This window comes from Oreochromis niloticus, linkage group LG23, assembly GCF_001858045.2.
Source record: "Oreochromis niloticus isolate F11D_XX linkage group LG23, O_niloticus_UMD_NMBU, whole genome shotgun sequence".
Classification (NCBI taxonomy): Eukaryota; Metazoa; Chordata; class Actinopteri; order Cichliformes; family Cichlidae; genus Oreochromis; species Oreochromis niloticus.
The window spans coordinates 26,948,473-27,235,335 of record NC_031986.2 but is presented as its reverse complement, the minus strand read 5'-3'; the positions used below and the strand labels follow the sequence as shown (position 1 = coordinate 27,235,335).

General features: G+C 39.9%; 16 protein-coding genes and 2 long non-coding RNA genes across 24 annotated transcripts; 8 read left to right on the top strand and 10 right to left on the bottom strand.

Moving 5' to 3' along the window:
- The first annotated feature begins 25,617 nt into the window (after window positions 1-25,617).
- On the top strand, window positions 25,618-27,261 carry LOC102080901 (E3 ubiquitin-protein ligase TRIM39-like). Its single transcript, XM_025903269.1, has one exon. The coding sequence runs from the start codon at window positions 25,618-25,620 to the stop codon at window positions 27,259-27,261; it is 1,644 nt and encodes a 547-aa protein (XP_025759054.1).
- Window positions 27,262-34,680: 7,419 nt separating this feature from the next.
- Window positions 34,681-54,529, bottom strand: LOC102080998 (protein NLRC3). Its single transcript, XM_025903452.1, has 7 exons — window positions 54,476-54,529; window positions 54,293-54,391; window positions 54,039-54,143; window positions 51,408-51,486; window positions 44,778-45,006; window positions 43,393-44,639; window positions 34,681-34,802 (listed from the first exon to the last, which is right to left on the bottom strand). The coding sequence occupies exons 3-7, from the start codon at window positions 54,086-54,088 to the stop codon at window positions 34,755-34,757; spliced, it is 1,653 nt and encodes a 550-aa protein (XP_025759237.1). The 5' UTR covers window positions 54,089-54,143; window positions 54,293-54,391; window positions 54,476-54,529; the 3' UTR covers window positions 34,681-34,754.
- Window positions 39,238-42,583, bottom strand: LOC112843957 (neoverrucotoxin subunit alpha-like). The gene is made up of 3 exons (XM_025903455.1): window positions 41,914-42,583; window positions 40,904-40,950; window positions 39,238-40,728 (listed from the first exon to the last, which is right to left on the bottom strand). Exons 1-3 carry the CDS (start codon window positions 42,090-42,092, stop codon window positions 40,199-40,201), a joined length of 756 nt encoding a protein of 251 aa, XP_025759240.1. The 5' UTR covers window positions 42,093-42,583; the 3' UTR covers window positions 39,238-40,198.
- A 4,124-nt stretch (window positions 54,530-58,653) lies between the features above and the next one.
- LOC100706171 (protein NLRC3) lies at window positions 58,654-69,679 on the bottom strand. Its single transcript, XM_013265908.2, has 11 exons — window positions 69,621-69,679; window positions 69,435-69,536; window positions 67,146-67,262; window positions 66,187-66,265; window positions 65,804-66,017; window positions 63,857-65,666; window positions 63,601-63,774; window positions 63,061-63,234; window positions 62,331-62,486; window positions 60,179-60,228; window positions 58,654-60,007 (listed from the first exon to the last, which is right to left on the bottom strand). The coding sequence occupies exons 2-11, from the start codon at window positions 69,482-69,484 to the stop codon at window positions 59,478-59,480; spliced, it is 3,354 nt and encodes a 1,117-aa protein (XP_013121362.2). The 5' UTR covers window positions 69,485-69,536; window positions 69,621-69,679; the 3' UTR covers window positions 58,654-59,477.
- Window positions 69,680-76,295: 6,616 nt separating this feature from the next.
- Window positions 76,296-77,927, top strand: LOC100704837 (pro-opiomelanocortin). The gene is made up of 3 exons (XM_003457943.5): window positions 76,296-76,444; window positions 77,069-77,189; window positions 77,290-77,927. Exons 2-3 carry the CDS (start codon window positions 77,073-77,075, stop codon window positions 77,797-77,799), a joined length of 627 nt encoding a protein of 208 aa, XP_003457991.1. The 5' UTR covers window positions 76,296-76,444; window positions 77,069-77,072; the 3' UTR covers window positions 77,800-77,927.
- Window positions 77,928-79,400: 1,473 nt separating this feature from the next.
- On the bottom strand, window positions 79,401-97,884 carry LOC100706430 (protein EFR3 homolog B). Of its 3 annotated transcripts, none has more exons than XM_003457949.5 (23): window positions 96,900-97,884; window positions 96,032-96,364; window positions 92,246-92,322; window positions 91,951-92,078; window positions 90,846-90,996; window positions 90,165-90,286; window positions 89,644-89,793; window positions 89,206-89,301; window positions 88,697-88,775; window positions 87,738-87,873; window positions 87,508-87,660; window positions 87,283-87,394; window positions 87,111-87,162; window positions 85,062-85,234; window positions 84,428-84,503; window positions 84,093-84,254; window positions 83,806-83,937; window positions 83,606-83,673; window positions 82,752-82,885; window positions 80,552-80,643; window positions 80,428-80,476; window positions 80,064-80,170; window positions 79,401-79,868 (listed from the first exon to the last, which is right to left on the bottom strand). In XM_003457949.5, exons 2-23 carry the CDS (start codon window positions 96,318-96,320, stop codon window positions 79,734-79,736), a joined length of 2,673 nt encoding a protein of 890 aa, XP_003457997.2. In that variant the 5' UTR covers window positions 96,321-96,364; window positions 96,900-97,884; the 3' UTR covers window positions 79,401-79,733. The 3 variants fall into 3 exon arrangements, 2 of the variants coding, with proteins under 2 accessions (XP_003457997.2, XP_019221687.1); XM_019366142.2 differs by lacking the exon at window positions 96,900-97,884 and adding an exon at window positions 94,620-94,650 and having other exon boundaries at window positions 79,734-79,868; window positions 96,032-96,166; XR_003216464.1 differs by lacking the exons at window positions 79,401-79,868; window positions 82,752-82,885 and having other exon boundaries at window positions 80,082-80,170.
- Window positions 97,885-98,013: 129 nt separating this feature from the next.
- On the bottom strand, window positions 98,014-104,431 carry iqcb1 (IQ motif containing B1). The gene is made up of 15 exons (XM_005462877.4): window positions 104,192-104,431; window positions 103,148-103,280; window positions 102,886-103,054; window positions 102,684-102,801; window positions 102,518-102,593; window positions 102,329-102,428; window positions 101,963-102,135; window positions 100,919-101,028; window positions 100,229-100,347; window positions 99,935-100,001; window positions 99,717-99,792; window positions 98,962-99,113; window positions 98,743-98,880; window positions 98,491-98,647; window positions 98,014-98,378 (listed from the first exon to the last, which is right to left on the bottom strand). The coding sequence occupies exons 2-15, from the start codon at window positions 103,269-103,271 to the stop codon at window positions 98,104-98,106; spliced, it is 1,854 nt and encodes a 617-aa protein (XP_005462934.1). The 5' UTR covers window positions 103,272-103,280; window positions 104,192-104,431; the 3' UTR covers window positions 98,014-98,103.
- A 2,320-nt stretch (window positions 104,432-106,751) lies between these two features.
- Window positions 106,752-164,574, top strand: LOC100706698 (kalirin). The gene is given in 58 exon segments (XM_013265907.3): window positions 106,752-107,291; window positions 117,248-117,322; window positions 117,434-117,548; window positions 119,039-119,231; window positions 119,592-119,815; window positions 120,048-120,372; window positions 121,040-121,162; window positions 121,252-121,443; window positions 121,555-121,686; window positions 121,771-121,905; window positions 121,997-122,089; window positions 122,336-122,458; window positions 122,551-122,667; window positions 122,757-122,831; window positions 122,920-123,042; window positions 123,166-123,218; window positions 125,149-125,296; window positions 125,381-125,577; window positions 125,671-125,768; window positions 127,806-127,969; window positions 128,061-128,180; window positions 128,769-128,848; window positions 129,298-129,436; window positions 129,685-129,819; window positions 130,420-130,582; window positions 130,735-130,850; window positions 131,299-131,421; window positions 132,100-132,282; window positions 132,649-132,773; window positions 132,864-132,930; window positions 133,036-133,145; window positions 133,345-133,414; window positions 133,502-133,591; window positions 135,373-135,465; window positions 136,727-136,838; window positions 137,781-137,971; window positions 138,088-138,189; window positions 138,278-138,350; window positions 138,353-138,431; window positions 139,171-139,273; window positions 141,298-141,459; window positions 142,504-142,696; window positions 148,798-148,854; window positions 148,950-149,056; window positions 150,426-150,557; window positions 150,645-150,758; window positions 152,117-152,187; window positions 152,273-152,339; window positions 152,449-152,552; window positions 152,644-152,713; window positions 154,233-154,319; window positions 154,703-154,795; window positions 156,105-156,155; window positions 156,699-156,776; window positions 157,456-157,641; window positions 158,422-158,593; window positions 159,201-159,346; window positions 159,435-164,574. Coding segments are annotated over 58 exon segments (7,110 nt in total). The 5' UTR covers window positions 106,752-107,236; the 3' UTR covers window positions 159,621-164,574.
- A 2,549-nt stretch (window positions 164,575-167,123) lies between these two features.
- bco1l (beta-carotene oxygenase 1, like) lies at window positions 167,124-174,419 on the top strand. Its single transcript, XM_003457950.4, has 11 exons — window positions 167,124-167,293; window positions 168,363-168,491; window positions 168,590-168,719; window positions 169,338-169,485; window positions 169,683-169,830; window positions 170,626-170,846; window positions 171,597-171,863; window positions 171,943-172,048; window positions 172,120-172,214; window positions 173,338-173,449; window positions 173,546-174,419. The coding sequence occupies exons 1-11, from the start codon at window positions 167,230-167,232 to the stop codon at window positions 173,704-173,706; spliced, it is 1,581 nt and encodes a 526-aa protein (XP_003457998.1). The 5' UTR covers window positions 167,124-167,229; the 3' UTR covers window positions 173,707-174,419.
- A 2,652-nt stretch (window positions 174,420-177,071) lies between these two features.
- Window positions 177,072-190,502, bottom strand: eif5b (eukaryotic translation initiation factor 5B). Of its 2 annotated transcripts, XM_005462879.3 has the most exons (27): window positions 190,332-190,502; window positions 188,379-188,486; window positions 188,225-188,288; window positions 187,962-188,129; window positions 187,370-187,874; window positions 187,157-187,296; window positions 186,995-187,072; window positions 186,740-186,890; window positions 186,529-186,624; window positions 186,352-186,438; window positions 186,200-186,259; window positions 185,904-185,942; window positions 184,765-185,051; window positions 184,572-184,679; window positions 184,328-184,438; window positions 184,183-184,250; window positions 183,962-184,103; window positions 183,732-183,863; window positions 183,025-183,207; window positions 182,778-182,939; window positions 180,339-180,470; window positions 179,842-179,973; window positions 179,662-179,738; window positions 179,171-179,335; window positions 178,551-178,689; window positions 178,304-178,465; window positions 177,072-177,795 (listed from the first exon to the last, which is right to left on the bottom strand). In XM_005462879.3, exons 1-27 carry the CDS (start codon window positions 190,364-190,366, stop codon window positions 177,688-177,690), a joined length of 3,639 nt encoding a protein of 1,212 aa, XP_005462936.1. In that variant the 5' UTR covers window positions 190,367-190,502; the 3' UTR covers window positions 177,072-177,687. The 2 variants fall into 2 exon arrangements, with proteins under 2 accessions (XP_005462936.1, XP_005462937.1); XM_005462880.3 differs by lacking the exon at window positions 185,904-185,942.
- A 2,371-nt stretch (window positions 190,503-192,873) lies between these two features.
- Window positions 192,874-195,915, bottom strand: lipt1 (lipoyltransferase 1). Of its 2 annotated transcripts, none has more exons than XM_005462881.4 (4): window positions 195,811-195,915; window positions 194,685-195,231; window positions 193,842-194,063; window positions 192,874-193,760 (listed from the first exon to the last, which is right to left on the bottom strand). In XM_005462881.4, the coding sequence occupies exons 2-4, from the start codon at window positions 195,202-195,204 to the stop codon at window positions 193,348-193,350; spliced, it is 1,155 nt and encodes a 384-aa protein (XP_005462938.1). In that variant the 5' UTR covers window positions 195,205-195,231; window positions 195,811-195,915; the 3' UTR covers window positions 192,874-193,347. The 2 variants fall into 2 exon arrangements, with proteins under 2 accessions (XP_005462938.1, XP_003458000.2); XM_003457952.5 differs by lacking the exon at window positions 195,811-195,915 and adding an exon at window positions 195,656-195,804.
- A 2,139-nt stretch (window positions 195,916-198,054) lies between these two features.
- LOC102079174 (transcriptional-regulating factor 1) lies at window positions 198,055-208,619 on the top strand. 2 transcript variants are annotated; one of them, XM_005462882.4, is made up of 14 exons: window positions 198,055-198,164; window positions 200,844-201,074; window positions 201,189-201,605; window positions 201,690-202,445; window positions 202,717-202,754; window positions 202,849-202,951; window positions 203,213-203,561; window positions 203,765-203,840; window positions 203,926-204,065; window positions 204,157-204,260; window positions 205,093-205,150; window positions 205,243-205,328; window positions 205,468-205,581; window positions 208,182-208,619. In XM_005462882.4, exons 2-14 carry the CDS (start codon window positions 200,949-200,951, stop codon window positions 208,215-208,217), a joined length of 2,403 nt encoding a protein of 800 aa, XP_005462939.1. In that variant the 5' UTR covers window positions 198,055-198,164; window positions 200,844-200,948; the 3' UTR covers window positions 208,218-208,619. The 2 variants fall into 2 exon arrangements, with proteins under 2 accessions (XP_005462939.1, XP_005462940.1); XM_005462883.4 differs by having other exon boundaries at window positions 198,062-198,164; window positions 200,801-201,074.
- LOC109204622 (uncharacterized) lies at window positions 202,831-209,035 on the bottom strand. Its single transcript, XR_003216436.1, has 4 exons — window positions 208,883-209,035; window positions 208,634-208,739; window positions 205,056-205,178; window positions 202,831-202,965 (listed from the first exon to the last, which is right to left on the bottom strand). It is a non-coding gene; the product is annotated as an uncharacterized LOC109204622 (long non-coding RNA).
- A 1,309-nt stretch (window positions 209,036-210,344) lies between these two features.
- On the top strand, window positions 210,345-216,368 carry LOC100705107 (uncharacterized). Its single transcript, XM_003457944.4, has 3 exons — window positions 210,345-210,488; window positions 211,363-211,629; window positions 215,587-216,368. The coding sequence occupies exons 1-3, from the start codon at window positions 210,360-210,362 to the stop codon at window positions 215,725-215,727; spliced, it is 537 nt and encodes a 178-aa protein (XP_003457992.2). The 5' UTR covers window positions 210,345-210,359; the 3' UTR covers window positions 215,728-216,368.
- Window positions 216,369-222,616: 6,248 nt separating this feature from the next.
- si:dkey-190l8.2 (solute carrier family 22 member 13) lies at window positions 222,617-236,052 on the top strand. Of its 2 annotated transcripts, none has more exons than XM_005462884.4 (10): window positions 222,617-223,425; window positions 225,446-225,543; window positions 227,326-227,480; window positions 228,923-229,091; window positions 229,175-229,277; window positions 230,427-230,572; window positions 233,182-233,393; window positions 233,770-233,878; window positions 234,713-234,964; window positions 235,182-236,052. In XM_005462884.4, the coding sequence occupies exons 1-10, from the start codon at window positions 223,129-223,131 to the stop codon at window positions 235,261-235,263; spliced, it is 1,623 nt and encodes a 540-aa protein (XP_005462941.1). In that variant the 5' UTR covers window positions 222,617-223,128; the 3' UTR covers window positions 235,264-236,052. The 2 variants fall into 2 exon arrangements, with proteins under 2 accessions (XP_005462941.1, XP_019221559.1); XM_019366014.2 differs by having other exon boundaries at window positions 223,291-223,425; window positions 225,450-225,543.
- A 382-nt stretch (window positions 236,053-236,434) lies between these two features.
- On the bottom strand, window positions 236,435-250,681 carry sh3yl1 (SH3 and SYLF domain containing 1). The gene is made up of 11 exons (XM_005462885.4): window positions 250,449-250,681; window positions 246,916-247,026; window positions 246,658-246,771; window positions 244,827-244,891; window positions 244,476-244,588; window positions 241,551-241,679; window positions 241,303-241,447; window positions 240,791-240,872; window positions 240,619-240,684; window positions 239,376-239,408; window positions 236,435-238,250 (listed from the first exon to the last, which is right to left on the bottom strand). Coding segments are annotated over exons 1-11 (1,068 nt in total). The 5' UTR covers window positions 250,450-250,681; the 3' UTR covers window positions 236,435-238,041.
- On the top strand, window positions 246,652-249,235 carry LOC112843863 (uncharacterized). Its single transcript, XR_003216402.1, has 2 exons — window positions 246,652-246,788; window positions 248,211-249,235. It is a non-coding gene; the product is annotated as an uncharacterized LOC112843863 (long non-coding RNA).
- Window positions 250,682-264,372: 13,691 nt separating the features above from the next.
- LOC102079602 (ALK and LTK ligand 2) lies at window positions 264,373-282,051 on the bottom strand. Its single transcript, XM_005462886.4, has 6 exons — window positions 281,439-282,051; window positions 280,500-280,702; window positions 271,164-271,217; window positions 270,311-270,391; window positions 267,867-267,942; window positions 264,373-265,085 (listed from the first exon to the last, which is right to left on the bottom strand). Exons 2-5 carry the CDS (start codon window positions 280,690-280,692, stop codon window positions 267,878-267,880), a joined length of 393 nt encoding a protein of 130 aa, XP_005462943.1. The 5' UTR covers window positions 280,693-280,702; window positions 281,439-282,051; the 3' UTR covers window positions 264,373-265,085; window positions 267,867-267,877.
- Between the last annotated feature and the right edge of the window lie 4,812 nt (window positions 282,052-286,863).

The window sequence follows — 286,863 nt, the reverse complement described above, 5'->3', positions numbered from 1 at the left end:
GCTTCCCACTTTTCCCCATTCCTTCCCTTTCAAAGTATTGTTCGAGTTTTCTCTAAATTCCACTCTCACAGAGGACACAATAACATTTCTACTCTTTCTTTACTGTTTCCTTTGCATTAAATCTGCCCTTTGATTTCCATCAAACTAACATGGTCAGGAAGCAGGCACATCTTAACAAAAAAACCACAAAAAAAAGCTTGAGCTCTGAATTATGCAGCCATGAGGACACTAAACAGGCTTTGCTTTCACTCTGTGTCTCTGCACAAATAGAAAACATAAAATAAACGTCAGTGTTTGCACTGAAAGCAGCGTGGCCGGTTCAACTGGTTTTATTCAAACTGTCTGAAGGTAGGTAGTTTTACTGTTGTATTATTGTTGTATTACTGTGTTATTCTTATGCTCAATCTAATCAAAGACATGTTGTTGGATTTTAAGCATTCAGTAATGACTCTGGATGGAAATCAGAGATGGTAATATCATCAAGAGGTGTAAAATCACACTGAATCAAAAAATGTGTGGTTAATGTTTAAGTGTTCAGATATGACTGAGCTCTGATCTTTTATTTTTGACTCTCCTCTTGATTGATTTATTCTGTCTTACAGAAACCTGGTTACAGCAGGATGATTATGTTATTTTAAATGAATCAACGCTCATGAATCATATTAACTGTCATTGAAGAATATGCCGAGGAGGGGGGCTGGCAGCAATCCTCCACTTTAGCTTAACCATAAACCATAAAGCCTGATTTTTACCCTTGTCCCTAACATGAACCCCCCCCCGCCCGAACATCTGATACACCACAGTGCAGCTACCTACACTCTAGACCCACAGAGGTCAAATATCTCATCAATGCTGTTACGCTGGTGTGAAAAAAGTGTCTGCCCCTTACTTTACTTTCTGTATTTACTTTTCTTGCTCCCGTCACAGACACATCTGACCAATGGGTGCACTGAATATTGTCACATGGTTTGTGGGTTTTTTTGTTTTTTGTTTTTCCTTTGTGTGCCACCCTCAGCATAATGAATCGCTAGGACACATCTGATGGCAGGGTATCTCACTCAACACCAACTCACTTTGGGGATTTGGGTCCGTAGGATGAGTCTACTCACAACAGCAATGGGAAGCCTTAACGTGACACTTCTGTTGTCTTCCCGAAAGAAGACAAACAGGGTTAGTTAAGGTTAGCTCTTATGTAAGGTTATTGATGGAAACAAGAGGAAAATAAGACTGCTTCCATTACCTTCTCAAAGAGTCTCACATGGACATGATCTTCTGTGACACAAAGTTCAGGAAAGTGCAAATGAAACTTTGTGAAGGAAGGGTTCACCCAGTGAAATACTTTGATGCATTGAGGTCATTAAGCACTGGAGTAAATTTGCCCTAATGTTATTGTATTCAGAGAATTGTAGTTACTGACAGTGACCACTAGAGGGCAGTGATTCTGATACTTTCATACTATTACCAGTAGTCCAGTGTTAATAGTATGAATATAAATCTATATTGTGTGGTTGAAAACATTTATCAGTACAAATATAAAACACAATATTAAAAAAGGTGTGATATAGAAATAAAATTGAATTCAAATAATGTCACAAATATCTTTTAATTAACATAAGAAATGTTTACTTACAAACTAGATGAAAACATGGAAAATGGGTTCAGCTCTCCTACTTACAGGTCTGTAGGTGATGTTTACTCAAAATAAGTCCAAGGTTAACATCAGGGTTATACATGTAACCAGTTCTATATCACAGAAAGTAAATGAAGGAATGTTTTACATATTTAATGAGAACCTGGCATGAATATGAGAATGTAATTCATCTTTTTACCAGCAATGAGTATCAAATGATCATTTTAATTTTCAGAGTTAAAAGAAATGCTAGTTCCATTGGAGCTTAAGTGAATGTCATCATATTCTGAACTCAGAGTAGAGAGAGATTTGCTCTTCTGATGAAACAGGAGAGTCTCAGTGTAATGTACTTCGGTAAGATTCTGATACTAAAATACTCACAAGAAAACTAGAAAATGGTCCAGGAACAAAAATAATTGAAACGTGTCTCTGAGTGAAAGAGACAGACATGTACAGACTGAAATATCTGTTCAACAGTCAAAGTGTTTCTCTAACAGGAGGACACTCAACCGAGCACAGACACACTGAGGCATCAGAAAGCCAGACTCTAAACCAGGGGTGGGCAACTCTCAGGCCGCGAGGGCCGGTGTCTTGCAGGTTTTAGATATCACCCTGGGTCAACACACCTAAATCAAATGATTAGATCATTTTCCAGGTCTCTGGAGAACTTTAAGACATGTTGAGGAAGTAATTTAGCCTTTTGAATCAGCTGTGTTGAACCAAGGACACATCTAAAACCTGCAGGACACCGGCCCTAGACGCCTGGAGTTGCCCACCCCTGCTCTAAACCCAGGATAAAGAGTTTCAGTGGATGTGGTGTTGAAGGTGTGGAGGTGGATCAGAGTGTCAGAGAAGACTCTGTAGAAAGACAGAGTGCCAGCAGGACAGTCCACATACACTGCTACTCTGTTAGAGACAGAAGAGGAGGAGGAGGAGATGATAAATGTTGCTTTCTTATTGTGACTGACAGAAGGAGGGCTGTCATTCGAACAGCTCAGATTCCAGGACTTTTCATTAAATCCAAAGGTACAGTCTCTACTGTCTGCTTTCCTTTCAATTCTTCTGTAACTCACTGATATGTAAACCAGTGCTCAACACTCAACCTCCCAGTAACAGCGGCCCGTCGGCCCATCTCTGCAAAGCGGCTGAGGCCAGTAATCAAATCTGTCAAGATGATCTGGATATGACTGAACCTCCTCCACATGTGTCACCTTCTTGTTTTTGTCAGACAGTTTGAGATTTCTGTTTACTGTGTTTGTGAGTCCCAGGGATCCCATGGGCTATGTTGTCTGGGGGCAAATTGGTCCTGGGTGAGGGCCCAGACAAGGAGCGTTTCAGAAGACCCTTATGAGAAAACCATCAAAGGAACAGTGTACCCTGCCTGGGATAGGGTTACCGGGGCCTCGCCCTGAAGCCAGGCCTAGGTAGGGTGCCTGAGGGCAAGCGTCTGGTGGCTGGGCCTTAGTCCATGGGGCCCAGCCGGGCACAGTCCGAAAAAGGGACATAGGCCCATCTTCCTGAGGACCCACCACCCGCAGGAGGCACCGTAGGAGTCGGATGCACTATGAGCCGGGTGGCAGCCAGGAGCAGAGGTCCTGGTGGAATGATCAGGTAACGGAGCATGGTCAGGTAACGGGTCCTGACTGTCATCTCCACTTAGGCGCCTGGTGGCGGTGCACAGTCCCATCAACACTGATTATAATGCATTGTTATTTTTGTGCAGGGAGGGCAAAAACATATAAACTCTCTCTCAGCTTGTTCGGGGCCAAAAATGGCCACTCCTTGCTTACGTTTGCAAAGTGCTATAAAATTAATATATATTAAAAAAAGAATTCCACATTAATTGACTTGAGTTTTTTTAAAATTGGCATCAGTGCTGTTCATGAAAATCAAAATTTCATTCAAATTCAGAATTTTAACCCTTTAAATACCAGTTAGATCACATAATTGTAATGACTTACAAAAGGGATAAAAGCATAAAATCCCTATTTTTTTTCTAAATAATACATGGCATCTGATTTATTTTCTAACCATGATGGAGGTTAGATGCATAGCAATAATTAACAGTATCAATGATTATATATGTATCTTTATACATGTACATGCATCCATCGGAGTATGAATGTGTGTGAGTGTAGTTAGAAAGCACTCAGTATAGAGGTAGTGCTTGTGAGAATGGGTGTGACTGGGTGAATGTGGCGTGTTGTATAGAGCGCTTTGAGTACTCCGGGAGAGTAGAAAAGCGCTATATAAGAATCAGTCCATTTACCATTTACCATTTATTTTTTGTGCAGTGACAGAAAAACAAAAAAAACCTCCCTCTCAGCTTGTTTGTCGCCAAAAATGGCCACCTCCTGTTTATGTTCACAAAATGCTATAAAATTTATATACAGTGGCTTGCAAAAGTATTCGGCCCCCTTGAACTTTTCCACATTTTGTCACATTACAGCCACAAACATGAATCAATTTTATTGGAATTCCAGGTGAAAGACCAATACAAAGTGGTGTACACGTGAGAAGTGGAACGAAAATCATACATGATTCCTAACATTTTTTACAAATAAATAACTGAAAAGTGGGGTGTGCGTAATTATTCAGCCCCCTGAGTCAATACTTTGTAGAACCACCTTTTGCTGCAATTCCAGCTGCCAGTCTTTTAGGGTATGTCTCTACCAGCTTTGCACATCTAGAGACTGAAATCCTTGCCCATTCTTCTTTGCAAAACAGCTCCAGCTCAGTCAGATTAGATGGACAGCGTTTGTGAACAGCAGTTTTCAGATCTTGCCACAGATTCTCGATTGGATTTAGATCTGGACTTTGACTGGGCGAGTCTAACACATGGATATGTTTTGTTTGAAACCTTTCCATTGTTGCCCTGGCTTTATGTTTAGGGTCGTTGTCCTGCTGGAAGGTGAACCTCCACCCCAGTCTCAAGTCTTTTGCAGACTCCAAGAGGTTTTCTTCCAAGATTGCCCTGTATTTGGCTCCATCCATCTTCCCTGTCCCTGCTGAAGAGAAGCACCCCCAGAGCATGATGCTGCCACCACCATATGTGACAGTGGAGATGGTGTGTTCAGAGTGATGTGCAGTGTTAGTTTTCCGCCACACAAAGCGTTTTGCATTTTGGTCTCATCTGACCAGAGCACCTTCTTCCACATGTTTGCTGTGTCCCCCACATGGCTTGTGGCAAACTGCAAACGGGACTTCTTATGGTTTTCTGTTAACAATGGCTTTCTTCTTGCCACTCTCCCATAAAGGCCAACTTTGTGCATGCACGACTAATAAATTGTCCTATGGACAGATTCCCCCACCTGAGCTGTAGATCTCTGCAGCTCGTCCAGAGTCACCATGGGCCTCTTGGCTGCATTTCTGATCAGCGCTCTCCTTGTTCGGCCTGTGAGTTTAGGTGGACGGCCTTGTCTTGGTAGGTTTACAGTTGTGCCATACTCCTTCCATTTCTGAATGATGGCTTGAACAGTGCTCCGTGGGATGTTCAAGGCTTGGGAAATCTTTTTGTAGCCTAAGCCTGCTTTAAATTTCTCAATAACTTTATCCCTGACCTGTCTGGTGTCTAAATCCAATCGAGAATCTGTGGCAAGATCTGAAAACTGCTGTTCACAAACGCTGTCCATCTAATCTGACTGAGCTGGAGCTGTTTTGCAAAGAAGAATGGGCAAGGATTTCAGTCTCTAGATGTGCAAAGCTGGTAGAGACATACCCTAAAAGACTGGCAGCTGTAACTGCAGCAAAAGGTGGTTCTACAAAGTATTGACTCAGGGGGCTGAATAATTACGCACACCCCACTTTTCAGTTATTTATTTGTAAAAAATGTTTGGAATCATGTATGATTTTCGTTCCACTTCTCACGTGTACACCACTTTGTATTGGTCTTTCATGTGGAATTCCAATAAAATTGATTCGTGTTTGTGGCTGTAATGTGACAAAATGTGGAAAAGTTCAAGGGGGCCGAATACTTTTGCAAGCCACTGTATATTAAAACATTTTTCTACTTTCATTGACTTGATTTTTAATATTAGCACCGGTCCTGGTCATGAAAACCAAAATATAATTCAAATTAAGAAATTATACCCTTTGAATATTATACCCTTTGAATATCAGTCAGATTATGTAAGTTTATTATTAAGTTTTGGGGGGGAAATAGCAATGAAGTTCAGATTTTTTCAGCATATGAATGATGAAACCTATTTTTTTTTTTAATCATCATTGCAGGTCAGTACCAGTAACGGTAACAATGATATTGTGGCGAGCTCAGACACGGAGGAGACAGAGGTTCCTTTGGGAGCACCCGTTTATGTACAACCGGCCCAGAACACTGTCGCTACCTCCTTCCTCAGCGCGGCAACCACACATAAGCTGTGTCCCAAAACGTTGGCTGCATCCTCCGGAGGCCGCATTTGAAGGCCGATTACGTCAAAGGCCGGCGACGAAGGCTGTCCCAATTCGTAGACTCCTTCAAATGCAGCTGACAAATGCGTCCTTCATTTCCCCGAATTTGAAGGATGGGTTGGGTGTGTCCTTCGTGGCCCACCATATCCCAGAATTCATAGCGCGGTCCAGCCAAATTTCAGCTGCCAACAATGGCGGCCGCTACTAAGTTTTAAAATTAGTCTTATTAATCTTTCTGGGTCACAAAATAAACTTTTAACATATTTTCAGGCGAGAAAGTAGCTGTGTAAATTTCAAATATCTGCTTGGTTTATCAAGACATCGCATATTTGCAAAAGTGCACCGACGTTTTCGGAGACGTCTGTTACCCACCCGCTCGATAGCAAACCGGGGGGTTCAATGGTCGCTCGAGCCGGCGAGAGCAGCGGACTCCCGGCTTCATCGTTTTCAGACCCCCGCTCTTTCGCTACTCAGGTTAAACATGATATATAAGTCACTCGGATAACTTAAAAATGTAATTGTTTGCCTTATTTCGGTGTTTTATTTGTTCGTGAGTAAATCGGGTTGGCTGAGATCAAAGTTATTAGATTATTAGATTAAATAAAACTTTATTAATCCATCGGGTGGGTTCCTCCGGGATTTTCACACAGCTGAATAAACGTCAAAAAGAAAACTGATTAAACAGAAGTGTGAGACGGTCGAGAATTTACGCCAGTGTCCTGTTATATTTTAGATAGCCAGGGGCAGACGGCCGAGTTTATTAAACTCCACCGACACAGCGGTGACGCTAATCTGAAGGCTAGACCGTCCAATTTCACAGCCTCGCACTTCCGGCCTTCTCGGTCCTTCGAAGGACCCGGCCCACGTAGACCGCGAAGGCCGGGTCCTCCGAAGGATGCAGCCAACGTTTTGGGACACAGCTATAAACAACAAAAAAAGGCGCTCTCTCACCGGAAAACAGTCGCCGAGAGAGCGCGTCACTCATCACCATGACAACAGTAAACAGAACTATAATAACAAAACCCCAGAACAGCCCTGACCCGCTACAATATATTTATACTTTATTTTATTTTGGGGGGATGAATGGCCAAAAAGAAAATCACACATGGTGTGTTAGTGGCCAGAAAGGCCATTTAATGACCAAATAACCACTGAAATGACCAATAAAATGATCAAAATGTATATTTTAGTGTGTGTGCTTCTGTGTGCATCCTCATTAGCAGCAAGATGTGCTAACCACAGTAGAGTGGTTTTTGTAGGTACACTTTCCACAGCTGGAGCAAGGGGCTGCTGTTCCAATCCTGGAGGTGCGCCTTTTCCACCTTCTTCTCATTTCGTTGGTGGGGTGTGGGTCACACTCTGGTTCAGACTACTGTATCTTGAGATCAATGGCAGAAGTGGCTGAGAATCTGGGACAAGGCCGTCTTGCAGTTGTTGAGGTCACCAGCATGTGCCACCAGCATGACTCCCCCACTTCAGTGAAGTTGCTTCCGACGGGACAAAGACATCGTATCCCAAGACATCCAGGAGATTGGAGAAAACAGCTAGCAGCCATCAGTTAGTTTTCCTTCAATAACTCGAGGTGCCAACATCCTCTCTAGGTTATCAAAGCTGTATTTATGCTTTTTGTAGTCCAGCATTGCTTCTTGCTTCCAGGCTTCCTATATTCCCCATCACTGACTGCTGGTTCCTTGTGTGTTGTGCTCAAAAGAAGCACATTCCTCTGTTGCTTTGGCTTGTGGGATATCGCCGTGATAGTTATGGTGAAGCCAAAGACAGACAACAAAATCTTCCTCTGTTGCAACTGGAGGAGCTGGGGAGGGAGCTCTGGGTTGTTTCCCATGTGCCAGTTTTCATCTGAGGAGTTCCTCTGCTAAGGTGACCGAAGTAAAGACGTTGTCCTTGGAGCTACTCTGTCAGTTGGAGTATGAACCCCTTTCCCTTTTTTACTTCCTGAGAACTTCCAGTTTTGTCATCCAACATGCTGTGTATTGCTTTATACTGGTGTAAACTCACATTTCCTATTCATCTATAGTCCTCCAATCCTCACATGTTGGCCTCCTGTGCAGGTTTGTAAGGGTGCACAGCAGCTAAAAGATCTCCTTTGTTATAAAAAAAAGTCAAAAGTAGATCTCAGGCTGCTAATGCAGGGAACTGCATACAGGGTGAGCCCTGGTTTGATACTAGTGGGTACTGGATTGTAGAGCAGTCTCTCGTCAGTAGTGGGACCCACATGGTTTTCCCTTCATGAGGGATCCACTCAGTCACCGGCCCCTCATTCTCAGAAAATGCTCCTATGTTCTTTTCCATCAGCTGCTCAGCCTCCACCTCCATGCCCCCCAACCCCAATCCCCATAAAAGAAGAGGATTCAGGCACTGGCTAGTACTCATCATCAGTGGTAATGTGGTCAGCCTCTTTGGAGATTGTCCCCTCATCTTCTGGAGACGAAGTTTCTTCATCTTGGGCAGATGTCTTTTCTTCAAGGGCAGAGGACTGCTTGCTATCCTTGCTCTCTGACCACATCATATAGACAGTGCTTGAAGCTGTGATGACCTTCTTGCCATATTGCCAGAATAAATGACCTGGAAGCTCTTAGGATTACTTACAGAAGTAGCACTGACTGCACCTGCATAAACTCCAGGACCTGCAGCTGCAGGTTTGAACTCTGCAAAATGTCCTGTGATTTTCTTTTTGAGAGTTAATATTTGGGGTATGATATCTTTTCATGAAAATACAAGAGTAGAAGTGCTTTTAGCATGTGCTTCAAAGCTAAGTTTGACTGGGAACCTCAAAGCTGAATCAACAAAAATTCACTGCAGCCTGTGTAATATTTAATGCGTCACAATTTATTCCAGTCTATCTTGCAAATACATGTTTGTGCTGCAATGTCATGCATGAACACAACCTATTAGATCCTTAAGATCAAATCTATGTCAAAATTGTGTCATCCTTTTGGACCATTGGAGTGTGGTAAGCCACCAAAAGCCCCTATTGGAAACTAAGACTATTACATGTTTGGCCAAAAATGGGTAAATGATGTAATTTGGTAAAAAAAATAAATAAATAAAAAAAAATAAAAAATAAAACATTAAAAACTACAATTTTCATGTGTTCAGTTTAGAATGAAAACAATTTTACCTAAATTGCATGATTTTGTACTGTCAATTACAAGGAATCAAAAAAGGTGGTTATAATGGGTTTCAATTGGCCAAAAACGTCCACGATGGAGCCAAGAGGAACAATTTGATGTATAGTGTAAAAATGTAAAAAATCTAAAAAAAAATCTAGACCCTTGGGAGGTTTCATTCCATTTGCATTAACACAGTGAAAATGGTTGAAAAAAAGAAAAGTGAAGTGGCCACTATAGAGCCCAGAGGGTTAAAATATATATTTAGAGCTACTTTTGATTAATGTCACACTGCGGTGCAATATGACAGGATATATTAACAAACAAATACTGAAAGGCAGAAAGTTTGATCAAAAAGTTGATCATTTTAAGTAACTTTCTAAATAAAAGGGGCATCTTGTCTACCTCTTAGATGTTTGTATATTCATGCTGCAGCACTTTCTTTTTTAAATACTGAAGGTAAAAACACCCATCCTCCCCCATTAGACATTCTCTCTGTACCTGAGTGTTTCCAGTCTACAAAGTGGCTCCTTCAGTCCAGCTGAAAGCAGCTTCACACCTTTTTTTTGTCCTGTTTGGTTCTTTGGCTGTCACCTGTTGAGAGAAAAAAAAAAAAACAGAAAAAAGAGAAAACAAGCAAAAAAAGGGAGCAACATAATAAAAACAATTAACACAACTATTAAATTAGCTAAGTGTAAATAACAGTAAATACTATTAACAGTAATACTAGTATTGAATGCTGTTGTGCAGCGCGCAGGACCAACAGCACACAATGTATTTTGAGGTAGCAGCCAAGAACAGTGTAGTTTGTGTCTATGAACAGTGAACACCCGTGTATACACCTCTGTGAATCAGCGCGCTTGTATTAAAAACATTTCTATATTTAACGATCTGCTAGAGGGTGTAGGAAGCCATAGCCCTGTCCCCCAAGGCATGAAGTAGGCAAGGAGGAGATCCAGGCCCCAGACATCCAGAGGCCCCAGAGTTCCCTGTGTTAGCCCAAGGAGGATCACTGGAGGGGCATCCATGCCCCCCTCCTGGGAAGAGCTGAGGAGAGTCCAGATGAGGGGTCACCCAGCAGCCACGGAGCAGAAGCCAGAGGGGGCTGCAGTGGCGTGCCCGTGGGCTCTGCTGGCAGCTAGCTGTGCCAGAGTGAACCGAGCCACAGGCCCAGAGGCCGGAGGGCTGAGAGCCCCCCTACCCCCGGAAGAGGCCCAACCGAGCCACGGGTGCCAGGTCCCGCCAAGCAGCCACCGGTACATACCTAAGTGCCCAGCCCCAGACACCAAGAACCACCAATGCACCGACACCTGAGGGCATCAGCCACTGGCAGGGAGTGTCATGAGGGGAGATAGGCCTCCATACATTGGAGGGCCTGAGATGTTCCCAGAGAAGTCAAGTCTAAGACCCGACTTGACATATAAACACAGACAATCAGGCACACACAGACACAAACATGCATTCCCACCCTCATGCACATATATACAAATACTCGGCACTCACCTAATGTAAAGACAGACACAAATGGACATTGTACACACATAATCACACTCCCCATACATACTCAATACCCCAGGTCCAGGTACCCCCGCTCCCAGAGGCAGAAATCGCACCTAGACCCAGGAGATGTTACAGCAGCACTGAAGCCTTGCATCCCAGACCCCAATCAGACGGCCAACACCTCCTCCCAACCCCATCCGCCCCGATGGCTAACAGAGAACGGGGGGGTGTGAAGAACCCATATCTTCCTCCTGCCGCTCATGTGTAGTGCTACTGCATGTTGTTCTGAAGTGCATATAAAACACGGGAAGGCATGGTGCTTCCTGCCAGAGAGCAGGAGGTGTCAGCACAGCCTCTCCCAAGAACCCTCAATATCTACACACATTTAAAATTGAGAGGTGGGCACCAGCACCAGAGGTGAGGTTAAATATACAGACCATCCTCTGGACGCCATATAACGTGCCCACCCTGAAGGCCCTACATGTATGTATTATGAGACTGTAACTAATGTGGATGTCTAAGGTGTCGAATAAAATTGAGGCACAGATGGTCAGAAGGGGACGGGGGGTGGGGGGTGAATGCCTCCCCTGCACCCTGGTGACACACCTGCACCCCAAGGCCCTGCATGTGTGGATCGGTGTGGTGGAGCGGGAAGAGGGAGGCAGTCAGGGATGGGGAGGGAAGGAAGGGAGGGGCAAGTCTGTCTAAAGAACTTCATGTTTTCAACATTCAACCACAAAGTGTGGGAGGAAAATCAGGTAAGGCTACTTCCTCAGGAACTTTCTTAAAGTTGCATTTTAAAGCAAAGTTTCAGATTTGTTTGCAGCGTTAACTTCTTTTGGACCATTTTTAATTTTTTGTTATTATTATAATGGATTTGCCAAGCATCGACAGACTCAGATCCGAGTCCCTGCTTCCTGCTGCTCTCCATCTATGAGTGTGTGGTGTCTTCAGTGTCCTCTAGGTGGTGGTGCTTCTCTCCACAAAGTCATTTTAACAGCCTGTGAAAGTCCTTCAATGAACTGGCTCCTTGTCATGGATTAATTTAACAAGGGCCATCAGACTTGTGCTAAATGAATGAGAGAGAGTGATGACGAACATATCCACTAAATTACAAGATGATTATAACAAATGATCTCTCCAATTCATCATCGTCTTCAGAAAGGCGGTTTTGACCTTTTGGCACAGAGGATTCTGCAAATGATCATTTCATGTAGTCCTAATAAGAATTTGCTGTTAAGCCTCACTGAAACAATTCTTCTAGTGACTCAAACCATCAACACCTGAAGTGAGATATAATTAACACACAACACTTATTAACCAATTACTTAAGGAAACAGTAACTCTAAATCCCAAATCTATTAGCATCTCAGAAACCTAAATACTCACATACACACCCACACCCTTGTACTTCAACCCAAAATCAGAATCCTTTTAGTTAAAATAAAATAAGATAAAACATTGCAGGCCTGTGTTGATGCTTATGTGAGTTGTGGTCTGAAACAATGAGACTCTTTCACTTGCAAAGCAAGCAGGGGGGAAAAAAGTCAGCACATAGTTTTACAACCTGCCTCGTAGTGAAACGGTGATGGACACCAGGAGGAGGCCATCGAAGAGAATGCTGATAGGGTACAGCAACAGCAACACAAATCCCACTGGAGAAAGTGGACATATGGGTTTGTGAATGCTCTACCAGAAAAATAGAATTCTAAGGATAGCCTCCTTGTCCTACACTTTAGTGAGCATACACAAATGTTTCTCAGTCCATTTACGTAATAGTCTAATTAGTGTTTTAAAATCATTTCAAGTTCACTTGACTTACAACATCATCACACAGTAACACATTAACATAGTTATATGCACAGCTACAGGTGGTACATCTGCTTACATTGCTAGCTGCTAATATGCTATTAGCATTATAATACCTTGAATTTAATACAAAAAGTTAAAAACAAATCTCATTAGTATTTTCCTCCAGATACCTTCAAAGTGCTTAATTCAGTGGCAAACTCTGCATTCAACAAGGTAATGTGCACTTATTATTTGGTATTAGCAGTTGTCATCCTACACGTTGTTGTACATCTGTCACGTTTATTTCTCCACAACATGCAGCTGCTCTCTATGAGGTTGGTTCCAAATTCACCAACAATGAATACCAATAAACAAAAAAAGACTGACACATCAATCTCAAGTGCATAGAAAGAAATAACTTTCATTCATGGTAATGGTGTCAGTCTCTTTCTGTTGAAAGTTTTAAATTTCAGCCAAACCTGTGCTGCCTTACCTGTTGTGAGAGCCTTCTATTTAAATAAAGTTATTGGTTGAATAAATTGGCAGTCAAGTTTGGTGTACAACAAAATGTGCAATACATCAAAACCATTTAGTTCAAAATTAATTAAACTATGATGAAGTGATAGTTATGGCTCTTCTCCATACAGCGGTATTTGTTCCTCCATAAGCCAGCAACACCTGCCAATGATAACTCACACCTGCTCCTGATAAGCCCATTACCTGAGCCCTATTTAACAGTGTGGCTGAGCTGCAGTCAACGCTGGATCATTGTGTGGCAGCAGTCAGTGAACCCCAGCTTGGGCAATGTTATTGTGTCTCAGCAAGTAAGAAACTAATGGCTCTTTTTGGTCTTATGTTCAAGAAACTGTGGGAAAGCATGTGAAGGGAGTCAAGTGTGCGCTTTGTAAATATTGCTGTGGAAGAAGAAATTTGGGCTCTACTGCACCAGGAGATCACTGTTGAAAAGATCACATGTATTCATTTAATTTATTTATTTATTTCACACATGGTTCAACAGTGTTTCGTTTCTTACGTACAGAACCTCCTTCCCGTTAATATAACACTGCACCCATGGGTGAAAAGGAGCAGGAAGAAGAATAAATTCTTGTTAGCACCTGCCCCCTATCTGCAATCCAAATATTCTTACAAGAGGGCACCAATAACCCCACAAAAACCCACTAACATGTATCTTTATGTAACAATGCAAAACTTCACACACCCCCGTTCTCTACTAGCCATCGGGGCGGGGGGCGGGGGGGCTGGGAGGAGGTGTTGGCCGTCCGATTGGCCTCCCTGCTGCTGCGGAGCCTGGGGCGGTCTGCTTGCCTCCACCCCGGGGGAAAGGGTCACATATCTTGGGTCTGGGTGCCGTTTCCCCCTCTGGGGGTGAGGGTACCTGGACCCGGGGCATAGAGTATGTTTGGGGAGTATGATTGTGTGTACATGTCTATGTATGTCTGTCCCTACGTTGGGTGAGTGCTGAGTGTTTGTATATGTGTGCATGAGGGTGGGAAAGCATGTTTATGTCTGTGTGTGCCTGTTTGTCTGTGTCTATATGTCAGGTCGGGTCTTAGACTCCACCTCCCTGGGTACTCCCAGGCCCTCCAAGTGTGGAGGCCTATCTCCCCTCACCACACTCCCTGCTGGTAACTGATGCCCTCAGGGGTTGGTGCATTGGTGGTTCTTGGTGTCCGGGGCTGGGCGCTCAGGTATGCACCAGCTCACTCCCGGTGGCTAATTGGCGGGGCCTGATGCCTGTCGCTCGGTCAGGCCTCTTCCGGAGCAAAGGGGGCCCTCGGGCCTCCGGCCTCGGGGCCTGCAACTCGGGTCACTCTGGCACAGCTGGCTGCCGGCAGAGCCGGCGGGCACGCCGGTGCAGCCCCCTCTGGCTTCTGCTCCGTGGCTGCTGGGTGACCCCCTCGTTTGGGGATCTCCTCAGCCCTTCCCAGGAAGGTGGCACGGATGCCCCTCCGGTGGTACTCCTTCGGCTCTCGCACTCTGGGGCCTCTGGATGTCTGGAGCCTGGATCTCCTCCATGCCTGCTTCATGCCCTGGGGGACGGGGCTATGGGCCTCCACACCCTCTAGCAGACCGCTACATGGGGAAACCTTTTGTATACAAGTGCGTTGATCCACACAGGTGTGCACACGGGTGTTCACTGTTCGTAGACAAACCACACCTTTCGTAGCTGCTACTTCAAAGCACATTGTGCGCTGTCTGTCCTGTGTGCTGCACAACAACTTTCAATATTTAGTATTTACTGCTGTTCACACTTAGCTAGATTAACGTGATGGTGTTGTGTTTAGTATGTTGCTTTGTTTTTTTTTTTTGCTTGTCTTCTCCTTTTTCTCTCAACAGGTGATCCAGGAGATTTTTTTTTCTCCCTCTTTGTCTTTGTAAGTGCCCTTTCTCACTGTCCCTTTTCCCTTCTGTTTTTCTTTTCCTTCCTCTCTTTCTTTCTCCCTTTCCTATCCCCCAGACATGTCTGTCCCATCTGTAACAACTGAAAATAAAATAAATAAAAATAACTAAGTTTGATCAAATGGACCAATACGGCAATGCCATGATGATCCATTTGGCAAAATAAATCCATTTGGTATCCTTGTTGGTCTTCAGACAACAATTCTGACGGCTAAAGAACCAAATGGGACAGACAAAAAAGAAAAAAAGAAAAAAACAATGCAAAACTAAACAATAAATCAATATAATCAGCAATATACAGCATTAAATGGCAATGAAAATTTTTTCTTCCACATTTAACCCAAATTACTTTCATGTTCTTCATATTGATTTATCCTTTTATGTATGTAACACATTTTAAAACGGTGGATGTTTGTACAACTCTTGAGATTATCTTCAAGAGAATTCCATATTCTTATACCTTTAACTGTCGGACACATTTGCCTTTGTGTGGTCCTAGCAAACTGATGCTTAAAGTCAAACTTCCTTCTACTGTCCCCTCTTCCTGAACACAATACAAACAAACTTTGTAACTTAAGAGGTAATGTATTATTTTTTGCCTTGCACATGAATAATAATGTCTGTAATTTCACTAAGTCTTCAAATTTCAACAATTTCGATTTTATAAACAAATTATTTGTATGTTCTCCATATTTAACATTATGAACCATTCGTACCACTTTCTTCTGTAACAAGTATAGAGGATTTATATAAGTCACATATGTATTCCCTCACACCTCAGCACAATAACTGAGATAGGGGGAAATTAGTGAGAAATATAAAATACGCATTGCCTTATAATCTAGTATATCTCTGACATTACCCAGAATATAAATATTTTTAACCATCTTTTTTCTAACATGTTCAATATGAGATTTCCATTTTAATTCATCATCCAATACTACCCCCAAAAAACGGAGTTCAGTAACTCTCTCAATCGGAACTCCATCAATGGACAGAATTACTTGATCCTCTTCTACCCGATTTCCAAAAATCATAAATTTTGTTTTTGTCAAGTTCAAAGATAATTTGACCATTTTTTTAGTTTTTCCATTTCAGAAACCATTAATTCAGCCAATTCTTTCAATTCATCCCCAGCACAATAAAAATTTGTATCATCTGCAAACAAAATGAAATTTAACATTTTGGACACATCACAAATATCATTTATATATAAATTAAAAACTTTTGGTCCCAAAACAGACCCTTGAGGAACCCCACATTCAATTTTCAGTCTTTCAGAGGAATTGCCTAAATAATGCACATACTGGGTCCTATTTTCTAGATAACTACTTAACCAGTTTAATGCAATTCCTCTCACCCCATAAGTATTAAGCTTAGAAATCAAAATAGAATGTTGCATCGTATCAAAAGCTTTTTTTTGAGTCAATAAATACTCCTATTGTATATTTATTATTATCTGTTGCGCATGAAATATCGTCAATAGTAGTCGTCAGTGCTAATGCCGTTGATCTATTTTTCTGAAATCCATATTGATTTTCACTTAGTAATTGATGTTTTTCAATAAAGCTATCAAGTCTTTCCACAAACAGTTTTTCAAGTACTTTAGAAAACTGTGACAGAAGTGACACTGGCCTATAATTATTAAAACTATGTTTATCTCCCTTTTAATACAGAGGTATCACTTTTGCCACTTTCATTCTGTCAGGAAATACGCCAGTATGAAATGAAAGAGGAGTAATTATACAGTCCAATGTCTTTTTAACTATAACCATATCTAAACCATCGCAATCAGTAGATGTCTTATTTTTAGTCTTGTTTAAAATTGCTGCAATTTCTTTTTCAGTGATATCAGCTAAAAATATAGACTTAACTACTCTGCTTTCACCTTTCCAATCATCCTTTTGTTCTAACTTATCATGTTTTCTAATTAGATTCGCCAAATTGGGGCCAATATTTACAAAAAAGGAATTGAATTCATTTACCACTTCATTAATGTCCTTTATAATCTTATTTTCCTTATAAAAATACTTAGGCAAATCTAAGGAAACATTCTTCTTGCCTAATATCTCTCTGAAAATATTCCAAATACCCTTTATATTATTTTTCTTTTCTTGAAATAGTTTGTTATAGTATTCTTTCTTGGCCTTCCTCAATATTAATACTAGCCTATTTTTATAGACTTTATATTTCATTTCAGCGGTCTTTGGTCTGAGTTTTATATAATCGCTGTATAGTTTGTTCTTCTTTTTGCACGCGTTTACTAGCCCCTTAGTTATCCATGGTTTAAAATTAGTTTTCTTCTTCTTAAACTTAAGCGGTACCAGTGGACAATGTTTTCCATACAAGGCCAAATAAGTATTTAAAAACGCGTTATATGCGACATTAACATTTACATAAACCTCCTCCCAATCCTCTTCTATGAGGTCATGTCTAAATTTATTTATTGCATCCTCATTTCTTATCCTTATACGTCTGTCCAATTGCTCTTCCTCCTCCTCCTTACGATTTCTCATATTGTAATCTAAGGTAAAAAAAAAACAGGTAAATGATCACTTATATCATTTATGATGAGGCCACTTTTAATATTATTCCCTAAACTATTAATAAAAATATGATCAATTAATGTTGCTGATGTGTCCGTTATTCTACTCGGCTTTGAAATCAGAGGGTATAATCCATTTCCAAGTAGTAATTCTAAAAAGTCTGATGCCAAGTGATTAGTGTCTTTTAGAAAATCAATATTATAATCCCCACACAAACAGAAAGTCTTATTTCCCTTAGCCCTACTTAATAAATCTTCCACTACATCTATAAATTTTTCTGTCAGTGTTCCAGGTTTTCCATATATACACGTAACAATTATATTACTTCTTCTTTCCATTTCTAGTTCTACTGTAACAGTCTCCATTAAGTCATCAATAACCATAGACATATCTTTAAGTTGTTTACATTTCAGATCACAGTTAACAAAAGGTGCCACCCCTCCTGCCTTCGTATTAGATCTATTTATGTAATATAACTCATACCCATCAATATAAAAATCACAGCCCCTTTTCTCATCCAGCCATGTTTCAGATAATGCAATTACTTTAAACTTGCCTCTCAAACTATGCAAAAAATCATTAATCAGAGCAAAATTTTTATAGAGGCTTCTAGAATTAAAACAAATTAAAGAAAATATATTACTTATATCAACGTTATCTCTAAATTGCTCCTCCGTATAATATTCACGTCTCATTAATTGTGTTAAGCATATTCCCTTCTAGATCAATATTGGCTTCGAAATCATATGATTTATAATCTAAATCATCGCTCATTATAAATGAGTATTCTTTAAATGACTATTATTCTCGCAAAAAAACAAAAAACGAAACAACATTAGCAGTCGTGCATTTGTCTACCAACATATAGAGAAAATCCGGTGATCTTATCACAGTCCCATGTCCAAATTACAACCTGACTCTGGTCCTCTTCCATAAAATCAACTCCAGTAGCATTATCACTTATATATATCCAATTCCTCGAGATCCTTAATCGTGATGACCTTAGCCTCTTCTGGTGTTCCATTAAGCTTTATCATCACTTTACAGTTTCTCGTCCAAGTTGCTTGGATTTTTTTTTCCTTACGTAATATGCGAGCTTGTCTGGCAATGTCTGCATTCTTTTTTGTAAGATGTTCATTCAAGTATACTCTGCTTCCTCTCAGCTGTCTGGACTGCCTCAGTAAGTCAGTTTTGTGTTTTTGATTTACAAATCTCACTACTATCGCGGGAGGTGCTTTAGCATTCTTTCTGGGAAGGGTATAGCATGCTGCAATGTTGTTACTGTGCAGGGGCAGTTTTTTGCTCGCAAAAAACTCCACAACTTGCCGCTCCAGTGTTTGCATCTCCTCTACCGGGGGCTCATCACCCCGGCTTGTGTTTTCACCGTCTTCATTTGGTAGTCATGCGTTTGGGTCCTGCTTTTTTGAGAAATTTGACCTGTTTTTTTTTGTTTGTTTGTTTTGTTAACAACATGTTTATGTAATGTTTCAAAAGAAATAAAACCAACCCACCCACCACCAAAAACAAAGTTTTAAATTTTGTGCATAGTTTAAGTGCAACACTGTTTGAGAAATTAATAAAAGGACATTTCACTTTTACTCTCTTTTACTCTTTTCTCAGAATCTAAATCAATCAGACTAAGCTCTTTTATGTTTGGGGTAAAATTGACCCAGGAATCAAAACCTTCTAAAGATTACTGTCGTATAACTGCCATAACTTATTTAATTACTGTGAGTATTTGGGCTTACAGTGTGCTTGTTTCCAGCTCCATATTTTTATTCTTGGACTCTCCTAGAGTAGTTTTGCATGACTCAGTTTAAAAGGATACTTCTTTATCTGATATTGGGCCTTGGTGCAGCTCCTCAGTTCCTCTCTAACTGAAACAAGCTGGCTTAATTCTTCCACATTTGAAGGCAACTTAAATAGAGGGCTCATTCACACCAACTCTCTGCACGTCCTCTTTCACTACATCCATTAATCTTCTCTGAGGTCCTACTATTTTCCTTCTGTCTGGCAGCTTTGTCCGATACAGTATATCCACTATCCCTCCTCTGCACATGTCCAAACCATCTCAGCCTTGCCTCTCCACCTTTGTCTCCAAATGGCTCAACCTGAGCTGTCCCTCTGATATACTCATTTCTAATCTTGTCCATTCTGGTCACTCACAATGAAAGTCTTAGCATCTCCAACTTTGCCTCTTCTCTTTTTGTCTGTGCCACTGTCAACAAACCTCTTCTTGAACTACAGCCATTTCCACCCTTTTCGCAAAATTCACCACCATTTGTCCTTCCTCATTTCTCTCCTTAAGACCATATCTACCAAGCACCACATCTGGACTGGCCATCGGGCATACTGGGCATTTGCCTGGTGAGCCGATGGTGAATTTGTGTTTTTATGGGCTTGTGGTGACTCACTAGAGGGCTCCACTCACACCCAAGCTTGGAGGAAGGGTTCTGTTGTGTTTGGGCACGATATGCTCAGTTGATGTATGGTGGTGAATAAAGTTGGAGTGGAAAACTAGAGCTCCTGTGTCGTGTGTTCGATGCCTCCATATTGGTGACCCTACTTTGAACACGTTGCGAACTATGGAGATCGCCCTGGACACGCCAGCAACCGCCAGCTCTCTGCCTCCTGCTGCAGCTACGTTTGCCGTGGTGCTCCAGTTGCCGGACTTCTGACTCCACGACCCCTTGTCATGGTTTTTCCACGTGAAGGCTCAGTTTGCTCTCCACAGCATCTTGGCTGACGACACAAAATTTCATCATGTGGTTGCATCACTCGACCTGCTAGCCACCCGCCGTGCGATGGGTCTCCTCTGGGACCTGCCTGTGCACGGGAAATATGTGACCCTTAAGGACCTACTGTGGCAATACACCATCTCCAGTGTGGAGCGCGCCGAGAAGCTCCTCTCCCTCTCTGGCCTGGGCGGAGGCACGGCTCTTGAGCTCATGGAGAACATGTTGTCCTTGCTCGGTTCAACGGGGGATTCCTTATCACCCATCTCTTTCTCAGGCAACTGCCTGCAGCTGTGAGGACCGGCCACGCCAACTCCCCGTTTCTAGCAGCGCAGGAATGCCACTCCCTGGCTGAAGAAGTGGATCACATCCTGCTGGCTTCCCAGACATTCAGAGTGCATGCCCTGGCTGTGGACCCACCGGCAGCACCCCCACCTGCCTTCTCCGGAGCGGACTTGCTGGCGCTGACGGCAGGAACCGCTACTGTGGGAAAAGACTGTTTCTACCAGCGTTTTGGTGCCAGAGCGCGTCGCTGCCTGCCAACCTGCTCTTTTCCGGCTCAGGGAAACGGGGCTGCCACCGCGCCATAGCGGCCGCGGTCACTGACGATTTGAAAAGGCTGCTCTTCATTGAAGACTCATGGTCCGGGCGCTGTTCTCTGGTGGACTCCCAGAAGAGCCTCGTCCCGCCCACCGCTGCAGACAGTTTAGCAGCAGGGGAAAGGTTAGTGACTGTTAGTTTCCCTGGTCGGGTCTTCCAGTGGAACTTTGTTGTTGCTGCCAGCTCTGTGCCTATCTTAAGTGCTGATTTTCTTTGTGTTCACGGGCTGTTAATCAATGTTGCTCACAGACGTTTGATCGACGCTCTGTCATTCTTTTCTGCCCTGTTTTACCCGGGCCGCCGACCCCCTCATCCGGGCCAATTTGGCCTGTGTCGTGTGTTCCATGCCTCCATAGGCTGATGTTTTTTTGTTTTTGTTTTTTTTGTAACGGTATATAAACAATGAAAGGTGATGCATTGGACATTTGGTCATGATTGACTCTGGGCTGGACCAATTACAGCCAAGGAGGTAAGATGCACCCTCCCCCAACTGCGCTGAAAGCAATCTTATCACAGACAATCAGAATAAAATGGTATTGAAGTGAATAGGAATGCGATTTGTCCTGTACTTCAGCAAGAATGAAAAAAGACACAGCTGGAGTTATTCTGTGTCTTCACGCTGCGCAGCTGCCTCTTCTTCTCTCATTCTCTAACCCTCCTTCTCCTGTTGCTCCTTCAATCATGAAACTGATCAATGATCAGCTGATTGGCTTTTCTGTCGCAAGTTCCGTCTCTCTTGTCTATTCTTCGCCCACGCGCTAAACAACAGCAGCACCTTTAAGCTTGATAAGCTGTTGTTAGAATTTATTTAATATTACTTTTTAATATCAGTATATGTTTGTTGGAGCCACAGCTGTAAAAGCTGCTGGTCATGATATCGGTTTGGATATGTGGTTAGAGGGAAACATGAGGATGCAACCAGAAGATGTCCTTACTGAATCATCAGAGCTGAACAGGTGATGGAGAAACAGGTTTACCTTTTAGGTGACATGAATGAGTTGAACGTAAATTATGACCAGTTTCTGAGAGACAAATAACACCAGGATCTCTTTCTACATAGCTGACAGCTGGTGCTCCCATCATTGCTAGACTTAAATCTGCTTTGGATAGTCCAGGTTCTAACTTTTTTTTTTTTTAATCCTTTCCCCTAGTGTGTGGAAAAAAGTACCTGCCTCTAGATTAATTTTCAGCACAGCTTGTTCTCCTTTTAGGCCCAATTTATGAAATCATCATGTCTGTTCCTTGAACATTGTTGATGGACTGAAAAGTCAGACAGTTACAGCAATAACCACCCACTGAATAAGTAACAGTCATAACCAGTAAAAACATGGACTCTAGGGGTGGGTTTTGATTATTGATTTCTCGATTAAAATCGATTCTAGCTTGGATAACGTGATATCGATTCATTAAAATCCTGAATCGATTTTTTAATATAAATTTATTTTGTCCGAAACGCCAGAATCTCAAGTTAAACCTCACAAAATTTCAACAACCACCAAACAGCTAAAACAGTAAATGAGAGCAGGTATTAGACGTAAACACAAAGCGCGGACCAGTGAGATGTCGCCTTTCTCACCCGACGGCACGGACACGGTCGGGGCTGAAAGCCAACAGCTCGCTGATTCTGATGTTTCAGCGGGTCCGCACTTTGTGTTCACGCCCTTTTTGCGCTCGATTCTGAAGCTGTAGGTTTTATCTCTCTCCAAACAATATTTACTGAACCAACAGCAAAAGAAGAACCAAACTACGCTTCACATAAACATTGTCATGAATTCCCTCTGACTTTTGCTTTTTTGCTTCCACCACGATAAAATCACACTTCATGCACAGCTCTCTCTCTCTCAGTGTACTTCAAGAACAGTTTCCCGTCTAAAACTCTCTTTCTAAAAACTCATTATTCGCTTGATTGTTACGCACAAGTCTACCGTTGTTTACAGCGCTGTCGGCCGCTGTTTTTTTTTCCTTTTACTTACTTCCAAAAAGAGAGCCTCATTTCTGCTGTTCAATGGGCTACTGAACAAATTTTAAAAATTTTAAAATTATGCAAAATTGCAAAACGCTCAGCTGTGTCTCTAATAAAACCTCTGTAACTTTGCTCTGCTTCACTTCAGCAGCATTAGGTAATGTTCAGATGTTGATTAATGGTTTTCTTTCGTTTTTGATCTACTGCAGAATATTTTTATAAATCCCAGGCCAGGAAAACCACCTTCATGTTTTTCTGTGTTTTATCCTCAGTTACTTTGACACAAAGGCATCTGCTGTGAGGCTTACACCTTTGCAAGTGTCAGCTTTCTTTTTATAGATATATGGAAATGTACTGATGCATGATCTGAATTATAATATTTCTGACTGTCTGAGGCAAAATTTCCCCGATTCAAATCGAATCGTGGATCAAATCAATTCGGGACCTTGCGAATCTGAATCGAATCGATTCTAGAAATGAGTGACGATACCCAGCCCTAACGGACTCATCTTCCGGGTCTGAAAAAAGCCACGGTTTAAGTGCCTTAAACGTGCACTCTATGTAAAGGCCACCAGATGATGATAGCTGAGATTGCAGTGACATGACTGCTAACCACATAACGTTAACTTGTCTCCTTTTTTGGAGTCTATGACACCATTGGCTCAAGAGAATGAAACATCAGATACACAGGCCTAGAGACTAGTCTGCAACTATCTGACAACCAGTTGTCACGAGGGAAGAGGTGTAGAAGGTTTGCCTTCAAAGTAACAGCATCACACTTTTTCACTAGTGTTTCACTACAGTTCAGAGAGTAAATGGTGACTGTTTACAGACAAGTTAATGTCTTCGATACAAACTTCTCCTATCTGCCAGCAACCAAAAAAACCACAAGGTGGTTTTTGATTGCAACACACTCTTTGTGATTGATTTGGGTCAAATTTATACATTTTGGTTACACTCTTTTTGAAAAAGGTAGAGAAAGCTGTCGAGCAGTAGCACATCCTAGATTAGAGGATGTGAAAGGTCCTGATATTCTGATTCTGAAGTAAAGTACAAGTACTTCGAAACTACACTGAAGCACAGAATTGAAGTCAATGTGATCAGTTTTAGCATCATTCAGAGAGGTTTTTGGGAGTCACCCGAGGTCCACAAAAACTTGAAAAGATAAGCTTGAACAGGTCCAACTTTTTCAATAATCCTAAATAACACTGTATAATTGAACTCTCCACCTGCTATGTAGTTACAATGGATGCAACAAATCCGGAAGCTCTGCATATTGGACAGTTTAATGTAATTCAGCACTTTGTGAGTCATATTTCAGCTCAGGTCGATGGATTTGGTGGACACTGTAGATCATTTTACAGTCTTATAGGGGCGGAGCAAAACCCGAAAGACAAGCGTTTTAGGAAGAAGTGAAACCTAAAGTGAGAACTATAAAATATGTCTCTCTCTTTCAAAGATATTTGAGCTGGATTATCCAGCCATCCTCAACAACAGAGTAGAGCTTCTGTCCAACACTGGTGAGTAGAGATGATCATTAAAAAAAAATGATCATCTCTACTCATTTTAAATAAGAGTAACTCTCAATCTTGAGCTGTGAAAAGTGACAAACATCTTTTGTTCTTTGGTCACTGAATCATTTAACAACCAAAAGAGGAAAGGCTAAAAATGGGTTGAGGTTCTGATTTTCTTTTTGCTGATTTTTAACATTAAATCCATAAAGTCCAGTCCTCCTGTGTCTGAGGAATCCAGTCTGACGAGAATGAGATGGGACAAAAATCTGGATAGGTGACATTCCAACATTTACTAGATGAAAGTAAATGTTTATGTCACAGCAGACTTTCAGTTAAATACTGATACAATCTGTTATACTATCTGTTTCCCTTTAAAGGAACATGAAACTGAGCTCATACAGCCATTCTCAACAGCACAGCAGAGGTTTTGTCCAACACTGGTGAGTACAGATGATCGTGATCACACAATTTAAAAGTCCAAGCCAAATGTGGATCTTCCTGTCTCTGTTAGTATATGTTAGTATATGTAAATTTAATGCTGCTGAAGCTGATTTGTTTTTTAGATTTTTCAAAAGGATGAAATAAGAGTTTATTTAACAGCAGGACTGATCAGACTGCATTTGTTGGACAGACAAAAAAAAGTTTAGAGTTAAAACCTTTCATCCCTAACTCCCAAAAGGTGGATTCTGTTCATCTGGACGTCGGGTTTTCAGTGGGAGAAATGTTTCTCCCACTGAAAACCCGACGTCCAGATGAACAGAATCCACCTTTTGGGATTTACTTACCTGGATGACTGAGCATGCATCAAGACTTTCATCCCTAATCTCAAGGTCTGAAAAGCTTACTACTTGGTGCCTGACACACCTGGAGAGAGGTGGGGATTTAACAGAGTCCATCAGGTTATCTTCAACAACACAGCAGAGTCTCTACAAGCAGTGGTGAATCTAGTTGATCACATTCATGTTTCAGTGCAAGTCTTCGATTCACTTTATTCATTTCATGCTGACTTTCTTTGTCTCCAATCCTCTACCTTAAGTATGTTTTCACTACAGCCATTTCCATCCTCTTTACGATATCCTCAACTGTTATTCTGCATTTCTCTCCCTATATCCAACACAGAGGGAACAGAGGTAATTCTCATCATCTCTGTTCCCTGTTCCCTATACTCATGATCCAGCCTGACACGCATGGCTGGGATTATCATCAAACAGAACTAAGAGAACAGAAAAAAAAAAATCTTGAAACTGATTCTCCACAGGTAGCCTGGAACAGGACATATGTGACAGGAAAGAGGAAAAATCAGAATAGAACCACATTAAATAGAATGAAAAATGAATTTTAAATAAAATCAGTTTCTTTTCTTTCTCTTTCAGAGTGCAGACATGTCTGCTGCCAGCTGTCTTCTATCTCGTGATCAGTTTCAGTGCTCCATCTGTCTGGATATCTTAACTGATCCAGTCTCCACACCATGTGGACACAACTTCTGCAAAAACTGCATCAGTCAACACTGGGATATTAGTGAAACCTGTCAGTGCCCCACATGTAAAAAGGTGTTTGAGACCAGACCTGAGCTGCACGTCAACACTTTCATCTCTGAGATGGTTTCTCAGTTCAGACGTGAAGTTCAGCAAAAAACCAGCACCAGCATCTCAGAGCAACAAGCTGCCAAACCAGGAGAAGTTCCCTGTGACATCTGCACTGGAACCAAGCTGAAGGCCCTGAAATCCTGCCTGGTGTGTCTGGCCTCCTACTGTCAGACTCACCTGGAGCCTCATCTGACAGCTTCACGTCTGAAAAGACATCAGCTGATTGATCCTGAGGAGAACCTGGAAGGCTGGATGTGTATGAAGCATGATCAACCTCTGGAGCTGTTCTGTAAGACCGATCAGACATGTGTCTGCATGCTCTGCTCTGTTATAGACCACAAGACTCATGAGTTTGTTCCTTTGAGAGAAGAATATGAAGAAAAGAAGGCAGAACTGGGGAAGACTGAGACTGAAATTCAACAGATGATCACGAAGAGACAACTGAAGGTTCAGGAGATTAAACAGTCAGTGAAGATGAGTAAAGATGCTGCAGACAGAGAGAAAGCAGAAGGTGTTCAAGTTTTCACTGCTCTAACGAAGTCCCTCAGGAAAAGTCTGAATGAGCTCATAAAGGAGATTGAAGACAAACAGGAAACAACAGAGAAACAGGCTGAAGGTTTCATCAAAGATCTGGAACAGGAAATCTCTGAGCTGATGAAGAGAAGCTCTGAGGTGGAGGAGCTCTCATGCTCTAAAGATCACCTCCACCTTCTCCAAAGATTCTCATCCCTGAAAGCTGCTCCAACCACCAAGGACTGGACAGAGGTCAGTATCCATCCACCATCATATGAGGGGACTGTGGTGAGAGCTGTGGATCAGCTGAAGGAGACGCTCAGTAAAGAGATGAAGAAGCTGTTTGAGGCTGAGCTGAAGAGGGTCCAGCAGTATGCAGTGGATGTGACTCTTGATCCTGATACAGCACATCCTAAACTCATCCTGTCTGATGATGAAAGACAAGTACACCATGATGATGAGAAGAAGAATCTTCCAGAAAACCCAGAGAGATTTTCTAAAGGTGTTTGTGTTTTAGGAAAGCAGAGTCTCTCTTCAGGCAGATTTTACTTTGAGGTTCGGGTTAAAGAAAAGAGAGACTGGATTTTAGGAATGGTCAGAGAGTCAGTCAAAAGAAAGGAAGAAATCACACTCAGTCCTGAGGATGGTTACTGGACTGTAGCAGTAGTAAATGGAAATGTATGTGTAGCTTTTGAGGACTCCCAGGTCCGTCTCACTCCTCAGTTTTGTCCTGAGAAGGTGGGAGTGTTTGTGGATTATGAAGAGGGTCTGGTCTCCTTCCATGACGTAGATGATGCAGCTCTTATCTATTCCTTTACTGGCTGCTCCTTCACCAGGAAACTCTACCCATTCTTCTGTCCCGGTGTCAATGATAATGGTAAAAACTCTGCACCTCTGATCGTCTGTCCTGTCCAGTGTTGGGACTAACGCGTTATTAAGTAACGCGTTACAGTAACTACGTTATTATTGTGGTAACGAGCACAGTAGCTAGTTATTATGCCAAAACCAGGAACGCGTTACTCGTTACTGGGATTTAGATAGGCTCGTTACTCGTTACTTCGTGTGGTGGATATCGCGGAGCTTCCGCAGATTCAATAACATTAGCAAGTGGTGGAAGCCAGCAGGTGGATGAAGGAAAAGGGAGGCAAGAGGAGAGACCCGAAGCGGCCGCCGGTCCGCGTGTCAGGTGAACTGAACTTCAGGTAAGAAGTTATGACCTGCAGTCTATCTGGGTCAGATATAAACCAAGTTTAGGTGGAGTTTATTTTCGGTATGCTGACATTTTCGTACTGCGTGCTAGCTAGCATGACGGAGTTTCTACTGTATACAGCTGGGTGGGTGCTATGTTACTGATGTTGAACTTTATTTTGTTCATACGGTTAATTATTAGAGTTGCCAACCGTCCCCTAAAAAACAGAATCGTCTGGTATTCAGAGAGAATATTACGCGTTTCGTACTGAGGTGAAAAGGAACACAGTTTGTCCCGGACTTCAGCTACAATGAAAAAGACACAAAGCTGAAGCTGCACAGCTGCCTCTTCTTCTCTCATTCTCTCCCGTTTCTACTTCAATCACGAAACTGATCAATGATCAGCTGATCGGCTTTTCTCTCTTGTTTATTTATCGCCCACTTTGCGCCAGAAAGAGGAAACCAGCGGATGTCGCGTTAAACAACAGCAGCACGTTTAAGCTTGATCAGCTGTTGTTAGAATTTATTTAATATTAATTTCTAGCATCAGCTGATGTTTGCTGGAGCCACAGCTGTAAAGCTGCTGGTCATGATATCGGTTTGGTTATCTGGTGAGAGGGAAACATGCAGATGAAACCAGGAGATGTCCTTACTGAATCATCACAGCTGAACAGGTGATGGAGAAACAGGTTTACCTTTTAGGTCACATGAATGAGTTGAAGGGAAGTTATGAACTGTTTCTGAGAGACAAATAACACCAGGATCCTTTTCTAAGTAGCTGACAGCTGGTAACTGTGCAGGGGCGGATCTAGCAAAGTGTTGTCAGGGGGCCAGGTAGGGCATTAACAGGGAAAGGGGGGCACAAGGAAATAGTTTTCTTTATTATTCTCATTTAAAATGTCTCGCTTTTAAAAAAATAATTATCTGAGTCTTACAACAAACAATTGATAGATTGATACATATATACCATCAGAACAGTGTACATCACTGTCACAACAGTGTTTATTTTAATTCAAAGGCTTTATGATTTTTCCTATAATGGCGGGCTGGTCTCTAGTCAAGATGCCCGGGACGATTTTTTTGTCCCAGTCCAGCTCTGTATGCAGCTCATCTGCAGTCTGGTGTTACCTACATCTTCCTATTCAGAAGGCAGAATTTCCAAGTTCTGAGTACAATCAAAAGCACCACGACCGCAGTTTTTGTGTTGGATGTAAAAAGCAGGCTAGAATCATGGCGGCGGTCAACGACGGTCCAGGCGTGGGATTTCTCTCGTGGAAATGTGCACATTATTTTTTCCTTTCTGTTGGTAGGTGGCACAGTGCACTTGTGGCAAGTAAGCAAGCTAGAAGACTGACAATCTTGCTGGGTATCCAGTTACAGAAGCAACACATTAACAAGAGAATTCTGAGTAAAACCAAAGTTACTTTCCCTAGTAACTAGTTACTTTGAAAGTAACGAGTAACTTGAAGTAACTGAGTTACTTTTTTAGAGAAGTAACTAGTAATGTAACTAAGTTACTAATTTAAAGTAACTTACCCAACACTGGTCCTGTCAATCAATCAGTCTGAACTTTTTTGATCCAGAAACTATATTAATTACATTAATCTCAACATTTTAACAACACAAAGAAGAAGTCCTAAAAACAGAAGTGAACAAACTGCACCTGTTGATAAAAACCATGAGATACGGTCAGAAGCTTCAGAACAAACTAGTGAGCTCACCTTTCAGTTGATTTTTATTAAACTGTTTTCAAGTTGAAGAAAAAGATTTCTTTGAGGAAGCGAGAAGAGTCTAAGAAAATACAAACTCTCCTTTACCCTTTTCAGTTTTTAAAGGCACAGACATTAAAGCATTTACTGTACAAATGTTAATATTTCATTATTTTTATTCACCTGGGGTTAAATATCAAAAACTAGTATTGATAAACTGTTCTGTTGTTTTAACATGAAATGATTACAAATATGAACTTTTATCATCTCCTGTGATGGTTTCATTGAACAAAGCTGTTCAATTTGACTTTTGCCTGCATCTGCTCCATTTGTATATTTTTGTTTTTTGCCACAATTTAAAGAAAAGTTGAAAGAAAAATGTCAGTGTTCTACTCACCTTTCTTTGTGAAACCATGAAATTAAAGTTTATTTACACATGAATAGTCAGAAAGCAACGTACAAGAAAAAAATCAGGAAGAATCACAACAAAATTTAGTATAAAATTAAAATACATCCAACATTATGTGTTTATGAGGGCCAACCAAAGAGCATAGAAAACAGGCTGTGTCAAAGGGAGGAGTTAGAACAATTAGTTATAAACTGAGGGGCAGCACCAAAGCTCAGTCTGAGGTCAAGAAGGATTATTTTGAAATGTGAACCATGCAAAATCAATTTAGGAAAATTCAAGAATAAAAATATGGAACTGCAAATGAAAACAATATGTCCACATTAATTTTAAACTTTCATAAATTATATCACTACACTCTGTGCAGTATGTGCTTTTTATTACACTACTTTCATTTAGACAAAAACATTTAAATATCATCACTAATTTCACGTATAACACTAATATGTAGCTTCAAGAAGGATTTATCCCTTAAAAAGACTGAGTTTCACACACTTAAGAGAAACACAAGAACATAAAATCCAACTAAATAAGAAGAGAGCCTTAGAAGGAACTGAACATGGTTTTTTATATATTCTGGAATGCATAAAACACAACGAAAGACTATTTTATCAGACATAAGTGCTGCTTGTGGCAGGATTTAAAGCTTGGAAGCAGTCAATTTTGAACCAAGATACAACTTTGTTATGTAGTAAAAGCAATATATTGTTTATTGGTACTACTTTCTGTTATAAGCGAGAGAACACCAAGTGTGGTGTGTGCACATGGATATCCCTGTGCCCCTTCCACAACATGTTAAATAAAGTAAGGTCCTTTCCACAAAAAACGTGTTGTTACGTTGCCAATTAAGTTATAAGAGAGAACATAACAGACTGGCGACGAGGTTAAAACGGATCCCGGATGTGCACTGGACGACAGAGAGGGGGAAATCCTTGTGAAAGTGGCCAAAAGATACGAAAAAGGATACGGAAAGAAAACAACTAACCCTCCGTGTGGATGGTAACTCACCTGCCTAGCGAGTGAACTGCAGAGAGGACGTGAGTAACATCAATTCTTTTACTTGAGGCACGCATAAAGGCACCAAGAAAATGTCAGGAGGTGTTGGACAAATGTACATTTTCGATAACAGCACAGAGGATTGGACAACATATGTAGAGAAAGGTGAACAATATTGTCTGGCTAACAAAGTAGAGGATGAGAGAATGAGAGGAAAGTTGCTGTATTACTGAGAGTTGCGCAGCCTCATCACACCAGCAAACCAGCTGACAAAAGTTTCAAGGTGATCACAGAAGTGCTCCAAAAACATTTCCAACCAAAGCCACTGGTTATAGCCGAACAGTTCCGATTTCATAAACGAAATCAACTAAAGACTGAGTCCACATCAGAGTACATCGCGGAACTCCGGTGGCTGTCGGAGCACTGTCAGTTCGGGGAGGGGCTGTCAGATGTGCTGAGAGACTGCTTCACAGACTCCTCACAGATGATAACCTCACGTTGCACCATGCATTAGAGATATGCTATATCTATGGAGACAGCGGCAAAAGATGCAGGAGAGCTCCAGAGAAAATGCACAGAGCCGTGTTCTGTAAATAAAATGTATCCGCAGCGCAATGATAAATTACAGAAGTGCTTCAAATGCGGCAAGAAGTCACATGATGCTGCTAATTGCTGGTTTAAAGATTAAGAATGCCTGCAATGTAACAAAAAGGGGAATATACAGAAAATGTGCAAATCAAGGCAGTGTGATGAAAAAAAAATGTGGAAAAGTGACAGAAGGCTGCATGAAGTAAATGAGACGGACTCAAATGATTCTCAGGAGGATTTGGCATGCCTGGAGCTGTACACAATACAAGAGAAAGATAATGATGCAATATGGCTCACACCAAAATTACAAGAGGTTGAGTTACAGATGGAACTGGACACTGGGTCTGCCCTCTCACTGATCTCATAAAGATTACAGAGACAAATTCCCCAATCTGAAACTAAAACACACCTCAGTGAAACAGAAAACACACAGTGAAAGAATAGCTCCTCTGGAAAAACTAAAGTGAAAGTAAAATATGAGAAAAATAAATGCAACCTGGAACTTTATGTTCTGAAAAATGGAGGTGTGCCATTAGTTGTGCATGACTGGTTGAAACACATCCACCTCAACTTGAAAGAAATAAAGTCAATGAGACTGGCACGAGGCCTGAGTGCAGATTCTGTGGATAAAAGACTGAAACAGATACTTAATAACCATGCACAGGTGTTAAAAGATGGAATCGGCACCCTGAAAAATATTAAAGGACAGATCATACTGGAGGAAAATGCAAAACCAAGATTTTCACAAGGTTTCACAAAGTACCTTGTGCTTTATGACCCAAAGTCGAAGCAGAGCTCCAACTCTAGGAAGAACAAGGAATACTCACCAAGGTGGAATGGTCAGATTGGGCTACACCAATAGTATCAGTAAGCAAGAAAGCAAGTGATAGTGTGTGCAAATGTGGTGATTTTAAGGTTTCAGTGAACCCAGTTCTCCACATAGATCAGTACCCACTTTCACGGATAGAAGACATATTCACAGCAGTGGCAGGATGCAAACACTTTTTGAAAATTGACCTTGCTCAGGTTTATCTTCAGATGGAAGTAGAAGAGACAATCGGGGAATATAAGGTGATAAACACTCACAAAGGCCTATATCAGTACAGACTAGGATTTGGTATCGTATTTTGGTATGGTATTTTATTTGTGTTAGTTCTTTTTTAACTTGTAGTTCTAAATTGGAAGATTATTGTGATCTTGAAATATAAAAATAAAATTATATTAAATTTTTTTCATCGCTCAAAATAAGCATCACACTGGTATAGTCGCCGAAACGCCGTGCATTTATCGAGACTTTTAACACCAAGTAGGCCAAGTATGGCTCTTCGGATCCACATTATGTCAGCAGCTATTCTCCACCATGAACTATGTTTTTTAAAAAAAAAAACACCGCTCACGCCTCACAGACGACAGCTTACAGTCCTGCGTAACGGTGTGTGCAGAGGTTCAGGAACAGAAGTTCCATTGTAAACATACCACGGCAGACCGTGGTCTTTATTGACCACTTTTCACACACGGTTGCTGTACGCATGCAGCCAGTTATAGCTTTTCAGCTCACAGCCTGACACATACCAACACAACAGCATAGATAGCACAGACTTTAAGGTGGCAAGGCGTGATAGCGGATGCCTCAGGTGTGTCTGCCTCCCCTGCAGCGGCAATGCAGACCACGCCCCGCTACATATATTAACCAGGTAAAATAAATATTTATGCATATTCATTTTTTAGTACCATAGTGCTTTTTTTCCAGTTATTTTTTAAAATTCAGGTCAAGGCTCTGCTATGCTCCAAAAGCCCAACGGCGATATAAGGGTAGCGGCTCACAACAGTTTTTGTTTGCTAAATGTTTAAGTTCAGCTTTTAAATTCATTTAACCCTCTACTGCAGGGGTGTCCAAACTTTTTTCACTGAGGGCCACATACATAAAAATATAGGAGGGGCTGGGCCACTTACTAGAAATTAGGTATATAACCTTAACTGTAGTGTATTAAAGTTAGAAAAATCATTTAAAAGTGGTCAAATGTCTTATATTGTTGAATATAATTAAAGACAAAACTGCCTTCATCACAGCTTTCCATAAATGGATCTTTATTGATTTATTCAGAAAAAAGCTTTGGTAGCTCATTCTCAGAACAGCAGCAGATTTCTTCTTGGACAGAAGATTTACAGCACAGAGAAAAAACAATAAAGGGGAAAATGGGACGGGTACATTTCAAGCTTGTTATTTAAGTTCTTAGACTTAGCAACACACCTGTTAACGTTCGTTTGAAACGGTTATCAACATTAACAGACTGAACTGGACTTAATAACAGGAGTGCATATAATTTTAGTGAATTATTCTGATGAGTATCAGCTGCGCTGGGTATGTAAATCGGGACATCCAGCTGCGGTGCTCCTCGTACGCCACTCGTGCCAAAAGTCCGGACAAATGTCACTTGATCAGGGAGCAGATCTGCATCAGATGAGATCAGCTGACTTTGCGTGTGCGTGCGCTGTGCACAGCGGTGTGTACTCTGTGTGTTAACAAGAAAAACGCATGTAAGATAGTGGTGCGCAAAAGCAGGGTAGTGACAGAATTGATGCACATTATTGATATTTGAAGCATGTGTACCTGCATATTAACACACGGGTACTGTGGAATATATTTTTTACTCACCTAAAGTGCTCGTGCTCTCGTCCACTCCCCGCAAAAAACAATTAGCAGCTGTGCGGCGTCTGTGGCATCGGTGCTCTCATCGCATGCGATGGAGTAAAAATCAAAAGCACAGCTTTATCAGACAGTTGCAGTTTAATGTTGGCTGACAGTCTTCAGTGCGTGGCACAACTGGATTTCTGGACATGCTGACGTTGTTGAAGTCCTGCACTTATTTCGGGCACATTATTTCGGTGATTTTAACGAGGTCGTGTTTTATGAGGTCTCCATCTGAAAAAGGCTTGCCATGTCTTGCGATGAGTTGGGCGACCTCATAGCTGCTATTGGAGCCTTTTCCTGGACAATTTGAGCACGAAAAAAAATACTGTTGCTGACCCCGCAGGATAGCTACCCTTTGCTTTAATTTCTGCTCTCCCTCAGCACCAGTGTAGGATGCATAGGCCTGATGTTTGGTTTCATAATGACGTCGTACATTATACTCTTTCATAACTGCCACAGTTTCAGTGCAGATCAAACAGACACACTTCCCCTTTAATTCTTTGAAGAAATATTCACTCTCCCACCGTGTCTGAAATTTTCTGCACTCACTTTCTACCTTTCGCTTCTTTGGTTCTGCCATGTTTGGTAACTTGGGGGTGAATTTCTTCTGTGATTGTCCTTTTTGGTAGAGCAACTGGCTTGATCAAGAGTAGCTCCCCCTGGTGTTAAAACGAAGAAGTGCAATACACTCAAGCAAAAGTTGAAGTGCGGGCCATTTTCTATTCTATTTATAAAATTACTTGAGGGCCAATTAAAAATGGACCGCGGGCGGGCCGGACTTTGGACACCCCTGCTCTACTGCATAGCATTGCCCTGAGACAACAAACCACATTTTCATGTCTCACACTGGCCCTTCAAAAAAAAAAATTTTTTTTTTTTTCAAATACTGCTACCAGGCACATCTCTGTCCAATGAAATGATGAGTTGAAGGTGGGGGGGGGGACCCCTCCCCTCCCCCTTTCTGCAAGCTCCATTAGGAGGTAAGATAAGGATCACTATTTTACAGGTTTATAGTGAAATAAATGTGTATAAATATCCTTGCATGTGCATGAATATGTTAAGAAGTATATTTGATTGTTTGTTCTTTTTAAAATTTATTTATACAGCAAAACTGTTAATTTTCATTTGTTGCCTCTATTTTTTTTCTATATAATGCATTAGCATATCTGTGTAGAGATGTGTTTGTGTGCATTTATATGATCAAAGTCAATGTTTTTTACTTTACAATCTACTGATAATTACAGGACATGAACGTAAAAACCTTTTATGGAAGGAAACCAAGGGAATGTGCAGTTAGGCAGATTCCCTTAGAAAGTGAGGACGGTGAGCTTTTAAGGAGTAACAGTGACATGGAGGAGTGGATCCCTGAATCAGGTTTGAGGGATACTAGGAAGCTCAGGGGTCAGTTGGTAAAGTAATTGTGTGTGTGTGCGTGTGTGTGTGTGTGTGTGTGTGTGTGTGTGCGTGTGTGTGTGTGTGTGTGTGTGTGTGTGTGTTGACATGTATTACTTACACAAATCTGTTTACACTCACATTGTGAGGTCTCGCCTACTTTATGGGGACAAATTGCAAGGTAAATCATTAAGACTTGAGTCAGGGTTAGGGTAAGGTTCAGGCAGGGACTTGTGATGGGTAGGGTCACGATAAGTCTCCAGGAAATGAACATAAGTTAATGTAATGTCACCAGAAGTGATGAAAACACAATGCGTGTGTGTGTGTGTGTGTGTGTGTGTGTGTCTGTGCGCATGCACGTGCATGGGGTTGGGGTCAAATGTTGGATGTATTTTGGTGTTTTATTGTTCTGTGAAATGTTTAGATTGTTTATTTGTTGTTTGTTTATTTATTCATTCTTGCTGTACTAATAAAACTTATTATAGAATAACTTGGTGTTTGATTGCCCTTATCGCACAATGTTGCCTTGAAGCAACAAACCAATATCAGTTTGGGGGGTGTCAAATTTTATGATTTATATATTATTACGGACCCTAAAGCTCCCCCAAAATAGGGTGAAATATTAATATTTCCCCCATAATTAAGAAGTCGTGCAATAGAGGGTTAAGAGACCTTCCACTAGGTGTCTTTCCTTTTTGTTATATTTCTTTAAGAGTTCAGAATGTGTTAATTACATAAATAAAACGTAATTTTCTCTGTAGCACTTCACTGATTTCATAAGCAACACACTTTAGTTGTTTACACAAATCATAAAGGTAAAAAACAATATATACAGTGTTATCTTCATTTTAAATGTCAAAAAGTATTTGCGGCTCCCAGCTTTGTCTTTTGTGTGGAAACCGGGTCCAAATGGTTCTTTGGGTGTTAAAGGTTGCTGACCCCTGATATAGACTATGCTGGCCCATTTATGGACCAAATGTTCCTGGTTGTGGTTGATGCTCACTCACAGTGGCCAGAAATCTTCCCCGTAAAGCAAGCAACGGCTGCCAGCACGATCAATAGACTTCGGTCAGTGTTTGCACGCACAGGTCTGCCACGACAGCTCGTAAGTGACAATGGTTGTCAGTTTACTGGAGAGGAGTTCCAGCGTTTCCTTAGGAGTAACGGAGTACGATATATCACTTCAGCCCTCCATCATCCTGCAACAAATGGACACTTGCCAGAGACTACAGAGACCCAAGTCAGAAAAGGCAGTCTGGCATGATTCTGTCATGGACCAGACCGCTGACATACATCATAAATGTTGGAGCCAACTCAGTCTGGCGTAGAAATGTTGATCAGATTCAGATAGATGCAGAAAGTCTCATGGTTCCAGAGCAACCGGAGAGCACAGCTACATCTCAAGATTCAGAAGAGTTTACCTTCGTGTGTGTGACTTAGAAACTGTCAGACAATGGTGGACAAAATGCTTGCTATGCATTCCAACAGATTAATGTTACATCTTCAATGCTCAAAATCCCTGAAAAATATTCAGTTCATGATCCTGAGAACTGTCAGCACACCTGTCAATTGAAGTGACCACAGCCCCAACTTTAAGCTTTAATAAAATCAAACAGGTGAGTTGCAAAAAGATTCACCCACCTTACAGCTACAGAGGGAGAAGTTAGCGTTAAGGACCAAGACTGTTTTTGTATCAAGCTATAAACATGTTTTCTTCTGCTATAATTCTGCAACTTTTAGTAAAGTAATCCCAAAGGACTGACTCACTTATGGAGCCTGTTTCTAGTGGACAATAGAGCTGCAATTTCAGCACTGGCACAAAAAAAGCCTTTTGACTGCATTATTGTGTGCAGTCAGGGAAAGATTTCTGGAAATACACGTGATTTATATTTAATCCAGATCCAGCTTTCTGTAACTTAACTGCTACTGTAGCTGAAGTGGGTATTGCTGATTCTGAAGTAAAATACAAATACTTTAAAAGTGCTAAAATTTTACTAAAGTCCAGAATTTAAGTAACAGTGATGAGTTTCAGCTTTATTCAGTGAAGCTTTTGCAACTCAACCAGGTTCCACATTACTGAACTGTGAATGTAGCAAATGTGGAAGCTCTAACAGGTGCTATGGTGACCTCTGTGTAGTGTCTTCTCTGGTCTGCATTCACAACAAAAAGGCAATGGTTAGAATGCTCTCTTTTAATGTCGTGGGCAATCAGCACAAGATCTCGCGGGAATCCTCCATTATTCTGAGGATTACATTTCCACTTGCAGTGTGATCGTATAGTGGTAAATTTATACAACCAAAATAGAAAAAGCTCAACACCATTAACATTGCATGTTAAATTTCCGAAATGAAAGGAATATAGAAATATATTTCAAAGCTGTACATGAAACAATGTGAATTCTCTAAACAGTGTGGCACAGTCACATACCTGCATTCACAACAAAAAGGCAATGGTTAGAATGCTCTCTTTTAATGTTGTGGGCAATCAGCACAAGATCTAAATGGGAAAGCAACAACAGAGTTAGCTAACTATGCTCCCATTTTTTTCCTCTCTTCCCAATAAAGAAATCTCACATAAACGTGCACTCAATTCAACATAAAGACTGGAGAAATGACCCGCAACAAATGATGTATAAACAACAGAAAATAATCGGATCAGATTATATTACTTTAACAACCTGCAACATGATTTTTCTTCCCCACGACATTTGCGCATTCCTTACCTCGATCCTCCATTATTCTGACGATTACCCAGAATCCCTTGCCCTTTGTGAATGTTGCAGGGTGACTTTTACAACAGTAGGTGGCGCCAATGTCCCATTTAGCGGGATTTAACTTTGATTCTATTTAACTATGTTACACTATGATATAATTTTCCGTGTTATTTGGAATTGTATTTAGTTGGATTGAAATAGTCCCTGAGCCATTTCTGGGCATCAGGCCATCTTTTGCCCATTTGGGCTTTAAAGGAGCTTTTGGTGCTGATCAAATTCTTTTATTGTACAGTCTGTAAACTCTCACCACGAGATGTCAATAGATTACAGATTGCTGTCAACTGAATTCTGTTTTTTGTAGGCCTCCTAATTCAAGTACCTGTCCTTGCTACATCGCTAGTACATCTTTGCTATCGTGGCCATTGTAGGACTTACACGGTTTAGTCAGCCAAGAGAGAACAAAAATATCAAATTAAGACACCATAATGGCCAGTGAGCTAGTTTATTCTAATGTTTGAGTTTTGTCGGTAGGAGGTGACAGGCAGGTGTTTCTTCCCTCATCTTCAGCTTGTAGAATGAGTTCTGACTGTCATTGTGCTCAGGTGGGTTCCATCTGGTAACTACTGGGACATTTGATTCTATTACTGGACTTCTGCCCTGATTTAGTTAAATGTCAGAATAAAGAGAGAGAGCGCGCTCTTTTTTATCACTTTCATCAAATTTAGGAGTACATATACACTAAGTTTATTGTTAATTAATAAGAAAACTCCAGACGATTCCATTCTGAGCTGAAGAAGCTTCTGATAGGATAGTAGAGTCCATGTGAGTAAATTGGTGGCACACCTGTGGATGCATATAAGGTAACACACAGAGCCTGTTTCTTTGACATGGGAAAATCAAGAGATATCAACCAAAACACCAGGAAAAGAATTGTGGAGCTCCATAAGTGTGGCTGAATTTTGAACACAATTTGGTGCCATTTACAATTAAGAAATACAGACAATTTCTCTCTTTACTCTTAAATTTAACAAATATGTTTTTTATATTTTTCAATCAAAAAAAATAAACATTTAGTCTGATTAATGATTTACCATTTAAAAAAAGCGTTTGTGTTTTTATCTGAAGAGTATGTAAATATCTGGTTTCAACTGTATATTTGATGATGTTGGTGTTTGGCTTGATTGTCAGCACAAAGAGGGAGAGAGAGGAGCAGAGAGGGAGAGAGAGGAACAGAGAGGGAGAGAGAGGAGCAGAGAGGGAAAAGGAGAATGAGGACAGAGCAGAGATGGAACAAGAGCAGGTGAGACACACATGTTAGTCAAATGGTTGTTTGCCAAAACTCATTAGAAGATGTATCTAGTACCTAGTGTATCTTTTTAGGTTTGTTATTTTTTTTTTTTTAAAAACTAGTTTAAGAAGGTGTCCTGCATATGTGATATATATTTTGTTCCTATATAAAGTTATTCTTTTTTGAACAAAACTCAAAACTCTCTGCCAAGAGAATGCATTGGAAAAGCTTGGAAAGAAAAGAGTCTGGACTTCTTTAAGTTGCTTGAAGACGTTTCACCTCTCATCTGAGAAGCTTCTTCAGTTCTAGGGTCAAATGGTGGGGAGTCCCAGATTTAAGCCCTGTGGGAGTGTCCCTCCAAGAAGGACAATGGACTCCCTATTGATCATCTACCTAATCACACAAGCCAATGTGTGAAAATGGGTGTAGGTCACAATCAGCCAAGGTTTCGGGTGAGCTCATTGTGAAACCTAGCCCCACCCTATCATGTGATTTCCTGAGATCAGATGGCCCAGGATGTGAGTGGGCATTAACACTAGGTTTACTATCCTGCGCAAATTTGCGCAGGCATCTGGGAAGGGATCTCAAAACTGGATTATAGATGGCAGACAGTTGGTGTCATAAACCAACCAATAACAACATACCAATATTCAATGTGAAGCTTTGAGTGTAAAAAAACAGAAAAACAACATGTGGATCCTGAAATAATTGTAGCTTCCACCTTTAAAGGGCTGAAGAGGAAGACGTTTACAAGGAATCATTTAGAATAGTTACAACTGACTGATTATCTGAAACTGTGTTTCTGACTGAAAGAGACAGACATGTATAGACTGAACTATCTTTTCAACAGTCAGTGTTTTTCTCTAACAGGAGGACACTCTTTACACTCAACTCAGCACAGACACACTGAAGAACCAGGAAACCAGACTGTAAATGCAGGATAAAGAGGTTCAGTGAATGTGGTGTTGAAGGTGTGGAGGTGGATCAGAGTGTCAGAGGAAACTCTGTAGAAGGACAGAGTGCCAGCAGGATAATCCACATACACTGCTACTCTGTTAGAGACAGAGGAGGAGGATTGCAGATATGTTTCTGTGTTGTTGTGTAAGACAGAGTAACCCTTAACATCAGAGCAGAACAGACACCAGGACTGATCATTCCTTCCAAAGACAAAGACCTTACTGTCTCCTTTTTTTGAAATTCTTCTGTAACTCACCGATATATAAACCTCTCCTTTCCACTCTACCTCCCAATAACAGCAACTGGTGACACTATCTTTACATAGAAGCTGACAATCACCATCAAATCTGTCTGGATGATCAGGATATGACTGATCCTCCTTCACACGTGTCACCTTCCTGTTGTTGTCAGACAGTTTGAGGTTTGTGTGTACTGTGTTTGTGTCGATTGTGAGTTGACAGGAATCTGATGGAGAGAACAAACACAATCCAGCTGCAGTTATTGATCCATCATCTGTTCATTGATTGACATTTTGATGATGACTCCTGACATCAGAGATGTGAATGAGTGATGTGACAGTTTGACGATGGTTGAATGTGAGCTGCTTTGTTTTCATGAATCACATTAAAAACACACTTACACTTCCTCAGACCTGGTCTCAACCATCGGACTCCAGCAGGCTCCACCCTGAAAGGAGGAGGGGGGTCAGACCAGCACAGTCTCTTTCAGCATGCACACATGGACATTACATCGCTCTCATACTGTTAGACACTGATAAAGGAACAGCCAAGATTTTCAGATATACACTTTAATCCATATGTGTATTGAAGAGCATTTCATGTAAAGATAAATTTGTATGACCCTTTAGTTCCCCAACTCATTACTTTTAGGGAGGTGCTTTGGTCAGGATGGAATAGTCCACATGTGCCATTTATTAGTACCACATGTTAGAAGAAAACTCCCGCCTATAATATTTTCCACATTTACTTTTTCTCACTGCGTGTAATGAACTTTGGCTTTCTAATATCTGCCAAAATAAAGTTAGTGTTCAATAGTGCTCTTTTTCTGAGTTTAGGAGATACAATCAAAAGAGGGAAACAAGGAGGACATTGAAACACAGAGCAATGAGGCCAACGTGACACCAAGCAGAGGAAGACAGAGGACATAAGTACACAGAGGATAGCGGATGGAAAACAGGGGAGAACACAGCTGGAATGACAGAGCAGGTGAACCAAAACTAAACAGTCAAAATAAAACAGGAAGTATGATAACTATGAACACAAACACTAAGACAAAAAGGTATGACACTGGGAGAAACAGACATGGGAACAAGAGTGACTGTGGAGAAAGAAAGGAAACACCAAACGGAGAAACAGGAGTTAAGCAAAACAAAGGAAAGAGAGCAATACGGATTGTGAAGAGCAATACAGACTAACCAATTACTTAAACACTTAAAGTATAATTAAAGGAGTTTAAATATATATATATATATAAATAAATGAATATATTCTGTACATGTTTTTATTTTCTGTGTCATGTTGCTACTGTCAGTAGACTCTGTTGTCTACTCTACTAGGTATATTAAGAGTAAAGAAAAAAAGTTCTCCTCTATTAGACATCATCTTTGGCTACAAACAAGTCTCTCCATACCTGAGAGGTTTCAGTCTCAGTTGCTCAAGCAGAGTCACGCCTGCATCTCCAGGATGATTGTAGCTCAGCTTCAGCTCTTTAAGACGTGAGGAAGTGGAGCTCAGAGCTTTTGTCAGCAAAGAGCAACCTTCTTCTGTGATCATACATCCTGACAGGCTGCAGATACATGACATACTCATAGAGAAGTGTGGTGCAGTTGACTACCTTTTTTTTTTTTTTAAATGAAGTAACATTTAGCACTTAAAAACTAAAGTCTACAGTTAGCAAAACCTACATAAAGTAGAACTAACGCTAGTGGGAGTGTTATTAGTTTACAGGCATTTGGTCATAAATAAATTTATGCAAAGACTAAAATGTTGACCAGATGAAGACATTAAGTTAATTTACAAGATTATTTAAATCATTATTCAATCCAAGGAATTATAAACATTTGGAGCAAATTTGCCCACAAAACATCTAATCTTTGAAATATTTAAATCCAAAACAAAGTAGTGAAAATAAAATTTAAAAAATGAAAATAAAAATTAAATAATAATAATAATAATAATAAAACACTAAAGGTTCCACTTTACAAAAGTAATAATAATAGATACTTTAAAATTCCAGTAGACCCATTCCCTCATAGTCTGACTCAATGCAAACCAGATTTGAAATCACCATAATTAAAACATTTTAGAACCCCTGACCTGAGAGTTTCCAGTTCACAGTGTGGAGATTCCAGTCCTCGGCACAGCACTTTCACTCCTGAATCCTTCAAGTCATTGTTGCTCAGGTCCAGCTCTCTCAGACTAGAGGACTGGGAGCTGAGTAGTGAGTAAAGAGCTTCACAGCTTCTCTCTGAGAGGTTGCAGCCACCAAGTCTGGTGAGACATCAAAAGAATCTTAAGATATTTGGTTTTTTCTTTGCTAGTGAAAATATAGCAGTATCTTTAAAGCAAAAAAGTTTAAAACTTACAGAGCTTTTTCAGAAGCTTTGACCACGGGCAGCAGCCTCAGAAGAGCGTCTTCTGAAGCAGAGTATTTCTTCAGGTCAAACACATCCAGGTCATCAGAGGACAGTAGGATAAAAACCAGAGCTGACCACTGAGCAGGAGACAATTCATTTGTAGAGAGACTTCCTGAATTCAGGGACCTTTGGATCTCCTCCACTAGAGAACGATCATTCAGTTCATATAAACAGTGGAAAAGGTTAATCGTTTGCTCTGCAGACAGATTCTCACTGAGCTTCTTCTTGATGTAATTAATTGTTTCCTGATTTGTCTGGGGACTAATTCTTATCTGTTTCAGGAGACCTTGTAGGAGATTCTGATTTGTCTGCACTGAAAGACCCAGGAGGAAACGCAGAAATAAATCCAGGTGTCCTTTTGTGCTTTGCAAGGCCTTGTTCACAGCGCATTGATAGAAGTGATTCTCTGTCTGGGTGTTTTTTTGATGTTCTTCCAGCAGATTGACTCCAGAATTGATGAAGGTCAGATGTACATGAAGAGCAGCCAGAAACTCCTGAACACTCAGATGGACAAAGCAGAACACCTTGTCCTGGTACAGTCCTCTCTCCTCTTTAAAGATCTGTGTGAACACTCCTGAGTACACTGAGGCTGCTCTGACATCGATGCCACACTCTGTCAGGTCTGATTCATAGAAGATCAGGTTTCCTTTCTGCAGCTGATCAATAGCCAGTTTTCCCAGAGACTCAATCATCTTCCTGCTCTCTGGACTCCAGTGTGGATCTGTCTCAGCTCCTCCATCATATTTGACCTTCTTCACTTTGGCCTGAACCACCAGGAAGTGGATGTACAACTCAGTCAGGGTCTTGGGCAGCTCTTCTCCCTCTGTGGTTTTTAGAACATCCTCCAGAACTATAGCAGTGATCCAGCAGAAGACTGGGATGTGGCACATGATGTGGAGACTTCGTGATGTCTCGATGTGGGAGATTATTTTGCTAGCTAGTTTCTTATCACTGAATCTCTTCCTGAAGTACTTCTCTTTCTGTGGGTCACTGAAGCCTCTGACCTCTGTCACCATGTCAATACACTCAGGAGGGATCTGATTGGCTGCTGCAGGTCGTGTGGTTATCCAGAGGCGAGAAGAAGGAAGCAGGTTCCCCCTGATGAGGTTTATTAACAGCACATCCACTGAGGTGGACTTTCTAGGATCAGTTAGGACTCTAGTTTTGCGGAAGTCCAGAGGAATTCGATACTCATCCAGACCATCAAAGATGAACACAACCTGGAAGTCTTCAAAGCTGCAGATTCCTGCTTCTTTGGTTTCAGTAAAGAAGTGATGAACAAGTTCCACCAAGCTGAACTTTTTCTCTTTCAGCACATTCAGCTCTCTGAAAGTGAATGGAAATATGAACTGGATGTCCTGGTTGGCTTTGCCTTCAGCCCAGTCCAGAGTAAACTTTTGTGTTAAGACTGTTTTCCCAATGCCAGCCACTCCTTTTGTCAACACTGTTCTGATTGGTTCATCTCTTCCAGATGAGCCATTAAAGATGTCTTCTTGTCTGATTGTTGTTTCTGGTCTGTCTGGTTTCCTGAATGCTGTTTCAATCTGTCTGACCTCATGTTCACCATTGACCTCTGCAGTCCCTCCCTCTGTGATGTAGAGCTCTGTGTAGATCTGATTCAGAAGGGTTGGGTTTCCTGCTTTAGCGATCCCCTCAAACATGCACTGGAACTTCTTCTTTAAAGCACATTTAAGTTTATTCTGGCATATGCTGGGAATTTCTTAAAGAACACACAGAGGATTTAGCCTTACAATAAAAACATCAACAAGTTCTGCTTTCAGAGGTAGATATATAATATCAGATCGCAAATGTAATGTTATTCTACTACCATTTTAAATATTTAGAGTAACCGTCTTACTGCTCTCCAGACGATCAGCCAGCTCCGCTTGCTTCATCATCCTCAGGAAGTGCAGAGTGAGCTTCACAAATGCTTCTCTGCTGCTGTTCATCTGCTTTTCATTCTCAGCCTTCAACAAGTCTTCATCCTCCCCATGACTCTCTAAGCATTCTGGGTAATCTGGACCCAGAATCTTCTGAATCTTCTTCAGCTCATTCTTTACAAAATTAACAATGTTTTCCTCCAGCAGCTGGAATAGAATAGAATATGAATGATTCAATCAGTGTGAAATCATGAAGTGAAACATCAGATCCATGCTGGATACACTGGACTTCAGCCAGAATGTTTCCAATACAAATATCATATTTTGGTGTCTCTCACACTAAAAATAATCCTTAAATAATGGGGTGTTGGGTTCATTATATACTACTCCATTCTAAGACAACAGGTTGCTAACTAAAACTAAAATTTAAACTGTACCACATATAAAATGCAATCAGAATTTCCCTTCATGATCACTACTCTTACTTATAATTTGACCTCACATCCTAGTAACAGGAAATCTCTTAAGTAATATTTTTAAAAATCAACAAGTTAAAATTCCCCCAAATATTTCCATTTCCTTTCCTTTGCTGTTGAAAAATACTGTGACTTTCAGAAGTCACACCAGTGAAGTACTAATTGTCATGGTCCTGGGTCAGGGACCCAGCGTTTTGTGATTATTATTATTATTATTATTATTATTATTATTATTATTATTATTATTATTTTCTCATGTTCTAGTTTCATTCTGATTTTGTATTCTGTTAAACTGTCTGAGAACTTGCTGTTTTATTTTGTAGATCCACATGTGATATCACTGTGTTCAGCTTCCATTTCCCTGTCATCATGTGAATTAGGATCAGCTGTGCTTCCCTCCTGTGTGTCATTTCCTAATTACTTTCTGTGTGTATATATAGTGCAGGGGTCGGCAAGTGTGCCACAGCTCGCACTTGAAGGGTTAACTGGTGGCAAGACCATAGCTGGACTGGCCATGGTGATTTTTTTGTTTTTATGGGCCGATGAATTTTTTTTTTTTTTTCTTCTCTCCAAATTTAATAAGGGTATAAACAATGAGAGGTGGTGGATTGGCCAGATGCTGGCCGATGTGTAAAAATAACTCAGTTGTTTGGTGGTGTCTATGGCGGAGCTTCCACAGAGGGCAGCAGGTGGATGAGGGAAAGGGGAGGCGGAGAGACCCGAAGCGGCCGCTGGTCCGAGTATCAGGTGAACTGAACTTCAGGTAAGACTGCAGGTCATAACTTCTATCTGGGTCAGATATAAACCAAGTTTAGGTGGAGTTTATTTTCGTTATGCTGACTTCTTAGAGTCAGTTACAATAACTCGTACTGCGTACTAGCTAGCATGACGGAGTTTCTATACAGCTGGGTGGGTGCTATGATGTTACTAATAGTGAACTTTATTTTATTCATAAGGTTAGTTAGTAGAGTTGCCAATCATCCCGTAAAAAGCGAAATGTCCCGTATTCAGAGAAAATATTACACGTTTCGTATTGAGCTGAAAAGGAACACAGTTTGTCCCGGACTTCAGCTAGAATGGAAAAAAAAAAAAAGACACAAAGCTGGAGTTTTTCTGTGTTTACGCTGTCAGCTGCCTCTTCTCCTCTCATATTCTCTCCTCCTCTCGCCTGTTGCTACTTCAATCATGAAACTGATCAATGATCAGCTGATCAGCTTTTCTCTCTTGTTTGTTTATCGCCCACTTTGCGCCAGAAAGGGGAAACCAGCGGATGTCGCGCTAAACAACAGCAGCACCTTTAAGCTTGATAAGCTGTTGTTAGAATTTATTTAATATTAATTTCTAGTATCAGCTGATGTTTGTTGGAGCCACAGCTGTAAAAGCTGCTGGTCATGATATCGGTTTGGATATGTGGTGAGAGGGAAACATGAAGATGAAACCAGGAGATGTCCTTACTGAATCATCAGAGCTGAACAGGTGATGGAGAAACAGGTTTACCTTTTAGGTCACATGAATGAGTTGAAGGGAAGTTATGAACTGTTTCTGAGAGACAAATAACACCAGGATCCTTTTCTATGTAGCTGACAGCTGGTAACTGTGCAGGGGCGGATCTAGCAAAGTGTTGCCAGGGGGCCAGGTAGGGCATTAACAGGGAAAGGGGGGCACTAAGAAATACTTTTCTTACTTATTCTCATTTAAAATGTCTGGCTGTTATTAAATAATTATCTGAATCTTACAACCAGAGTTTTTATCTGACGTAAAATTTATAGAAATCATACATTTACCAACAAGACAGTGTACATCACTGTCACAACAGTGTTTGTTTTCATTCAAAGGCTTTATGGCTTTTCCTATAATACCTGGTGGGCCGGTATCTAGTCAAAATGACCGGGCCAATTTTGTGTCCCAGTCCAGTTAACTGGCTGAGTTAATGCCAGTTAATGCAACATCGAAATGCAGCTGATTGAACTGAAAAGCTCGACTCTGGGGGGGTCAAAGTTTGGAGAACTACAAACGCAGCTGGAATCAACAGCTGTGCGTGTTCACGGAGCTTGCATTTTCACCTGCTGGGCATCACTACGTGACAAGTTTAATCATCTTCAGAGCATTGCAGAGGGATTATTGACAGTATTTGGTTCTACATATCTGTGAGCAAATTTTCTCTCACATGAAGAGTGTCCTCAGGTAGCCGTCTGAATGCTGGACACTCGGAGACCTGTGTCTCTGAGTGGGAGACCAGAGATCACATTAACATGTGTATCTCTGTATTAACAAACATGCCATATTGGCCCAGTTTATTTTTCTTATAATTGTTGTGAGGAGACCATAAATGGCATTTGCATTTTCTGTTGTACAGTTCATTTGCTGTTATGGATAAAAAGTGTCTTTTTTGTTTCAAAATAGCTGATAACTATTCGCTGATAGCTGCCAACATCTGCAAACAAATATAATTGTATAAAGTTGTTCTATATAGTGTGTAACTGTTAATATAGAGCGTTATTGAATTTATTGCTAATACAATCATATGGCACATTGACTTCTGAGGAAATTTTAGATGGCACTCGTCATCAGAAAGGTTGCCGACCCCTGACATAGTGGGTGTCGGTCTGTGCTCAGTGTGGGTTTGTCTGCGTTACTGTGTAAGTTGGTGGTCTGCGTGGCTTGCTGCGTCTCATCCCGTGTGTCATGCATTTAGGTTTTGTTATTAGTTTTCCCAGTCTAGGTTTTTGAAGTTTTTTGCTCCTCATTTTCTGTTTATGCCACTTTGTAAATAAACAGTCACTTGCATCACAGCCTTAGACTGCATTTTGGGTCCTTTTCCACAAACACCACCCAGCAGCCATGACAGTACGAATCCACCACAGCATGGACCCAGCAGACTCAGGCGCTTTCACAGAGGAGAAATTGCTCAGACAGCTATGGGATTACTGCCGGGCAGTCATCCACACCGCGGATGCTCCAAAGAAACCCATTCAAGTCGTCTTCTTGGATGCCTTCCTGTCTTCCACTGTTTTTCCCCAGAACTTCCTGAATGTCAGGGAGCTGGTTCGCATTATTAAGGATTTAAGAGCATGCTTCAAGTTTGAACTGTTTGGCATGGATGGCCTGGGCAAAGAGGATTCTGTGGCCTTCCTAGAGACTCTTGCCACTTGGTATTCCCGGCACCAACTGGCAGTTTCCCCGTAGCTGGTCACTGCTACACCACCCGACACTTCATCCCGGAAAAGATGGTGCCCCCACCATCATCATCACACAACTCCTCAACTCACTCCTGCGGCTTCAGCTGGGCCTGCTGACCACAGACCGGCAGTGCAAAACATTAGTGAGCAAATTGGACTCTGTGGTGTGTGTACAGGACACTGGTTGAGTTGTTTCAGCCGTGACAGTTATAACTTTTCCATAAGCTTTATTGGTGCCTGGGGCGGGTTCTGGTTTGTGGCTAGCTGCAGGGGAAAGGTAGAGTGGTGGGTTCAGGGTATGGTGTCAGTGGAGGCTGTCTCACACACCTAGCCCCATCATATAATCATGTCTCCCCTGTTTAAGATGTTGTCGGGACCTGAGGAGGTTGTGTGTGTGTGTGTGTGTGTGTGTGTGCTACAGAAGCAGAGCAGCTGGAAAGCTGCACTCTGGAAAAGTAGACAATGAAAAATGTCTGATTATCCTCCACCCTGATGGACATTACACCTTATTTATAAATCGTATTTCTGTTTATACTTCAATGCAACCAACACCCCTACCTCTTTAAACTGTATTTATTATAACGTTATTTAGTATAGTTCCAACAGCACCCACCCCCACCCCCCCCACTCACTCAATGTGCAATATCACTGATCACACTGGAAATATGTGTGTGTGTATGCATGTACGGATGCAAATATGTGTATATATACATGTATGTATGTATGTGCTTGTATGTAGAACTTGTACATATCGTTGTTGTGTAAATGTAAATTTGTCTGTTATTGTGTAAATACTTACGCTATTGTGTACTCCACACACATGGAGAGATGCCAAACTGCTTTTCACTGTTCTTGTAACAGAATAGAATGGCTTTTTATTGTCACTATGTTTAAAGCTGCAATGCTGCTGTCGTCAGGTCCTTCATTGCCACAGTGTCCTACAATGTTAATTATGGTTGTGGACAAATCCATAACCAGACGTGAAGACAAGCAACACCACTACATCTCAGAATATTCTGAGTAACTGGTCAGTGTCACGTTTCACTAGCTCAGACAAGCTGGGCTGTAAATAAATTCATTAAATTTGTTTTGTGAACTGAGGTGGAATAACTTTCCTGCACTAATGTCAGTGTTGGGAGTAACGGAGTACATGTACCGGCGTCACGTATTTAAAATACAAAATATTAGTAACTGCATTCCATTACAGTTACCGTTTAAAAAGGTGGTATTCAGAATACAGTTACTTTGTCAAAATAAATGGATTACACAACGGTCTTTTCCTGTTTCATATGTTAGGCTGTACCTTCTTTATTTCTGGTAATTCCACGCCAGTGGAAACCCAAACAAAACACGCATTAAGAGGCTCTAATGCCTGTGTCTCAATTTTGCAGCCCATGTCACCTCTGCTTGTGGCCACATAATAACGTGACGAAATATTTTTAAAAATAATAATATGAAAGCAATAGGCAGAGTGTTACAGGCATAGCCCTAAAGAATGTAGCCTCATGGGCGTGCTGCAGGGAGAATGGACTGCCATACCCGTTACGTGTCTATGAATGCAGGGGAGGGAGAAACAGGAGAGTCAAAAAGTACAAGTTGTCACCGACCAGAAACGGGAGATGGAAGCATGTAAATACAATAATAACCAGCCAAAAAGAGTGCCTGACGAGCCCAGTTGTAAGTAAGCTATTATATAGTCTAGTTGGAATTGATATGGCGAGTAACCTTCAGTAAAAGTAATAAATCACACAGCAATAATACATTCATGTAGTTGTAAAAAGCATGATACTATATTAAGTAATCCAAAGTATTCAGAATACATTACTCTCATTGAGTAACGTAACGGAATACGTTGCAAAATACATTTTGGGGCATGTATTCTGTAGTGGACCAGAACCTGGACCAGAAGCTGCTGCTGGCCTTCTTCAGCCCTTCAGTGGAGAGTGTGCTCTCCTACTGCCTGGGTGTTTGGTATGCAGGGGCCACAACTGAGAACAGGAAGGCTGTGCAGGGTAATTAACACCACCCAAAAACTAATTGCCTGCGCTCTGCCACCCTCCTGTGTAGGGAAAAAGAGGGCCATCACAGGGGATCCCTTGCATCCCACCCACCACCTTTTTGACCTCCTGCCCTCTGATCAATGCCTCAGGTCAATCGGGTCCTACACCTCCAGACTCACAAACAGCTTCTATCCCTGGGACATTCAGACTTTGAACAAACACTACCACCCACATCTAAGACGCTTGGAAAGAAAAGTGTCTGGACTTCTTTAAGTTGCTTGAAGACGTTTCACCTCTCATCCGAGAAGTTTCTTCAGTTCTAGGGTCAAATGGTCGAGAGTCCCAGATTTAAGCCCTGTTGGAGAATCCCCTCAAGAGGGACAATGGACCCGCTAATTATCCTCTACCTAATCACACAAGCCAAGGTGTGAAAATGGGTGTAGTCACGATCAGCCAAAGTTTCGGGTGAGCTCATTGTGAAACCAGCCCCACCCTACCAAGTGATTCCTGAGGTGAAATGGCCCAGGATATGAGTGGGCGTTAAGGCATCTGGGAAGAGATCTCAAAACTGAATTATAGATGGCAGACAGTTGGTGTCGTATGCGACCACCTCTGTTCGAAGATGGTTGTTCACAGTGGACATAGATGACTTCTTCCACTCCTATTTCAAACCATCTGTCTTCTCTGTCCAAAATGTGAACACTGGAAAGAGGTCACTCTTTCGAGGACTTAGATCTAGGACTCTCCACCATTTGACCCTAGAACTGAAAAAGCTTCTCGGATGAGAGGTGAAACGTCTTCAAGCAACTTAAAGAAGTCCAGACACTTTTCTTTCCAAGCTCCTTAGACTACGATGACCTGGATGACTGAGAACCTTCACAGACACATCCCCACATCCCATCCACCCACCAATCTCAGCCATGGTCTGAGTAACCCTCACACCCTGTACAGACCCTAAATATGGAGTCCAGATGTGCATGATCCTGCCGGTCAGACTGATCTCTGGCAACCTCTGAGCTTTCCTGGTCCACTCTGTGGAGGAATCATGAAGAATTAGTTTACATCAGGTCTGTTCATACAGAGTCAAACACAAGCTAAAGGCTCATGAAGTGAGGTCTGAATGTGAGCAGTGAATCAGATGATTCCCTTTAGTCGTAAATTTTTACTAGTCCTGATAATCCCATTGATAATCAGCAGCTCAGCCTGCAGCTGTTTGAAAATGTTAGCTAAGTTTGGTTTTATCACAACAGCTTTCCATTAGTTTCAGCTAAAATTCCCTAGAGCAAGGCAGTCTATCTATATCTATAACTGGTTTCACAGGTCACCTTCTAGTTATCAGAAAACATCTATATTAGTAGTCAATTACAGAACCATTTCTTCTAAATACAAAGATATATGTTACTTATACGTGTCTTGAAGAGGCATATTTCTTTCTAACGTATATTTTTAACACATAACTTTTATGAAATTTTAGCTATTACTGTCAAACATTTTCCAGTCACCCGAGATAAATCTGAATTTATCTTGGTGAGTTTGTGGTATTTTTAAGTTTTTTACATTTTTTTGAAATGTTTCCTTGTTGTTGTTTTTTATTTCCTCGGGTCATGTTTAAAGTGGTTAAAGTTATCTGGGTCAATTCATTATCTTAGCTTATTTATATTGTTTGTTTTATTTTAGTTTTCATTGTCTGTGTTCTCTATGTAAAGTCTGCATTTCTGTGTTTTGTATTCTGTTACTTCCTGTTTTATTTTGGTAATCTGTGTCTTCTTTCAGATTTGGTTCAGCTGTATGTTTCTCCGAGGTGTCTCATATGGCCTCATCTTCTCTTACGTATTTAAACCTTTAAACCCCCAAAGGCCTTTAAACATTTTAATGGATTTGAACTGGGTGGAGGAGGCACCACTAGGGAGGTATTTGGTTTGTTCGGACTCTAGCAGCGTGTTAGTGAGTATAGGTAATATGTCTTCGGACTCTAGGCAAGATATTGTTTTTGATATACTTCATTTATTGTATAGAATTAAACGCAGAGGGATAGAAGTGGATTTCTTATGGATTCCTGCGCATATCGGTGTTGATGGCAATGAACAGGCCAATAAGTTTGCAAAAGGTGCAGCAAGAAGTCATGTAGGTATGACCATAAAATACAGTAAAAGCAAGGTGAAAAGTATAATCAAGGTAAAGTTAAAGGAGCAGTGGCAGGCACAATGGGACAGAGAAGGGAAAGGCAGATATTATTATAGCACACAGAAAATAGTTGGGCAGTGTAGAAGAAGTTATAGAAGAGAAGAGGATATAATCTCGAGAGTAAGATTTGGTCACACAGGCTTGAATAGCACACTTAAAAAGATGGGTAAAGATGACACAGGGAATAGTGAATTCTGTGGACTAGAGGAGACATTTGAGCATGTAGTGTTGGAGTGTGATAAGTTTATAGGGCAGTGTTTAGCTTTTTAAGATCGACAGGTGTGTATCCGAGGCTGTAGGTGGAAAAACCGCTCCGACCAACACTCCAGTCCAGAGAGTGGGGGTAAATGCACCTAAAAGTACAAAGTGAGCATCCAACTTTATCCGAACCATAATCGCTCGCCTCCTCAGGAGTCAGGTGCAAACGCTTTATCCATTTTGTCCAGTCATCGGACCTAAAAGTGAACTTCTCCGGTGGGGTGACTTGAAACTGACTCATGTCGTCACATCTCTTTTCGCGCAGCTCCTCCTCGGCTGATGTCTAACCTGGCCCCGAAGGCGAAAACATTCACTTATGCCCATCTAACATTTCCAGTTTTCTTCTGACTAGGGATGGGTACCGGTGTCCGGTGCCATGATGGCACCGGTTCTGACATAAACGGTAGTAACCAGACCGAAAAGCAGTGCACATTTCGGTGCGTTTTTTTTTACTGAGATGTCATACACTTTGGATTTGCATTTTACGGTTCCGAGGATAGTAGGCGGGCCCAGGTACGGCTGTTCTTTTAGAGCAGAGCTACAGATTAAAAATGCCCAAGGCGACGCGGTCAAAGTCTGGCTGTACTTCACAGCAAAAGATGCAAACTCAGCAGCCTGCAACAAGTGCTTTAAGCTGATACTGTGCAAAGGAGGTAACTCCTCGAATCTGATGAAACGCCTGGCGATGCATAGCGTTTTTTTTGTTGTTGTTTTTTTTTAAAGCCGAGAAATGCGCCTTGTTTGATAGCTTGCTGCGAGACCTCACACCGTGCACATCTACTGCGGGTGTGGTGCCTGTTATCAGACCCGGAGTTAGCAACATCCCCCAAAAATCCGAAGAGTACAGTCCTGGCCCCTAGCCCTGTCAGCGTAGCAGAAATGATGACGGATGATGATGGCAGCAGCAGCCGTTCTCCTCTGCGTGAGTAGCTTAATGTTGTTCCTACCTCTTATAATTTACCTGATACTACACCTTACACTTTAACTATTGTGTTTTTGAAATAAACTCCAACACACACCACTTTAAACATGAATATAGAAATGTGTGTGAAACAGATCTGACCTGACATTAAACATGTCAGAGACTTTATTCAGTCAAACTGTTTATATAAAGTCACTTCCAACATTTAGATACAGATTACCTTTCTGCAACCGAATGGTGTGCTTCCTTAAAACCTACAGGGATATACATTGATGAGTCACTCTTCAAGGACACAAGGCTGGGTTCAGGTCCAGAAAAATCTGGTCTGCAATGGAGCCCAACAGAAAAAGAGAAAAACGAAAGTTTGAAAAAACAAGTTAACAATTTTTTCAGTTAATTAATTATAGTTTAATTTAACTTAATTGTCCCCCTGGGATATTTTTCAGCGCAATCTAAATAATGAGAGGCACTTACTTTACATTATATAATGTTGTTTTTTGAAAATCTAAAATATTCGCTTTTGACCAGTCACTCTTTAAGGACACACAGCTGGGTTCAGGTCCAGGTTGGTTCCTGTGAATAATGATGGAGCAGTGATGTGAGTGCTGAGCTGTGACATGGAGAAGAGTCATGGACAGTTAGAGATGTTCATCTCACCTCTGAGCTTTGGTCTGGCTCTCATGTTCCCCACACAGAGTGGTTTTAGAGGGAGGGACTCCCTCCTCTCTGTCCTCACACTGATCCATGCTGCTGAATTCACATCCACATCAGCTCACACACACTTTCCACCTTCACCTGCAGAGGAAACACAAATCATTCATGTGCACATCAACTGAAATCCTCCTTTCCATCATGTGTGCTGTCCAAATATCAGCTGCTTCTTTTCTGCTTCCTCTCAGTGTCAGCTGAATGCAGTCAGACAGCAGCGTGAGGCAGAGGAAGCTGCCATCAGCTGCTCTACTTCTACTATCAGTCCACTAGATGGAGCCATGAAGCACACACGATGCATTCACTGACACACACTGATTCACTCTGACTGGAAGCTTCAGTCCATTAACATTCAGTCAGTTCAACACATCTGAACAACATTTTCTAACATTTCAGTTGATCCACAATCCAAACAGGATCAGCAGAGTTAAAAGTGGGGAAGAACTTGACATTAAAGAACGTTTAAACATTCAAACATAAATACTGAATGCATTATCTGAGATTGCGCTTTTCAGTACTTCCTGAAACGCACAAAGTACTTCAAGACAGCACTAGAAACATTCAGGAGAAATGTTCTGCACTTTAAGTTACAGGATATCAACATTTTAGTAACTGTTTCAAAATAAATTAGAAAATACCTCGAACATTTTGACAACAATAGGATTTCATATTCTGAGCTTCTGTTCATACTCACGCACAAGATGTCAGACAGATCGTTGGTCAGCTTCCTTTGTCACGTCTTCCCAATTCCAGATGTTTCCCAGTTAGCTTGAACTATAAGGCAAATTTTTGCTGTTTCTGCAGAGAAAAAATTAAAGAGTCCTTGCCGTGTTACAGAGCTTCAGACTGAGACAATCATGTGATCCCAGGTTCAGGAAAATGAAGTGAAACTCTAAGAAGGAAGGAAATACCCAGAGAGGAGCTGACATGGGACTTGTCCATAAACTGAACTGATCCATTTCTGATTATCCATTAATGTGTTATAGCAGTTTTATTATGTAAAAATAAATAGATAAAATTAAAAAAAAACCACAACTTTCCTGTTAATCAACTTAACCTCCAAAAGATCTGTTTATATTGTAATCTGACACTTTGAATTCACACTGGTGTCACTGCATATTAAAGAAATCCTTTAGTTTAATTTGAGCTGTTTCCTTAATCAAATTTTAAGAATGAAATGTCCATCCATCCATCCATCCATCCATCCATCCATCCATTCATTTTCTTCCACTTATTCAGGGCCGGGTTGCAGGGGCAGCAGCCCAAGCAGAGAAGCCCAGACCTCCCTCTCCCCAGCCATCTCCTCCAGCTTATCCGGGGGAACACCAAGGCGTTCCCAGGCCAGCCGAGAGATATAATCTCTCCAGCGTGTCCTGGGTCTGCCCCGGGGCCTCCTCCCAGTGGGACATACCCGGAAAACGTCGCCCAGGAGGCGCCCAGGAGGCATCCTTGTCAGATGCCCGAACCACCTCAACTGGCTCCTTTTGATGTGGAGGAGCAGCGGCTCTACTCTGAGCCCCTCCGAGATGGCTGAACTTCTCACCCTATCTCTAAGGGAGAGGCCAGCTACCTTTCGGAGGAAGCCCATTTCCGCCGCTTGTATTCGCGATGTCGTTCTTTCGGTCACTACCCACAGCTCGTGACCATAGGTGAGGGTAGGGGTGTAGATCGACCAGTAAATTGAGAGCTTCGCTTTTACACTCAGCTCTCAGAATGAAATGTGTGCAGATAAATTTTCTGACACTTTGTCATTTTGAGTGTGAGATTCAATTCATTGTTTTCGGCCAATTCAACACGTCTGAATAATATTTTCAAACATGTCAGCAGACGCATGAGTCAAAGACGATTGTGGAACATGAGGCTGCTGTGGTTGGCGTTCAGTCCTTGGATCCTCCTCTAGTCTGCATGTTAAAGTATCACTGAACAAGAGTTTTGAATCCAGTGTGTCCACAGATCACTGCCTTTACACTGATGATAGATGGAAGATAATAGCACTCATTTTATAAAGAGTCTGCAGGAAGCAAGCTAATCTATAAGTTGGATTTCAGTGTTTGTAATCAACTGTAGATTAATGTGCTCTGATATGAGATTTGACAACAGCTATATGAACGAGGAAATGATTCAGTAAAAGGACTAGATGTTACAACCCCTGATAATGCATTGCTTTAAATGGAAAAAAAAATCTTGAAGGATGGCCTTTATGAGGAAAGCAGCCCAGAAACTTTGCCAGCAGCACACATCATTGTGCCTCAACTTTCTGTCTTTTACGCAAGCTAGTCTGCCATTTTTTTCCTTGGTTAGGTTTAGGGATTAGAGATCTGATCTAGATTATCATATTAAGATTTGGGACACATCATCAGTAGTGGACCTTGGATTCATCAGGTGTTTCGGCCATTATCACTAGACACCCTCATCCAAGGAGGCCCTGCCAGGGTTGATCAGGCCCCGGAGTGTGTCACTGGTTTATGTTAAATTGTTATTTCTCTTCTTCTTTCTCCTGTTTAGTTTTCTACAGTTTCTTCTATCTATTCACTGCAACTAAGAAATAATACTCACCTCTTTAACATTTATGGAGCCTCACTTTTTCAAAGGGATAGAAAAGGTGATAGAGAGAAGTAAGACAAAAGGGACACAATAGGAGAGAGGAGAGCTGGAAGGAATAACAGACTGTTTCAGGCTCACATGACAAGGAGTCAGAGAAGAAAATGAGAGTGTGATAAAGAAAACCTTCAGCAGGTCAGATATAGTATCAATAACGGATCCATGTTTTCTCTTTGTTGAAAAGTGGGAGCTTTTTCCCTAAACCTCAGATGTGATGCTTTGTGGTTTCATAGTCACACTGATGTATGTTTGTAGACTTACTGAAATAACCCAGAGTGTCAGTCTGCTTGTGTCACACTTCACTGTGTAAAAGTGACTGTCAGTGTCATGCAGCACAGCACCCTGCATCTAAACTACTCACATCAGTTTCAGTCTAAATGGACAGGTCATATGATAGTTTCCCCCCAACCTTTCTTCCAGTCTATCCACATGCTCTTACTTACTGAGTCATTTTTGGAAGCTGCTCAGAAGGGAAGGTCTCAGTAGGAGTAAAATTTCACAGTGAGGTTACATTTAGGTATTTGCTTTGATTTGTTCCCAAATAATGAAAACTACATTGTGGACGGTGCTATATGACTGTTTTACAGTACATCCAATTACTGTACACCCAATGTATAAATATGAATGACATTCAGCCTCACATGTTCCTTTTTTGTTTTTTTTAAGTTTGTTTTAAAAATTTATATAATCAAAGAAACATGAAGTTCTATATTAATCAGATCAGTATGTGCAGCACTAATGTCACCAATTTCTCTTTTAACTCTGGTGAGATGGTGAGTTATGTCCCTCTGCCAGTGAGAAGATGAACTGCGTGGAGTCAGTTTAATGAACGTAGATGACATGAAGTGTTTTTAAATCAACCTTTGATAATTGTACAGATGACTGCTGTTAACCATACTGACACAGTGATATCTTAAAGTCATAATATGATCCTGGGTGTACACCCGAACACATTCTACCACAGGGTAACACACAGAGAAATAATCATTCATACCTGTTTGCCATTTAAAAGAGCACTTTCTCAGCAGTTTTACTTTGTGATACTGTATTTATTTTGACTCAGGTTGAATTAAATGCTTTCACGGCTGTGACTGTGACAGTATTTTCCCAACAATCTCATTTAGAAAAATTTAAACATATTTTAAATTTCCAGCCTTTTCATTAGTGACACTGGATTAGCCAATCAAATCTCTTAAAAAATTGGGCCCTCCTCTACCTTTGCTGTGTGCTTGTGCACCTTATAGAACAGCATTTAATAAAAAGAAAGAAAATTTAATTAACTGCAATAAAATGTGTCAGATTAACCGACATGTTAGTTGTCAGGGCTGTTGTGATGCTGCTGCTGCTGCACCGTCAAAAGTAGTACCAGCAACTAATCATCAGGCCTTACAGTCGCAGGAGGCTGCTGTTCCTAGCAGTAGCTGTGCAGAAGTACAGAAGGAGGGACAGCAGTCCCAGCAACAGAGTGAGGAAGAGATGGAGGAAGGTGAAATTACTGTGGTAAGAAATTAGATGGCGGAACATAATAAGCAAGGGAGAGATTCAAGGGTTTATTTAAAATGATTGACTACTTTGCAACTATCCTAACCCAGTAACTGTACCAACCTGATCAGACCTGTTTCAGTATCAATAATTAAACAAAATGACATATACATATTGTAATCACATATTAACATGTTTATAACAAATTATAACATAATGCCAACAGCTTCAATAAATGCTTGGATGAAATGATAATTAATGCAATGATAAAGATGATGGTTAATATAATATGTGTATGTTAGGTCATCAAGGTGTGCAAGTTTCAATAAAATATGACTGATACTTTGGCAGGAGTAGAGAACCTTGTGAATTATGGCCAGATGGACTGACAAAGGATCCTTTACAATGGCATGAGCTCACCAGTGCTGATGATCAGATCTTCTCTCTGGCCATTAGAGGGCGCTGATCACTTAATACATTATTATTGCACCTTTACTTACGTTCACTTCTGTTGAACATCAACACTTTGGCTGCTTTTTATTTTGGTAGTGTGCCTCCTTGCATGGTTCACTTGAACCTCGTCCTCCCATTTAAGCCTCTCCCAGTTATGATGACAGAGAAATTTGAGGGAAGACACGATAAAATCTAGTTATGATTTCATCACACTAACAAAAGGAAAAATAAAAATCAAGATGAACCCTGACTGCTCAACAAACTTCCAAAGCCAGGAAAGAAGTTTACAAAAACTCATTTAGAACAGTTTAAAACATCAGCTGAATCCATAAATCTGAAAACATGTTTCAAAGTGAAAGCGACAGACATACGTACAGACGTACAGACCAAACTATCCGTTAGGACACTACTTATACTAAACTACACACAGAGTCACTGAGGCACCAGAGGACCAGACTCCAAACCCAGGATAAAGAGGTTCAGTGAATGTGGTGTTGAAGGTGTGGAGGTGGATCAGAGTGTCAGAGGAGACTCTGTAGAAGGACAGAGTGCCAGCAGGACAGTCCACATACACTGCTACTCTGTTAGAGACAGAGGAGGAGGAGGAGATAGATGTTTGTTTCTTATTGTGGCAGGCAGAGTAGCGGCCATCATCACAGCAGCTCAGACTCCAGGACTGATCATTCCATCCAAACAAACAATCATTGTCTCTTCTCCTTGTAATTCCTCTGTAACTCACTGATATCTCAACCTTTCCCTTCCACTCGACCTCCCAGTAACAACAGCCAGTCAGACCATCTTTACACAGCAGCTGAGGCCGTTCAAATCTGTCTGGATGATCAGGATACGGCTGGACTTCTTTTGCTTGTCTCACCTTCCTGTTGTTGTCAGACAGTTTGAGTTTTCTGTATACTGTGTTCGTGTCGATTGTGAGTTGACAGGAATCTGATGGAGAGAACAAACACAATCCAGCTGCAGTTATTGATCCATCATCTGTTCATTGATACTTTGATGATGACTCCTGACATCAAAGATGTGAATGAGTGATGTGACAGTTTGAAGATGGTTGAATGTGTGCTGCTTTGTTTTCATGAATCACATTAAAAACACACTTACACTTCCTCAAACTTCCTGGTTTCAGCCATTGGACTCCAGCAGGCTCCACCCTGAAAGGAGGAGGGGGGTCAGACCAGCACAGTTTCTTCCAGCATGCACACATGGACATTACATCGCTCTCATACACATAATGCTAGACACTGATAAAGGAACAGTCCAACATTTTCACAAATACACTTGAAGAAAATGCTTCTGAAGTCTTATCCTGTGGCTGTCATCTTCTAGTAAGTCTGTTTTATTAGAGCAGAATTCATAATTACCATTATTTAGATCATCACTGTAATCTCCAGTTTTCAAAATGATCATTCATTAACTTAAACATCACACAGTTATGTAGTTTAAAAAAACATTTCTTTTAACAGGAGACTTCCTAATTAAAAAGACAATCAAGCTAAGGTTAAAAGGGGTTCACCAATGCACCTGTATGCCTCCACAGGTGCGCAGAGGCCCAAAACATACAGCTACCTGTACAAAAAAAACCTGTGCAGTCCAACAGAGAGAGAGAGGAAGCATCTAGACTGGAGCAGCCAGGAATCAAACCACCTACTCTTCTTATCAGTAGTTGGCCTGTGCTACAGTCACCCTAAGTACAGTCACAACATACTAAAAGCTATTTCATCAATACTCATATTTATACAAAATTTCACAGTTTTATTTTATACAAAGTGTTATTGTTATTTTGTCTTTAGTTTAACTGCTTCAGTTTTTTGGTTCTTTTTTCTTGTTCAATGAGAGAAATCTAGTTTCTTTGTTTAGTCCATTAATGTCAGGTCCAATATCTGAGGTGGAAATGTGAAGGACAGCAGACAGGTGATCATCACTGACAGAGAATCTGTACTTGGATTTGTTAAATTTCATTCCTGTGTTTGTTTGTTGACATATAAATGTAGATCCATAGAGAACCTGAGCAAGTCTACCTATATGTGGAAGATCCTCTTTGAGAGAAAAATACCATCCTAGCAGTAAATGGCCTGTATTTGTATAGCGCTTTACTTAGTCCCTAAGGACCCCAAAGCGCTTTACACTACATTCAGTCATTCACCCATTGGTGATGGCAAGCTACACTGTAGCCACAGCTGCCCTGGGGCGCACTGACAGAGGCGAGGCTGCCAGACTCTGGCACCACTGGGCCCTCTGACCACCACCAGTAGGCAACGGGTGAAGTGTCTTGCCCAAGGACACAACGACCAAGACGGTCGGAGCCGGGTCTCGAACCGGCAACCTTTCGATTACAAGACAAACGTCCAACTCTTGAGCCACGATCGCCCCATCCTAGCAGTGATACTAGTTGAATCAGACTGCATATCAATTTGTTCAATCTGAACATCATTGGAGCATTTCCGTAAACTGCAAGTGAAGGGAAATGAAATCATGTGCATTTCATTCTAACTTGTTTTGGAATTGCTCTCATCATGCAGGGCTCAGAACACAGATAAGTATCAGCTCAGGGCATATTAGCATGGCAGAATCCACTAAACACTGTGTTAAATTCCCCATCAGAGAATGGCTTACTCTGTTTTTGTGATTTTGTTGAAAATCAAAAATCTTATCTTGACTGCTCCATCCCTGGATGTGTAACGCCTGGTTAAAAAACATCTTTATTGCATTTGCAGCATTGCTAGCAAAGGTTCAGATGTCCATTCCCATTCAGTCAGGTTTAGTCCAACACGTTCTCATGCCAACATGTAACATACCGACACTATGTCACAAATCGTCGGTATGTTTCGCATTAGGAGGCATGAGAACGGGTTGGAATGAATCTGTAAATGTAAGGTTATGGTTAAGGTTAGGGTTAGGGCTGCAATAGAAATCAGTGAAGCAAATAAAAAGCCAAGCAAAACGGCTTTCTACAGGCTGCAATTAAGAATGCAGAGTGTTTCATCAGGACTTGGAAAGATACCGTTCGCGTTACTGTGACAAGCCTCAGGCCATGACAAATCGTCTTCATGTTACGCTTTGGAAATGAAGATACTCTCTAGTCTCATAACAGCAATTCAAATTCTGATCCTTTAACACAGCAATCTGCTCTCCACAAACTAAACACATAACTTTACTTTTTGATTACAATAAATAAAAGCTCCCGCTTCACATCTTTATTTTGATAAGTCATCGGTGTTCAAATGTGTGTCATGCTATGAGACATTCTCTGTACCTGAGAGTGTCAAGTCTCAGCTGCTTCAGCAGATTCATGCCCGTCTCCCCTGGATGATTGTAACTCACGTCCAGCTCTCTGAGACAGGAGGGATTAGACTTCAGATCTGAGGCCAGAAAAGTACAACCTTCTTCTGTTATCAGACAGCCCGACAGCCTGCACATAATAATCATTACAGATACTATTAGAGAACAGCAGATAATTAGCACAAAAAAGTACAGGACAAACTAGAATTTTAATGAGATAAATACTATAAATTAAAAGTTAGACGAACATTGAAATTATAATTAATTCTGGTTATAATATGAACTGGAACCAATTTAATTTCTAGTTTGTGTTGAAATCCCAAAAGGCTGATTCTGTTTATCACTATGTCCAGATGAACAGAATCAACCTTTTAGGATTTACATACCTGGATGACTGAGCCTGCATCAAGATATCTGTGTTGAAATATTTCAGTGGAAAGTGAACATTACATTTCACTAAACTGTACTTTTGTATGTTTTCACTTTTGATAAGAAACATTTAGTCCAGATTAAAATTCAAGGTTCAAAAATCAAATGAAGAAGAAATCTTCAAATTATTAGTGGGCAAGAATTAAAGAAGAAAAAAATGGAGACATTAAAAAAAACCTCAAACTTGCATAAGTAACTAACCCCTGCTTGGGTTAGTTACTTATGCAATCCAGATTTCAAAATGTTTATCAACTAAACAATTGATGATTTCTGACCTGAGTGTTTCCAGTTTACAGTGTGGACTTCCTAGTCCACCTGACAAAGCTTTTACTCCAGTATCCTTCAGGTTGTTGTTGCTCAGGTCCATCTCTCTCAGACTAGAGAACTGGAAACTGAGAACTGATGACATAGTACCACAGCTTCTCTCTGAAAGGTTACAAGCTCTCAGTCTGAAGAGACAGTAAATTAGAAGAAGAAAAGTATTTTTAAAATGTCTGATTTAAACTTTTAATCATGATTAGATAGATAGATAGATATAAAATATAATCCCTGCACCTGCTAAAACTTAAAAAAAGATTATTGATAGTTATTGAAGATAAACAAATTGTAAAATAATAATAATGATAATAGTAATTGTTAATTTAGACAATTCCAAAGTTTTCCACAAACAAGTAACTAAATGTGTAAATCTCGATATGAATCTGGAAAACTTTAAATGCTTTAAGAAATTCAGGAGTATATGTTATTTTTTATATTCAATGAAGGTTCAAATTAACAAACAGCTCTCACATTAAACCACAAACAATGTATCTGACCTGAGTTTCTCTACTTTACAGTGTGGACTCTTCATTCCAGCTATCAACAGATTTACGCCTGAATCCTGCAGGTTGTTGTTGCTCAGGTCCAGAGTTCTCAGCTCACAGCCTTCTACTTTGAGAGACAGAGCAAGAGCTTCACAGCTTCTCTCTGTCAAGTTACAGTTATTCAGCCTAAGAGAAAATACACAGAAAACAGATAATAAAGTCTTTATCTTCCTTGTAAATTGGTCCTGAAAACTTTATGACAACATACAGAGCTTTCTTAGAAGCTTTGAGCACTGGCAGCAGCCTCAGAAGAGCATCTTCTGAAGAAGAATATTTCTTCAAATCAAGAACATCCAGATCTTTTTCTGATGTCAATAAGATGAAGACCAGAGCTGACCACTGAGCAGGAGACAGTTTCTCTGTGGAAAGACTTCCCGAACTCAGGGACTGTTGGATCTCCCCAACTAGAGAACGATCATGTAGTTCATTCAAACAGTGGAATAAATTGATGCTTTTCTCTGCTGAGAGATTCTCACTGATCTTTTTCTTGATGTACTGGAGTGTCTGTTGATTGGTCTCTGAGCTAATTCCTGTCTGTTTCAGTAGACCTCGTAGAAGGGTTTGATTGGACTGCAGTGAAAGACCCAAGAGGAAACGAAGGAACAAATCCAGGTGTCCATTTGGACTCTCTAAGGCCTTGTCCACTGCACTCTTGTGGAGAAATTGTCCACCACAGTTTGGGAGTTTCAGTTTATGAAATGCTTTAGACCATGCAGAGGTTTCTCCTTCTAGCAGATTGACACAGAAGTTGAAGAATGTCAGATGGACATGAAGAGCAGCCAGAAACTCCTGAATGCTTAGATGGATGAAGCAGAACACCTTGTCCTGGTACAGTCCTCTCTCCTCTTTAAAGATCTCTGTGAACACTCCTGAGTACACTGAGGCTGCTCTGACATCAATGCCACACTCTGTCAGGTCTGATTCATAGAAAATCAGGTTTCCTTTCTGCAGCTGCTCAAAAGCCAGTTTTCCCAGAGACTCAACCATCTTCCTGCTCTCTGGACTCCAGTGTGGATCTGTCTCAGCTCCTCCATCATACTTGACCTTCTTCACTTTGGCCTGAACCACCAGGAAGTGGATGTACAACTCAGTCAAGGTTTGGGGCATCTCTCTCTGTTCTTTTGTTTTCAGCACATCCTCCAGAACTGTAGCATTAATCCAGCAGAAGATTGGGATGTGACACATGATGTGGAGACTTCGTGATGTCTTGATATGTGAGATGATCTTGGAGGCCTGTTTCTTGTCTCTGAATCGCTTCCTGAAGTACTCCTCCTTCTGTGGGTCAGTAAACCCTCTGACCTCTGTCACCATGTCAACACAGTCAGGAGGGATCTGTTTAGCTGCTGCAGGTCGTGTGGTTATCCAGATGCGAGCGGAAGGAAGTAGCTTCCCCTTAATGAGGTTTGTCAGAAGCACATCCACTGAGGTGGATTTTCTGGAGTCAATTAGTATTTTATTGTTGTGAAAATCCAGAGGAAGTCGACACTCATCCAGACCATCAAAGATGAACAAAAGCTGGAAGTCTTCAAAGCTGCAGATTCCTGCTTCTTTGGTTTCAGTAAAGAAGTGATGAACAAGTTCCACCAAGCTGAACTTTTCCTCTTTCAGCACATTCAGCTCTTTGAAAGTGAATGGAAATATGAACTGGATGTCCTGGTTGGCTTTGTCTTCAGCCCAGTCCAGACTGAACTTCTGTGTTAACACAGTTTTCCCAATCCCAGCCACTCCTTTTGTCAGCACTGTTCTGATTGGTCTGTCTGTTCCAGGTGAAGCTTTAAAGATGTTGTGTAGACTGATTGTTGTTTTTGGTCTGTCTGGTTTCCTGGATGTTGCTTCAATCTGTCTGACCTCATGTTCTTCATTGACCTCTGCAGTCCCTCCCTCTGTGATGTAGAGCTCTGTGTAGATCTGATTCAGAAGGGTTGGGTTTCCTGCTTTAGCGATCCCCTCAAACACACACTGGAACTTTTTGTTCAGAGTAGATTTAAGTTTACGTTGACAAAGTGGAGCAAACATTTCTGAAAACACAAAAATAAATAAATTACATTAATTTGATTTTCAGGAAATATCCCAAAAATTCAATTCAGTGAGTCTTGAGACATTTTTAAATTTTAAATTTATGCAGCATTCTAAATGTTTTGAGAAATCCCCTTACTGCTCTGCAGACGGTCAGCCAGCTCTTCCTGCTTCACTCTCTTCAAAAAGTGCAACACAATTGTCACAAATGCCTCTCTGCTTTTACTCCTCTGCTTTTTATTGTCATTCTCCAACATATCATCTTCCTCCCGCTCTAAATTATCTGGACTCAGAATCTGGTGTATCTTCTTCAGTTCATTCTTCACAAATGTGATGATGTTGTCTTCTAACAGCTGGAACAAAATATTATATGACTATTATATTAATGACAAACTAATGCTGACATCATGAAACCAGATCAGTGTTGAACACACTGTCAATCCACTGGTCTACAATGAGCAACATGGAGATGACTGAACATAATAGATGTAAAAGTGGTTGTTATATACTGTATGTACGTACCATAAATACGGAGTCCAGCTGTTTTTGATGCTGCTGGACAAGATGACCACTAGAAACCTCTGAGTTTTCCTGGTCCAGTCTGTGGAGGACTCACGAATATTAGTTCAAGCACGGGAGAAAGACAAAGTAAGTGACATCTGAACAAGAGTGAAGTGTTTAGACTACATATGACTCCTTGTAGTTGTAAAAGTGTGCCACTCTTGCTGCTCCCATTGATACTCAGCTGCTCAGCTTGGTGTTTTTTCAACATTGTACACCTGATAAGCAGTTATGTGGTTATTCCATGGAAAATCATTGCATAAATTCAACCTGACACCTTCTATTTTGTTTGTCAAATGACTTTAGCATATGTGTGCAAAATTTAATGCAGTCAATGTTTTGTTGTGGGGGGTTTTTCATTCAGAATGATTTCTTTTATCACCAACCAGCATCAGTATCAATGGACATTCCATACTTTCAATAGACTAACTAATAAACTAATTAACTGTCCAGTGCCTGAGTTCATTGTGTCTGAATGGATATGTACATTCTTCAACATGCAACAGAACTGTTGCACAAAAATCTGCTGTTGTTTTCTGTAATCTAGATTCCTAAGAATGTGAACCAATTTTAGTTCAAGGTACAACCAATGAGTAAGCATGACTTGGATTTACATGGTATTTAGGGAATGACAGTATTTATGCTGCACTTAGCCTACAATATTAAAGAAGATCTAAAAAATGTGTTACTAACAGCTCGCTCTTCTCCAGGAGAGTTGTGATCCTTATGATGTGACCCACAGTCATTTAAACTATGCAGGACTATAGATAGTCCTACAATAAGCTGCAAAGTTTAAATGCACACCTTGTGTATATATTATATAATAAAGGAATTCCTTAATACCTTATTATTCCAGTTAATTTAAGTCAGACGCCAAACTGACGACGGCTAACCTAGCGTCAGTGTTACTAACAGCTCACCTTTCTGCAGGAGATGATTTTTGTCCTTTAAAGAAAATAAGGCGACCTTTAGACCCGTCACTTTTTAAAGATACACTGCTTGTGTCAGATGTAAGTTCTGCAGGTTTCCCATAGATCCTGTTAGACAGACAAGAAAATTGTTTTTTCATTTCCAGCGAAAGAATTTGATGAAGACTTTCGTCATCCATAAGAGAACCTGGTTTGCAGGCCATGCACCACCAGAAGGAAAATCCAGACTAGTGTTTGTGATTTACCACCCAAAATTATACAGTCATTTACACTATGCAGGACTATGGATGGTCCCACAATAAGCTGCAGAAGGTTAAATGTACATCTTGTGTATATGTAAGAGAATAAAGGTACTGCTTGCTCAGTTCCTTATTTTTTGAAATGCAGTTTAGGGCCATGAAACAACAACAAGCAGCTCATTTAAATCAGATGCCAAACTGACAGCTAACAGTGTCACTGTTACTAACAGGTCACCTCTCTGCAGCAGATGATTTTTGTCCTTTAAAATAAATGAGGCGATTTTTTGACCCGTCACTCTTTAAAGATAAATCAGCATAAAGAAACTCCAAACAGTCACTGGCAGCGTAAGAACAGAGCATCACCCAGACAAACATTGTCATCCCCAGCGTAATATGTTACACTATGTGACAAATCATCGGTATGTTACGCTTTTGGCCCCCCAACACATCTCTATGTTACCTGTTCAGAAACGGGAGGAAACATGAGAACTGTTTGGACTGAATCTACACATGTACATTTATTTTACTTTCTCATCATGAATCGCTTTGGAAAACACTATCTAATATGATTAAGGTTGTGGTTAAAGTTAGGGATAAGGTTATGGTCAGGGTTAGGATTAAGTTTAGGGTTAGAGCTGGAATACACAGCTGGAACATGTGTTACAGCCGAGAGCGTCATTCTATTGGATTCCATCCACAACCCGGCGCGTATCATAGGGGCGCGGAAGGTTAGCTTTCCCTTTTCTATGAGACACCTCAGTACGTGACAAATCATCGGTATGTTACTGTTATGAAGGAAGGAAGGCTCGGAGTTTAAGTTGTCATCATCATGGGCTCATCCGATTAAAATGAGAATAAGCAGTCATCAGTCATTCACAGGGTTCTCCTTTTATTCTCAGAATCAATAAAGAAAGACACAGATGGACTGCCGCCCTGTGTGGGAGTGAAGAAAGAGTGAGCTGTAGGTGAGTGCAGTCCTTATAACGAGTGACAGGTGAGTGCAATTAAGTGCAAGCACCACAGCCATTTAAAGGTGAGGAAAAGAAACAAGGGCCGTTTATCAATGCCCAAGTACGCGAGTACGTACTCGCGTGCTCGGTGAGTACGTACCCGCCGAGAACGCGAGCACGGACTCGTGGGATGTTTCTCAATTCTCAAGTACGCGAGCACGGACCTGTGATTTGTACAGTCGGAACACCTGCGTACGTGATGATGTCACAGGTCCGGAGTTTTTACTGCCGTCCCCTCCTAATTTAACTGTGAGTAACATGTTATGAAGCTTAACTTTAATCACAGCCAAACCGGTTTACTCAGGAACAAATAAAACACTGAAATGAACCAAACATTAACATTTAGAAGTGATCTAAGTGACTTATATATCATTTTTAACCTCAGTAGTGAAACCTCTATTAATAAAAATAGTGTACATGTACATACGTGTACATACCTTAATAAAAACAAGCAGGTGAGATGTTAGAACGCTTTTATTTCTATTCTAGTGGACACTCAATACTATAGACAGCTGCTGGGGTTTCTTTAACCTGAGTAGTGAGAAGACCGCGAGCGGGGGGGGCGACGATGTGGCGGGAGTCCGCTGTTGAGTTTTGGACGAAATGCATTCTGGGATATTTAGCTGTCCCAAGTCTACACCGATGCATGCTCGATAAAATGGGCGGATCGAGAACACATCCGGGACTTTTTCGCGTTCTCGGCGTGATGCGTACTTCGAATTGGAACAGTACTTGGTCTCCGACTGATGACGTTTCACGAGTACACGAGAACGCAAGTACGCACAAGTACGCATATTGATAAACGCCCAAGGTGCATCTGGTGAAGGGAGTGTGCTGAAAGGTGAGCCTTTACAACAGTTACGTATCGGTAACGAGAACGGTCTCACACTTTAATTTGGCCTGCACAGGACTACCTATGTTCCTACTTTCAACAGCCACCGAAATGATAGCTATCAAAAAGTTCATATTACTAACAGCTCACCTCTCTGCAGATGATTTTTGTCCTTTAAAATAAATGAGATACAGATTACCTTTCTGCAGCAGAATGGTGTCCTTCCTTAAAACCTACAGGGATGTACATTGACGAGTCACTTTTTAAGGACACACAGCTGGGTTCAGGTCCAGGTCGGTTCCTGTGAATAATGAAGTTTCAGTGATGTGAGTGCTGAGCTGTGACATGGAGAAGAGTCATGAACAGTTAGAGATGCTCATCTCACCTCTGAGCTTTGGTCTGGCTCTCATGTTCCCCACACAGAGTGGTTTTACAGGGAAGGACTCCCTCCTCTCTGTCCTCACACTGATCCATGCTGCTGAATTCACATCCACATCAGCTCACACACACTTTCTACCTTCACCTGCAGAGGAAACACAAACCATTCATGTGGCAGTCAGACAGCAGTGTGACGCAGAAGAAGCTGCCATCAGCTGATGTATTTCAGGATGGCTGCCAAACTGCTAGACTTACTTTTAGAAGAACTAATAACCTTACACCTGCTACTGCTGGCTTATTGCTGAACAGAACACATCAGTGACAAGTTTCTGTTGGCATCATTACTATTATTAAAACACACTGATGGCGGTTAGTTAGAGGAAAAGTGCGTAACTCTATTTCAGGTTATTTTGGTACTCACAATCTCTCTGTGCTTCTCCACTTGTCACACATGACATTTGAAATATTATTAGCATTAACTGAAAAAAATTTATTGTGTCAACTCTGTCTTGGTGCAGATTTGGATACAAATATTGAACTTAAGCAGTGTGACTCTGTGTTTTGAAGAGTTTGAGGAAAAGTCATGCTGCGATTTCAGTGTTTACTGCTGATGCCTTCTACTGGAAATAGAAGGTTAAATATAATTGATAAAGGAAGAAATGTATTTTAATTTCTGAAGCGATAACACTGAACTCAAAATTTAAAAATTAACTTTTGTTACACAGGTGTGAGGGATTAACTACAATTGAACTGCTGTGAATTCCACAGATCCTCCATAAATCCATCCCAACAACAGCACTTACAGGAACCCAGCAGGAAGAACTCACCCATTCCAGTAATGCACTTTGTTCCTTCATAAAACAACAATAAAACAGCCTCAGGTTTAAACTAGAGCCCAGAAACAACACTTCAGTTTTATAGTTTGATTATAAAAGCGTTCAGCGTGCATATCAAGAACACCTGAGTCTTAGTAAACATAACAGCACAGTCAGGCTTTCTGTGTTTAAAAGGATCTGATGAACAAATCTCTACCTGCTCATTCTGTTTGAAAGGCTCTGAGCCGAATGTTGGAGACTTCGTTGTTGGGGGTTTGGAGTCTTTAGCCAATCTTCAAATGTTCACCACATAAGTTAACAAACAAAGATAAAAGCAGCTGCTTTGTGATGGAGAGAAAAACCTGGGAGGCTCAGATAACTCAAAGTTCTACTCACTCTGCGTTTCTCCCATTAGCTTCTTCGCTATTCAGCTCTCTGGTGTCTTCACGACGTCTGTGTCAAGAAAAAAAGAAAATCCCCTGAATCATCTCTGTTATCACTCTGCAAGCTCATTAAACACTTCAAACAAGTCTTAAGCTGTAGCTCATAGGTCGAAAATCAGCTGACACATTGTAATATGGCTTCAATAATTAACTTGCAACAACTTCACGCTCTGACTGGAACACACTAAACAAAGCTGAGAACAAATAAACCTCCTCATTCCTGACAACTATTAACATTTACACATCAAATGTTGAGCAATCTGTACCTCAGTCTACTACAAACAAAGAACGGTACAGCAGCTAGAAACTTTCCTCCTTCACCTCTACAGGAAACATTGAGGGCAAAGTTGAAATCCTCAGGCCAATCACTGATCTCGATGTTGTTGTTTCTAGTATTTTTAATTCAACATTAAATGAAAGTTTGTTTATATCTACAATTTACAAAGCATCACAGGAAGTTACGAAAGTTCAGGGAAATGTTGCTCTGGCGGACGAGGAAATGAGCCGACTGGGAGTAATGGGAAACAAACCGAACCTGGATTTTAGTGACCGAGGAGTTTTTGAAAAGACTGACTCAAGATGGCTCCAAATGAAAAACAGGTGAAAGACACTTATGTGTTCGTGTTCGCTCTCATGATTTTTCACAGTATTTTATTCTTAAGTTTCTGTCCACGTTATTTCAGGTCACTTTGGTTTTTTTAGGTTTAATATATTTTCAGATTTCTATTTTCTATTTTCTTCTCCTGTTTCCAATTCCCAATCAGCCCTCAGTCTGTGCAAATACTGCTCTGTCTTTGTCTTAGCATTTGCTTTGCTGACATAGTGTCCTCTGTGTTTTCTAAATTACCTCCAAGACTTAGTTTTGACCCACTGTAGACTCGGCTTTGGCCTTTTACCACTTGACCTGAATAAAGGTTTTATTTTTTGCTTTGAGCCCTGACCTGATATGATGAGTGCTTTGTCAATATATATTTTTTTCTGTATTATTATTGGATGTTTAATCAAACAATAGTTTAACATTTAAAATCACAAATTAGTTTGAAGAATGAGAGATTGTTTCAAACACAATTTAATACAGTAGATGGTGAAAAAACAGGAAATGTCTGTCATTTAATTATTTATCTATTACTTAATTTTTACTTAATTTCTGTTGTGAAATGAATAATGGGGGTTCTTTATTAATATGAAAGGCTTAAAACTTGTGAAAATACAGTGAATAATTCAAAATCTATGCATTTTCAGGGCGTTCTAGTGGGCCTGACTGGAGTCTTTGTCTGGCCGAAAGAGACGCGGGGTACTCCTTGGACAGGTCTCCAGTCTGTCGCATGGCTAACACAGGGAGACAGACAACCATTCACACTTACATTCACACCTTTGGGCAATTTAGAATCACCAATTAACCTACACCTACTAACTGCATGTCTTTGGGCTGTGGGAAGATAAAATACAAATTAAATATTAAAATAAAAATAGCCTCTAGACTGGCAACAGCAAAATGTGCTGTAAAAACTAAAAGAAAAAGTGTGAAGTTGTGATAGTCATGAATGCATTTCTTTCTAAAGTAACTGAATACCAAGGGACATAGAGTAAAAGAATGAAGACTGAAAGACACTATATGAAAAAATAAAACAAAGTAATAACAAAATCTTACCTTCCAAATATAACTCTGTATTTGCACATGGGGATGAAAAGGGCATCATCATTTAATTTCAGGAACTGTTTTTGAATTCCATGTGCTGACTTTGAAACTGTCCCGTTAATATGATTTATCCCAAATCTATTTCTTTTTTTCCTGCCATGCAGTTTCACAGTTTTTGTCAAAGATCACTGAGCTACATTCTCACATCTACCTGTTGAACAGGAGAATGGCTGCAGTTTGCTTCTTGATACTTGAGTTTGTCCAGTTGACAGTGTGCATCTACCAGTTTTGCAGACAGGTGCTTCACTTGTGCCTCTCCAAAATGGTTGTAGGTTAAGTGTAGCTTTCTCAGATGGTAGGAGCTGGAGCTTAGAGCTGAGAACAAACAGCTCTTAGAGATCAGTGCTGCTATAGTAAGTTTAAGTGTTAAATTCAAACCTTTATTCATTATTGTTTTTATATTTCATATAGAAATAAAATATAGTCATTTGACTGTAAGGTTGACTCTGGGGTATTGTCTCCCTCTGGTGGCCAAAAGCAGAAGCGTTTGGCATCAGCTTGCTGACCACAGTGTTTGTTTTGAATTCTCTTAGCCCTCAAAAGATGATGCTTGGGTTCAATGTGCAGGTTATATTAAAAATGGAAAGATTTAATTCAGTACAGGTCAGTTTATTATTAGTGGTAGTATAAGTAGTGTAATGTTGTGTAACGTTTGGGAGTCTAAATAGTCTTCAGATTATTAACACCAGTTATAATCAACACTATAACTATCTTAATGAATGATGTCTTAAAATGATATTGCTTCCTTGTTGTTTCCACTTGTAAATATGGGACCATTTGTTACAAATTCTCTGCTGTACCTTTTCTACCTTTACTCTCCCAAATGTTTTATTTTGAAATGATTTCCATCCTTATTAATGTAATTCATTGGACTGTGGCTAATTCACATGCCAATCCTCACTGGGGGTACTAAATGAAATTAACATTTGCTCTTTTTGTGAACTGTTTCCAATTTTCTTAATTTCTTTTTTTTTATACCTCTTTACCTTTCACATTTTAAATAAAGGCTTTGATATTATTATAATAATGAAAAGTCAAGACAGAGAAAATGATAAAGGCTTTGAGAAAACATTTATTAGACACATAGACAGAAATGTCATGACTGTAGCAGGTGAGCAGAGAGCTTCCTCTTCCAATGATGTGTCATTAAAAAGGTATTTTCTTTCAGTTCAGCTCATCTGACTTTTGCCATTACCTCTTTCTTCCTGAATATACCTGTGTGTCTGTGTCTGTGTTTGTGTGCAATGGCTTGAATGGATGTTCAAGGCTGTGGCAGCCGTCTAATGGGTTTATATTTACCTGCCCGCCTCCAAACGCAGCTCAATCAGTCCATTAGAAAAACAACATGAATAGCTCCTTGCACAAGTGACCATCTGAATCACCTGAAGTAGAAATCCCTATAACTCCAGAAGAAGATATAACAAAAAATAAGATAAACTAAAATATATGAGCTAGAAATGTAAAGTCCTCATTTTCACATCTGAAATTTACAAAAAAACATCAGAAATACAAAATTATCACCAGCAGAATTTGGCCTATTTTCTATTTTCCATGCTTTTAAATGTGAAAGAAGTAAAAAGTAAAAATTTTACCAAAACTATTTTAATAATGAGTTTCCAAATGACTGAAAAAATATGACTATATAGCTCTAAAGTGAGGCTCACTTAAATGGGTGCATCTGTTCAACTTCTCATTAATGCAAATATCTAATCAGCCAATCACATTTCAGCAACTGAATTTATTTAGGCACGCAGACATGGTCAAGAAAACGTGCTGAAGCTCAAATCAGAATGTAGAATAAAGGTGGTTTAAGCGATTTTAAATGTAGCATAGTTGTTGATCTGAATATTTTAGAAACTTGGATTTTCCCACACAACCATCTCTCAGGTTTACAGAGAACAATAAAGAGAAAATATCCAGTTCTGTGGGTGAAAATGGCTTGTTGATGTCAGAGGTGAGAGGAGAATGGCCAGACTGCTCCCAATTAATAGCAAGACAACAGTAACACAAATAACCACTCGTTACTTGTAAGTGTGCAGAAGAGCATCTCTGAATGCATGTCAAACTTTGAAGCAGGTAGACTACAGCAGGTGTCAGCTGAGGTCACAGTAGGCACAAGTTCATAACAACTGGACAACAGAAAATTGGAAAAATGTTGTCTGGTCTGATGAGTGTCGAGTTGTGCTGTGACATTCAGATGGTAGAGTCAGAATTTGGTGTGAACATGAAAGCATAGATCAATCCCGCCATCTATCAACAGTTCAGGCTGCTGGTGGTGTGATGGTGTGGGGATATTTTCTTCCTTTGAATTATTTTGTTTTTATTTTCTTTAGTACCAACTGAGCATTGGTTATAAACCATGTTTCAAAATTCAAAACTTAGGTTTGTTTAGAAGATGCTTCCTTTGACGTTACAGGTTTGTAGAAAAGTTTTAAGTGGAAACCTCTTATAGAGGCTCCAAAAGGCTTCCAAAAAGATGTAGAGATAGTAAAACATCCCCAGTCTACACATTACCCTAAAAGGCCTTGAAGAAAACTGTTCAGGGGAACGATAGCATCAAAGAGCAGGTGCAAGTAGAAGAACAGCCCTTATAAGTTAAAATTAGCCTTTAGATGGGAGAGCGTTAACCCCAAAAAGAGGCTTTTGCTGGTTCCTGAAGAAAACCAGACCATCAGTGCAGATATCTTAATGACATGAAGAAAGGCTACTTCTACATGACATTTCTACTTTCTTCAAGGCTACTACATGTACATCTTTACATAAAACTTCTAAACAGATGCAGAGAAAACAGAAAAAAATGAAATAAAAAGGTTTAATAGAGTTTTAAAGGGAGGCCTGTCCAGGCTTCTTCTTTAATAGAAGATCTTCAGAAGGTTGTTTTTGTTCTGTATGTATAGTCTTTATGTATAGTCTATGCTGAGCTTAAAAACCACTCCAAGTTCTAGACATTGAAATGAAACTTCCTGAGGCCTTAAGTAGAGGCCTTAATGCTCACGTCTGCCACGTCTGTTCCCCAGCTGTCAGGGAAAACCCTCTGTAGAATCATCATTAGTGCCACTGAGGCCTCAGATAAAGGGGTGATGCTGCAGCAGCTGCCCAAGTCTGAAACTGTACACCCTGACCCGCAGGTTTGACTCCCGTCTTCCCCCCAATGATGACATGGCACCTCAATGTTAATCTGCCAAACCTGCCATCTGACATTTAGCACACGACAGTGGCAGTGAGGTGCTAAGCCAATATTTACGCGGTTGGTCTTCCTCTTCCCCCAAAGTCTTTATTAGATTTAATGTGTGTTTTGTTTTGTTTTTGCAAAGTTTAAGCTCAATTTAACGGTGAATTTGTCTATATTTTATCCAATTTTCTCAAGGAAAATTCAAGAATTCAAGAATCTTGAATACTGAGATATATAAAAAATAGTAAACAACCATAAATCATAAAACACTGCCATTAAAAAAATACAGGCTTTTAAAATGTGTGAATATAAAACTGAATTTCACTGGAAATCTTTTTATAAATGCTCACAAAAGGAAGATTTAAACCTGAGAAAGAATGAAGAGCTGAAGTTATGAAGTTAAAACAGTTTCTCCATATAAAATGTGAATATTTGAGGGGCAGGAGGGGTTGATGTGGAGAAAGGAGGAGGCGGGAAAACATGGAATTGTCCGTTTTCTAGAAACAGTCCACGTTTGCGAGCAGGAGCAAATGCTGGTGATGACGTTATCTGCATGCGCGTGTCCTTGGCTGGCAGGATATAAAAATCAGACGGCCGGTCAAAGCGACAGAAGAGGAGAGAGCAACGGCTAAAAACCTCCATCCAGCGGCCGAGTGACGAGAAAACACCAGCAATAAGAGGACGAAGAGGTGCAGAAAAGTGGTGAGAATCATCATTTTCTTTAGTAACTTTTTATGATGATATTAAAATCAATACAACCAATAAGTGCTTAAAATGCTTGAAAATCACTTATTGTTACATTTTTTTACTTTTAATTTTTAGTTCTTCACAGATGACGCATTTCTAATGATTGACTCAATTCTGTTAGACTTGGATCTAAAAAAGTTAATTTGTGCAAAAATACTGAGTAATATATTTTAAAATAAACTGTGAGAAAAAGACATTTGCATCATCCCAGAACTGGAAACAAGGATTTCACATCAACAAAATATAAACTTAATGTAACTTTGCATAAGTTTATATAAAGTCAAAGGTAATGTGTTGTTTAACCCAATATAATGTATTTTGCTAAAGAGATTACAGGTGCTTTCAGGACCTTTATTATGATTACTTTTATGTACATGTAATGTATTTATTTATTTGATCAATTTCACAGTGATATCTGTTTTGTATATCTACTCTGTAAGTCACATTATGGTTATATACGTAGTGTTAATGTAACATAAATTGAATAAAAATATGTCAAATCAAAAACGAAACAAAAAAAAATGTATACATGAGGGGTTTTTTACATTCTGTCTGTGCTTTTCTCTGATTGGTCAACAGGAGGATGTGTCCTGTGTGGCTTTTGGTGGCATTAGTGGTAGTGGGCGGGGCCAGAGAAGCAGTCAGCCAGTGCTGGGAGCATCCGAGCTGCCAGGAGCTCAGCTCTGAGAGCAACATGATGGTAAACGCACAAACACACTGTTCACTCAGACCTGATTTAATAGGAGGTTCTTCTTTTTTTTACCCAGAAGCTCATGTTTTCCTCTCTTTCTCTCCTGCAGGAGTGCATCCAGCTCTGTCACTCTGACCTCACCGCCGAGACCCCCATCATCCCCGGCAACGCCCACCTCCAGCCCGCTGTCCCATCAGACGCCTCCTCACCTTCTTCTCAGGCCAAGCGCTCCTACTCAATGGAGCACTTCCGCTGGGGGAAGCCCGTTGGCCGAAAACGCCGCCCTGTCAAAGTGTACACCTCCAACGGCGTGGCGGAGGAGTCTGCTGAAGTTTTCCCCGAAGAGATGAGGAGACGAGAGCTTACCAATGAGCTGCTGGCAGAGGAAGGAGAGAAGGCTCAGGAGATGGTCGAGGGGGCGGAGGAGGAGCAGCAGCTCCTGAACGGGGTGCAGGAGAAGAAAGACGGCTCGTATAAGATGAAGCACTTCCGCTGGAGCGGCCCGCCAGCCAGCAAACGCTACGGCGGCTTCATGAAGAGCTGGGACGAGCGCAGCCAGAGGCCTCTGCTGACGCTCTTCAAGAACGTCATCAACAAAGAAGGACAGCAGCAAAAGTGAGGCCAGATGAGAAGAGGATGAGGAAGCGGAGAGAGGAGTGACAGGAGGAGGAAACGTTTTCCAAGGCAATCAGGCACCAAAGAGTTCCCATTAACAGAGTGACCAATAAAAAAGCTCTGAAACTGCCATCTGTTACATGATCCTGATTGAGTGATGTAGAAGGGAAGAGTCTGAGAAAGATGTTTTGATATGTATTGTTATATGTAAATAACTTTAATTATTAAATGAATTATAAAAAGTTATTTGCAAGCAAAACAAGATACATCTTTTCTCTACACACATGCATGAATCCAGAACACATGCACATCTACACCAGACACCTGCTACCTGTGATCCACATCCACAATAACAAACTTCACTTTGAGTTCCTCAAAGAAAGAGTAACAATAACGATAAATCTTAATAAAAGTCAGCTCCTAAAGTAGGTGAAAATGCTCTAGGTGAAAAGTCTTGAAAAGGAGGAGTGTCCATCAAGCAGAATAAAGTGAGCTCATAAAATAAGCAGGAACTTACAATGGTGGCACTAACCCTTTATCATTGATTTTTCCCCCAAAATAACAAAATCAGTTAAACATTTTTAAGTAATATATTGCAAAAAATAAAAATGCCAGAGCAAATATGTAGCAGCTTTAGACCTGTGAGACACTGGCAACCAATATTCCCTCTAATTTTTCATGTGTCTGAGCGAACCCGTGGACCACTGTGAGCGACATTAGACGTGTGCACTGTGGTCACGCCAGCATCGAATCCATCCAAGTTACATGGTTTATTAAAATAATCAAATTACAGCATTTACATTTATGTTAGACTACTTTTAATTAAGTGCTTTAGCCCGATTACAATGAAAATTTAAAAAAAATCTTGTTCCTGACCTGTGTAGTATGTTAACACTATTGGAAGTAAAAATAACTTGAACTCCAATTTTGAAAACACAACTTTCTTTTTCTTTTTTTTATAAAGCTCTGACTTGTATTATGAGTGTGAGTCTGTGGTCTGGGAGAGAGTCCTGTAACTCTGTCTGCAAAATACCCCGGCTCTCCCTATGGTAACTCCATTTTCTGTCAATTACTTCATGGTTTAAGCTCTAAAGGGCTAAGAAGAAGAAGAAAAAGAAGAAGAAGACTGGGTAAGAAAGAAAGTGAAATCATAAAAAACAAAAGGTTGCTAAGAAAAAAAATCCACATTAAACAAAACTCCTAAAATAATACGTAATGGCCAATATAAAGTATTTGGCCAGAAAAAAGTAAAGAAGAGTAAGTGCTAAAAAAATCAGCATGTAGCGTCATGGAAGAAATACGAATCACTGAACTCATCTAAAAAAACAAAAAAAAAAAACAGCTATCGTCTTCAGAACAACCTGTAGGTACATTTTTAGGTAAAGTTGAAAAAGTATCACATTTATAACTAGATAAACAAGTCTATGACTCAATACTGCTACAGTTGAAGCCTTGGTTCACGGATCAAAAAACAAATCAACTGTGTGTGAACTCTTAGAAAAGTGAACCTTCAAAATAAGGCAGGGCTGCACAAATGAAAATGAAAACAAACTTGCTTGTCACAGTGAGAGGTCTGCTGTGTATGAATAAGATGAGACGATAAAATTTACATGTACTATTTATTTAGTGCGGCATCATTTAACCATTAACAATATTTGTGTACAGATGTACCTCATGACTGGAGGATCAAACAGTAGGGCAGACTGGGAAATATGAAGTCAAACACTGAGTCAGTCCATTTCTAATACAAAAAGATAAAATCCGACAGCTATAAAGGAAACAGCCACACTAAATCACCAAAAAACGTGACTCACCGCTGTAAGTCCTCGTGTGATTCTCTTATATTAATTCTCCTACCTCTTTCCCTCACAGCCACTGATTCGTTTCTTTACCAAACAAAGTGCTTCAACATCATCACGAGGTTGTTGCTGAATGTGTTTAATAGACACAGAGGTCAGGAAACTTCATCTCGTAGACCGGAGTCGATCGAGGTGCCGAATGTCCAGAGGGAGAAGGAGGAGGACGTATGATGAGTTCAAAGACCTGATTGAGTTTGGACTGAAGCAACGATGTCTGGAGAGACAAATAAAGACATTATTTTTTAAAAAACAGAGTTTTTTACCACATCAAGACAGATCATTTTGTCTAGATGACAAAACTTTTAACAACTTTACTAAACTAAAGTGAGCTCTTATTGGCTGAGAATCACATCGATGGCGTGGGTGTGGTGCTTTCAGCTGCTTTGTTAGAGTACAATAAGCTGCTCACCCTGGCTCCACAGTGGGCAGCAATTTCCTCAAAGGGAGCTGTCTGAAACCTCTCCACCACCTCCATCCGCTTCCTCCTCTCCTCTTCCTCGACCACGCCTCTGTCCTCTGACAGAAACAAAAACCGGATCAAAGACAGATCTTCTGTGTTGACGCTAACCCGGTGCTTCACTTTGAATTTCACTGTTAACAGTTTCACTTACGTGGTTTTATTTAAATGGGTTATTTTATTGTTAAAATTCAAATTTTAATGAAAATAAAATTATACAAAATAAGTCATTGTCACTACACGCTGAAGGGGACAAGTTAAAGAATATTTCCTAGATGTTCACAAGTAAATCATTGATTTGAAATTGATGGCCTACCAATGGCGTTCTTCAGCGTCTCAAAGGTGATCTGCTCAGTCTGAGGTTTCTGCACACAGAGATATGATCAGACACAAAAACAGCGCGATGGACAAAAGGACAGGTACATTCAGCAGATGGGTACCTGTGGTGTATCAGGACAGAACGGAAGTTCCATGTCCACCTGCAGAGAGACGGCGTCGCCAATGCTCTTCCTCTTAGACAGACGATCCTCTTCTACAATAAAACAGTAATTCAGTCTGAATGCTACGCTCAGAGACTGGTGCCTCTATCAGTGCACTCATACTAAAGTGGACCCTCAAACCCACTGCTATTAAATATTTACCTGCAGTTTTTGACTAAAATGTGAACTTTGAGAAACATTACCATCAGCTTCTCAACAATGCTTTAGATCGTTTGTTCTTATTTACAGTCCACACTGGGATCCGTTTAAGTTTTACTATCCTCTCTTGAACAATCATTGTTAAGTACTGTGTAACTGCTATTGTTCAGGACTACTTAAACTTTACTTACTTGCTTTTACTTTCTACTTACTTTTATATATTATTACACTGAGTATGGTATATACTACTTACTACCAATCACAAAGTCTAAATTACATAAAATGACAAAAATAAAAACCCAGTGTGAAGCTTTGGGTCTTTGATAAATTGATTTAATATTAAGGGTGTGTTTGAGTTAGGGTGACCATATTTTGATTTCCAAAAAAGAGAACACTTGGCCAAGTCATGAAGAATGTTAATAATACTGTTTGTTTAAAGAAATTTTTAACATATTTAAAAGATGCCTTCTCTGTTAATAAATGGTGAAATAAAAAATGTTATATAGGCTTTTACAAGTCAACAAGTGCAAAAAAAAAACAAAAAACTTAAAAACCTCTGGAATTAAATAATGTTACAGAAATAATGCCTCATCCCCCCAATAGAGAGTCCTGGCCCCTAGCCCTGTCAGCGTAGCAGAAATGATGACGGATGATGATGGCAGCAGCAGCCGTTCTTCTCTGCGTGAGTAGCTTCATGTTGTTCGTGTGTAACGTTGAGTAGGCTAACCACATTATTACATTAATGCATGTAAGGTGAACTAGCAAACACCGTCGTAGTTACATGCGGCTGTCTTCTTGTTTGATGGCAGATACTCCCTTCACCCTGGCCAAAAAGGTAGCCCAAAGAAAAAGTGGAAAACAGTTAAACATGAGAGGTTTTTGGACAAAGTTTGTGTTTTTTCCATTGTTTAAGCACTGCTTCCAGCCAAGAGTGATACCATATATGCCCAATAGCTGCAGAAAAGGCTAACATTGTTATCTTTTTACAAAAAAAAGCTGAATATGAGAGGTTTTTGGACCAATTTTGTGTTCTCCATTCTTTAAGCACCGGTTTGAGCACTGTTTAAGCACCGGCACCGTTTCAAAAGTACCGGTTTGGCACCGGTATCGGATAAAACCTAAACAATACCCATCCCTACTCATCTGTATAAGAAAAATTACCAGTGAGGTACCAGTAAGGTATTGTGCAGTGGTTTCTGCTGTCTCATTTAGCATTTCTAACTTCAATTAATTTTGTTTGCACGCCACCATTCTTCCAGTCAAAGTATGATTGGGAATATTTTATCTGTTCCATGGTTACTGAAGTCTGACAAAGAGCTTCAAGAGTGACTTCCACTGAATGTAGCACTATCACACCATTGACAATAGCTGGTGGGCACTGCTGAACTTTTTAGCTGTGTTAAAGTCTGGAAATGCTTTTTTTTTTTTTTTCTTTGCAACACACTAGTGCAATCCATGGATCTGTAGCTATTGTGATGCTTCATAGTATGAAATGCCATTGCACCTTCTGCTGCAGATACAACAGCATCCTCGTTTTTCCCAGGTGTAACAAAGAACTCAGTCAACTTAATTTCGCCTCGCACAGCCTTTTTATGTTTTTCTGTGTCCATGTAAGCAACAAGATCTCCGGCACCTCTGTTAGACACACAAACTTATGTGCCAGCTCTGCACACAGTGCACTACGCCTCCCATTTATTCCGACCGGGACAATAAGAGGGAAATTTCTTTTGCAATTTGTCTGAAAAAATGCACTTGCACTTTGGCATCTTTTCGCATCTTTTCAGCAGGCTGCTCCGTGCTCTGTCCCGTCTGTGAACGTGGAACAACCACTTACAACACAGCAGTTCGGGGATGACGTTGCACATATGGGTCCTCTGTAGGCCTATAGGAAAACCCGGACATTTTCATCCATCTCGAAAATCCCCCCAGATGCCCCGGACAGAACGTGAAAAGTGGACATGTCTGGAGAAAAGAGGATGGCTGGTCACCCTAGTTTGAGTACCTGTTAACTGAGGTGTGTACGGTGTGTTGAAGCGTTCACAGTGTGTGCTGTAGCTGCTTCCTGCCAGGGCCTCGCAGATCTTTGATTGGATGAACAGCAAAGCTTCGTCCACCTTCAGCTCACCTTCTGGGAGTCTGATACACACACACAGTTATAACACCAAGATTTTAAAAATTGTGGTGCTAGACAAACAAAGCTGAGGTACAACCAAGCTAAACAACTGAATCTGCATAAATGTACATTGGACAGAAGAACTGGGCCACCTGCACACTACACCTACAAGAGCCGCTTGGCAACAGAGACCTGTGCTATGAAGCCCTTGGTGTACACTTTTGTGGTGATGCTAATGCTAGGAGCTCTGCAGTTACTGAGTGAGCAGAGTGACTTTTACATACTGTCTGCCTCAGCACTTGGCAACCCCACGGCTTGCAGTTGATCAGAGAATATGTAGGAGGAACAGTTGCCACAGTCGCGAGCTGACTAATTGCATGATTGATTGGATTGATTTTGTCTATACTGCGAGTTACCAGAATCAACCATAACAAGTATATTATTAAGTATATTGAGAACAATATGAGGTCAGCATGGTACTGTTTAATAGTTGATGGTTTTATGCTTTTTCTACTAGAGTTTCAACACTTTAGTAAAGTGTAATTACATAACTCAATAACATAAAATACTATATTTTATTTGTTTTTTAACTTTAAAATGAGGCTAACCTGACAATATTTATTCTGCTTTTTGATTTGATGAAAATATGTGGGTGTCTGGTTGAATTTCTACTCTTATTTCTAACTAAAGTTTTAAATCTTATAATGTTTTAATACAATCAATTAGTGCACCTCTCGCTTTACCTGGGTTTGTCACAAAACACGACTTCAGGCAGCAGGTGAGGAGCATCCTTCTCTCGACTTTCTATCACCTGAAGATCCAAAACAAACACACAGTCTGTGATGTTGTGCTAACAAACACCTTTGTTTCTCATGTTCTCACACACACACACACACACACACACACACACACACACACACACACACACACACACCGACTTCACCTGAGTGATGTGCTGGTGGAGTGTTGGAGGCGGGCCAAGTTGTGACAGCAGGTTGAGGAAGGCGGCGCAGAGGGCGTGGATCCCACAGCGATTAAACACTGACAGACACTCCTGATTGGAAAGAGTCATCTCCTGTGCAGCCAATCACAGGAAAGTTAAAGGGAGAGGAAGAAGCAATGTGCTATTTTATTTATTGTTTATTTGTAAACACCACACACTGCAACATTAATAAACTAAGCTTTGCCCCTACACAGGTCTTTAAATCATATCACAGAGGTTCTGTCTACCTGCAGAGCCAGGATCAGTCGAATCAGATCCACCACAACCTCCTCATTGGCCAGTTCCACACTTAGAACAGCCAGTAGGGTGAAGAGGGCTTGGTAGTGGCTGCGTCCACTGTTCTCCTCCCTAGAGGCCAGGTAGACGTGTCTGTAGAGACGCTGAGCATGCTGCATGAACACAAACACATCATGCTGAAATGTGCAAATATCCTGCTGAACATCCCCCACCTTTAAAAGCCATCTGATCAAATCTTGGTGTAAATCTCTGAAATAAATTCTTCCAACCTTGAACCTCCGAACTAGTGACATCATTCATGGTGTCTCTGATGATGTGAGTTTACCTTCCTCATGAACAGGTTGTCCTGTCGAGAGCATCTGTCCTCTTTCATTTCCAAGGATGAGACATCAAATGCCAAACTGTAGACACATAACCAATAACTTATCGATCCTCAACAGGTCAGTTAATGCCTTTAGCCAAAGGCTATTTTTCAGTTTTCTGCTATAATAAATCCACAATGGTAGGATCAAAATGAACAGCCATGTGGGCTCTATGGATGAGGGAACCATAGGAGCACTTTAAATAAAATGCATCTGGCCATGACTTTAATTTTGAATTTAAGGTAGAGACTGAACAACAGTCTTATAAGGCAGATTCACTGATTCTTTCAAGCCTGTTGTAAAAATTTGTGTAAAGCAGTATCTTTGTTTAAATAACCTGAAACGCCTCCAACCTTGTTAGAATGACCAAAGATGCTATGTGATCCTCCTTTAAAATGATTACTGCAGATCATTTTTTAATGAGAGAAAAGTGGAAGTATTTAAAGTATTTAAATTACTTTCATCACAAGCTAAAGACAATCAGCAGGTCTGCAGTGACATCCCCCTGCCACAGGGTGGAGCTCTTTACAACTCATTATTCTCCACATGGGTCATTAGTCTCTAGTAGTGGTGGTGTTGTCTCTGTGGAAGTGTGACCTGGCTGTGGTGAGCCGGGAGGCGTTGTGGCGTCTGTCAATGAGCAAGGTGAGGATGGACAGAACAAGCAGGCGGATCTCCGGATCCTCCATCAGCGTGAAGGACAGCAGAGGCTCCAGGAAGGACGAGGGCAGCGCCGTCAGCAGGTTGCTACTTTCGTAATGCTCCGACACCTGAGGCACAGAGGAGGGACAGCGAACACGTCAGACTGACAGGAAAACGTTATTTAAGCTTGCATGAATACAGCTTCAAAGATTACAAAGATGAGCCTTAAGTGCTGTAAATTCTGATTTACCTGAACCATATGTTATTCATCTTGATGCACGCTCAATCATCCAGGTAAGTAAATCTCCACAAGTTGATTCTGTTCATCTGGACATAGCATTTTGTGGGAGGACCACTCTCAGCATCGACCAAGTGTGTTTGCTTTTGGAACTGTGTCTTCATTCCACCTACTTCACATACAAGGGTCAGTTCTACAGGCAGAAACATGGGTGTGCCATGGGCTCCCCAGTTTCACCCATCGTGGCCAATTTGTACATGGAAGAAGTGGAAAAGAGGGCTTTGCTATCCTACCCTGGAACACCACCAAGCCATTGGTTCAGATATGTGGATGACACCTGGGTGAAAATCAAATCTCAGGACGTACCATATTTCATGGATCACATTAACTCGGTGGACCAACACATCAAATTCACCAGGGAGGATATGAAAAGTGGCAGGTTATCCTTCTTAGACTGTGAGATTTCCATCAGTAATGGGGGACATCTAAAAGCTGATGTGTACCGTAAACCTACACATACGGATCAGTATCTAAGGTTTGACTCTCATCATCCACTGGAGCACAAACTGGGTGTCATCAGGACGCTACAACACAGAGCGAACACCATCCCCACAGACACAGTGGCCAGGGAGGCAGAAGAACAGCACATCAAGAAGGCCCTGAGTAAATGTGGTTATCCCAGCTGGACTTTTGTCAAAGGTGGGAAGGCACCTAAAGAAAGCTCCAGCCGATCCAGGAGAGATGGACAACCGCTGCCTAAGAAAAACCTGTAGTGATCCCATACGTGTCAGGAGTATCGGAGCAGTTGAGACGCATTTTTTCTAAAAACCGGGTCTCTGTGGCTTTTAAACCCCAAAAAACGCGGCACCAAAAATTGGTCCACCCCAAGGATCGGGTCCCCCGACACAAACAGAGTAACATAGTGTACGCTGTTAAGTGCCAGGAGGATTGCCAGGATTTATACATCGGGGAAACCAAACAATCTTTGGCGAAGCGGATGGCACAACACAGAAGAGCAACCTCATCAGGCCAGGACTCTGCAGTCTATTTACACCTACAGGCCAGTGGACACTCTTTCAACGATGAGGATGTACACATCCTGGACAGGGAGGAACGCCGGTTTGAGCGTGGAGTCAAGGAGGCCATTTACGTGAAAAGGGAAAGACCATCTCTGAATCGAGGAGGGGGCCTAAGGGTGTAACTTTCACCATGTTACAATGCTGTGATTGCAGCCATTCCCCAACTCTCTGTGAATGGTACTCATGGCCATTGATCAGTGGGCTTTGATCAGTGTCAGTCAGGGTTTTGGTCAGTGATTGTTGATCAATGGTCATGAGAATTTGCATAATTAAGACTAAGGAACTGACCTCCCAGCCCATTGTTCCTTCAGTGGACTGGTTTCAGTCATTATGCAAATGTACTGTTTATAAGATTTGGGGAAACCTGCAGTCAGCTGAGACTGAAGAAGTCACTTGGATGAGTGACAAAACGTTTCTCCCACAAAACGCTACGTCCAGATGAACAGATTCAACTTTTGGAGACATACATTATTCAGCTTTATTCAGTCATACGACTTTAATCGGCAAGTGTAGAATCAGTTTCACCTGCTGTTTATCTGATAAACCAATAAACTAAACACCATTTTGATTATCTCAAAATCCACTGTAAATTTGCACTTCACCGACCCTCCAGATTTTCCTTTATAATTTTAACTGTGTGCTTTCAAAAGGTAAGAGCAGACCTGGAGAGTTTTACAGAGAACTCACCTGGAGGAGAGACTTCAGCAGCATCACCTGTATCATCCTGCTGCCTTCAAACCTGAGTCAAGAATTTTATTTCACAAAATTAAGGTGTTTTACGAGTATTTTGTCAAATACTAGGTGAGTACAGTGTTAACTACAGCCAATAGAGAGCACAGAAAGTTAGTGTGAATGGTACCCGGAGTTGGGTGAACCCAAGGCTGGGTAGATACCAGGAACAGGAATCTTCCCCATGATGAACAGCATGACCTCTGACCTCTGGTAAATAGGCAGTGTGTTGGCAAAGGATCCTGAAATGTCATGAGGTAACATCAGCTCAAATTAAGTAAATAAAATGAAAAGTACAAAGAAAAGTTTGTCACCTGTCATGCAAAAAAGTGCTAAAATATCAGAATGAACACACCAATAGTTTTAATGACGGCGTCCTGCAGTTTTTTCTCTTCGATCGAGCTGGTTTTATGTTTACCAGCATTGTCATAGTAACCAGTCAACTGGTAGTCCACGCTCTGCCTGAGCTGTCGCAGTAACGTGTTGAACACCTCCAACACTGTGGGACCTGCAGAGTACAGTATAAGTAACATTAAGCATTACTGTGTATAGATAAACAGATGTGTGTGTGAGCTGGAGGCTCACCGACAGATCCAGTCGCTTCTATAACGGCTGCTTCAGACAGGACCTCCACAATCCCAGCTCTGACTGAAGCTGGACTCCTGCTGTTGGCATCCAGGTGACCCAACAGCTGCTGGATGACCAGGTGGGAGTGCTGGGACTGACCAAGAGTTCAGTTCAGTTACAGAATAACAGGTGGAGTGACACGTAATATAGCCAGTACAGCTGGGGACAGTTAAGTGCTTTAGAGGTAAATGTAGGATGAGTAAAAGGAATGTACCAGTAGGAATGTTTATTATTATTCATTTCCCACATTTTGTACTTAAAATAATAATTATTAGTTCAACTTTGTAGATTTAACTAACGTTATAACTAACGTTGGAGGCGACCGTGGTTCAGGGGGTTGGGAAGCTCAGCTTCAACCGGAAGGTTGCCGGTTCGATCCCCCAGCTCTCTCTGTCCTGGTCGTTGTGTCCTTGGGCAAGACACTTCACCTACTGCCTACTGGTGTTGGCCAGAGGGGCCGATGGCGCGATATGGCAGCCTCGCTTCTGTCAGTCTGCCCCAGGGCAGCTGTGGCTACAACTGTAGCTTGCCTCCACCAGTGTGTGAATGTGAGCGTGAATGAATAGTGGAATTGTAAAGCGCTTTGGGTGCCTAGAAAAGCGCTATATAAATGCAATCCATTATTATTATGTTGAAAATACATTTAAATTAACTTTCAGTTACACTACAGTAAGATTAAGTAATTGTGCTTAAATGCTTAAACAAATGCATTTTGTTAAATTAATCTTAGATTAAACTTGTTATTCTTATTTTTCAATACTTAAACTATAATATTAAATACTACAGTACTTTCTAATAATTAAGAAAGAAATTAACATAAGCTGAGGTAATTTAAATTTATTAATTTAACTTGCTGTATGAAAAGACAACTATTACTATAGTGCAGTATATACAGGATTATCAGTGTAATAACAAACCTGAATAGAGTACATGATGATCTGAAAACACTGAACAGCAAACCCTCGTCCCTGCCAAAGACTGTGACTGTCCAGGTGCCTGAAAGACAGTCCAGCAATCTGTATGTAATATATTATTATAGCATATCATATATACTAGAAACTAAATAAATACTGCTGCTACTACTGATTTTGACCTCTGTTAGTACAGCTACTCAGAATAAACGATAAACTGAGGTTGAGCATGAAGGTATGTGCAAGATAAATAAGCATCGTTTTGAACTGCAAAGTCACTATAATAGAGTCCAACAGTATTATATATAAATATGTATAAATATCAGCAGATAGAGTCGAAGGAAGTTAGATACTTTCTTTCTATCTATTTTGATTGAGTGTTTGATGTTTTGACTCCATACTTCAAAGAAATTATTAAACCTTTGTTAATCTTTTTCTGTGTACTTAATACAAGGCACTCTGCTTTCGTATGGAGTAATACTACTATTGTACTATAAATATAGAGTATATCTTACATGAGCACTGGTTTGATAGCGTTGTTAATGTGTCCATAAGCAGCTCGGCACAGCAGCTCCCTGAAACAAACCTCTGTCTGCTCTGCTGGAGATCCGCTGAACAAAGAGGGAAATGCTGAAAACAAGCCACTAACCAAATCTCATACAATATTCTGAGTAAATTTAACTGTTTAAATGTACTTTCAGTAACTTTTGGCTTTGTTTTATTTGACCACATGATTTAACAGCACCATAAACAGCGTACCAAACTTATTAAGTTTCTTATCAATTTTACAAAATCTCAAAATTAGCTGAAGTTTAGAACAGATTGTCACCAGCTGAATGTGGGAACCAACAGCACTGCTTTTAAATAGAATCCTAAACACAGATGTCACTTTACATGTGCAGCAGTAAAACGTGTAGGTGTACAAGAGTGTTAACATTAATACGTGTCTGTACCTGTCGTTTTGTGAGTGTTGCTGCAGATTGACCAGCAGGGCAGGGACAATCTGCTCCATGTGGCGCGGCTCCCAGATGTTCACCTGCAGCTCATCGTCTACCGTCTTCCTCACCACGCCCTGCAGCCCGCGGATCCCCGACACACGGATCCTAAACACACACAAACTTCATAAGTTTACCCACAAACACAATAAATACAGGTTCATCTCCAGACTCTGGAGTTGAGTTTTGTTTTGCTGTTTGTTTTATGAAACTGTTCATAATTTTGGATTATTCCACAATATTCCTCTTATACAGAGAGAAAGGTGCTCCATGCATCATCAATACTATTCAATAATTTGCTCATATAAAAAAAATCTTCACATATGAGAAAGCATAACCTGAGGATGCTTACATATCTAATCAAATGGTTGATTACTAAAATTGTTGATTATTTGTGTTCTGGCACCCACAATTGTATACCCTTCCTTAAATAGTGTCTGTGAGCTCGTATCAAGCCAAAGTTAAACCTCAGAACTGACTTGTTTCTGGTGTCAAGGTCTTCGTGATCAGAGTGACACATCTCACTGAAGCGAGACACGAAGAAGTCGTAGCTCCGGTGATATGACGGTGTGTCCTCCTCGATGTTTGCAAACTTTACAAACTATGCAACACACAGAATGAGCCTCTTAATCCATCAAAACACATTGAAAAGCAGTTACACATGAATACATACAGTTAAAACAAGAAACACATTTAGAAATAATAAGATCAGATTTTCCAAATTCCCCAAGCAGAAGTAAAATTGCTCAATTTTGAGTATTAAAAGAAATTTCAAATGTAAATTTTACTTATAGGTTGCCCTTTAATTTGAACTTAGATCCACTTAAAAAACAAATATATAAATTAAACTTATGGATAATTAATTAACCTTTTAATTGACAGTTGCGAGAAACATTCCTACTGTGATACAACTTCTACTTTGTAAAATTCATTAAGAGATTTTACATTCCCTCATTAGATGAAATACTTGCAGTTCCTCATAACACATGAAACTTAATAATGTTAAAAGACTGGTGAATGGTCAAATTAACAAATAATGATTAACAAATTAACATCACTACTTGTGATTAGTAAATGTTTCCTTTACTGCAAACCCGTGAACACTTTACTAAGATCTCAAAGCTTTTAAAAGCTGTCCCCTGTTGGAGGGTGTTACATACAGAGTTGGTGGCGAGTATGTGGAGGTGTGGTTTGTCAGCCTCCAGCAGTAGACGCAGTGTGCTGAGAAAACTCTCCACCAGCAGGTTGATGCTCTGACAGTGACATGCAAGCAACAGCTGCTCCATCGCCTCCATCGCTATGCACACATACCTGAGAGAGGAGAAAAAAATCACATTGCTGTTAAACATGTGTGCGTCATATTTTAAGCCCCATTCTGAGATCAGTCACTCCTCTAGAGAAGGTGGGCTGATTTCAGAGAAGTGTGAAGCTTGTGTAGAATTATAGGGATTATTTTATATAACCATCATCTTTGTCATTGCATTAATTATCATTTCATCCAAGCATTTATTGAAGTTGCTGGCATTATGTTATAATTTATATTATAGGGGTTATCCTAATCAAATATTAACATGTTTATTACAGGTGCAGTTATAACTACTTTAAAATGATTGAGTTAAATATATATATATCATAACTCATATGCTGAGTATATTGTTACAGTAAAATAGTAGCTGAGCAAAGGCCTGAATGTATTCAGCTTCTTGTGGTATTTGAGTTTGCTTAGTTACAGGTGACGGAAGGATGTCCAGTCCATGGTGACCTCAAAGGCCTTAGGTCATCACCATATTCGGAAGAGTATGCCACAAGGAGGAACCTCTGTGTTTGCATTTAATTCTTAAAATACATGAATGTTCTGTACATGCAAATTATGTGCTTGTAAACGCAAGAAGGGGCGTTACAATACCCTGATGTTATAAAAGCAATCTAGAGTGTATTTTGGGTAGAGATGTACAACTGTTTTGCAGTTTGCACCTCTCCACGCTGCGTGCATTCATTAAAATCAATTGTTTGACTGACCTCTTCTGGACCATCATTGTTTTACTCTCATCCTCAATTTCGAACCCGTAACACTTGTAATACTTAAAAGATCTTAAATACTTAAAAGACCTAAACTGCTGATTGCTTCACAGGGATAATCTAAATCCTGACTTCTGAATGTCTTTTTTCAATGATTTTTAAGTAGAATTTTATTCATTTAAGCTGCCATTTAGCATAATGATTTTAAGGCCATCTGTGCGCTTTAGTGTGTTTGTGTGTACTGACCCGTAGCGGTGACGGTTCAGCTCTCTGGTCAGACGCTCTGACAGGTACGCAGCGATGCGGTCGAGCTTCTCCGGAGCAGACAGAGCGAAGAAGGTCAACTTCTCCATGTTGGCTTTCACCAGCCCTTCCTGATCGCACACACACAAACACACACAGAGATGTTGTTACTGTGTAGCTTATTGAAACTTCATGAATATGTGAAATAAAGATGACATTTTTGGATTTTGATTACATTTGATACTGAAGCTCTAAAATACATGTGAAGACTGTGTGGTGTAGATGTACAGGTGTTTACCTCAGGGTCTTCTGGGAAAATGTTGTCGACCAGCCGCTTGTAGCGTGGCCGAAGGGCCCAGCAGCAACCACACAGCCCTGAACACAGAGACACATTTAAATCCCCCTTCAGTTACAATGTATTTGAAACAAAGTCTGAAACACAGCAGGCTTCAGAGAAACATTTCCATATTTAAAATGTCCTCTAATAATGTTAATAAATCAGAATGTTGATCTTTGATTTAAAATATACACATTTTTTTGAATATATCTGAGTTATTATGGTGTCTTAAACCTAATGGACATGCAGAATGGACTTTTTTTAGGAATTCTGAAATTGAGAAATTTTTCTTTTTTGTTTCTTTATTGTTTTTGATAGTTAATAAACAATGTCACTAACATAAATTTTTAAAGTTATTTTAGCCTCTGTTGGAGCTGGAAAACTGTGGAGCCGTTTTTATAATTTCATTAGTTTGTAAATATATAATATACTAAATACAGAAAGACACAAAAACTCTTTAAAATGTTTATAAAGCAGGTTGAATTATAATAAAAACCTGTTTTCAGTAGTGAGTTTTTAAAAAAATGTTTGTAACAGCCTAAAGTGGGCAGTCGAGTTTATGTATTGTACTGGACGTTTATAGATTTTCTTTGATTTTCATCTCTCTCCATGTTCGGCGTCACGGCTTTTGGGGGATTAAAGGAAACAAGAGATCAGCCACTGGTCAGCTGCCAGCACAACACACAAACGCTCGTCTTCCTGACTTTACGAGGCCCCTGAATGACACACTGAACATAAACCTGATTCAAACCTGAACCTGTAAACTAAAACTGTCCTAAAGGGAAGACTCTGCAAAAAGATGTGGTCCTCACAACAACAGGCCTACAAGTACACGCACACACACACACAATGCAGCATTGAGACTACATCTTAATCCTGCAGTGGTTTGTTATGTAATGTGTTTATATTGTTTGTGTTTTTTAGCTAGCAGAGCTTAAAGAATCTGCACTGTCACTGCGAGCATGCTGTTCAGTCTCAAAAACCAGGACAGGTGGCATGTTTGGACCTTCAGACCCTGCAGAACCAGCAGATCATACTTAAAATTGTATTTTTTTCACTGTTTTCACTGTTTATTTTGTTGTTCAGATGAACTATTAGTTACAATATATGATATGATAAATCCCATGACAGTGGTATGTTTGGTTTTTATTTGTTTTGTTAATAAGAATAATAAGAATAACGGTCATCATCAGATCATTGGGAGATGATTACAGATCCTCAATTGTTAAGTAAAGTAACAAAGACTCTTTTCTTGAACTATTTGATATTATAAACACAAATATATATATATTTTAGGCTTCAGTAAATTAAACACTACAGCCAACAAATACTGACTGATGAATTGACAAACAGTTGACTTATTAGGGATAATTAAATTAAAAAAAAAAAAAAAAAAAAACACGCACAATTAAAATGAACCAACTTTTAATGACTCAAATCAGTAGTTCATTCATTCAACTTAAAATAAGAAAAAATTCTATATCTGCATTGAAGGAAAAGAGTCCACTGGCTAAACATGCTCAGAATTTTGCACTTTGTGATTTGTGAAAATGTCTCTATTTTATTATACAACACAGGAGCCCTGCTGCTGTGTTTCAGGTACATGTATGAAATTTGGTCATTCCAACATGTTAAAGACACTCTTCTGAGAGCCATCACCATGGCAACCAAAAAACCTTTAAAAGAAGTGGTAACTAGTGTATTTTAACACTTTTTCTAAACTAAATTGTTTTAATGACATCAAATACTATTTTAAAAAGTAATTTTTCAAAAATGTGCTCAAAGTGGGGTCTCAGTTTGTGAGGGGCGTGTCCAAAAACGTCAATTAATTAAAGGCCGTGACTCTATCAGGTACTGCTGTGACACTATGTTAACATATTATTCACAGCAACACAATGAACAACTAGCGGGCGTTCCTTTAACGCCACACAGTTTTTGTAATAAACATTACGTTTCTGCAACAGCCAATCAGAAATCCACATGCCTACAGGAAACACTTTAATCCCAGCATGCCTTGATACGCCCAATTATCACTGCTTGCAGCTGTAATTCATTTTATCATTATTATTATTATTATTATTAGCTTCACAACATTTGTTTGAAACTTTTAAACTAGAAAAAAAACACATCCAGTAAGTTGTCCCTTTAAAATACATTGACATCATGACTAACAGGTAGATTTGAGGAGAGAAGCTGATGCAGAGGTGAACTGTCGCACATCTTTTCATTACTTTTATTGGCTAAGTGAAGCTTCTTTTATGCCTCTGTTTGATCTTTAAATCTGTTTCTATTTATTTTGAGATAAGGCTTAATAAATAAAAAGAATTGTTCTTACCGTACATGAGGATGACTCGTTCAGCTCACATCTACACTGTCACATCCACCACACACACACACACACACACACACACACACGCACACACTTGTGGTTAATCCTCCACACACATACACACTGATGTGGCCCCGCCTCCTTTCATTCACCGCCAGTTATAAAGCTCATATCTCGATGGTCAGATTAAATGTCAGAGGACGATGTTGAAAATGCTTTTACATGTTAGCTGCTTGTTTTAACTCCAGATTAAAAAATTTAAAATAAAACAAAAAGCTGCTGTTTTTTAACGAGTTTGTTAAAATGGAATAAAACAGATTTAATACAGTGTAGTATTTATACTCCCACAGGCTCTTAACCCTGAAAGACTTTTCTGTGTGTGTGTGTGTGTGTGTGTGTGTGTGTGTGTGTGTGTGTGTGTGTGTGTGTGTGTGTGTGTGTGTGTGTGTGTGTGAGATCCGGGCCATGTGCAGCAGCTCAGCACTCTATAATCTGCTCTGGATTTATTCATCATTCCAACCGAAAATGAAAAAAAATATATATCAGAAACCTGCAGAACTGAAAACATTCATCTGCTCTGTTTTTACTGCAGAAAGGGAACAAAACTGAAACTGACATTCATTTGTCGTCTTCTCTTAAATTATCGCTCACTTTCTGGCTGTTTAATATAATGTTGCTTACATGTTTTAGACTTAATAAGTGAGCCTATGTGGGAAAAAAGGACAGTATTAGGACAGAAAGTATGTGATGTTTTTCTCTTTTGAAAAAGACGATCGGTCTGATGGTAGCTTTATTGGGTTGTGCTGAGATCTAGTGTGATTAAAAAAATCCACATATGTTCAGTAAAAATATGAAAAGATAATTAAGTGTTAGATGTTCATTCAAAATGTCGAAGTCGAGTCGGAGCAGGAGTTGGGCTGATCTTCTATATTATACGATCTAATTTCCAGAACTTTGGACCATGAAAGTAATGCTATCAACAGACTGTGGGATGTAATTTAAAAGCCCTGTTTATCAACAATAACTTGCACTAAACCTAAATTCATAATATTATATGTTATTCTTGTTAGGCTTGGCTGCATCTATTTATTCCAGCTAAGTCTCCTGCATAAGTCTTAAGTTGTTAGCCGGTTATTCCTCTTTCCTCATTCTATTGAGATCAAAGTTTACACAGTGGACATCATTTTTTTTATTTAGTTAGACCCAAAACTGACTGAGTGTATAAACACATCAGGAAAGTGTTTACCGAGGTCATGTGGAAAATTAGTAAGAAAATTAAAGGCACTTCTGCTTTGGCTTCTGTTTTAAGAATTTAAAAGTACACCCATCCTTTATCTGTTTGATTCAAAAATGTCCTCCTCACAAACATTGTTGGAGACTTAATGTGAAGCAGCCAGTGTATTCACTGTATCCGTTACCTCCGGGTGTCTGGTGGTCCAGCACAGAGCAGCAGTCCTGCAGCAGCCGCCTTGGAGCCTCGGTTACAGCCGGCATGGCAACAGCCCTCGGCAGTGACACCCCCCTGGGCAAGCTGGGTATGGTCACGCCACGGGGCATACTGGGTAAACTGGGCAGAGTGGGCATACTGGGCATGGTGATTCCTCTGGGTAAACTGGGAGGGTTGATGCCTCGGGGCAAAGAGTTCAGCAGTGCTGGCATGGTGACCCCCCGCGGCAAGCTGGGGAACCTGGGAAGAGTCCCTGGCATCTCTGGAGAAAAAAGAAGAGGTCCTGAGGAAGAGGAGAGGAGACCTGTGGATGGAGAGAGGTGGAGGAAGGAAATAAGAACAAGGATTGAAATGAAAAGCCTGCCTCTCAACATTCTTCTGAATTTAACCCCTTCAGATATGCAGCTCTGATACACCAACTTCCTCAGCAGAGCCCAACGTGAGGGAACTAATCAAAGTTTGGGTCCCTGAAAATCTTTGAAAAGATAAAAGGACCCCAAACACAGGTGATGTTTATTTTCCATTTATTCCCCACAAACTTTTGGTTTGGTAATTAAGTAAAAAACACAAAGAAAGGAAATTAAAGAAAGATGTACTAACTAGTATTTACAGCATTACCTATATATGTATTATATTATAACACATGGGGCAAAAAGTCCTGTTTTTATATTAATAAAAGTCCTGCTTTGATTGAGGATTTCATGATAAATGCTGATTTGTTAATTGTACTTTAGCTTCACATTACTGTAGATGAGTGTAAAAGAAGTGAGTTTTCACCTGTGAGTTTTACTGAAGATGATGATGAAGACAGCAGTGTAAAATAAAAAGTGATGTCCTACCTGCTCGTCTGCAGCGTCGCTCTCTTGCAGCTGTTTCCCTCCAACACACTCAACAGCTGTTTATGTAACATCTGTTGAGCCCCTGCTCCCCGTCAGGCTCGGTCAATAATCAATGAGAGCGATCGATACCCGGCTCTGCATGCTGGAGCGCCTCTGACATCACAGCGCATCAGGAAGAGGAGGAGAAGGAAGATGAGGAGGAGGAGTTTCCTGAAACCTCCAGCTGTTTGAGGAACTTTAATCATTTTAAACTTTAATAAGTGAAACAAATGCCGTTCTTTGAGGGCTGTGCAGGGAAGAAAAACAAGCGCCTCTCACCCTCCTCTTCTTCATCTTCATCCTTGTTTCAGCCAGGAGAGAAATCCTCTTCCCAGCATGCTGCTGGGCTGTAGGAGTGGCTCCCTCTGGCGTCTGATTAAGATGAATGCAATAAAAGCAGCAATAAAAATCATCTGAGTGGATGTTTTCCACCAACCTGTCAGGGTGCATTCTGGGTAGTGTAGGAAAATGGGTTACAAGGACTTTTAAACAGAGAGTTTATTCTCTGCTTCCATCAGGAGTCCGTCTTTGATGTCTAAAGCTAATTTCCTGCTTCAGAACAGCTGTACACGAGGTGAATTTATTTATAACTCCTGTTTAAATTGTATTAAGGCTAATAAATTAGCATTTTATTGTTGGGGTTTTCTCTGTTTTCCTTGTATTACTGTCTTTACCTTACAATATAAAGTTCCTTGTGGCAACTGTTGTTGTGATTTGGCGCAATATAAATAAAACTGAACTTAACTGAATTAGGTGTGTGGCCTGTTTGACTGATAGGCAGCTTCTAGTTGTTTGCTAGGTTTCACCTTAGCTAACTGGAAGCCCTGAACCGGACCTTCAAACATGTTTGTGCTGTCAGAGCCTTTTTGGAGCATTTCTGATGGACTAATATGGCTGCTTAGTGGTTAATAACAATACCAGAAATTCCAGTTTTGGAGAGTGGAATTCTAGGATTTTATTTGGATATTACTGACTACTAATTAGCAGGTATCAGGTCTGTGTGATGCTCCTATACAGTGTAGGCTGAGCTAATAGCTTAGCACTCGCTCATCCAAACACAGACACTTACAATGGGTAATGTCCAGCCTTTATTTACAGTCTATGTTTATAAGAACATTTCCTCGTCAGCAGATGTGCGAGTCCATATTTCACCTGAGAGATCACGTTACAGTTTGACTTCGTCCACCTGAGTCTGTTTCTTGTCCGCCACTGTCCCTCCTATGTACAGTCCTCCCAGCTCTTCCTCCAGCTCAGGCACGTGGGTGGAGCCCAATGGATTCACATGACCTGCGTCCGTGTCTCCCAGCATCCTCCACCAGGGTAGCCGGCTCGCCTGGAGGATGGCGTTGTGGGCGTCACGGGCACGAGCAGCGACGGGACCCGACGGGCTCAGGAAGGTGTCAGCGTCTGTCTCCGTGACAACAGAGAGGGGCGGAGCATCTGTAGAGCCAACATGTTTACTGATTACTAATTGATCAACTGTTATTAACTGATCCGACTGATCTCAGTTTAATTCCAGATGTGTGAAGCTGTGTGTGAGTGTGTGAGAGACCTCGGAGCAGCTCCAGCTGTGTGTGCACGTGAGCCAGCAGCGCCTCTACCCGCTGCTCCTCCATCCTCTGCTGAGCTCCTGTCTGCAGCACTGACAGCAGCAGCAGCTGCACCTCCTCATGGAGGCAGGAACACTCCTCAGGAGACACACGGAACGACTGAGGGCGCACGCACAGACACACACACACAGAAAAATTAGTAGCGTGCAAAACATTGTGGGTAACAGTTGAGGACTTTTTGAAATCAATCTTACCTGATGTGTAGCGATGTACTCATCCACCTGCCGGTTTAGCTCCGCCCTCCGGCTGTCTGTCAAACCTTTCTGACCAATCCAGAAAGGAGGGAGAGGCGGGACTTTTGCTGCTCGTCGCTTCTGTAGAAAACGACGCACCTGAAAGAAACAGAAGAGAAGACGGAGTAAACAGTAACCAGCTGCAGAGATGTACAACTTAACAGATGTGTGTGTGTGTACCCCTCTCTGCAGCGTCCTGACAGCTCGCTCTCGTCTGAGCATGTGCCGCTGCGTGCTGCTGTAGTGTCGTCTCTCTCTGAAGCCTCGCCAGAAGCTCTGGATCACCACAGCGGCTCGATTCTCGCACTCCTGCAGGTATGTCTGCACCTGGTCTGAACAAACAAACACAGAGTCAGGTGTTTGAAACCAACCACGATCCCACCAGTTTAAAGCAGAACCCTAAATCAAACTTCTGTTCAGCATTCCCATTTTTCATTATTTTGAAACAAATCTTTCACATGAGAACACAAGAATGTCCCCAGACTCTCTTTCATTATGATTTCCATCCATCCCTCCATCCATCCCTCCATTCGCTTCCACTTATCCTTTTCAGGGTTGCGGGGGGGGGGCGGGACCTGTCCAGAAGTACGCTCTGGACAGGTCCCCAGTCTGTCGCAGGGCACTGATGATTCATTTCATTTAGATGAATCATCGTAGCGGTTTAGTTGAAAAACAAACACAAAACATCATGACAGAAATATTGGGCTGTGCAGGAAAGTTGGAGATTATAAACCCTGTGAGGTGCAGCCGTCTCCTTCATAAGATTTTAAAATCTGCTCTCAGGAGTTCTTTCTTTCTAAAACGCAGACTTCATGAGTTTAACAGAAACTAAAGACAAACCCAGAGAGATGGCGCTCTGAGTCTGAACAGGAGGGAGTTTAAGGTTTAGTGATTTCTACACTGCCTTGTGGTTTCAGGTGCTTTTTGTCTCTCACCTGCTGGGAGCAGCTGCAGCAGCTGTCTCTGTTTCTGGTGGAACCTCCTCCTCGCCTGCTGACGTCTCACACACACCTGAAAACAGCACGGCGAACAAGCTTTAGTAAATAAAACACACACAGCCTTCAAATCAAAAATGTAACTCTGGGAATAGCTAGGGTGGATTTAGAAGAATAGAAGAATGAACAGTTTTGTCATATGAATCAGAAAGGTTCACCTGATACTTGAGCTCCTCCTCCCACAGCTGCGCCTCCTTCTGCTGCTGCTGCTCCTTTCTCCGAGCCCTGACACACAAACACACACAGCATGATTGCATGATTCACAGTTCAAAATAATCCCTATTTATTATATATTCATCTTATACTGGGCCCCATCAGTTCTGTCGGATAAATGAAATTCTAGATTGGTTTCCCATGAAGTCTTACAGTTTGAAACCTCCAGTTCGATAACTGGTTTAAGGTAGGCGGGGCTTCTGTGCTCTCATGTTGGCCAAACAACAGGAAGTAGTCACCTGTACTTCCTCTGCAGGACGCTGACGGCTCTGTTGAGACTCTTCACTCTGCGTCTGGTCTTATACGACCTCCAGGCTGCTTGGATCACGCATGCCGCCCGCACATGCTCACTGCTCCCCTGCACATAGACAGCAGGGGTCAGAGGTCAAGCCAAGTATTCTCTCTCATGCTTTTTTAAATTTATTTATATGGCAGGAAATAATCTGTCCTACATCCAGGAGACAAATAAAAGAATAAGTAAATAAAATAATTATTTCAATAAAATAGGTAAACAGTGTAATCCATATTCAGCTTCACAGTGTCAAATGTTTTAAAATAATGAGAGAAAAAAATTTAAAGCTACCAAAGTATATTTTGTTAATGAAATTAAAAATAATTATTTTAATATCTCAAATAAGACACTTAAATATAAAAATATTGTTTTAATTAAATAACTAATAATAAAATTAATATATTTTATTTAATTGAAAACTTGTTTAAATTTGTATTTGAATAACAACTAAATACTACATTTTTGCATTAAAAGTTTTTGTTAACATTAAAAACATTTAAAATGAAAAAAATACTAAAAATATATATTTTTTAATATCCGTTTTATTTTTGACAATGTTTTTACATATAATGTTAGAAAAAAACAACGTCAGAACAAAAATATTTTTATGACTTTAATAATTAACAAAGGGACCAACCTGTGACTGACTAACGACATTCTTCTCTGATTGGATAAGAGCGATCAGCTGATCAATGCCCCGGTCAAAGCCCCGCCCCCTCCAGTCTTTGTGCAGCAGGCTGTCCAGACCTGCAGACGCACAAACACACAGTGACCTCTGACCTTCCGGCTGCTGTGACACACTTACACATGTGCTATGTCCCAATTCAGCTGCATCCTTCGGAGGCTGCATTTGAAGGCCGATTACATCACAGCCAGGTGACGAATGCTGTCCCAATTCAAAGGCTGCTCCAAATGCGGCCAACAAATGCATCCTTCATTTGCCCAAATTTGAAGGATGGGTCGGGTGTATCCTTCGTGGCCCAGAATTCATAGCGCAGTCCAGCCAATTCCAGTTTCCAACAACGGTGGCAGCTACTTAGTTGTAATATTACTCTTATTAGTCTTTTCAATATTTTATTAATTAAATTATTATTTATAATATTTTATAATAATATAGAAATACAAGACAAAAGAGTTTGAAACATTAATCTTTCTGGGTCACAAAATAAACTTTTAACATTTTTTCAGGCGCGAATGTAGCTGTGTAAAGTTCAAATATCTGCTTGGTTTATCAAGATATCATATATTTGCAAAAGTGCTCTGTTACCCACCAGCTCCCAGGACTCCCAGCACATCGTTTTCCGACTCCGCACAGTCTTTCGCTACTCAGGTTAAACATGATATATAAGTCATATGTTATTGTTTGGCTTTTTTCAGTGTTTTATTTGTTCCTCAGTAAATCGGTTTGGCTGAGATTAAAGTTATAGTTTTCACACAGCTGAATAAACGTTAAACAGAAAACTGATTAAATAGAAGTGTGAGATGGTAGAGCATTTACTCCAATGTCCTGTTATATTTTAGATAGCAAGGAGCAGACGGCTGAGTTTATTAAACTCCGCTGAGACAGCGGTGACGCAACAGCCTTGCACTTCCAGCCTTCGCGGTCTACGTGGACTGGGTCCTCCGATGCATTCAGGATGCAGCCCCTGAATTGTGACACAGCCCTCGAGAGACTACTGACCTCTGAAGCTGAGGAGGAGGGGCCGGAGGCAGCGGCCCAGCTGACTGGCCATAAGGAGGATCAATCTGACGGAGGCCCCTCCCACCGTAGAGTCAGAACTGAGAGCTAATTGGCCAATGGCCTCGTTGAGCAGCAGAAGTATGGAATCGTCGCTCAACCCAGACAGGAAGTCGCTGCAGGGAGAAGAACAAGCTCAGTAGTGACAACATTTTAATCTAAAGTTTTCAGATGCTTCTTTCTTAAATGGTAAATGGTAAATGGCAAATACAGGCCATTTACCATCTTACAGGTCAGTGATGTGACAGACAGGGTCTGAGTCTGAATAAACTTTATTGGCACAGTCACAGACAGGAGGTGGTGTGTTACCTGTTGGCCGTGCAGGTTTGAATCCACATCTGGACACAGAGCAGAGACACGTTGACATCATCACACACCTGGATCTGCTCATAGTGGATGGAGCTGAGGACTACACACACACACAAACACAGTAAGGTTAAACACAGTTCCCATGGGTCTTTTTAGTACTGAAAGCTGCAGGTTTAATAGTCAGCTGACCTTTCTCTGTGAGGTGAGTGTGAGCGGCAAGCAGCCAGCCGACAGAGTCCATCACCTTCCTGAAGAGAGACACATTCTGACATACATACACACACACACAGACAGATTTACATCCTCCATCTGACTGCAGCTCAGTTCAAACATCCACCAAATCACAGGTTCTCACCTCCGCTCGGTTCACCAGCTGAGCAGCCAATGACAGCAGAGCATCCACGACTGATGGCAGGAAGAGCCGATGAAAGGTCTCAGAGTGTGGGCCAGGCTCCACCCCCACACAGCAGGAGCTGCAGACAGACAGACAGGTGTGGGATCTCCATCGTCCTTCAAATAAATCCTCAGTTTAAAGTGAAGCTGTAATCTCAGGTTACCTGGTGAGGTGGGCAAGTGTAGCAGCGGCGCTCAGGTCGCCCCACAGGCTGCTGGGATGCAGAGACAGAACATGGATGCAGTGGATCAGCACGCCGCTCAGATACAGCTGAGACTTCAGCCGAGCCAGCTCGCCACTGTTCACGTGGACAGCTGCCGAGTTCAGAGCATCTAACACGGGAAATGTCAGAGAAAAAGAGTTGTACATGCTCTTATTCTGAAAATATATTTGACAGAGGAACTGACAGGAAGTGAGCCTCTCACTGTTTAAGCCATCGTTCAGCAGTCTGAGTTTTTCCACCGGGGTCAGGTGTTCATTCTCCAGCTGCCTCTTCAGCTCCGACACTAGCTCATTCTCCTCTTCCTCAGGCTTCTTTTTCACCTCCATCACCTCCAACTGTAAACACAAAACAATAATTTCCAAAATATCTGATACAAAACATAAATACCATAATTTTGTTTTTAAAAGAATGATAAATAATAAAAACATAAAAATAGCAATTTGATAGCATTTCAATTATATTTTAAAAAATACAGTAATTTTATTTAAAACATTATATTTGTATTCAACTTTTCAAAAAATTAAATGTTAAATAAAGCTAAAAAAAAGGGTTCATTACCTTTTATTGCAGATAAAAATGGTAAAAGTGTTTTACAACTATTTTAGTTAAATTAGTGTAATAATAACCTTTTAAAAGATTACAATTATTTCAGTTCATTTAAATTTGTTAGTATTTTTATTAACTTATATTTCATTTATATATACATTAAATTTGTCACTTTGGGGGGGGGCTGTTAAAATACAAGAAATAAAACAGCAGCTAAATTGATTAAAGTGATCAAAATAGAATTAAAACTTCTAATTACAAGAATTAACATACCTAAACCTTAGACACCAAAAATACTAGTTCAACTATTCCTAATGTGTTTAAATATTTCCAAACCGTTAAACTTTTTAAACGTTCCACAAATTACAAAATAATATTAAAAATGTTGACAGAAGCACTTTTAAGAGTTAAAAAAGTCCCAAAGTGTGAAAAAAATCAATTTAGGAGTTAATATGAAGGATATAACTATTATAGTCTTAGAACGTCTCGAAATGACCCTCTTCGGTCTCCGTAGAGATAAAATTCATAATGCAGGAAATCAGTGCATTGTAAAAAAGTGCTCTTATTTCCATCTGAAATTCTGTGTGATGGGGCAACACGCTCTCAGGTAAAGTGCCTTTAAACTACAGGTACACACAGTAAAGCCCCGCTAAAGCTAATACACAACAGAAGTGTTTCCGGTGTGTCTGCAGAGCCTCACCTGACTCGTGTTTGTCGTCTCAGCTAACAGCTTGATAACACTGAGTGACTCAAGCGGTTACATTAGCCGTTTACATAACACTTAGGGTCACTCGCTGAGTTACAAACCTTCACTTAAAAACTCAAGAAACGGCGACCATTATCTAACGAGCTAGTTCTGTTAGCACAGAGTAAGCAAACGACTCCTCTGTTTCTACGGTAACATGACGTCATGACGCAGCGACGGCACACACCCCTCTGCAGTAAAGCTTCATTCAGGAAAAAAACTTCAATGCAAATCTTTATTTAAATGTGTAAAGATGGTAAAATAACAAAAATATAAATAAAAAATTAAAGTGAAAATAAAAATTGTTTCATGTCTTAAAAATGATTTTAAATATTGCAAGTGGCATTTGGTAAAATTAGTCAAATATTTTAACACTATTTATGTGTTGTAAAAATCAAGTAATCATCAAAAACGTCTGCTATACTTTCAAGGTATATAATTATTCGTATTTTAATATATGTGAAAAATTTAAAAAAAATTATATTATAATATAATAATATAAGATATATAATTAGAATATTGTGGAAAAAATAAAGCACAGTTAAAAATGCAAAAACTTCCATATTAAAAGATATCAACAAATTGAAAGAAAAAAATTCAGAAGAACTGTATAAGAATTAATAAGTCTAATAATAAGGTTTAAAAAGTAAAAAAAAACTTTATTTTTAGAAAGTCTATTGTTATTTAATTCATTATAAGTTATTTATATTTAATGCTGTTTAAAAAAATCTATTAAAATTAATAAATGAGTAGAAAGATATTAGAAGTGCATGAAATATATTCTAAAAATATCACAAAGATGGTCAGATATTAAAATAAGAAAGTACTTGTGCAGCTTAATGAATAAAATAAGAATTTATTTTCCGAGTAAAAGGAGATTAAAAATGTGAAACTAAACTGATTTAAAGGTGAAACCCTGTTGCTGTGATTACTCATTTATCCTGTTTGGTTTTAATCCCGCAGTTTGAGGTCAGCCTGCTGTTTGCTTCTCTCTCCTGCAGGTGGCGCTGCAGCTTTATTCATTCAGCTGTGTTGGTTCCTCTGCTGCTCAGCTTCAGTTCAAACACACTATTGTACATTTCTTCGCACTTTATTTTCTCTTCATTTCTGAGGAGGTTTGCTATCTTTTACCTTCACTTTTGCAGCTGTGCGTGACCTCTGCAACTTTATTTTTGCGTTTTCTGAGTAATGTGAGATACATTTTTAACTTTCTGCTTTGTTGGAGAACATCTCACATGTGTGTTATTATCATTATTATAATTGCTTGAACGATCTATTATTTGCACATTAATAAAGGGATTTCATTGCTAACAGCATTCAGTACAACAAGGATATAATCTAAAGAATGAATACAGCAGAGCAGTGCAGTGTTTAGCATTGTTGGCCCACATCAAGAAAGTTTTGGGTTTGAGTCCAGGACCGACTGTGTTGTCTGTGTGGAGTGTTGTCCCGCTGTGGGTTCTCTCCAGGGTATATACCGGTTCTCACACTATGACTGCTGGGAAAGGCTTCAGTCTCCCCTGGACCCTGAATTTATAAATAAGAATATGGATGGATAAAATTATCTGTTAATATAATATAAAATAATATAATATATAAGAAAGTATATGATGGAAAACGTCTATAATATGCGAATAATACATAATCTAGAAAAATCTAGAAAATATAAAATATGCCTACAATAATAAAATTATATTAGCATATAATATATGTTTTAAAATTAAATTCTAATATAATTGAAAAATGCGATAAAAGTTATACGATTAATTTAATGTAAACAACGTAATTTAAAAAGTAATACACATAAAACAATATAACTTTTTAATTATGATATAAAAATTTTAACCTAAATCTAAAATAATCTGAAATAATAAAAAGTATGTAGAAAATATAAACAAGAAAAAACAATTAATGTAATACAACATATTATAAAGTGAAAATAAACAATTTAATATAATTACAAATTAAAAATCTGTGATAAAATAATTATTTTATAATTATTATGAAATATAATTATTTCACACCTTGGCGCATGTGATTAGAGGATCACCAGGGGGTCTTTTGTCCCTCTTTGGGGGGATACTCCCACTGGGTTTAAATGTGGGACTCTCGGCCATTTGACCTTAGAACTGAAGAAGCTTCTCGGATGAGAGGTGAAACGTCTTCAAGCAACTTAAAGAAGTCCAGACGCTTTTCTTCGCAAACTCCTTTGACTACGATGACCTGGATGACTGAGAACCTTCACAGACATAAAATAATTATATATTTTAAATAATGTTAAAAATGATATGAAATAGTCTAAATATAATAGAGTTTTTTTTTTTTTTTTAAAAAAGTTAAATAAGAGTATAATATAATAAATATATTGTAATTAATATAATTTAATATAATCTAATAAAGAGGAGGCTGAGTAAGCTGATGGCGTCAGCCTCCGTCACGTTAACGGGAGGCGCGCTCGTAGTACCGACGGCAGCAGTAACGTTATAGTAACGGGGGGGGGGGGGAAGCGGTGCAGCAGATGCTGCAACCCTCGTGCATAGCGCCCCCCTCCATCTCTCCGGTGCGCCTGCGTGCTGAGACACACACCGACACAGAGCGTCCGTCCGCCTGGACCGACAGGAGGAGAGAGAGAGAGACAGAGACTGAGGGGGGATACCGGGGGCAGTAACGGTAACGGAGGCAGTAACGGTGACGTGATGTGATGCGATGCCGCGCGGGATCACGGTAACGTAAGAACAGCAGCAGCAAGAGGAGGAGGAAGAGGAGGAGGAGGAGGACAGTCGAGGCTGAGCCGGGGAGGATGCAGCAGTGATCGGTACCGGGAGGAGGGGAACACATCCGACCGAGCCTGCACCGACCCGATCTGATGTAAAGCAGCAGGGATGGACGGGTAGGCAGGGAGGAGGCGCGAGGAGCGGAGCGAGCGACGGTACATAACGGAGGAGAGAGCGCGAGGAGGAGGAGGAGGGCGGCGGAGCAGCGCGAGGAGGAGGAGGGAGGATGAATCCGGTGGATGGAGGAGGAGAAGCGGGCCCGGACGGCCTGGCGACGGCAGGTAGGGTGTGTGTGTGTGAGTGTGTGTGTGAGTGAGAGCTGCTGTCGCCATGATGCCTCCACATCCGCCCATTGACTCAGTGTGTGTGTGTGTGTGTGTGTGTCCTATATGCTACATACCATGAATGTGTGTGTGTGTGTCAGCATCTCTCTGTCCTGCCGCTCAGATGTGTGTGTGTGTAGGGGGTCCCACCAAGGAGGATTATGGGAAGGCCTCCTTGCCTATTGAACATGTGTGTGATGTAATGTAGTGTGTGTGTATTTTATAACACTGAAACACTGTATCTAGAGGTGGAGGCAGCAGGAGCTGTGCAGGAGCCCCCGAAACCTCCACCCCCCCCCCCAACCGACCCCATGAACGCACTGAGGTCTATATGTTGGAGGCAAGCTGCTCCTCCAGCCCGTTTTGCTCTCTCTCTCTTTTTTCTTTTTTCTTTTTTTTTTTTTTTTACAAAGTTTGCTCAAACAATCATCAAACAATCGTCTTTCCAGGCAAATGCAGATAGAGCACCAAAAACTGCAGTTCCCCAAACGTCCACTGGAGGCAGGCTCCAGCAGTGACTCAGTCCTCATAGACTCCCATGTTAAAATATCTACCTGTACAACAGAAATACTCATATTCGCAGCTGCTGTAGAGGCTTAAAGTTTGCATTGTGAGGTGTGTGGCCTCTTTGACTGACAGGTGGATGGCGACCCAGGCAGCCCAGCTCAGCAAAGCAGCTAACTGGAGTCCCTGAAGAGGACATCTGGACCGTGTTTGTGCTTTTGGCTGCTGTGCAATCAGGCTGTAAATGTTTATATAAACCTGCAGACATAAAACCTCGAAGGACATATTTGAGAGGCTCCAACCAGCAGTAACTACTACAAGCCCATCTGGGAATCTGGGACTAATCAGCTATTTTATTCTCTGAACATACAGAAAAACAGAGGCTGTTATCACCCAGCAGTCATAGCAGTTATTATGACTGTTGGGTCAGCTTTCACCTCTCCAACTTCCATCTCCTTAAGCTGGATAAGCTGTTAAAAACAAAAAAAACATATTTGACATAATATCACAGAAATTGGAGAATGTACAACATCCACATTTAAGAAGCTGCTGCCAGAAAATGTTTAATTAAAAATGACACAAAAAAATTATCCATCACTTAGCAAATGTAATGGATTTTCTGTCTTTCCTGAAGCTTTTCTGAGATGAACGTGTGATTGTTTCTTATTTATTTTAATGATCAGGACTGCAGCTAATTATTTCCCCCGCTGATCAATCCGCTGATGATTTCCTCTTCGTCTGTGTGAGGTGGCTGAAAAAAAGCAAAAAGGGAAAAAGGAGAAGCAGCGAATCCTCGTACTACAGAGGATGAAAATGTGCTTGATCTAAATAAAGCCGCAGTGGAGGGACAAGTTAACATGAAAAGGAAATACTTGAAGTACAAGTACCGCAAATCTGCACTACAGCAGTGTGTCCATCTGAACCATGTATAGTAGGTGGATGGGTTTAATACAGCACATATTAGTCTTAATTTTTCTTAATATAATAAAAGTGATATTAAGGCAAATGAAGACTGGAAGACTTATAGTCATTTTGAAAGATTTACTGCTTTTCTCTTTCACTTACAGACTGGTTTGGTTTCTTGTTGTTTTATGGGCTAAATAATGAAATAAAACCAGATTCATTTAACAGATTCATTTATAGCGAAACCAGTCATTAAGTTCTCTAGTGTTATCTTTTAGGGTTTTGGTGGGTATAATTGGTGAATTGGTTGTGCTTCCTAAAAATGGTCCACCAGTTAAAGCTGGTTAGGATAGTTTAATATCTTGCTGTGATATGACCCTTTGATTGTCTGTGATTGATTGGTGCTTTTGATATCCCAAATCCATCTGATAACTTCTGTCAGGATCGGTCTGAAGATCATCTGTGCCAAATTTAGTCCCAGCTGGAAAAAAAATTGTGGCCTCAGGAAAAGTTTGAACTTTTTCTTTGAACTCACCTTGATCTAAGGAATTCAGCATACCCCATGACAAAAATGGATAAATGATTCAGAAGTTACTTGTCTAAACACACCTCCAGCTTTAATTCTATAGATCGGCTAAAGACCCGATAAACACTGGTCATTAGAGAACTAGTTGGTGGTTGCTGGCAGTTGGTTGGTTGCAAAGAGGTGGTGTATACGGTGGTGCATGAAAAACCTTTTTGTTATTGTTTTAGGTGCTCTAAGATTACTGCAGTTGCCCATTGTTTGTCATTGAACACCATCTTGTTTGCAAACACTTGCCAACTACTTGCCAAGTAGCACTGAAGCTGTGAAAAGTTTGACTGAGATTGAGAATGTTTTTGAAACATGTTGGTTGCGACAATAAGGCTTTTACTTTGAAGAGATACGATTTGTGCTGCACTTTGTACAGTTTTAAAAGCACTCAGAGAGTAAATGGTGAAATTTTGCAGACAAGTCAGTGTTTTCCATGCAAATTGTAGGCCGCCATCTCAATCTATTAGCGACCAAATCAATCACAATCTGTGTTTTTAGTGTAGCACCGTATACCTCTTTGAGAGGTACCATAAACCAACAACCACTTGCCCACCAGTGATGGAATAAACTCTGTGTTTATCGACTGGTCTCTGTTTTTCTGAGTAGGTACTAGTGGATAAGGGCTACATATGGCTGTCTGAGTGAGGCTTATATGCCAAAATTTAGCACGCTTTACGTCTCCACAAACTTATCTGTGAGCTGGTGCTGTAGATTTTGTTTAATCCTTCAGAGGACTTAACCTTGGCGGAGGTAATTACAGAATGTGTACTGAATAATGAAAGTAATCAGAAGCTTTTTTGATGATCAGTTAATCAGCTTCTCATATTTGAACATACAACTCTTTTCATGACCTTGGCAGAGGTAATTAGGAGCTGCATAATGACACTTAAAAAATAATAATTTAATAAAAGCTTCTCGGATATTCTTGCAGCTTTCCTTTATTGAATCTCAGACTGTTGGTCTGAGAAAACAGGACATTCATGGACATCACAGTGAATTTGAAAAAAATATTTTCTAAATGTTTACTTACCGAATGATTGAAAAGATAGCTGAAAAACCAATCCGAAGATTATTTAATACAGTGAAATGTGACCTTAGTCTACAGTTCACAAACTGTGGTATGCTATGACTATGAATAAGCATAATAAAGCCTAAGGCTAGTGGACCAAACGGCCTTATTAGCTTCACAAATTTCACTGCTGCCCTTCAGTAGTGGTTGGGATTCATCTTGGTGAACCAAACATAGCATAGTAAGAGCCAAATATTGTTCAGCTACAAGAGTGAAACTTATTTCTTCACGAAATCTCTTCAAAAGAGCAAAATTAGGCCAGCAAGGAATCTAGGAAGAAGTAGAATTCCTGAAATCAGTGCCTCAAAGGAATAAAACATATAATAATTTCTAATGGCAGCTAAACTAATGATAATTAACACAACCAATAAAACTAGAATCCAGAAGAAAATAAAACAAAACTGCGAAAAGTGGCTGTTGCACAGAGGCATGCATTAACCAAGCAGACCATCCATGAGACAAACCAGACCGTGTTTTTAGAACCACACAAATGTCGAAAGGCATTAAAGGCTGTGTTGTTCCAGTTAAATATGCTGGGATGTACAGAATATAAGGAACACTGAGGAGGCTTTACAAGGATATGGCTTGACAACCTTGCTAATGTTTTGCTGATAGTAGCAAGAAAATCTATGTGAAGATGTAAAGAGCAGCACTAGTCAGATATGGTTCAGGACAAGTGCTCAGCAGGCAAACGGACCTGAATTTTGAGGGTTAAAGGAAACATTTCTGACAGAAAGCAGAATTAGAAATTTCTTCTGATTTCTTCATTGCATATTAAAAACCTAAAAATAAAGTGTTGGATAGATTAAAATAAAATAAAATAAAATAACCCAGCCATGGGTTAAAGTGACTACAAACCTAACATATGGATATAGGAAAAGCTGGATTACCAGCAGGGAAAAGTGGGACACAGCCCCACGGGTCCCCAAAGGGACCTGTGGTGTCTGTTTGGCAAGCTCCCTGTGGTAATTTAAATATTTGCCACAGCTGTAGCTCAGTGGTTTAGAGCAGGTTGGCCATCGTTCACAGGGTTGGTTGCTCAGTCCCAGCAGCCTCTTCATGTTTTGGACAAAAGCGCTGCTAAATGGATGTGATGTACTTATCTTTTCTGCTAGATTGTTATCAGGCAATTGACCATGAAGGAAAACTGCATCTCATCAGCGTCATTATGAATTACAGCGTCTCTGCTTTCAGTTACATACAAACAATCCAGATGATCTTTAATGATCTCAGAGCTCTTTATCAGTTGATTTTATGCTTTTACGCTGTGTTCAGTCACACATTATCACATTTTAACTGGCAAGCAACCAACGTGGGGCTGTGTCGTGTTCCAGGAAGGTTATAGCTGTAAGACAGATAACTAATAATAATAACTAGCAGATGTCAAATAGCTTACAGTAACAAGAAATCAGCTAAATGGTGTTTGAGTAGAACAAGTGTAGGTTTAAATGTACAGTAGTCAGCTGCTGTGAACATTATGAAAGAAGATATTTTAGCAAACCACTGACAGCACTGTCAGTAACAGCAAGTTACACAATGCAACTAATGGAAAGTAGAAACACTGAGGCTAAAAGAATTTCATTATATCACAGAGGAGCATGAAGCAGTATACAGACTTTTAATGTGAAGTATTTGATGGCATTTCATTGGAGAGCAGCTGACAGACTTTTATTGTGAAGTATTTGACACATTTTTATTGTAAAGCATCTTACAGACTTTTATTGTGAAACAGCTGACAGACCTTTATTGTAAAGTCTTTGACAGATTTTTATTGTGAAGCAGCGGAAAGACTTACTTTAAAGTATTTGAATGATTTTGATTGTGAAACAGCTGACAGACTTTTATTGTGAAGTATTTGACAGATTTCTATTGTGAAGAAGCTGACAGACTTTTATTGTGAAGTCTTTGACAGATTTTTATTGTGAAGCAGCGGAAAGACTTACTTTAAAGTATTTGAATGATTTTGATTGTGAAACAGCTGACAGACTTTTATTGTGAAGTATTTGACAGATTTTTATTGTGAAGAAGCTGACAGACTTTTATTGTGAAGTATTTGGCAGATTTCTATTGTGAAGCAGCGGAAAGACTTACTTTAAAGTACTTGATTTATTTTGATTGTGAAACAGCTGACAGATATTTATTGTAAAGCATCTTACAGACTTTTATTGTGAAGAAGCTGATGGACTTTTATTGTGAAGTATTTGAGATATTTCTATTGTGAAGCAACTGACAGACTTTTATTGTGAAGTATCTGACAGACTTTTATTGTGGAGCAGCTGATGGGTAAACTGTAAAGTAGTTTGTGTGATTTTTCTGTGAATGAATCTGCATTCACGATGAAACGGCTGTGGGCAACAGGGTTTGTAGCTCTTACTCAGATCGGGCTATATGTCAGTGTAGTTCATTTTGGGCAACATAAAAACTGGATGCCTCGAGGCTGTTTTTACAAGCAGAGAAATGGCACCAAGGTCACTCAGAAAAAGACTTGTAATGTTGTATTTCTAGCCTCGGACTGTGATGTCTTCAAATCCACGAGGCTGACATTTTAGAGATTCAGAGGACACTGCGGGGAAATATATTCATTAGTTTTTGTTGTGTAATCAGTGTGATGAGTCCTGACAGACTGACAGCAAGTTCCTCTGAAGGCTTTTCATGTGCTCTGCACAGCCGCTATTTTCAGCCTGTGACTGACTCAGAGAGTGAGTGTTTTATTGGTGTCAGACAGCTTTATCAGAGTGGAAATCCCTCCTCCAAATCTTGATGGTGTCACCTTGATTGACAACCGATCGAGGATCAATCAGATGTGGCGGAACGTGCCGGGTTCAGTTGTATTTACACTCGAACAGACCTCAAACACCCACCAGCGACTCATTAGCGTCTGCAGGCTGTTAGCTTCTGCTCTCAGAGCTGCCTTATATTAACACCAGGTCCACCCACTCCAACACATTCATCTTCTTTTTTTCAAATTTGGCTAATTCACACGACAAACAGCAGCAAGTGAAGAGCAAGTGTGGCAGTGTGGAGTGTGGAGTTTAACTCGGTTATCAGCAGTAATAAAGAACTGCCTGCTCTCAGTGTTTTTATTGATGATTTATCACAGAAATAAAAACCATCAGTTACAGCACATTGGAAAGCTCATCTCAGGCTAAAGAAATCAGAGCAGGAACTGGATTTTAGGTTCCTTTAATGGGATGCAACTAAATTCAGATTGAATGATTTTGCATTTTAATTTAAACATTGGACACTGATTCCCAAATGTATTTGATCCACAGCTTGAAGCCCACCACTGCAACTAACCATAATTTTCAGTGTAGATTAATTTACTAATCGACTGATTGATTAACCATACAGAGATTCTCACAGAGCTCAAAATCACATCAACAAATATCTGCTTTCTGAGTTTAACGCTCAAAAGTAATTTGCTATCATGTCAGCTGGGGAACAGTGGCCAGTTCTCCTGTGTGGGAAGCACAAACTATGAAATCTTTGAAAAACTACTTATCAGAATGTTAAACTAGATGCTGATTGATTTTCTGTCCATTAGATGGTTCCAGTAATCATTAACCAAGCATAATTGCTGCAGCTCTATTGAAGGCTGATGTCTTTTGTACCCAACATCAGCTGAAATAGTCTCAAGCCCACCACTGCCCTCTGTAGGATACAGTGGATATAGTCAATTAATGTTTAAATGGACTTTTATATCTTATTTTATTATTCAATAGGTGGGGTTTCCTTAAAATATTAATACTATTGATTGATTTAGTGAAGATGGCTCACCACCGCTTGCTTTTACTGAGCTGCAACTATACCCCTGATCTCAATCTCAAGTTTCTTTCTTGAGCAAAGACCTTTGGCTACTTTGACCAAATAACAGTGGAAAGTTGTCTTTATAGCGCATTATAGCTTTTGATGTCCGGTCCAATCCATTCTGAGTCTCAGACGAGAGCAAACACCTACTTGAAAGACTGATTGTTAGCCTGGACACCAGGCAGCTTTGTTTTAGCATGTTGCTTGTTTAGGTTCTTCAGTTTTTGCCGGATCATGAAGTGCAGACCATTTTCTTGTAGAGATGTAAGTAAAGATGATGGTTTGTGTTGACTATTCTAGTTTGCTTCGGTAACCTTGCACGTTGAACAGTTACACTGCAGAGGTACAATGTGGCACCAAGGGCTCCTGACCATAGGTGAGAAGCTAACCCTTATTATACTCTGTCGAGAACACAGACAGCTGGAGATGCCACAGTTGAGTAGTCACTCCTGTTATATTTCTTTTGAAGTCCACTTGAAGTCTGCCGCCTGGGGCACAAGCATAGTTGGTGCATAGTAATTCAAAGTCTCTGCAGATGAGTTTGTACAGTCACAAAAACTGGCAGGCATGTGGGCGTCCACATGGACCCTCACACTCAGCATCTGATGATAAAATTTACAGTTACTCAGACCCAAGCAGAACCTAGCATTCTTTCAAATATGGAAAAAACAATCAAGTTCTTTTGACTTTCTATTATAAGACTCGACTTATGGAACAGAAGAAGTCTGGGTATTTTGCCACATGGGAAAAGGATTAAAACAGTGTAGCTCAGCAGTCATGTGAAAGCAGCAAGGCTGAGTTTAATCACCAAGAGAAACAGTTATTCTAAATCCACTTGTCATTAAACATGCATCTTCCCATTTCCAAAAGACAGTTAGTAAAGTCTTCAGTAATTCACTGCAAGTCTACAAATTACTCCTGCAGGGTCTAAGCACTGGGAAATTTTTATATTTTCCAAGATGTTTTTCTTCATGGTTATTCACATATAAAAAGAGCCTTAAAGGGATTGTTTAATGATAAAGCAAGACTTTAAGTACTTGAATTGAAGGAAACTGTAACTCGTTTTTAGATTCATCAAGATATTTCATTTCTCATCCAAGTGTTTTGTTTTTTGTTTTTGTTTTTTTCAGTTCTAACAGCTGGTGAGGAATCCCAGGTATATAACCTTTAGTGGAGTTGTGACCTTGGAGGTGGTCCTAATAACCGTTCATCCCCCCTGTCTTTAGCTTAGTTGTTTAATAAATATATGAGCAAAGTTGTGAAGCAAAGTATATAAGTCATTAGGGACTTTTCTAATCCCACTAGAGCTTAAATACCCAGGACTCGCCGTGAGCCTTTAGAACTGAAGAAGCCCTCTGAATGAGAATCAAGAATCAAAAAATATGTCTAGTTGCTGTCAACTCAAGAGCATAAGACTTCCATGACCTGGATGACCAAAAACCTACACAGGCCATGTAGGGTTTATGGATGCAAACATGGAAATCAGCAGATATACTATAGGTACCCCGCATCGTTAGGTGAAGATTAGGGAGTGTCTAACCACAAAGGAAGAGAAAGGAGGCACAGTGCTGTTGATGTTTGTCCTTTCTTTGGTAAAAATAGCTGTTGGTGAAAGCAAAAACGAAGAGGCCTGCTTACAGATTCATTGACCAAATCAGGGTATTTTTCCACATGGGGACCGGATGCAAAACAGTGCAGCTCATTAGTCATCTGAAGGTAGAACACAGTTTGACTGGACTTCTGTTATTGTTGTTGGTTGATTTTTTTGCAGAAAATATTGAAAATGAACTCCATATTTCACTTAATTTGGATGGTTTATTTTTGTAACAGCCTATGGTTTAAATTCCATTTAGTTTTCAGTCATTCCCATAGTCTTTTGGGGCTTTTCTACCTTCTGTTTGAAGTAAATATTCTTATCACAGTGAATTTATGTGTAGGTTATTTGGATTATTATCACACATGGGTGTGGCCTGACTAAAACCCTTGATGGATTATCAGGGGTCTGAAGCTGATTAGTTAATAAGTCAGTCTGGGTCAGTCTGACAGACACGGTTGGAGAAGGAGAAATGGGATGCTGCAAGGAGGGAGCTTAAGTTGGAGAAGTGTTTCTCTTCTCCTTCCTGTTTTTAGGTTTTCTCTCTGAGGGTTATTGCTGCTCGTTGAGCTGCTAATGTGAGACGTTTAATGCCTTCATTGTGTGTGTGTGTGTTGGATTAGCTTTCTCCCCGCTGTGGAGGATGATCTGACGCACATGGGAGGCCGTCTGCAACACACACTTATGTTTGTACTCCTAGCTTTGTGGGGACTGCCAGTGACAAAATGTGTTTTCAGGCTCCTAAACCATGACAAACCTAAACCTGATCAAATGTTAAAAGCACATCTCAACCCCTGAAAACAGGCCTTTGTGGGGTTTTTCAGACATAATGTCCTCACAGGGTCTTAAATTCAGCACAGTCCTCACAAATATAGGCATACAAGTACACAAAGACATGCTCCCTGAGCTGCAGGAGCTTTTTAATTGAAATGTCTGTCAGCTCCTCGCTCTGAAGCCTGATTTTGGTAGATGAGAGGAAGTAGTTTGATGTTTGCTTGTCCTTTATTTCTTAACTTTTTAAACTTGACATGAACTGAAAAATTGATGAGTGATAATAGCATCAGCCTGTGGGTGTTTTTCACCACACTGGTCCCACTCAAATATCTTGAGCTGGAACGATAAGTCAGTGTGGAGTTTTTGACCACTGTTAGCAATATTTTTACATGACGGCATCCCAGTGTGGTCGGTAGTGTGGGTGACAAAGTATTCATGCCAGTTTCACAATGCCCAACTGATAGAAAGTTGGTGGTGAAGTGAAGAAAGCGGCTGAAAATAATGTGATTACAAATATTTGAACAATAGACATGTTGGCCAATCAGAAAAAAAGTAGGCGGTTGATAAAGGGGCCCTGAAGAGTGTTTGTGTTTGTGTTTCACCTTTGATTTGGCGTTCCTATGGTGGTAGATATCTAGCTGGACTAGACTAAAGCCAGCAGCTTAAGATTTCCTCTATCTGTCTTTCAGGTTCTGGTAAAGCCGAGTGTGTCCGGGCAGTCGATGTCCTGACGGTACTCAGAGAGAAAGTGGCCTTCGTATCGGGTAAAAACAAACAAGCAAAGAAAATAGAAAAACACTAATACTGCTGCAGTTTTTATCCCAGCTTGGTCTTCATGTAACTCAGTTTGAGTAACTGCTCTATGTGTTTTCCAGGTGGACGGGACAAACGAGGTGGACCAATCCTGACCTTCCCTGCGAGGACCAATCATGATCGAATAAAACAGGAGGACCTCAGTCGGCTGGTCACTTACCTGTCCACGATACCCAGGTAAAGCTGTTTTGCAGAGCTTACCTAAATATTAGTTAGCCTGGGCTACGTAGTATATATACTTTGTCAAAATGTTATGAATAGACACAGTTTTGTGAATTGGGATTGTTAATGTTACCATTATGAATCATAAAAACATTGATTTGTGTAATGACTCACTGCCTTCACTGTTTTGGGGACAAAATGCTCTTAGGGGCTTAAGCAAGTGTTGGCTGCTTTCAGTCTTATAGAAAAACCCTTTAATGTCAACATAGTCAACTAAAGCTCATCTACAGGTTACAATTACTGTGGAGTAACACAAGGTTCCATTTTAGGTGCTATTTTATTTTGTATTTATAAGCTTCTATTCAGCTAAGTTTCATTGCTATGTAGACGACACACAGGTGAACTTTCCAAAAAGCCTGGCTGTAGTTTAAAACTGTTGGATGATACAAAGTTTTCTTTAGCTGAATAATTGAAAATCAGATAGTTCAGTCTTATTGTTTAATCCTACAAACTTTAGTACTCAAATGAAAGTTTCTTTGAAACCCTGTTTACAAATATCAGAAATTTACGAGCTCAGTTTGACCCGACCCACGGTTGTCGAATTAAGACCTGTCTTCAGAATTAAACTAATGCTTTCAAATTCACACCTGGAAAAACACATCCAAGCCTTTATAGTGTTACAGGCTTGACCATGGCAGTTCTGTCCTCTCTAGTTCGAAATGCAGCAGCTTGGCATGTATTAGCAGATGGCATCACGTCACCCGGATCCTGGCTTCTCTCTTTTGTCTTCCCATATGTTATAGATTTGATTTCAAGATTTTCCTCATCACTTTTAAAGCATGTCTAGCCCCGAGCCTTATAGCAGAAACGCTGAGACTAAATGAGCCAGCATGTGGCCTGATAGCCTCAGGTGGGTCCTTTTAAAATTGTGCTTTTGCAGGACCCCTCCACCTTGGAGTGACCTCACAGAAACAGTGAACAACTTTAATTTGCTTAAAACTTTTATAGAGTTGGTTTTTGTCATTGAAAATGATATTGTCATTTATGTCCTTTGTCTGGTTATCATCTTTCAGATGTGCTGTTTATTACATATGTTCCCTCAGTCGTCACTGGCATTTGTTTATTCTCCTTTTCTTTTTGTTTGAGTATTTTGTTTTTTGATTGTTTGTTGAAGCACTGTGTAAACCTTTTGTATTTTTTTAATTTTTTTTTTATTTTAATGCACTATCAGGAAAAGATCCAGTAAAATGCCAAAAACTAACAGTGTAAATTCCTGTTCAGGAAATTCCAGTTATCAAGTCATATCCTCAAATAGTATTTAGCATTTTTGACTTAAGCTATCTTTAACTTTAACCAGTCAAGACTTGGAGGAGCTACTAATACTAACTAACGTGGGTCAAATCTTTGTAGAATTTATGCTGGTGGAGGAAATTGTACAGACCTGATGAAAAAAATAGTATCTGGATCGTATAACCAGCTTTTGCATCTGTGTGTCTTTCTGTCAGTGAGGATGTGCGTGCTCGTGGCTTCACCGTGGTGGTGGACATGCGCGGCAGTAAGTGGGACAGTGTGAAGCCAGTACTGCGAACGCTGCAGGAGTCATTTTCCTCCAACATCCACACAGCGCTGCTCATCAAACCTGACACCTTCTGGCAGAAACACAAGACCAACCTGGGCAGTGCCAAGCTCAGCTTCGAGGTACGTTACTGCACAGTGAAGATCAGCTGTCATTAGCTTAAGTGTCAATTCTCCTGCTGATGCCACCTGAAGCACTTCTACAGGCAGTACTGTTAAACTGAGTGCACTGACTTTTAAATGAAGTATTACTACTGCTAAGAAGAGTACTGCTCCATTGAGACTACTGTGCCCAAGTGAAAAACCACTAATGTTGGATGTTCTTCTAAAATTACCCCTTTATCACATACTAAAACTACACCTAAATGAAGTGCTCATGTTACAGAAGTTACTGCTACTACTTACAACCTGTGTGTACTATAGTACAACTACTCAGTTCTTGACATTCCCCTGCAGTATGCAGTAACCTGTTTCTGTCTCCAGACAAGCCTGGTGTCCGTGGAGGGTCTGTCCCGGCTTGTCGACCCCTCCCAGTTGACCTCTGACCTCGGCGGCTCATTGGAGTATGACCATGTAGAGTGGACTGAGCTACGCCTGGGCCTGGAGGAGTTCTCAGGGGCCGCCACACAGCTGCTGGCCCAGCTGGAACAGCTAGAGGTCGGACTGAACCGCATACCAGAGCCGCAGGATGTTGATGAGGCCCGCAAGTGAGTGTTTTTTCTCTTGTGTTTACCATATAATCTTAACCACTTACCTGCAAAATTACACACAATTCCAGTCAGATTTCATGAAACTTCCGAGTTGGCGCACAGGCAAAGAAAGCACCCGTTAGATTTTGGTGTGGATCCAGAACGCTTCCTTTAAAACTGCAAACCTTCTTGGCAAATTAGCTCTTTTAAGGGTCATTAGCCAAGTCTCCCTCCATGTTTCTCTCTTTAGACTTCTTGAGGAACATGGTCGTCTCCGTAATACTATTGCCACCGCACCAGTTGATGCCCTTGACCGAGAAGGCCGGTGTTTACTCCAACGTATGCGCCTTGGCCCTTCACACGGTGACACCTCTAATGAAGGTGGTGGGGGGGGTGGCAGCCACGGCAGCTGGCTGTCAGGTGGGGCGGACTTCCAGAGCGTGGCTCCAAAGGTTTCGTCCCTGCTGGACCGACTGCAGGCGGCTCGCACCCACCTCCTGCAGACCTGGAGTGACAAGAAGCTGCACCTGGACCAGGCGCTCCAGCTACACCTCTTTGAGCAGGACGCCACCAAGGTGAGGTTTATGCCGTGATAAGCAAGTATGAAACCTAACTGGTTGGAAGCAGAATGAAAAAAAAATATTTGTTTGCTCTGTTAATGTAGGTGCTGTCACATTTCTCAAAAGACTGACTTAAGTTCTGGGGGGTTCTCCCATGTGTCAACAAACATCATGTTTGTTTTCATGAGAACAAAGCTGCAAATCACAGTTGACATGTTGCAAATTAGGTGACATGTGTTGCAGACAGGGGAAGCTGTCAGCCCTTAGAGTGAAGAACAGAAATGAATAAAGATTTTATAACGATCCTTCTCGCAGAGTTAATGTCTGTTGAGCCTCTGGATGGTAACACTGGAAATGGTTTTTTGAGCTACTTTTGCATTGCCTAACCTCGCTTTTTCACACATTGTTTGGCATCCTTTACATTAAGTTTGTAATGAGTTTCATGGTGCTTAAATTAAATGCAATAACTTTTGCACCAAGTTTGCCATCTTTTATGATGCTCTGCATTTCTTTGTATTATGTTTTGTGTCCATCAAATTTAAGTTTTCAGTCTCTCACATTCAGGTTGATGTTCCTTACATTAACACTTCTTTATCTTTTGTTTTATTCACATCAACCTTAGCATCCTGGATAGATGTGTCAGATAGCTGGGTGCTAACCTTTCTGTCTCCCTCTGTCTTAGATGTCCGAGTGGATCGCTCACAGTAAAGAACTGTTCATGCAAAGCCTGGTGGAGGTCGGTCAGAACCACCAGCACGCTGTCGACCTCCAGACACAACACCAGCACTTCACCGCCAACTGCATGGTCAGTCAGCGAGTGCACATGTGTCTGTGTGTGTGTTTTTGTATAGAGTGATTTTAATGAGCTGAACCGACATGTTTGTGTTTGTGCAGAATGGCAGCGTGAACGTGGACAGCGTTGTCACTGTGGCGGCAAGGCTCGCAGAGGCTGGTCATTATGGTGCAGAACGGATCGCCATGGTTTCGTCAAAATTACAGGAGGACTGGAAGTCCCTGACCACGGCACTGGAGGAGCGCAGCAACACGCTCGCCATGGCAACCGGCTTCCACCAGGGGGCAGAACAGGTGACCTGTATTGATTTATATTACCATACTTGTCTCCTCTTATATGACACTGCAACAGTCAGGTGATGTTCTCATGTCAAAAAACCTACTTGTCTGTCTCTGTCTGTTTAGTTCCTGCATCGGGTGGAGGGCTGGGTTCAAGTGTGCTCTGAAGGGTCACTGCCATCGGCGACAGCAGAGCTGGAAGCTGCTGTAAAAAAACACCAGGAGCTCAATAAAGAGATCTCTGCAAACTACACAGAGGTACATGCCTGTTTGTGGTCTCAAATCCTGTGTGTGCTAGACAGCTGTCTGTCTCTTTGTGTATCAACACCTGTCCTTCTTCAGGTCAGCGAGAGTGGTAAAGCATTACTGGATGTCCTCCAGCGCTGCCCAGCATCAGATTCTGACGAATCAGTGCCCAAACCTGACTTCACTGCCGCCACACACAGCATCATGGGAGTTCTCCACCAAGTGATGCAGGTATGTCCCTCCGTGACCTGTCTCACATCCTCCACATCCAATGTGCAGGCAGCAAGATACGTGGAGTGATACAGATTGTCGTTGTTTGCAGGGTCACCATGAAGTGGAGAGGGCATGGCAACACCGCAAGCTCCGCCTCCATCAGCGCCTGCAGCTGTGTGTGTTTCAGCAGGATGTTAAACAGGTATGACCAAAAATGTAGATGCTGATCCAGTTTGAAATATGGATTTATATTCAGAGCCAGATTCTGAAGAATCCACTTCAATGTCCAAACTAAAATTCTTATAGCCACACATTATATTAAATGTTTGGGTTTGTTTGTTTTCTAAATTATCTAAAATCTTAGATATTTGTGTACCATTCAAAAGTTCTGAGCTCAGGAGAAAAAGGATCTGAGATTCAGGTTAACCTCCACATGTCTGTCTCTCAGGTGTTGGACTGGGTGGAGCAGCATGGTGAGGTTTTCCTGAACAAACACACTGGTGTGGGGAAATCTCTGCACCGAGCACGAGCCCTGCAGAAACGCCACGACGACTTCCAGCAGGTCGCACAGGTACCGTAGGCTCAAGACCCACATATAGTTGATCTTTAAGTCCATGAGGTGCAGGTGCAGCTGCAGCTTGCTAATTTCTTCCTGTTTGTTAGAACACATACACCAACGCAGAGAAGCTTCTGGAGGCAGCAGACCAGCTGGCTCAGTCTGGAGAGTGTGAAGAGGAGGAGATTTACCAGGCGGCCCGAGACCTGGAGCTCCGCATGCAGGTGTGTCTGTTGAAGGGAGGGGAGAAGGCGGGGCTGTGTTGTAGTTTATATGCTGTGAATGTGTGGTTTACACTGTTTACATATCACAGGCCTTTATCCAGCGTGTTGAACAGAGGAAGTTGCTGCTGGATCTCGCTGTGTCTTTCTACACGCATACAAAGGAGGTAATACACACTGACACACACTTTGTAACCACTCGTCAGAGGTAATATTATTAACAGTAGCTGGTCTTCCTCTCTTCTTCTCCTCCAGCTCTCAGCGTGGATGGATGGACTCCAGAAACAGCTCTCCTCAGATGTCCTTGTATGTCCAGACACTGTGGAGGCTCTTCAGACTCTCATAAGCCAGCAGCAGCAGCAGCAGGCCAACACACAGGTAACAGCCCAGCTGTGACCTCTGACCTTAAGTCTAACCCCGTCATAACAACCTAACACCCGCACCTGACCCCTGATCACCTCTAACCCTCACACTAACCCGAGCTCTAACCCTGACCTACAGGAAGCTGCGATGAGTGTCATCCGGGAGGGAGAAGACCTCATCCTGCAACTGAGGTACACACACACATACACAGTGGGTGTGTTTGTTTTAAGCCACAGTGCTGCACTGCTTACTAGTGCATGTCATTATTGAAGATCTAGATGTTTTCTCCATCTAAACAGCTCTGTGAACCTGTCTGGTCTGGTCTGTGTGGCTTTGTTTGTTTTACTTGATTATTTAGAAAGTCCATATGCACCTTGGAACTTTGTGAACCAAATCTTGTGTTTTTCGGGTTATGCAGAATGTGTGTGTGTTTGGTTTTGGGGTTTTGTGAAATGTATGGGCTCGTTTGTTTTCTCTTGTATGTGGATTATGCAGGTGCTTTTATTTTCTGGATTATATGGAATGTGTGGGTACATTTGTTTTCTGTATTGTAAAGAACGTTTATGTGCATTTTAGGATTTTGTATCAAACAAAGTGATTACCGTATCTGTACAAGAAGTGATGCATGAAAATGAAGACTGTATTAGTATATCAAAGGCGCCAATTGATAGTGAGAAGAACTATTTTCTGATGAGGTAAAACACAATATTTTGCTTAAAATCACAAAAACAGCCTTCACCCAAAGTGGATTATTTGCTGGGAGGTGTTAACAAATGCCGACATGGTGCTGAGTGAGCCTAAGAGGCAACTGGAAACCAAACATTCTTCAAAGAGAAACTTTACCCACTTCTAAAGTTCACTGTATCAAAACCTGAGGCAGTAAGACTGCTTGTTTGTTGCTTTATCTGAAACTGTGTGATAAGGATGTGTATGCACTTCATGCGCTTGTAGAGTTCACTACAAAACATGTATCATGCCCAAGACTGTTTTGATTAAACAGTAAAATCAGAAGAATTGATCATATGGATCAGTTGTTTATGGATATAAGTACATCTTAGCTTTGAAATTTCTCTTGCCTCTTGGTGTGCATTGAAAACAAAAAGTCTGAAAACAACGGAGGTAGATTATGTTAAGTTTGTGTAGAGTTTATTGCAAGACAAATTCTGTGTTTGGGAGAAATTAAGAAATTAATGAATTGAAAATGAACTGGTCTCTGTGGTAAAAACAAAGTTGACCATAAAGGTAAAGCTGTTGATTTACCTTTTGATCTGCATTCCTACGCTCACCTGTGACCACCAGCGGTGGGCAGTGATCGAAATAATGAGATGAGAATGAGTGTGTCTGGGCTCTCCCTTTGAAATAGGTTGAGGTAATTAGAGAGGAGCTCAGAAGAGACTCACTACTCCTTTTTACTAAAAGAACCAGTTGAAATGGTTCTGGTATTTCATTAGGACATCTCCTGGATGCCTTTAAGGTGCATGTCCAATTAGGAGCAGACCCTGGGGCAGACCCAGGTGCTGGAGGAGGTAGCTGGGTAGATGGAGGTCTTTGAGTCTCTGCTTAAATTGTTGTCCTAACTAGCCAGTCCTGCATGAGTGGATAAAAAACGTATGGATGAAAATGCTTATTACTACACACAGAACTAATAAACAAGAACAAAGTGTTAAATTCTTGTTTCCTGGTCTCTGAAGAGTATATAATGATCTATATATGACCCTTACACTCTTGTGTTTGTTTACTAATTTGTGGATTCAATTGTTGTGTTGGCATTTGTTTTCACTAGACAGGGCAGTTAAGAGGCCTGTGTGATGCTGATTTCTATTATAATCATGGTTGTGTTTGTTTTCAGGTTTACATAGACTTAAACTACATAAACTACTAGTTTGTTCTTTATGGCGTTTTACAGCCGGTGTATTTGTTTCAGTGTTCATGCAAACTCAGAGGCCTGCACTGGGTGTTGGTGGGTGCCTTTGTGTAAGATTTGACTAATGTGTGTAGGTGCATTTGTTTTTCGATTTGTATATCCTGCAAGAATATATTCATTTTCAGGTCAGGACATTTTTATTTGTAGCTTTTTGAATGTTTACATATTCCTATAACGAGTGGGTGGGTTTGTTTCAGGCCCCAGGGCAGCTCGGTGGCCCATGTGGAGTCAGTGCTGCAACAGCTGGAGGAGTCTCACGTTCAGTTGGAGGAACTTTTCCATCAGAGGAAGATCCGACTCGATGTTTATTTACAGCTGCGCATACTGCAGCAGTGCACGCTGGAGGTTCATTTACATTCTACTTTTCCATACAAATTTTCCCTCCTTGCATGAGGTTGGAAAGGTGAACTTCATGATTGTGTTTTCCAGGTTACTGGGGAAATGGACGCCTGGAAACAAGACCTTCAGAAACAGTCCCAGGACTTCTCCACCGAGAAAATAGCATCAACAAGGCTAGCAGATGCAAACCAGGACAAGCTGGCCCAGGATAAGTTAGCACTGGGTCAGTCACGTCTAGTGGAGGCGACCCCCGAGGCACTAACATTAGCACAGCAGCGCATTCACAGGTAAGCGGGCCAAGATGATGTCATCTCCCTCACTCGACACAATGATAACTCTTGACGCAGGCTTTGATTCATAGATTGGTGATTGAATTGTAGGCACATGGAACGAAGGCTGGCTATGAACAACATGATTTATGAGGTCATCCAGCAAGGCCATGACCTTCAACAGTACATCACAGAGGTTGTGGCATCAGGTAAGAAATTCACTCTCATGTAGTTTACTTTTGCTGGCTGAGGCAGTCAATTAAACTGAAACATATCGACAGAAACATACATCATGTTCTTCGGTGACGTAATGTCTGCTTATAAAAGGGGAACCAAGATTGAGTCCTGTGGTAAGGCACAAGAAACGAAAGGTGATATAAATTTTGAATTTTAGAGGTTATTAATGGGCCGCAGTAAATACTTTAGTTTGGGGGCTCTTCGGTTGTTAGTGGGGTTTTATTGTTAGCAGCTGAGAGGTTTTCTCTTTAGTTTCCAGAGATATGGTTTGGGGTCACAAAGGTATTTAATAAAATCCAGGTAATGTGGTTTACAATACCTAAGAGACTCTAAGATCTGTGTATGGACACCATGAATAATGCCAAGGTAGACCAAAGCCCTCATGAGCTTCCCATAGTTATAAGTAAGTGGTTCTGATTTCTGATAGTGTATCACTGATGTGCTCCAGGTGTCTTAAAGTGTTTTCTAGTGATCCTTGAGTGTGTTTAGAAGTTACTTAGGGGATTGTGGAAATCCCTTAATTGGATTTTGCTTATTTATTTAATTATTCTTTAAGGGATTTCTAAAGAAGATTGCTAGTGGCTGGGGATATTCCCTCAAAGAAAGGACCTTGAGACATTTCTGTTAATCATGCCCTCAGTGTTTTAGTTAGTGTCGCCCTGTGGGGCTCAGTAGTTTCTGAAGTAATTGTGGGTTGTGATTTTTAACATTTCCATGAGGGGGCTCCAGATATCTTGGGTGTCTGCTGATCATTTGAAGGTACTCAAGAGGTTCCAGAGATCCCTGACAGTTATGTACCCGAATAGGTTTCAAAGTACAAGTATTCATTTTTGAAATGTGCCAGTTCAGAGGTTGCTTTATGATTTATTATGATAATTCTAATATTTGACCTGGATTATAATTTCTTTAACCAGCGAGGTTGTTCACACCAGCTTTATATATTAACCGTTGAACTTCACCAGCTCAGTACTGACCTATCTAGGATCAGGGTTGGGGTTGGTTTTAGCCACATACCAAATAGATGTTACATTTCAATTGTTTTATAACATTTCAGACATTTCAAATGTTTTATAGTTTGGGTGGACGTTCACCAAACCCAAACAATAAACCTAACTCTATATGGGTCGGTCTTCACTGCGAGAATATTAAGTGGTTAAAAAAACTTTAGCATGTTCTGTAATGTCTGCAATAAAGTGCTGCTGAGTATGAAATGAAGTGTGACTGAATTAAATTGAGGTATTTCATTTTTCATTTAGTCATCGACCGAAGAAGTTGTTTCCAGCCACACTTTGAGAATCCTGTCTTTAAAAGGTTCTGTTGGACTGGTTGGTTTGCAGAGACAACTGAAGGGGTAGTGATGATACTAAAACAGGCTATGTGGTCCTTGAAGTGCTTCCAGGTTTTCTGGTTTCAATCCAGGGCTTGTAGCTGTATTTGAGGGGGTTTTGGCTTTCCTTGAGGGGCTAATGAGGGCTTTGATGGCGTCAAACAGCAAAGCTGGCAAAAGGCCGAACGGGGACAAAGCAGAATAGTGCAGGACAGTGGCAATACAATGGCATGTTGATTATGTTTAACCTCCACAGAATAGAAGAGAATTGAATGCAGCAGAATAAAATAGAAATCAGTCAGCACATTTGATGCTCCTGCGTAGCCTCCGTCTGACCACTTCAGTAACACACTGATGATATTAGGGGGGAGAAAGGGGGGGCACCGAGGATAATGGGGGAGGGGGGAAGGGGGGAAGGGGGATGGGGTTGCCATGGAAACTGTTCTCTGAAGCACACAGCTGGTCCCCATAGAAACCAGCGTATTGAATTTGCCATGGAGACACACAGACACACACACACACACACCAGCAAAAACTTGCCTTGGTTCATGCATCCATACACATGTGAACAGAGATATACACAAACAGCTGTCTTAGTGTACTTGTGGGGATGTTAGCACCCAAAACGCCCTCTCTTTGAAGGTCTAAAATGTGTGTATCTGTATGTGTGTGTGTGTGTCAGGTATCGAGCTGTCCGAGGCAGAAGGAGGAATCTCCTCTCAGGTGGAGGAGCTGCAGCACCTCCTGCAGGACAAACAGAAGGAGCTGCAGCAGATTGCAGATCTCATACACACACACCTGGAACAGAATCTGCAGCTGAGACACCTGCAGAGCCAGGTTAAACAGGTAACACACACAGATGAACAGGTGCCAGGTGCCAAGTGGGGACTAAAGGTGATGATGCTGACCTGTCTCCATCCCTGTGTATCTGTCTCAGGTGCTGGGTTGGATCTCTGAGGGGGAGGTCATGTTATCGTCCTGCATGTTGAATTCCAGCTGTTTGTCTGAAGCTGAGCAACTGCAAAGGGAGCATGAGCGTCTCCAACAGGCCATAGAGGTTATTGCACACACAATGCAAACAATACACTCCAATCAGCAGAAGTAAGAAAAAGGAGAATTCTTAAATGGCTTCTACATCAAAACTATGCTAAGATATCAGGTTTCTAAACAGCATAAAAATATGGATTTTCTCCACTTTACAGAAAAAAATATAGAAACATCTCTAAACAGTTTTTCTAAAAAAAAGATAAGACAGTAACAAACACTAAAAAAATATCTGTTCAGTATTTTAAGAAGAAAGTATTTATAGACTTACCATAACATTGCCCTTTCTGAGTAATTTACATATAGATGTATAGATGTAAATATGTGTGGCTGTTCTTCAGACTTCAGGTTATCACAACACGAAATGCATCAAACTCTGAGCAGCTTACCAGCTCAGCTAAATGGTTTCCTGTGGGAAACCCTGCATGACAGCGAATAAATGACCCTGCCCTCATGCCGAGGATGAGTCTGATGTGTTTGCAGTCCATCACAGCAGTCAGCTTTAGAGGTTACCACAACAACAGGGACTCTCACACACAAAGTCCTCCCGACGGATTAACGGAAATGAAGTGGATGTGCTGTGCCTTGTCTTTTTCTCCAGTCTCTCCTTCATGCTGACTCCCTGCAGAGGACCCATCAGGTGGCCCTGGCTCTGCAGCAGAGAGCAGAGCTCTTGGTCAGGTTAGTTAATCTATTATTATTAATGCTAATTGGCTAAATATCTCATTATTAACCACTGGTCTCATTAATTTCCAGTAAAATCTGGCTTAAAAACAATTTTATAAAGTCTTAAATACAGACATAGCAGTGCTTTATCAAGTACATAGTAACCCTTTGTACAAAAGTTATATAAGCCCATGTATGTACTGCTAACTGTTATTGTAATTCATAAAATTATATTATACTTCACAATATTTCCAGAAATGAATCAATCAAAGCAAAAGCTTTGATCATCTGTCACCTTCTGGTGTTCTGTGTTAGAGAGAGCTCACATTTCCCAAACTGTAAAAGAATCATTTTTATAATATTCATTACTATCATTTAAAGTTAAATGATGAAAATGTTACATTTCTTCAGGAAGGCTAGTAATGAGTCTGTTTAACAACTGACATCTGCGCTTTCCTCCTTAGGTCAGGTCATTATGACCCAGATGCAGTGAGGTCTTGTGCCCAGACAGTGGCGCTACACTGGCAGACTCTGATGCTGAGGATTGAAGACAGACTTAAATTAGTTAACGCATCTGCTGCCTTCTACAGGACGTCACAGCAGGTAACGCTGAGAGACTGTAACTGCGCCTGACAAATAAACAGTGTCAAGCACTTAACTGAGTGGTTAGCAAACTCGTGACATATTACAATTATCTTAAATAAAAAATAATTGTAATACTTTAACTATGGAGCACATTGTTTTTCCAAACTTACTTTTTAGGTTGTGTAAATATTTAAAATTTAAACCACAGTCAGCTGGAAATTCATAGTATACTGTGTTTCTTCAATTGTGTACCTGCCTGTTTCCAGGTGTGTGGTGTCCTGGAGAGTCTAGAGCAGGAGTACCGCAGGGAGGAGGACTGGTGTGCAGGAGGAGAAAGACAGCCGGAGCAGCTGGTGCCGCTCATCAGCAAACACATGGAGCAGAAGGAGGCATTTCTAAAGGTGAGGAACTCTGGAAAACCACCACAAACTCCAAAATAGAAGCTGATCATTGCTAATACTTTACGCTGAAAACGAGTCCAATCAACTGCTATCATAAGTCATGGGCAGGCTTTAGTGACATATCCTATTAATAGGATACTTGAATAAAGTTAAACACATTTATTTATTTTGAACAGTTTTCTTGTTCAATGGTCATGGAAAGTTCTCATTGTATTAAATTTAGCAGTCCCAAAACACCCAACATGAGCTGTCCTCATTTGTTTATTTTGACAACCTCAAGAGCATTTATGAAAGTTGTACGATCTGGGGCAGTCGTACAAGTGTTATCAAAGTACTTCCCTAATCAAGTCTTTCTACGTGGCATATATTTTGGTAACTATTTGAACAATTATTTGTAAGTGCTTGTGGAGAAAATGGCAAGTTAAATTTTACTAAACCTGGTAATAAAGTTTGATTTTGGATGGAGTGAGCCAAGCCTACCACAATGCTGAAACTGTCGGCTCTTTAAAGGCAGGTAATGATCGATCATAGATATCTATTCGGGCTTATTCAAGGTCCAGGTCTTTTTCTCATAATGTCTCTGGTGTTGGACATCGACAGGCCTGCACTCTGGCCAGACGGAACGCCGAAGTTTTCCTCAAGTACATTCACCGTAACAGTGTCACCATGGCGACCATCTCTGGCCACAGTGTCACCGTCTCCGGGGTAACAGGGGTTGCAGAGGTCACTGGGCACTCCAGGGTGCCCGAGCAACAGGTCAAAGGTGAACAAAAATATATACATGAGAAATATTCAAGCATTTGTTGGTGTAAATACAGAATTACAGTGGAGCCGGGATCACTCCTTGAGGAACACCACACTTAATGGCAAATTATAGTGGTAATTTGACTTACCCAGATGTGTCTGTGCACTCAGGTATCCTCAGTGAGCTCCTCCAGAGAGAAAACAGAGTTCTTCATTTCTGGACTTTAAAGAAACGTAGACTGGATCAATGCCAGCAGTATCTGATGTTCCAGAGCCACGCTCAGCAGGTAGATGCGGTCTGCTAAATTATTAGCACTGTTATTCATTCTCTGTAGGTTTCACTCATTAACAACAAAATCAGCAAATCATATATACTGATCAGGTGTAACATAACATTATGACCACTGACAGCTGGCTCGTGTGGTCTGTTCCAACAGACAAGCTACTGTATCTAACAACTTTGATTCTCAAGCATACAAAGTTGCTTCCTTTTTCAATCTTACATGATAGTAAATTAAATATTTTGTCCTTTGAATCATTGTGCTGTTGTTTTGTGCAGCATGATACATTTTTCAGTGTTTTCTGTTGTTGAGTAGGTCAAAATACTAATCAGTTAATACAGTAATTGTGTTGCGTGAAAAGTCTCGCATACTCTCTGGGTGTTCGCATTATATTTTGGAAATGCTGACTTTGAGTTATTGAAGGACATCTGTCTAATGTGTCCTTTTGTTGCAGGCTCTGGAATGGCTACAACAGTCAGGGGACCACTACCTGGCCACACACACATCACCTGGAGCGACAGTGGCTGAGACGCAAGAACTGCTGAACCAACACAGGGAGTTCTGCATTTCTGCCAAGGTGTGTTTTTTTCCATGGTTTATTGAAATGTATATCATATTTTTATCACTTTCTATGAACAGTACTTCCTAGTAAGATAATTAATTAGTTAATGTAGTCTGAGCTCATGTTTGGATTGCTCAGCAGCCTTATGATGCACACGCTGAGGGGCCAATGACCCTCTAGCCAAAGCATCTGTTTGAAAAGACTGTTAATATTTGGTTGCTTGATACTCACAAAAGCAGAGCAGCAAACAGCTATGAACTAAGGCCATCTGTGTACCAGTCCACCTGTCAGTCAAAGAAACCATATGCTCTCATAATGCAGACTAAGTCTTAATAGGTGAGCACTTTACTCTTCAGTGTTGATTGTTTGTGCACAGAGAAAGACAGAAAATGGTGGAAAAAGATGCCAAAAATCCCTTATAGAGAAACAAAAGGCCATTATGAGATGCAAAACAACCACTAAGAGATGTATTGTGATCAAGGAGATACTGAACAGCTACAAAGAGACCACGAGAGATGTAGAACAACCCAACAAAATTCAAAAAATCAGTTGGATTTACCATTTTTATGGATATTAAAGTGTTTCCCTGCTCCATTTTGTGTGCTGAATATGATTAAAATCAGGAAAAGTGCTAGCAAACCACATGTTGTTGTGAGGTTGAATTTAACTAAATTATGACCTTGTTTCTGTCAGCATACGCAGGAAAAGGTTCACCTGCTAATCCAGCTGGCCGAGAGCATGCTGGCTAAAGGCCACGCCCACCGCACTGAGCTCCGTCGTTGTGTTTCTACGGTTGACAAACGCTACCGGGACTTCACCGTCAGGATGGGGCAGTACCGGCACCTGCTGGAGACGGCCCTGGGAGGCTGCTCACAGGTAAACGACACAAGTACTGACTGTGGAGCAGGAACTCTCCACATTTGAAAGCGAAAACATGTGAGTGAGTGTGATGTGATTCTAAGTGTTTTTGCAATAAACACATCAACATTTACTGATGTGTGAACCTTTGCATAAAGTTTATTTCCATGTAAAACAGGTTATGATTGAATAATATGAAGGTATATATCATACAAATGCAGCTTTTTGAATTATTAGCAACATACAAGCTGCAAATGTGTGAAATTAGAACGCAGATCTGTTGCTGTACTTCTATGATTATTCAGATTTAGAAAAAATATATTAAAAATAAATATAAATGTATGTGTGTTTTAGTGAGTTTACCTTGTATAGTTTTCCTCTCAGGATAACAAGGACTTGGAGCTCGAGCTGATCCCCAACAGTCTGTCAGACTCCGACCCCGAGGTCAACCTGTCCGATCCAAGCCACCAAGTCAGCGATGAGAAGAGACGTTCCGCCCGCAAGAAAGAGTGAGTACTCTGATATTACTGATATTACTATAGATATTACTGGTAGCAGTACTACTGCAGTACTCTGATAACACCTGTGTGTGTCCTCAGGTACATCATGGCTGAGCTCCTTCAGACAGAAAGAGTCTATGTCAGAGATCTGCAGGAGTGTATTGAGGTATATTTTCAGAATTTGTGGGTTCTGATTACTGGCTGTGACGCAACACAGTACTACATAATACTAAATTGTACTTCCTGCTGTTAATACGATTACCTGCTGCAGACATACCTGTGGGAGATGACGAGCGGCTCAGAGGACGTCCCACCTGGCCTTGTAAACAAGGACGATATTGTGTTTGGAAACATCCAGGATATCTACGAGTTCCACAACAGGTACTATTAAATATCCTGCTAAATGTGCTGCAAACACTGCAATATTCTAATGGATGTATTACATTAGGAAACATCCAGGACATCTATGAGTTGTAAACATCTCCAAACTACATGTTTAGATATCATAGGTCCATAACTGTTATTAAAAGAATATTAAAATAGATTTAGAGAAATTAATATTTTCTCTGTGTTTTTGCAGTATTTTCCTGAAGGAGCTGGAAAACTATGAACAGCTTCCTGAGGATGTTGGACACTGCTTTGTCACCTGGGTATGATTCCTTTTTTTAAATTTCAGGTTGTTTATTTATTTTAAACCTACAGAGCTAATGATTAATCTGTGTTTATTTCCCTATCAGGCTGATAAGTTCCACATGTATGTGACGTACTGCAGGAACAAACCAGACTCCAGTTTACTCATCCAGCAACATGGCGTGGCGTTCTTTGAGGTCTTTTTCAAACACCACAAACATCAACTTAACAACCTAATATTAGCCAATAGTTTAGTTGGGTAGCACTTTATTTATCTTTATTCCAAATATTATTTTTTAAATATATAAGAGTTTCGTCAATGAAAACAAGTTTGGATTTCACTAAAACACAGCTATGTTTACGGCTTTCCTGTGTTTTCTGGACCCATGTCAAGCAAAACCTGGCAGCTTCATCTTCTTCAGCAGACTTTGAAACTTTTGGGTTGGAAATTTGTGAATGTGACACTTAATGCCACAGAAATGTAAACTAAGCTGGCGAAACCAAGCTCCCTCAATTCGCTGTGGAAAAAAATAAGATCTACCTGGGATCAGTCGTCTCATTTAGAGCCCAACATTCAGATATCTGTGATTCTAGCAGTTTTGTCATTACCGTTCCCCAAGAGACAAAACAAAGTATCAACCAACCCAGAGATTAGTTCCACCACACCAGAAGTGCACTCCATCAGTCAGTCACTATGTTTGACTATGAGGTTTAGACACTGAGCCAACAGAAAGAAGAAAAGCTAAATGGTCTAGATTTCCCTAGATACAGTTTCTCATGGAAAGTTGGATCACAGAAAAAGATCTTGGAAAAATGTTGGTAAAAGCATTTGTTAACCTCCCAATATTATTCAGATGGCGTCTTTAGAGTTAGTTGCACATCTACCCTTCTTTATGAAGGATTCCTTCTTGCTGAATGGAAATCTTACAATAGAAGAACTCCAAGGCCCAAATGCCTGTAAGACACTTGATTTGACATGTAACACCTTCTAGCATGTTTCTAAAACACAACCCAGCCCTACTGCTAAAATGTTCACCAGCAAGCTGGTGGAAGTTAATAGATTAACACAGATGGAAGGACACGCAAATTATCCAAGATTTTCACCATCCAGAGAACCAACCTGTCTCGACAGCCTGACATGAATCCAGTTTATGGACATCCAGTCTTCAGTGACTAATTAGAGACTTAAATTAAGTAACGAATAAACAAGGAACTGGAAATTTGGTTTAGCATATTTGGGTTTCCACCACAAAAGTCATCAACCTCAGCATCTTTGACTGATCTAGCCTACTGTAAACTGTAAGAGTATAACAAAAAAAAAGGATTACAACTTTTGTCTGATTCTTTATTCTGATATTGATGGATGAACATAGGCCACATTTGTAACACAGTGTTAGAAACCATGTTTAAATCACAGATAGCATACACGTTGGGCTATTTGTGGCTAAATTACAGCACTGCTAAATGTTTGTTAGCCACCTATCGTCCGAATGCCACAACACACGTGACTTCTGGCCCAAATAACATGAACCTGTGGTTGAACTGAGACAACCAGACTCACCCTGAACTGGTCACCAGTCAAGGCTAAATGTGGCCAAAGAAAACTGCAAATATAGGCCAAGTTTGTGCTAATTCATGATGTGTTTGGAATTTAACACATCCATTTTTCAAGCTCCCAAAACATCAGTTCTTGAGTTTACAGTACTATTTACTTGGTTCAGTTTCCCCTGTAATACTAATATAAGAGAAATAAAAAAAAAAAGTGCAACCATAAGAGAAATATATGAAAATGAGTGCAACCATAGAAAACATAACCAAGAAGATAAAAAAAGAGCTTATGGGACCATAAAACAAAGTGTGTTTTCTTCAGCTCTCCCTGTGAGTCACCAACAAACGTGGTTTGAATTTTATTGGACTGGTTTAAAGCTTGATTAATGATCTTTTATATGATCTCTAACAGTTTATTTTGTGTGTACAGGAGGTCCAGAGAAGACACGGTCTAGCAAACTCCATCTCCTCGGCTCTCATCAAGCCTGTTCAGAGGATCACCAAATACCAGCTGCTGCTCAAGGTACGCCCTGAATTTCTTTTACGTTTCCCCCACATTCAAAACACACGAGAACGAAGTGTTTCCCACAGAGCTCCAAACTGTTTTTGTTTAGAAGGCTGTTAAATTTAGAGGAAGGCTCGGAAATGTTTCATCCCTCTGGCTGTTTGGAAAACACGGCGCCTCAGAGGATTTTTTCTGAGCACAGCTTTCAATCCCGAATACTTTATATGGAGCCCAGAGGACACAGCGTGTGTGCCTGGAATAATGAATGAAAAGCGCTTGGTGTCAGTTTGAAAACTTTGTTGTAACTCAGCAGCAGCAGGAGGCTGAAGGTGCCGAACACGTAACCCCCTTTAGACTGAGCTTCATTTCTTTATGTTGCCACTTTGTCTGTTCAGGGTGATGTTTTAACTGTTTTTTAATACTTCAAACCAGAGCAGTGAAGAAATATACAAAGTGAAGCTTCTGCAGGGCTGCCCTGTTTTTTGCTGATGGCCATGAGGGAGGTGACTTCTGTTGTAAAACTAAGGCTCTCATCAGTTAATTGTCTCAGTTACTAGTTTCTAGGCAGGTTTATAGGGAGATTTTTGGTGAGGACATTTTGCTTGTTTTCTGTGTGTGTGTGTGTGTGTGTGTGTGTGTGTGTGTGTGTGTGTGTGTGTGTGTGTGTGTGTGTGTGTGTGTGTGTGTGTGTGTGTGTGTGTGGGCGGGGGGGGGGATTATGGGGACATTATGCTTTTCTTTTTGAACAGGTTTATTGAGATATTTGGCTTGTTTGTTTGGTGGGTTTATGGCAACATCTTGCTTGTTTTTTGGTGAGCTTTGGAGAACATCTTGCTGGCGGGTTTCTGGGGATATTTGGCTTGTTTTTGGTGCCTTTATTGGGACAAATTACTGTTTCTGGCAGTCATATGAGGACATCTTGGTTGTTTGTTTGTTTTTTGGCAATTATAAGGAGATATTTTGTTTATTTCTTAGTGTATTTATGGCGACATGCTCTTTGTTTTGTGGCAGGTTTGTGGGGATATCTGGCTTGTTTTGGGGACAGGTTTGGGCTTAATTCTCTAAAATATCTGCAATCATATATTTTAAACATGGAGAAATGTGCTACTCTTTTATACAACTTCCTTTGCAGTTTTTAAAAATATTAAAATCACCTACATACTATTATAATATAAAACTCAAACATCTTTTTTTCACTGTGAAGATTTCTCACAGAGTTCGGCACTTCATTTTCCAGGGAATAAACTGATGAACCTGTATATGTGTTAACGTGATGCAGGAGCTGCTAGCGTGCTGTGAGGAGGGAAAAGGCGAGATAAAGGAAGGCCTGGATGTGATGCTGAGCGTCCCAAAGAGAGCAAACGATGCTATGCACGTTAGCATGCTGGAAGGTAACACAGAATATTTTTCACATGAAGTCAGGACATATTATGAATTGTTCTGGTCGTTATCTAATGAAGAACTTCATACAGTACTGTCACGGAGCCACCCCTCATTTCTTTGTATTCTGCTTCCAGGAAGTGAAGCTTTCTTGTGTTTTTTTTAAGTGGTCCTAAGCAATAGTTTTCCAGGCTTTCTGAAGGTCTCACCAGGCTTTTCAGAAGAATTTCTTCTTTGTTAAGACACTTAACAGTGACCTTTGAATCATTCAAGCATAAAATGCACCAAACTCAAGGAACCAGTGCTGTGTCTACATGTGACAACTTAGCAGAGAGCCAATTTTAAATTTTATCTTTAAACACTTTGTTCTCATTTCTTTAGTTGAATCTGTGAAAACCACCAAAGATAACACAGTTTGGCAGCAGAGAGGTAAAACAGTGAGTGTTTACAGTCATCTGTAAAACACGGTAGATGTCATGGTTTGGAGCTGCAATTCAGCCAGTGGTGTTGGAGATATTGCTAAAATTGATGAATTATCAACACAGAAAATACCATCAGATTCTGACCTGGATAGGAAATTAATTAATAATTAATTAATAGATTGGCCTCCCCAGAGCCCGGACTGCAACATTATTGAAGCAGTGTGGGATCATGTTGACAGAGAACAGAACGAAAGGCAGAAACATCCAGAGAAGAGCTTTGAATGTCCTTCAAGAAGCCTGGAGAACTATTCCTGAAGACATGACAAGAAAGCCGCCTAAGAGAGTTCAGACTGTGTGTTTGGACATGTTTAAATAAATCACTGCACCTATTTCACATTTTAGTAAGTAAAAAGCAACGGGGAGTCGCTCAAGACTTTTGTAAAGTAATGTATAAACTTTAAAAGGTTAAAAACTAAAAGCAAAACTTGACAGAAATGTCTTGGAGGCTCCTCACTGTCTTGTATCTTGCAGGTGTGGAGGATGGTCTGGATGTTCAGGGCGAGCTCCTGCTGCAGGACTCCTTCCTGGTTTGGGAGCCAAAGTCTTTGATCAGAAAGGGGCGGGACCGACACCTCTTCCTGTTCGAGTTGTCACTCATCTTCAGCAAGGAGATCAAAGACTCGTCTGGACGGACCAAATACATCTACAAAAGCAGGCTGAGGGTAAGGACAACGTCCAGCTTCGCTCCGTTCAAATATAAAAAGTACAAATGGAACTAATTTGGCTGAAGATGTTCGACAAATAATCAAGTTTCTCTTATTTCTTGTCTCTGTCTCAGACCTCCGAGCTCGGTGTAACAGAGCACATAGAGGGTGACCCCTGTAAGTTTGCACTGTGGGTTGGACGAACGCCAACCTCAGACAACAAGACAGTCCTAAAGGTGTGTGCTCCTGTTAATGAATGTAAGTAAATATTCATACAGTGATGGTTCGATCTAAGGAATAATCCTTCTTTTTGTTTACTTTTAGGCATCATCTTTGGAGCTGAAGCAGGAGTGGGTTCGTAGCATTCGGCAGGTGATCCAGGAGAGGCGGGGTCACCTGCGGGGGCACTTAGGGAGCCCATCCCCCTCCCCAAGACCCCCAACCCGACGCTGGGGCGACAGCGCAGCATCAACCGCAGGTCAGCTCACACAGATGGCCTTTAAACAGTAATACTGACTCCTGACCTGTTATATCGACAGCCCTAATTCTCAGTGCTGCTAATATTTGAACTCCAAACTCCAGTGAGAAAGCACTTATTTTATTTCTGCTGTTAAGATTTATATAATATATAAATACTGTTTGTGTCGGACTTAAGTTTACTTCCACTTGGAGTACACCTGGTCTCTGAAACCAATACAGGTTTCCAGTCAATCGAATGTGGTATCCATGAAGTCCCAGCTCATGAAGGATATTCATAAGTTTCTCATGTTGGATCGAGTCAAAGGTTTTTTCCATTTGTGCTTATGAAGCAAGCAGGACATGGAAATGTCCTTATTACTGTAATATTACAGGAGCCCTTACATAAACGTGACCGAACGTTTTAGACATAGCCAGTTAAATCTGAAACCTTTATTGTTCCTGGGTTTGAGCTGTTGCTTAGATAAATCGGGAAAGTTTTGGACCTCTTCAGCTTTTAGAAATGTTAACAGACCTTTTATACCATTTCCTGACTCCTCCTACCCAAGTGGAAGAAAATATTTGATGTCTTAGTCAATAAAGGAAAATGTGCTTTAGACTTATAGTAGAAGAAATAAGATGCCCAGACTGACGAGGAAAACAAACTACATTAAAAGATCGCACGTAGCATCCACATACTTTTGACCTGTGAGAGTATTTTGAACCCTAGAAAACAACCCGAATGTTTTTGTTTGTTTCAGGGAGACGAGCGAGGATGCAGACAGTCTGGGTGATGCCAGCAGTCAACCCGACACCGTCTCCATCGCCTCCCGAACGTCACAAAACACCGCAGACAGCGACAAGGTAACACACACACACACACAGTCGCGCGCACACTCACAGACACACTGTGAGAGGGTGTGTCGAGCAGCCGTATGACCTCACTGCTGCTGCAGCTGGCTGGGTGTGTGTTTTTGGTGTTCTTGAGGGAGTTTCCACTATTCATGGTCGGACTCCTTCAAGAAACTTTCACTGCTCTGCTCTCCTGATGAGGTACGTTTGATTTATTTTACCTGCTTCTCATTAGTGGGGTCAGTGGCAGTGACCTCTGACCTTGGAAACTCTGACCCTGCTGGCTTGTGCTCTGACTTGTGAGACAGTTAAGAGAAGAAGGTGGACGACTTTATTTTTTACTGCGTTGGTGACTTGAAGGAGGAAACACGGTGAAAAAGAAAAAAGACACTTTTTTTGTCACTGTGAGGAGTTAAAGGGACAGCATGTAAGTGGAGACAATAATAATGAGTCTAAATTAATCAATCAGAGCAAGAAAACATTTAAATAAGGAGCATTTCTGCATTTTCATGAATTTATCCTTATAATATTCAATACGATATGATATATCGTGCTGAATATGAGTAGTCAGTATTCAGAAGATTACTAGAAAAAAATTAAATGTTTATGAAAAATAAAATCCACCAAAAAGGTAAATCTTAATAAGATGTCAGAAAAAATGCAAAATAAACATTTTAGATATAATATAATAAAATATGTAAAAAAAATTATATATAACTATTTCAATATAGATAAAAAATTTAAAAAAATGTCAATTATAATCAAAATATTATGTTATACACAAAGTTAACATTGAAAACACTATTTTTACAGTATTTTTAAAGTATTTTAAATAAACCTTTTATTTTTGAATAAATCTTTGGAGAAAAAATACAATTTTACAGTTTTAGAAAAGATAAAATTAAAATTTTAATTTTTACAAAATAAAAATTAAATATAAAAATTAATTATCTAAAAAGCTTTTTTTCATGTTTAAAGATAAAAAACATAAAATTATTTAGAAATTATTTATGAAAAATCCAATTTTTATAGCTAACTAAATGAATGTAAATTAATTAATTAATAAATATTAGTATACGTGTGAATAAAATAATATAAGTACTGCAACCTGGTTCCTTATTGGAAATATATCCGTCCGTCCTGTCCAACCTTTTGGGCTCTTTGAGATCACTGTGACAGTTGACACGGCGACCTCTGACCTTTCTGACAGACCTTTGCTTCCTCCCTGAACGCACACATCTGTTCACATCTGTGTTGGATTTTTCGGGGAACACCCGTCTCATTCCCTGCGGACGCTACAAGTGTTTTCTCTTCCAGCTGCAGCCCACGTGCTGGAGCTCACAGTCAGCGGTAACCACGGTGACCAGATCACATGATGTTTTATGCTGCTCTCTGGGCCAATCAGAGAAAGGTTGTTTTTGGATGATATGAGAGGCTTTCATGGTTTGTGGTTTGGTCATGTTTCTGCTGAATTGAAGTGACTTTCACTCATCAATTCTCAGAGTCATTTAAACCCAGCAGACGGCTTTTTAATGCTTTGGTTGGCTGAGAAGCCAGAAAAGCTTGATCCATGTTTCTATATGTTTGCATATTGACCATAGATTAAGTGGACATAGAAGCAGCTGATTAGCTCTTAGGAGAAAAGAGAGTTGACCCTTTTTCAGATGAACAGAATCAGCATTCTGGCATTTCCTCACCTGGATGTTTGAGCATGCATCAAGACAAACATCTCCACACTGTTGAACTTTATAGGCAGAGCTCATAGTCTTGAAGTTATCTGAGACTGCTTCCTCACTTTATTCTGAATTTTCCTGGTTTTATCATTTGGAGAAATAGAGGTTGTACGCTCCCAGTGAGCTGCATGGGAGTGAGGTCATGGACTGCAGGAGACACCTCTCTGCATACTGAGTGCGAATGAATGTCTGCTCCTCTCAGAGCTTGGAGCACTGATGCTAATGATGCTGTTATTATCGTTTAACAACACGGCGGTGACACCTTCCGCCTGTAAATAATCTGTCCTACCTGTCTGCGTGCAGCTGTCAGGAGGCTGCGAGTTAGTCGTGGTGTTGTTGGATTTCTCTGCCGGAGGACCGGGAGAGATCAGCGTTCGCTGCGGTCAGACGGTGGAGCTGGTGGAGCGCTCAGCAGATCGGCCCGGGTGGTGTCTAGTCAGAACCACAGATCAAACACCTCAACAGGTAATTAGCATCCAGAAGACAAAACAAACATCCCAGCAAATAATAAACAAACTAAATGTCCCCACATGTAGCAAAACTTCCTGTCTTGCCCCATCAACCCCAACCAGTTGTGACAGATGGCCGCCCCTCCCTGAGCCTCGTTCTGCTGGAGGTTTCTTCCTGTTAAAACAGAGTTTTTCCTTCCCACTGTTGCCAAGTGCTTACTCATAGGGAGTTGTCTGATTATTGGGGTTTTCCCTGTATTATTGTCTTTGTCTTGCAATACTAAGCACCTTGAGGCTGTTGTGATTTGGTGCTATATAAATAAAACAGAATTAAAATATTTATCTCTGCAGAATTATATTCATACTTTTTTCTTACACATTGTTGCACAGCGTTTGACAAACTTGACTTCCTGATAGAAGATATCTGTTTCTATGGTACCAATTTATCTTTAAACATATTAACTTTAACTATCCTCATGGTCTGAAACATTTTTCTTTTCTTTTTTTTTTTTTTAATTCTTTCTACTTCAAGTTATGCATTAAGAAGTTCTGATCTTTTTAATGTCCCTTTTGGATTAAAGGAAGTTGGTAAGAAAGCTTAAAAGTTTCCGGATTAAGTTCCCTGCTGTGGTCCAGAGCAGCTGAGGGAATGAGAAAAGCACTAAAGGGTCTGCTAATAGATCCAAAGTATCGTATGCCAGTAAAAGTCTGATTTTTACTGAGGGACTTTAGATGAAAGAAACAAACCGGTTGAGCTTAGAAAATTAGCAGATGATTTTATATGATAGGTTGGACAACTGATGTAATGAATGACCTCAGACACAGGAACCTCAGATTTCTATTTAACCATTAAAACCAGTGACACACTCACTGAGGAAAAAGGGGCTGTTAAGCAGATTAGCAACAAATGTCCCCATAAGTGACAAATATAATGAAGGTCCCCACGTGTAACAAAGGCAAGAACTTATAGCCATAAGTACCGTTAAAGTGTGTGAGAGGGTTTCCTTGTTTTTCTGACACTCAACCATCCGTCTAACATCGCTGCTGTGTTTCCTCACAGGAGGGTCTATTGCCCATGAGCACCCTCTGCCTGTCGCACTCCCACAGTGCAGCCGATATGGAGGGACTGCTCCCAGCCTCCACCACATCCTCCAGCACCTCTTCTACAAGCACCACCACCTCCTCCTCCTGCAACTCATCCTCTACCACCATCACCTCCGCCTCTAACTCCTCCACTGTGAGCGCCGGGAGGGGTGAGTACCCAGAGAACTTATTGCCTGTGTTCCCATCAGCCCCAAAGGGACCTGACTGTAATCACAGATATTATTGATGCTCTAACTGCCATGTGCAGGAAAACATCTAAAAAAGTGATTCCTCAGAAAACATACCTTCTAAAACAACACCGTGGTCATTTTTAATCCCCGTAAACTGCTGCAGCACATCCCTTGTTTGCTCGATGTCACTTCCTGTTTAGCCAGAGGCAACTTTAAACATCCTCACGCTGTATGTGTCCCACATCCTCGCTCTCTCTCTGTGCCACCTAAATATTTAAATCCATGTTTGTAAAGTTGTAAACACGCTTGAGTCCTTGAGTGCTCGTCCCATAGCTGAGCATGAAAAATTAAATGCGCTTTGTGTCTGTCAGACTCTGCCGCTTCACATTAACATCACAGCTTTATGAGCTTCAAGGAGACCGTCCACAGTAATGAGGAAACATCTCAAAATGCAGCTTTGGCTATAAGCTTCTGGAAAACTAAATCGTTAATCACAACTCTGATCATCACACAAGCTTGAGATTAAATATTTCCATCTTTTTGATCTAAATATAAGACAAATTTAGGATGTTTGATTAGCCCCTTTTCCTTTTAAATGTAAATATTTAAAGAAAATTTTTACCTAAATTGCAAATATGAACATTAACCTGACTTCTCACCCATCTGCAGTACCTTTACAGCCCAACAGGGGGCTGAGGCCCACACTTTTAGAGCCACTAGACCACAGAATCTTCAAAAAAGTTTATTATATATTTTAAATTACCAACCTCCTGACCATAATGATAGTTTCCAGTGATGCCAACACCTCCAGCTGTGCAACCTGTGGAACAAACCAAATGTCAGCACAAGAAGGTGTTAACGTGGGGTTTCGCAGGAGGGAAGACTTCTGCCAACATCTAGTGTAGCAGTCTATTCAGGGGAACTGACTCATTTAGGAACAGTAGATTCTTGTTTCCAGACAGGCTGCTTCTGCTCAGAGGTTTACTGCTCTAAACCCTGAGCCAGTGTAAAAACAGTGTAATGCACAGGAAACAGGGAAATGCATAACCCCAGGGATACACAGGGTGTGTTTTGCTTGCCTGACACTGTTTTGTTTCTTCTTTACAACAGATGCATTTCTGAAGCATCTAAAACTGCAGAGGGTCTTTTATTTTGAAAATCAACTTGATTTTCTATGTTTTTCCTGTGTCCAACTTTCTGCAAATTGCTTCTATAAGAAGCAGACCTGCAGCTGACACTGAAGAGCATCATCAGCTTACATTCAAAATTATCCCTGGAGCCCTAAAACTGAACCTAGCAGAGACCGTGGATACCACAGTCTGCCCTGCACTAGTGTGATGTCCATCACTGTGAGGTGTACTATAGACCGGCCATTCACAAACTTCACGCCAACATAACCTTTCTAAACCCTACTAAATACAAAGACAGTATAATCACAGGTGTGTCTGTAATGATGAATTGTTCCATCCTTATTACGGCTACAAATCCCACTGGGAGTATTTAAGAAGAGCGTTTAGCCTGCACTGAACCTAAGGTGGCCCCTAAAGACAAAACACATGCAAACTCCAAAACACAATGGGAGTGCTCCAGGACCCTAGGGGCAGTGTTGAGGTTCTCTCTGAGCAAAGCACACTGACTGTTAGCCAACGTCAGATTTGACTCCACCATAAACCAAGTGTTCATAGTAATTAAAAACAAATCAAACAAACAACAGTTTTCACATTACCTTTCTTATAAAGCGTGGTTGTTCTATCCTTGCAGGTGTTTTCCACCGGTATCCAACTCCATGTGTTTGCAACAAACTTGCCATTTATTTTGCAAATCGAGCTCAACACTGCCCCTAGCGTCCTGGAGCACTTCCATTGTGTTTTGGAGTTTGTACGTGCTTTGTCTCTAGGGGCCACCGTACTGAACATTTTATTTTGAAAATTAACTGTGTTCTCTAAGAGGTGTGTTATAATTTCGTGAATTTTGTCATCAGACAACAAACACAGGCTGTGTAGATTCTTTACAATTAGCCAACACACAGACTTCATTGTAACGGGAGTGATTAGTCATCTATTGTAACTTTATTGATGGAGTCTACAATGAATAAATAAAAAAGCCAAAATAAAAGTACCACAGATGCATAGTAGGGCCTTTTACTGTTTTACAGATACAAAAAAAAACAAAAAACAAAGAAAATAACAAAATAAAATTAGTTTATGTTAAAAAGGAATAAAAAGTAAAACTGTCATTGTTTCAAATGACAGTTTCAAAACATAACAAAACAAGAAACAGACTTGTCATGTCGAGTAACACATATTCCCTTTTTATTCGTTTTTACTGCGAGTAACATGACACAGAAGAAAAATGTGTACGTAGTTTCAGTGGAAACAGAAAACTGACCACAGGACTGAGCGTGGCCTCGACCTGCAAGGCAACTTTGTCCCAACTTTAATCTGTAATCTGGTTTGGCAAGATGTTTGAAATGCACACACACACACACACACACACACACACACATGGTTAAACATTGACCTGAAGGAGTTTCACACAGACAGGAATCTACAGTTTAACATCCTGACTGTGTGTGTGTGTGTGTGTGTGTGTGTGTGTGTGTGTGTGTGTGTGTGTGTGTGTGTGTGTGTGTGTGGCGACCCGCTGGGTGTTCTTCCTCGTTACAAACAATAGAAGCTTTAGTTAAAAATAAACTCCTTTTTTAGCGCTCGTGTTTATTTATATTCATACTTTGTTTTGTGTTTTATGGAGTTTTATTTTATATTTTGTTCCAAATAAACTTGTTTTATTTTTTCATATCATTTTACCTATTGTAAAAATTTTCTTTTTTTAATAATTTTTTAATTTGGTTTTATTATTATTATATTTTATTCATATTATGTAGCGTTTTTTCTCACTTTGTTTATACTTCACTTAATTTTATTTAGTACTTTTATTACTCTCGCATTTTATTTTTACTTCGCTTGTTTTTATTTTAAATTATTTTAAGTTTTTTTCTTTGCATTCATAGGTTGTTTATTTTATTACATTTATCATTATAATTGATTTGTGTTAGTTTATTATTACTATTACTCTATAAGCCACTCCCCCACAGCATCTAAACCCACCCTCTGTGGGTTTAGATGCTGTGGCTCCACCCCCAGACCTCTGACTCTTGTTTAGTGTCATTCAGCTGAGAGCAGAGAAACACCTCTGTCAGTCAGTCTGCCTCTTTCTTAATATCTCTCTGAATGGACTGATGTGGAAGCATGCGGCGGGGCAGAGGTGCATGCTGGGATTGTTCGGGCATTTGGGAATGGATTGTGCGCGAGCGAGAGGACGAGCGAGGTGGGTTCACACTGAGAAAGCGAGAGAGAGACAAACAGACAGAGAGAGAGAGTGACGGGTGTTGGAGAAAATATATGGGTGTGCAATGGTTAATAAGTAATAGGTGCGTGTGTGTGTGTGTGTGTGTGCCTTTACAGCAAACAGCACTGCAAGAATGTGAACGATGTGTGAATATGCATGTGTGTGTGTCGTGAACAGGACACGCAGGTTTTCCTTTTTTGTATGAAAGACCACACACACACACAAAGTAACACAGTACAGACAGTAGGTGTGTGTGTGTGTGTCTCCTTCAGTGACTATTTCACAATAATCAGACTGACTAACTGGTGGATTTGTTTGAGTTTTAAGCAGCCGTATTCATATCCACAATAATCCGCAGAGGTCTGTCCGTAATAAGAATCTCTTGCTGTTGTTTTCAGCTGGCAAACTACAAAAATGTCAGACAGTCACAGTTTGTAAAGCATGATTTTACGCTGAGACTAAATCCACATGAATGTTAGGAAATCAGCAGAGTTTCATCAACATAAAACCAAATTTGAGAGAAAAAGCAAATGAATGCCTGTTTCCATCCACACCTGCCAGGTTAATATAATTTTGACTGAAACAACAAGTGAGTGAGCAAAGTTGCTCACTCACTTGTTGCAAAACTGTTGATGAGGATGTGCCAGAACAAGATGTTTTTGTTCCTAAGTCTTTGATGTCGCCCTTCCACACTTTCTTCTGATTGGTGGACTTCTGGAAGTTTTTGTGTGCATGGAGACGAATTGTCCCCTTTCAATAAGAAACCTAGTTTAATGTCAAAAGCATGGATTATGTCCAGAAAGAGCGGGTAAGCATCACCACGGCAACAAAGAAATAAAGCTTTAAAGATGTGGAAGTTGTATTTTAGCCCAAACAAGGGTTTTTTTGTAAATCCAACCCAGGAGTTTGTAATGCCTAAACCTGATTAAAAGCCATATTTTTAAGTAATAACACCTTTAAAAAAAATCATCCTCAATAAACATGGAGCAATAATTCTGAGTAAAACACAACTGAAATACACAAAATCAGTCAAATATTTATTTATTCAAATGCTCACTCTTTAAGGAAAATGTGCTCAGTGTAAACTGAATGTATTTCATTTGACCAGATTCCATAAAAAAGTATCATTTTACATTTTGTTACATGTAACAAAATAACATCTTTGCAAAAATACAAATTATTTGTAAAAATCTGTTGTGTGTATGATTCAAACTCGGGTCTCTCAAAATCTGAAATGATTTGCCCCAACACCACCAACCTCCTGACGTGGACTGCTGTTATTATCTGATACACGTGCATGAATCAGAACATGGAAACACTGACGGGAAGTCTTGAAAAATGTCATCAGAAGGTTGTCTGCTCTCAGTGACGGCCATAAAAAAGAAATAATTAACTAATGACTTTAGTTTGGGGTACAATAAATGTAGTACACATTGTCCCATTACGTAAGAATTAAATTCAGTCTTAAACACAATGCAAGATAACTACATGAAGCTGCTTCTTAGTTATGAAAGGAAAATTCCACCAGGGTTGTTTTGAATATTTAATTATTCTCATTTCAAACATAAACTAAAGAAAAAACTTCAAACAACACCCTCAAAGAAGTCTTTGTGCCCAAACTCTTCTTTCTACGGTAAAATATTGATTCCAGTAGATCTCAGATGTCGTATCCAATCAGCACAACTTATTCAGGAGCTACTTGCACTAAATACTGTTATTTAGTGGTTCACCGAACCGGAGGCAGCGGGAGTTCAATAGTTCTGAGGTAAAACGCTGCCGTCAGTGGGCTCTGCTGGCTGCAAAGTGTTGTAACAACTTGTCTGAGGTCAAATAAGGCAGTGAATATCTAAATATACCACACACTTACTCTACAGCTCATTTTAAGTCATTAAAATAAATATTAGTTCTAATCTATCATAATCAGTGTGTCTGCATTTATCAATTGTTATTAATGGAGTTATCGTTAATCACTTTTATTCATCATTTCATGTGTGCTGAACATACTGGATTCTTTTAATCTCAGTGTGTATTTTTATTTATTGTTTATTTTGCAGGTTTTTGTACTTTCACAAGTTAAGCATTAACTTTTAAGTCATAGATGCTCACATATATTTACATGTAATATCATTTTATTGATCTGTTTTCAAAATCATATTGTAATGCACTTGATTTTTTTACAAACTGTAGTTGTAGTTTTTGCCATTTTTTTGTTTTTGTTTGTAGTTTTATGCTAATAGTTTATTCATTCATTCGTCAGGTTCTTTGTGAGTCCTGTCTCTGTGTGTCTTTTTTGTTATTTTGCTCACTTTTCTGTGTTGTTTAGGGTTTTACTTGTGAATCACTTTAAACTTCAGGTTTAAACGAAAGATTCTATTAAAATTAAATTAAGCTAGGGTAACTAGCTATCAGTAAGTCCCTCATACCTCCTTACTTCAAAGAAACCAACTATCTTTCATGACTGGTGTGCATGCTTTTTTGCTGAGTTAAGGTTGTTAAATTTTCCTTGTTGAGGGCTTAAAAAGCATGAAATTAGATTTCCAGAAGTGTTCATATAACTCGATACAACAATATTCAGTCTTCTGCTAAAGAAGAAGAAGAAACTGTGTTATTCGTGTCTTTCGGGCTTCATAGTAGTTTCTGTTTTTCTCATTTTTACCTCACACCTTCTGGTATTTCCAGTCCAGTTTTTCCTTGTTAACAGTCTGATAATCTGTTTTTCTTTGTGTCTGCAGAGTCGAGTTTGTACAGCTCTGAAAGTTCAGGCCTCCAGACTCAGACTACTAGCCAAAGTGAGACCACAGTAATAACACTGAGCACCCATTGCACTCAGAAAAGACAGCACGAAAACTCACCTCTGACCTCTCCCTGCCTTTTCTTCTCTCAGGTGCCACCTCTCCCACAGTGTTTGGAGTGGGCGGGGCTCCAGCAGGAGGCGCTGTGGGCTCACCGGGGGCGAAGCGGAGCGGCTCTGGAACTGGGAACACTCTAAAGGTAACAGCTCGCTGTGAACTGAAATGGGAGAATTTGGCTCAAATGTGTTAACATAAAGCGGCTTGAGGAGGCTTTGGTTCATCTGTGGAGAGTGGGATGTCTACATGGCTTTGACTCAAATGTTTCTATTATTGGTCTGAATGTTTTTTAAATCTTACAGTTCGACAAACATGACCCAGGTCATCACAACGAAACTAAAAGTAACACTGAAACTAATAAAAATTAAACGGAAATGAAACTGATTGAAAACAAAACATGAAAACAAAAACGAAACCATAAAAATGATTGAATACAGATTTCGGTTGATTCTGGTCAGGATATTAACCTACAGTCAGAGGGTTTTAGTTATCTTAATTGTGGGTTCTCTGGTATTCTTAAACAGAAATGCAGATGTGCACTTTGTGTGTTTGTTGTGATTTGTTAATGCTGTGGTTTATGGTCAAATATACTAAAGGGGAGTTATTGTAGTTGTTTTTATTCTAGGACTCCACTCCAGTAGCTTTGCATTAATCACAGCTAAAAATAATCCTTCTTTGTCTTATGAAAGCAGTTCATTTGTGTCTCAGACAGTCTGCTTTAGCGTCTCCCACCAGTCCACAAACTTTTTTACTTCTACTTGGGCATCTTTCTGAAAACTTGCTGAGGGGGCAGCATCCAGAGCTGCCAAGGTGTCCTGTTGGAAACACAGCATTCAGAGCAGTCATAAGAATTGAGCTCTGTGTTCATAATTTTTACTTTTGCATATGTTCACATCATTACATGAAATGTGAAACTTTGGCCTTGGCTAATATGAGCATCTGATACTGTAACTTTAAATAGCTCCCCCTTAAATGTAATGGATTATTAAAGTTGGAAGCATTAGCTCACAGGAAATGTTTCCTCAGTTTTTATCATTGTGTCTAAATTGTATGAGTGTTGATGTGTAATCATAGCTGAATCTTGTTTTGTGCATAAATGAGTGTTAAAAAATATATAAAAGAAAAGTTAAATTGTTGGCTAAGAGCCAAAATTTATTTGAAGGTTGTGTTTTAAATAGTTAAGAGAAGTTCTTTAAAAAAACAGATGGTGGAAAACATTCTGTAGATCACGAAAATCTCCACAAACTGCTCTTCATATGTTAAACTTGGACGGGATTCATGCAGTTCTCAGCACATCCTATCAGCACACTGTTAACTGAAATGTAGTTTAAAACCAGATTAACACATTTGTAACGTGCTGGGTGACATTGATGAAGCTCGTATCACAGGTAACACTGGAGTTTTTAGCTGGCAGTAATAAGTAATATTTGTACCAGCTGTATGAACCGTAGCCTTGGTGATACAATATTCAGTGGCATCAATAATGGTAACTACATTAACTGTTGCTGCAGCGCTGGTTGACTAGTCCTGTGCGGAGGCTGAGTCAGGGAAAAGCAGATGGACAGAAGAAACCGCCAATCAGGATGAGGAGGCGGGACAACAGGACAGAGATGACCACACCCCTCACGGGAAATGCGCAAACGGTGTGTAGACACCCATCCAAATGATGGGTTAAAGACACAAAATAGTAATAATGATAACATAAACTAATTGGTTCTTAAATTATGTAGAAGGCGAGGAAGGAGGAGGCGGGGCATAGTGGTGGGGAGGAGGAGCCAGAGGAAGAAAGCCACACCCCTCTACCACCCCCAATGCAGATCATCAAAGACCCCAACAATCCTGAGGTAAGAGTAGCTCTGCTTAAAGCTAGAAATGTTTAATGGCTGAATATGAATGTGCCATAAACTTCTTAATATTGTATTAGCTGCTTTAGTCACAAGGTAAAAAACTTCTTCGGAAAACTTTTTGAATATCTACAAAAATAAACTAAATGTTTTTATACAGAAGAATGGTTTATTTGAAGAGTTTTCAGTCCTGATTCAGAGTTGCATGCAGCACAGATAGAGCACTAGTGGAAGATACCAGTGATCCTCATATGTCTCCTGCCAGTGGACCTCATAGTAACGTAAATACCCTGCACTGGTTTAAGTCGTATCTATCTGGTACATTTCAGTTTCTTCATGTTACTAAAGTGAGTTACTCATGGAGTTCTGTAGGTTCTTGTGTTGGGATCGGTACTTTTCATTGTATACATACAGGTAATATTATTAGGAAACAGCAGACATTTTCATTGTTGGAGATGATACCCAGCTGTAGGTACCTATGAAACTTGTTGACACAAATCAATTAATTAAACTACAGGCATGTCTTCAAGGCCTGAAAGCCTCCATGGTATATAATTTCCTTTATCTAAATTTGGAAAAATGGAGGTTACTGAACTTGGTCTTAAAAACCTTGGAAGCATGGTGTCTAACCAGATACTGACTCTGGATGGCATTACCATGGCTTCCTGTTAGGAATCTTGACCAGGATATGTCCGTAAAGGCACACTGTAAGAGATGTCAGACTGTTTTTTTTCTTCCGGTATTTCTAAATTTCTAAACATCCTGTCTCAGAGTGATGCTGAACAACTAGTTCAATATTTCTTACCTCTAGGATGGACTATTGCAATTCATTATTATCAGGCTGTCCTAAAAGATCCCTGAAAAGCCTTCATTTTATCCACAATGTTGCAGCAAGAAGAGATAAGATAAGATAAGATATACCTTTATTAGTCCCACAAGGGGAAATTTCATTTTAAGGCTGCCGACCTATTGCACGCAATGGTGGCGCCATCTTACCCTCCGACCATACATACTGAATACTGTGAGACCATATTTCTCCTGTAATGGCTTCTCTTCACTGGCTCTCTGTTGTATCCACAATTATATTTAAAAATCCTTCTCCTCACATACAAGGTCTTGACTGATCAGGCCCCATCTTATCTTAAAGATCTCATAGTAACATATCGCCTCAATAGAACACTTTCCTCTCAGATTACTGGCTTACTTGTGATTCCTAGTGTATTTAAAAGTACAAGCCGGCGCCTTCAGCTTTCAAACTGTGTACTGTATTCACGCTGTTTTCTTGTCATCAATAAAAGATTACAGTTTTCTGAGGTTACACAGAACTCTTTTAATTTCAGCCTTTTCTCTTTCTTCAGGCTCTAGACTCAGATCAGGGATCAAATGAATCAGACACGGAGCAGAGAAACAAAGCACTAAGAGGACGCATGTAAGACAAACCGAAATTTATTACAAAGTCCAAGTTTTGAATGCATATTTAAGGAGACTTGAATTTTGTGGCTCTGTGTGTGCAGGTTTGTCGTTAATGAGATGGTCCAATCAGAGAAGGACTATGTAAAGGATCTAGGAGTGATAGTTGAGGTGAGACACAAAAATCACACTGAAAGAATGGACCTACTGACGCTCCACCCACCAGACTCTACAAATGTCAATCTAAACATACGACATGTTCTCTGCTGACGTTTCTCAGGGCTTCATGTCCCGGCTGGAGGTCAGAGGGATTCCAGAGGACATGAGAGGAAAAGACAAGATTGTCTTCGGCAATATCCAGCAGATCTACGACTGGCACCGCGAGTCCGTGCCACAAATGCACACGAGAACAAACACACTTCAGTATATACACAAAGATAGACCATCATGCTCACTGGGTATTTTTCTGTTTCAGCTTCTTCCTGGTGGAGTTAGAGCGTTGTATTCAGAATCACGACCTGCTCGCTGACCTCTTCATCAGACATGTGAGTTCTACAAACAAAATGACTTGTTCAAAACAGAATATATAGCATGGCTCTGCCCTGAGACCTCAGGGACTCAACTCAGAACTCATTCGTCTTGACTTTGGGCTTCATTTAGAACTAGATTCAGGGCTCAATTTATTTTTTTTGTCTCAAGATAGGAATCAGGATTCAAATAGGACTTGGCTCATTACTTTTTATGGCTTGGCTTAGAACTTTACTTTTAGAAGTTTCACTCAATTGTCAACTTAAGACTCAGCTTGTCCCTGCATTAGGACTTGACTTGTTTGTCCTGGCTTAGAATTTGCTTTAGGACAGAACTCGGGACTTCTTTTCTTGACTTAGAACCTCACACAGGACCCAAGCCTGGACTTGTCTCAGGGCTTTTTAAACATTTATAAGGTTGATTCAGAACTTGACTCAGTTCTCAGTTCTCAGTCTTGAGAGCTTCAAAAAGTAAGCAAACTGGACTTCTTTAGGTTTGTGAAGACATTTCACCTCTCATTTAAGAGGCATTTTCAGTTCTAAAACGAGTATAAAGTTAGGTATTTAACCCCTAGTGGTGATTGTCCCCTTTAGAAGTAGTCATGAGGCTCCTGACCCACAATTGATCATGTGAATATTCACATGATCTAAGATGTGAACAAAGATGTGGATCATTACCATCATCTGGGGTTAAGAGTGAAACCACTGTGAGACCTTGCCCCAAACCATCAGTGACCTACTGAAGTCACCTGATGCCAGGTGTGAGCGGGGGGTTGACGTGCCTGGAAACATGTCTTCCCAGTCCAAAGTGGTTTCCTGGAAAGAGTGACCTATGTTTTTTAAATGCAGGTGAGTCTTTTCCTGTTGAGATGACTCCTCCATGTTGTACCGTACATTTATGGAGTGGCTGTTTGGTTTCTTCTATCAAAGGGTCCAGGCCCTCCTCGCTGCATATGTTGCATACCATATGTTGTTCATCTTGCTTTTAGGAGTTTTGTCCTTGCAATGAGCCAGTTTTTGTCTGCTAGATTTGCTAGATCTGAAGTGCACTGGGATGCCATGCTTGGAGAAAATTTCCAATAAACTTGCTACAGGAACAAAAAAGTTGTTGTCATTCTGTTTCTCCCTAGTTGGTGTCTGGCAATCTTTCCTCTGCATTTTCACTGATTTGATGAAGGTCCAGTTAGGATAACCACATGTTCTAAGAGCTTTGTTTACATCTGTGTGTTCCTGTTCCCTTCTGCCTTAGAGGGAACCTCCTCTCTGGTTTAGGGTCCCAAACAAGTTTGTGTTCCAGTACATGGTGACAGTCAAGGTCTAGCATGAGCTGGATGACTCAGAAGCTACACCAACATGGGGCTCAATTCTAAATTCATGACTTGCTCCTGAGGTTGAACCTGGCTCGAGTTGTTGTCTGTACATGGGATTTGAGTTATCACACAACTCAGGACTTCTTGTTATTTGCTTGGGACTTGACTCAGGATGTGTTGAAGACCTAATACAACTATTTCTTTTTTACTTTCTTGTTTTTTTACAGGAGCGTCGTCTACACATGTATGTGGTTTACTGTCAGAATAAGCCGAGGTCAGAGTTCATCGTCATTGAGTATGAGACCTATTTCGAGGTAATGCATCACTTTTCTTTTTTTTTTTTTTCATTTCTATATTTGGCTATTCTTTTCTGTTGTTTTTTTATGATTATCTTATAGAATAGAATAGAATAGAATAGAATAACTTTATTATCCACATCAATGGAAAGTTGTTTTCAGTTCACCAAGCCATAAACAAATCAATCAAATCATATCAACATGTAATAGTTTTCTTTTATTTTTCTTTCCTGATTTTTTTAATCATTACTATCTTAAAAGTTAAAAAAGGGGGAAAAAAATCAAAAGAGCAGGCTTTACTAAAATGCACGTTCTTGAATGGACCTTGCTATAGTAAAAATCAGCCAAAAACTGAAACTGAACCAGTCCTTCTATCTCTGTCTCTGCCTGTCTGCCTGTAGGAAATCCAACATGAGATCAGCTGCAGGATGTCCATCAGTGATTATCTGATCAAACCAATCCAGAGAATCACCAAGTACCAGCTGCTGCTCAAGGTCTGTAAAGAACCTGTCAACATGATTTGTGTTTACACTAACTGCTTAAATTAAACATTGATTTTAAAATGTATTTAATGCATTTTTGGTGGAATCTGAATGTTACAATGGAATTGCTAGTATTATCTGTGGAGTAAGTTTGGGTATTTTATATCCTGCTTAAAAATGCCCAGAGACCATAGAAGAAAATTACCCAGTAGCTAAATGTGGTACAAGGGTTCTTTTATTATTAGGGTTATTAGGGTTTTGTGCATTTTCCCTGACAAATATGGCATAAAACTAAAAACCAAGCTAAATTTGGAATTTGACCGGAGGTGCTGATCTTGATTATAGACTGGTTGGCTCTCAGGGCTGTGCGACATGACGAAATATATCAGATGATATCAAATTAAAACATCTATCGTTTCATATTATACGCTATGGTTTGTTTCGTGGTGTTGCAAAACACTCTGTTTACACCAGTATTTTTTTCTTCTACCAGCACAAGAATTACATTAAAAAGTATGAAGAGAGTTTACGGATGACAAGCAAAAAAGAGCCGTCAGGTGCTCAAAATAAACCTTAGACTCAAACGTTCGAACAGGCTTTTCCTCGCAACACGCCATGTAATGCAACTTATACAACTTAAAATACAACTAAAAATATATAGTTTCATGCATCGGTCAAAACACTCGACTCCAGGTACACGACGCCTAGCTGAAAACGCGATGAGTGCCAGAGATTCACAGAATTTACAGAAAATGCACTATTTTGTGATTTATATTGTTATCAGGATGAGAAATGTATTCTATGAGATATGAGATTTTGGTCATATCGCTCAGCCCTATTGGCTCTTGCTCCAGGCTTGAATTAGAACTTCGGTGAGGTCGAGTTTTTACCTTTTAATGAGGGACTTGATTCAGGACACAACTCGGGATGCAACTTGGCATTTATTGTTTTTGAGATGGAGCTGACCTCAAGACTTGAATTGACTCATACTGACGTTGTCTTTTGAAATTATTTACGATTTGACATGGGTGTAGTGTTAGACTCAGAAATTATTTGGGACTCAACTCAGGGAAGAAATGTGTGGGTTGTTTTATTAACTTCCTTAACAGTTATTACCTGTGAGCTCTGATTGGTTCACAATGACAGCCTTGGCATAAATTTTGTACTTTTGGGTAAAGCTTTTTGTGAGAAATCAGAGATAAACTCATCAGTTCATCATACCAGCGTATATTTTAAGATATTTTCTGATGTTACACTTTAAGGACACACTATGACTTTGGCTGACATTCAAACACTTATATTTTTTCTGTTTGTTCATCAGGATTTCCTCAAGTATACGTCGAAGGCAGGGCTGGACTGTGAGGAGATTGAGGTAAGTTTTGTTTCTTTGCTTTCCTTTTCTGTAAATCGTCTCATAAGCTTTCAGAAACATCAAACAACTGAACCACAGCTTTGTTCGTGTTTTTTGTTATTGATCAGTTTTTTGCTAATATAAAAACAGTTGTGTTGTGCCATAAACTGTTCTGATAATACACAGAGACACAAAGGATCTACATTCTGGGAAACAGTTTATTTACTGAATTTATTATATTTTCATTCAAATCCTTGTGACTTTTAAAAATGATAAACTTTGTTAAATGTTTTGTAAAGAATAGATATTTTTTTAGCTTTGCTAAGAGTTGTAAAAAAAACTCTAGACAACAAACACATGATGTATTTTGCTAGTTTTGTTCTTCAGCAGACAGCTGTTTCTGTCTGATAACCAACGAGCAGAAGGAGACAGCAAAGAGCTGCTGCTGCTTCTGGCATAGTGAAGATCGTTATAAATGATTTACACGAGACGGTGAATCATCGCCCTGAGGACTAACACAAACTTTTGTAATATTTAGTAACTGTGTGTGTGGTCTGTGTACAGAAAGCGGTGGAGCTGATGTCGTTGGTTCCAAAACGCTGCAATGACATGATGAACCTGGGACGCCTGCAGGGATACGAGGTACACCCGTCTGTCCACCTGTCCGGCTGATTTGTTTTGTTAGCAATTTCATGTCACTAGGACAACATAGTAACATAATTGATTTCATGCTAATTAACATTGAAAGCTCTGAAAGAAATGTGATAATATTTCAAATTTTAAGTTTCCATTTTTGTCTACTAACACAAAATGGACAAAAAGCAGAACTGAACCACACAGAGATGAAGGACAATGAACAGAACCCAAAGGAACACCATATTACATTGATAACAGCACACACAGCATAATAATGTTGTTGTGGGGTGCTGCTACCGAGCTCTGCAAAGACAGCTTCTCAAGTAGTTTGTGTGCAGTTTACCTGTTTCAGGCACATATTAATTCTACAAAAACTAGAAATGTGTGTAGAAAGCACAATAGACACAATTAACGATGACATATATGAGGCATGTAACAAATTAAACTTAAAGAGAAATCTTTCCATTTTTTGAACTTTGCTTAGAGTTTAAAATTGAGGTTGTAGTGTAGTTTAGAGACCTGGATTTAGGAATTAACACTACCTGCTATTTATTTTCATTAACTAAGAATCTGCATTACACAATTTACTTTTGTTGATTTCCTGGAAATGTAAAGTTTGCTGCAGGGTACCTGGACTCTTATCCATCTGTCTTTCTTTCCTAACTCACCTCCTCGTGTTTTCCAGGGAAAGCTAACGTCTCAGGGGAAGCTGCTGCAGCAGGAGACTTTCTGTGTTTGGGAGCAGGACGGAGGCGTTCTGTCTCGCAGCAAAGAGCGCAGAGTTTTCCTGTTCGAGCAGATCATCATCTTTAGCGAACTGCTGCGCAAAGGCTCCAACAACCCAGGATACCAGTTCAAGAACAGCATAAAGGTCAGACTGGTCAGCACTGGTTAAGCTGGGCATACACTGTGCGATTTTTTTCAGTCGCGTTATTCAGCTTCAGCTCAAACTGCACGATTGACTCGCAGGGGTTAGAAGTTCGTCGGTCACGATGCAGGGTCTCACACTATACGGCCCGATGCTCTGATGCGACCTGAGTGCTCACACTGTGCGTCCATAAAAATGAAGGTTATAACAGAAATTCTGTCGCTCGCTCTCCCTCTCTGTCTTTCACTCACACAGACACGCACACCACCACCATCAACTTTGCTAAATTGCTAATGAAAAACATTGATCAGGCAGCTGTGACTGAGCAGTGGTGTAGATCCAGCTATTTTCACAGTTGTTGTGGTCGTGATAATTTTGTGAGGCCACATCGAAAAGACTCAGATGAGCTTTCCAAAGTTCTACAAGTGCCTCCATCGCTTGTGTCCAGATCACACGCTGCACTGCTGTGCTACTCCGTCTTTTTCACCGACGTTTATGTGTTTGCGCGTGCACAGTGTGAGCGGCTGCGGTGACACCCTCACGACCAAGCGATTGATGATCGGGAGCTGGTCGTGAGGTGTTAATCGCTTCTCGTTACCCCACGTATACTACACGATGAACGGCGCACGATGAAGGCCAAACTCGGGCCGATCAACAAAACGGTCGCACGACTAAAAAATCGGCTCAAAATGGGCCAAAAATCGCACAGTGTAAGCCCAGCATTAGGCTAGACACCGTGTTGAGGTCTGAATTAGGAGTAATTGTGTTATTGTTTGTGTTCAGGTGAGTTATCTGGCAATGCAGGACAGCGTGGACGGTGATCCCTGTAAGTTTGTGTTGTGGTCTCGTGGGTCGGCAGAGCGCTTCACGCTCCAGGCATCTTCTGCCAGCATAAAGATGACCTGGGTAGAGACCATTGCTTCCCTGCTGGATGCCCAGAACAACTTCCTGTCAGGTAAAAACCTTGTCAAAAACATTCCTTAAATATCTGAAATATCGGTTACATTACCTGTCCTAAAATGTCCTTAATTCTCCTTGGAAAATTCCCTTTCATTGTCATTGTGTCACCACTGATTTTGAAATCTCTTATTCAACTGAAATGCTACTTTTATTATCTTTCTCATATTCCTCAAATACTTTTTGTTTTACCCTAAATATCCTTAAACCATATTTAAATAGTCTTAATTTCCCCAAACCACCCTTAAACATCTCTATAATGTTGTAACGTTGGACTTGTGTTAACGTAAATCCCCCTTAAGTCACCCTTGAAATCTTAGAATACCTTCCTAAGTCTCAAATCCTCTGCGAGCTGTTTATTCTTTGTTTTATGTCAAATGAATCGATTTCAATCACGTTTAAATTTCCCCAAAATGCCTTCCTTACAACCTCCTTGAAAACTCCTTGAATCAATCAAAATTCATTTTTGTGAACAACCCTCCAACATTCCTAGATCCCCTTAAATATTTTAAACATCAATTATCTCTATAAATTTCCATAAATCACCTTAAATCTCACTGAAACAGCTCGTGCATATCCAAACTACATCTAATCTGTGCCCACAGCTCTCCAGTCTCCTATTGAGTATCAGAGGAAGGAGGGTGTGATCTCTGTGACACGGCCACTGTCATCAGGAAGGCCTCCATCTGCACCGCCCACTCCCAACGGTCACGCAACTCAGCCCCCTCCTGACAGTGAACAGGAAGATCAGGTTTGAATCCCTCCTTTCACTTTCCTTGTGTACCATAAGTTCTTGAAAAACTTTCTTACATCAGGCCATATGACCTTTGACCCTTCAGGAACTGGTTCTGGTGCTGCAGGACTTCGTGGCGGTGCGGGAGGATGAGATCTCCGTGTTTCGGGGGGAGAAGGTTCAGATTCTGGCGTCCAACCAGCAGGGTCAGAGTCTGGTCTATCGGCCGGCCAACAGCGATTCGCCAGCCGCCGAGGGCTGGGTGTCACGCAGCGTGCTGAACACACACTGACACATACACATGAACAAACACACACTGGCAGCAGGGTCAGAATCTGGTTTACATACATACACAAACACAATGTACATACACAAACACAATGACAGCACTCCAAATACTAAATGCAAAATGGGTCAAAAGCATGTTGGGAAATATTTGTGCAGCAAAAATGTAAACATGACGATGGCAATGTCTGCCTGTCTGGCACTTTGGACAAAAATATGTCTCAGTTCTTAAACTGAACCTCCACTTTCTCATTTTCTCACCTGATGAGATTTGTCAGAAACAATAATTAGAAATTATGTGAAAGTTTTAAGCATTACAGAATATCCTTAATATTACATCTGGGTCCAAGGGGCAACCCTCTATAGCAACTTCATGGATCCCCAAAGTGTGTAACAGTGGAGCTGGAGCATACTTGCCTGACGTCAACAAATTAAAGTGTAATTAGTGTTCTAGTAGGTTGTTTGGTTTTAACTCAAAATTTCTAACAATCTTTGTAAAAAGTTGATTACAGCTTATTTGAAGTGCAGAATGGTGTAATTATGCCTAAAGATTGTTCTCAGTCATAATAGCAGTAGACTAAGCAGAATAAACTAGGCCTTAATGTCCTCAGGCATCGCCTCCAGAGAGGTAGCAAGGTTGAACTTGCCAAACACCTCACCTAGAAGGTGTTTTCCAGGGATCCTAGTTGGATGTATGAACCACAAGTGGATCCTTTCATTGTGGAATAGATGCTGTACTTTGAGCCTCTCCCAAATGACCAAGATCCTGATCCAGTCCAGACCCTTCGGGCTATTATAATTTCTTCTGCTTGAATACTTGTATCCAATATTAGTCCTTGGTCACTCTTTGGTCACTATTCACAGTTGGGTATGAATAGAAAAGGATAGAGTGTTTGAGTTGTAGTTGATTGATGTAGAATCTCAGGGTCTTGTTCACACGTGGGGGATATAAGTGAGTCCTTGTGGTGAACTCAATCCAAATGGAAAGTAAAGATTTGCTACATGTTTCTCATGCAAATACAGTGAGTGGACTATTTTGCAACCCCCGGTGTTTAAAACCACAAGGAAAACTGCTTCCTTCCAAAGCATAACCGACTCCATCACTTTCTTCAGTGATAAAGTTGAACCATATCGATTCAGCTGTCCACAAACAGCAGTAGTAACATTCCCCTCCATTTTGACTGTCAATGGTGTCAAGAGACTCCAGAGTCAATGAACTAATCTCAGCTGGTCCAGTTCTTATTGGGGGCCTCCTGAGGTTTTCCTAGGACAGACAAGAAGAAAAAATCTCTCCAGAGAGTTTGGTGTGCACCCTCAGTTAGGCTTAAAAAACCCCCCAAAAGTGAGGAGTTCAACAGGCATCCTGGTCAGATTTCAGAACAAGCTCAGAGTTTTCTCTTTCACAAAATAATCTCCACCTTACATTTTTTTTCCATTGTTGTCTCTTTATGTAACAGTACTGTGACCCATCAGAGGGTTAGGAACTGGAGAGGTAGACACTGCCATCATTTATGCTCTGAAGGTTTCCTGACATGTTTCAGACCCTCATTACTGTTCAGCATTTAAGACTTCAAACACACACACACACACATACACTCTCCCAGCAGCAGGTACTGTTAATCTCCTCCCTCTTTCCTGGTGCTTCAACATTCAGCCAGAACACAGTTCTTCACCTCGTTCTATCAGACGCTGCCGTCAGGGTCCCAAGCAACCAATAACCCACTCTTATGACTTCACAAACTGTTCTCTGTGGGTCAGTGGAAGGGAGGTCATATGACCATCATTACAATCATCATCACCACCATCCAGATGGGGACTCCAGGAAGAAAAGACAGTTAAAAAAAATAAATAAATGAAAGCCTCCTGGACGAGAAGAGGCAAAAAGACCTATCAGCCAATCAGAACTGAGTTCTCTACGCGTCGTTCTGTTAATAGTGTGTATAAAGAGACTGAGGACACACACACACACACTTCATACACACACCAATGCTATGATGAAGATGCAGATGAAGATTACTATGAAGATAATTAAGAATAATAGAATCTGTTTTTCACCTCAATAGAGAGAAAAAAAATGAGAGAAAATGTTTGTCATATTAATAACTGCGTGCGTGTGCATGAGAGAGAGGGAGAGCGTGTGTGTGCGTGTGTTAGTAACGCCGTCCTATGTGTGTGTGTGTTTTTCCACAGACAGTTAGGTGGTGTCCCGGTGTAGCGTTGCCATGACGAATCGTTGTGTTTGCGGTGACACCATTTTTTGTTTGTTTATTTGTTTGGTTGGTTTTTATAGCAAACCAGAGCTGCTGCCGCCCTCCTCCCGCCCCGCCCCTTCTCTGTCTTTCTCCAGTCAACAAGGCGGCCTCAGCTTTGGTTAGTTTGATATTCTGATTATGCATTTCTCGTTCCTGTATATAGACCAGACGTCCAACTGCTACTCTGTGTACTGTGGACACTGAACCGGTCTGTCTCTCAGCAGCCCAACCTACTGTGACTGTCTGTTTCTAGTAAAACCGAAGCTGTAACCTTCAGCACGCTCTCTACCTGTCTCTCTCTATCTGTCTCTCTCTCTCTCTCTACCTCTCTGTCTCTCTCTCTCTCTGTTTCTCTGGTGCCATTCTCAGACAACACCCCGGTCCTTAAGGAGCTGCGCAGCCTGTCAGGTGCACTAAAGAGTGGTTAGGGTGGAGGATAGTGTGCTATGAAGCAAACTATGAATGGTTTAAGTGGTGTTAAAGGAAAAGTTTAAGTTCTTTCAAGTCTATCTTAATATAACTCCTTTAAACTGATCTAAAATGTACAGCCTGTAGGCAACAGCTTTCTGGTTTCTGTTAGCAGAATTATAATGACACTAACAAAACTTTCAGTTCCTCTAATGTCCACTTGATGCTGCAAAATGAGTCCCTATACATAGTCTCCCATGTTAAAATGTCCAACTTCAGCCTGCTACAGAAAACAGTTTTGGTCTAGTTTCCTCCTGTGTAACAACTGTATGGGGCTGAATTTAGTTTATAACTCACATGTTTCATTGTGTCATTAAGGCTTAAAGTTTGCGTTATTAGGGGCGGGGCCTTGTTGAGTGACAGGTGACACAGTGTAGTTGTAGCTACTAGCTGTCTGCTAGGTTTCACCTCAGTTATCTGAAGTCACTGAGCTGGACCTTTAGGGTGGGTTTGAAGTGATTTATGTAATTGGGTAATAAAACAGAATCACATCATCAGCATATGGTGATATACGCATATAGTTTAAACTCAGTCTGTCCTTTCTGGATCATTTTTAAGGATCAAGAAACCAAATACAGAATTACAAATCTCAAAACTATTAACCATCTATAATTTAGCCGTTTAAACTGTATTTGCATTTGTAAACAATAAATGCCCAATGAAATAGGTAGATTATAGCATTTCCAGATTATTACATTTGTTTGGTTTTTTTGGTTAAAAAAAAGTCAAAAGCTACAACAGAAACCAAGAAACGCCTTATTCCTGAGCAGGTTTTAAAGGAAAATATGTTACTAAAGCTTCTCTTAATGTGCATATGGAATGTGATTGGGACTAGTATATTAAGACAGACTTGAAGGAAACCTAATGTTTTCTTAAAGGGCAACACACACCGATGGCACTTGACTATGATATTCATTAGACTTTTTATCCCAGCTACTGCACACCTGGCTTTCTACTAAATGTCAAACTATGTTTGGCAGCATAGCTTTGATTCAATCTGCTTGAAATATTTTTCTAAGGTGAATGGTGGACATCAGATTGTCCATAACTTTCTGGTTCAAGATGGTACTTTGGGTTAAATATTAGGCTGTTTGGCAACATTTACTTTACTGGGTAATTTCATGTCAAATCTCTTAAATATTATATTAAAAATCTAATATTTAGCTGCAAATTACACGACATTTTATCACATTTGTTAAACAGTTTAGCTGTAATTATGAGGGGAAGCGTTCCTTTCTGCCTGTTGTATACTGGCTGAAAAATAGTTAATAAACTGACGTCTGTTCTCTAAAAAAACATCCTTGCTATCAGTTATCCCTGCTATATCTGAGCTTCCGTTCAGCAGTGTAAATTATTTTCTTTAGTGTTTTAGACTGATAAAACACTATAGTACTGATTTCTCACAAGACAAACATTAAAACAAAACAGTATAGTGTGACCAATCAACTGTTTCTCATCTTTTTAAGGAAACAGATGTCAGTATACCAACTATTTCTCATACTCCCTGATACTGAATTTTCTTTTATTATTATTATTATTTAAATGTTGAATATGATGATCAGTTACTCTTTTTCCTTTATAATTGGGGATAAACTGGTTTCTTCAAATTACTTGTTAATTTGCAGCTAAACAGCAGCAAGCCTTTTCAGGAAACTGGAAACAAATTACACAAATGTCCAAGTTTGTAGTGAAAAAGCAGAAAAAGACAGTGTTAATGTCTTGTAATAGTCATTATAAATACCAACATCCACTTCTTCACATAAACATGCAAATACAAATTATGACTGTCTAAAATATAAGTTAATATCGAGTCCTTAAAGACCTTCAAGCTACTTAACATCAACATGACATTCGTCAGGTGAATGACCCTTAAAAACAGATGCCACTTTGTTCCCTTTACAGAGCTGGCAACGGATTTTGTGTCAGTGTGATAACTGTCAATGCAAAAAAACAAAAAAATGTTTATAGTGTTCAAAATGCTTAAAACATGAGCAAGGTCACAACTTTGGAACTCGGAGTGCACCAGAAGGGTTTCAATTTGATTGCCGAGCATTTCAAAAGGAACTCTAACAGGTGGAAAGCTGTGCATTATGAAGAGTTTTAAAGTTAAATGTATTGCACAATGAAGGTGCTACAAAGTAAAGCTTAAAATAAAATGTGGACCATGATTAAAGGTGTAAGATGGATAACTGTGCACTATAGAGGTGTTATAAGGTGGGAAATAGCACACAGCTTAGAAATCAGTGCACTATGAATGGTTTGAGGTGAAAGGTAGTGTACTAAGGTTTAGGATGAAAAATAGTACACTACAAAGGCATAGGGTGCTGTTTGAGACCCAGCCTTGTTGCCGACTGGCAAACTCAACTAACCAATCAACCAGTGTTATTTGTACAGAACTAACAGCTGCTAACTGACTGCTAACAGCTCTCTGTGTTTGTAATAAACGTCATTTTTCATCCAAAACATTCTGTATGTGGCTTCTTCTTCTGGACTTCTTTTTTTTTTTAAATACATGGATTAATTACTACATTTATACATTATAACCATTTATATTTTGCATATAAAAATTGGATGTAGCCACAAGAAAGTCTGACATTGGTGTGTGAGTGAGAAGCTACTCTCTATTTACATTGTAAAGAATGCTTACAATTTCAGTTAAGCTGTTTATAATCTTATTTTATTTTTAATTTCTTGTTCTGGTGCAAAGGATAAATAACTAACAACAAAAAATAAATTAAAGTATCAGGGTTAGGCCACCATCCATTTTCTGCCAATCTCGGACTTTCTCCAGCCACCCTCTGAGAGATATAATCTCTACAGTATGTCTTTGGTCTTACCTGTGGTCTACTCCCAGTTGGACAAGCTAAAAAAAATCACCTAAGAGGTATCTTGGTCTCTTTACCACAACAGGATATCTCACTGCACTCTCCCCTCACTCATGAACAGACCTGAGATACTTCTCATTCCCAACTTGGAGAGACACTGCACTCTTTTCCAATTGAAAACAATGAATTCAGAGTTGGAGGTGCTGATTCGTAACTCAACAACTTTACACTCAGCTGCTACCACCCCAGTACATTGACCCAGTGGAAGTCGTTGTTTGTTGAAGCAAGCAGACCTACATCCTCCACAAAACGCAAAGATAAGAACCTGAAAATGTGACACCCTCCATACCTTGACTGTTCAACGCCTACCACGAACAAATAGGCCTCATAGCAAGCGATGGAGACGAAGCTTTCATTGCAGTTGTACAGAGACCAAAGCTCACAACAACAAGCCAGTTACCCAATGGTCCTGCAGGAACCCCCGAATCTGAGGTTCAACTAACCGATGACTTTCCATCAATTTCAGCCAAATTGTTTATTCAAATCTAGGTATTGGTCCACAGCTGATGCATCTGTGAAAGTAAGGTCTATATACAAAACATTTCTAAAGGTAAATCACTGTAATAATGTTTATATACCAAAAGATGAGGTTCTGATTTTGAATGAATATTTTAATCTGCACAGTAGCTATTTAACAGATGTAAAGGAGAAAAAAAGGTAAATAAAGAATCTAAGTAGATTGGATTAAATCGTGTCAGTCATTATATAACAATCAAATGCTGAGTCAAAGCTTCTAATGGGTGTTAAACTATGATGTATTATTTAGGTTGAGTAATTTCTAGGACACAGTGCCAGGAGGCACTCTGACCTGGAAAAATATCCTGATAAGTGCATTTGTAAAGTTGTAAACTGATTTAGATTACATATGTTACGTTACGTATCTGCAACCGGAAGGTCGCCGGTTCGATCCCCGGGCTCTCTGTCCTGGTCGTCGTGTCCTTGGGCAAGACACTTTACCCTACCGCCTACTGGTGTTGGCCAGAGGGGTCGATGGCGCGATATGGCAGCCTCGCCTCTGTCAGTCTGCCCCAGGGCAGCTGTGGCTACAACTGTAGCTTGCCTCCACCAGTGAGTGAATGTGAGAGTGAATGAATAGTGGCATTGTAAAGCGCTTTGGGTGCCTTGAAAAGCGCTATATGAAATCCAATCCATTATTTACATTACACACAGGTGGAGGTGATAAACAAGATGTGTTGGACTTTTTATAGTGTACAAAGTCAAAATGTGTTTCAGCTGGACTGTGATGATTAGTGCTGCAATGATTTAATTAGCACCTAATGCTGTAATCAACTGTAAACAATTATTGTTTCTAAACCAAAAAGATCCAAATGTTTGCTGTTAGTCAAAATCATGCCTCTTAGTAAACTGTAAAAGTGCAATATATATTGAGCTATAAAGCTACATATAACTATTTAACAACACAGCAATTTACAGTTCATATTTAGATAATGAGAATTTTTATCACTGGCTTACAGATTATCAATCAGATCTGAGCTTAAAGATTCATCCTGCTTTAAAGACACGAAAGAAAAAAATGGCAATAGGACAGTTTAGAGATATAGTGATAGTATAAAACATTAAAATAAGTTTGGATTTTCAAATAAAAAAATATGTTGTTTCAATTGAATTTTGTGTAAAAACAAAAAACTGACAGAGCCTATAGATCAAATTAAATAAAAATTTAAAATATAGTTAAAAATTATGTTTTAGTTGTTTTGATATGGTGCATTTTGTCTGATTTGATGAATGTAATGTAGCTGTGGACAACATAAGCCCAGTTATTAACATGTAAATTGTGCTTGAAGTAAGCCAACAGGCAGACTTTTATTATGAAAAGCTGAGTAAAGTCCATTCCAGCTCACTTACATAATCTACTGCACTTATGTTTCCTGAAGCCTGCAAGTATCACGTAGTCAGCTGCTGTCAGTCTGTGTGTTCAGTCAGAGGTGGGACTCAATCGGAGCAGTGCACTCTGGGAAACATATGAGGCTTGTAGCTCAGGAAGTAAAGCATGCAGTCAATTATTTCAAGAAATGGATGTGAAACTCCAGAGCCAGTGAAAGCCGAAGTGAAAGGTGAGTTTGAACCATTAAAGAGTTTGTAAAATGTTGAGTCTGTTGGTTTAAAGAGTCATTAATAAATTCAGCTTGCTCTTTTGGAAGGTTTCCACCTGAACAAATAAAAACAAAACATACAGCTCAAAAGGTTAGAATAGGCCTAAATAGACTGTCTGCTGACATTACCAACATATTCTATTTCACCAAGTAGAATGTGGCACCGATAAATGCATAGCAAACAGGGAGCAGTGCCAAACTCTGAAGACTTAAACCTACACTTGTTGCAAGTGTAGGTTTAAGTCTCTGTAGTATAAAGCATTTTCTAGCATCTGCCTCCAGAGTTATAATGTTCATTTGTTGTTATGTTTTGTTTATGTTAAATTAGAAACTTTGCAACTTTTATTGGTCATATAGAGGAAATCCTGAGTAGATGTTTGTTTTATGTGCTTTGCATGTGTCAGACTGAATGGATGACTCAAATCAAGTCATAAGCTCTGTATATATGATTATTATTATTATTATTTACCTTTTGTGTGGCACTGGAGTTGCTGACCATTTAATGATTATAATCATGGAGTAGGTTATTAGTAGTTACATTTCATTATCCTCCAAAATTACCTCACAGTGAAAATTCTTACATGCAGATGTTCTTTTATATCAGTACCATTAACCAGAACCATTTTCCCATTTTATATATAAGAATCATAACTGTGGTGTCTTTAAAACATGGATTTATGGAGATATTTAAAGGACACACAGGGCTTAAATTTTGCATAAATTAATTTCTGGTGGATCTGACTTTGCTTCAGTTATCACCGAAATTAGGATTGTGGCCCTCTATCACTTATTTTTACTGAGCTCTTCAGGTTAATAGTTCTTTCTTAACCTAACGTCCATTAAAATTTCAAGTATGGAGTTTACAACCTTTTGATCACTTCACAGTAATCCAAACCCCAAATGTGTAGTGAGATAGAAAATTCCACAACTCCACAATGGACCTTTTGGTTAGATTGCTTTCACAAAGCTTCTGTGTTAAGAATGGATTTAAAGCCCATTAACAGTGGTGTTTGTAACCTTTGACCTGCAGGATCTGTCCCTTCCTGGCTGCAGGGCACCCTGCTGAGGAACGGGCCTGGGCTTTTCTCTGTAGGTAACTCTGAGTACAACCACTGGTTTGACGGCTTGTCGCTCATCCACAGCTTCACCTTCAGCAATGGTCAGACTTTGATAAACCTTCAGCATCATTTAACTGTTGACTGTCAATTGTCCATGGTACTGCTGAATATGTTCAATGTTCTGATGTTGCTATTTCAGGTGAGGTGACTTACAGAAGTAAGTTTCTGAAGAGCGACACCTATAAGAGAAACATCAAGGCAGACAAGATTGTTGTCTCTGAGTTTGGGACCATGATCTACCCCGATCCTTGCAAAAACATCTTCTCTAGGTAAAGCCCATCCAGATCATGATCTTACAGAATATATGATACTCAGATTTCCGATCTTTCTAGTTTCAGTCCAGAACAGACTTAAAAAGCTCAAGTTCAGCCCATTCAGCTTTTATATCTACTAAACATAGAAAGGTAGAGTGGACAAGAGATTTTAAATCTGGAACCGAACAAGTGTAGTACATCTAAAGTCTCTGCTTCAGTTCATCATGGATGGATATCACAGTTCTGTGTTAGTTTACGAAGCATACAACAAGAGCTAAATGGATGGATGGACGGATGGATGAACATAGAAATCTGAATCAAACCTTACAAGTCTTGTGGTCTTGGTCCATTTGGGGTTTGATGATTTCAGATATGGACAGACTAACCAAAAACATTTGAGGTTTTTCTGATGTTTTATTTTTTTATCAGAATATCTGCTTCAATTCATCAGTTCATGAAAGTGCAAAATGCAATTCTCTGGGTTAGTAAAGGGTTTACTTGCATAAACATTACCTAAAGACGTTTGGTTGATTGGAATCATAAAAAAGGATATTTGTTTTATTAGGTATGTATACAAATACTGAATTATTTCAGCTGTGTGCCCCAAAAAAACCTTCCACGCTCTCTCACCAGGGCATTCACGCACCTCCAGAATGTCATTCCTGACTTTACTGACAACAACTTAATCAACATAATTCGTTATGGTCAGGACTACTACGCTTCCTCTGAGGTCAACTACATAAATCAGATTGACCCTAACACCCTGGAAACTATCGGCAGGGTAAGTTAGTCTGCACATACTGCCTGGGAACGTTTTAAAAAGGTTCAGGGTTTTCGTTAAATGGTCCACTGTTTAATGCCCAAAGGTAAAAAGTAACTATATTAGTTTTGTTTAGTACCACAGTTGGATATAATGGCAACAAGCATCTCTGTGAAAGATTGTCCTTCCTCAAATGTACTGCCCGGTATTAATTTCAGATAAACTACAGGAACCACATTGCCTTGAACCTAGCAACAGCTCATCCACACTACGATGAGGAGGGCAATACATACAATATGGGGACTGCTATTATTGGTTTTGGCCAGCCAAAATACATGATCTTCAAAGTCCCAGCTGATGCCTCAGGTATGATGTCTGCAGTAATTCATTCTGTCCTGTTTATTTCTGTTCCTAAACTTTAAATCCTCAAGATAAATTATTTAGCAGTACAGTGGAACCCCGACTTACGAAATTAATTCATTCCCAAGGGTCTTTCGTAAGTCGAAAATTTTCGTAAGTCGAGGCACCCATCGCGCCTTTTGAGTGAACGATAGGCTATAGGCTAATTGCTAACTGCAACAACAATACGTCGTTCAAGTGGAACAGCGAAGCGCAAGTACAAAAGCCAAGGGGTTATCACATGATTGTGATTGTGAGGCATTGTGGGCATTCTGGGCTCAGCCAGTCAGAGCCAGCGGATTTCGATATGCGGGCATTTTGCCATAACACGGGCAGAAATATTGCCATTAAGTGCCTTCGTAACTTGAATTTTTCGTTAAATGGGGTATTCGTAAGTCGGGGTTCCACTGTAATTAGATATCATTCTCAGAATATAGTAAACCTATGCACAGCAGTAAAGTTACTTATTTGCCATTGCATGCTCCATGAGCCACGTCTTCACTTGATTACAACTTAGGTTTAATTGATTTATGACACCACAATCAGACCTCTCAAAGAAGACAGTTGATATGAACACTATCATTTACAAAGTGTGTGTGACTGTAGCTCACTGTATTTTCATTTGCTTCATTTGCTTTCTTTTACTTCATTAATGATTTTTAAATTATTGATTCTCCCTTTTTACAATCAAGAAATGCAGACAAGTGAACAGAATAACAGGCAATTAAAGTGAAGCTTACAACATTGTGTTGACTATTTCAGATAAAAATCACAAAAAGCCGGCGCTGAGGAAAGTGCAGCAGATCTGTTCAATCCCTTTTCGCTCCTCACTGTTTCCAAGCTACTTCCACAGCTTTGGCATGACTGAGAACTACATTGTGTTCGTGGAGCAATCTTTCAAACTGGATATTGTCAAACTTGCCACTGCCTACTTCAGGGGGGTCAACTGGGGAGGCTGCCTCAAATTTGATCAGGATGATATTGTAAGTCTTCCAAATTTTTATCGACTCATAATAGTGAAATTATATATAAGTTGTCATTTAAGCTATTAAGAAAAAATATACTCAGAGAAAAACTGCACCGACACTATATACTGATTATTTGTAGGCTCTCTCCTTGGCCCTTCACATTTTTAGTTTAAGGTGCAATGTTGGTTCTTTGTGTCACTGTGGGCACCAGAACAAATTGAAAAACATAAAATGTTACTTACCATCACTCTGTTAAAGCATGCTGCCTCCTTAAAACCAAGCAGAAACTATTGGACTGAAAAATGAAGCCAGTGATGAAGTACCAAAAATTGAAGATCTTGTTTTTGCAGATCTATATTAAAGCTTAAGGTTTGCATTCTAGCCTGAAAAAATGCCAGGAAACCAACCAAATAATTGTATGCACTGCCATCAAAAACATAACAGGCCACAGTGTACTATAAAAGTACACTGCACAAAATCACAACTAACATAGTCTAAAATTATTTATGCAAATTTAAATCATCTTAAGATATGAAATAACAAAGAATAGTGGCGATACCACAAATACCAAGTTTGTCATCTTCTATTTTGCTGGATTTACTCATTATGTAAAACTAGACTCTGATTTAAATATTCCACGACAAGAAATTGCTCATTGCTGATTTGAAGTCTCCCAAGAAAACCAAAAACAATGGAGTAGTACATTTCTGGTAATAACAGGTATTTGAGATTTTCCGTAGTACTGTTACCTGTTTTCTTTTCCAGACTTATTTTCATATCATCAATAGAAAAACAGGAAAGGAAATCTCCACACGTTTTCATGCCGATGCCCTGGTGGTTTTTCACCACATCAATGCCTATGAGGATGACGGCCATGTGGTGTTTGACCTGATCAGCTACAAGGACAGCAACCTGTACAACATGTTCTACCTGGAGAACATCAAGAAAGAGACTAGCAACTTCATCCAGAGCCATAAGAGTTTCTCCCCACCATCCTGCCAAAGATTCGTTATTCCACTCAACATCAACAAGGTATAGTTAGTATTTAGTGAAAATTCACTCACACTTACATTCTATTTCATCAATAAATAACAATTTGCCTGTTCTTCAGGAGTCTCCCAGAGGGTCTAATCTGGTGACTCTGGCTGGCACAACGGCTCAGGCAATTTTGCAGGAGGATGGATCAATCTATTGTCAGCCAGACACCCTTTTTATAGGTTAGTCATCCACAAAGTGACTGTCATTAAATGCTGTCTGATCCACCTAACAAGTCTGATTCCTCTTCAAGGTTTGGAGCTGCCTGGGATCAACTACAAATTCAACACTAAAAAGTACAGATATTTCTACGGCTCCAGGCTAGAGTGGTCTCCTCATCCCAACAAGGTGAAGCAACTTTATTGATTACTGATTTATTAAATCAATTGCATTGCTTTTGGGGTGAACAATTATACATAAATGAACCACATTTCCATGTGGCTAACATTGGACCCCAAATGTGATCTTTTCCCTAAACATTTATCCTTCTATCTTCTGCTGCTTATTGGGGTCTGGGTCATAAGGGCAGTAGTCTAAGCAGTTGAGCTCTCGCTCTACTGGCCTCTACCTTCATCCTTTCTAGGGAGGATATCAAGGTTTTTCCACACCCAGGATGCATGCCCAAACCACCTCAATTAGTTCCTTTTAATGTGGGCATCTAAGCTCCCCACTCTTTCTGAGGGTGAGCTCAGTTGTCACTTGGAGGAAGCTCATTTCAAATAATCAAGCTTTTAAATTGTCAAAATGTGTCCATGAAGCATCTGAAAATGAAAGGTCATGGTAATAATGAAGCAGCTAGTCTAAGACATGAACCCCAAAGTCCTGTGTTTGACCAGTTTGACAATTGAAAAAATAATGGTATGGATTTTGTTTTTAAGTAGAAGGATTCCCTTAAGATTAAAGCCGAGGCAATGCATTAACCAGCTCCTTCTTCCAGCCTTAAATGACTTATATGAAAGTAGGACAAGACAAGCAAAATATTTTAATGAGTATTCAAATGAATTAAAGCAAGGTCTCTCCAATTTAAATGTACCCAATTTCATGCAATAATTATGGTCCAGGCCTCCATTTCAACATCGGAAACAGGGGGATGGGGGTGCGGGCAGCTTTGGGAAAGTTTTGTAAGTTTTGTAGGAAAAATGAATTGAATATCAGTGAGTGACGCAAATTCTGTTTCTTTACATGAAAACGACAAAACAACTACGACGCTGGCTGTATTTTATGCACTATAACTTCCACAGATGCACATATGAGGATGAACAATCTTAATCTTAATCTTAAACTAATCAAACTAAATCATTCAGTCAGCATTTTCAAACAAATAAAGTGAAAACGAATGACGTCAGTTATTGTTGACACAGTACGATGCTGAATACTCAAATCTGTAAGGACAGTGAATGCCTGAACCAAAATTAGGACAATCTATTTTAAGGTTGTTGAGGTCTGATACTTTAACACTATTACCCAACAGATCGCCAAGTTTGACATCATTGAAAGGAAACACGTTGAATGGGTGCAGAAAAACTGCTATCCTTCAGAGCCAGTGTTCGTCGCATCTCCCGGAGCTGTGGAGGAAGATGATGGTGAGAGCTACACTTTCAAGCACACAAACTTACATATTTAGAAACCACAATAATAGAGCAAAATTTGTATTTCCATTGTATTTTTTCCTCATCCAGGAGTCATCCTGTCATCCGTTGTTTCTTCGGATCCCAGCATTTCTCCCTTTATGCTCGTGCTCGATGCCAAAACTTTTGAGGAGATCGCCCGAGCCTCCATCCCCACCACTGTCCACATGGACCTCCACGGACTTTTCATTCCTGCTGCTGATTCATCATAGTATTGAATCTTTTAAGTAAAGTAGACAATGAAGTCAAACTTATTTTTAAAAAACCTTTTAAGCTATGTCCAGTGTTAACAGTGGACACAAAAAATCTACTGCTACTTGCTTTACCTTTGGTAATCCTAAAGCACTTTAAAAGACAGATTTAAGGGAATGTATAGTATTAAAAATGCAAATGAAGTGAGATCAGCAATGTTTGAAAATCTCATTATAGCTGCACAAAGTTTCCACCTCAGTCAGGTGTAGAAACTTTTATGGTACGTTAACATTTTTTTATTTCCAGAGATTTTATTTTGTAACATAAAAATGTTGAGAAATTAAGCATAAAACAAAATTCTTTTAATACATAAAAGCTCTAACTACTCAACTTTTAGACTGAAATATGTCTTGTCATGCAAACAACAAACTTACTGTTTGCTGTCCTATTTTAAAACCTAATGACCCGAGGGGTCTCAAGAGAAAATGGCTACTGTGTGTTATGTTGTCCCAAATGAACCAACATGAGCTACTTATCAGACCACTAATATTGCCCCGTGGTTGGGTGCCCCCACCAGTCAGTCAAGTTTTCATCCATGTTTCCTTTTGAGGTATTATTAGTTCCTATTCTTCATTGAAATCAAGAGTCTAAGGATGGAGGCTTTTGTTGGCTGTACAGATTTGTATTTTGTGATATAGAGATATATAAATAAACTAATCTGACTTAAATTTAAGTTATTTTGTCTTTTTTTTTTTACTTCTGCTGTGTTTCCATATTATTTATGTATGACCATATTTTGGTATAACTGGTATATTTGGTATAACAGTAAGTTATAGTCACGACAGCACCCGATGCTTCAGTTATTGATATTGTTGTGAACTGTAAAATAGAGATGCTTCAAAGAAAATTCCAGTCAAGAGCTCGGCACAATTTCAAGCTGGTATAGAAATCTGCTCCTGAGTTTCGGTGCAGATTGATGGCAAGGATGGTAGAATGGATTTATCCTTTAGTTTGTCATAAGAACTAAATTACTCACTATTCACTATAAAATAGACTATTTAGTGACTTTGACATTTTGTGGTACTGCCTGAATATAAAGAGAGTTTTTTATAGTTTATATCCAAGTATCACTTTATTTGGTATACTGCAGTTGCTGCAGATTTTTTTCAGCTGTTCATCCATGATGCAAATCTCCCGTTCCAACACATCCCAAAGATGCTCTGGTGGCTGTAGAGGCCATTTGAGTAGAATGAAGTCCTTGTTGTGTTCAAGAAACCAGTTTGAGATGATTTGAGCTTTGTGCTATCATGCTGGAAGATTGGTACACTGTGGTCATACAGGGATGGACATGGTCAGCAAAAATATTCACGTAGGCTGTGGTGTTTAGAAAAAGTGCCAAGGAAATAACCCCATGCCATTATACCACCACCACCAGTCTGAACCTTTGATATAAGGAAGGATGGATCCATGCTTTCATATTGTTCAAATTATAAATGGCACCCAATCTGTTGATGTACATTCAGAAATGCTCTTCTGTTTTCTCCTTCTTCTGCTACCTTGGATGTGATCAGTGATTACTTGAGTTACTACTGTCTCCCTATTAGCTCCAAAGGGATTGACCATTCTCTTCCAAATTCTTTCATCAACAAAGCATTTTTCTCATTTTCAAACCATTTTCTGTCAACCATAGAGGTGGGTGTTTGGGAAAAATCCCAGTAGATCAGTTTCTGAAATAATCAGAGCAGCCTGTCTGGAACCAACTACGATGTTATGTTCAAAGTCACTTAAGTGACCTTTCTTTAATATTCGCATGTCCGTTTTCTTATCCAGCAAGTCGTTTTAAACATGTCTACATGCTTAAATGCAATTAGTTGCAGCCAACTGATTGGCTGTTTTGTATTAACAAACTGTTGAAGTGGCTGGTGAGTGTATTATTGTTGTCTGTCACCAACAAACAGAAGATCATGTATGATGTTAGCAAGCTTACTGTCAATATTTTGCTAAGGTTAGCCAGTTAGCTGTAACACAATTTGACAATTGTTGGTTAGTAAATTTACCAGCCAGATGACTGACACTCATGTCAATTAACATTTAATTTACTCACAACCACAAACACCTTGTTTATCACAATAATAATATAACAGGTATTTTTTGTGAAGACTGAATGAAAAATAGAGACTTCAGGAAAATGAAAACATTTGCAATAGTAATACTTCCATTGTGACTATCTATTATAAATTGTAAACATCAATTTTGATACTTTCATTAGCACACTTACTTGCTTAGAGTACGACATTAGAAGTGTTTTTACTGAACAGGACGAGCCCTGATTTAGACATAACCTCTGTACGTGGCCCGCCCTGTTACAAGCATCCATGCTTCTATTGGTTCATTATGTGTTAACTCTTTTGGTCATCTCTGGGTGTTTTATATGTGGTGGCAGCTGAAACAAATAAAATGCAGGGACTTTTTTCCCCTCCTAGGTGCTTTCTCTTTGTTGTGGTCAGGTTTTTTTTCAGAGGTACACATTTTTCTTTTCCTTTTCATTCCCTCACCTTCATTTTAAGAACTTCAGCAATTGCTCTCCAGGAATTTGACAGTTTTGAATTCTTAATGTGATGCTATAATTGTTATTTTATATTCTGAGTGAATGATTGTTATCCTCTCACTGATCAATTCAAAAACTGCAATAGGAAGGAAGCAAGGAAATGCACAGAAGACACACGGCACTCAGCAGGTGTATAGTTACATTTTCAGGGAGGTGCACGTCAGGTTATACCGTGAGGTTTCAGAGGGGTTTGCAGTTATGACATCACTACAACGTAGATTTCCTGCTGAAGCATAAACACTCAGTAACTCACTGGAAATGTGACTGCTTGGCTAGCAGCACAAGTTTGAAAATATTTTCAACCATTCAATCCTCTGACCACTTGTGAGGCTAATAAGTCACCATCTACAGTGAAAACAATCACACATAAAACACAAAACAGTGCAACGATAATTTCAATACCTGATAAAGATCAGCTGCTTTTAGTTAGCTAGCACTGAGTTAATTACGACACCACTGGTACTAATTAAGCGTCCAAGATAAAGACCATTGAAGCAAGATGTACACCAGCCTTTCATGCAACTTCTTAACCATTAGTTAGAATATACTATTTCATGTAGCATGCACATATGAGATCAGAAAAGTCCCACGTACCAAACTTGTACGCTTATATTAAGAATTTTCTGCAAACAATACCAGATAATTTTGAAAGGAAACAACAGTATTTTTAACTCTAATAATTATTTTAATTACTTTATTTTGGCATCAGCAGACTTCCATATTGACAGATTTGTATCTTTAGTGTTTGTGGCACACATGAACCGAAAACTCTGCATGTTTCGTCAGAATCATGGGAATTTATTACATCAGCAGTTGCAGCAAAAACAGTTTAAAATCTGTCATTCACCCCATCATCCCACGCCACCCTGGCCTCCCAACATGGCCGCCGAGCAGGACAGCAAAGAGAAAGTCAACTCTTCAATGTCTGTAAAGTCGACGTCGTCCTCACTGATGCTGAAAGAAGAAACAGAAAAACTGTTTCCCTTTTGAGCCCTGGTGCTGCACAGCACAATCCCATAATGCACCTGTTCAGGTAGCACATCAGCCTCATGAGCCTCAGTCTGGGTAAGAAGGGGCGGAGCCTGGGATACGAAGCAGCAGCCACAAATCAGAGCGGACAACAAGAAGGAAAAAAAACAAAAACGTTGATGCTGAAGAACAGGCACGTTGGAATACTGAGTGTGTGCGTGTGTGTGTGAATTATGTCTAAACTATCACTGTTTACAACAGTGGAAAAAACTGTTCGTTTCTCACAGAAAAACACTGTCACGTCTTTTATCTGCTTTTTTTTTTTTCTTTTCAATTTATTCTCTTTTTCCCTCCGTTGGTCGCCGCCGCTGTCTTGTCGTCTAATGGAGGAAGAGCGAGAGTGTGTTTTTGTAGTTCAGGTCCCTCAGATGATCTCAAAGGTCTTCTTCAGCTCCATGATCAACTGCCAATCAGATTTCTGCATCTCGTCTCTGAACCAGTTCTTCAGAGCGTCGATTGACGCCCGTGTGATCTGAAACAAAACCAAAGAGGTCGTTAAAGTGAACCAGAAACAGCCTTTCATTCTTTGCTCTAAAAGCCCTGAGGCCACATTTAACTTTGCCTCTATTAGCAGCCTGCTGCTACAACCATTTTTTGACAGTAAAACCAAAGAGGAATTAAAGTGAACACAATGTAAAACTAGTTTAAACACAGTTGAAAAGCAGCACCAGGTTTTACTTCACTGTCTGGACGTCTCTGCTTTTGTTCTACAGAACACAGAAAAACTACATGAAATTCTTGGCCTGACTAACTCGAAAGACACGAAGATATTCTTACCCTTCCTCTCCTTCTTTCCTCTTATTTAGGCTCTTTATTTCTTCCTTGCTTTTCTGTCTCCTGTTCCTAACACTGCTACCTGGACACTGACTGAAATCGACCTTTTAGCGGTGGAGTGAACAGCAGTGTTCACGGTAATTGTGATTTTTGTGAAGCCTCTCGTCTAACGTTCTTCTGTTCCTCCTCTAAGGGTGTGTCCTCACCTTGCTGACGATGATGTCTGTGGCTTCAAAATGGCGCCCGTACATCTTTGGCGACTCTCCCGGGATTGGCTCAATCTTGATGCAGATCTCCTGGCCCTTCTTGGCAGTGTCAACGGGCTTATGATTTATCTCAATGCTGGTGACCACACCGATGTCCACAAACTGACATGTGAACACAAAGAGAGTTAGTTTACAGCTCAATTTATAATTCACACAAACAGCCACAGCGACTGTAAGCGGGTCTTACCGCTTTGCTGGGGACGCAGAGGGGCGTCCCCTGTTTCAGGACTCCAGCCTCCACTGTGACCCCCATCACGATGGGATCTCGGGAGTTAAAGATGAACTGAGGAAGAACTCGCAGCTTCACTGGGAACACGGCAACATGCCTGACGATACAGATAAAAAACACATTAACCCTCGAACAACCCTTAAGTAAAATTAATCAATCACAGTCACATGGTTACTGAAGCCTAATTATCACACTGATGTGCTCCATTTTGCAGTGGCACGCTGGAAGAATGTCAAAATAAATCAGAGCGTCATCTGCATATAAACTGACTTTTACAACCAATAATAACAAATAGAATCATCTACAAATGTATTATAGATAATTAAAAACAACAGGGTTAGTTAAACAGAACCACGTTATTCTGTGAAAGGACATCATCATTTGCATATATACAAAAAAGACTTATTAGCTGTAGTGGTTCCAAATCTGGACAAATAAAAGCCTTTTGGAGTCTCCATCAACTATTTAATTAGAGTTTATTACTATGTTATAGTATGTTGTTTGTTATTCCAGTCAATAAAAAGTCAAAAATACCCAAAGAAATCTAAACAATTAACGCAAACGTGAGCTTTTCTTACCTAAACTCGTCCTGTTTGGCCTTCTTGTAGTCTTCTCTGTACTTGGTGAAAGCATCAAATAGGTGGTAGATGATTTCAGCAGAGAAGATGCGAACTCCCAGAGTGTCAGCCATCTCCTGACTCTCCCGCTCCACCTTCACATCGAAGGCCAGGATCACCGCGTACCTGCCAACACCAACCCCCCAAAACATCTGTCACATCTACAGGTTCTAGACCAGTGCTCCACTAGTACTAATTTCAACAGAGATACAATGATGTCTGTGAAATGTATTCAGATTTTTTTTTTTTGGGGGGGTGTCATAAAATATTTTAATAGTTGTCCCAAATTTTTTTTTATTAAAATTAACAAGATATTTGGGGGTGCAGATTCTAATGTTGTGCACTAACTTTATTTATACTTATTATGAAATGAATAAACTATTTGTAAATATGTAAATATTTATTGCTTTTGTGTTCATTTTGGTTGAGTGTGTGTTTATACTGTGACGTACTGCGGGTCGTGCTCCAACATGGTTGACGCCTTCATCACATCCTTCTTATGAACTGGGCCAATGTTAATGCCAGCGTACTGCAGGGACACGCACACAGAGTTCAAAGGTCAAGGACTGTTAGTTTCTACTTCCTGTAGTTTTTCAAAATAAGAGCTCTCAGCCGTACTGTCAGGTACTTACAGGGACTTTGGATGTCCGCAGGAACTCAAGCAGAGCCTCCAGCGATCCCAGCGTTGATGCCTGGACGTAAACACCTTTCTCCTCGAGTTTGATGGAGCTCAGAGTCTGCTTAAGCTCTCGCACCAGTTCATCCTGAAAACAAGTACATGTAAGAAACCTGGGAGTCTTACAGGACCAGTTCAGTCCTTGTCTTGGAGTCAAAGGAGTTTGCAAAGAAAAGCGTCTGGACTTCTTTAAGTTGCTTGAAGACGTTTCACCTCTCATCCGAGAAGCTTCTTCAGTTCTAAGGTCAAATGGCCGAGAGTCCCAGATTTAAACCCAGTGGGAGTATCCCCCCAAAGAGGGACAAAGGACCCCCTGGTGATCCTCTAATCACATGCGCCAAGGTGCGCTTTTCTTTGCAAACTCCTTTGACTACGATGACCTGGATGACTGAGAACCTTCACAGACTCCTTGTCTTGGAGTTTAACTTAGACTAAAGGGAAAAGCACTGTTACCCTTAGGACGGGGATCTCGTCGTCCTTGTGAGCCACCAGCAGGGGGAGCCCCGCCAACGCCTTCTCCAAGTCTTTCCCCAGAATCTTCACACCCTGAGACGTCGACACCTCCTTGTGCTTCTCGTACTGGTTCTGCACACAACAACCAATCAACACGTCAACCACAGTCGATACATTTTTGAAGTCAAGCCCAAAAAGCAGAGACTATGGCAATGTCCACACTAATACGTTTCCGTTTGAAAACGCATCTTTTTCTCTCCGTTTTGGCCTCCCGTCCACACTGAGACGGCATTTTGGGTCAAGGAAAACGCTGCATTTTGAAAACGCTCTCCAAAGCGGATACATTTGAAAATGCTGTTTTTGCGTCGCAGTGTGGACGGCGAATCCGGAGCCTTTTCGAAAACGATGACACATTTTAGTCATGTGACCAATTAAACTAAGATAGCGGAGGGCATTATACAGCAGTTGTTTTGTTTGCTCTCAGTTTTGACAGCCCTATTAAAGGTTAACATGAGTTTGTACATGCTCCAGATAGCTTTTCTTCAAATTCTTTAATTCCCACTCGCTTTTGCAATTTTGTAGTTTTGTGTTACTCACAGCAACAACTCCACCTCATTGTTAGTCCATTTAAAAAAACTCGGTGCTTTTCGTTTTGCCGCGACGTTTCAAAGAGCCAGAAAGTAAACAAACAGCAGACAGAAATGAGTCAGGTTGAATCTTCTTGCGCTTCACGCATGCGCAGTACTGGAACGTAAGCGTTTTCGGCTGTTTCAATGTGGACGCACAACTCTGTGAAAACGACTGAAAATGTTAGTGTGGACGCTGAGCGTTTTCAGACGAAAACGCCGTTTTCAAATCTATCCGGGCTTGTGTGGACGTAGCCTATGAGTAGAAGTGAGCTCATGTTTAATGATGAAGTGCACTTTCTCCATCATTCACCACCACTAAAGATTGATCTTGTTTCTTCACACATAGTCCCTCATGCTGAGTTTAGTAAACCCGAGTGCTTAAAAACATTAATAAGAACAATGAAGTGTGAAAACAATTAAAACCAGGACGACTTTTTGGATTGCAGAACACAGTAATGACTTGTCATGGTTTTTTTAGACAAATGTCAAAAAGACATGTTTATGCTGAAAAAAATGCATTTGTGTTTTGGCCACTCTTGTTTTTCTTTGTTCTCTTTAATTTTTTGTTTAAATAAATAATTAAAAGTGATTTCTGGCCAGTCTCAACATCATTAACTCTCAATGTGAGATTTAAAGCACAGTCTTATTTCTGACAGGAAAACAAAGGCTGCAGGTTGATTTAGATGAACAAGCCTTGAATAGGTGGCATGTGATACACTCGGAAAAACAACAACAGTGTGTATGGTTGGTCTTCTGCAGTAAAGGCAAAGACTGTGTGACCTAATCTGACATATGATATATGTGTATGCAGTCATTCCAAACCAACTCATAACAAAAGTGTGCATTTTGCATGTTAATGTGGCCCCTGTTAGTAAAACTCACCATATAGCTCACTTTACTTTGAATTTTATAAAATGATGTGCTTTTAAATTCTTCTCATTCCTCACTCTTTTAGATTTAGAGGAAAATATAACACCTATTATTGTGTGCAATTTTATTTAGTATTAGTCTGTACATTTTGTCCGGAGCTGTTTGTCAGAGAAAAGTTTCCCACAGTTCAGGATGACGTTTTTAAAATCAGCCTTAAGTTTTGTTTTTAGTTTTAAAGAAAAATCTTTTATGAACGCCAAACAATTTTTTGTGTGTTTAGTTTTACATCAAATATGAAAAATAATCACACAAAGTAGACTGAACAAATGAGGAGAAACAAGTCTATAAAGTGCCAGCAGAGGGAGCCCCATCATCATACATTAGCTGTAGTGGCAGTGAACCTGTATCAGCAGGGTTACTAGAGTGTTTACTGGATTAAATTAAAGCAAGAAAGGAATCCACATCCTGCTCATGGTTTGTACTGGTCAATGAAAACAAAGAAATAAAAATAAAAAGTCATAAATCTGAGGAATAAATCAAATAAGGACAAAGTAGGCCCTTCATAAAAATGACTCAGTCGAACCACAAATCTTTCTAAAGCCGACATTTTTCCTTATTTTTTTATTTTTTTTAAATGTTGACTATGTTACTTAAATTCCTTTTTTAATGCTTTTAATGTAAAGCACTTTGTCTAGGAAAGTGTCACACAAAGAAATCGTTATCTGCTCAATAATTGACTACAGTCACTTCGCGCACCTCCCTCATATACACGTGAGGGAAGCTGCATGAAACAGATACAAGTACGTCATTTTGTTGAACTGACTGCTTTAAAGACCATAAGTACTTTAACTCAGAGCCATTATAGTACAAAATCTTCCCGCTACATCTTTGCCAGATGCATGTTTAAAAGCCGCTCTAACAAAATTTAAGACATGTTTACCTTCACTCTGAGTTCCTTCAGTGGAGGTGGCAGCAACAACCCCCTGATCTGCGTGACGATGGGCCCTTCCACCCCTGGTACGATGATGGTCTCTCCTTCCCGCAGACGACCGTTAATCAGGATGACATCTATCGTTGTTCCCATCCCGGGCAGCGCTTTTACCTAAACACACAAAGATCACATGGAGTTTGTGTCTGGATGGTGGAGGAATGGAAAAAGTAGAGAGAACAGATAAAATTGAACTCACCTCCATGACCTGAGCTCGCAGCTCGTCACAGTGCGCTAACCGCCGGGCCAACATTGTTTGGGTGAGCTCGACCAACAGGGCGATGAGGTTTCCCATACCATCACCACTGTGGGCTGAGGTAGGAACCAACGATACAAATGTACGGGGGTCCTTATTCTCATAAAACAAGGCGGCGTTAAGACCCTGAGGACAAACACCACACGGAAAACAAAGTTCAGGGAAAGTGAGCTTGATGCCGTCTTTGGTGTTCCTCAAGCCTCAATGCTGGGTGCCCTAAACTACAAAATGTTATCATCCAGTCTTATCATCATGCTGTTCCTTTCAGACTGTGAAAAAGATTACTATATAATGCAGGTTCAAAACTTTTTAGGGAGACTTTATAATATAATAAAACTTGCTGAGAAACTTATTTTGTTGAATAAACACAGTAAAAATCTTTGTTTTACCCATTTTAAAAACATTTTGATTATATTTAATTATAAGTATATATTATATACAGTATACACATAAATACAAAATACATACTATGTATAGTATGTATTTTCTTGTCTAACTCACGCTCTTTAATGAAACATTAGAAAAATTTGCTATTAGACTGTCCTCATCTGGAACTGAATGGAAATAAATGGCACAATAACCATAATGAATAAGTATTTCTCATTGTTGTGCTGTGATTGGCTGATAAATTAAGATGTAGTGATCAACACCTGTTGTGCGAACTCCACAATGATGGCCTTAGTTCTTTCGTCAAACTCGTCTTTTGTGTTCTTCTTCTGCTTCTTTAGTGTAGCCACGACATCGGTTTCTGGACTCTTCTTCCAGTCGTAGAGGCGGTCGATCTGGTAATGGCAAAAAAACAAATAAAAAATAAAATTTTAGAAAATTTGCAAGAGAAGAAGAAGAAGGAGGTGAGACTGATGTCGTGGAGCTGGCAGACCTTGTTGAGGGCAACGATGAAGGGACACTTCTTCTCCTTCAGCAGGTTGATGGACTCGAGCGTCTGAGGCTCCAAGCCGTGCATGATGTCCACCACCAGGATGGCGATGTCGCACAGTGAACTGCCTCTGTTCCTCAGGTTACTGCAGAGAGAGAGAGATCAGTTAGCGACAGACAGATACAAGTGAGTGAGACAGGCAAGTCAGGAGAGACGGGCGTTACCTAAAGGACTCGTGTCCAGGTGTGTCGATGATCAGCATGCCAGGGATTTTGATGCTTTCTTTGTTGAACTGCACAAACATCCCAGAGGTTAATACACAGTAACCATAAACACAGTTTATTCATTGTTCAGAGTGAGATGGCATACATTTTTAACCATCTTTGTCTGCTCCTCGATGGTCTCCTTCGGAACGTTTGTGGCTCCGATCTGCTGAGTGATTCCTCCGGCCTCGCCATCCTGAACGTGGGTGTGTCGGAGCTGCACGCAAACAACAAGAACAAACAACAAGATCAAACAACAAGATCAAACAACAAGAACAAACAACAATAAGTAAACGTTGTATCGTCAGTAACAGTTGGTAAAAATTCTGTAAGCAGAGAGTAAACGTCACCTTGTCCAGGATCTTGGTCTTGCCGGTGTCGACGTGTCCGAGCACACACACCACTGGTGCCCTCAGCGTTTCCAAGTCAATGTTCTTCAGGTTCTCCATTTTGCGTTTCTAAGGAGACAAACAGAACCCATCAGTCAGAAATGGTTATAAAGAGAGATCCTCTCACTCCCCCTGATTTTGCAGTGTCTCTCACCTCTATCCTCCTCTTGGCGCGGTCGTACAGTCGCTCCTCTTTCGTCCTGCCATCATCGTCCTCGCTCTCGCTGCTTTCATCCTCGCTCGGCGCCCTCCTCTTACCCTGGCTTGCAACCGTTGGCTTCTCCACTTCAGCTTCTTCCTCACTGTCCTCATCGTCTTCATCTTCCTCCTCGTCATCATCATCTTCATCCTCTTCTTCCTCCTCCTCTTCATCCTCACTAGCGGCAGGCTGAGGAGGAGCAGCGATGTCCTCCTTCACCTCAATGTGGACTTTTTTCAGCTCTGAAAGGTGACAGATGGAAGTTTTAATTTCTACTGCTATAACATTTAACGGTTAAGTTCGGTTTTGTCTTAAGTTTAACATGTTTGTCTAAAATGAATGTTGTCATAGTGAAACAGACCGAGCCGTACAATCACGTGACTGGTCAATGCCAGCAACCCCCCCCCCCCGCCAAAAAAAAACACAGGCCTTGCCCATATGTTTTTGATATTGAAAGTCTTAAGTCCAACAAGCCTGGTGCATAAAAACAAAAGAACTCTCAGTCTACCTAAAAACAAACAAACAAAAAAATAAAGAAGGCTAGCTTGTACCAATAAAAGTACATCCTTAGTTTAATCAGTACCAAACAACAGTACTTGGTTAGTTGGTAAAGAGCAGAAAGACCTCAATCAGTAAGTGCTGATAAAAGTATACACTATTCTCTCCAAGTCTATTCAGTACCAAAACACCACAGGCTTAGTCTAGCCATAAGTAGGAAACCCCCCCCAAAAAAACAACACACAATTAGTCTAGCCTTTCCAAAAGAAAATTCACACACACACACACACACACACACACACTAGTAAAAGGGGGGATACTAAGTCTCTACCAAAAAATCCTGTTTTAGTACGACCATTTTTGCTGCCGAAAAACATTACATATTTAACACATGCCTAATCCATACTATAAAACAGCTTGCACATGCTTTTGTGATACCAAAAGGGCACACCTAACACACACCAAGCTTAGACCTACTTTGATGTTTAAGAAACACATATGGGACATGCCTAGTTGGTACTAAAACAAGCACAAATCTAAGCCATGCCTTTTGGGTACTAAAACAAGCATTTGCCTGGACAGCACAGATTCAGTACCTGCTTCTCGTCGTGTCCTGCTGAGCCCCATTTTCCTTTCTTTTTATTCATGAAATAAAAGCAACATATAAAGAATTTAGTTCCCTCAAAGCCAACAGTCACACATGCTAGAGCTGCTGTTTGGACTTCAGTATATCCTGCCACGGATATTTAAACTAAAAAGGCTGGGAATCGAACCACCGACCCTCTGACTGGTGGTGAAACTGTCTTTTTCCCTGCAGTGTTTATTTTCCTTCTTTATTAGATATGAAAACAGAGGAAAGAATCTAATCATTTCAGGTGACCAAGGCTCTCACCTTTCTCCTCGTCACTGGCAATGGCCTCCCAGTTATCTACAGCAGCATCTGGTTTCACCTCTAAACACAGAGACAGAACAGAGACAAGTTAACTTCTGATCAGTGCAATAAAACATACCTTGATACCTCCACTTCACACCTGCAGCTCTTACCTGGTTCTGCAGGTGGTGCCTCAGGCTCTGTTTCCATTGCAACTGGCTCTGGAGTCTCTGAAGTCGGCGAGGTCACTTCTGATGTTTCTGGGAAGGGGAATGACAAAGCTATTTTTATTATATGGCCAGCAGGAGGACTGTAGAGTCTCTCGGCTGGTGCGAGCAGCACGGCTGTACCTTCAGCAGTCTGGGTGGCGGGCTTCTTCCTCCTCTTGTCACTATAAACAGGCTTCTTCTTTTGCACCTCTTTGTCTCTGGATGGCACATCAACACCTGCACACACAGAATCATATTAGCTGTACAGCGCTGACTGTACTGGAATGACTGCATTATACTTCTGTAACCCTCCTTAGCGCCCCTTCCAGTCTCTCCTGCTCATAGCACCCACCCTGAGCCTGCAGCAACATGAGCGTGGCCTCAGCACGAGCTCGAGCTTCCTTCTGGGCCTTCGTCAGCAGCTTCCCCTCCTTCTTCAGGCGCTCCTTCCTCTCCTTCTCCTTCTGCTTCTTCTTCTCCTTGCGCTCCTGCTCCAGGCGCTCCTACAAGGGCAGCAAAACCGATGCCACAGCGATTAGCGATGAGACGACAGGAAAGACAAAAGTGAAGAAGAACCAGAAGGAGGTGGTGGAGCTTTGTGTTTTACCTTTTCCAGCCTCTCCTTCTCCAGCTCCTCCAGCCTCCTCTGCCGCTCCTCCTCCTCTTTCTTGGCTCGCTCCTCCTCCTGCAAAAACAGTTTAATCATTCTCAGATATCAAGCACCCATCACATCATGATGTCCATGACTACGTCTCCCACAATGCCCCACCTCCTTCATCTTGGCCAGGGCCTCCTGCATGGCCTTCACTGTGGCCTTGCTAGGTCCCTTCTTCTTCTTGTCCTCATCCTTGTCTTTCTCTCCTTTCTTCTTCTTCTTGTCTTTCTTCTTTTTGTCGCCCTCCGGCTCCTCTGCAGAAGGAGAAGAAACACGTCACACTGAATGGCATCGCACAATTTCTTGTTTTTCCTGATAATAATTTACCCTCTGCTGCTGGCTCTGCCCCTTCCTGTTCTTCCAACACTGCTGCAGGAGGCGCATTCTGCTGAGGCGCGGACTCCGTCTTCTCTGGCTCTTTCTTTGGCTCCACGCTGCCCTCCTTCTCCTTCTGCTTCTTCTGCTTCATCCTCTCCTCCTCCTTCTTTTTCCTCTCCCTCTCCTTCTTCTCTGCTTTCTTCTGTGCCGCTGTCTTGATTTTGAAGCCGCCATCGTCCTCTTGCTGCTCCTCCTCGTCCTCGCTCTCGGCCTTCAAAGGCTTCCCTTTCTTCTTCTTCTTGTCTCTCCTGGAGGTGAACTCCTCGTCGTCTTCAGAGTCATCCTTTCCAACGCTGCCTCCTTCTCCTTTCCTCATACCTTTGTCCTGGTCCTGGTCCTCCTCCTCGTCGGACACTGAAGGTTTTTTGCCTCCTTTCGTTCCTCCTTTGGTCTTCAGGCGAGACTGAGAACTGCTGTCATCGTCGGATTCTGATGCAGGAGTAGGAGGTGGTGCCTGGAGGAGCAAAGAATAGAAATTTAGACACTTCTAAGAGTCTGCGCTCTTATTTCTATGATATGAGGTTTATGTTCATTATTTCACCTTCTTCTTCTCCTTTTGTTCGCCGTTCCTTTCTCCATCAACATGGCCTTCAGCATCATCACCCTCCTCATCTTCGGGGCTAGCTCCGCCCTTCTTTCCCTTTCTGGTCTTCTTCTTCTCCGGTTTAGGAGGCTCGAAACTCTCCACTTCTTCTGTGATGTCTGTTTTCTGCACACAGAGAGATTCTTTGTATAAGAACAAATTTTCAATGTCTCTGACTAAAAAATCATTTTTGAGCTGAAGTGCCCCTCGGATGCGTTTACCTTCCCCTTTCCTCCTGTGGTCTCGAGCGATAACTCCTCGAGCTCCTTCATGATGTCGTCCTCACTGCAAGAGGAGTAAAAAAAACTGCTTTAGGAAATTTCAAAGCAATAAACTTGATTAAAATAAAAACTATCTGAAAGAAGAATGTCTCACTCGAAGTCCTCTTTCTTCCCTGCTTTCTTCTTCTTCTTTCCCTTTGGCTCTTTGGAAGCTCCGGCTCCTTCGATCTCCGCCGCCAGAGCGTCGATGTCATCTTTGGCACTGAGCACAGATTCGAAAAACAGTCGATCAGAGTATGAGAGTGACACCCGACTAAAACCTGGTCAGACACTGAGAACACGGGCTGCGAGAGGAGACCGAGTCAGACTCTGTTTCTCTTTGTGCCAGAAGAATGTGAATGTGAAGAGCTGCTGACTCCTCACTTCCTTTCATTTCCCATCAGCCCTCTGAGGCACAGCGAGCACAGCGGGACAGCAGTGCTGTAACCACGGATTACGTTCCCTCACGTCACTGTAAATCAAATATCATCTGGTTTCAGACTCACAAAGGAAGGCATCTAATCTGCTCTGTGAAACCAAGACTCAAGATGAAGTATGGCAAAAACAAACCGCTGATTTATCAATTACATCTGAGATTTTCTGGCATTTTAGATCAAACTTTCAAAGTTTAAATTCATCTACAAAGTGAGCTGGAGGCACATTTGGATTACCGAGTAGGCCTCAAAAAAAGCTGCACACAGGGACTGTTAATATGTTGTGAGGGAAAACCTTAGAAGTGAGTTCGTAAAGAGACACTGTGCAGAAAAAGATGCACAAATGACACAAAAAAGTACAAAAAAAGGAAACAAAAATACAAAGCAACCAAACGTTAAATGCAAAGTTTAAAAAGCAACAAAAACCCCTCCTCAAGAATGAAGAAAAAAATGGAAAAAGTTATGACAGGAAACTTTAAGGAAAAAATAGAAAAAAATGAAGTATAAAAAAAATAATGGTAACGTGCACAAATAGCGAGTAAAGAGTCATAAACAAAGATGAAACACAAAAAAATAAAACGACACAAAAAATAAACATAAAACCTGAAAAGGTGTAACGAGAAGTGTAAGTTCAAAAACACAAACAGACAGTAAAAATCAGCAGACAAGAAACTACAAATGAATCTAATGTAAGTTTTTGCTAGAAACTGCATTACTATCCCAATAAGCTTTAACTCACAGAAAACAATAATATTAAAGCCCAACATCTGGCAGGAGTTTCATACTCTCTCTGTGACGTCAGTGTTTGTATCATCACTCCTGTTATATCTATATTTAAGTTAAATGTTAATTTCAGCTAATTAGTGTGAGTTTGCGTCCCTGAGCCTTTTTATCTGATCAGAGCGTTTCACGAGCGAAACGGTGTCCGTGGAGGGTTAAAACCAGTTTGAAGCCTCTCGACTATTATTAGTGTATTATTAATATTGATTATAAATGAAAGATTAGGTGATCGGGTTCATCAGCGTACCAAAACCCGATCAAACCTTCCTTTCACGAGCAGGTGATCGCTCCCAGACTGTGGCGTGTCTGTACCTGCCTGCTCTGTTTATATTTACTGTAATCATGTTTTAGAGCTTACTCGTCAATAAAGGAGCAGCACATCTGTGCTGTACCTGGGGATAGCCGTGACCGCAGCGGCTCAGGTGAGTCAGCCAGGCTTGCGTCACCGAGCAGGTCTTTGCTCACAGGTGATGTGTCTCCGTTACAGCAACTGCAGGCCGCCTCTGAGAACAGCCGGCTCTGAGGCGGCTAACGCGGACACATGTGGCTCCCGTGAGCCCCGCAGCTGGCGGCGGGAGGCCCACCCAGGCCCAGGGTAACCCGGATTCGCCCGTGTCAGCCCGCCTGCTGTTCTGTAATTCTCCTTAAGCCACATTCAGGCTTTAAACCTTCGCTGCCTCACTCCCTCATAGACTCGTGGTTAGCATCCGCTAGCACGGCTAGCCGCTAAGCTAACAGTGTAAGCAGCGGGAAAACGGGCCGGACTGGGGGTGTTCACGGGCCGGGAGAGCCCCATTGGGGCTCGGTGTCAGTGCGGACCGGTGATGTTTATCGGTAGCCAGTGCTCTCCCTACCTGTCCTCTCCGGATTTCTTCTGTTTCTTCCCCATCTTGAAGCTGCAGTTCTCCGCTTACTTTCCTCTATGTTGGCCGACGCACACGACGGCTCACAGCGGGCAAAGATCTCCTACGGGCCGCGAGGAGGGCCCACTCCGCTCCTCCTCCACCTCTAATGCCATACATCCTAGGGCAGGGGTCTGCAACCTTTTACACCCAAAGAGCCATTTGGACCCGGTTTCCACGCAAAAGAAAACACTGGGAGCCGCAAATACTTTTTGACATCTAAAATGAAGATAACACTGTATATATTGTTTTTTATCTTTATGCTTTGTGTGAACAACTAAGGTGTTCTGCTTATGAAATCCATGAAGTGCTACAGAGAAAATTAAATTATATTTATGTAATCAACACATTTTGAACTCTTAAAGAAATATAACAAAAGGAAAGACACCCAGCTGAACTAAAATGATCCATGTAGCAAACAAAAACTGTTGTGAGCCGCCACCCTTATATCGCCTTTGGGCTGTTGGAGCCTTGACCTGACTCTTAAAAAATAATTGGAAAAAAGCACTATGCTGCTGAAAAATAAATATTTGCAAAATTCTGCCTAAATATGTATTTTACCTGGTTAATGCGTGCGGCGGGGCGTGGTTTAAGCGCCGCTGCAGGGGGAGGCGGACGCACCTGAGCGACACCCGCAATCATGCCTCGCCGCCTTTACGTCTGCGCTATCTGTGCTATTGTGTTGTTGGTGGTGTATGTCGGGCTGTGAGCTGAAAAGCTACAGCCGGCTGTATGCGTACAGCAACCGTGTGTGAAAAGTGCTCAATAAAGAGATGCTCAAAAGCATGCTCATGGAAACATCGTCGGGTCTGCCGTGATTTGTTTACAATGGGACTTCTGCTCCTGAACCTCTGCGCACAGAGTCCGCAAATCGGGGGTATACGAAGTCAGTTTACGCAGGACTGTAAGCTGCCATCTGTCAGGCGTGAACGGTGTTTGTCTTTAACATAGTTCACGGTGGAGAACAGCTGCTGACATAATGTGGATCCGAAGATCCATAATTGGCCTACCTGGGGTTGAAAGTCTCGATAAATGCATGGGGTTTCGGCGGGTATACCGGCTTCCGCGAGTGTGACTCTTATTTTGAGCGATGAAAAAATAATAGAATATAATTTTTTTATCACAATAATCTTCCAATTTAGAACTACGAGTTAAAAAGAACTAACATAAATAAAATACACTTCAGCTAAATACTTCTAATTTGCCCAAACCACGCGGAGCCGCAGTATAAGGACTAAAGAGCCGCATGCGGATCCAGAGCCGCAGGTTGCCGACCCCTGTCCTAGGGTGACCAACCGTCCTCTTGTACTGCACTTGTTGACATTTTTTATTTCACCCTTTATTACCAGCATAGAGAAGGCATCGTTTAAATAGGTTAAAGTTTTCTTTAAGCAAACAGTAAGTTCTTCATGACTGGGCTTGTCCTCTTGTGTCCTCTTTTTCGGAAATCAAAATATGGTCACCCTAGTGACACATCCACAAGAGTTTGGGTTTTCCTGCTGTGACAAAACAAATTTCCCACGTGTGGGACTAATAAAGGTTATCTTATCTTATTTTCCACAGTTGATGATTTTATTAACTTTTACTATCAAAGTTGGAAAATTTCAAGAAGTCTAAATACTTAAAGTGGCGAATAAAAGTGATGTATAAATGCCATTCCTCTCCATACAACAAATATTTAATTACGCTATTATCTGTTATCAGTTTCCATTGCTTATCTTATTATTTTATTTAATACCTGCTTCTCTCCTAAATAATGATATCACGTGACTGTCTGTTCACGGAGAAATTGTCAGAGTGACACCTCCTGTTATATTCCCCTCCAGTCATTGGTCAGCACGCATGGCTGAATCGGTACTTTTGCGCATGCGTTGTACGCCTTCGGTCTGATAGCTTACAATAAAACTGTATTATTGATGATGCATTCGTTTCCTTCAGCCACATGCTTTTCATCATTATTGACTATGTCCCACAGATTTTTATTTTGAAAGTCTGAGCATATTTTTGTGCTTGAATTGATATTGGTTCAAATATATGCAATGATATGGTGTTTTAGGCTGATTTTTACCCGACAGTATACACATCAACTTACATTTAAATATTTATTTAAGAAAATGAATATATACGATAATAGTGCTGGCACATTTATCGGGAGAGTTAAGTGTTATTTTACAGTACATTCTGCATGATTGGTCAACTGTAAATCTGCAGTTTACAGTTTAAGTTTAACGTTTCCACCTTTAAAATTGTCTGGTTAATAATTACTTAATAAAATAATAATAATTAAATAATTAAAGTTAAAGGAGAAGGTTACAGTAAATTCATTTTTACCTGTATGTTTTGATTTGTGTGCTTAAAAACTGTATGATTTATTGTTTTTGTGAATTTCCTAAAACAACTGTGTTTTCATCTAAATATTTAGATGTTAAATACTAAAGTTATGTTAAAGTTAAATGTTAAAAGGCCTCTTGTAGATCTTGTTTTGCTGTATGAAAACCTTTTCAAATGTAGTTTTATGCATTTATAAAGAAAAAACCATTAGCTGATGAGAGAAATGAAGGCGATGATAACTTATGAGTCTTTGTATTTTTGTTGCAGTTGTTTTTGTATTTTACCAAATAAAATACAGAAAATAATAATAACCTGTGTGAATTTTCATGAACAGTTTTCACAGCTGCTGTGACTAAATCACAGCAGCTCCTTTCAAGCATTTCAAATGAAGTGAAAAAGCAGCTCTGTTCACTCGAGAGGGTAAAAAAAATGAAAACTCATGTCCGTAAATGTCTGTTCCAGGGAAACCTCTTTTAGCTGTGACGATCATTTCCTTTATTGATCGATCAGTTTATTGCTCAGATGATCTGCCCATCAGACATACAGACATCTCCATTTCTAAGGTTTTAACTGGCTGTAATGTGGTGTGCAGCCTGCAGGGGGCAGCATCTAACTTGTGCTTGATGTTTGCCTCGTCTCAGCCCATCACAGTGAGTATGGCGTCACACAGGCGGTGCAGTCGTGTGTGCGTTGCCCCGCTCTCCGAGCGCATCAGTGCGCTGAAGGCAGCGGCGGCTCGATGTGGACAGAACCTCTCCCCAATCAGCACACTGCTTAGCTCGCCGCTCAGCCGCACAGGGAGCCAGTCCACCGGGATGTCCAAGTGGCAGCTCTCGATTCGCCCGTTCTTCACCTCCATTTGCAAGCGAGCAGAGCAGCAAGCAGGCGGCTGCTCATTCGTCAGCTCCAGCTGCGTCTCCATGGTGAACTTAGGCGTCTTCCCAAATGTCCAGTCCCAGCTCCGCAGCTCCACCTCCATCTCACCCACACCAGGAAACATGGACTCATTAGTTGGGTCTATGACGGTCAACGCAGAGTGGAGGTCAAACTCTGAAACAAGATAAAAACAAATGAAGCAGAAACGTTTGCATACAGACAGAGCGTATCCTTTGGGGTGCAGGAAGACTGTACCTGTGTTATACTGCTGGACCAGAGCGCCCAGGAGCTCCTCCCATTGCAGGGAGGGGGCATGATCTAGGAGGTTGGCAACAGGCGAGGGGACGCTGGGAGTGGCATTGCTTTGGATGCCGGGGCAGGAAGGGCGGAGCACGGAGGAGAGGGTGGAGCGATCGGCAGAATGAAGCAGCGTGCAGTGATGGTACGACGACTTCCTGCTCAGTCTGGATGCGGTGCCTGAAAGTAAACAACAAAATAACACATAAACAATGTAAACAATGATGACCTGCTAACAAACACTCATAGTAAACAACAGAAACATGAATGTAAACATCAAAGCTACACAAAAATAAACACAGAATAGGCAACAAACATGAACTGTAACAAACACAGTAACAATTCTGGATTCTGAATTTGCTATGAAAGAGGCAGAGCTAGCAGCATGTGACCAATCAGAAACATGGAAAGGTCCACTTTTAGTTTTTATTCATCCAGCTGCAGAGTCGGTGTGTTTAATAGTCTGAGAGCAGGTAAAGAAAAGAAAACAACATTTAAAAACAGATATTGAAAAAAGTATGAAGGCATACAGTAATCTTTATTTATTGCTCATCAGGCAAACATGAAGACTTTAGACCCTCCAGCTCTCTACACTGTAATAACCACATTGCTTTACTGTATTTTTAAAAACCTGCCACCACCAGTGGGTGCTGCCAATGAAGTTTTGATTACAGTAGACCAGGGGTGTCAAAATAATTTATCATTAATTAGTCTGTATGTCTTTTATTTCTACTGTAATTAATTAATCTTCTTCCCTTTTTTGCTTTCTTGTGCTTTGATTCACACCCTCTGGCCTCGTACCTGAGATCTTGTATCGTCCGTTCAGTAAGATGTCAAACCTGTCGGTGGCCTGGACATCCAGTCCAGGCCGGAGGCGCCTCAGTGCGTCTGTGACCACCTTCAGGTTCCTCTGCCGGTCGTACGCCTTCTTGGAGGCGAAGAAGGTCAGGTTGAGGTTGCCCAGGTCATGGAAGACCGTCCCACCGCCGCTCCGCCTGCGAGCCAGAGGGATGCCCGCTCTCCTCATGGCCGGCAGGTTGCACTCGGTCCAAGGGTTCTGGTGGCGCCCGATGACAACGGCGGGCCGATTCCTCCATAGCAGCAAGACACCACGCCCCTGCAGGTCCACGTTGGCGTCAATCCAGTCCTCCAGAGCCAGGTTCTGGTACACATCGGTGGAGTGAGACTGGAGAACCAACCCTGCACTGTCAGAGTCTGTGAAGAAGCTGGAGCTGGATCTGGAGCAGGACGAGGAGCAGGCTCGCTGGTTTAAAAGCGAAAACGTCCTTCTGACCTGTGACATCATTGTGCTTTCTGACATCAATTCATGTCAGGAGGTCAGGAACATCTAAAATGTCAAAATAAAAGCAACAGGAAATGATTTTTTGTCTTTTTGTGTGTGTACTTTTTCCATCATAGATATTATCGTCAGCGTTTAAGGTGGAAGGACAAAAAACTAAAAAACTGAAGGAAAACTCTCTTAGCTTTAAAAACAGCTATCATCTGTCACATTTCACTAATATCTTAATATTTTATATATTTTACTCAGAAAAGGAATATGAAATATATGTCTGTTTGAACCAATTGGTTTGAACCTTGTTATTTGGCAGAAATGGAGCTCTTAAACCTTTTTCTTTAATAAGTTGGAGACATTTCCTTTTAAATTGGCAACAAAGTTACTTTAATGACAAAAACCACAAAGGACCAGAAGCAGCAACATAAACAGATACTTTGTATCATTCTTTTTAAACTGCACCACGTTCACGACGTACAACGTAACGTGTGACGACACAGACCCCTCCTTCCCCGAACGTCCTGTAGCTGTTAGCTTTAGCTTCGCATCAAGTCTTCGCGCTGTTTTTAAAACACGAGCTACAGCTGTGAGTCACTTCACGTGCACAAACAGCCGCTCACAGACCGTCCTTACCTGGACTGAAAGCGGCTGCTGGTCTCCGCAGATCCGGACCGGAGATGAGCTGCTGGTACGGACACGAACTGCAACCAACTTCCGCTTCGAACCTTCAAAGTAAAACTACGCAAAGCCTTACAAAGATTTTTATACACCTTATTTTATTGTCACAGAATATATTTGTTTTTATCTTTAAACAACAAAAACAACGAAATAAGCAACAAACAATACGAATAATCATAACAAAAACTAATTAAAAATACATAATTGATATATAATAATACTAAATAAATAACTGAATAAATAAATATATAACTTAAAACAATAGTTAAACATTTAAATAGAATTTAAAAATCTGTGACAACAAGAAAAAAAAACACAATCACAAATTAATTCATTTAACTGGTTATGAATTTGCATGTCCTGCGTAACTTAATATTAGGGACATTCCTGGCAACTAATTTCTTAGTCGACTAAATGAGAAAACAAAAAGCAGACCAAAACTAAGGAACACTCAGATATTAAGCTAAATTTTAAAACTGTATAATGGAATATGTCAAAAACTAATAATAAAGACATTTTAAACCATTTATCAGATTATTCAGTCATGAATTATGCAGCTTAACTGTGCGTCACCTTGCATTATGCATTATCATTGCATGTTATACTCCAGACAAACAACAAAGAAGAAAAACACTGAAAACAAACCAATGATAAATATGATAAAACATGCTACTGCAAAAGATGTTTATGTATTATTAAAATATCACAAATTAACATCAGAAAAACTTACAACAGAACAGTTGTAACAATGAGCCACCCATTGTGCCGTGCTTTAAGACTGATGCACACTTTTTGAAAATGAATAACAATTTCAATAAAAGATCAAATCTAAAATAACAAAATGACAAATCATCTAGCCATTTTCTTCCATTTATCTGAAGTCGTAGATAGTGGGCAGAAGCAGGGAAGTCCAGACCTCCCTCTTGTCACCTCCTCATTGAGCCATTCCTAGGGTAGCCAATAGACACAATCTCTGGGTCCTAGTCCTGGGTCTATGTTGGGGCCTCCTCCCAGTAGGGCATGCCACGCGTGTAAAATTCACCCACTTGTTAACAGTTATAACATAGGGGAGATAAAATTGGGTCTAACAGGTTTAGACATGCATTGAACACAAGCTCTGCCACAAATTCCACTTATGTCTGGTTAACATTTTATTAAGAGAAATACTAACAGGACACTTGAATGTAACTCCTGCACACCATCTCACTTAACACTAATGCATTTATTAAATGAAAGTTTTGATCTGACTGACCTTTATCACATAACAAAAAACTGAGACAAAGGACTTTGAATCCTACTGCGAAAAAAAGCCTTGCCACAAATTGTTAAAAGGGTAGCAAGGAAATTAATACAGTTACGAAATATAAGTCTAATTTCTTTTAAAAATACTTCTATAAATGTGTTTATACGTGATGTTCTGTCACTTAAAAATTGCTGACAGAAAGAAGCTGAATAACTGCTTTTATTTTGGAAATACAAAGCGTTCAGATTTATGTATTTCCGCCTTGCCTGAGACTTGACTTGAACTCAGTCCTTCACTTAGAAAGCGGCCGTGCTGTACTGCAACATACCTGACAACAGTTCCACCGAAAGTTTAGTCTTCTGTTTATTTATTATCTTCATTTTCCCGAATTAAAAATTTACTTTATGTGCTTTAACTCTAATTAACACAGACGTAGACAGAGTACAGACAACTAAGGCCTTGTTTTATAACACAGAACTATATATACATATATATATATACATATTTAAAAAATGCAATTATTAACAAAAATTGCATCTGCAAAAATATAAATATAAATGTTCTGGGTGCTTGATTATTCTCAAAGTAAGCTTCAGATTAGAATAATCTGTGCAGTTTTACCGTCTTTCTTTAATCTGGACTCGGACGTTTCAGGAAGCACCAACATGGTCAACAAAGTTGCCAAAAAACAAAGTGTTTTGAACATCTGCAGCAACATCTGCTGAGATTATTAAATCATTTTACCCACTTTGTTGTAACAGAATAAAGTTGTTAACCACATTGATTCAGTCAGCATTAAAATGGAAAAATCTTCATTTATTCACATATTTTGTGTCCTTTAAGATTCTCATTTGATATTTTTGTGTCTTACATTTCCTTCTTTGAACGCATTGGTCTCCTCGGCCTCTAAACTCGTAATCATGAGGAAGAAACGCAGAGTATGAAGAATCGACCAGAGAGAGGAAGAGAGTGTGACCACATCCTGACACACACATACACACTCACACACACACACATACACACACACACGGTCAGAGTCAGTCAGTCTGAGTGGATGATGTTTCAGGTGAGCGCTCATTTTTGCATTTCAAATGAAATGTTCCCTGTCATTCTTCTTGATTTTTACTTTCCGTTTGTTCGTTTGTAATATTTGCTGTTGTGCATCTGTCACATTAACTTTTTCAGCATAGACGTTTTGGCTCTAAACGATGTATATGTTATACAGTTAAGGTAGAAACTCTCTATCGCTATCTAAAACTCTACATGTTTTAAAAGGCTTCATTATCTTTTCTGAAAAAAACAACAACATCAAAATAAACTAAAATCCAGATGTGAAAACAGAAGAAAAAGAATGAAATAAAATGTTGGTGTTGACCTTCATGTAAAACTTGGAGGTGTCACTTTAAGAAAGGATGAATTTTAATCATCTCTGGGTGTGAATTCTTAGAAGTGTTATCACACATTCACACTTAGTCATATAGGCACCGTGTGGTCTACTTAGTAATGACAGGTCTACTTTGAGTTTAGTTAAACCTTCCATTGCACAGTATAGGTCAGCAGAGCCTTTCTACGCACATTAACAGTGTTTAAACACAGTTATTTCTGACTGCTAACTTTCTTTTTGTACGGGGTTCAGCCACTGAAGAGGCAGTATTTCTTAACAACAGCTATATTTGTTAAAATTAGGAAGCTATAGTGTGACCTGATGACGGCAACAGCTAAAATGCTCCCACGTGCCCTACAGCATAACAATGAAGAAGTTAGAAATAAGGATTTTCACTTGAAACATGCAATTCTAATTGGACCATAATTTCCAAAGTGAGCTTAAAGTTTGATTATACTTAAAATAAGACTTGATGAAGTGGACTTGAAACTAAAGACTGACATATAAACTCATTGGAAAAGTGTTCACTAAGCTCAGAGACCAAGTGAGCTGTAGACAAATTTTTCATACACTTCTATACAATCAGGCTTGTGCTGGAAAACAGAAAGTTGTCACGTTTTTTTCTGAGGTCCTCAGAATATCACCCAGAAAAAATTATTAGATCCAGTCTGGGAGAGATGAATGAGTTCATGGAGTATCTAAATGGGTGTACATACCCACCAAGCACTGGACCTCTACTGATGATGTTTTCAGGGCCAAATTTAGGTAGCATTTATGCAGCCTGAAAGTAATTGAAAATTGGGCTGTGTTTAGTACATCTGATTTGAACCAAATTTAAATCAAGGTGTTCATATTATGTGGACATTTTCAGGTTGTTGTAAAGACTCTTAGAAAATGATGTCTTGCAGCTACAAGGGCTTTGAATCTGTTGATGAACTGGGGACTTTCTTGTTGGAATTTGTGGAGGTGTTGCAGTGTTAAAAGATTTGTCTGCTTGCGTGGGTTAGTGTCGTAAAGTAATACAAATAAGCCACCGGCTTCAAGTTGCAAAGGTGAAGGCACAACAAATCTCAACCTTACATGGATACTTGTGGTGGGTACTTAGTCAACTAGCCATGTTTTCTGCTCTGCTAAAGTAAAAAACTATCCTGACGGGTCACCTATAGAGCTCAACCACTTTAATCTTGCAAGGTCTTGCATTGCTTATCCAAACTAATAGAGAAACAAACAAATAGAGAACTAATGTTGCCTTCTTCTAACATCAATCAAAGGTACAGAACAAGTTTAAGTCATCATCCAAAGACAACAACATCTTGTGTGAAACTCCTCACAATCTTGGCGCTCAAGAAAAACATTTAAAATGAGTTTAGGCTTCAGCAAATGCAAGCTAAGTTGACCATTGGCAAGTACAAAAGCTCTAACCTTACCAACTGGCTTAAATATCCCGGATGAGACCCCATATACTAGGAACTGGCTCAAGGTATATGGCAAAGAGTGCTTTACTTAAAATAGGATTTATCAGAAATAAACTTCCTTCCTTCCATGTCAGCCAGTTATCAGGAACTGTAAGCCAGGACCACCTGCAATACAGTAGGACTGCATTGGACTGTGTGGAAAGGCTCTATTACTAAGAAGAAGATGGGCAGGCCTTTCTCTTTTCTTGATATCTTTTTAGTGTAAAGAGGAAATGCCTTCTCACCTTTAAAAGTTGTTGAGTTGTTGCTTTCTCATGTTTTTGCTTTGTGGGGTGGAATCATACATTCAAGGCTATATCAGGGCTACAAAAAAACATCAATCTTTGTCTAAATTTGAACTAAACTGAACACTGCCCAGTTTTCAGTGACTGTTTTACAGCTAAATAAAGGCTAACCAGATGTTGCCCCACATCTGTTTTTAGTATGTCTGTGTGCCTACACAAACTCTCATTAATCATTCATTATCACTTCAACTTAATGTTATTTTACTTCAAAATTTATTTCAAAGACAGAAACATTTCATTGTGACCAAAAACCTTTGAACATTAGTATAGCTGCATTTCAAACTCAGCAGACGACCCCTATCAAGACAGATTCTGATCTACTGTAACAGTAAAGGTTTTCAATTGTGACAAATGAACAACAATCTAGATGTAAAAAAGCCAAAGAAATGAATTACATCTTAATTTTTTTCTTCTATCATATATTTTCAAAATAAGACAGAAAAAAAGACATCAAAAAAGTTTGCTAATACAGTTTTTTGAGATTTTCCACAAAACGGTAAGCAATTTTTCCTCTTCCTCATCTTTTCTAAGAACACATCTGCATTCATTCTCTCCACAGAACCCAGAGTGTCACTAACCAGACTTCATTTGCATCACTGCAGATTCTCATGAAGATGCCATCCAGATAAAGCACCATCTACTGACCACAATCATGCACAGAAACACACACACATTCAGGTCAAACAAGTGTGCATGTGCATGACATCATGTCTGACTGTTGGACATATTCTTCGTCATCTACCCCTCCTATCACCTACCACCCCTCCCAGACCCCACCTTCCCTCTCCTCCCTCCACTCATTCAGGAACCATGGAAATCCTCCACACGCCAAGGTCATCATTTTTAGTTTTTTTCCTTATTATGATAATAATTATTACTGTTAAAAAAAATCATCTTACTAACTTCTACTCATCAATTTACTCATTTATTGATTTCCTCATCTTCAGGTTACCTCCCCTCACCTCTTCCCCCAGCAGCAGGGATCCTCTTCCCCTTTCTTCCATCAGCCTCAGATAAGCTCCCCTCAGACTCCATCCCCTCACCTCCCTCCTCCCCAGCTGACCTCCCCTCAGTTTGCTTATCCTCCTGTCACCTCCCCCCACCTTATACCCCATGCTCAGGTGACATCCCCTCATCCTGAACAACAGCCACTGATAACCTCCCCTCACCTCCTCTCCCCAGCTCAGCATGCCCTTTATCCTGAACTGCAGCCACAGATATCCTCCCCTCACCTCTTCTCCTCATCTCAGAACAACTTCTTCTGCCAGAATCCCGATCCAGACTTAGATCATTCAGACTGGGCCAAATGTGAATCCAACTCTGAACTTTCCTGCCTTCTTAATGGCAACAGTTTCTCCTACCAGGTAAGAAAACAAAAACTGAAGTATTTTCTCTCATCCTGAACACAGATTGATCAATAACCTCTCTCCATTTCTGATCTAAAACAGAACCAAACCTCAGCTCATCTGGATTTTCAGAACCAGAACCAGTTCAGTTCTGGTTTACCTCAACATGGAGATTCCTTGGAGAACACACATAGATCTTACGATGCTCAAACGCTTCTTTTCAGTGGTGTGTGCACACATAGTGACACGTCTAATCTAGGTGAGGACAGCTGGAGGCACCTGGAGCCAACCGTTTCCCAGCTTCAGTGCACTGCATTGGACTCCATATCTGCAGGTGCCCATCAAGCTGCTCCATCTCCCCACCGGCTCTCTGTGGGAGGGTGGAGTGCCACAGAGCTCAACCCGGCTGAAGACTTCTCCAGCACCCAGTTTTTCCAGGATGGCTACCTGAATGCTCCGCAGCCTTTCTGTAGCCCCACAACTCCTGGTCCAAGTCCTCATTACCCCCAAACCCCAGCCGTCTCCAGCCCCAGTCCTCAAATGCACCCCAGGACAGAGAGAACAGGTTTTCACACCCAGATAAACAGTGATCAGACCTCTGATCCAAGTCAGTACCACCAGCATCAGACAAGCCAGCGCCTCCTCTCAAGCCAAACAGAGCAGATGCAGAACCTGACGGGCCTGCTTCACACTGCTGGCACCTCTGAGACCAGCTTGTCCACACCAAGACGGGGCCAGCATGTCAGGAGTGCTGCCCAGTCTATGAGCCTCTCTACTGGGCTGAACTGGACAGAGGAGTGTGGAGGAGGGAAAGGAGGAGGAAAAGGAGGAGATGATAGTCATGCAGACTGGAACTGGGTATGCTGTTATGCTAATTTAAATTTTATTAAAGATTATAGTAAATATGGAAGTATGTATAGTAAATATCTATTTGCTGAAGACAGTAGGTAAATAAATCTCTGTAACTAATATGGGTAAAACAGTCAAGTAACAGACACTAACTATATAAAAAAATATATAGAGTTAATAAAAATAAAAAGTTTAAAAGTAGAAACAATGAAGAAAGCAGATAAATAATGTCAGCATAACTTTATTATGTTGTTTTTTTTTTCCTTCTGTTAATTTTTAGATGCAAACAGAGCATACTGCTGAGAGTCTTGACACCAGGTAACCCCAATCCCTATCAATAATAAATATGTTTATAGTTTTACATGTTTATTTATAAATTTTAATCTCAATGATTCCCATATGTGTGTCATAGGCTGCTGTGTATGGTGTGTAAGCGGGACTTCAGGAGCCTGCCAGCATTAAATGGCCACATGCGTTCACACAGTGGCTTCAGATCGTCTACATCCTTGAAAAAGGTCCTCAGTAACATCTAAAAAAAAATAAATGAAACAAATCTATAAATCATATATAGAAAAGATACCAACATGTTAACCAAGTCGTAATTCTGAAATCTAATTATTTATTTTATCTGGACAAGAGAGTCAGGTCCCCACACTGCCATCTATACATTGTCATCTAAGCTGCCCCTAGTGGCCTATTCATGCAAAGCAATGCAAAGTAAGTCTTTAATATTTATGGATGGATTATTTATTAATTTCTTTGTTACATTTGTTTAGGACTGTCCCTCATCGGTTCAGCGCCCATTCACCATGGTGTTGCCTGTATCTGTCCCAGTGAAATCACGAAATGTGTCAAAGGCAAGTAGGGGCGGTCAGACAAGAAGCAGCCGCCTCCCTCCAGCTACTGGAAGCACTGCACTCTTCCGAAGCCTGATGCGCCCGCAAGATGAGGAAGATGTTGCCAAAGGCATTAAAGATGGTGAAAAAAGAGTTGCTTCTGCACCTAACAAAGGCACCCGTCACTACACCCCTCCACCCATGCTGTGTCCTCAGAGGGCGGGGCCAGGGTTGTACTGCTCCCTTACCACCAGGAGGCAGCAGAGAGCGCAGACTGTTCAGCTCCACAGTAAGTCACAAAATCGCATTGACGAGCACCTGAAATCTATGATCATCTAATTTTAGCCCATTTCAGCCTACAAACACTTAACAGTTACTATAAAAACAAAACTATCACGCTCATCCTGAGTCAATGAAAAACAAACAAACAATCAAGCAGTATGATTGGATGATTGTCATGACACAACGCTAAAGTTAGTATCTGACTGGCAGATGGAGCCAGTGACCTTGGTGCCAAAGAGACAGCCTTTCCTCCTCCTGGAACACTAACATCAGGAATCGTTAAGCCGTACGTAATGTTTGCTTCTTACCAAAAGATCTTTGTTATTGTTCTATCGACTGATCGTCTGGTAATCTGGTACTGTCTATCACAGGCAGATCAATTTAGGGCGGGGCTTCCAAGCTGAGATCCCACCGCTACAAGACCAAAAATATGCCCACTCTGACTCCCACAATGCACTGCTACAGTGGACTCCATGGGATGATCTAGAGCGTCCTGTCAATCAGCACAGAGGTACACAAATACATAGAATACACAGAATTCTGGCTGTTGGATTTAGATGATCTTGGAACTAATCTTAGAAATTGAACCACTTTTCAAACAGTGGAAGCTCTGCTGATGATGGCTCGATCCAGCGTGGTCCCAGGGGGTGGAGCCAGCGCAGAGTACACCCTCCAAGTCTTATCACAGTGCAAAGGAGACTTTCTGGTAAAATCTCTTTGGCTATTTGGTTCTTAAGTGTGGGCTACATGAAAATGTGTTGTTGTTGTTTAGAATATTAACATGAAAAATACAACATTATGAAAAGATTACCAAATGGGCCTTTTTTTCTACAGTACCAGGTGAACCAAAATGCTCAGATACACAACAAAACCCTAAAAGCTTCAAAAAACATCACAATAAAGGTGAAAATAAAACATCCCCAGGAAGAACAAGAAACAACATAATTGGAAACCCTGCAAAGAAACAAGAAGACCACAAAGAAACAAAAAATACACAAAAATGTCAACAAAGTCATAGAAATAATCACAAAATACAACAAGACACCAGAGTCTAGATTCTACCACAAAGACACAAACATGACCGCATATACATAATTAAAACCACACCACAAGACAGAAAACAACCACAAGATACATAAAGCTCCTAAAAAACGACAAAAAAAATCCTCACAAAGAGACAAAAAACATCAGAGAGCCACAAAAAGCAGCTACTAAGACAAAAAAGAGACCACAAAGACACATAATCCAACTGCAAAGAGGCAAGAAACAGGAGACAAAGAGACACACAAACACACAAAATCCACCACAAGGACACCAAAAAGAGACAAAAACATCCTTAAAGACACAAACAGCTACTGTAAAAGAAAAGAAAACAAACAAACAAACAAACAAAGCCCCAAATAGACTCAAATAACACCAAAAAGACAAAATCCACAAACCAAAAAAACTATCTGAAAAAGCAAAAATAATAATGGGACTATAAAAATCCACTTAATCTTACCATGACTAAAATGACATCACTTTATTTTGTCTTTCAGTTGACGGTAGAGAAGCTGCTGTCGGCTCCTGAAACCAACAACCACCGCCACCACACGGGTCAGCTGTTCTTCCATCTAACTACATACTCAGAAATTCACAGATATAAAAAAAACAACACATTTTAATTAATATCCCTATTTATACTGTAGGTGTGAGCTGGAGTGCAGCAGAGAAAAGGTCACTGGTGAAATCTCTGCAGCTCCATCAGAAAGACTTCAGTAGCATCCAGAAAACTGTGAGTTCCTACTAACTACTGTTAACGTCTTTCTGCAGTGCCCCCAGTGGGTGAACCAAAAGTGGGAAATTTTGTAAATTACTATTGCTGTTTGTCTGTGACAAATAATTATGTATCTCCATGATGTTTGTATCCTCAGGTTCAAACAAAGTCCCTCTCTGAGTGTGTTGAGTTTTATTATCTCTGGAAGAAGAAGCTGAGTCTGAGCACCAAGACCTCAACTAGCCTGACAGTCTCTTTGCCCAACACAAATGTAAGGAACAAAAAGTCTGTGCTGAGATTTTTATTATTTAAATCAGAAGGGTTATAATAGCTGTAGTGGCCCTTTTAGTATATCTGAGTCACTGAAACGGGCTGCCATGACCCGGAAGTCCTTTCATTCCCCTAAACTTTATGGACAAACCAATGACTGTCTGCCACTGGTTTGTAAAGTCCAACTTTTAAATCCCAGCTTTAACATATTGGGAACCCTATGATCCCATTAAGGAAAATGGAGTCATACGTTATTAGCTTATGCTAGCAAAACACATACGCAGATATCCACTAAGTGTTAAAATCTATTTGAATGTTACTTTACTCATCACAACTGGGACATTTCTGGATGGTCTCTTAGTAAAATAAACTGCACAGCAAGACATATTATTGGTTAGATAAGTACATTAAAAAGACTGATCATCTTAAGCTATTGCTATATGCTGATAATGTGATTCTTTATATTCTGGAATTACACTAATCAGTTCAAACAGAACAACCAGTTCAGTTGTTGGCATAATAAGATATGAGGGTGGATGAATGGGTTGATTAAAACATGGGGCTTTAACATTGATGACTGCAGTTTGTTTGACTTGTTTTTTCAGAATTAACAATTCAGCTTTTAAACCTTACTTCTCCAAATCAAACAGTAATGTAGCAGGACCGCTACCCTCATTCAAGTACTTATTTTATACCAATTCATTTTTTGTGTCTTTGGGACTTGACTCGGGACTTACTGGTATTTAGCCTGATTAGGGATTTGTGATGTTTTCATGGGACTAGAATTAGGACTTCTTTAGACTTTTAAGCTGGACTTTATTGGAGTTAGCTATGCTGTCTTTTAATTGCTCTAAAGTTCTCTCTGTTTGTCTGTTTTGTTTTGTTTTTATAATCAAGTATGGAAAAGAGACCTTTTGTAAAGATTTGGGCTTTCAAAGTTTACTTAAATCTTTAGATCAGGCCCTTTCGGTAATCTTAGTGATCAGTCAGTAAAATGTCAGGTGCAGTTCCTGTAGAGTCAGTCGCCTCAGAGTTTCAGGTCAGTGAACACATATGAAACTAAAGGCTGTGCGAATAAAAACCACAGAAACCAAATTCCTGTTATCACTCCACACACACACTGCAGCACAAAACACACACAAAAACACACACCGGACAGCCACTTCCTGTCAAGAGCCGTCACGTTTGTGAACACACTGTGACATGACATTTCAAATAGCCACCGTGTGAGTGTGGTCAGAGCTCAGCAAGTTTCCATTGGTGTCATTTAGAGTTTTATCATCGGCTTCGTGTTTTAGATTTCCATCAGTTTGATTCATTTCAGCTTCCTGTAGGTACACTGTGGTTTTAGTCTGTTTCATGAATCTGTAAATGTGTCTTTACTTTGTTCCATGATACTCAGGAGGCTGATCTTTTGAACACACACAGTGCCATCTTGTTCAGAACCCAAGTCTACAGGCAGCACCCGAGCTGTGTAAAGTTTCTACAGGATGCTTTTGGAGATGAAAGATTGCACACTTTACTGTTACAGATATTTGAAGTTGGCAGGCCACTAGTCAGAGTCATGATAGATAATATGTCCCATACAGCCTTCTGCTAGGTCTGCCTCATTGTAGCTTGATTATTTAACATGATGATTTATAAATATCATCTGGTTATTGAATATAAAAATATGTTTGCAAAGGGGATTTCCTACAATGATCTGACTGGGGGGTCTTTTTCTTATCATAATACCAATCTAATGAGTGCCCTAGTGGAATCTATGCAGTCCTATGAAAAACTATTTACAGCCGAAGATTCAATACCTTGAAGAACCATCTTTAGCTGCAGCAATTTGCAGTAATAATTTTCTGTATAACTTTAACAATTTCTTACATCATTATCAAGAAACACAATCATGATTGCGGCCTATTCTTTTTACAATGGTGATTAATGCAGTTATTGAAGCTTGTGGGCATTTGTCTATGCACGGCTCTCTTAAGGTCCCACCACAGCATTTAAATCAGATTCAGATCTAGACTTTGACTCAGACCATTGCGACATCTTGAATCTTTTATTTTTCAGCCATTCTGTTGTAGATTTGAAGCTGTGCTTGGGATCATTGCCCTGCTACATGACCCAATTTCAGTCAAGCATCAGCTGTGACTGACCTGGTTCTGTAGCTGCAAAACAAGTCCAGTTCATCATGTCAAATCACTATTGTCAAATGTCTCCACTTTGCTCTTGCATGTCCAAAAGACATTTCTCCAGGAGTCTTGTGGTTTATTCAGATGCAACTTTGATAACCTAAGCTCTGCTACCATGTTCTTTTTAGAGAAAAGACACCTTCTCCTGGCAACCCTTCCAAACAAGCCACACTTGTTCAGCCTTTTTCTCATTGAACTATCGTGAACTTAAACATTTAACATGCTAACTAAGGCCTGTAGAGTCTGAAATGTAGCTCTTGGGTGTTTTGCAATTTGTCTGAGCATTGCATGGTCTCACCTTGCAGTGAAATTGCTGGGACATCAACTCCTTGGAAGATTGTGGCATTGTGTTAACACACTCATTTTGGTGACAAGTATCACCTTCTTTTCTAACTTCCTCTTTTTACTTATGCAGGGTCAAAGGTCGTCAAGATCTCAGGCTGCTTCATGAACTCTTGGACCGTCGCCCTCTGGAGCTACACACTACTTACCAACACAAGGCTTGAACCAAAACAGCTAAACTGTGACTGGCATACTTGTTCACAAAATCACGAGGCATGCTCTTAATTTGATAAAAACCATCTCTAAATCACTAAATGAGCTGAAAAGGAAACCTCCACCAGGACAACCTTTCACCTTGGGTGTTCTGGTGGACACAACAACAGTCGCCTTGAGATGTATAAATTAAATTGAATTGAATTGAAATCGAATTGAAAGCTTTACAATCCCTTCTGCAAACTGTAGCTGTTCTTTTTTCTGTTATGTCTTTTGACTGTACAATATGGTATTTTAAATGTAAATGTGTATTTTTTTTTAAATTACTGTCAGTTAATAAACCCACAAACTAAGAAAAGCCAAGAGTCTTACTTGAGAGCACCTCCAGACTTAAGCTCAGGCATGTTGGATTATTGTTTTTCTTCCTTAATCCTGTCAGTCTTCTGCCTCTGGGCCTCTGATGCTCAATAGAGCCCCACTTATTACCACACCAGGGAACAACAAAGAGACAAAGCAGAAAAGTAAACATGAGGGGCCGCAGGGTTTCTGTGTGAGTACAGCTCTTCACATCAATATCCTTTTTTTCAACATCAGAGGAACATGCTAAAAATAAGTGGATACCTGAACGCCTGAGTAACAAGGTGTCAGAAACATTGGTGAGGTTTTACCCTCACTGTTGTGTCAGAGGTTATCCTGAAAGCTGTTTTCACACATTCACTGCAGACCTGAGATTTTTCTACATAAGACTTGACAAAGGTGCATGTATGAATGCAAACGTACCATCACAACCAAATCAGACATTAGTCCCCAGATCACTGGTATAATGTCTAACTGAGATCATGTGTGCTACCTCCTGCATGCACTAAAGAGACAGCCCCTATGTCCAAAGCACACGGAGTGTTTCCAGTTGTGTGGTTTATTGTGCTGGATCAAGGTTAGTCAGTTATATGCAAGTCAGCCCAAAATCAAATACTGAATCAAGGCTAAAAAGTTCCTTGTTGAAACCTACGAGTCCCAGGTGAAGTTATAAATCAAGACATGTCAAGAGCAACAAGTCAGGTCAAAAGAATAAAACCAAAAAATCGTACTTGACCTGTGACCTGCAATAAATTCCATGTAGACTGGTCTTCCACACCATAGTGGGACAACCCATTCTTTATGTAGCAGGTTTAATATATTTTAATATATATTAACACAAGACCAAAATATTTAAAAGCTGTTACCACAGAGTTGTGTGTAACGGCATGTCATGCCAAAGCATTGTGCGACAGGTCACATGACAACAACCAGTGACAGTAATATCCAATCAGAACCATGTCTTACACAGGTCACTAAATCTGAGTAATACACACTGTGTTGTCATAAATGTGAAAATTAGTGCCTAGAAAGACAAAAAGGAAACTTACAAGAACAAGTAAATAAAGGATGATATCTCTACAAACCTGGCAACATATAGAAGGAAAGATGTGCATGATGTTTAATCCAAGATGTAACAAAAAATAATTATATGCAGTTGATTAGATAAATATCAAACTTCCATTCATTTATTCTCTTCCGCTTATCCTTATCAGGGTCACTGGGGAGCCTAAGTCTATCCCAGCTACCACAGAGCAAGAGGCCTGGACAGGTCGCCAAACTGATGCAGGGCTAACAGAGAGAGAGAGAGACAACCATTCACACTCACGTTCTCACCTGTATCAGACTTACTCACCTAATTAACCACAATATGTCACATTCAGTATACACTATGCAAGAAAAAAGTCAGTCATGAAACACAACATACAGTGTATCAGGGACCAAGCAGCAAAGAATATACAGGCACAGGTGTAATCTTCAAAAAATGGGTTTTATTATTCTGCAAAAAGGAAAAAATTATTACAAAAATTCTGAATGACAAAAATGAGCTATTTTGGGAACCAAGTGGGCCCACAGAAGAGGGCAACTTAAGAACTTCTACTTAAAACCCACTTCACAAACCATAACTCTGCAAACTGCCCTGCCTAAATGAGAGACAGCTCCAGTTATATAGCAAGTGAATGAACTATTGTATACACCAAAGGTGAAAACTACAGAGATAATAGCTAATCATAATACAAGAATGACCTTATTCCCCCCTGCATGGTCACAACAGATGGTTAAGTCCATTTTATTGGCCTCTGCATTTAAACCAGCTCCACCCTCAGCCTCCTCTTTTACTCAAAAAAGGAAGGACTGGAGCGGCAGCCAGGTAACTCAAAAAGAACAGAAAAGAGTCAATATAGCATATACATATGGTACCATAACAAACAATACAAGATAAATTCTGTGCCATCATTTGGACTATAGCTTATTGCTGGCATCGATTAGAAACCAACTCAAAATTTTGAATTGGTTAACTTATAATCACTGAAACTTTATAGCCCAATGTAAAAATAAGACAGAAAAGTAAACATGAACATCTTCAAGAAACGTAAAGAAGTCCAGATGATTTTCTTTCCAAGCTCCTTAGATCCAAGCTAAAGGTTTTCAGAGTGCACAGTGATGTCCATGTATCCTAGGAGGGCTTGTTCTTCATGAATGTTTGAGTACATCTGCCTTTTTTTCCCTTTAAGACTTCAGTTCCAGTTCAAGTTGTTTTGTCCGAGATTACTATAAAGCACTTCGAGTGCTCAAATTGAGTAAAAAAAACGTTTATCTCCTTTTGAGATAAAGTGGAAATGTTCATATTTTTCAAACTAATGACTGAAGTTCGCTCAGCTGTTTGAGCTTCCTTCCTTTTCCTTCCTATTATTTATTTACTTAATTGCTTAAAATAAAACTCACTAAAGTCAGTGTTTCCAGTATTTTCCCATTTAGAAATCTGCCTCTCAGCCATGCTACACTTTCATCCGTTTTTCTTGGTTTTTTTTCCTTTTTTTGGTTTGTTGACCTAAAACAAACAGCAGATAAGCAAACAGGGGGAGGAACCCGTGCTGTGCGCAAAACTTCAGATAACTTCAGCCTCAAAACTGAGGAACCTCCACATTCTTCTTCTAATCCTGATTTTATGTCAAAGCTCAGAGTTTCCTGTCTGCGCTGAGCTTGGGGCCACTAATAAAGTTTGACTCCTCCTTGCTCCAAAGGTCTCCCTGCTCGAAAGCAGGAGAAGAAAGTCAGACGACAGTGAGGAAGGGATGGGAGCACAGGAGAGGGAGGAGGAAGACTGCGCTTCTTCAGTGGGGAGAAAGCTGCACAAAACCAGCAAGGAGGTTTATTTCAGCGTCCTGCCAGATAAATATGAACCTCTGATTGAGGACGATGAGGAGAGAGAGGAGACTGCAGAGGAGAAAAAGAGGAGGAAGGAGGCGAGGAAGAAGAAAAGGAAAAATACATGCAAGAAGTACAGGAAGGTAAGAAGTTATGACCTTTGACTTGTGTACGAAAGATCCCTCTACAGCTGACCAGCAGTGGCATGTTGATGAAATCATGGCTTAGAACAGACTGTTAAAGACTATAATAAATACATTCAAGTTCAGTTACATTCAGAAAATACATATAGTTCATATAGTTTACATAGAAATAAAAACATGATGCATAATGACGTAAATAAACAATCTAATTTAATAAAATACAGAAATAAAAATTGATAACAGCTCACCAGATATAGGTAGTTAAATGAGTTAGGTTACAAAACTGGTAAAGGTTTCATATATATTTAAAATTAAAAACATGTATTATTGTAACTGAAATTTCATTAAATCACTTCTTTTAAACAAAACAAAAAAGAAAAGGAAAAAAACAAAACAAATATGTATCTTTAAATAAATATATAAATAAGGAAATGAACAAAAATATTATTCAATACCTGATTAAAAGAGGAATAAAATTGTATTATATTAAATGCCAAGTTTAAAAATGACTGCTATGTTATGCTATCATGGTTTGGGAATGCATTTCAGACAGTGGTGGCAGAGTGGTTTTGTCTAAATTGACGGAATTATGAACTCTTGAGCTAGTATTAGTATCAGACTTTGATCCACCATGCAGTACCATCTGGAAAGCATCTGATTGGCAACACCTTCATTTTTCAACATGACCATGATCCCGAACACACTGGCAATGCAGTAACAGCATGCCTGGATAGATAAACACACTGTCAGTGATTGATTGGCCTCCCCAGTATTGACTTTGAAGCTCATTAGAATTGGACAAACTCCATTTCTGCTTCTTATACCATTTTCCTGTTACTTACATGTTTCAATGAATTACTGCACCTATTTTCAATTTTCCTAGTAAAATATAAAGAAATGAAGGGTGGCTCAAAACATGTACACACTACTGTGTACTATATAAATAAAATAAATAAGAATACGCAAAATAAATTGAATTTAAATGAATAAATGTCTGGTACAAATAAAAATAAATAAAATTAAAGATTAACATTTAAGAAATTGATACTTAATAAAAATGAGCGACAAACTGACTCGTCTGTGATTCAGGTATACAGAAACAGGGTTTTTTTTTTTATGCCACACTTCACTTAATAATTACTAAACCAACTGTAGAGGGTGTCATGATTTTATATAAAACATGACATCATACAAAGTAGGTTAGGCAGTAACCACACATGTAGTTGTTTGCCTGCAGTGCAAAGGTATTCAGTCTCAGCTTTCTGCAGTTAATTATTGACTCTTCAGCACCACTACACAGTTCTGGCCTTTGGCCCCCAAAATAATGTGTTGTGATGATTGTATCCCTCTGAGAACAGACAAACATGGAAGTCATAAAAACAGAACTTTTACTATCACAAATACCTTCATTCAGCCTCAGAATGAAGAGCTGAAATGATAAATAACACTATCGAGTCCACACTGAAGCAGAGGACCACAACCAGTCATTAGATTCATTATTTTCACATCCACTTTATTTATTTAAAAAGAGTCTAAAGCTCTCCAAAATTTACCAAAACCATCAAAAGGAGTTGAAGTTGGGCCAGGCTGTACTTTCATTTATTACCACTTTGTAATCATGACATTACAGTCAGTGAGCATATCCTGGAAAATCCTCCTTTCTGATTCTTTGAATGACCAAAATTGACAAAATGCAAAAGGAAAAAAATACATTTTATAATTTTTTTTTCTTTTCTAAATACTGTTCATATGTATATAGAGCTACAGAAACTGTGCATCTCACCACCTTTATTCTCCCACATGTTTGCACTGTGTAGGAGATGCTCTGTATCTCATTGTACATCTGTATAGTGACAATAAAGGCATTCTATTCTAAATCTTTTTGCAACCACAGTGGTTACCCCCTAGTGGCCACCATGCAGAATGCAGGTCTAAAGCACTTCCGCTTTAGTTGCCAAACTCAGAGGTTATCTGTGTTTTACACTGGCTTTGAGTAAGGCTAAAAAGAAATTTTTCACCAATATTAAAGAATGTTACTGTTAATGTCTGGAAACATCTCACAAGTTAAATGTTGCCTCTTGGTGGTAAAGAACTAGTTCAAGCATTTATTACTTCTAGGCTAGACTGCTGTAATTCGTTATTATCGGGATGTCCCAAAACATCAGAGAAGCCATCAACAGATCCAAAATGCTGCACTGAGACTACTGTTCAAAATCCTGGTCCTCACATACTTCATAGGTCTTCAATAATCACCATCTTCTCTTAATGACCTCATAGCATGATATCACCAAAATAGAGCACTTTGCTCTCTGACTGCAGGCTTACTTGTTCTTTGTAGAGCATTTAAAAGTAGAGCCTTCAGCTTTCAGGCCCCTCTTCTGTGAAACCATCTTCAAGTTTAGATTCGGGAGACAAACACTATCTGCTTTTATTATTTGGATTAAAACTTTACTTTTTGCTAAAGTATATAGTTAGGGCTGGGTCAAGTGAGCCTGAATCCTCCCTTAGTTAAGCTGCAATGAGCAGTGTAATTAAAGTTTCTTACTGTTAAAAGGGAGTTTTTCCTTCCCACTGTTGACAAGTGCTTGCTCATAGGGGGTCATCTGATTTTGGGCTTTTCTCTGTATTATTTTAGGGTCTTTATCTTACAATATAAAGTGCCTTCAGGCAACAATTGTTGTGATTTGGCACTATGTGAATAAAACTGAATTGAACTGAAAGTTTGTTATATTTTGCAGACAATAAAGCAGAAAGTTGACATCCCAGCACCACCACAAAATTTCAATAAATTTATAAATGTATATATCTCAAATATTGTGGAAAATATTTTACCCTCTGAACCTCAACATTTTCACTAACTAGGGGCAAATTTTTCATTGTAATATAAAGTAATGGACATCTATAGGAATAGAACTACCAGTGTTAAGCAGAGAAATAACTTGACAATATCTCATCAGCTACCATGAAGTTCTTCTTTTATAAATCTGTAGGTCTGTGGTCTGTCAGTCAAATAATAATAGACAACGACTCAGTATGGTGATGGTTTACGGAGCTGAGGTTGTTTGGTAATAACTGAAGAGTTGATACTAAAACTGGAACAGAGTAGCTTTCTGTTCTTATGCTCCACACCCTTCCCTTTCTTAACCCCATTTGTTCATTGTCCTTTCTTCTCACCAGACGTTAACCTTTTTTGTCTGTTCTGTTCTTCTCTATCAATAGCAGAGTTAAAGGGGATTTTTGCCCCCGTCTTAAATCTATAATGTAAACTCTTGTGAAACCTTGCAACTTAACCTGGTATGCACCTTCTTGAAATGTAACGACATGCTGCATCAAATCTGATTGTCTCGCTCAGTATCTTTCTCTCCTTCTAAACATTTCCAGCCACTACTTCTGTTATGTCGTCATGTAGCTGGTCAGTCCTGCAATAAAATCCATATTTCAAATATATAAACTCTATTCTAATCTACAGGTCACAAAGCCACCACCTTTAGTATTTACCCAATACAACAAATGAGCCTTTGTTGTGCTGGGTAAATATGAAATAAATGGCTCACTTGATAAATCAGTCGTTTCTTTGTTTACATATTTGGTTCAGCACTTCCTAAATTTTGCTTCAGTAGGCAACACATTTAAAAAAAAAGGTGCAACTTTTACCCTCGTGGTGGTCTTTTGCATGTGTTTGCTGATGAACAATATACATCTGCATTAGCATAACGAGTACAACGAAACAGGAAATGACCATAAACTAGTATTACTCATTATACAACTTCTACAACGGCAAGCTGTGGCTTAAAAAAAACCCAAAACTGCCCAAGCTGACAAAGACCAATGCTAGAGACATTTCCTGTATATTACAAGATAGTTTTTAATCTAGTTGTAATTGACCTTAATGCCCTTGGTGGGTACAGAAAAACTAAAATTAAAGCACTAATGTTCTTCTTCTCTGGTCTGGTGCAGAATGTGGGGAAAGCGCTACGCTTCAGCTGGCGCTGCCTGGTAGCTGGTCTGCAGAGCATGGCGTCCGTGTACTCCACACCTCTCTCAGCTGTGGCCACCGTGGTAACAGATGTTCACCAAGCCAGTGGCAGCAAGACATGATGGGACTCGGAGGAACCAGGAGTGTAGCCCCTTATTCCTTGTGTTCAAGCTGACTTTGAATTCATCACCTCTGTTGTGCCTGTTTTGTTTTTATTCTATTTTTATTTCTATTTCTGAGATATATACTATATATTTACTCGATTTATGAAAACCATTGATCCCTGTCACATTTATGGCCTCGGTTTTCAAATTTGAACCGAACCCTGCTGTTGTGTTAAATTAAACAATCGTCTTTCATGTTTGGGGTAAAACTGAACCCTAAAATTCACCTCAAGTAGAAACCTAACCCTAACCCCAGAACACTTTGGGTTTATTTACTGTCTTAAGAAGCTTTCTGTTCCGTGTGGGCTTTGGCAGCCACTGGCAACCCAACAACTAGCAATGTCTGTGTACAAATCTCAGCCACAAGGAGGCTCCACCTTGTGGCGCTTCTCCACAACTGCACTTTAGAAGCTCATTGACAGAGATAAATTTTTGAGGTCCTGGAGCACTAAACGGATATATTCGTCCAGTCAACCAACCATACTTGGATAAAGTAAAGATGTTCTAGTAGGAAGCTGACGCACTCCTCTCCTTTCTGCTCTTTATGTTTTTATGAAGGTTAGGAGAGTCAGTAAATGCTGTTAAAATAATCAGAATAAATAAAAAAATACTAATTTGTCTTTCATGATGTTTGTTTACATAATCAAAGGTCAGGTACTTTTTGTGCATTTCACAAGTGCTTATTGAAAAATAAATGTAAATATGACCAAAAAAGTGTGAGGACATTTGTTTTTAAGCCAGCGCATTTGTTGATAAGTCATCTGTAATACGACCCAGGGGATTGTGGATGATGCAGGGCATAAAAAAGCTTCCACGGCAGCTACAGAAAAGAGAATAGAGCTTTTCCATCATCATATATGACAGAGTAACATATATTTATGTATTTCCCTCTATGGGCCCATCACACAGCTGAAAGGTATTTTTCAGGTTACTGTGCGTGTTCATGTACATGTAACCACACTAGTCCTGCTGATTGCTCGGTTGTGTGCTGGATTATGTACTCTCCATGCCGGGTAACATTTCTTCTGTGGGTGTACTTAGGGGCATGTACGCTCATTGCATATATTGTAAATTGTATATTGTACCATTTATATTGTGGCTGAAGGTTGGTCATTAGTGGACAATCTTGGCTTTGGTTTCTTAGGAAACCATCTAATATGTCATATTTCACTGAGCAGTATCCTTCACTTTTATTGGCTTTCGCTTCAATCTGTAGAAGTCTGCGTAGGTTCCTCAGTCATCCATTTTAGTTTAGTGCTTGAATTTAAGAAAACTGGACTTCCACTTTTAGGCTCTTGAATATGTTTCACCTTTTATCAAAAATGTCTTTTTTTTTCTCCACGCATTGCTGCTTGCATCTTTCTACATGGACACCCCTTAAAGATTGTATAATTAAACTTTGGTGCTTTTAGCAGGGTTTGTACGCTTTTTTCAAGGTCAAATTCAAGCACTTTCAAGGTCCCTTTTTAAGCTTTTCCAGCACAGCATCCCCCGCCAAAAAAAAAAAGAATGCATGTTTCAATTTGCATCACCTCAGTACAATTTATCTAAATTGAGACAAAATTTAAAATACAAGTAGAAAGTGATATTTTTGACTGTAAAAACCACAAGCATGTTTAACGTATCATTTTCATAACTTGAAATGCAAATAGAAATTGGACATTTTTAAAAAATATGAACAAGTTTTGCAAACAACAAAGTTACATGGTACTATTTACCTAAAAATGCAGCCAAGGCTCAGACGTTTTTTATATAACCATTCAAAACTATTTCCAGAACAATCAGGTGTGCTGCATCAAATAAGAAGGCACACAAATTATTTATGCAACTCCAAAAATAGTTTGTGTCCACTATAACAGATGAGAACAGCACAGGGATAAACCTGCAGGTCTGACAGCAGGTGTGTCACTCAGCGTTTACACTGCAATCTGCCTTTGGTGGCTTTTTTGCAGCAACTGTGACATTCACTAGTAGAACTGACACAAAACAAAACAACGACTACACACTAACTACACAAGACAACACACTAACTTGAGACTCCAAACATGATAAACATCACAAATCTCTCACGTATCAAAACTCTCTCTCTCTTTTTCGCTCACTCGCTCTCTTTTCCCAACAACCAAATACCACATGTTGCCGTATCATTTTTTGATTGGTCGACATGGTACATTTTTCCACCAATAGGGAAGGAGTGTTTTTTCTTTTTTCACTCACAAGCAAAGCGTGTTTGCTAGCGCTCTCCATAAAAAACGCCGTTTTTACCGTTTCTTCCTGTAGTAAACGCCACTGTTTTATTCACACTATACTACGGTGGCCCTGAAGTGCAAACCACAAAAACAAATCACAAAACGCACAACAAATTGAAAAGCGCAAAAACAAATTGAAAAGCGCAAAAACAAATCACTTAACGCAAAAACAAATTGAAAAGCGCAACAACAAATCACTTAACGCAAAAACAAATTGAAAAGCGCAAAAACAAATCACTTAACGCAAAAACAAATTGAAAAGCGCAACAACAAATCACTTAACGCAAAAACAAATTGAAAAGCGCAAAAACAAATTCACTTAACGCAAAAACAAATTGAAAAGCGCAAAAACAAAAACCAAACCGGAAGAGGTAGGTACCAATGCTGCAACAACAGGCATCACTGATTGGATGATGGATCCGGTAGCCTTTTGAACCGGAAGTTGTTCTGTTCGGAAGTTTGGTGACTGCTCTACCAACTTTTTTCCACAACTTGGACAAAACATGTTGGCTGTATCCCAATTCAGGGTCTGCAGCCTTAAAGGCTGCATTTTAAGGCCGATTACGTCACAGCGGCGCGCCGAAGGCTGTCCCAATTCAAAGGCTGCTCGAAATGCGGCCCTCAAATTTGGCCTTCATTTCACTGAATTTTAAGGCTGTGGCGGTGTAGACTTCGTGGCCCAACATATCCCACAATTTATAGCGCGGCAGTCACTGTGGATAATTTTGCCGCAGACGGCAGAAGCGTAGCGGCCGAAGAGTAAACTGTTAAACGTAAGTACTGAATATGATGTCACTTTTTTATGTGCAAATGTTTAATAATGAGGAACATTAAAACACTACTGTTGGCCACATGTCGGCAAAGTTATTTGCCATTAGCGATGTTTGTACTTTCAGCGTTTACTTTGTTTTAAAGCATTTAAAATATAATAATACAATAGTTGACCTTAATCTTACAGAGAATGTGATGATTTTATGGATAATTAAAGTCAGTCATATATCCACAAACACAACAAGCTGAAAGTCAGTGATGCTGCTCGGTTTGCAGTCCTGAATATGACGGCACAAGCAGGATTCACTGCACTGTTAATGTTAGCTATGTTATATTGCTGCCTCTGTTCGGTGGTGTCGAGCCAAACGGACTTTAACGTGTGTTTGAACGAGCTGACGGTTCACTCGTTAAGCTGAAAGAAAGATGCTTTAATCACAGGAGTCACACATGTGTCCACTGGACCATCTGGGAACTCTTCTTGTTTAGCACTCATAATAACACAAACACTAAATCCTCCTTCTCTTGTGCTGTTTTGTAGCAGTGTATACACCTGAGACTGTCACCTGTCTGTCTGTCCTGCACTCTCTGTTTCTTTCTCTCTGATTGTGGAATAAAAGTATGAACATAAGTTACACTTGTGTTTGAATCCTGCAGCTTATCACACATTTGATTTCCATGTGTGACAACTGTGACAAGTGTCCAGAGTGAGGACAGACTGAGGGACCCACTGCTGCACATCATCTGTGAGGCTTTGCACCCCTGATGATCCACCAGGACAAACTCAGCAGTGTGTGAGGAAGAGGAGGAGGAAGAGCCAGCAGCAGCTGACAGATGAGAGAATAGACAGACTGTTCCCTGTTTGCGAAGGACTGCTAGAAACATTTAAAATAACTAATTGTCTGTCCTGAATCAGTCTTATTAGGTAATGTTCAAATAATGTTATCATCCCAGTGTTTTCAGTGTGGGAGAAAGTACTCAGGGCCTTCAAGTTACACACTATGAAAGGCAGCAACAAGTTTAATATTCAGAAACCTAAAGTATGTATCAGCAGCAGAATGGAGCTAAAAATAAATGTTTGTTTCAGTTCTATGAAGCTTTGAGTATTTGTGATTAGTAGCACTGCTGTGTTTGTTGCATCATATTGCTGTAATTGTTTATATGCTTTATATATTCTGAGGTAAGTTGATCTATAGTGTTACATCATATTCTATAAGGATGTTATGTGTTTGTATACTTTCTGCCCAGTTTGACCCATTTAGCAGAAGTCAGCCTGTTTAAGGCTATGATATCTATTCTGTATGACTTAAAGCAGTTATGACATGGTCTGATTTTCTCACCCAATAAAGGGATATTTAATATATCAGTCTACTCTTCATTCTATCAGACAGTTATCACAGCTCGTACATTTTCTTTTTACACATATATGTAAGCATTGAGCCAAATTTAGTAATGGCAACATATTACACGGACAATATTTGTCTCTTATATATAATACATCTACATATACACTGTCAAAGATACTTGTCTTTGAGTGAAGATTTAAGGTGATAGGACATATAAATAACTGCAACTTGAATCTTTACTGAAGCTCAGTATTAGACACAGAGTTCACTCACATGAATTTCACTCACATGTGCTGTACCAGTGTACCTGCACATGTGATGTGACAATAGAAGTGATTTGATTTGAGAGTTCAAACTCACTGCTGTAATAACTTATGATTAATATAATAACTATGATATTGGCCATATCATATTTACACTGACTTTAGTCTCATGAACAACATTAGCTAATTGTTATTTACTAGCTAATCTTAAATGACTGTTCAGTACAGATATGAAGGCCAGCAATCATATTTTACAGTCCTGTGGTCTCAGCCTCAGATACGTATTAAATCACACAAAGCTCGTGTAGAAACAAACACACGAACAAAATATGTTCTCCTTCATTTCCGTCAAAGCTGTATGAAACGTTTCCAGCGGTTGCTAGGCAACCTGGGCAGCGCGACGGAGGCTAGACCGTCCCATTTCACAAGCCTCGCACTTCCGGCCTTAGCGTTTTTAAGTACGCGGCCCTTGAGGATCGTTGAGGCTGCATACTTTAAGGCTGCAGACCCTGAATTGGGATACAGCCGTTGACTGCTCTTTCTCATAACCACGTTCGGCAGAACAACTTCTGGTTCAAAAGGCTACCGGATTCATCATCCAATCAGTGATGCCTGTTGTTGCAGCATTGGTACCTACCTCTTCCGGTTTGGTTTTTGTTTTTGCGTTTTGTGATTTGTTTTTGCGCTTTTCAATTTGTTTTTGCGTTAAGTGATTTGTTGTTGCGCTTTTCAATTTGTTTTTGCGTTAAGAGATTTGTTTTTGCGCTTTTCAATTTGTTTTTGCGCTTTTCAATTTGTTTTTGCGTTTTGTGATTTGTTGTTGCGCTTTTCAATTTGTTTTTGCGTTAAGTGATTTGTTGTTGCGCTTTTCAATTTGTTTTTGCATTAAGTGAATTTGTTTTTGCGCTTTTCAATTTGTTTTTGCGTTAAGTGAATTTGTTTTTGCGCTTTTCAATTTGTTTTTGCGTTAAGTGATTTGTTGTTACGCTTTTCAATTTGTTTTTGCGTTAAGTGATTTGTTTTTGCGCTTTTCAATTTGTTTTTGCGCTTTTCAATTTGTTTTTGCGCTTTTCAATTTGTTGTGCGTTTTGTGATTTGTTTTTGTGGTTTGCACTTCAGGGCCACCGTACTATACCCCCCAAAACATCGGTTTTACGTGACCTATCAACACAATTTAAAAACTGGTATATAGTTTGAAGTCCGCAAGTTCGACCCAAGTTGAAATGGAGACTCTGGGTCCGTCGACCACAGAGGGTTAATCAGAAAGCCTTAAGTTAGCTAGTTACGTACCGGGCTAATGTTTAAAGCTTTCACTTGAGTAAATTAACTCATATTACTGCTAAATAATGTTAGCTAAGTTCACAACATATTCCGTAATAGCGCTGCCATACTGCATCACACTCAGTGCATTTCAATCATTTCTCCAGCGAGTTTGATAGCTAGCAAAATAATAATCATAATTTTTTTAAAAAATAGCATGTGTAACGTACGCGTACTGGAAAATTATTTACTAGGACTCACCTATAATGCGACTGGAGAACGCAAACTCCGCCATTATTGTTTTCCATCAAATACTCATTAAAACACCAACCTACAGGTATGTTAGCGCACTCATCCCCGACTGTCCGAGGGAGGGGCGGGGTCACATATTGAAACAGACGCAAGGCAGCCCAGGCGGGGAAATTTTGCTTTTGCGTCTCATTTTATTTCTCTATCTGATAAGAAAACAATTTAATCAGATAGCTATTTATTGTGAATGAAATACAGTTACATTTTCAAGCACTTTTAAGCACCACATCTGAAATTCAAGCACTTTTCAAATCTTGAAAAGACGACATTAGAATTCAAGGATTTCAAGCACCCGTACGAACCCTGTTTTAGGCACTAGAGTTGTAATAGGCTATTTTAGGTAACTGCAACCCTCTCAGAACTTTTGTTGTTCTTGGATGAGCAGATATCGATCAGATTTTCTCAGCCACGTTTTGGGTGTAGGATGCCACAGTAGCTCTTTAAATGGGCCTCTAGATGCTTAAACACCATTGCTGGCTGCACTTTGATCTGTGGTCAACTAGTCAAATAATGATAATATTAACTATCAGCAGCCTGGCATGACATCGTCTATCCAACATGCCTCACCTGTGGACTCTCAGGGTGTGGGACATTAACTGAAGAGTTAATACTAAAACTGGAACAGAGCAGCCTTCTGCTCTTATGCTCCACAGTAAGTGTTACATCATCTTTCCCTTTTTATTTAAACTCCATCTTTCATCATCCTTTTTTAAACATCACCCCTTGTCTTGGTTCTTTTCTTTTCCAGCATCCATATCCTCCTTTACTTCAACAAAAACCCTCATTTCCTTCTTCAGTCATTTTCTCCACTGTCTGCATAGCTTAATTTAGTTGAGGTGAATTTATTTTCTTCCATTGCCTCTTTGGCTATACCCTCTCTTTTCCAGTACAGGTGGTCCTGGTGCCGGACCGCACATGACCTCCGGGTGTCGCTGTACCGCTGTACTGAAAATAGTCCCCCGCTGTCGGGCCTTATGGAGAAAAGAAGGCGTATTAAAGTTGGCCCTGAATATAAACCGCCTCCTGCCTGCCTGACAGGTCAACCACTTTCTTGTGACAGCAGCAGCTGTTCAGACCTGACCGGCACGCGCTGCTCAGAGGTCTGCTGGAAGAACATGTGGACCTCCTGAAGACATCAAAGTTGTGAGTTTTGAAGCTTCCCGCATGGTAACGGTTAAGATGAATCAGCTTGCGGGAGACCAGAGAGGCCCGCTCATGTCCCCGCTGCAGCTCTCCGTCTACTGGCGCCTTGCTCTAATCTTCTTCTTCACGGCTTTCCTCTTTTTTCTGGACATTTTCACCACCGCCGTGGTCGCCGAGACATGTCGCCATGGCAATGATACTGGCACGTTTGCTTCGTGGCTTGAAAAGTTGGCACCGAACAAGGAGGAAAACCAATCAGCGCTCAGCAAGGTTTTAAAGGACGACGCCGATTGGAGGACAGAGAGCGGGACCCGAGACGTGAGTGAAGATTATTTCCATTGAGAGGTCTGAAGTTGTAACACAGTCATGAAGACTGTGATGGTGCAACACCTGGGGATATTTTTAAGTGCATGTTTCTTATACCCTTTTCTGTCATAGTTATCTCATGATTTAAAGTGTAGGCCTATATATAGTTTCAGACACATTAGAAATGAACTGTAATGAAAAGAAAAACATGCAATTAATAAACTTTAGATTTTCTAGTTATATAACTTTCAGTTTTTTGACACCACTGAAAGGCCAGCTTGTGGCCTCTTTCACTAAACATACAATTGTTTCAACATTAAATGATCGGTTTAAAGTCACAGCCAACATGCTAACTGGAAAGTAATCTGCATTACATAACAACAACTCTAAAGATTAACGGTGTTAATGATCAACTTGAAGCTGTTAATGAACCATTTCTGAGGGCGGTTAAAGTAAAAGAGCTAAATTTCTGTGAAATGTCTGTCATTAATCATAACTTATGTCAGAGGAGGGTATCACTTTCAGGTCGGAGAATCTGATTCAGGATCTGATTACCAGAATTTAGCCAAGCCATTAGCATAAGCACGTGTTGTAATCTTTTTAGCTCGTTATAGACATTTGTAGTCATGTCTGGACCTCTATCTAGGAAATCCAAGAAAGGTTTCAGTATTTTTCAAGCACAGACCCAAAAATTTGCTAGTTCCGTCTTCCAAATGCACCTGTTCAACTGCTTGTTAAAGCAAATTTCTGATCAGCCAGTGGCAGCAACTCAATGCATTTACGCATGTAGACATGGTCCAGGCGACTTCCTGAAGTTCAAACTGTGCATCAGAATAGAGAAGAAAGGGTGATTTAAGTGAATTTGAATGTGGTTGTTGTGCTAGATGAGCCGATCTGAGAAACTCCTCATCTCCTGGGATTTTCCCCCTCAACCATTTCTAGGCTTTACAGAGAATGGTCTGAAAAACACTGTAGTTCTCTAGGTGAAGAAGAGGATCTTGGAATGCACAGCATGTAGGTGCGTTCCTGAATATGTTAGAAGTCACAAATTCTGAGTTCGCAATTGGAATTTTTTTATGAAATGCCCCTTTAACTTGCATTTCCCACTCGGAAATCGAAAGCAGACCAACATACCACGGATTACTACCCCAGCTGAATATAAATAGCAGTAAAACTGTAAACTTTTAATCTGTGCTTCCACTATTGTGTATTTGCGACTCATTAAATAAGCCATACACAGAGCAGTGACCAGGCTTGATCAATTAATTTGCTTCAGTGGTGTTTTTAAGCACAAAAAACCCCAAGAAATGCTCACTTCTGGTAGTCATGCCTGAATGGCTCTACTTCGCTAAAAACCAAAACAAATCCTGTTTTTTCTAGAATGTGATAATTCCAGAGTGACTTAACTCCCGAATTCCAGCATCTGGATTTAAATGTGCCTGAAACCCGACATTTAACCCCGACTCATGCCTCTCCTCAAATGACCTCAAAATAAGCAGAGTGAAGTTGATCCCCCCCACCTTCTTCAAATCCAGCTATTTTGGTACTGCTTTGTGCTGGTTTGTGCTGCAAAATTTGTCATTTGTGCCAGTATCATTTTAAAGATATTAATAAAAGTTTCTAGAGGTCATCAGAGGTCAAAAAGCTAATGATTACTAAAATGTTCATGTTAACTAAATTGCTGAGATCAGCATGTGGGCTATCACTAGCAAGTTGTATAAAGTTAACATACTCCATTCTGGAGCAGGAGCTCAAGCAAATCTGACTCTGTCAATGTTACCTAAAAGTCAGAATTTCAGTTCTTATTCAACTAGTAAAACACCTCCAAACTGATTATGGCCAAGTTAATAAACCCCCACAGCTACACATACACGTAATGTCTCTCATCGTAAACAGAAAAGTTAATCTTTATGAAACTTGTTTCATTGCATCTTATATTTTGGTTCTCTGAGTGTATTCTGCACTTGAACAATCTGTGATTGGTAATCTATATTTGCCTGTGTTTTTGTGTGTGTGTGTGTGTGTGTGTCAGTCAGTGTGTGGTTGGACAGACTGGTTGTCTTATGGTCAGATGCTCTTCATGACTGGTCTGCTGCTGGGATCTCTGTTCGGAGGAGCCATATCTGACCGGTACAACACAACACTCGGCAGTCTGTCATACACTACTGGTCAAAGGTTTGGACACACCTTATATTTTAGATTCCTCAAAGTAGCCACCCTTTGCTTTGTTGACAGCGCTGCAAACCCTTGGCCTTCTATCAATGAGCATCATGGTGTAGTCACCTGAAATGGTTTTCACTTCACAGGTGTGTCTTGTCAGGGTTCATTTGTGGAATTTATTGCCTTCTTAATGAGGTTGGTACCATCAGTTGTGTTGTGTAGAAGTCAGGTTGGTACACTGCTGACAGCGTAATTTGACAACTGTTAGAATTCATATTTTGGCAAGAACCAATCAGCTAAGTAAAGCGAAACAACAATCCATCATTACTTGAAGAACTAAAGGTCAGTGGGTCTGAAAATTTGCTATAACTTTAAATGTGCGTTGCAAAAGCCATCAAGCACTACAGTGAAACTGTCTCACATGAGGACCGCCCCAAGAAAGGAAGACCAAGAGTCACCTCTGCTGCTAAGAATAAATTCATCCAAGTCACACAGCAAAAACTCCAGTGTTAAATGAACACTTTTGGCAGTGTTATATTTTTTAAAGTAACCAAGTCAGTTTTGAAGATTTACAACGACTAACACAGAGCAGTGCTGATTTTCTAACACTGGAATATTTCTAACATTTTGAGTTATTTTCCAGTGTTAGAAAATCAGCACTGCTCTGTGTTAGTCGTTGTAAATCTTCAAAACTGACTTGGTTACTTTAAAAAATATAACACTGCCAAAAGTGTTCATTTAACACTCAACAGTGTTATATCTAACACTCAGAGGTGTGGACACATATAAACACTCTCCAGTGTTAATTTAACACTGGAGTTTTTGCTGTGCACCAGCCTCAGAAATCACAAGTTAACAGCACCTCAGGTTAGAGCCCAGATAAATGCCACACAGAGGTCCAGTAGCAGACACATCTCTACATCAACTGTTCAGAGGAGACTGCGCGAATCAGGCTCTTATGGTCAAAAAGCTGCTAAGAAATCACAACTAAGGACTACAACTACATGCACAGTTCCCACCGTGAATCATGGAGGAGGAGGTGTGATGGTATGGGGGTGCTTTGCTGGTGACACTGTTGGGGTTTTTTTCAAAATTGAAGGCACAGTCAACCAGCATGGTTACCACAGCATCCTGCAGCAACATCCCATCTGGTTTGTTTTTAGTTGGCCCATCTGGTTTATTTTTCAATAGGACAATGACCCCAAACAAACCTCCAGGCTGTGTAAGGGCTATTTGACCAAGAAGGAGAGTGATGGAGTGCTGCGCCAGATGGCATGGCCTCCACAGTCACTTGATCTAAACCCAATCAAGATGGTATGGGATGAAGTGGACCGCAGAATGAAGGCAAAAGGGCCAACAAGTGCTCAGCATCTCTGGGAACTCCTTCAAGACTGTTGGAAAACCATTTCAGGTGACGACTTCATGAAGTTCATTGAGAGAATTCCAAGAGAGTGCAAAGCAGTAATCAAAGCAAAGGGTGGCTATTTTGAAGAATCTAAAATATAAAACATGTTTTGAGTTATTTCACACTTTTTTGTTCACTACATAATCCCATATGTGTTCATTCATAGTTTGACGCCTTCAGTGAGAATCTACAATGTAAATAGTGATGAAAATTAAAAAAAAAACAAAAAATTGGAAGGTGTGCCCAAACTTTTGACTTGTAGTGTATATGTCAAGTTTAAGTTAAAATAAACATTAGTCATCACTCATCTTCAAACAACAAAAATCTTGCTGATGGTTTCTGTGCAGGTACGGAAAGCGTCCGGTACTGCTGATTTCCATGTGCGTGCACGCCGTGTGTGGCCTCGTTCCTGCTGTCTTTCCTCAGCCACTCCTCTTCCTTATTCTTCGCTGCCTGACTGGAATCTGCTGCTGCTGCATCAACATCTGTGCCTTCAGTTTAGGTAACACAAAAAACCTAAAAGCATGATTAAAATGTCGTATCACAGATCTTCTACTTTCATCCCGTTATATTGAACTGTGGTTTTTCATTGGAGATTTTCTGACCATTAATAAGTTAATTAAAGAAAGTCTGTTAAATGTATGAGTATCCAACTTTATAATGTTTTTAGAAGTGTCTCACAAAGTCTGCTGGGGAGCCTGCAGTGTTTTGTGAGAGCTGGGAGGTGGTTCGTTATCAGACAGCCCTCAGTGGGCTTTGGGTCACTGGCTGGATGGTGACTTTAATTGGACCGCGGTGGGACACACTTACAGAAGGCTGATAAAAAGCACGTGTTCCAGATAAAGCCATCATGACCAGGTTGAGGCCTAATGAAGCAGGATTGCTTCCAGCAGCTTCCTGACCTTTGACCCCTACAGTGTTATGTGCAGACTGGAGGAAGCACTCTATTCCTTCAGCTTTGATTTAATTTAGCAGCTAGCCTTTACATAGTAAGTCATGGACCCAAAGTATAGGAAGACTCAGGGTCTTATAATTTAGCTAATTCAATATTTATTGTATTATATTTCTATTCATTGCTTCAGCATTTATTGTCCTTTATTTCTGATATGATATTTCTGAACTATTCTTACTGAATCTATTACTATAAGTTGTTTTTGTTTTTCCTGAATATGAGGAAATTGAGTGTCAAATTTTGAGGTTTCTGCTTTCCATTCAAGTAAATGCACCAAAACTGTGATATAAATATCTTTTATAAATATTTTCTAATTCATCTAAACTTCAATAAATATTTCTTAGAAACCGAACATGACACACAGGTACATCATCTATATTACAAATTATATCATTAAGTTGCCTAGCAACTACTTCGCAATAGGCTAAACTACATTTTTTGCAATAATGTACCTTTTACACCTTTTTTTTAAATGATCACATTTAATAAGTTGTGGGCCAAAGAAACAAATACACACAGACAGAGATTTGGTTTATTATTCATTGTTTATTATTATTATCAGCTAGTTTTATCTAACTTTAATTACCTTAGCTAACTAAGGTAAGTCATTATTTTTAGCTGTTTATTACCCTTTAAGTCATTATGTTTAAAGATGACTCCATGGAGACTTTTTTATTACGGATTTATTATCTTTTTCCTTATGTGTGTTATCTGACAGTGCTGTGTGCTAAAGATGAGAGTTTTGATGAGAGATAAATATATGTATATTTAAGTTGGCCAGTCAGAAGGAAGTGGGCATTTAGGGACTGGAGAAACAGTTGGGCTTCAGCAAGGTTCAGTATAACATAAAGAAGGGTAATTTTTAAATAATAAATCATGTAAAGCTACTCTAATAAATCTTTAGAAGCTTAGGAGAGCAAGTTCACATTTAAGATAGCACTGAAACCTGCAGATTTTAAATTGTAGACTGTTTTAAACTGTTTGCGTTGCAGCAGTGGAGTGGACTCCCCCTGCTTCTCGGCTGTGGCCGCCGGCTTTCCTGCCATTCTGCTTTAGCCTGGGGACAATGGGTGGAGCTCCTTTGGCCTGGCTCAACCCTACCTGGACACGTCTGCACCTGTCACTGGCTCTGCCTCAGATCATTTGTCTGCCACTCTACCTGTAGGCCAACACACCTGTTCACCTGTGGTAGTCTCATTTAGACCATTAATAAAGGAAGCAATAACAGTTTTTTATCCTTCAAGTTCAATCCCAGAGTCTCCCCAATGGCTGTTGTTAAAGAAGAGGACAGATATCCTGGACCGTTACCGGAGCAATAGCCCTGCAGATAACCAGCGTTTGGACCTGGTAAACAAACATTTGCCTCATTTCAAATCATAAATGTCTTAACAAGTACAATTATTCCTTATTATAACCCAGCTCCTCTTTGTGCCAGTTTGATCATGTTTAACAGCAAGATATAAAGAAACAGAATGTCAGATGGTCTTCTAAAAGAAGTTGGAAACTGGTCAACGATAGATGGAAAGGTTACGTAATGATAAAGGCCGATCACAACTTATGGCGTTACCCTTTATGATGCTCTAAAAAGAACATCTCAAAGAAACTAACTCTATCAGAGGTAAACTGGACAGGGCTCGACCACTGTTTATGAATTCTATCATCTGTGGTCTGTAATCTCATGAAAAGGCTGTAGAGCTTTGGTGTTTATGACTTCTTGTAGCGCTAATGTGCAGGAACACTGCTGAAAACCATTGTTAGATAGACTGAGGCTGAACTGACAACCACCCTCTGATTTGACCAGAATCTGAGATTCTCTTTGGAAATGATGGTCTTCTGGGACCATACTGCTTAGTATCAGCACACAGTTTAAATCACTGATGATAGAGGATGGAGTGGGTGGGTGGGGCTGTTAGTATCATATGACAGGGGTAACGTGACCATTTATGTTGCCTGAACATGCTGTCATTCAGACATGCCTGTTTGAGTGAAGGCCTTGCTTTCTTCAAGAAGACAAAACCATGTTGTACTCGGATTCCAGCAGCGAAGAGTCCAGATGTTAAACTAGCTGACCCCTGAAAACATTTGAAGAATTTTTCTACTGAAAACTACAAAAAACAACAGGTCCCAGACTCATGCAAGGGGGAAAAATTGCAGCTGCTTTTTGGCACAGCTATTACATAACAGGGGATTCAGTGTGGTGAAAAACATTCCCTGTATCAGCATTTTTGAATGTGTTGGCACACAGACTAACAAATCGATTGTTCTCATGGGAGTTCTTTTTTTTCAAACATTAGGTCAAAAAGCAAACAAACAGTTTTGAATTAACAGCTGGATCATTTGTAAGTGCTTCCAAGCTGATAGCCACCGAATCAGTGGTTTTTGTTCAGTAACTTAAAATTCAAAAATTTACAGCTGGTTCAGTCTGGATCAGGTGGGAGATATATTTATGTATATGAATAAACATATATAAAATAATCCAGCTGTGTTTGTGTGCAGCTGTTGGACTCCGCCTGGTCAGACTTGCAGAAAGCCACCGAAGCTCAGAGGGAAGACCCTGTGACTGGAGGTCATGCCTCCAGTGACATAATCCACTTGAGGCACCCAACTGTCCTGATGCGATTGTTTGTCATGAGCTGTGTGAGGTACCTACTGCACACGCTCCATATGGGATACAGCTCTTTATAACAAAGATAAATAAACATATGAATATTTTTATATATATATGTATGTATGAATCTGAATCTTTTAGTATTGCATGCAGAATAATTTCTAAAACTGGAATAAGGGAGTTTAGCCTCCTAAGACCCGAACTCTTCCATGGCATGCATTTTTAATTTCTCTTTGATATTTGGACATATTGGCACCTGATGAATGTAAAAACAAAGAATTGTCAGATTTTTTTTTTTTTACCTGATTTTCGTTTCTGACAAAAATGAGATGCACATATGAGGATATTCCTTTCAAATTTAAATAGAACAGTGGCAGTATAATGTCCTCGTAAGTGGATATCAGGCCCTTGTAGAGCAAAATTTAGTATTTTGGTCTAGACCAGGAGTCTGCAACCTTTAACACCCAAAGAGCCACTTGGACCCGGTTTCCACGCAAAAGAAAACACTGGGAGCCGCAAATACTTTTTGAAATCTAAAATGAAGATAACACTGTATATATTGGTTTTTTTTACCTTTGTGCTTTGTGTGAACAACTAAAGTAAGTAAGTCAAGTTTATTGATTAAGCGCTTTTCACAGACAGGCAGTCACAAAGCGCTGTACACAAATATTAAAATAAACAATACAATCAATAGACATTATACACAATGTAAAAGATCAAATGTAAATAATGTAAAGAATATAAAATATGTAGATCAACAAAAGGCTTGTTTGAACAGAAAAGTTTTTAACTGCTTTTTAAAAGAATCCACAGAGCAACTAAGGTGTGTTGCTTATAAAATCCATGAAGTGCTACAGAGAAAATTACATTTTATTTAAGTAAATAACACATTTTAAACTCTTAAAGAAATATAACAAAAGGAAAGACACCCAGCTGAACTAAAATGATCCATGTAGCAAACAAAAACTGTTGTGAGCCGCCACCCTTATATCGCCTTTGGGCTTTTGGAGCCTTGACCTGACTTTTAAAAAATAATTGGTAAAAAAGCACTATGCTGCTAAAAAAAATAGATATTTGCAAAATTCTGCCTAAATATGTGTTTTACCTGGTTAATGTGTGTGGCGGGGGCGTGGTCTGTAGTGCCGCTGCAGGGGAGTCGGACGCACCTGAGCGGCACCCGCAATCGCGCCTCGCCCCCTTAAAGTCTGTGCTCTCTCTGCTGTTGTGTTGTCAGGCTGTGAGCTGAAAAGCTACAGCCGGCTGTATGCGTACAGCAACCGTGTGTGAAAAGTGGTCAATAAAGAGATGCTGAAAAGCGTGTTCATGCAAACATCGTCGGGTCTGCCGTGATATGTTTACAATAAGACTTCTGGTCCCGAACCTCGGCGCACAGCGTCTGCAAATCGGGGCTTTCATCTTTACGCAGGACTGTAAGCTGTCATCTGTGAGGCGTGAGCGGTGTTTGTTTTTAACATAGTTCACGGTGGAGAACAGCTGCTGACATAATGTGGATCCAGATCCATAATTGGCCTACCTGGTGTCGAAAGTCTCGATAAATGCACGGCGTTTCGGCGGGTACACCGGCTTCCGCGAGTGTGACGCTTATTTTGAGCGATGAAAAAATAATAGAATATAATTTTATTTTTATATTTCAAAATCACAATAATCTTCCAATTTAGAACTAAAAGTTAAAAAAAGAACTAAACACAAATAAAATACACTTCAGCTAAATACTTCTAATTTATTTTCCCAAACCACCCGGAGCCGCAAAATAAAGACTGAAGAGCCGCATGCGGCTCTGGAGCCGTGGGTTGCCGACCCCTGGTCTAGACAACCACAAAATGTGATGTCCATACATGTGGACGCCAGGTCCTAAGAATGAGAATACGCTGGTCTCAATAAGTCTGAGCCTCGTCTTGCTTGTGGCCAAAGGTAACAGGGTTATATAATACATAAACAACCGGTGTGAAGTAACAGCATTTCATCAGCAGGGACCTTTGGTTTGTGTGTGTTATATCACCAGACACACAGGAAAAATAAGCTGATATCATTAAAAGTCCTACACTTGAGTGAGTGTTTGATGGATAACAGGCTGCTGAGGGTACAAATTTTATTAACTAATTTCTATTTATACGGAAAACTGTAAAAAAAAAAAATGGAGGGTGTGCAATACTCTGTGTGCAGTACAACCAAACTGTGGTTAAGTATGAGCAACAAAAAACCCCTTCCATATGCTGAGTTAAACTTTTAAAGGTTTGTTTGACATAAACCTTCAAAAGTTTATGTTTTCAGAAACATTGTCACAGTTTTGTTTATAAATTCATTATCGTTACAAGTGTTCACCTCCAGTGGAAACCTTGATAAATAAATAAATAAATAAGGTGAAAGTTAAATAAATAAAATTAAAAAAATAAAATTCACAAAACAAAATATTGATAAATAAATACAATAAAATAAATAAATAAGGTGAAATAAATAAAATAAATGCAAATCCATAAAACAAAATAAAGGAAAATAAAATAAAAGTAAAATAAATAATAATAAAAGTGCAAAAATAAAATTCACAAAACAAAATATTGGTAAATTAAAAACATAATAAGATAAATGAATAAATACATAAATAAATGTCCTGTCATCCTCCAGTGCGGCATCAGCTTTGACATACTACGGAATTTGTTTGAACATCGGCTCATTTGGCGTTGGCGTTTACTCCGCCCAGTTCTTTTCCGGGCTATCAGAAGCTCCCTGCTTGCTCGTCCCATTGGTTCGTCTGGGACGCCGGCCAATGAGCATGCTCGCTCTGTTCCTCAGTGGAGCTGCCTGCCTGGTGTCGTTACTCCTGTCCAAGTACAATGGTGAGTGAGGAAGGCCTTATCTGCATTTTCAGTATTTTTAGTTAGTTCATAATCATTTTTAAGGGACATTAAATTAAATTAAAATGAACACAACATTAAATAAAAACATTAGAAAAGCACCTGTTCTTAGGTTTCTGTTCTTGTACTCCACAAGAGGAGATTCTGTGTTAAAAGCACTTGATGACTCTTTGTCCCAGGCAGTCAATTTATTTCATCTGTATCAATACTTTTAGTGGGAGAAAATACTGGTATTCAATTTTGGTAGAAAAAAAATAATATTAGTGGGAGAAGGTGGAATCATTCTATATGCAGTTTGCAGCCTCCAATCAAATCTGACCACCGTCTCTGATACTGGTACTCTGATACTCTGGTGCAGGTATGCCGATGCTGGTTATGAGTCTGGCTCTGCTGGGGAAACTCTGCATCCTGGCTGCCATCTTTATCTCCACTCTGTACAGTATTGAACTGTTCCCCACTGTGGTCAGGTACAAAACAACACAACACTCTTTAATGCAGGTTTTCCACAAGCAGACATTCCTCTAATGCCCACTTGAGCCTGGCTTCAAACTTAAAATGTCCAGATTTACTGCAAAATAAACATGTTTTTGACTGACAAGTAGGTAAAGACACAGACAGCTGTAACTGCTAGCTGTCTGCTAAAATTCACTTAAGCTAAGCATAGTCTCTGAACTGGACCCCTGGACCAAGGATGGATCAAGGATGGTAACCGGTTCTGCTGTTATAAAGTGTTTGTGTTATGAGCCACAGCAGATATTGTCCTTACCAAAGCGAAAATATCAGTCAGATTAGATTTTTCTGTTTTTTGCCAATTTGGTTACTAAATGGTCGTGAACTGAAATCTACTCATCATCTTCTTCACGTACACAGATGAGCAGCTTCTGGAAACTAAACATCAGTTTAACAGCATGTATCTTCTGTATGAAACTTCTCTTTTGTTGCATGCTGAACCAAAGGCACCATAAACCCTGCCCAGTTGTACATATTAGTTAGCTTATAGAGGTATGATTTAACTTGAAAGCAAAAGTTGTAAGGTTGGTTTACTCTGACTAAGCATATATTTCCCCAGCATCTGCTTCTTACTTCCAATACTTAGTTGATCGATTTGTTTATGTATGATCTTCTAGCTGATATTGAAGTCTTGCAAATTTAATTGGTCCTATTGGTTTTTGAGCTACTTTTCATCTGAGATTAGATGTAGAGATGTCAGGGCAGTTAAACAGTGTAGCAGAAATCTTCTCTAGCCATCCTTCTCTAGCCATTGTTCAATAAAAGTATATATTTTTTGTTTTTAAATCCAGGCAGCGCTGTTTATCGCTGGTCAACCTGTCTTTCCGGCTCGGTTGCCTGGTCAACACCCTCGTCCCCGCCAACCCTGACGGAGCAATCTCCTTGGCTGCTATGATTATCTACAGCAGTGGACCAATCATATGCTGTGGACTCTGCCTGCTGCTGCCGGAAACCAGTGGTGTCCCACTTCCTGACTCTGTGGCGGACTGCAACAGGCAGCTACAGCCCCACCAACCCGCCATGGGTGCGCTTTGGAGTACAGAGTGAGTTTTGGTCGTTTTGGTGGCAATAACTTTATTTTTTTGATGTAGTTTGCAAAAAACAGTAATAATGGCTGTAAAACCCAGAGATGTACATTTGTTTTTCAGAAAAACAGCTACATTTGTAAAATATAAAGAAATAAAATATATGACATCACATGTGCTGCACTAGTGAGTTGCCTGGCTCGTTCACAGCATGTCCTGCTGTGTGTTTTTTCAGGACACTGGTGAGCAGCCAAACCAGCAAAGTGGAAACGTTCCCTGTGGAGAAAGACAGCACGATTTCAGCACTGCTGATATGAACGCAGCCGACAGCTTTCAGTTACTGCTTTGATATTAATTAGACCAAAAACAAACACGAGTTCATGTTAGAGAAATTTCATACTTTGAAAATACCAGCAAGCAGGATGAAATAATTCCCTCTTAGAGGATGTTGGAGGATTTCCAAGACTTGAAAGGAGGTGTGTTTTATTCTTATGCTGTTTTTTTTCTGTTTGTTACCACTTTGCGTTTTTATTACTGTGAAAATAAATTGAACCAAATGCTGATTTCCTTTCGTGTTCATTAATCAGCAGTTTTGGGTTCATTCATTGTTTTATGAGTGTAAAAAGACATTTTAAGTTAGAGTTTTGAAATAAGAATGCTTGAGTCAGTGCTCTGCATAATCATAATCTCTATTTAATGAGAATTGTTTAGATTTGGTGTTTACAGAGATTTCTCTCACTCTTTTAACAATGTTACAAACTGTAAATGATAGCATCCAGAAATACTTAAAACTCCTCCATCTCTTTACTTCATTCTGTTTTTGTACTCAATTAAGGGGAAAAAAACTACATATCTGAAAAATGGTCATATTTAGTGGTTTCGTTGTTCTCTTTTTGTTAGCTTTACGTAGCGTTTCCAGTCTTTTTGCCACTATCCCAGTTTTACATGTTGTAAATATCAAACTCAAAATTAAACAATATATTTGTGGCCAAAGACCACAAATATATGCTTGTATACACAATATACTTCCTTCCACACTACCAAGTGTACAATACAGGTTTGAGCTTCCACTAATGGATTCTGCTGCATCCCATTGGCCCATTGGATACCATAGATGTGCTGAGTACACAAATAATAGCAACTAGTTCTTGTTACAAGTAAATACTCCATGTTATCCACTATTCCAGGAGATCCCACTATTTTCCCGTTTCATTTTTTGGTCCTCTCCCAGACATGCGATTGTCACATGCTTTGTAGGAACACATTTTGGTTTGCTTGGAGTTTTCTCAAAGAAACAAAGAGAGACAGAAGCAGGGTGTTATGAAGTGGAAACTATTAACAGCTGAAATGTGAAGCTGCGAATAAAGTTAAAAAAGAAAAGTTACACTACGCATGTTTGACTCTCTATGGTTCTGTTTCATGTTAGAGGTGCCACAAGGGTAACAAGTAGGTTTAGAGTATCTTCAGCATCTCTAGTATCAGTTTCTCTTAGATTTAAAATTAAAAAACAGATAAAAACAACAAAAATGATTTCAGATGTAATTAAATATTTTAAACAACTGCAGGTATGTTACAGTATTGTGCCTTTGTTGTGGGTGTTAATCTTTAAATGTGTTTTTTTAATAACTTTGTGCAAATATAATATAATTGACCATAACAGGAGCAGAAACTGACACTATGTATTATTATACACAGCAACAAAATCATAATAGTAAAAATGATTGTATTATTGTAAACAAGTTTGTTTGAAAAAATATTGTTTTTACTTTGATGTCATTGACAACGACTTTGAATCTTTAAATAAATGTGACTAATTGTGATTGTGTGGGGGATTTCAGTAATGTAATGTTTTTCTGTGCAATTAAGCAGGAAATATTCAAATGTTAGCCTAGTTAGCTTTTCTTTTTTAATTTCTGTTGTTCTCTCTCTGCACAAAAACAAGCGCATATTTTACAACACATAAGGTTTATTAACATTTGCATAGGATCCAAACAGTACATTGTACTGCAGCTATGAAAAAGCCCCCCCCCCACTAAAATACCCACCCACACCATAATTATTCATCTGAAGACATTTTTAAGATGAAAACATTAGCAGATCCCTAAACTCACGCTTTAAATGTCATGTTAAAAAAGTGCAAAGTGAAGAAAAACTAAATATTTAAACTGATATGCTTATTAAACTCCTTAAAAATTCCTTCATCCACCTTGTAACCTGCTCCATTTAACATTATTACAACATTATGCGTAACCATATTTACATGCAGAAAAAAAATAAAGAACAAAGGTGCAGCAAAGTCAGTATAACCATCTCCACAATAATTGTAACAAATTGACTTAAACAGCTAAAGAAAGTGCTTAACAGTTGGTGTTGAAATTTACAGCCCCTTAAAGTTCCCTGATCACAGCAGCTGACAGTTAAATTTCAACTTTTTGTTCGATTTTTAGACTTTACAGCAGTTTTGGTGGTGCCACTGATCTTAAACTATCAAGACTTTACAGTAGAAAAGAAACTAAACTAAACTAAAAGAAAAAACAAAGAAACAAATGCTTCTCTTGGCAGCCGGCCTTTAGACAACAAGCCTAAAGTTGCCATTCAATTTCAAACTAAATGTAAATAATAATAATAATAATAATAATCATAATGATAATAATAATAATAATAATAATAATAATGATATATATGATGATGATACTAATAATCATAATTATAATAATAATAATAATAATAATGATAATAATGATGGAATAGTTGATTTCATTTAATCCAAGTGGTTGTCTTTTTGTGATTCAAATTTGTACCAAGAAACAAACAAACAGTGGTACTTTAATATTAAATGTGAAACATTTGAAATGGTTAAAAATGCCAGCTAAAATATTTTTGTAAAATATGTCAAAATGTATTTTGTCTGACAAATGTTTCAAAATATCCAATATTACATTTACTATGTGAAAAACCGAAGGATTATTAATTCATTTACAAATATATCAATGCAGTGGAGTGTTTTCGCCTAACAGAACAACCACGTTCCAAACTCATTTTACCCAATATTGGATCTTTAAGAAGTTTTTCTGTCAGACATCCAGAGGGCAGTATCAATATGTAACAAAGTTTGCAGGAAAGATCCCAACCCGCCCATCTTCCAGTTGCCCCTCCCACCAATCATATTGGGAGTCGGTCTTCGTGATGACGGTGATCCGGTCGCCTGGTACAAAGCTAAGGTCACCTGGCTGCTCCCCTGCAAAGGGGTGTGTCGCTGTGACAACCATCAGCCCAGTGGCTCCACCCTGTGATGATCCCCAATCTACAATTAACAAAAAGAAAAAGTAAAACAGAAACAAAACAAACATTTGACAAAAGCAGATTTAATTTAGTGCAAATTCACCGTTTAACATAGGTCTGATATATTTATGTTGTACAATTCAGAATATTAAATTTATTTACAATAACACATAGAAAACAGATGTTGAAACGGAGACATTTTACTATTTCATGAAAAAAAAGCTACTTTTGAATTAGTTATGATAAGGGAAACAAAAGCTGGAATAGTAAGGGTTACTAAAAAGAAACAGCTGGAGGAACATTTTTCATCTAATTAGATCATCAGAAAATCTCATTCTCTAAATTACATAAAAACATCAAAAGCTTAAGAGAATCTGGAAAAAACTTAAGGGACAAGGCTGAAAATCAATATTGGATGCCTATGCTCTTCAGGCCCTCAGGTGGCAGTGCTGTAATTATTCTGTCATGGAAATCACTGCATGGACTCAGGAACACTCACTGTGCCATCCACAAATCTGAACATAATTCAGGAAGTCTACAGTCTTGTCTAGACCAAAGTTAAATTGAAGTGGATCGAGGCAGAGTAGAAAACTGTTTTGTGGTCAGACGAATCCAAATTTGAAATTCTGTTTGAAAAGCATGGACACTACAACCTGGGAACTAAAGAGAACTTTGATAAACAGGCTCCTTATCACTATTTAGTCCAAGAGGTATGGGGGTACATGAGTGCCTTTGGAACCGGCAACTTGCACATGTGGAAAGGCACCATCAGTGCTGAAGGTATCCTAAAAGTTTTAAAGCAGCATATAATTTTACACATTTCATCTAGACAGTGCTAAACCTTGGAAAAAAAATGACCCAGCACTGCTGAGCAGCTAGAATCTTCTACCAGGCAATGCATTGCCACAATTCCTAGTTTTATGGACTACTGTTAAATGAAGAGGTGCTGCCATCAAATTTAAAATGTGCTTATGGTTTTTTTTTTTTCAGTTTTTTTCAGTGTTTTTTATGCTATATTGTGAATAAAATATGGGTTTATGAAATTTGCAGATCATTTCATTTTACTTTTATTTATATTTTGCACAGCACCTCAACTTTCTTGTTAACTAGACTCATTTTTTGTGTGAGATGTGTCAAATATTCATACCGTTCATCTGAGAGTTTCTGGAGGCAAACTGACCTGAAAGAGAAACAAAACATCAATTTAAGTCAAGGTTAATAAATCTGGAGAAAATTAATCTACAGCTGTGAACACATTAATAAAAATAAGTTCTCAAACAAGAAATATGAAAGACTAATGCTCTTTTTCCATCTTCCTCCATTAAAATGTATTCATTAGTGTTTAAATAAAGAGCTTATTTAAAATAAATAGTGTTAGTCTGCAGTTTAAGTTGCAGATCTGTGCTGTGAACACTAGAGGGAGCTGCAGCCCCAAAGCTGATAACAATATATTAATGTGTTTATCACTGCACAAGCAATCATACTGACTTACATTAATTTGCTGAAGACTCACTGACTTTAAACCACATCTTCACCCTAAAATTAATCATTTACCTTGGAGGACTCGTTTATCAACACAAAGGGGTCAGGTCCCCACAACGTAGCTGTTTGAACAGGTGTGTGTTGCCGAAGTATGCACACGCACATACGTACATACACAAAACACTGGGATTATTAGTCGGTTTTGGTACTGGCTGCATCAAGGTCGTGGGTTAATAACAGACTTGAATACACGGTGTGCCATGTGACCACATTAAGATACAAAACAAGGTAAATACAAACGGGAGACAAAATTACTGAAAAAGATGCTAAACAACCACATGGAGAGTTGACAAACTGAAAGAAAAGGGATACAAAATGAGCACGAACAATTTTTGTTCTTTTTGTTTTGCATCAGTTTAACCATTTCTCAAGCAAAAAAACTGGATGTTGTTTAGCAGTCCATAACAACCACAATGGGGTGCTAAACAATTTTGAAGGGACACAAACTGACCACAGAAACACAATACGGCCACAGAAGGCATGGAAATCTGTCTGAAATGGGACGCAAAATGGTTTAAAGCAAAATGACAACAAAAGGAACAAAAAGGATTAAAAAAAAAGAATTTACACATGGATGTTAACTTGCCAAAAATAACAAATTCTGACTATAATAAGATGCAAGCAAAAACCCAAAGAAAAGAAGAATATGTTTGTATTAATTGGTCGATTTGAATTCCCCAGACCCAAAACCAGTTACTAACATGGGCAATAAAACCAAATCAGAGGCCTCTGAGTTTGAAAGTGAGCTCAAGGAGTCACAGCAGTCCTCACAAAGGTAGACAATGAAAGAAAAAAAAAAAAAGAATAGCTGGTAAGGAGTAAGTAATGAAAGTTAATGTAAAACTCACTTGAGGTTTCAGATTTATAGACAGAGACACTTGGGTAGAGAGTGTTTTTAGTCCTTGCTCCAGCTCCTGTACTCAGACATATAGACACAAAAACACACAGACACACACCCCATTACAGACAACTTTCTCCATAAACTAATAAGACCTGAACAGTTGTATTTCAGAGCTTTACCGGCACTGGCTGCTGACACCTCGGAGTAGCTTGGTGGCTTTGACTGGATTGGAGCTGGTGGTCTGGCTGGGCGAACGGATGACTGGAGACAAACACAAATGTACACTTTATGTGCTGCATATTAGATAAAGGCAAAAAAATAAATAAATACATAAATTAAAAAACAAACAAATCACATGACATTCAGTATAACAGTCACTGAGTTACACTTAATTTGTGTCTCCATTGTTTGTTTGTTAGGCAAATGCATAAACCACTACACTATTGAGCCACTATGAAGAAAATAAAGCACAATAATTCTCAGGGTATTTTAGATGGATGCTAAACTGCATGCTGCCTCTATTCCAAAAGCATGGCTCTGTATTAGAAAAGTCTGTGTGCTGAACTGAGCTGCCTGCACTCACCTACCCTTTAGTGAGCACACTGGAAACTATTTAGGGCATCTTTTGAAACCATCCTCACTTAACACCTAGCTGCCTTTCCTTTTTGACTTAAGCTTTTGGTTTGCCTACCCTAGTTTGCAAGTTCTTGCTTGTCCAGTCGGTGGTGTAGGCCTCAGTGTAGACATCAAGGATGTGGTAGAGGTCATAGCACTCTGACGGCGGCTCCACATCACCATTCAAAATGGCCGATGCACGGATGTCTTGGGTGTAGAATCTGCAACAACACTACTGGATTAAAGACAAGCACTTGTTTGGAAAAGACAGAACTAGTTAAACTTCGGACATGCAGCAGATAGATTAGTGTTTTATCCCCATACTTGCGGTTGGTTTCTTTGCGTTCAATGAGGCAGGATCCCTCCAGAGAAATACCTGCAAACAAACCTCTGGACCTGCAGTAGGTGTACACAGCTGCAGTGCTCCGCAGAGCCACATCAGCCTCCACGTTCCTAACAAGCAGAATTTATTTTATTGATCAAACTGGCAAAGGTGAAGTTAAAATGGTCAAGTAACATTTTAGAATTTGAAAACATTAACACCTAATGACCGGTTAATTAGCACTAGTGATATGTTTCACAGAACATGATCCTGGGTCCAATCTTCTATGCTCATTTTTAATTTCAAAAACATTTTTTCTGCACAAAAAAATAAATGTTTTTCCAAGCACAGATTTGTTTTACTGGATGAAAAAAAAAAAAAACCCAAAACAACAACAACAACAACAACAGATAAATAAAAACAAAAACCAAACAAACCAAGCTGCAACTTGGTTCATAACTAAAAAAAGCAAAAAACAAACAAACAAACAAACAAACAAACAAACAGCAAAATAAAAAACTGCAAAACTTGCTTCAATGACCAATAAGTCTGTGTTCCAGTTTTTGTGAGTGAAGTTGGCTGTTATGACTATTTAGCAGTTTGCACCTCTGTAATGTAGCTTGCTAAGACAGTTAGCTAGCGCTAATTGATACCTTAGCTTTTCAATCTCTCATCCAAAGATGGCTACTTCTGGCTACAAAACCTCAACATAGTATAGCCAAAATGCTAAACTGCAGAGCAGAAATCGATGGATGACAACACAGTAGTTCAAACAATGTTTCATATATTAGAGCGATTAGAACATGCTGTAGGTATTACAGGTACTGCACTGCAGTGGTTTGTATCATATCTATCTAATAGACTCCAATTTGTACATGTAAATGGAGAGTCCTCTTCACCCACTAAGGTTAATTATGGAGTTCCACAGGGTTCAGTGCTAGGACCAATTCTGTTTACATTAAACATGTGTCCCCTAGGCAGCATCATTAGAAGACATAGCATAAATTTTCACTGCTATGCAGATGACATGCAGCTCTATCTATCCATGAAGCCAGGTAACACACACCAATTAGTTAAACTACAGGAATGTCTTAAAGACATAAAGACCTGGATGGCTGCTAACTTTCTGCTTCTTAATTCAGATAAAACTGAGGTTATTGTACTCGGCCCTGAAAATCTTAGAAATATGGTATCTAACCAGATTCTTACTCTGGATGGCATTACCTTGGCCTCCAGTAACACTGTGAGGAACCTTGGAGTCATTTTTGACCAGGACATGTCCTTCAACGCACATATTAAACAAATATGTAAGACTGCTTTCTTCTATTTGCGCAACATCTCTAAAATTAGAAATATCCTGTCTCAGAGTGATGCTGAAAAACTAGTTCATGCCTTCATTACTTCCAGGCTGGACTACTGTAATTCTTTATTATCAGGATGTCCTGAAAACTCCCTGAAAAGTCTTCAGCTAATCCAAAATGCTGCAGCAAGAGTACTGACAGGGACTAGGAAGAGAGAACATATTTCTCCTGTTTTGGCTTCCCTTCATTGGCTTCCTGTTAAATCCAGAATTGAATTCAAAATCCTGCTCCTCACAGGTCTTAAATAATCAGGCCCCATCTTATCTTAATGACCTTGTAGTACCATATCACCCTATTAGAGCACTTCGCTCTCACTCTGCAGGCTTACTTGTTGTTCCTAGAGTATTTAAAAGTAGAATGGGAGGCAGAGCCTTCAGTTTTCAGGCCCCTCTTCTGTGGAACCAGCTTCCAGTTTGGATTCGGGAGACAGACACTATCTCTACTTTCAAGATTAGGCTTAAAACTTTCCTTTTTTCTAAAGCATATAGTTAGGGCTGGACCAGGTGACCCTGAATCCTCCCTTAGTTATGCTGCAATAGACGTAGGCTGCCGGGGATTCCCATGATGCATTGAGTTTTTCCTTTCCAGTCACCTTTCTCACTCACTATGTGTTAATAGACCTCTCTGCATCGAATCATATCTGTTATTAATCTCTGTCTCTCTTCCACAGCATGTCTTTATCCTGTTTTCCTTCTCTCACCCCAACCGGTCGCAGCAGATGGCCCCGCCCCTCCCTGAGCCTGGTTCTGCCGGAGGTTTCTTCCTGTTAAAAGGGAGTTTTTCCTTCCCACTGTCGCCAAAGTGCTTGGTCATAGGGGGTCATATGATTGTTGGGTTTTTCTCTGTATTTATTATTGTGCGATCTACTGTACAATATAAAGCGCCTTGAGGCGACTTCTGTTGCGATTTGGCGCTATATAAATAAAATTGAATTGAATTGAATATACAGTTGATGCAAAAAAAAAACAAACAAACAAACAACAAAAAATTAAAAAAAAAAAATCACAGTCCTTCGTTTCTCCAATGACCTGCAGTCTTCTTTAGGTTTATTTCCTGCTGTGTCTGTAAAGCTATAGCTGGTTGCAGGTTATTCAATCACTGTGTATGTGACTAATTTCCTAGTACCATATACACTCAAACATAAACTAATTGTAACAACTGACCATCTTCTTCAAACAAATTCAGCTCTGGTCACCATTTGTCTGTCTGTCTGTAACATTTATTGAGAATGAACCGACTGACATGTAACTCACCACGCCCACAAACACCTGCCAATACATGAGCACCAAAACCGGTTAACCCACCCTGAAACCACCTTATTCTAAAATTAACCTCAACTTCTTAATTGGCCTCTAAAGTAAATCACGGGTGATTTTTTTCACCACCTTAGACAGTTTGGCTATCTGCTTCAGGCCTCAAAACACAAACTGTCATTAAATGTCTCATAAATCTCTAAGCAGAATAGGACAATCCAACCTAAGCTGTAATTTACATAAACAGAAAGCATTCAAGGCAATTAAAAGACAGACAGACAGATTGTGTTAGGGGGGTGGGGAGTAGACTCACCTTCCAACAGGTCCCACGGCGACAGTGGCGTTCCCGCCAAGCGTCAAGTTCCCACCCTTTGTGAAGGCTTCGACGGCCCTCCGGTAATTCAGGATGATCACCAAGTCTGACACCTGAGGGGGAACCAGAAAATTAGCTTTTACTTCTGCTTTCCAAAAAGGGATGTGGTGCATTAAAGGACAAATTGATATCTCTGTGATGCAAACCGCTGCATTCACAACTTTTAAAAACACTATTGACACATTCATGGTGATTATTGTGAACCCCTAAATTCAACACAAATACAAATGTTTCCTCTTGGAATGCAAATCAGAAATCAAATAAATAAAATTATAAGATTTGGGATTATACCTCCACCCCGATTTCGAAGCCTCCACCTAGACCAGCAATGCCAATGGCTGAAGGTGCTGACCAGCCTGCAGACACAAAAACACACAGAATAAAGCTCAAGCATGGATAATATTTATGGCTAAAGCCAGGATGGATTATTCACACAGACAAGAGCTGGACTGTAAAGAATGGCTTGGCCTACTGCTGGCGCCAGTGTTTTCAGATGTGGTGAACTGCTCCTTTAATGTGAAAATCCAGAAAACCAACAAAAGAGCCTGAAGAAGAAGAGCAGGGGTGGTGGCAGCCACTCAGTAAGGCCCGTGTGACCATCGGTGGGTTCTGGCACCACGACAAACTCAAACATCCTCCACCGCCGGACCAGTTCACTGACATCAAACGCTTGACGTGTCAGATGACTACAGCACACTCCCAACACTGCAGGGAGGCCTGCTTTTTAACCGCAGTAACCCAAAATGTCACAAGACAAAACAAAACAACAAAAGGATTATTGAGAGACTCAGGAAGATCAAAAACAGCAAAAACTGAACCCGATAAGAAGAAAAAACAGGACAAATTGGCAAACAGCAACAAATCACAAGAATTGCTTTGCAGACTGCGGCTAAATCCGTGATTAAAAACCAGCTATTATTTCCTCCTCCAACATGACACCTCTGCTGTTGAACTCTCGTTACCTTACTAATAAAGGGTACAGACCTTCTAGAACACATAAAAAAAATGTGTACTCATCTTGTACTTTGTGACAATCAAATAACAGAGCAATAATAATTCAGTTACTCAGATCAATCAAGCGGATAAATTCCAGAGGCAACATGTTTCTCACAAACATACAGAGACTTTACTTGGAAGGGTAACAAAAGTATACTTTTGTCAAAATGCCATCTACAATCGATTACAATCTTTTTTTTTTCGAAGTTTAGTTGCTTTGTACAACTGTTACATCACACAGACACATGCTAAGAGATAAGAGCATATAAATTCCAAGAATTCCACTACAGAGTTCTTGGACTGTCCTTGTAGTACAATTAACTGCACAGTAAGTAATTTTCCTCAGATATTTGGATTCGAAATGCTCCAAAAAGGTGCCAACAGTACAAACATAGACCAGGGTTCAGGGACTCCAATTAGCTAACATGAAGCCTAGCAGACAGCTAGTAGCTACAGCCAGTGTGCCACTATAAATCTTTCAAAGAACCCACCATGGCATAATAATGCAAACTTTAAGCCTTTATACAATTTAAACTGGTGATTTTATAATTCACAGCACTGCAATTGTATAAAGGGGGAAATTAGCTATAAAAACCAAATCTATTTTTTAAAGCAAGCTGTAAAAATGTTAAATTCTGTTGTAAAATGTCTTCAATTTCTCCAGACTTTTGATACTTATATCCTTCAGACAAATACAAGCTTGCAAATCCATATTTATTTTGTGTAGAAAAACAAACTGTTATATCCACAAGTAAAAACAAACAATAGAGGACTCAGAATCGTGCTTTGCGGAACACCATGCCAGTACTGCTGATGCGTCAATAGCATTTAATTTTTTTTTTTCTGGAATAGCTTAATTTCTCAGGCCTGGAGTTTGATACTTGTGAGTGAATCATTTTATTTGTCGATGAGGCTGAAGTGCTGGTTGAAAGGAGCAAAACAATTAGTGATCGAGCACGGCTTTGTTCTATCTGACAGATGAAAAAAAGAGTCTCCACATATTTTGGCATCTGGTGACTTACCTGAGCAGCCTTCTTAATTAAAGTTTATATTTTTTGAAACACACCAACAGATCCCTGTGCAAATTCCAAACCTTTACAGAGCATGGAAGGAGTGGTGATCTTACGTCTGTCAGGAAGCCTGGCGATGACTATTCCGCTGCCTCCTCTGGCTGTGATCATGAAGCCTGCCTTGATGACGGAGATGATGGCCAGACCCTCAGCCTTAGCTATTACGTGAGCTACAACAAAAAATATGGTACAGTACACACTTTTAGCTACATTACAGTATAATACTTCACATTTTAAAATAAGAAAACCCAAGTATTTAAAGAGCACTGGACTAGTCCTCAGTATATAAAGCTGACAATATGACAGGTTGTTACCAGGGATGAGTTTGTCTGGTCCATTTCTGCTGGAGATCTCGGTGAAGTCTCTCAGGATCTTGGCAGCTTTCTTGGCCTCAGACTTCAGGTTGGATGGGATTGGGTTACTCACTGCAAACACCCAAATTACATGGCTCATTAAAGGCATCAGCAGCTCATTCAAAGCTGCTCCCTTCAACCCTACCCTCCTCAACAGCTTGAAAAGTCATCATCCTGACAACAAACCGAAGAGTAACACTCATCAATGAGCTCACTGTTCACTTTAATTGATCTTATCTTATCTCCATCTGTAGCAAACAAACTTCCCATTACACTTCGACTGTGAGGCTCAAAAGCTCATTTATGCTGATAACTGGCACGTTATTTTAAGGGACATGTTTACTTATTAGAAAAAAAAATAATCATTTTGCTCACGGCTGAAACAAGCTGAAGAGGAACATTCAGTCCAGAACAAGAAGAAATGAGGACAGATATGAACTTTTCTGTGATATAAAAGGAATTCCCTTTTTATGCAGCTTCCTGGCCAGTAACTAATCCATTACTATAATGTCAGCAACACTTTATTCAAAGAAAATATGTGCATATCCAAATAAACTTCCATTAAGGAGGACTACCCAATTAATGCACTGAATATTTTCTTGCCCCCACTTTCTATATTTGGATTTATTTACCTTAAAATAGAAAACAGACAAAACGTCTGGAACTACAGTGGTAAAAGCAAAATTTGAAAGGTTTTTTAGAATATAAATATTTGTGCTAGTTAAACCATCATTCATTTTTACATTTTTGTGTAACATTTATAAAATGTGATTTTCACAATATCAAAATTAAGTCTATTATTTAAATATATACATTTTAAACTACTAAATTTGTTCACAGACAAAAAAAATGAGAACATATCTGAAATATAAAGAGATTTAAATTATAATAAGATTTTATTTTTATCAGAATAATATTAATTGATGGATGCCTAAACCTTTAGATGATAACACATATGACACATAAGTCTGCAGGTGCAGGACCTTTTAATTCTTTTCCAGAAATAATTAATACATAAATTAAATTAATTATTCACACATATATATCATTATGATAGCGTTTTATTCTCTACCAAGTCACTGGGATTCTTTTAACCAAGTTCTTCGAACTCTTTTATTTGAAAACAGCAGCTCCGTGTTCACATTTAAAATACATTTTTTTAAAAGTTAATACCAGAAAATTAATTTGTATTTTTGCTTTTGAAAACAGTAAGAGATTAATTTTCTTCCCATTTTCTCTGTATTTGATTTTTAAAGATTAGATGACTCTTCTTCAAGTCTCACATCATAAGACTTTCCAGGAAATCTCTGCAGTGAGAGTCAGAGAGCTGTGACCAGTCTGCCGACATGCCAAAATGCACTCCTGCTGCAGCAGCAAATTCCTGACACATGACACAGCCTGAACAGCACATCCAAATGTGCCGCTGACCAACAACATGCCAACATGGCCAAGTGCTCCTGCAGCATCGCCTAGACTCCATCACAGCCTGCAGCACTGATGGAGAAAACACTGACTCAGAGAAACCACCCAATCCTCCATTTTGAACGTGAATCCAGTGGCTTCAGTTAGGCTCCACCCCAGCCAGCACTGAGGTGGAGTTAGTTATAGCCATCTTTCAGACAGAATCTACCTGTGTATGGAAGTTCTAGTGCTCTTTTTAGACAATTCTAGTCAATAATGCAAGTTTAGATTAGTGCTAAGGAGGTTGAAGCATTCCTTCATGTTCTAGTTGTTGGTCAGACGTTCTGGTAATTAGACTGTGATCATCTACATAGAAGTTTGACTCATCTTTGGAGCAGTTATACAGGATTTTAATTGCTTTTTTGGTTGGCTAAGGGTGTTCCTTATGCCTGCAACAATGTTCCTTTGGAGTTTAAGATGGTACTGTTTGTTAAAGAGATGTCTAAATAGGTCACTAGGGAGGTTTCCAAAGTGGCTGCATGTCAACTGATGATCTGTGATTTCCCTGTGATTTGCTCATAAAAATGTTGAAGGGGTAATTTCAAGTCTTTTCAAGCCTTTCAATGGTGGTATTTTTAAATAGCTATATCTAGAGAACTATTTAACCTATGTCATTCAAATTTTTAATCCAAATATCTACTACTATGACCTCAGGAATATGGCATTTTGAAAATGTAGCTGAAGTTCAACATAAAATACTGAGACATTGGATTAGTGTAAGGCTTACAGAAGGCTTAAATTCCACCATGTGTGTCATGAACTAGATCATGTTATATATAAATTTATCATATTTTCATAAAGTTCTGCGTTACTTTTGATATACTTGACAAAAAAATAGCAAAATAACGGCTTTGTAATTAAGTTTAGTTTTGGTGTTATTTATAATGGTCATTGCAACATCTACCCTGAGGTGTTTGTATGATCATGCACATGCTAGAATTTGTTTGAACATGCCACTGATAGCTGAAGTGAGATAAGTTTGTGGATTAGCTTGATTAATACAATGAGAGAGGCTAGAGTTACCGCAAGTGGGTGTAGGTATACAAGGAGTATGACATCACACTGCTGAGAATTACAAGGTAAATAGCTTAATGTGAACACGATGCTTTGATGTAGGATAGTAAAACACATTGGTGATGGTCAAGCTGGGAATGTTTCTTGGTTTGGTCAGTTCTCATGCTCTGGCTGTTTTTGATGATGGAGTCCCTCTTAGTAGTTTCTAGTGGTTTATGTTTGTGATCCATGCTATAGTCACCAGACAGGATTAACTTGTCCTGGTTAGTTAGTCATGAATAAGAACAGTCAGATTTTTGGCGGAAGTCCTTTAGGTTTTAGTTATTTAGGAGCCGGGTGGTCTTTAAAGAGGTTTTAGATGTGAATGGGGAGCTTTTACTGGGAATTAGCGCAGGTTTATTGCTTCTGTTACCTCCACAAGGAAGTTCTGATTATTTTTCATAAGATTCTGGTCACATATGACGAGGTCCCATGGCAATAAACTAGTATAATCTTATTAATTTCACTTGTAACATAACAAACCCAGCAGCACAGAGAAGCAGTCACTGACAGCTGATTAACAGCTAACGATAGCCTGTTAACACTAATGAGATGTCACAGATTCTCCACAACATGAGCAGCCCCCCAGCCCTACCCAACCCATGGCCAGGCCCAAAATAGGCAGCGTGTAAGTTAAAAGAATATACACAAAATATTTATATTAATGTCTGAAAATTCTTTTTTTTGTGTACATACATTTTAATAAACAAATATTTACTCCCCTAACCCACATCTCCCTCTGCCCGTGACCCTCTGGGGGGTCCTACTCTTCAGTTTGGGAGCCAGAAAAACTAAAACTGCCCTTTATAAGGGAGTAAACAAACTGTAAGAACGTTTCCTGGTAAAACTGCTCTTCTTTTACTAAACCTAACCCTGTAGGTGTACAGGTAAAGCAGACAGGTAGAACAGACCGGAAACAGCAGACAGACACATAAAATAACTCCTTGTGTACTTAAATTACTCTTTTATCTTTAACTTACTTTTTTTCTTGTTTCTTCTCTGTCAGTTTGACTGACGACAGGTGAGCAGTACAAGCCTCTTCTCTTCTCTTCACTTCCGCTTCACCTGACGCTTCTCACAGCCGGAAACTGCGCGCGCAAAACTACGTAAAGGAGAAGCTGTAAGTAGAGGCACGTGGTTAGGTGAGGGCAGTTGGAACTGTGTCGGTTTGCTGTGTGAAGGGTGGTGCTCTCTATCAACTAGGCGCGCCCTCGCGTGTCTGCAAGGTAGCTCGACCGAGTGGATTTTTCCCTGATTTCAGACTCTCAGGTGCGCGGTTAATGTGGAGGCTTTTAATTTGGTACTCAGATGTTTTTTGTTTCTCAGGTATATTAATATCTGACAGTAAAAATACTGCATCCAGATAATGAGTTTTACCTCTGGTAGTTGCACATTGAATTGATTAATTGTATATATTATTACAATATCTAAAAAAAAAAGTATATATATAAAATATACTGAAGATATTAAAAAATATATATTATTTTTTTTTATGAATAATAAACAATAAAAATGTAATAAATGCCCATTGATATATAAAGCATTTGAATCTTTTTAAAGAAAAAACTGATTGGAGTGCCACTCTCGTGGGTTTTCTTCCCCAATCTATGACTGGTAGTGCTATCCAGATATGCTTTTTCTGCACTGGTAGGGTGTCTGGGATCCTTGTCATGTGGAAAAACGAAACTGCCACCAATCAGACACTTTCCAGATGGTACTGTACAGTGGAATAAAATCTGAAGGTACTTTTCTTTGTTCATAAGTCCACCAGTTTTAAGATTCCCAGCACCACTGCCTCAAATGCAGACCATGATGGAGCCTCGGCCGCGTTTTACAGATTGCTGTAGACACTCACTGTTGTACCTCTTTCCTGATAACCTAAGTACAAACTGATAATGATTTGAACCAAACATTTTTGTCCAGTTTTTGTGTAATTTGACTTACTTCAGCCCGAGGCTCCAGTGAACAGTAGATCAACTGAAATGCCAGATACGTCTTCTTTTTTTTCTTCTCCTTCATTTCTCATATTTTGTAGGAACATTACTTTCAGGTTCTGTTCATCTGCTGTAGATAGTTGATTTTTTTAGGCTTGAACCTTTTCTTTAGTCATTTTACATTTATATTTTACATATTTTAAGGACACACTGCACACCATGCTGAGATATGCCAAGTTTCTGGCTAAGAGCTTTTGGGGGAAAAATACAATTTTGTGTCTGTCAAGCTGTGTTATCATTGGCGTTTTTTTTTTTATTGAAGAAATTATGTGCGTTTGTGGTAATCTGCAGTAACAATGTGCCTAAAGATACAATTTAAAATTGTAGGCATCTTTAGGCATCTGTAAATCAACACTGGTTGATGTCTGTAGTTAAGTGCCTGTTTTGCCTAAATGACTTGTTTTTTCACTGTTAAGTGGTTCAACAAACAAGCAAACAAACACACAGAAACAAATATTCCTCTGAAAGTGGTCAGGTACAAGGACTGGACTGAAAACAAGTGAAAAATCAGCCAATGTCCAAAGAAATATTTTAAAAGATCTTCAGAAAGCGTGGAGAACAACTGCTGAAGATCACTTTGAAAAACTATAAGAGTGCCTGGTTCATTGGAAGCAAAAGATAAAGAAAGGAGCAGTGGCTCAAGACTTTTGCAAAGTAGTATCCACTACTGATACTACTTGTAGTCTCAAACTGATTATAGTGGGTGATTTGCTTCTGACTCCTAAGGCATTTTTAGACTTAGCTGAGTTTTTAAATAATATTATTATGTTTTTTAAACTTTAAATAATGACATTTGAATGGGAAAAGTTTAAATTCTACAAATGTGGAAAACAAGATAAATGTTTCCAGAGGCAGTGACTTCCTGACTGGAGATAAATATGATTTTCTGGCATCTTTAGCTGAACTTAATGTTAGCTGCCAGCATCGCTGTGGCTGATATAACAAATCACACAGTTATATCACTCAGTAGTAATGTTGTGTAACCTGTAAGTCCACGACTCCATCTACTGCTGAGAAAATGCAGCGCGTAAATATTTAGAGAAGGGAGCTTATTGAATTTAGACATGGCTGATCTTGAACCACCCAGTTTACCAAAAACTTGTTTTTGGACAGTTTCATGCCTTATTTACCTGTATACCTTACCATACCTGTATTTTCATACATTTTAATGCATATTTTGTAGGAATCATTTAGACTTCTTAGCTATTTTATTGTAATATTTGCATCGGTTTTTTTTTTACTATTTCCTAATACTTTATTCTGACATTTGATATGTTGCAATGATTCCATTAATATATTTCTTAGAGATTTATTGATTTTACATGCATTTCAATAATATTTTTACATGTTTTACATCTTTTTCTTTCATATTTTACATTCATTTTTTATTGATCTTTTGATTTTGTTATATTCATTTTTATTTCTTTACATTTGCTGATGTTTAATTCTGACATTTTAGTTAAAAATGTAATATCAGTTTTGGACACTAATATTTTCTGGTATTTTTGAACAAACTCAAAACAGGTTTTGATAAAGTATTAATGAGGTTTTTTTTTCATTTATGCATAATTTTAAGATGGTTTAAAGATGCTTGATGATTGAAAATGTTACCAATAATTCACTAAATTAAATATTCATTAAATTTTAGCAATAATTTCCAATCAGGCTGACATGTAAAACTGACAGATTTACATGGTGAATCTAAGTGCACATGTTAATTAATGAACATTGTCCCTTTCAAATAAATGTAAACATGAACAAAACCATACATTCTAAAGTTAACCTATTAACCTAACCCACTAACTACATTTGGACTGTGGACAGAAGCCAGAGTACCTGGACATTAGATTTGGATGGAGGACCTTCTTGATGTGAAATAACAGTGACAAGCACTGGGCCACTGTGCTGCCCCATAAAATTAAACAGAATGATCAATGAAATTCATAAAAAGATTTAAATAGGGAAACAAATCATCAATGCCCTTCCTTATCCATGTTTTCCTTTTTCTCAGCCTTGATCTCTCATTTCCTCTCATCCCACCATCTTTATCTTTTTCCACAATCGCTTCTCTTTAAATAGCCTGCTGGATAAACATCTGTCTGACTGCAGCCATTTGTCTTCCTAATGTGTTTCCACTCAGTGTGTATGCGTGAGGCCACCCAGTCTCTACAAAACAGTTCAGGGCTCCCACTCCTCTAATCCTCTACAGGCCTCCTCAAAATCCTCAGAAATCATTTTTCAAGTCCTGCAGTCCATGATCTGTCTTCTTTAAGACTTTTGAGTTACTCTTCACGTCCACATAATTCAGTGTTTAAGTTCTCTTGACATCTGCAGATCACCCCCACCCCAACCTCCAGGTTCAGATCTCTTTCCAAATCATCCACAAATCATTCTCCCAGGCCTTCAATTCAAGGAATCCCAAATCCTTGTAAGTTCTTGAATCTATCTGATGTTATCCTATGGTAAAATGAGTCTTTAATCCTTATCAGTGGTCTTAAAAGTCAAATTCAACGATAAAGCCTTTTCCCAAGTTTCCCAGTTCTCAGTGAGTGCTAGTTCTGGATCATTTTCCCACTCTTTCAGTTGTTTGTTCTCTATTCTCTTTTGTATCGTTAGTTCCCCCAAAAGTCTCTTTCAAAGTTATCTTTTACCCTTTGTGTCATTTCCACAGTTTCCAAGTTTCTAGTCAAGCACTCCAATACCCAAGTAACCTAATGCCTTTTTAATATCTCCCTTCCAGTCCTCTTAATCTTGGTAATTTACTATGAGTACACCTCTAAAGTCACAGATCAATTTTTGAGTTCTTCCCTGGGTCCTTTGGCCTTTTCAAGTTATCTTCTAGTCTTTGAGTTCTTCAGATGTTCCTTTCAGGCCTCTTCTCTCCATAAAAGGTTGAATTTACTTTAAAGTTGTTTTTCTCTAGTCCAACATAATGCATAATCTTCAGAGTCCTCAGTTTCCACAGAAATCCTCTAAGTTGCCAAATCCTCTAGTCTTCTAGTCCCTTCTAAGTCCTATTGTCCATTAATGGTCATCCTCCCAGTTCTGCACTCCCCTAATAGGAATCTTGTATTAAGCCTTGACATTTGTCTTGTCCTTACCAAGTCCTCTCTTCCTAATGTCTTCCTAATGTGGGAAGTGTGGGAAGTCAGTTTCATACCATCTCTTCTAGATATATCATAGTCTATGCAGAAGTCGATGCAATTTTCTAAGCTACTAAAACCCATCTTAAGTTCTAGAAATATCCCGAAATGTGTTGAACATTTCACCCAAAAACACCCTCAGTGGGCAAATCAGGACACAACTACTTTTACATCTGTGACAATTAGTGACAGACTGTTAACGAACCTTCCTCACACGCACAGAAACCACAATGTTACCTAGTCATGCTGACCACGCCCCCGAGCTGTCAGTCAAACATCCCCTCCCAGGAATGTAAGATGCACGGTGTGTGTGTGTGTGTGTGCGCACACGCGCAAGTCTACAAACGCAACAACTACAAGAATGTGTTTATTTAAAATATGTGAGTGTGTGTGTGTGCGTGTTTGTGTGTTGGGATGCAGACAGTAGCAGTGCAGTTCTGGCAGACGTTCAGGAGTAATCCATCACAGATTAGTCATTACCTGCTTCAGTTGTTAGTCACCTCATTTCACCGCTCCTGCTGTATAGCCTCTGTTGTTTTTACAACTATTTCAAATAACTACCACAAAACAGCAACCATTTTATGTTTAATTGTTTATTCTAATAAGTTTTTAAAGTGCTGTTTAGATTTTCACCACATACAATGGAGTTTTTTCAGATTTTGTTACAGGTTAGATTAATCTTTAAAAGTTAAATTATACAATTTCTTCACTGATCCGCACACATTGTAAAAATAGAAGCAGGCTTTGGTATGTTCTGTGCACGTAATAACAGTAAAATACTGAAATTTAAATGAAACATAAACTTCTCAATTAAAACTTTATAAATCTTTTTTGACAGGAACTGCCTCAGGAATTCTTGAGAATGATCCTTCAAGATTCCCCATCTTCTCGGAACTTGATTGTTGTTTAAATCTCTCCAGTGTTGCTCTGTTCAGTTCAGGCCTGGGCTTTAGGAGTTTTCTATTAGAGAGTTAAATTTCTTTGCTGCCTGGATGATTTGGATCATTGTGTTGGTTAAATATAAACCCCAATAACTTTCTGCATTAATTTTTGCCTCTACCCTGGCTTCTGTTGTAGTTACTGTGGTTGGAAAACACCCCAACAGCATGATGCTGTCACCACCATGTTTCACAATAGGGATGGCGTTAGTGTGGCAATGCTCAGTGCCAGGCTTTTTCCTGATCCCACTGTAGTTCCTGACATAGTGGATCCTGATCTGTTTGTTTGTATACATGGGCATAAATTTCAGCTTGACTTTGAAATAAATGCAAGTCAGTGTAAAGTATGTTTCAAGCCTGTAACACACATTTTTCCAAAACTTTCCTCTGTCCCCCAAGAATTTAACCTTGGCAACCTATAAAATGGTGCTTTTGAACTTATGGGTAACCTATGGACATCCAACCCGATATCATGACAAAGCGTGTAATAAACACACCGGTCCACTGTGTCTATTCCATGCTTTGCCTCTTCAAAATGTGAAATGTACACACATGCAGAAGTTGCAGTAGGTTGCAGTAAGCTGCAGTAACAGCAGAGATATTTTATTTTAAGCCAATATTAACACATTTACATGTAAATACACATTAGCCGCCTAGCCTAATCATTTCTGACGATTAAGGACCCTGTAATGTTTTTGCTCACTGCTTTAAATATATTATCTCCTCCTGCTGGTAAGACAATTTCTCCATGCAGTAAAGCAATTTCTGCATGCATGTCCATTTCGCTTTTTGAAGAGGCAAAGCACAAAGTGGACACGGTGGACCAACATGTATATTACACGTTTTGCCGTGATACTGGGTTGAGGGCATCCAACCCAGCCAATTTATTTTAAAACTCATATTTCATATTTTGTATGGATATTTCAGTCTTTAACTCATAATGAAGTTTTCTATTGCTGGTTTAGAAGATTTTTAACTAACTTTCCAACTCTTCCAGCAACAAATCTAACAAAATCCTTTTACATTATTTGTTCTTTCAAATTTCATCTACAGTCAAACTTTAGTCAAAAATAGACAACTGGGACAAGTGTAAGATCGATGACATAATATAAATAGGAAATCCACTGGATGGAAATTAGGTGCAAGGAGAGGCCTGTGTGCAATCATGTGGACTGTGGGAAGTCAGAATTTCTTATGCTGATATCATGTGAAAGCAAACCAGTTTTCTTCCCAAACCTCTTATGAACTCTGCCACACAGAGACACAGTCATCCGCAGATCAGCTGCCTCCATCTGAACAGATGGGAGCTGGTAAAATGTGGTGCGGACATATTTATTTTTCTAAAGCATCAAAGAGAGAAATGAAGAGAGTTTACTCAAACTCAGAGCAACAAAGTGGCCCTCTCCAAGTCCACAAAAGCCATGTAGACTGGTTGGACAAACTCAAATATCCTCAAGAGGATAAAGAGTTGGTCCAAAGTTCTGTGAAAGGACAAAAAACAAATCAGATTGTTCCTTTGACTAATGGACAGATTCTCCACTCTCAAACCTTGGAATAGACCTTCCTAGGGAGGCTGAGGAGTGATTCCTAGGAAGGAGTAATTCCTCTGTAACTACAGCTCACCATCCAGCTCTCCTTCTTCAAAATGGGAACCACCATCCAAATCTGCCAAGACTAATCTTTGTCTTGGTGCTGCCTTACACTTCCTCACGATATTGCGAAGGAATATTAACCAAAACAGAGCTGCAACATCCAGAGCCTAAAGGAACTGTGGGTGGCTATCTGCCTTAATGATGTCACTCCTAGTGGTAGGCAAGTCATCCCCCTCATCCCCAGACTCTGCTTCATTTATGGAAGCCATGTCATTGAGGAGGTCCCCAAAGAATTCCTTCCACTGCCCAACTATATCCTCAGTTGAAGTGAGTAGCACCCCTGGCCCAGGCACTTATCCTTTGGCTTCCCTTCATTGCTGTTTGTCTGGCCCCTCACCCAAGACCAATTTGCCTTGCGATACCCTACAAGAGGAAAAAGTCCACAACAACACAGTTCCTGGGATTTTTGGGAAACAAACCTTGCCAATGCAAAAACGCGGCATTTCAGAAAGGGATCCATTAAATTTTGATGTTAATGTTTTTTTTGCCTTGGGAGACTCTACCAGAGGAAAGAGCCCATGACAACATAGCTCCTGGAGTATAAACAAAAAACCTGTAAACAAAAAATGTTCACATCAAATATTAATGAATATTAATGACCACGTGCTTTAATGTCTTTTTAATTTCATATTCTCTCTCCGAAATTTCACAAGAACCTCGGAGCTAAACCAACCAGTTAATAAACTTTTTAGGCTTTTCTGTTTCATCATTTAAGTGTTGTTTTTTTTTTTTTAGAAGAAGAAGCTTCTGAACAGTTAATATCACCCTGTTTTCTTTGACGCTAAATAGAGCATTTAGGGGATTTTTTTGACTGGTTGGTCTGGCAAAACAAGATAATTAAATATGTTGACTTGGGTTTCACTGAATAATGGTGGCTGTTTTCAACATGAGGAGAAATTCATTACACGTTGGAAAAGTTTGGCTTGAGGACATTGTGCCAGACAGGTTTTATAAAATAGGCTAAACATTGTGAAAGGCCCTATTTAAACCCAAAGTAGTTTCTTGTTTATATTTTCCACATCGCTGGCAATAAGCTGGCAACAGTGAGATGGATCTGTCGCTCTCAGCTTGTTACATATGGAAGGTTAGAAAGGATCAGAATGTGTCACACTGGATAGTCATCATATTTTACCCAAAACCACTTTCCAATCTCTTCCTGATGCTAACCAGTGAGTTAAAACCAAATGCTTAAATAAAAGACAGTCAGAGGGACAAAAAGTAAAAACTGAAACAAAATACCTATTTTGGTAGATAAGCTTCACATTCCATGTCTTGAAAGGATGTTTCTAATTTTTCAGATATTTTGCAAATGCAAGAAAGCAGTCCTACATATTTTTTAATATCCACATTGAAAGACATCCTGGTCAAAATTGACTTGAAGATTCATCACAGCGTTGCTGGAGGCAAAGGTAATGCTATCTAGAAGAAGTATCTGGTTTGAAGCCATGTTTCTAAGATTTTTAGGGCTGAGTAAAACAGCCTCAGTTTTATTTGAATTTAGAAGAAGGAAATTAGAGGTCATCCAGGTCTTTATGTCTTTAAGACAGTCCTCAAGTTTAACTAATTGATGTGTCTAGTAAGGCTTCATTGACTGATAAATTGAGGTATCATCTGCATGCCTTTGCTTGACACTGCGTAAGGAAACCATGCATAATATAATGCAGAATTGGTCCTAGGACAGAACCCTGTAGAACTCCATAAATAAACTTTGTATGTGAAGAGGAATCTCCATTTACATGAAGAAACTGGAGTTTCTTAGATATATATGAATCAAACCACTACAGTGCAAAGCTTTTAATTTCTATGGCATACTCTAATTTCTGTAATAAAATATTGAAGAAGATCATTTTTAACTTTCACTAATGCTCTGTTCTATGATGAGTTCTGAAACCTGACTGAAATTCTACAAATGAAATACTGCAGATGGTCAGTTAGCTATTTTCCAACTACTCTTTAAATAATTCTTGAGGTTTTGCTTCCAAGGACTTCTGGGTTTCACTAGATGACTTACTGAATTACTACCATGCTTCTGTGACCCATAAAGCTAACCTAGTTAGTCAAGTAGTTTCTACCCATTTGGGAGCCTCAACTTCCAATTTGTTTAACCCCAGCAAAATCTCTTATTTACAGATGCTTGACTTTAAACGCACGTGTTCACTGAAAGAATTTGGAGAGGTTTTTTTCTTAGTATTATCTTAGTGCTTTTTTGGTTTTAGGAAATAAAGTTGAATTTGGGCCAAGAAAAGGTTAATAATATCAGATTTAATAAGCAGACATATCAGTGAAGTATTTCTCACTAGATGACATTTATATTGTATTTACAGTCACAAAAACATAGCTGTCACAAGCTTAGTAACTGTTTATTTGATCAAAACTCACATGCAAACAAATTGAAACAGAGTCAGCTTGGAAACAGAAGTCCATATGGTCTCTGAATGCTTGGTACGGATTTGATTGTTGACCTTCGTACAAGCCTCAGTTAACCAAAGCAAATGGAAGAACAGCTCAGTTCTTAGCTGAGAACTGCCAACACTGAGAGTGTGTAAGCAGGACAAAACGAATGGAAATGGTTGCCAAAACTGCAGTAGAGCTGGTCGAACTACAACCACACACACACACACACACACACACACACACACACACACACACACACACACACACACACACACACACACACACACACACACACACACGACAGTTTGCCTAATTATTATAAAATTTCTTTAAGTAATATTTTGGGAACATCAAGCTAAAAGCAAACAGGCAGACAGACAGACAGATCATTACCTTGTTAAAGGACTTGCACCATTCCTATCATTACTCCAGCTGTGTGTTATTACTATATAAGTTACCCAATGAACAGTCAGGAGAAATTCCTGCAGCTGCAGACAGGTTTGTGTGAGTTTTTTTCTTTTTTGAACAAGATAAACAAAAGATTCAAATACCTGAAGTTTAAACAGTTTTTAAATGTTCTATGGTTATTCAAAAGTTCAGTCACGCACGTGTTTATGAGTGGTTTGTTGGCACTAAAGTTGAAAATAAAGACATGTGCGTGTTGTGTGAAAAGGTCAGAGACATTAGTCAGATTGGCTCAGAGACAAGAGAGGAAATATTCCCTTCAAACATGAAACTGTGCAGCAGCCAAAGTCAACAGTTCTGCTATGTTGTTCACCCTGTCAGAGACAAACGGCTCCTCCAATGGCAAGTCACACATTCACATCCAGGCTCACCAACAGCATGATTTACCTCTGATCTACTGAACAAGATGACAGGACAAAGGATTCTTAAAGCCACTGGCTATAAAACACCCTCAAAGAGATTAAAAAATGATAACAAATGATAAAAATTACTTTCAAATTTAAACAGAGTTGCAGTAAATAACCACAAACTGATATATAAAACTGATATATAATGAACATATAATGATAATATAATGATAAAACTCACTTATTGTACCTTCATAGGTACAATGGCTTTGTGACTGGGATGGTAATTTCTAAAGAACTGCTGTTATACACTTGACTCAGTACTTACTATATGTTGTTTACATTTGTTGTTTGTACCTTCTAGAGACCAGTCATGAAAAAGGATAGGAAAAATACAGTTAGTTGAGTCTTGGCTAACAAAATACTAAACTAAGCTTGCCCTAAGGCTTGACAGGGTTGATTTTGGCAGATAGTCATTTAACAAAAACCAATGGACCACTTGCAATTTTCACACAAGCACCCACAAAACAACAACAAAACTAAAAGGAGTACTGTTGTCTACAATTATAGGAAGAGTAAGGTGACAAAAATATCTTCAGCTCCAAATATAATTACATATTAATGTAATGTGTCACTCAACATGCCTCTCCCATCAGAGCACTCATTAATTCCAGAGCACTGCCAAAAGGAATTCCTTTGATGTCATTTTGATGAAACCCTGCAAAGAAATGACGCTACTTCAGTGCGCAGTCCAGCACAAGCATGTCAGAATACTGTGCAAATCATTAAAAGCCCATTTTAATTGAAAATAATACAAAAGCAATATGTTGAATGTTTGCTTTTTGAAAAAAAAGTTTATTTTGAGTTTGATGCCAGCAACACATTCCCAAAAAAGACAAGCGTAGCTAAAGACAGCATAAGATGTGTGAGTCATCAAGCATCAAAGGGAGCATCCCAATGAAGCTGAGTCTTTCAAATATTAAGCTGTGGACCGGCTCACCACTTGTAAAGGACATAAAAGCACAAAAACCTAGTGGATTCTATCATCTATGGTTCATATTATCATTAAAAATTCAAAGGATCTAGAGAAGTCTTTGCACACAAAGGAAAATGCTTCAAACCAATACTGGACATTGATGGTGTTCAGGTACCACTGTATTAAAAAAGAACATGATTGTATGGTGGAAATCACTGCATAGTCTCAGAAACACGTCTGAAAACCATTAGAGGTGACTATAGCTCATTACTTCATCATACACAAACTTTCTCCAAATCCATGCTCATTTTAGATTGACTGAGGCCAAGTGGGAAACTGTCTTATGGTTTGACCAATCAGAATCTGAGATTCTGTTTGGAAATGATGGTCACTGTATCTTCTGGGCTAAAGAAGACAGGAACTATCTGGTTTCTGGTTAACACACTGTTTAAACCCAGCATTGCTGGTGGTATAGGGTATTAGTATACATAGCACTGGTAACTTGAACATTGTAAAAGTACTATTAATGGTGAACCACTGTTATGGCTGACATGCTGCCAGCCAAGTAGGGATTGGAACCAGTTCTCTACAAGAAACCAGTTCCCAGTAGTTCAGTTCCTTGGAATTGTTAGCCTGCTTGCCTATCATTCCTGCTTATCAGTTCTATTTGAAGTTGCTCTACAATCAGCTGATTTTAGTCTGTGCGCCGGAGGAGGAAAATATTTGCACAGTCTGCAGGGTGGATATGGACAATACTTTTATTTTTATTGTACAAAAGGATAAAAGCGTGATGGTAAAGTGCATACTGCATCCAAGACAGAAACATCTGCATTATGATGCTACAACTTTGTATCGAGCATCTGCACAGACAGCATGCTAACACTAAGCCACCCAAGAACCCAAAGTGATGTTAAAGCTGAGTGAATGATGACCCCAGACAAGGCGTCATCTGTTTGTTGCCTGAACTTTAACAGGCAACAGATGTTTGACTGCAAACAGTTTTGACCTGTTCATGTTTCTAAAGGAGAATCACTGCAGTGGTCACTGATCACGAGTCTTTTTGTGGTGTTTTTTCATCTTTGCTTTGCGCTGTCTGCTTTGTGTTTATACCTAAATACATAGTGAAAAATCTTATGTGTGTCCTCATTAGGATAGGAATTTGTGTTGGTGTATAAGAAAATAGTCTGCAGATTTATATGGTTTATTGGCAATTATGAGACAATGCGTTTCAGGTAATTTTACGGGGAAACACTGAAGTAATGTTACGAGTAGCGCAAAGAATTACCTTCTCTTTGGGAATAATTAAGTAACGTACTGCTTTACTTTTAAGAAAAGTCAAATTTTGTAATACATTATAAACAGTTGACCAAACAGCATTGAATTAATTTGTATGAATGTGATTTCTTTTATGTGCTGGTTAGCGATGGTGGTGACTCTTAAAGACACTGCAATAAAACCCCCAATAAGAGAGTGGTATCGATAATGGAATCCCAATCGCTAAATTCTTATCCAGTCCCATGCTTACATCCAAGCTTTGTGTTTTTCAGGGAAGGTCTTGCTTATCTCAGTAAGACTACACCAAACACCATTCTGCAATGATCTAAACACTCATGATCTTGACTGCTTGCATTTGGGACCTTAGTTTTTTGGACATATCCAGATTTCACGACCATAAGTTCAGGCTGGAATAAAGGTGAACTGGTAAATTGAAGAGTCTCTCTTCACCACTGCATTGCTGCTGTAGCCACACCAATACTCCAATCTAGCACATACTAAATCTTTCTACCATATGTGAATAAGAACCAAACATACTCGAACTCCCTTGTGAGGAACTCCCTCGCTTGGGGGAGCCCTCTCCTCCAAACCGAGGAAGCATTCCACCATTTTCCAGAACTCCCATAGTCTCAGACTTGGAGATGCTGACTCTCATCACAGCTGGTACTAGGCAAAGGGGTCCAGTTCATGCTGAAGGTCTTGCTCTGATTAAAACCCAATAGAATCACGTGATCTGTAAGAAGCAGGGATGCTATCCTGAGGTTTCCAAAATGGATTCTCTCCATATGCCAGCTATGCTATCAAATCCTGTCCATGAATATGAAGCTTATGCATAATTTCAATAAAGATCTGTAATCACTCATCTGCCTGCTTTTCTTAAATGTTAGGCTGCTTTTCTGTTCTAACACTTATTTACACTCTAACACTGACCTCTCCTTATTTAAATCACAAACAGGAGATGAACGACAAGCTTGGAGGAGTCCAGCATCCACTGAAAACATGCTTGACTTTGTGTGAAGGATGTGGAAACAGCTCTCTCTTTGGTTATATAATGACAATGGACGCAAGACCCCACACTCCTGCAGTACACCCTATAGGTGTCCCCTTGCAAACCAATTGTAAGCCTTCTCCAATGCCACACGTTCATGCAGATTGCATGGTCAAATTCCCATGATCCCTCCAGACGTTGTGCATGGCTGAACATCTGGTCCACTGTCCCATGGCCAGGATGGATTCCACATTGTACCGCCTGAACACAAAGTTCAAGAATTCATCTTTCCAACAACATGAAATAAACTTTCCTGGGGAAGCTGGGCAGGGTGATACTCCAATAATTGACACACATGGTCCAACTCTCTAGTTTCCCTTTTTTAAAAATGGGAACTACTTTTATGACCTACCACTCCACAGCTGCTGTCCAGGATCCAGGGGGTTTAAGGGGTGTGTCAACTAAGTCACCCTCACAAAATTCTGGACACTAACCAAACTTAATTTAATGGTAGTGTAATAGTATTCATGGCCGTCGGGTCTATAGGTGAAATATTTTTTTTTAATTGCATTATTTTTATTTTCTATTGAATATAGGCTACCAGCATTTTATGAAACTCTTCATTCAGCTTTTTCCCCCCTAAAAATAAATAGATCTTTTCAATCAAATTTCATGGACTTTACAGATTCAAAAGCAAAAAAAGAAGCAAAAATGAAATCTCACACGAGCATGAATATATATCAAATGATTATCTTTAATCCTTTTTCTGTATTTACATATTGCACACTGGGCTGCAGCTTTAACAATATAAATATATGGGATATTATTACTTTAATTATAAGTAATTATTATGTATGATGTCACATAAAACACATTCAGCATCCACTCAGAGGTTTAGTCCATTTTGTTTCCCCCTGCGTCTTCAAATAGAAGGTCAAACCTTGGCCCTTTGTCCAAAAAAAGTCCCCAAACACTGAAGAAGACATTTTGTCCCAGGTAAGTTTTGTCTCTCAGTTCCATGTCCAAATAGCTCTGTTATAAACCAGTAGAGTAGAGTGTAGGAGGTTGTCCAGTACAGCAGGAATAGACCAAAGAACAGAGTAGAGGTAAAAAAGGCAAAAATGATTCGACTAATGCCGAGATGAGTCTACACAAAGTTGAACAAAACTCAAGTTTTTGCTTGAAAAAGTCCAAAAATCTTGTCATAGAAAATTTACACCTGTTTGTAGTGTGTATACAAGGTGAATGGTTGTTGGAGATAAACAGCTGAGTAGAATATAATAGAAAACAATGCATTTTGATTTCCGATTGTGGATCAAGTCGGCTGAGCTCACTGGCTCCAGCAGATTTTCAGAGGTTTGTTTATAACTTTTTCTGCTGCTGGTCAACAGAGGGGATGAACCTTCTTGCTGCACCCTGGTATGCCAAGACTTCATGTCCAGGGCCTGTGGAAGAAAGACACGAACGAGTAGAGAAAAACCTTTGCTAAGATGAAGACTGAAGAAGAAGAGGATTCAGAATAAGCACAGATAAAAGGTACTGCAAATAGTTTTTCAGGGGCTCACAGTTGCTACATGTTCAAGTAACTGTACTATATTGACTTTATAAATTAAACAAAGGGAAAAAAAATATCCAGGCTTTTAGTTTTTAGTATGAGTCAGTTAGACAGTTTGCAGCTTCATAGGCTCTGTAGAACTTGTGGTTCTGTGTGGTCTATAGTACAAGTACAGGTCGTACAGGCTCCAAATAATATCTTACTGGTTATACAGGTTCCACATGTTACAAAAGATTTTTTATTCAAGTTTTACAGGTTCTGCTTGATTTTACTTTTTAAGATGTAGATATTAAACTTATCAGATTCTACTTACTCAAAACTATAACGAATTATGAGAAAAGGTTTTTGCTTTACTGAGTCTACATACTGCAAAGTCTGAAAACGTCACATTTAACAGGTTCTACAGCCCCTTTCTGACACTGGGCTTTAAAGGTATTAGTGTAGGGTGCACCTACAGGCTTTAGAGACTGGTTCTACCATATAGGAGGTCAATAAGCCAAGGGAGCCATTGGCTTATTTTCTCATAGACTACAATAATAGTACTTTTGCAACCAGAGTTGCTGCCCCCTGCTGGCCATCTTAAATAATGCACCCGCTACTTCCGCATTAAAAATTATCCATTAGTGAAAAATATGCCTGTCCATCCATCCATTCGCTTCCGCTTATCCCTTTCAAGGTCGCAGGGAAATATGCCTGTCAATGAATATTTTAATTTTGATTAGACAACTTAATATTTTTTTCAAAAGGAAAATTTGATTCTGAAAATTAATCAACATTACCAGCAGCTCACTTTTTCCTGAGTGGTACAGATTATTAAGCTTTTCCATTTATTAGGAACAACACTGTTGGTGTGTTAACAAATCACCATGAGCTATTTGGCATTGGCTGATGTAAAAGTCTCACTGCCTAAGGCACTGCTGCCATTGAAAGGAGAGAGCCATAAATTTGGCCTAATGAAATATTTGAATAGTGTGACATTAAGTATGATTTTTTTGAATGAATAACTTAATAAATTTGATTGCTCAGGTAGAGTAGAAAAGTGCTAAATGAGTACCTGTTCATTTACCTCAAGTATCAGCATTGGAGACAAATGGTTTCCATCTGGTCCCGTCACCATAAAGCCTTGCAATGATATCTATCTTACTTTAATGTTCTACAATCAATACAAAGATACACTGGATCTCAATACTGGTCACTAAATTCTTGTTTAGATGATTCCCTAAGGTCTTTATGCCTGACTACCCACATGGTTACCATAGATGATGGTTTCAAAGGACTGCTTTAAAACTTATTATCCTTTTTGACTCTAATTGGAACATAGTAGTATGGCCTCTGTCGGTTCTAAGGTTTTACATAAAATGACATAATAAAAAATCTAGCCCTTGCTAGGTCATAAAATTAGCTAAATAGAACCTCACTAACTGATCGTCAGCAAGTGTAACCAGTATGCAAGTCTGTGCTATAAGTTCTACTGTCTATACAGTAATGATTTCCAACTTGTTGTCACAATGCCATTAACATTTGGTTGTTTAATTGAAATCTTTTTTAAAACAACTTTTTGTCATGTTTTTCCTTGATTGTATCTGTTTTTATCACTTTACATTATGTCTAATCCATATTTACCAATTCTATAGCTCTTGGGGCTCTGAAATATTACCATCTGATTGAAGCGCTCTTATTTTAAGGCTTCTTAACCATTTTTTAGGTTCTCTTGATTCCTCATATTCTACAGACTTCTGCTAGTCTCAGGGTCATTTTGTGTTAAACTCTGTCTGAACTTATCTCTGTAGTTATTTGGGTGCTAGATATAAGCCTAACAATGGTCACATTGTATTGGGGCTGTTTATGTTCTTCTTCTGTGGTCTTGTGGTCTGCACTGAAATGGCTGCTCACTGGAAGCTTGCCCTGTGCTTTGCGCCCTTAGTGATTTCAGATAATGCTGTTAATACTGCGTTTTAGTCGGTCTTCTTGAGTGCGTCAACAAACAACAAAATTTTTTTCTTTCTTTAGCCTTGGGAACGATCAGCTTCCTTGGTAGGTTTCTGTCATCAGACTTTAAAACCTAACAGTTCATCAATAACATCTATTCATTACTGCTTCTAACAGCTTTAAACTTTGACCTGTATATATTTCCTCTAACTGCTATTTCCTGCCTTTGGGGTTCAGATTGAAATGTAAGAAAAGGAGTATTAACAATTTAAATATTTATCATGAGGCAAAGCTGCAAGAAAAAAAAGTTTATGAACACTATAGATCAAAATGTCATTAATGACAATAGTCCAGTATGCAAAAAGAAAGTAAAGCCCTTTTTAATTAGAAAGTTACTTCAAGGCAGGTGTTCAAGCGAAAGAAAATAAGATTAGAAGTGGAAGGCTGCCGCTTTGCCATAGCTAAAGTTATACTTTGATCATAAAAAGATGAATGAAGCTGAAAAAAGGCAAGACAATATGACAAGCAGTCTGTGAATGGAGAAAATTCAGGACTGTTGTTGACTCTTTCTAGAAATGGACATCCTACAGAGATCACATCATGAGCACAATTGTGACAGAGGTAAAGAAAAACCCAGAACTAACATTTTCCTGTCATTTAATAGTTTTTCTGTTAGTTGATTACTTTGGTGTAGTATGAATAGCCATAAAAGTTCAAAAATCTATGCAGTTGTCGGTCTTACCATTTGTCTGTTTATCTCTCTGAACAGCGAGGGCTCTTGGCCAGTTGAATCAGGAGACGAGCACATCTTTTATAGTCTGTAGAGAAGCAAAACAACACACTGTGTTTAACTGCTGCTTAAAAAAATCCATTTACTAAATTTCCAAAACCAAACACGACCTGCAGCTGCAGTGTCACGAGATGTTTAGCTTAGCTGAGCGTGAAGACTGATAACAAGAGGAACTGTTAGCTAGAAGACAAGCCATCCGATTTGACTAATGCTGATAGCAGTAATTGGTCATACATCACCAAAATGTAACTATTAATAAAGTGAAAAACTTGTTCTACTTGGACTTGTCATGAACAAAAGTGTTTAAGTACTCTGTGAGAATACTACCCTTTTAAAAATGAATGGTTTTCCACACAAGACTAATTTCCTAATTGATTTAACTTAAATGTGAGTTTGTATGTGCTTGTTTAAAGATTTTATTTGTAGACATAATTACAAAGCAGTGAAGTTTGGGTAGAAAATAAACTACTGTCTTGAAAGCAATCTACTATATTATATATTATTATGCATAAATGTAGGACTATCAAGGTTTAACCTCTGATGTATTTGTATTTATTGTGTTTAGTTCAGTACAAAACTCTCCCCATACATCCTTTGATTGTCCTAGTAACGTATCTGCTCGTTAACCTTGAAAGTCTGCAATGAGAAGACATAAACTTTCCCTCTTGAACAAACCAGGTCAAAAACTCAATATTTTAGGGAACACAAAAAACTCTTCTGTAACCTCTGTAACCAAGACGGTGCCCATAACTAAAGTATGGGCACCTTCTTGGTTGCACTGTTTGTATAGATGCTGCAATAAAGCTAATTTCCAAAGTCACCACCATGAATTCACAATGACATCAACTTCAGATGTGAATGAGATAAGAAACTTGAACTTAGATAAACATTTTTTCTTCTCTGTCGTCTGACAAACATCCAGCCAATAAACCGACGGATTTACTGTGTAAACAGCCTCTGAACAAGTTTGAACCTCCACAGCTCCTGTAGCGTTCACCTTTAACATGCCTGCCACTGCCTCCACACAAATGCATACACACACAAACACATTCACATATTTAGCTGTATCTCTGTGAAAACCTTTGTTTAGATACTTTAATCCAAGGAGACTCCGGCTACTACAGCTCACTTGTTTAAACTTTATTGTAAAACAACAAAACGTTCCAGGTAGGCATCAAATGAAAGTGGGAAAAGTGCACCTGTACAAATAAAGTGTATGACTAATGATACAACTAATGGTTCAGGGCAATAGGAAAAAGAGAATATTCTAATCAATGTGGGTATTAAATGAGAATTATTATGGATGTACGCTACATGTCTGAGTGTCCTCACAATTAATAAATCAGGCTCAATCGCGAGCCTTAAATCTCACAGTGGTCCTCACAAAGGCAGATGTACACAAACTTGCTTGGGCACACATATTTCCATCCACACATACACTCACTCTCTCCAAGAAAAACAAAAAGCTACATGCATGATTTAATATCATAAGAGCTGATGCTGTTCTGACATGATTACACTGATAACAGTGTAACACAGTGTGGTTGTGTGTTAAAACACGTCTTATCCTGTTTTTTCAATCTCAACAAACTCCTGCAGCAACACATCACTGTGACACACACTAACAGGAAGGAATCTAACCAGCAATCATTGGTATGACTCTCAAATCATTTGGTGCCTTTGTGTGGATGAATTCCTGTTTAAAGATGAGACGTTGTTTTTGCCCACATCACTACTCTAGTGATGTAGGGTTTTGAGGGTTCAGACTGTTTTAGACTTCATGTTTAAAGTTCTGTGGGCTGAGAATGTCTCATAGAAGCACGAGTCCTCATATGGAGGAAAAAACAACATTTTTGTGTGTGTGTGTGTTAAAAACAGGCGCTAAATTTCAAGAAACTTGGCAGAGAAGCAAAGCATGACCAAAGGAAGAATCTATTTTATTTTGCTACTGAATCATTTTCCTTTAACGTGTGGAAAAAGGACGTTGACCTTGGTGGAGGATTTGCTCTTTCAATCCAATCCTACTTTTCTGCTAAATATGTTTTGAAGCAAAATATGACAGGATCCAGACATAACTTGTAAGATATTTCTTGAATTTATTTACATATTTGACATATTTTCCTTTTCCCCAAATATTCAGTCCTGGACACTCGTACACTCCTCAGTCTACTTCGGAAACTTGGGTTTTTTTTCCGTTCTTTAAAATTTTGCCAGAGAAACGAGAGGGTGAAATGAACAAATGTTTTCTGTTATTATTGGTTAATTCTTGTCGGTTAAGTCGATTTTAAGCCTACATACAAAAACATATAGAAATATTAACTTTTAAGAAGCTAGTGCAAGTAATTTCACTACTTCAGCTTTCACTTTTTTCAGGATAAGACAATTAAAAGACTCACAGGCTGGCTCTGTGCAGTCCCTGGTTTTGTGGTACAGTCGGTGGAACTGTTTTCGGCACTTTGGGCTGAAGTATAGAGGACCTGAGGAGAGAAAGAAAAGTGGTAAGTCAGGCATTAAAAGTCAACACAATGATGAGCTTTGTTTGTAGAAAGCGCTATGAGTACTTTAAGAAAGGCAGTGTTGGTGGTCTTGTAACCACAACTAGTTCTGGCTGCAAATGAAAGATTTGGCAGCCAAGCATCCAATAAGCTTTGAGCTACTAAAATTTGGACTCTATATGATAAAGTACTGTAGCCCACAAACACTTTTCTGTTCAATGCTCTTTCAAAAACAAAAAAAAGTTGGGAATCAGTATGCAATAATTTGTAAATAAAGAGAATACAGCGATCTGCAAATCAGTGAAAACCTATATTTAAATGAGAAATCTTATACAAACACACCTACATATATATATATATATATGTATATACATATATATATTTAATGTCATTTAATTTTAAAATTTGATGCAGCATCATTTTTAAAAGTTAGAATATGAGAAAAGTGTTTTAATGCTAAACTAAAAAGGTTATTTGTAGCATTACTGGATATAAAAAGTGAATCCTACAGAGGCTGAGTGAGAGGCTGAATGTCAGCACTGAATTAAAAACAAATATTAGTGCACATGTCAGGAGTCACTGTGAAGGCATCATTAATGCTAAGCGATATAAGCAGGTTTAGGAGCAATGATGATGTGTCTAAACCTTCTCCACATAGTGTCTTTTCCAGTGAAGGCCTCACCTCATTCATCATGAGGATGCCAAATGACATTGTATAACTCTCCAAACACCTGTGGTCTTATGGTTTTCATACCTGTCAGGTGTATGATGAAATTTTGCTTGCTGTGTGGGTCTTTGGGATGAGCCTCTGGAAAACAAATAAAAATCTAAGATAACAGAACAACACTGCAGTCGCTATAATAACAGCAGCATATAATAGTATAGACAAATACTGGAGTCTGTTTATGCCTCAATTTGATTTAATAGGTTTTTTCCAGACACATAACATATTTAGACCAAGTGGGAATGGGCCCAAATGCTCACAGTGCTGTATTTATTATAAGGGTGTAAAATGGTGAGGGATACCTTTTTTATCCTCTAGGCGCATTTGGTTGTACAGAAATCAGACAACTATGAAGGAAATGGTTATGAATAACCAATAAATATACCATACCCACAGGCCCAGAGATCAGTCAGCGATCCCCTAGGAACCACTCTTTCACTTTTGGGGAAAAAAAATAATCTTTTCTCTAACCGGCTGTCGAGTGGTTGCTGGGCAGTCACTTGGTGAAATTGGTTACAAAGACGTATAATGTATCGCACAGTAAACGTCTTGCTTTGATCACTGGCAGGTTACCGGTGTTGCTCGCAGTTTGTCTGCACACACTTGCCAACTACTTGTACTGAAGAGGTCCTGAAGCTGTGAAAATGACAAAAGACAAAAATTGAACCTGTACGCCTTTAAAGTACTCTTCAGTTTCACCTGTGGACAGCCAACAATTTTCAGCAACCATTCTCCAACCAACAGGGTGGAATAGACAGACCTGTGGTTTCAAGGAGGTTGTACGACTGAGCCTTAGATAAGGTGTGCATCAGTATTGGGTGAGTGGGCCTTTTTCAAAGTCCTCATCTCATATAATGAAGAACATTCAAGGTAATACCTGAAATTTTGCTGCACACTTTGACTATACTTTTCAGTCTATTTTTGTTTTTCATGTTCAGTAACTTGTATCATCAGAAAAAATGAGAATGTAAGAACAGTTGTTCTCATAAAAACCATCAACACAAAAATCCCCCATAAAGATTTTGATAAAAGTGCACGCACTGGTGAGCTTTTCTATAGACAGTATTCACATGACACTCAAAGTTCATTATGTTAAACTCTCTTTAAGTCGTGTTGTATCAGACATTAACTTTAGAGGTATTCCAGTTGACCATAGTGTATACATCTACTAAAATCCAATTTTAAAATGCAATACACAGATATAGATTAAATACCTAAACAATATGACACTGCTACTGTTTCCTTCCCCTTTACCCACAGTAGCAATACTAGTTGAATCTTACCTGTACTACTTTCATTCAAAATGACATCTTCAACAAATAGTTGTGTCGTTTTCATTATGCAGAACTTGAGAGTATATTTGAGAGTATATAAATGTGAAACCAAGCAAAATTATATATGAGTAGCTCTTTGCAGTGGATGCACAGACAGCTATCGCTGGATGCTGAAAGAAACTGAAATATACAACTATTCTCAAGCAATTTTTGCACTAACAAGGATTATCTTTCCTCTTTGACTTCAAAGCAGATTTATGAGGGATTATGAAAGTAAAAATAATACTGATAATACTGATAAATAATACAGTTTTCTTGCCCATAGCTCTGTTAACATGGGCAAGAGGCGTAGAGGACAATTTAGGTTAGGCAGGTTTAAGAGTTTTATGTGTCAACTGGTTTGTGTTTGATGTATATTCAAATTTCAAATCCAGTCATCTATTGTTATTGAAGTAGTATTGAGGGTGAGATGAAAGAAAGAGTTTGTAAATCTGTTTATCTTTCTTACTCCAATTATACAGTGGTTGTGACAGCGGTTGGGTTCTATGTTGGGTTTTTGTTGAGAAAGCTGCCACTGAAAAAGAAGGTGCCTTAGGCTGCTTACTCCTCTCTGTGTCCATGCAGAAAAGTTGATGTATTACTAATGTCAGAGAGGAGTGGAAGTAGAAGGAGATAGACTCCACCAGGCAGTGACAGTGGTATTCATGATGTCAAATCTGAAGCAGCTGTGGGTGTGAACAGAGTTATCTTGACACCTTTACAGATGATCTGTTCAATATCAAGCCAGACAGAAGGGGAGCTGTTTGTCCGGTGTTGAATATACCGAGCCTCCCAGGCACCGAAGTAGTAGGAAAACTTTTAGATATTGTTTGTTTGGGCTTTTGGACCATAGTTATTTTAACTGAGGGCCTTTTGACTTTGTATTGTAAAATATATATTGAGTGTTAAACTGAGGGAGAAGAAGGAACCTAGTGATGGATTAACAAGAGTCATGCAAACAGAGTTTAAATATACAGTTTCATTGGACTTTGTTTAAGCCTGGATTCCGATGTATTAATGGGTCGAGTATCTCAATCCAAAGAGTTTAGAGAAAGAATTTGGTAATGGAATATCCAGAAGCGTTGCCAGAGTTGTAAATCAGACTGTGACCTGACTGGAGGGAGATGGAAGGATGGTTGGTTACATATACCAAAATGTCATCAGCATATAGACTAATTTTTATGATACTGTGAAATGGCAAATAATTATATGAAATGTGCAAATAATACTGGTGATAATAAGATACCATTACTACAGTTCATAATCTAGACATTTGTGTCATAGTGATAACACATGCTGAAGGCATTTTAACACAGAGACACAGAGAGACATGCAAACATTCACACTCACATTCACACCTACGTGCAGCGATTAGCCTAAACCTACTAACTGCATGTCTTTGGACTGTGGGAGGAAGCTGGAGTATCCAGAAAGAACCCATGCAAACACGGGGAGAACATACAAACTGTGGAGTCAAACTCAGGAACTTCTTGCTGTGAGACAACAGAGTTTAAAGAAATATAGATCAGTAACTGGCCACAGGGGGCCACAAGACAGTACCTACCAAAGCCTCGATAAACGGGGAGAGATGCAGGAAAGGTCTTTGCCAGCTTAAACATATGGATCATCGTGAATAAGATTTCCGCCCTTTTGAGTGAGTTAGAAGGAGAGAATTAAAAGGAAAAATTTCTCATCAAAAATGGGCATTTGTATGTATTGTTTTATGATCAGGGGACTTTAGACTGGAGTAGTCATTTCTGAATGTGGTAAGTAATTGAATCTTCAGTTGTAGTCAAATGTTTATTGGTTTTATTACTAAATTCAAAGTGTTGCTGACAGAGTCTAAGAAAAGCAGAATCTGGGTTTTTCATGTTCAGGTTGTTCATGGAGTATGACTGTTGTGTTTAGGTTTGAAAAACACCAGAGAGTCCAGTCACTTAACCTCATACTGAAGCTTTTGGCGTTTCTTCTCATCTTCTTTTATGTTTAATTGTTGTTTAATTATTTCAATGTCAACGTAATTTAATTCTATGTAATTTTAATATTTATTTTTTATTTTAAAATTCACTTCCCTGTCTCCCTGTAGAGTTGTTATTGCTAAATTTTGGATCCTATTAGCCTCCGGCTCATTTTTTGTTCAAAACACAGTGGAAGAAACTGGGAGGCTTCACATTCTCATCTGACTCAAGCATAAAAAAAAATCACAGAAATATGAAACAGATGTAAAAACTCCTGAAGGCCAAACTTGTGACATGACCTTGCTGATACACCAGCAAGACTGTTGTTTTAAACACAAGGAACTTACAAGTTCAGCTGCAGAGTTACCCTCATTTCTCAACAGACATTGAAAAGGTCAAACATGTCTCACTAGTTTTCTTTGCTGAATAAATGGAGGTCACACTGATGTGGAAACCCCACTGACAGGCCTGAAGTCATTTATTCTGTCATATTTCTGTTCTTTGGCAATTTATGAAGTTAAACGCTCTGGGATTTAAATGAAATAAAAATAGGAGCAAATATATTTATCGTTATTAGGAATTTAGATGAACAAAAAACCCCATGAATCTGGTCTTCTATAACATTTGGAGGTCCAGGATCTCTATGATTGATAGAAGGACTCAATCTTAGACATTAAAGGACTTATTTCTAATACTTTTATCCAAAACATTGTACAGAAAGCCATAAGACAGCATAGAGTCCTGAAATCATTTGCAGCAGCACCTGTTTCACTGTTATACAGATGGCTATTAAAACCTCATGGGTCTGCTAATAACACCTTTAAAGCCTTAAGTGAGTTTGAGGAATTTCTGTTAGCAAAAAAATCCCAAATTCACAAGCTGGAACTAGAAGTTGAACAATCTTGTTCAACACTCATGAGAGTTATTATTACAAGCAAATCTCTTTGCTTCCATCACAAGATCAGACTGGATAACAGCGTAATAATCATAAATCAGTGACACTGAGCCTTTATTAAAAGAACTCAACTGAACTGCAGCTCAAGCGGTGCATACATCTAATCCAGCTTGTTCACAGTCTCACAGGGTGGAAAGGATTAAGAGTTTAAGCAAAAGTAACAACATCATGGCTAAAAAAGTAAAAGTCCTGTGTTGTCACACTTGACAAATTTCAAGATAAATGGCAGCGGGTCACATTCTAATAAAACATAAGGCCCATTCCAGTACCCGGACGACATGGGGAGGAAAAGGATTAAATAGAGTAAACAATAGTCCAAATGTCTGCTGGAGAATAAAATCCCAGAGGCTAAAAGTTAAATGTGAACACGGCGCTGAGGCTGATTCTAACAAGAAGCTCTATTTATTAATCTGCACTGTTTTACTGCTGGACCCCTTTGCCTGCTTTGTAGAGAGTGCAAAATTTTATGTTTTTTTCCAGCTCTGAACTATGAATCATTTTCAAATTAAACTCTCAAAAGCTGAGTGGAACTGTGGAAAAGGATCAGTCATTGGATGGATCAGCTACAACATGGTCACCCCCTCCTAAGCTGCCAGTCTGGTAGTGGTGGGTCAGGCTTGTTTTAGTGCAACCCGCAGGTGATTGAATGAATCTGGGAAGTTTTTTACACTTGTTGATATTTTTCTTGAGTTGCTTCCAGGCAGTTTTTGTGGTGTTTGATCTATGCATGCAGTGTTGTTTCACCATGTTGATTTTCTAACGTTTTTTTAACACTAACAAAGCATGTTGGGAAGTCTGCTGACAGGGTAATGTAGATACTTTAAGCCAAAATAATTTACATTTATGACTCTGACATCAGAGTCATAAAGTACAAAGTGGACACACTTGTAACATCATTAAAGCCTTAAACTGTTCCTGTTGTGAGACTAAATTACTTTCTGCTGTTTTTAAACACTTTTAAATCCTAATGTATTGTTCACACGATGCAGTCCTTTCTAAAATCGAATACATTTTCTCTGCTGAACTTTTTTCACACACAAGGTGAGAGTGGACCCCTGTAACAGTTATTCCACAAAATTTGTGTAGGGGTGGTTTGATTCTACTAAATACAAAGCTTTGCAAAAGAGAAATATTGGCTTAAAATGATGCCAAAAGATAAAATGATCCTTTAAGAGGTACCCTGGCTGATAGTTCCTCAGATGTGCAGAGGACCAAATGATGGCAGCAGTCTGCTCTGTTAAAATCATCCTCACAAAAGTTCCTTTAAGGGTCTGGCCTCAGCTCGCAGCTCTAATGGAGCCAGCTGTAAATGCTCTGAAGATTTAAGAGGGATTTGTCTTGCTGATCCAAACAACAAAAAGATCGCAAACGGCTGCAAGTCTGACTGATTGCGCCGTCACTCTTGAGGCATTTCTGCCTTTTCGGCACCAGCTGGAGATGAATGGACCTCACTCAGATTTCTCTGTGACATTGCTTTTGGTTTGTTCACGCAAACAGAAATATTTGGATTTTCTGCTGTTCATCACACAAGACAATGTTTCAGTCTACGGTGGAGTTTTACTTTTTCTTTCATTTGTTTCACATAAACTGAATCTGTTTAGCTTGAGAACTCTTACAAAACAGACTAGTCTCAAAGTGTTCCATTAAAAATAAAAGAAGTCCTGCATGCAAAGACATTGTTAACGTGACAAATTTACAAATTTTTTCTCTGTCCCTTGATGCTGTTTATCCATCTAGATTGTTTTAGTGTCAGTTGCTTAGTTTTGGAGATATCCACTGTTGAGATGTTTGTCTTTTCCTGAAAATAATGTTATTAAATGGCATTCACTTGGTGGTACTCAAAGCCCCAACTAAATAAATAATTAATAAATAATAGATCGAAATTAAATCAAATAACAAATTCAACATTTCTTTCACAAATAATGACCAGACTACTAAAAAACCCCCCAAAAAATCAAATTCTTGTTTAACAAAAGGTTCCCTGCCTTACTTCATATACAAATTGTATCCAGAAAAACAATAATGCTCCTCACGTTTGGCTTTTGACTGGCTCTAACCCAGCAAGCAAACCTGTAGAAGAAATTTATAATCTGAAAAGATAATATACATTATATTTGGGTATGTTCCTTGTAGCTATTTTAAGAGTTGAGTAAATGGGAGGAAAAAACAAACTAATCGACCGGTCGTAAAGTCAGGAAATTCCAGGAAAGTCAAATCGAAGCCCAATGTAATAAACTATGTCTGTACAAATATTTAGACTGTATTTGAAATCCATTTTAAACTGTCGATCATATTTTTCAGTGTTCTTTAATTAGTATTTTAAACTTTGCTCTGACACAGTTTACATACAACCGTTTGTCATCTGGACCAAAGCGCTACAGAACCACATTAGTCCCTGGAGCTATCATCTTTCTTATGTTGGATTTATAGTCCAGCGTTGGTGTCCAATATTCTAAGCTTCCACTATGCAGAGCCGAGGATTATCAGCATACAAATATCACAGATATATTTACGTGCTGTCCTCCAAAAAGCCTGCAGTGTACAGCCAGACTGCAGTGATTCTATGACAGATCAATAAAGCTACCTGAAGCTGCATATGCACTGGAAGCAATTCACAACAATGTGATCACCAGATAAGTGAATGACACGCCACGACTTCAAGCAACCATGGGTGAAATAACTGCTGGTGATGGGAAGTAGGTGGGATGAGATAAACTTTTCTCAGCTTCCAGGGAAACGACTGTAGCGACCACCAATCAGAGTGAAGAACACTGTTGATTGACATATTCCCTGGTAGCAAATACATTAGAAGATCACCTAGGCAACAGAAACCTGGAACTTCTACAAGTGAGTTTGTTAGCTTCAAAGCAATGTGTGACAAGTAAATTGCTTCAGTTGTTGATGCAGCTTGAGAAACCTCAAGACGGTGGTTGTCATAGACTATTTTATTATTTTTAGGCTCTTTCCTGTCTAATCTTGTCGAATAGCAGCACAAACAAATGCAGACCCATTATTGGTACTGTTGACACCGCCCACTGGTGACACTACGCAGCTGCACCATGATGGTCTGTAGAGCTCTGAGTAGCTCTTAGCTTGTTTGCACCTTCATTTCAGAGAAGAGGGTGCTGCCTTTTTGTAATGAGGAACTCGTTAACACTCAAGAATCAACAATTATCTGTAACTACTGGGGTTGGGTTATTTAGGTAATTCTAAAATTGCCCTTAGGTGTAAATATGAGTGCGAATGGTTGTCAGTCTCTATGTCCTAGCCCCTCGTCAGATTGGCAATCTGTCCAGCGTGTACCCCGCCTCTCGCCTGTCATGGTCCTGGGTGTCTGACACAGCGTTTTGAATTGGTTGTGGACTCACGATTCTTTCTGTTCATTTAAGAGATGACTTAAGTGTCACTGCTTTAGTGTCCTCTAGTGCATCTGACTTTATTTCTACTTTCTGGCTTTGGTTATTTGTTCTGTTTATCCCACGTCTCAGAGTCGCTGTGTGTGTTAGTTCCTGGTTTATTTTGATAGTCTCCTGTTTCATGTGTATTATGTTCAGTTTCGCTTCTCCTGTCTTATCAGTCAGATTACTGTCAGCTATGTTCCCACCTGTGGCCTGTTTCCCTCGTTATCCTCTTTGTGTACATATTGTCTGCATTGCCCTTTGTTCTTTGACGCGTTCTTCCTCATGGTTATGAGGAAGGAGCAGGTAGTATGAACACATTTTCTGTGGAGCTCAACTGGCTGTAGGGGGTCCACGTAGGCACCATGTTTTTCCATCTGCTGCCTTGCCTTTACTTGGTCCTCCAGCAATTAGACTGCATGGATTCAACCTGTCACCTGTCACCTCAAGCCAACTTTTCCACCTCAACGATGCTCAGAATTCCCCGCCTCTTTCCCAGAGTGGCCAGGCCTGAACACTGGCTGCAGTTGTCGGAGAAACAGACTGTGTGTCCTGCGCAGCCCCAGCCTGGACCTGGGGGCAGCAGTCTGAGCCAGAGGTCTGCATTATGTCATCTGATCCTGCTCTGTCCGAGCTGGAGTCAGCACCGCCCACACCACCAGTGCCCGAAACTCCGGAGCCAGAGCCGCCAGGACTCACAATTCTCCACTTCGGCTGCTGGCCTCCAGTCCCATTGTCTGCGGGTATCTGCTGCCCGAGCCAGACGCTCAGGCACACACACACATACACACACACATGCACACACACGCCTTTTGGGGGGCGTTGTTCTGTTTCTCATGTGCCCCCGGTTTTTTGGTTTGGACTCGGTCTCAGCCTTCACGCAACCCTCATGAGGACAGGTCAAAGAGAATGGATGAATGGCAGGTTGGAGATTCATAATTATTTTATTCCTTGCATTTCTGGTGCTCACTAGCAGGGACAGCGCCATTTAAATATTTAGTCATACTAGATACTACATACTACTTTAGTCAAACTGCTACCCCCGTGACCCGAACCCCGATCATTGGCAGAAAATTGATGGATGGATCTTAGTGATATATCTGTACTAGCAGATTATCGTAGGCTAAAATTAAAAACCTTTAAGTTCAGTTATTAACTTTGAAGTTACACTTTGCTACATTTGGACTGGCGTCAGGGCGCGGTTTCGTGCAAATGTTGAGTCTCAGGATGTGCAGAAGGGCAATTTTGACAGTTATGAGTAGTTAGAGCACTTCATGTAGAGGTGAGTGTAACTCTGAAAGTAAGAGTCAAGTTTAGGGGGTAGCTCCCTAAAAAGGGTCATGGGATAAATGTGACTGCCTGATAAGCATCGTGGTTTACAAATGGATAAAGAACAGTCCTTTGACACACATTTTAATTCACTGGAGTATGAATGAAACCACCTCAGGAGTTTAATTTAGCAGTTTAGAATCAGCTTTTTTGTGCTAAAAAAAGCCCCATCTAGACCCTGAGAGGGTCTCTTGGGGGACACAACAGGTTTATGCTCCTCCTAAATCAAAGGATTTAGTGAAATTACAGCAGCAGGGGCCCAACAGGACGTGACGCCCTGCAGCCTTTTGCTTCTGCACTCATTCATATTTTTTTGACTCTGAATGGATGAATGACTTCCAAAGTTCAAAGAGAAACCGCAGACCGCGGCGTGATTACGATGTTATCTCACTGTTTGCGCCATCAGTACTGACCCAGTCCGTGCTGCGACCCATGCTGTACTCCCCCGGGCGTCTCCGTCCTCGTCCTCGGGTACCGGCCGATCAGCTCCACCATGCTGCGGCTGTCCGTCTGCGTGGCGGAGCCTCGGCGAAGGGCCGCCTCGGTGAGCAGCAGGAGGAGGAGGAGGAGGAGGGCGGACAGGAGCGTGAGCCGCGCGAGCAGCATCACCGCGGACCTGAAGGTGCAGATGAGCAAAGTTCAGATATCTTATAATAATTAATGTTCCTCCAAGGAGCCAAACCCGTTTCCTTCCACGTGCTGGATCTTCTGACAGAATCACATGATCTTCATCAGGACTCTTGTGGACCCAACTGTGGATTTAACAGCTTTTAGGTCATAAGAGAGACTTTGAATCAAACTTTTTTGTAATGAAAAATAAAGATCATGTGATATGATCAAAAATGAACTTCTAATGAAACATTTCCTATTTTAATAAAACCAAACTTACCTGAAATAAAACACATTTATCTAAAAAAAAAAATAAATTACTGCTGTCTATTTAAAGAAAAGGCGTGATTCTAACGTGAGTTTACTGCTTCAAAAAATCCAAGTAATAACGTTTTCCCAGGGTTTAGTTAAAGATTAAAGTTTAAAAAGAGGCGCGTTTTATGTTTGCTTTTGATTCATTAAATGCGGTAAACTCCTTGAATGATTCTGAAGTAAAAATGAGTTTCCAGCAGTAGTTTCGCTCCTAAACCCGCAAACATGAATGCAAAATATGACCCAGTAAAAACACGTTTAATGTTCTCGCTGCACTTTACATTCAAAACTAAGCGTCACCCTCACACATCCTGCAGTTATTACAGAAAACTGTTTAACATGTCACATTTTACGCCTAGGAGAAGTTTTCTGTCTGCGAACAAACTTCTTCACAGTTCGGCTGCTCCCTCAGCTCACACACTTAACCTCACCTCTCTTCCCTGTGCGGCTCTTGGAGCGCCTCGGTGCGCCTCTGCTCCCCGGCGCACCGCTCTCTGATCCCGGGCTCTCCCTCCCGGGCTCCTCCCGCCGGATAATTACTAAACTTCTGCTTTCTGATGTGTTTTCTTGTCTCTTTGTGCGTGTTTTATTATCCCGGGTTAGTTTCGAGCCGAACCGCGTGCCGAGCTCCAGAGGCCGGTGGCATCTTAGAAAAGCGCTGAACTTTGACGGAGCGCGTGGAGCTGAGGGAGCCCCCTCCTCCTCATCCTCATCTGGTCCTGTTCGCAGCAGCAGCAGCAGCAGCTGGCAGACAGCTGGACGGGGTCATTCCTCTGCTTTGCGGACCGAAGAGAAGAATTCTTGACACTCGGACACACTCTGGAAGCGTTTGGCACGAAGCACCTGCAGCCCGGGACACTTGCTGACCTCCGCTCCTCTGTCGACCAGTGGGATCGGCTCTGTGCCACGCGCTCTTTCCTCTGTGGAAATAATCCTCCGTGTCTTCTACTCTCCACACGCGCAACTCCGACAGATTACGGAAATACGGGAGGAGGAGGAGAAGGAGGAGGGAGGTGCGTGCGTTTGGGCAGCTAGCATGCGCACACACATACACCCGCGCACAGTCAGAAGATGACAGATGAGTTTCTGCCTGCAGACATCAGCGGTGCACCACTCCCTCTCAGTGGATGGAAAGAAAAATGCTTTGTGCGTCTCCTCCTCACCTCCTCTCCTCTGAGTTGATCAGTTTCTGGGCTTTCTCGTTTGCTGTTTAGACGAACTGTTACAGTGGTACTGTGTGTTCATTTGTGTTACACAAATGGTTTTCAATGAGGAAAATATAAGTGATCCTGGTTTCAAGTGACTGACTGAACCAGAACTACAGCTAACTACAGCTATTTAACGGCCAGAGCAGACCCACCTTCAATAGAAGCAGAAGAGAAAATATCCCAGGGTTAGGGTTTAAGTCACTTTTAAAATCTTGACCTGCAGCAAGTTTTTAGAAAAACAAACATATTTTTATATTCTATAGTCAGCATTTTGCTATTTTACATTTAAACTCAAAGTAAATTTCATTCAGTTTTTTGCTACTCTTTTTTCTTCTTTTTTGACATTCATAAGTGAAAGTATCTCAAATTTTAAACTTAATTCAACATTTTGAACAACTGTTATTTTAACAGCTGTGGATCTGAATCGGAGGGTGAGATCATTTCTCAGACTGTGTGAAAGTCTCCAATAAAGCAACGGACCCAGGATACATGCTAATGGATTGGTGACATCACCAAAATTGCCAGTGTCATTCATGCTAAGCCCACAAAAACAGATAATATTTCAAATGTTTCAAATGTTACTGAGGCTTTTTGAAAAAAAATTCTGTAAAACAAACAGAAATTGTGACTAAACATTGTGGCTTACCTTTTGTTTCAAGTACTCTTTTGTATGATACCATAGCTCTGGTATCTGGAATATTGTTCTTGAAATATTTTTATAGCTTGTGTTTTCACACTGAGTGTGTGAATCGGTCTGTCATCATGGCAAAATGTGGTCCTGCGGAGCCCTGAGGCAGTTGTGAGTACTGTGGCAGGTGTTTATATGTCTGTCTGTCAGTTGGTTTTCAGCATTATAGAATTACATCTGTGCAAGATACAGTCACAGAATTTTAAAGGTGTGTATTTGAGATCAAAATGAAGGCCGGGTTTGACGTGAGGTGGAACTGGTGGGTTGAAACATCAGCATGTTGATAGGGAAAAAAAGTTTAGAGGACATATGAGGTTCAGAACAGATTGAAACCAGAGACCATCTTGTCAGGGATCACACCAGCCGCTATACCAACAAGTTTTCTGACCACACCCGTCTCTGAGCTTTACCTTCATTTTGATCTTGGCTACATACCGTTAATATATTGCGTAACTGTGTCTTGCACTGTTGCAATGCCAATGTGTGGAAGAAATCTGTCTGCAGATATACAGACAGACATCACATCAAGTACTCAAAACTGCTGACAAACATGTTCACATGGTAAAAACTGTGTTTTTATGGCTTCTACTTCCACTTCTGAATTATGACGTGACAATGCTCAGGTAAAACATTTGTTAGATTTAGGCATAAAAAGCAGTTTCCCATGTTAAAGTCATGTGTTGTCTTGACCCATCCATTCACCCTGGCCTCCTCTCTGTGATGAGTTTAAAGCTGTAAAGCAACACCACCAGACCCCCCTTTTGCACCACTCGTAAGTTCTTTGATTGCTAGTGGGCACTTGACATTTTATCTAACTAGGGGCTGTAAGAAGCGGCTGCACAAACAACATAAAAAAATCTTTTATATAACAACATGTTTTTGATTTAATTTTGTTTTTTTTCTATTCAGGACTCCTGCAACCTCTCACATGAGGATTTGCAGATAGCTGAACAATCCTGAGAAGGCATCTAAATAACCCTAAACCCTCTTCTGCCTTGCATGATATCCCTTTAAAACCACAGAAGAGCTTTTGGAAACTGCTCAGGATTTCCTAAATTGCTTGCAGGGACTCAAGGAACATTATGCTGTACTACAAGAATCCATTTAATGACCATAAAGTACTAAATTGTCCCCAAAATGCCAAGCAGTATCCTAGAAAATCTTATAATCCTTAATACTAAATAAACTGTCTGTTTTTCACCTCAGAGTATGCTAGTACCAATGCAAAAACACATTTGTCTTGTATGTCGTGTGGTAAAACGTAAGGAGGTGTTGTTGGAATATTAAACCTTTTTAATATCAAATCGCACATAAATAGGCCAACAACGTGTCGTCTGTGGAGACTGGGAACTCTAACAGAGGTCTTGAAGCATTTGCAAGTATTTTCTTTTTTTTTTTTTAACACAACAAAACTCACATGACATAAAAGTTCAAAATTGATTTGCATGTTATTGAGTGCAGTCAGTCACTGATCAGTTGTGTGCACGCATGGCACACAGATTACTATCAATCCATCCATCCATCCATCCATCCATCCATCCATCCATCCATCCATCCATCCATCCATCCATCCATCCATCCATCCATCCATCCATCCATCCATCACAGATACTCCTAATCTTAACATGTTGTGTGTATCAAGCACACCTGTCCACATATTCAGTTTCTTCTATTCCAACCTCTCCACTACCATTGACAAGACCAAAGAGCAATCAAATGACATCAGGAACAAGACTGTAGACCGGCACAAAGCTGGAATGGTCTACAAAACATCAACAAGAGGTTTGGTGAAAAGGCAACAACTGTTGGTGCAGTTAGTCTGAAATAGAAATCACCATCAATCTGGTCTGGAGCTTCATGAAAGATCTTGCCTTACAGGGGTTAATCATGGTGGATCAGCCCAAGACTATATGAGAGGATCTTGCCAATGATCTAAAGCAGGTGGGACTACAGTCACAAGAAAATCATTGGTAAAACTTGTTGAGTGTAATGCGCAAGTGTCACTTTACATTTTCCCCTGGTCAAAAGGCACATGTACCGGCCCATCTTAAGTTTGATACTCAACATCTGACTTAGTTAGTGATGGTTTGGGAGAAAGTTCTGTGGTTTAGTTAAACTAAAATCAAGCTCTCTGGCACCCGCGGTTTTCAGTATGACCCAAAGAACACCACCCTCACAGTCAAGCAGGGAGGTGCATTGTGCTTTAGGGCAGCGGTCCCCAACCCCCGGGCCATGGACCGGTACTGGTCCCTGAGTCATTTGGTACCGGCCGCGACAGTTGAGGCTCAGGTGTGAAATTTATGGTTTTCAGGGTTTTAATCGTTTTTTATCGTTATTTTTTATAGTTTCTATCGTTAACTCGGTTTCCATGGGTCTTTTCCCATGTGTTATGAATAAATCTTCTTTTTTTTGGTACCCGTACTGGTTTTATTTTGTTGTATTTATCAGCGACACCTTAAAGGGCGGTCCGTGGTGCAAAAAAGGTTGGGGACCGCTGCTTTAGGGTACAGAACAACTTCATCACATTGAGAGGCCAATAGGTTGGAACATGTACCATAAAAATTTGGACAAGAACCTCCTCTTTCCTTCCCAGAACAGTGAAGATAGGTTGTGGATGGGTCTGCTAGCATGCCAATGACCCAAAACATACCACCATGAGAACAGAGGAGTGGCTAAAGAAAAAAGTACATTAAGGTCATTGAGTGGTCTAGCTAGTCTCCTGATCTCAGTCCTGTAAAAAATCTGTTGAGGAAGCTGAAGCTTTAAACTATCAAGCAGCAGCCGATAAACTTAAAGGATTTATCAAGTTTCTGTAAAGTGGAGTGGGCCAAATTCCTTCCTGAGATGTGACAAAACCGGCTGACCAACTATAAGAAATGCCTTCATACTGTGCTTGCCAACAAGGTTTTCCGCACCAAGTACTAAGTCATGTTTTGCTTGGGGATACATATTTTACTCAATGACATGCAAATCAAGCCATAATTTAATGAAATGCGTTTTGTCTGATTGAGTTTTGGTTGATTTTTGTGTCTCTCTATTAAAATGAAACTATCATAAAAATTAGAAAAAGTTAATATCTTTGTAAGTGAGCAAACATACAAATTCAGCCGGGGAAATAATTAGATCGCCACTGTATAAAGATTTTCATAAAATCACTGAGGAATTTTAGAGAACTTGAATTTGGTTTCAAGGGCTTATTTTTTATTATGTCAGAGATATTTAGGATATTTAAAATACGGCACATCTTGAAAGATGTGATTTTGAAACTTTCTGGGTCTTCTCAGGATGTTTCGTTGGTCTGTAAAGTCCCAAGTATGAGACCGACTGAGTTTTTAGGCAGGAGGTTGTCATGACCTGTTTTATTATTTAGTCTCCTCTAGCAGTTGTGACTAATCCATGTTCAAAACAATTTTATTTTAAAATATGTCTTTAAAACTAAAAAACTCTGAACTTTTTTCAAGTTGTTTTTATTACAAACTAACACAGTCACATTAAAATGCAAGTAGTTCTGTATTAGCAAATTTTTCAGAAGAACAAGAAAACCCTGTTCACATTCGCACAATTATATGAGGCATCACGAGTCTAAAACGTTCAGGTGAAGATGTCCAGGCTTCTGTCTTTGCCTGGCATTCTGTCTTCATAGTACTGAATGTCTGTCCCCTGTAGGTGATGGTCATGTTTTTGACCTCTGTCCTGCTGAGCCAGATGGATTCAGGCCCACCAACAAACACTCCCCAGTGAGCTTCCATCCTAGGTCTGGCTACAGGATAAAGCCCTGGTTTCCCACCTCAGAAGTGATGAAGCTCCCCTGTTCTGAGTTGACTTCTATCCGCAAGTCTGGCTTTTCTCCTGAATACAGGTTATCTTGGGACCAATTTATTTTTCCTATAAACAACAAATTTCTCCCTCTAATGGCATCTAGTTCCAACAAGAAGTCTTATTGACATCCAGTTATCCTGC

Coding starts and splice junctions, on each gene's coding strand:
- LOC102080901 (XM_025903269.1), top strand. CDS start 25,618: ATGTCTGCTGCCAGCTGTCTTCTATCTCGTGATCAGTTTCAGTGCTCC.
- lipt1 (XM_005462881.4), bottom strand. CDS start 195,204: ATGTCAGAAAGCACAATGATGTCACAGGTCAGAAGGACGTTTTCGCTT. Junction 194,064..194,684: donor CGGACGATACAAGATCTCAG/GTACGAGGCCAG, acceptor GTTTACTTTCAG/GCACCGCATCCAGACTGAGC. Junction 193,761..193,841: donor GGTCCAGCAGTATAACACAG/GTACAGTCTTCC, acceptor ATCTTGTTTCAG/AGTTTGACCTCCACTCTGCG.
- LOC112843957 (XM_025903455.1), bottom strand. CDS start 42,092: ATGAGTATGTCATGTATCTGCAGCCTGTCAGGATGTATGATCACAGAA. Junction 40,951..41,913: donor CTGAGACTGAAACCTCTCAG/GTATGGAGAGAC, acceptor TCCTCCTTTCAG/GGTGGAGCCTGCTGGAGTCC. Junction 40,729..40,903: donor GAGACCAGGTCTGAGGAAGT/GTAAGTGTGTTT, acceptor TCTCTCCATCAG/ATTCCTGTCAACTCACAATC.
- sh3yl1 (XM_005462885.4), bottom strand. Junction 241,680..244,475: donor GCCGTGGGACCTGTTGGAAG/GTGAGTCTACTC, acceptor TCTGCTTGTTAG/GAACGTGGAGGCTGATGTGG. Junction 238,251..239,375: donor CAGAAACTCTCAGATGAACG/GTATGAATATTT, acceptor TGTTAATTGTAG/ATTGGGGATCATCACAGGGT.
- LOC100706430 (XM_003457949.5), bottom strand. CDS start 96,320: ATGCCAGGGACTCTTCCCAGGTTCCCCAGCTTGCCGCGGGGGGTCACC. Junction 87,163..87,282: donor TTGGGTTCACCCAACTCCGG/GTACCATTCACA, acceptor TTCTTGACTCAG/GTTTGAAGGCAGCAGGATGA. Junction 80,171..80,427: donor GACGCTGAAGAACGCCATTG/GTAGGCCATCAA, acceptor TGTTTCTGTCAG/AGGACAGAGGCGTGGTCGAG.
- LOC100704837 (XM_003457943.5), top strand. CDS start 77,073: ATGTGTCCTGTGTGGCTTTTGGTGGCATTAGTGGTAGTGGGCGGGGCC. Junction 77,190..77,289: donor GCTCTGAGAGCAACATGATG/GTAAACGCACAA, acceptor TCTCTCCTGCAG/GAGTGCATCCAGCTCTGTCA.
- bco1l (XM_003457950.4), top strand. CDS start 167,230: ATGCAGTCAATTATTTCAAGAAATGGATGTGAAACTCCAGAGCCAGTG. Junction 169,486..169,682: donor CCCTGGAAACTATCGGCAGG/GTAAGTTAGTCT, acceptor TATTAATTTCAG/ATAAACTACAGGAACCACAT. Junction 173,450..173,545: donor AGCTGTGGAGGAAGATGATG/GTGAGAGCTACA, acceptor TTCCTCATCCAG/GAGTCATCCTGTCATCCGTT.
- LOC102079602 (XM_005462886.4), bottom strand. CDS start 280,692: ATGCTGCTCGCGCGGCTCACGCTCCTGTCCGCCCTCCTCCTCCTCCTC. Junction 271,218..280,499: donor TGGGTCGCAGCACGGACTGG/GTCAGTACTGAT, acceptor TTTGTTTTCCAG/AGGCTCATCCCAAAGACCCA. Junction 270,392..271,163: donor TTTCATCATACACCTGACAG/GTATGAAAACCA, acceptor TTCTCTCCTCAG/GTCCTCTATACTTCAGCCCA.
- si:dkey-190l8.2 (XM_005462884.4), top strand. CDS start 223,129: ATGGTAACGGTTAAGATGAATCAGCTTGCGGGAGACCAGAGAGGCCCG. Junction 230,573..233,181: donor TTTGTCATGAGCTGTGTGAG/GTACCTACTGCA, acceptor GTCATCCTCCAG/TGCGGCATCAGCTTTGACAT. Junction 233,394..233,769: donor ACTCCTGTCCAAGTACAATG/GTGAGTGAGGAA, acceptor ACTCTGGTGCAG/GTATGCCGATGCTGGTTATG.
- LOC100705107 (XM_003457944.4), top strand. CDS start 210,360: ATGACCTTATTCCCCCCTGCATGGTCACAACAGATGGTTAAGTCCATT. Junction 210,489..211,362: donor AGGACTGGAGCGGCAGCCAG/GTAACTCAAAAA, acceptor CTTGCTCCAAAG/GTCTCCCTGCTCGAAAGCAG. Junction 211,630..215,586: donor CATGCAAGAAGTACAGGAAG/GTAAGAAGTTAT, acceptor GGTCTGGTGCAG/AATGTGGGGAAAGCGCTACG.
- LOC102080998 (XM_025903452.1), bottom strand. CDS start 54,088: ATGTATATCCCTGTAGGTTTTAAGGAAGCACACCATTCGGTTGCAGAA. Junction 51,487..54,038: donor CACCATTCGGTTGCAGAAAG/GTAATCTGTATC, acceptor ATTCCTCCACAG/AGTGGACCAGGAAAGCTCAG. Junction 44,640..44,777: donor GGCTGATCGTCTGGAGAGCA/GTAAGACGGTTA, acceptor GTGTTCTTTAAG/AAATTCCCAGCATATGCCAG.
- LOC100706171 (XM_013265908.2), bottom strand. CDS start 69,484: ATGTACATCCCTGTAGGTTTTAAGGAAGGACACCATTCTGCTGCAGAA. Junction 67,263..69,434: donor CACCATTCTGCTGCAGAAAG/GTAATCTGTATC, acceptor TCTGTCTAACAG/GATCTATGGGAAACCTGCAG. Junction 65,667..65,803: donor GGCTGACCGTCTGCAGAGCA/GTAAGGGGATTT, acceptor TTGTGTTTTCAG/AAATGTTTGCTCCACTTTGT.
- iqcb1 (XM_005462877.4), bottom strand. CDS start 103,271: ATGGAGGTGAAAAAGAAGCCTGAGGAAGAGGAGAATGAGCTAGTGTCG. Junction 102,136..102,328: donor CAAACCTGCACGGCCAACAG/GTAACACACCAC, acceptor TTCTCCCTGCAG/CGACTTCCTGTCTGGGTTGA. Junction 101,029..101,962: donor CCTCCTCCTCAGCTTCAGAG/GTCAGTAGTCTC, acceptor GTGCGTCTGCAG/GTCTGGACAGCCTGCTGCAC.
- LOC102079174 (XM_005462882.4), top strand. CDS start 200,949: ATGTCTGACTGTTGGACATATTCTTCGTCATCTACCCCTCCTATCACC. Junction 205,329..205,467: donor TCAGTAGCATCCAGAAAACT/GTGAGTTCCTAC, acceptor TTGTATCCTCAG/GTTCAAACAAAGTCCCTCTC. Junction 205,582..208,181: donor TCTCTTTGCCCAACACAAAT/GTAAGGAACAAA, acceptor TTACTTATGCAG/GGTCAAAGGTCGTCAAGATC.
- eif5b (XM_005462879.3), bottom strand. CDS start 190,366: ATGGGGAAGAAACAGAAGAAATCCGGAGAGGACAG. Junction 188,289..188,378: donor GGGAAGAAAGAGGACTTCGA/GTGAGACATTCT, acceptor CTCCTCTTGCAG/TGAGGACGACATCATGAAGG. Junction 178,466..178,550: donor TCTGCGTCCCCAGCAAAGCG/GTAAGACCCGCT, acceptor TTCACATGTCAG/TTTGTGGACATCGGTGTGGT.